At 41.9% G+C, this 288,358-nt stretch overlaps 1 protein-coding gene across 2 annotated transcripts; it reads left to right on the top strand.

Moving 5' to 3' along the window:
• Positions 1-86,864: 86,864 nt before the first annotated feature.
• TRPC6 (transient receptor potential cation channel subfamily C member 6) lies at positions 86,865-258,073 on the top strand. Of its 2 annotated transcripts, none has more exons than XM_037889826.2 (12): positions 86,865-87,462; positions 197,161-197,935; positions 204,685-204,870; positions 208,453-208,617; positions 221,507-221,735; positions 229,254-229,487; positions 230,864-231,128; positions 232,826-233,021; positions 235,480-235,683; positions 250,736-250,819; positions 253,031-253,106; positions 257,117-258,073. In XM_037889826.2, exons 1-12 carry the CDS (start codon positions 87,320-87,322, stop codon positions 257,266-257,268), a joined length of 2,709 nt encoding a protein of 902 aa, XP_037745754.1. In that variant the 5' UTR covers positions 86,865-87,319; the 3' UTR covers positions 257,269-258,073. The 2 variants fall into 2 exon arrangements, with proteins under 2 accessions (XP_037745754.1, XP_043385318.1); XM_043529383.1 differs by lacking the exon at positions 86,865-87,462 and adding an exon at positions 127,024-127,776.
• The last annotated feature ends 30,285 nt before the right edge of the window (positions 258,074-288,358 follow it).

Below are 288,358 nucleotides of genomic sequence, written 5' to 3'. Positions count from 1 at the left end.
CTTACACAGGGAGAAAATATCCGATAACAGAGAAGAAGAAAAATTCAAACTGGAAATAAGATGCAAATGTTTAGTAGTTAAAGGTCAAATTTTTTTTATAGTCAAGGGCTATCCATTGGGATAGATTGCCAAGAAATATGGCAGATTCTTCATCACAAGAAATCCAAATCAGATGTCTTTCTAAAAGAGCTGCTGAAGCTCAGTCAGAAGTAAACTGAGTTTAATGCAAAAATTATTGGATGAAATTTGATGGCCTCCATTTATGCAGGAGGTCAAACAAGATTATTATAATAGTCCTTTCTGCCCTAAAACTAAATGAATGCAAACAATTCCAAGTGACTTGTGACAAATTCCAACTGACCAACACAGCTTGAATTTCCAATTCTGAATGTTCAGTACTAATGTTTCAATGGTTCAGGATCAATCCGTTGAAGCTGGGGAACCCTCACCCCCAATTCTCTAGAATTTTCAGCTTAGGTTGGAAGAGACCTGTGATAGGCTATCCCCCTCCCTCATATTGCAACTCTCCCCAAGCTTTCTTAACTAGCTGTTGTTCAGTGCTAATCTTGACAACCTCCAGAGAAGGTGATTCTTTCGCCATGTGTCCCATTGTTCTTTTAATTAATTTTTCCAGTGCAATGGAAAGCAATACAATAGGTAAGTTGTACTAAATTATTGCTAAACTGGTAAAAGTATTGAAAGTATTTTGTGTCTTCATTCATCGACCCATTAAATACACAAAAACAATGAATATAAAATGAACTCCTTTGTTTCTTTTCTTCGTATTCAGTGTGTAAATCTATGGACTGTTAAAAACAATAAAAATTCATTTAACATTAAATATTTTATGCCAAAACACTCATTTGACTGTATCCATTATTTCATCTTTTGTTTTAGGTAGAGACATTTGAATTTCTCACTCCGTAATTGATACCATTCCACAGCAATTAATCTGAGAATAATTTACATTTTTAATATTTCACAAGCCTTTTCTTATTGAAATAACTGAGGAAACAATGTTTTGGACATGGGAGAAAAAGCAAGAATACTTTCTCAGTGATCTGGGTCTAATTATCTATAGTCAGAAATGTTCCTGTTCAGTTTACTAAAATTGTTTATACTGTGATTTCTTATGGTTCCCAGTTTAGCGAGATGACTGTACTTGTGCCAAGACTACCATTTCCATACTTGAAATAATTTTTTCCTCTAGCTGCCTTTGATTGCTCTCATGTTTTAGAAACATAATACATCATATGAAACATGGAGAAAAAGAACATTGGGAATTAAAAATCATAGTATAAATCATAAAGCATAAAGTATAAATCCAAAAGTTTTCGCTCTTTTTTTGGTTGATATTGGTGGATTCACTTTGAGTTTGTGTCCTTTGAAAAAGAAACAAATATAGATCTAAATTAAAATGTTTTCTGAGCATTTTGTTCTTTTCCTTTTGTAAAGCAAAGAAAGATTCAATTTGAGGGGCACATTTTAAGGGGTTCAGCAGGTGATGCATGTTTACGGGCATGGAAGAAAAGGTGGTGGCAGAACATGAGGCAGAAAGACCTTGGATGGATGATGTGATATCCTGAGGGGATCAAAAGGACTATTCATCAACAAAGGACTACCAGAACATAATAGAGAATGGGCTACCACGGTTGCAAACCGCCAGTAATAGAGATGCCGCATAACAAGAATTTTTATGATGTGGTTGGGTATTGTAAAATCCCCTGTGAATTTTAGTGACTTATCTTCCTACAAAACTGATCACCTTTGAATACCATAAAAGCTCAGGTTTCAGAGTAACAGCCGTGTTAGTCTGTATTCGCAAAAAGAAAAGGAGTACATGTGGCACCTTAGAGACTAACCAATTTATTTGATCATGAGCTTTCGTGAGCTACAGCTCACTTCATCGGATGCATACTGTGGAAACTGCAGAAGACATTATATACACAGAGACCATGAAACAATACCTCCTCCCACCCCACTCTCCTGCTGGTAATAGCTTATCTAAAGTGATCATCAAGTTGGGCCATTTCCAGCACAAAGCCAGGTTTTCTCACCCTCCGCCCCCCCCGCCCCCACAAACTCACTCTCCTGCTGGTAATAGCCCATCCAAAGTGACCACTCTCTTCACAATGTGTATGATAATCAAGGTGGGTCATTTCCTGCACACATCCAGGTTCTCTCACCCCCCTCCAAAAACCACACACACAAACTCTACAGCCTAAAAGACTCTACAGCCTAAAAGACTGTAGAGATATGTTTATGAAATATTGTGATTTGGATGCTCCCTCAGGGACTGTGTTGTGAGTGTGGGAATTTGGAGATGTGCCCTGGAGGCGGGGATTGGGAACACTGCATGGCTGTGTGCAGCAGTTCTCCAGAGATGCTCTACATTTTGTTGTATTCCTTTTTCATTCACTGTTTTTTGTTAAATGAACCCCAAGATCATTACAAAGACTATTGTATAGCCCACTTTGAATTGCTGTAAAATAATGCATAATTCAAACATAAAAAATTAAGCTTGCTAAAAGATTAAAAAACCCCAAACCCACAAAATGTTAATTACAACCCTCCTCCCCAGAAGATAAAGAATAAAGCCATAGATCTATTTTCTTCCCCAGCTTACATGTACATACCATTCTTTCTAAGAGCAAATAAACTGCGTATTCAGCTCTGCTAAATGAGATTCCCTGCTGAAAACTGCACCAAAATTTGCCTAAAAGTAAATAAATGAAAGTCAGAAATAATGAACTCAGCAAAGTTAAGTCTCCTTTATACAGTATGTGATGGCTGATTATTTTAAATACCGGTGAAAGCATGAGTCTGGTGCATAGTAATGAGAGATGTTGCATCCCAGAATCTTGTTCATCTAGATTCTCAGTTGTCCCCCATCACCATACGATCTAAATGTCTCTTGATAATATTCATGCACAATATTTGTCCTTCTTAAGAGGAAGACATCCAAGTAATAGTTTAAAGTAACTGAATTTTATTTTCAGGATATTGTCTTAGCCCTTGCCCTCTCCCATCAGCAAAGCATGTGCTTATTTCCAGAACTGGGGCCTTAAACACATGCTTAACTCTAAATACATTTATAGTTTCAAGTGCTTTGCTGGATCAGAGCTTTGGAGCTTGCTCTTGTTCATATTGAAATCAATAGGAGCAAGATCAGGCCCTTAATCAACTATAATTCAACTATTTTTGGCCAGCTTTAAGTTATCTCTAATTACAATCTTCCACAAACGATTAAAGGTCACACCATTTTACTCAGGCAGCAAACATTTCCATGTGTCAGAAATTCTGCACAACTGATGACTATAGTTCTAAGCACCTAAGGCGTTGCTCTGTTAGTAATGTAGCCGCTTATCCTATATTATGAAGAGTGGTGTAATTGAATGATGGTGTTTTTAAAGAAGTTCACAGCAGTAAAAAACAGAGTAAGGGACAAATTCTGGTTTGGTGCAACCCAAATGACCTCAATGGAGTTGTACTGATGCACCAGAGAGGAGAATTTGGTGCTATGTGACCACACAATCTATTACTGAGAGAAAGGTTGTAAAGGGAAGGGATGTTAGTGGTAAGAACAGACTTTTCTAAATAACAGGCACTTTGAAATCTAGGATCAGATTCTTCTTTTAGGGTAGCAAACCTGTTGGCGGGGGGAAGGAGGGGCAGGAAACTATACATTTCAGCTCACTGAGTTTTCTCCTAATTTTTTTGAAGGGGGTTCATCCCTTAAATGGGTGAATCTCTCAAGATCCAGGCAGTTCTCAAAACTGCAGGAGAGTCTGTGTCTTGGGAGATCTGCCTGTGGGTCCCCGCACTGACATCCTAGCATAGTTGCTTTAGGAGTTGTGCTGTGATGAGATCTCCAGCACCTCAGGATGTAAGGTTGATGCAGCACAGCAGATCACTATATAAGCTAATTCAGACCAGGGCATCATTATTTGACAAGTGGGAATCTCAGAGGGATCAGAGGATGATGTTGCAGGAAGTGGCCTGCCTCAGCCCACCCCATCCCAACCCAGAGCTTTGACACTGCAGCATACCCATGGAAAGTCTTCAGTGGAATTGGGGACATGGGAAGCTGTTCTTCTCCCACAACCTTCTGGCTCCCCTGCAACATGTGAGCAAAAGAAAGAATGAATATGACCTTTGGGGATTGGTACAAATTAGATTGCATTCTCTGTGTGTGGCTGCAAGGGTGAAACCCCAGGACAAAACAGTTGGACTCTGCCAAGGAAAAGCTCCTGTTAAAATTTAAGTGAGTTTCCCTTTCTGCGGTGAATTCTGTTTTGCAGCTAAAAATTTGGGGTCTGACACTGCAGTTCGTGCTCAGATCGAGCTACCATTGACTTCCTAATACCAGGAATTTAATGGCAAGATTATACCCTGAAGCATGAGAGTTCATACAAATCTGTAAATTTTTATCATAGCTGATGTCACTGTGTATATCCTTATTATTAATACATTTACTCCTTTTTCAATCCCACTAAACTCATGGCCCCAATTGCTGTGGCAGTGATTTCCACAGTCTAAATGCTGTGATTTAAAAAGTCCCACTTATATCCATTTTAAATTTGTTGCCTGGTTAGTGGTTGTCCCCTTGCTCTCGTAACAAGATGTCCGTGAATGATATTCTTTATAGTATTCATTGTGGTATTACACTCTTATCAAGTCACTGCTTGTATGTCTACACTCTAAATACTCTTAACTCTTTCCGTCACTCCTCATATGGAAGTCTTTTCATGCCTGTACTCATTTGTATGTTCTCCTCTGGACCTTGCCAAATACACAATTTCTATTACTGTGTTTGTGTGTGTAATTGGTACAGAAATGGGGTCCTATCTTCCAGCAAATATGGTTTGATGTCCTCGCCTCTGATAACAATAATATAAAAAATGGTACCAATCTCCTGTGTTTTCTAATGGGACTTTCCTAACCTCTGCAGTTCAAGATAATGTTCCACAAGGCATATATAGCCCGGTTGAAGATCAACCTGTATGGAAACCACACTGGTTCTCTCTCATTTTTGGATTGAAACAGGTTTTCAGTAGGTTCAGTAGTATGATCGTAAATACCTTCCAGTGTTGTTCACCTATAATTTGAGGGAGTCCTCTGTAAAGGGAGAATTCTCAGAAGGTTCCGTTAAGACCCTTTTATGCTGCCAGATTGTCAGTGTGCATAACTTTCTAGTGTGTTTGGGTTTTGAAAATCAGTCTGTCAGGATCCTTTTATGGAATAAAGTAAATACAGTTCCAGCAAGAGGAACTTAATACAATGGTATTTGCCTCCTCATGTAATTATGATGATGAGAAAAGCCTTCTTTTTTCAATGTGAAGAAAAATAGACACTCCAATTCCTTGCCCTTCCTCTTGAAGGCACATGCACCCATCATATACAGGGTTTATTCCACTGCAAGCGGAAATAGGTATCCCTTGCACTGCCTCCCACCTGCCTGTGAACATGAAAATGGTGCCAGAACCACCTCTGTCCACTGCCACTTTTATAGGTCTGTGAGGCTTGATAGCCTCTAGTGAGCCTCTGTAGCCTCTAGTGACATCCCTACATGGACTGAGAAGCTACAGGGTTGGAGCTGAAATGCAGCTCTCCAGGAGAGGAGTAGAAAAGGTCAGCTAAACAATTTCTTCTCTGCTCTAGGAACCAATAATAGACAAGTAGAAGGTAGAAACTTCCAACATCATCTCAGGTAAGTCATCCAGTATTTTGAAAGAGCCTTGGTCTTTTACAGCTGAAATCACTGAGCCCTGGTCTACACTATGAGGTTAGGTCGAATTTAGCTGTGTTAGGTCGATTTTATAAGCAATGCGGCTACACAACCAACCCCATACCGTCAACCTAAAGGGCTCTTAAAATCGACTGCTGTACTCCTCCCCAATGAGGGGAGTAGCGCTAAAATTGACCTTCTGGGGTCAAATTTGGGGTAGTGCAGATGCAGTGTTGTGCAATTCAACGGTATTAGCTTCTGGGTGCTAACCCAGAGTGCTCCAATGTGACTGCTCTGGACAGCACTTTCAACTCTGATGCATTAGCCCCGGGAACTTTTGAATTTAATTTCCTGTTTGGTCAGCATGGCCAGCTCAGCAGCACAGGTGACCATGCAGTCCCCCCAGAATCGCAAACGAGCTCCCGCATGGAGCGAACGGGAGACACTGCATCTGATTGCTGTATGGGGAGAAGAATCTGTGCAGGTAGAACTCCGATCAAAAAGAACTACTACTAATATATATGCCAAAATCGTACAGGGCATGGTGGAGAGAGGCTACACCAGGGACACACAGCAGTGCCGCGTGAAAGTTAAGGAGCTCAGGCAAGCCTACTACAAGGCAAAGGAGGCAAACGGTCACTCTGGGTCAGAGCCTCATACATGCCGCTTCTATGATCAGCTGCATGCCATTCTGGGGGGGGGAACCCTACCAGTACCCCACTACTGTCCGTGGACACCTGAAAGAGGGGAGTCTCATGCAACACGGAGGAGGATTTTGTGGATGAGGAAGAGGAGGAGGAGAATGCGCTGCAGGCAAGCAGAGAATCCGTTCTTCCCGGCAGCCAGGACCTTTTCGTCACCCTGGAGCCAATACCCGCCCAAAGCGGGTTCCCGGTCCCTGAAGGTGGAGAAGGCACCTCTGGTGAGTGCACATTTGTAACTATACTACATGGGTTAAAAGTAATTGTGTTTAATGTTTGATTTGCCCTGAAGAATTGGGATGCATTCGCGGCCAGTACAGCTACTGGAAAAGTCTGTTAATGTGTCTGGGGATGGAGTGGGAATCCTCAAGGGACATCTCCATGAAGCTCTTCTGGAGATACTCTGAAAGCCTTTGCAGAAGGTTTATGGGGAGGGCTGCCTTATTTCATCCTCCACAGTAGGACACTTTACCATGCCAAGCCAGTAGCAAGTAGTCTGGAACCATTGCAGCACAAAGCATGGCAGCAAATGGTCCTGGGTTTTGGTTGCATTCATGCAACATTCGGTCTTTATCTTTCTGTGTCAGCCTCAGGAGAGTGATATCATTCATGGTCTCCTGGTTGAAACAGGGGAATTTTTGTAAGGGAACAGTAAAAGGACCCTGTTCATGCTGGGCTGTTTGCGCTTGGCTAAAAGGGATCATTCCGGAGAATAGCCACACGGTGTGGGGAGGGGTGTGCTGCACATCCAACCCAAAACCGCAGCCCCTCCTTTTAAATGGAAAACCCAACTGGCATTGCTTGCTATAAGAAAGGAGGGTGCTGCAGTTTGAAACCATGCAACTTTGTACCTAAAGCATATGTGCTGTCTGCTGTGAATTGCTTGATTCACTGTGAAAGAGTCTCCCTTTTGTTCTCAGAAATGTATCTTCTTAAATTTTACTCTCCCTTTTTATCCCCCCTGCAGGTGCAAATGTTTCTATGCTCCCCGTATCAACTCCATCCATGAGGTATCACTGATTAGAAGGCGAAAAAAACGCACTTGTGATTACATGTTTTCTGACCTCATGCAGTCCTCCTGTACTGATAGGGTACAGCTGAATGCATGGAGGCATTTGGTGGCAGAGGCCAGGAAGCATTCAGTGAGCGTGATCAGAACATGCAGGAGGCGATGCTGAGGCTAATGTGGGAGCAAACAGACATGATCAGGCATCTGGTGGAGCTGCAGGAAAGGCAACAAGAGCACAGACGACCACTGCATCCATTGTATAACCACCTGCTCTCCTCGCCAAGTTCTATATCCTCCTCACCCAGATGCCCAAGAATGCAGGGAGAGACTTCAGGCACCCAGACACTCCACTTCAGAGGATGGCCCAAGCAACAGAAGGCGGTCATTCAAACAGCTTTGATTTGTAGTGTGGCTACAATAAGCAATGTGGCCTTGTCTTTCCCTCCTCCCCCACCCCACCAGGCTACCTTGTTAGCGATCTCTCTTTTTATAAATAAATAAAGAATGCATGGATTCAAAACAATAGGGACTTTATTTCTTTGCCAGCTGTGGTTGAAGATGGGAGAGGGGATTGGCTTACAGGGAAGTAAATTCAACAAAGGGGGCGGTTTTGCATCAAGGAGAAACGCACACAACTGTCACACCATAGCCTGGCTAGTCATGAAACTGTTTTTCAAAGCCTCTCTGATGCACAGCATGCCGAGCTGTGCTCTTCTAATCGCCCTGGTGTCTGGCTGTTCAAAATTGGCTGCCAGGCAATTTGCCTCAACCTCCCAGCCTGCCATAAACATCTCCCCCTTACTCTCTCAGATATTATGGAGCACATAGCAAGCAGCAATAACAATGGGAATATTGGTTGTGTGAGATCTAACCGAGTCAGCAAACAGCACCAGCAAGCTTTTAAACTTCCAAAGGCACATTCTACCACCATTCTGCACTTGCTCAGCCTGTAGTTGAACAGCTCCTGACTACTCTCCTGGCTGCCTGTGTATGGCTTCATGAGCCATAGGAGCAAGGGGTAGGCTGGGTCCCCAAAGATAACTATTGGCATTTCAACATCCCCAACGGGAATTTTATGGTCTGGGAAGTAAGTCCCTTCTTGCAGCTGTTCAAACAGCCCAGAGTTTGTAAAGATGTGAGTGTCATGCACCTTTCCCGGCCATCCCACGTTGATGTCGGTGAAACATCCCTTGTGATCCACCAGTGCTTGCAGCACCATTGAGAAGTACCCCTTGCAGTTTAGGTACTGGTTGGCAAGGTGGTCCGGTGCCAAGTTAGGGATATGAGTTCCATCTATCGCCCCACCACAGTTAGGGAACCCCTTTGCAGCAAAGCCATCCACTATGACCTGCACATTTCCCAGAGTCACTACCCTTGCTAGCAGAAGGTCACTGATTGCCTTGGCTACTTGGACCACAGCAGCCCCCACAGTAGATTTGCCCACTTCAAATTGATTCCCTACTGACCGGTAGCTGTCTGGCGTTGCAAGCTTCCACAGGGCTATTGCCACTCGCTTCTCAGCTGTGAGGGCTGCTCTCATCTTGGTATTCATGCGCTTCAGGGCAGGGGAAAGCAATTCACAAAGTTCCATGAAAGTGGCCTTATGCATGTGAAAGTTTCTCAGCCACTGGGAATCATTCCATATCTGCAACACTATGTGGTCCCACCAGTCTGTGCTTGTTTGCCGGGCCCAGAATCAGCATTCCACTGTATTAACCTGCCCCACTGCTGCCATGATGTTCCAATTGCCACATCCTGTGCTTTCAGGAATGTCTGTGTTCGTGTCCTCTTCACAATCGTCCTCGTGTTGGCATCTCCTAGCCAGGTTCTGCGCATACTGCAGGATAATGTGCGAGGTGTTTACAATGCTCACAACAGCAGCCTTCAGCTGAGCGGGCTCCATGCTTGCCGTGCTATGGAATCTGCACGGTAACCCATGAAAAAAGGTGTGAAATGATTGTTTGCCATTGCTTTCAAGGAGGAAGAGAGGGAGGGAGGGGAGACTGATGACATGTACCCAAAACCACCCGCGACAGTGTTTTTGCCCCATCAGGCATTGGGAGCTTAACCCAGAATTCCAGTGGGCAGCGGAGACTGTGGGATAGCTACCTACAGTGCACCACTCCATGAGTCGATGCTAGCCACTGTACTGAGGATGCACTCCGCCGACCTACTGCGCTTAGTGGGGACATACACAATCAACTGTATAAAATCGCTTTCTAAAGATCGACTTTTATAAAATCGACCTAATTTTGTAGTGTAGACGTACCCTGGAGTCCTAGTAGATGACTGAATACTTCAACCAATAAACTGTAGCAGCATTACGTATAAAAAGAGTAAAAACATTTTTTGGGATTGGGTTTGTGTGCCTAAAACTACTGTTGATGTGAAGTACCCCTAGAGCACACTTGCAATTTTTCCTGTAATTTTGATGTAGAATTGGCAGACTCCAACCCTGGTAATATAGAGGCATTTCTCACAGCAGTGGACCAGAATTCAAATGTTGATGATTCTGACAAAGTACAGTATGCCATGCTTCAGGAAAAGTTATTAATTTTTCGTACATCCCTTAAAATTAGTAAATCTTCCTCTCAATCAATAAGCAATCAAAGATGAAAAGACACAGTAAATTCTCCCACTAAAAAATAAGTAACTTAATGAATCAAAAGTTCATGATTGGTGGCCACACCACCCAAAGGCTATAACATTTCATTAGTTTGTAGCAATTATAATAGCTATAAAAGTTTTTTTTTCTATTACAGAATGAGTATAGCAAAGATATAAAATGTGTATTCAAACCACCAGAAAATAACTCAGGTCAGGAATTGGAGGTTGAACTACTCACTCACTGACTGTATCATGCATCAATGTACATCACAGTCAATATTTTTGTTTTTCTTTTCCTAGCACAGAAATTAAAATAGTAATAATAATAAAGGTTTGGTGTACACATTGTGGAGAGATGTGCCACACTATTAGAATGAACTCTTAGCAACATGTCTGAAATTCTGTGAAAGAACATAAGCATGTCCCAAGGAAAAAATGTAACTTTCAGTGATTTTACTATTTTTATATGTAATGCTGCCACTATATATTTTTATAAGTATTTAGCCAACTACTAGGACTAAGTGACCTGTATGTAAAAGAGAGAATATCTTTCAAAATACTGGATGATTCAGATGAGATGATGTTGGATGAGTCTGACTTCAATTCGTGGGCTCAGAATTTATGTAAACTCTTATGCACAGGGCTTTCCTATTCTCCCCTGTGATGATATAGTAATCTATTTCACACAGATGTAAACTCAGAGAGCAAAACTAAGATCCAGATCTGAACCCCACCAAAGTGTGGAGATTTTAGATCAGGGGATTTTGGGAGGAGATGTTTAGGGTTGGGTCTCTCTCTGATTTCATGATGGAATGGAATATTTTCCAATTTCAAAATCAATAAAATTTCAAGATGGTAAAAAAGGACATGAGAATTTTCTATGGAAAGCTATTTTAAAATCAAACGTAAGTAAGAGAGTATTTAACTAAGTTAAATTTCATAATTTGTATTTTAGTCAAATTAGAGGAAGGGTGGCCCTGGGGGTCAGAATACTAGCCTGGGACTCAGATTCTCTGGTTCAATTCACAGTTCTGCCACAGACTTCCTGGTTAACCCTGGCTATGGCACTTAGGCCCAAATCCTCAAAGGTATTTAGGTGTCTAACTCCCATTGATTTTAGACAGCTAAGTATCTTTGGGGATCTGAGCCTCAGTCTCTATATGGCTCATCTATCAAATGAGGCGAATAGCACTTCCCTACTTCACAGGGGTGTTGTGGGGATAAAAATATTAGAGTGTGAGGTGCACAGATACTATGGAAACAGCCACCATATAAGTACTTAAGATTAATATACAGAATTCAACCTGTGGAGGATGAAAGCTTGCAACTCTTGCTGATTTTCTAATGTGCTGGGAGGTGTTGACCCCCCGGCTCTGCCGCAGGCCCTGCCCCCACTCCACCCCTTCCCCCAAGTCTCCATCCTGCCCTGCTTCTTCCTGCCCCATTCCACCGCCCATGAGTGCACCCCCCCCTTACTCCTCCCCCTCTGCCCCCCCCAGTGTCTCCTGCGTGCCATGGAACAGCTGATCCGTGGCGGGTGCGAGGCAGTGGGAGGGAGGGAGAGTGCTGATGGGTGGGGCTGCTGGTGGGCAGGAGGTACAGGGAAGCTGGCTGCTGGTGGGTGCTCAGTACCCACCATTTTTTCCCCATAGGTGCTCCAGCCCTGGAGCACCCACAGAGTTGGTGCCAATGGTAAGTGATCATATAATGCAGTGCTTGTTGACACTGATTAAGGGAGGTATTCCATTTTCCATGGCTGTTAGGCATACGGTGCTCTCCAGTGGGGGAGAGACAGGAGGTATTGCATGCAGGGAGATGGGTGAAGAGTAGGGATCCAGATCAAAATATCAGTAAGAGTCACATACTAGTCTCTTGCAGAAAAGCCCACAGGAGGAGAAAAGAAGTCCCAGGACAGGCCAGGAGATTCAACTTGTAGGTCTCTCTGAATGCTCCGAACAGGAGTTAGAGAATCATAGAGTTTAAGGCTAGAAGGGACCACAAGATCCTCTAGTGGAGAAGACGTGTGTAAGAGTCATGGCAGTACAAGGCCCAGTGAGTCATGGGGAAAGGGAGCTACAAGCCCTGCTTTGCTGATGACTCACCACCTCTCTTTGGCAGCATAGCTCATTTGAGAGGTGCCTTTGTCTCCTCTGCCTGGACAATGCCACCATCTCTGAGGAGGTTACAGGGAAGGAGCAGGAGTAAATGCTGCTTGTATTTACTCTTAGGAGGATAGCTATAGGCTCACAAGGGAACATGCTACAAAAAGCAGCTCCACTCTGGCTCCAACCCCCTCCTAATCTACACAGCCTCTACCCTACAAAGTGGGTGCCGAGGGGCTCCTGCAAGATTGGGGGTGAAAGAGAAGCGTGCTCTAAAGGTTCTGCTTCCTATTATATACTTTCGACCCAGTTCCCCTGGCTTTTCTTCCCTTCCATTCACAACAGTGGAAGGAAAGCACATAGGCATACACTGTTTTTCCCCCCTTGAGCCTGCATGCATCAGTCAGCCTTCAGTTTTATTTAATTTGGCTCGTCACAGTAATTATTGACCACAGTTACATGGAGTGCTTCATAAACAATAGATTACTCTGAAAGGAATGACTGCAGCTTAGTAAATAGCTTTCTCAAAAGCTGCCTGGCTACTGGTTTGCTAGATGGCTGCATAGCTGCTGTCAATGAGATTAAAAGTAGTTAATGGAGAAAATATTACAAAGGCTTTCACTGATGGATACTCTAGGGTGTTGTTATTGTTGACATGCCCTTCATTTGTGCATGGATTATCATCTAGTGTGGTTTGGCTTTAAAAAGTCAACATTTACCACACTGGTATTTGAGGTACTATAGTATTCTCAGCACATAACTGCAGGCTCTGGGATAAGGCTGTTAGACTTTGCATGGTAGAGCCATGGACATAGGTAGTGTTATACTTTCTAGATCACAGATTGACGAAACAGAAAGCGCCTGCAACATGTTTAGCAAAAAAATTGTATGGTATGTGTCTGGAAAACCACAGAGTGCTATAATTGAGTACACATTTAAGCCAGGTCTATACTACAGACCTATATCATGTGAAAAATCCACATCCCTGAGTGACATAGTTATACCAACCTAACCCCCTGTACAGTTAGTGCTAAGTTGATGGGAGAGCTTCTCCTGCTGACGCAGCTACTACCTCTCGGTGGATTAACTATGCCTGATGGGAGAATATTCAGTCAACCAGTGGAACTCTTTGCCAGAAGATGTTGTGAAGGCCAAGATTATAACAGGGTTCAAAAGAGAACTAGATAAATCAATGGAGTATAGGCCCATCAATGGCTATTAGCCAGGATGGGCAGGGAAGGTATCCCTAGCCTCTGTTTGCCAAAAGTTGGGAAATAGTGATGGGATGGATTACTTGATGATTACCTGTTCTGTTCATTCCCTCTGGGGCACCGACACTGGCCATTGTTGGAAGACAGAATACTGGGCTAGATGGACCTTTGGTCTGACCCAGTACGGCTGCTCTTATGTTCTTATGAGACGCTCTCCTGTTGGTGTAGTAATGTCTCCTCTAAAGCACTACAATGGAGTAGTGCTGTACATGAAGACAAGCCCTTACTCTGAGATTGTCAAAAATGACTAGTCATTTTGAGGTTCTTCAGTTTTTGGGTCCTATGAGGGGTGTCTGCCCTGACTCTGAGGCAAAGGTAAAGAGGGTGCTGGGGCTACGTGGAAGTGGCCCAGGATTCGGAGGGGACGCAGCAAGTGGCAGCCATCTACAGGGTCCCTGGGCAGGAACCCGCAGTAGTGGGCAGGCCCAGGTCTCCCCCACCCTCACTCACCACTGAGGAAGTGGCCAAACATTGGGCTGCAGTTGCCACTGTGGGAAGTGGCTGGACAGCAGACTTCAGCCCCCCCGGAAGAAGGAGAGCACAGAATGTGGTGCAGCCAGAGATCCGTGTCTTACAGAGGATGTTGTGGTCCTGGAGCGACATGGGTCCAAGATCAGAAGTGACAGCAGTGAGACATCACCGGAAGAAGGCACGTTGGTTAGCAGAGCTAATCCCTGGGACAGCCAGCAGGAGGCACCACAGTGGAGAGTCGCACCCCGTCACAGGTCCACATTGTGAAACATTTTAAAGGGGCCTGGTAGTCAGAGACTGAGTGCTTTGCATTTTCTGAAAATCAGACCCATTGAAGTTGTGTTAATTGAGTACCCATATCACAAATCACTTTTAGAAGTCTTAACTTTAGTTTTAAAAACAACAAGCTCCACACATAGTTTGTGCAGATAGTAATAGATGGAGCCATCATAGTCCGTCAGTAAAACATTTTGAAGTAATTTAACCCAGACCTTTTAACAGTAAGCGTGCATATGAAATATAGTTATTGTGAGTTAAGGATGGGCAAACTGATTCATGTAAAATACGAATGGATGCAAACCTCCTTTGAGTTTTTAAAGTTGTGTTGTTTTGGCCAAGTCAGATTGTTTTTGTTTTTTGTCTGACTTGAAAAAAAAAGTTCTGGAAATTGTCTGTGGTAATGTACCAAGCCAGGTCTTTCATTACGATATATAACATTCTTATCTCTCATAGCTGGTGATATGCAATGACTCTACAGCAACGCATGCAAAACTTCCAAATACTTTACATCCATTAAATGGAAAGACAGTTATATTGGCGTTGCTGTTGACCATCTAAGCTCAAAGACAACAATCTGGCAACATTCAAATATATAATGCTGTGTTTTCTGTACTGATGATGATGGTGTGTACAAATTGTAACTACCACTACAAGTATATTGCCTAATCTGGGCTGTTTAGTTCAGCAAGAGACATTATGTCTGACTGTAAAATTCTTCTTCTTGGACATCACCATAATGTTCTTCACAATAACAAGTCAAAGATGAGGAAATATCCATTCATTCTTAACATGGAAGATTTTGTATTGCATTTGCTTTGTCACACTGAGCACAAAATCCCCCCAGCAAACAGCAGGAGGGGCGTCTGTGACTCCATAATTCTGAGACCTGGGAAACACTGAAGCATGTTTATTAGGTGAGTTTACATAAGTCCTGTACAAAAGACACCCACTTTGTGCTGATTGATGACCAATGGTGAAGGTTAAATGGCTTTAGCTACCCCAGGTAAGAATAACTTCAAAAAATATATATGTACAGAAAAGACTGAGAAAGAAAGGTTATAGTGACTCACAGCTATATAAAAGCTCCAGTGCTGTGTTAAACTTGTGCTAATTTAATTTGTTTGACAAGAAAAGTATTAACTTAGGAACCAACATTCCTCTGAAGCATTTATTTGCAGACACAGGAAAGAGGAGTGTAAGTGATAGGCATTAGTGGCCAAATTTCGAGCCCAGGAGCGAAATAGTCAAGCCAGACATGGATAGATGTAGAAATTTGTTCTCTCCAGTCCTCCACTATCTTCACTCTCAGAGCCATGGGGTGCTCAGATGCTGCAGTGGTGGGGGCTGTATAAGTATTGTATTGTAAGTATTGCCATAGGTGAGGAGAAGCTGGGTCAGCCATTGTCTGTCCTCTGTTCTTTGGGAAAGAAAGACAAAAATATATACATGGCCAGCTTTTGAAGTTACCTTGTAGCTGTACAAGCTATAACAATGGGACTCTTGTCTATGTAAATTATAGGTATCCATACATGGTGGTTGGGGTCTTCTCTTTAATTACCCTGCAATGCGTTGAGATTTCAGGAGAGGAGTTAGTTGTTGGTGTTTCTTGATACTGTTTGAAGTAATCATAGTGGGCTAGGGTGGGGAGAAACTGACCAGGAGTGAAGCCTACCACAAACTTGTCTGAGGAATAACAAAGTTACAACCATTAAAATTTATCAGGCGTAAAAGCACACTGAGTCAGATTAGAAACTAGATGTTTACAACATAATAAAAATAAGTTTATCACAGTAATATAATTCAAACCTTTAACGTTTTATTCACTATATATAAATTGAGGAGAAAAGAAAACACATAATTCTGTGTTAAAATAGTTAACTTTCCCCCATTGTTTGTTTTATTAATTGTACCTTACATTTCCAATGCAATTTTCAACCAAAGATCTCTATGCAATTTACAAATACAGCATTAGGTGGTCTTCAAACCCCCACACAGCTTGTAACTGAGCAAGTTATGAATTACTATAAATGTTGTGATCTTTGTATCCTCTCTACAGAAGTATGGATTTAAACTATTAGTTCAGAGCCAGATACGGCCATTCTTACTTGCATCTGAGTGGTACCTTACTCTCAGAAGTCCCATTGAAATGAATGGGACTACTCACAGAATAAGGTATTATGCCGTGTGAGTAAGGGTTGCAAAATCTGGCTCCATAGGATTTTAAACTTTTTTTTTTTATGGTTAGATAAAGGCTATAATTGTTCTCATAATTTCTCATGACTGACAACTTTCGTGTGAATTACTGTATTGTGACCCATGAGTCGTATTTTCTTTTTTAAATGTGGCATTGTGGAAATGGGTATACAATGATTATCATTGATATCTCTGACACATTTACTTGGACTTCTGTACAAGCACAGGCCAATAGCCTCCAAGGGGGTGCACATGGAAGTACCCTTATGAGTCAATGGGACTCCTCAAAGGATGGGGATATGTGAAATGTAGTGAAAGGAATTGTCCACATTATTTAAAAATTCCTATTATTTTTCACTTTTTAAATTAGAGGCCCCAGGAATGATCAGGGCTCTATTATGCCAGGCACTGTTCAAGCACAGCCCCTGTACCAAAGAGTGTGGAATCTAATTTGAGTCAGGATACACGAATGAGTGTGATAACAAAGGAAGGCCAGCTTCTGGGAGGAAGAAGTTAAGGAAAATAGGATCACAGGGTTATATAGGTTGGCTGCTGTACAACTTGATATACTAATTGGAGTACTAATTGCTCCAAACCACCTCTTTTCTAAAATTATAATACTTATATTAAATAATCAATTGCATGAAATGAATGTAGCTTTATGAATGGAGGATGAACTCAAACCAAAGCTGATAATGAGTGTTTTCAAGATGAATAGTTCAAACCAGGGCTGTCAAGTGATTAAAAAAAATTAATCACAATCACAATTAAAAAAATTAATTGCACTATTAATCACACTGTTAAACAATAATAGAATACGATTTATTTAAATAGTTTTGGATATTTTCTACATTTTCAAATATATTGATTTCAGTTACAACACAGAATACAAAGTGTACGATGCTCACTTTATATTTATTTTTTACTACAAATATTTGCTCTGTAAAAAACAAAAGAAATATTATTTTTCAATTTACCTGGTACACGTACTGTATCATGAAAGTTGAACTTACAAATGTAGAATTATGTACAAAAAAACCCCTGCATTCAAAAATAAAACAATGCAAAACTTTAGAGCCTACAAGTCTACTCAGTCCTACTTCTTGTTCAGCCAATCGCTCAGACAAACAAGTTTGTTTACATTTACAGGAGATAATGCTGCCCGCTTCTTGTTTACAATACAACCTGAAAGTGAGAACAGGCATTCACATGGCACCGTTGTAGCCAGCGTCACAAGATATTTATGTGCCAGATGCACTAAAGATTTATATGTCCCTTCGTGCTTCAACCACCATTCCAGATAATGGGTTCTGCTCGATAACCATCCAAAGCAGTGCAGACCGACACATGTTCATTTTTATCATCTGAGTCAGGTGCCACCAGCAGAAGGTTGATTTTCCTTTTTGGTGGTTCAGGTTCTGTAGTTTCCGCATCAGAGTGTTGTTCTTTTAAGACTTCGGAAAGCATGCTCCACACCTCGTCCCTCTCAGATTTTGGAAGGCACTTCAGATTCTTAAACCTTGGGTCGAGTACTGTAGCTATCTTTAGAAATCTCATATTGGTACCTTTTGTTTTGTCAGTGTTTTTTCAAATCTACAGAGAAAGTGTTCTTAAAATGAACAATGTGTGCTGTGTCATCATCCGAGACTGCTATAACATGAAATATATGGCAGAACATGAGTAAAACAGAGTAGGAAACATAAAATTTTCCCCCAAGGCGTTCAGTCACAAATTTAACTAATGCATTATTTTTTTAATGAGCATCATCAGCATGGAAGCATGTCCTCTGGAATGGTGGCCTAAGTGTAAAGGGGCATATGAATGTTTAGCATATCTGGCAGGTAAATACCTTGCAATGCTGGCTATAAAAGTTCCATACGAATGCCTGTTCTCATTTCTAAGTAACATTGTAAATAAGAAGAGGGCAGCATTATCGACAGTAAATGTTAACAAACTTTTTTGCCTTAGTGATTGGCTGAACAAGAAGTAGGACTGAGTGGATTTGTAGGCTCTAAAGTTTTACATTGTTTTGTTTTTGAGTGCAGTTATGTAACAAAAAAAGTCTATATTTGTAAGTTGCACTTACACGATAAAGAGATTGTAGTACAGTACTATTTCTTTTGTTTACCATTTTTACAGTGCAAATATTTGTAATAAAAATAATATACACTTTGATTTCAATTACTACACAGAATACAATATATATGAAAATGTAGAAAAATATCCATAATATTTAATAAATTTCAGGTGGTATTCTTTTGTTTAACAGTGCGATTAAAACTGTGATTAATCACAATTAATGTTTTTAATCACAATTAATTTTTTTAGTTAATTGCGTGAGTTAACTGTGATTAATGGACAGACCTAGTTCAAACAGTTTTAGTTCTCAGCTGAAAAGTACTGCATTGTTAGAACTCAAATACTGAAAAGCTATAGAAATTGTATCTGATACTGATCTCTTCTTAGTTTTGATCAAGGGTTTTATTTTCATCCATTCTCTTTAAAAAATGACCCAAAATAAACTCTGGCAAATAAAATTAGCCAAATCATATGTATTTTAGCCTCTGGGTATATAGGGAGAGTGCAACTAGATACTCCACCACTGTAAAAAAAATTACTAATTATAGTACAATTTTCCTCTTAGCTCTGCACAGCAGATATATTCCCTTTCTGAACTCTTTGCATATATAGGGTGAATAGATAAAGAATAATATCAGAACCGAGATCCGCCATGTGGATCTAAAAGAAATTTGTCCACGACCATAATCCAGTAAAAGAATAATTAGCACTTCTAAGGCAACTTCCATCAGAAGATCTCAGTGCACTTTATAGATGTTATTAAATTATAGATGTTAGATGTTACTAAACATCCCTGTGAAGTAGGTTAAATATCTTTATTCCCTGTTTTTCAGAAAGGGAAACTGAGACACAGAAGTTAAAAAATTTGTTCAAAGTAACACAGTAAATTGAAGCAGAGCCTGGATTAGATCTGAGAGCCCCTGACTCAAAGCCCTTTACTTTAAGCATTAGATAATGCTATTCCTTCTAATGTGAAGCTGTGAGAGCAAAAGTTTCTGGAATGTTCTATTTGGCTTTGTTTGGAACAGTCATATGTGACAAAGCAATCAAGAGAATTTAAATGTCCCTCATGCAAGAAGTAAATTAATGAAGGAGAGTGTATCATATGTACTGTAAATGTTGCTTTGGAGCATGAGAGGGAATTCATCTTTGGAAATAATCCTCACAATACTGCTCTGTGGTACTGCAGCAAAATACAATACACAGTGACAAAAAGAGGCGCAAACGTTCCCAGACATTTGCTGGCAGGGACATTATATCTGTGTCTGAGCATTTTCTCTATATTACACTGAAGGGGGTCATGTGTGGTCTCTGCTGAAAGCAGAAGTCTAGCTTATTGTCATGGTTGTTGCGTGATGTTTGTATGGGAAACAATTTGAGTTATATAACATAGTATATTGTGTTCCAGAACTGTTGGGAGTGAAACAGGAGATGTAGTCTGAGAGCTGACCCAATCAAAAGAAGCACAATGGGCACCCATGGAAACAGCCTATGTTTACTGTCTGGAGTAGATGCTGATTTACAAAGATAGTTGAACGCCAAGAGAGTTCTTGGAAGAAGTAGCCCCATGGGCTAAGAGACAATAGCTTATGACTATTGTATAAGGAGAGAAGAACTGGCCCACATGGTTATTCATCACCAGAGGGGACTCTGTCAGCATGAGTGTCTCATGAAAATTGGATTTTTTGACAGTTACCTTCAGGTTGTTCTGCCTCCTTTGCTGTCAGTTTTCATACCATTCAAAAATCATCAACAAGTAAATACTCCAAATCAGTCAAGGACAACAATTCACTTTTGAGTTTACACAAAAGTAAAAGATTTAAAAACATATTACCAGTTAAAACTCACGGGAATTCAAGAGGGCTGTAAATTTATACACACAAATATAAATGCTACTAGAAGCACCTTAGGCTTATTCTAAACTTTAAACTACACGAAAATGCAAGATGGGAGTGGCTATGTCTGTGCCATTTGGTTAGAGGTTTCTCCTATTCCACCCTGATAAAATGAGAGGAACTTGGATGGCAGAATCCAGCACCTTCTATAGGGATGGTATCTTCTGAGTCATCCTGTTCTTAGGTGCCTAAATCCTTCACGAAGGTCCAGTATCATTATTGCTAAGTCATATTAGAAGTTGAGGCAGGACCAAGAATACCTAGACCATTTCTGATGCGATGTGCACCCCACACAAGGCCTGAAGGGGCTAAGGTGACCAGGTGGGCTTATTAACTGCCTAGGCTGCACTTGGAGGAGGAGCCAGGGAGGAAGGACTAATTAAAGATGAAGTTCAACTTAACTGAAACTGGAGGGGCCTGTATAAAGTAGCTGAGTAGCTGAGACTAGAGGTGGGCTGCAGAGACTGCGGTAGAAGTCACTCTCAGGATGAAAGAAAACAAGGTAGGAAGTAGCCCAGGGATATAGCAGTAAAGTTCAGGACTATGCAGACATGACTGCTTGTTGTAGGGTCCCTGGGCTAGAACCCAGTGTAGGGGGCAGGCCTGGGTTCTTCTACCAGCCACTGGGGAAGTGGCACTGTAAAGGGGCAGTGAATGGGAAGACTGCCTGGGACAGTGGGTCCTGAGAGACTTTGATTCCCCGGAAGATGAAAAACACAGTGACCTGGCTGGAGGGCCAAGCCATGAAGAGCGAGCAGTCAAATCCTGGGGGAGAGAGACTGGAAGAGTGATAAAGTGCAACTGCAGGAAGAGTCATCAGCCTGGCAGAGATAATCCCCAAATGTGGCCAGAAGAACATGCTACAGGCAGTAAGCAAATAACGCTGTGACACCATCCCTGATAGATGATTGTCTAACCACTTCTTATAAACCTCCAATGATTGGGATTCCATCACCTGCCTTAGTAAACTATTCCAGGCTTAACTTCCTTACAATTAGAAACTTTTTCCTAATAGCTAACCTCAATCTTCCTTGTTGTGAATTAATCCAATTACTAATCAGCTGGTTTCATTTAGATAATAATGAAACATTTTGTTTAATTTAACTTTGTCTTTTATATTATGTTAACTTATTAATGATATTACATGCATCTATCATTAATATTTTATTTATCTATTAAATTTAATATTTTATATTGTAGTGTTTCAACATTAACAAAATGTTTATTTGTTTCCATAATGACAATTTTTTGCATTTCTATTCCATTCCAGTTTTGACTTTTTGTTCCTATTCTTAATGAAAACAATGTCAAAATATTGAAATTTCCTACAGAATGAAACTCCTGTTTTCCAATAGGCTCTATCACCAGACACATTGGTCCAAATTCATCCCTATTGTGACATCAACTAAATTCATGCAGTTAAGCCTGGGATGAATTCAGCTGAAAACGTACATAGGAAGTTTCAGTAGGGGGGAGGTGGGCAGAGGGGAGAGGTAGGGCCAGATTTTCAAAGGTATTTAGGCACCTAAAGATGCAGATAGGAACCTAGGGGAATCTCCAAAAATGTTTAAGCAGGTTTGGCACCTAACTCCCATTAACATAGGAATCAGGCACTTAATCTGCTTTGAAAATCGTACTAGGTGCCTCTTTGCATATTTAGACACCTAAATACCTTTGAAAATCCGGCCCTTAGTTTTTAGGTTGTGACTGAAAACATCACAGTCCTGATATTTTTTAAATCTTGTGTTAACAAACACAGGTAAATAATATGTGGGCATATAGCTTTGCATTTCCCTGTTAAGTAAATTGTATTATTAAAAACATTGGGTGTCTTTTCTGAGATGAAGAAAAAGAGCTGACAACCTCTGTGACAAATATAGCAAGTTCCTGCAATATCCTTGAAAAAAATTATTGTATTAAGTTTATGTATTACAGTGGGCCATGATTATATGTAACCTCTCTAGTGGATGTGATGTGAGGCTCAGAGTTCAAAGGTCTATATTGACAATGCGCCAGACAAAAAATGGATTTTTGAGACAAGAAGCGTTAAGTGGCTTTCCTAGGAAATACCAACAAGGAGGTTAATGCAAACCCCCACATCATCTTATGCAAAAACCCCAGCCTCTTGAAGTTACCCTCTGAGGAGTGCGTGATTGTCTGCTGATTGCCTGTTCCTGGTGACTGGAGATCAAAGGCCTGAACTGTATAAAGAAACAGCTGAACTGTCCAGCTTGGGCCCTGGTTCTGAATCTGAAACAATTATGAACTTGTAACCACAGAGAAAACCCAGCTGTGGGTTTTGAAGGATTGACACCTACCAGCACCTGAGGTTGTAATTGGGGTGACGTCTGGTAAGTCTTTTAGCATGTGTGTACGTTCTTTTATTGTTTTAAATCTGTTTTCTCTGTAATTCTTTCACCTTAAGAATAAATGTGCTTGCTTAGAAAGGGCTGCTTGGTAACTTATAATTGTGGGCAATACACTGTTCATAGCTTCTGAAGAGGAAGTGAAGCACAGACACTGGCCTACTTAGACAGTCTGGTTTGCTGGGAATATCACAGTGTGAACCAGGAAGATGTGCAGCCTGGAAAACCCTACTCAGGTTGGAGAAAGACTCTGGGCTTGACTGAAGAGAAGTGAAAACTGTGAGCTGTGGGGGTCTTTGGTCAGTGCCTGCCTTAGGGAAAATGGCGCTCTGGGTGAACTTGCATTTTGGTGTCCCTCCATCACCCCTGGCCCCCACGGGCTCTAGAAGGATACTATTATTTGATTAAAGAAAAGGAGTACTTGTGGCACCTTAGAGACTAACAAATTTAGTCTCTAAGGTGTCACAAGTACTCCTTTTCTTTTTGCGAATAGAGACTAACACCACTGCTACTCTGACACCTGTTATTATTTCATTGTACCACTTTAAATCATGAATGGCAAAGCACTGTATAATAAAAGTAATAATGATAATTATTCCCTCCAGGACAGGTTAGGCATTTTAGAACTCACTACTCAAAGAATTATATTAAAGCATAAGAGAAATAAAATTATGAAATGCACAGACAAGTAAAAAAATTAAAATAACAGCACTGTAATCCTTAACGAACTTTGAAAGAATAAATATAGAGAATATATGTGCATTGAGCATTTTGACAGGAAATATCAAGTAATAACAGTAACAACAATACAAGGGGGTGAGTGTGTGTGGTAGAGGAGTGAGAGAGAGAGTGTGTGTATGTGTTGGGGGAGTGTGAGAGACAGCGCGCTGTCACTTTAAGCACAGCACTCACTAGTCTGAAGGCTTGTTCAGTCCAGCAGCAGCAGCCAGAAGCTCCCATGCCTGACTCAGAGGCAGCACAGACTCTTGTCCCTCTACCCCAGCTCAGCAGGGACTGGGTACATGAGCGGGGAGACATCCCATCAGCGCACCTTCCCACACACACAGCAGAGAGGAGGCTCCTGGGAGCAGGTTGGCCAGGGATGGCTCCAAGCAAGGAGATGGGGTAGGAGGAGCACCGGAACGGGGGGCAGATGGCCATGGCCCTCTCACTTCTTACCAGCCATAAGGGTGAAGGGCAGGGGGCAGAAAGGAGTGATCAGGGCAGGGTCTCAGGGGAAGGGGTGGCACGGGAGTGGGGCCTGGGAGAGAAGGGATGGTGCTGGGAGGGCAAGGCCATGTTTTGGGAGCTTCCGTCGCTCCTTTTAGGGAGCTTCTCTTGCTCCTGGGCAGGAGTAGCGGTAGCTACAGAAGGCTGCAGAAGAGCGGAGGGAGGAGAGACAGGACATCTCCTCCAGAGGCATCCCCTCAGCAAGGCTCACTCTCGGCCGTCATCCAGCATGCCCACCCCTAAGCCTGGTCCTGCTCTTGGTGGCCCACAGAGGGGGAATACAGGTGCAGTTGTTCTGACCTGTAACAATCCCAACTAACAGGGAAGGGTGAAGGCAAAGAAGATGATGATTCACATAAAAACAATGAATCCCAGTGAAAGTGGCTGTTCCTTGTCATTTAAACAAGTCTCCTATAGGTAACAAATAGCATTTTTGCATCTGGCTGATGCTATTTTAGGAGCCGTCATTTATTTTGAGTGGATTATTTCTTTCTCTTTTTAAAGTGGCTGGTGAGACAAGAAGTAGTGTCAAGTATCAGGGGGTAGCCGTGTTAGTATGTATCCACAAAAGCAACAAGGAGTCCAGTGGCACCTTTAAGACTATGATTTTGCCATTGAGAGCTACTTCTCTTATTACTGAAACTAAATCATCATACACTGAAAACAAAATTCCAATATTATTTTCTTGTGGTGCCTAAATTACTGGCTTGAGACTGGACAGGCTTCCTGTAAAACAGGCTAATAGTGTGGTCCATGATTAACCATTGTACTGACAACATCAATACATGACAAAGTCAGTTTATTGACAGAATGTACTTTTTCTCCTCAGTCCATAATTTGCTGATGAAACAACATGGTGTAAAGATATAGTTCTTTGGGACTGGGCACTTTTAAATCAAACAAGCAGCTTTCTGAATAGCCTGCTGGAAATCAGTTGGTTATGAAAACTGTCATATAGATAGAAAATAGATGAAGGACTGAAATAAAGGGTAATAAATAGCACTCCAGAGAATGGGTGGGAGGTGCATGTTGCAAGACTCAATATTAGGCATGGTCTTATTTAAAACTTTTCATTAGTGATCTGAAAAAAAAAATCAACAGCATTGAATAAACTTCAGAGAGAATGATAAGCTCCAAAGTGTTGTAAACACCAATCAGGACAGAGAAATAAATGCAGAGACACCTCAGGAGAGTAGAAACTTGAGTGGCAGGGCTGTCTTAGGGGAGTGAGGTGATTAAAAGAGGCAGTTTGCCCTGGGCTCCACATTTGAGGGGGCTCCCAAACTGAGTGCTGTTGAGATCTGGCATGCAGGGTGGAAGCACCACTCACTCAAATTTGGCCCAGCTGCCCCTCTGTCACAATGGAGGGACAACTGAGCCAAACCTGAGGAGCTACATATCCCTGTGGGGAGAGTGCAGTCAGGCTTGCTCTCCAACTTCTCCCCTCCCATAGGCTCCCCTCAGTGGTAACTTTTTCTGGAAGGGCGGGGGACTGCAGTTTCAGATTTTGCTCTGGACCCCCCAAAACCTCTGTGTGACGCTGATGAGCGGAGAACAATAAAATAAGATTCAATTTGGAATAACAATAAATTAACATTAATGGAGAAAATAGAATCACAGATACTTACTGGGAAGGAACCCAGAGTACTAGAAAATGGTGGTGCTGAAAGATCCCTAAGCATGACAGTGGACAGCAAATTAGACATAGCTGTCAACAAAAAATCTAGTGCAATTTTGGGATGCATTCTCTAATGCATTGTGTCAGAGGTTGGCTCTGTAGTGGTTAAGCCTGGAATATCATTTTCTATTCTGGACATCTCACTACCAGAAATATATTAGATAAGAAGAAGCTCTCAGAACAGCAACAAAAGGGAGTACGGAGCTGGAAGACCACAAGGAAAAATGAAAAGAGCTAAGTATATGTTATCACAGCTATGAGATGACAGGCTAGAGGGTGATATAGTTCTCTAAAAGTATTTAAAGAATTTAAAAACCAAGAAAGGTGAGGAATTATTTAGGGTTGTAGAAAGGGGGTTAATTAGGACTAATGAGATTAAATTTGGAAAGGGACTTTTTGTTGTTACTGTCCTTCATGACCAAAGATGACACTGATAATGGTATTATGTCTTGTGAGTATGGTTGTGGCTAAAAGGGCCGATCCACGCGTGGCAGTCCTTTCAATGCAGAGTACATAGGTAGTTGGATGTGGAGGAAGGAATTTAAATCTATGCCTGCTGAGTCTGCTGCTGTTTATGACTCAGCCTCTGTGCCTCAAAATCCATATGGTCGTTAATCTCAAACTGAGTAACTCCATCATTAGCTGCTAGCTTGCAAGCATGATCCATCTGTTGCCACGAGTCTCAGCTGTGAATGTCAATGTTGCACTGTTTCAAGTTGTGCTTCAGCATACAGTGGTTAATCTTGAACTGAGTAACTCCATCATTTCTTCTGGCTGCTTCATATGCAGTTGCCCACTTTCAGTTTGCCATACTGCAGCTGGTATTCTGGGGTCATCCATCCTCAACATATGACCAGCCCAGCATAACTGTGATGTGCTAAACACTTCAATCGCTGTGAAGTGACTGTGTTCCAGGACCTCATTACTGGTAACTGTATCCTGCCCTTTGATGCAGAGTATGGCATGCAGATGTCCTAAATGGAACTTTTGTAGAAGCTTACTGTGATGCCTGTAGCAGGTCTCCCACCCATACAACAAATTGGACAGCACAGTGACTTTATAGACTTTTAAATTGGTTTGAAGCTTAATACCATGTTGCTGCCAGTCTGCCTGACAGTCTGCCAAATGATGAACTGGCTTTGTAGATATGACTTGTCAACTCACTGTGTATAGTAACATCATTCAACAATATACTTCCAAGATAGAAGAAAAAAATCCTGACAGAGATATATTAGACGATAGAACGGATTCCCATCTCCCAGCCAGTGCAGGATGTTCCCTTCAGCATTTGCTAGTACTTTCTCATCTATTTCTAATAGTGCCAAGTAGTGGGGCTTTCACTGCTCCCAGCTGCAGTGTAGATATAGGCATTTTTCACTTCTATCTTCTATGATTTCATGAAAGCTTCACAGTAAGAACTTTTCAGGGAACATGTGTAACCCTGAAAGCAGGGATCTGTTTGTAGGAATTACAACGTTGGTATTAGAATAAATTGTTTTACTCACTTTTGCCTTAAAGGAAGGAAAAAAATCCACATAGAATGAAATTAATTCTTGGTATAAATGGAATGGAACCTCTATTGATTTCAGTAGGGATTGAGCCTGCTTATACCAGGGCTGAGTTTGGTGCACTCTGTGAATGAACATATGATTTTTTTAAAAAAATGTACTGTATAAATGCTTTTTCTGTTTCACCTTTTAAAACAGTGCATTCCCTCTGGAATTAGTAATGCTTCTTGTTAGTTAGAGCCCATCTACTCTTCAAAAATCATTTTGTTTACAGAAGTTGTATGTTAGTATACTAAAAGTGTCAGCAGATGTAGCACCAAAACATTTTCAGGTACATGTTTCATTTATCTGATAGGCTTCCTCCACCACGCTCTTCACAAAATTCCCTTTATCCCTGGAGTGAGAAGGAGCTGCCAGAATACAGAAAAGTGCAATGTATGATGATGTTATTGGTATTAGTCATAGTCTAAGGAATAATTGAAGTCCTCTGTTAATACTCTTGTGAAAAAAACCCTCCAGAATCTCTTTTCTGGAGTTATTTCTGACTTTTAGAAATTGTTCAGAATCTTCATTCCCTAGCAAATTAGTTTTAAACCTATCCACTTTGTTTTCTGACCTCTATATTCAGAAAGTGTCAGACTAAGTTTAGCAGACTTTGAAAGTTAGTTTTGTCATTGCTAACAAGTAATGTAGTTAGATTAGTGAATTTGCCCCAATTAGTTTAATCGTCTTCTCTTTTCAAACTTTGTTATGTTCTCAGCCTCTGTAAATTGGTTTGTCTGATTCCTCATTTAAAGGAAGCTTCTGTTTAACTACCTAGATGACAAAAATCACAGAAACTGACCGCAGGCCTACCTCTACTTTGTGATGAAGACCCAGTCTTTCCTAGACATGTGTAACAACTTTAAATGTTCTGGTCTGAAGAGAGAAACAGATGTTTATAATACTTTCCACAGTAGTTCATACAGCAACGGGGAAAATTTGTACTTATGTGTGATCGACTAACTTCTTAAATCAAAATCATGTGGGTAGAGCTAACATTTCACACCAACACAAAGTCATTGGAATGACATATAAAATAGGCTTTATCACCAATTCTCCACTGATCATTTCACCTGACACCTATTAAAATGACTACATGGAATTCCATCTCTACACACTACAGCCAGCAATGCTGAGTATCCTTCTGACTCTAACTGCTTTTCAGACCTCTGATCTGTGATGGAAGAGGAGCCACCAACTGCAGTTGCATCACATTTGCCCTAGACTCTATCCTTAGATGCCTCTCAGAAGATTGGGTCCAAGGTGGAAGACCTGAAAACTTTATAGCTTGCCCAATGCACTTCAGAGGTATCTGCATACAGGCAGATTACACCATGAAGTGGTGTAATTAGAAGCCATTTGTATATTTTATGAAACACATGCCCCCATCCATGGATGTTGACTATTGTTTGTAGTCCCTTGAGAATGTCCTATCCAGCTGTGAGTATGCTACTCAAACAATTAAAAACCATCTAGGAAAAGGTAAGTAGTAGTATTTTTGTTGTGCAAGTGGAGCTACTGAAGCACAGAGAGGTTATCTGACTTGTCCTAGGACACACACTGAGTCAATGGCCAAACAGAGATTCTAACCCAGAGATTTCTGGCTCCCAGTTCTATGCTCAATGCACTATGGTTCCTTCTCTAGGCAGAGTGCAATTTCAAAAAGATTAGGTGGTAAACCTTTAAACACATTTTACCAATTCCAAACAGCTTTCTCCTTCTTGATCAACATTTCTGAATCCTGTGCAAAGAAAACATCCGAGAGGCGTTTACTTAGTTACAATGACTAGTGACCCCCACAGTTTTGAGAAAATAAATTTAGTTTATGACTATTTGCAGTGTTATAATTTGGATACAAGGCAAATATGATGATTTGTTTGGCTCACAAAATACTTAAAGCGTCCTTTCATCTTACCTTACGAAAACAGCATTTATTCTCTGGTTTACCAAACAAAAATGTTGCTGGATGGTGCATGGAAGGAACCTCTGGAGCTGCTATATTTCTTACGCATAATCTTTCCTCTTATTAGCTTTAATTGTCACTGTACCATTTACATGATCAGCAACTTGGTTTATATCTCACTTGCTCTACCTTTCACCCAAAAAACTGTTAATTTCCAGACCTTGTATTTGTGTTCTAGCATACATAATTCAATCCAAAGGATGCATTTTAAATTGTCACATTTAAAATCGCTTCATACAGAAGGTAGAAAACTAATTCTGATTCAATGAGATCTGTGACAGCCTGTACCACATTTGGGAGAGTGTTTGGTATAAGCATGAAATGGTGTGTTTAAGATATCCAAAAGTTCTACAAATGTAAATAAAACATAAGAGTACTTTGCTTGTCTGTCCAGGCACCACCACAACCATGAAGAGGGAAGGTAGTCTCATGGTAAAGGCATAGAAATGAGTCACAAGACTGGAGTTCTAATCCTAGCTCTGACAGAGACTTTCCTGTATAACCTTGGGCAAGTCACTTAATGTTTCACTTTCCCCCCTTTGTAAAACAGAAATAATCTCTGCCTTACGAGTGAGTAGTGAATCTTAGTTAATGATATGAAAGCACTTTGCTATTCTTGAACAGTGCAATATAGAATAAATCCAAACTAGAGCTGGTTGAAATTTTTCACATTAATTTTTTTTCTTTGGAAAATGGCTTTTTTCCCTCCAAAACCAAGACTTTTCACAAAAATTGTTGCCATTAGTTGAAAATTTTTATTTTTTTCACAAAATTGTCTAATGTTTTTGCAGTAATTTTTACTGTACTAGACACAAGTCAAAGACAGATTTCCATAGATTCCATTTGACACCTGTCAAATGCTACATAAGTCTTTATATTTCAGCTCATTTTACAGAATGTTCATTTTTGTACAGCAACACTGAGTAGAATAAAAATGGTAAGGATGAAACCTCCTGAGGCTTTTTCACCCTCTGTTTTTGTTGTTCATCCTTTGTGTTAGAAGATGATCATGACATCACTTTTTGGTTTGGTGTCTGTGGACACGTGAGTGGCTGATCAGGCCAATTTGAGCTTTGAACTGTCTGTGGCACGCTGAACAAGAGATGCCACTATAGGTTGCTTGATTAATAGTGGATGTGCTGCTTTTGCGAGGTTTATGCTTCTGGCACTTGTGCTCTGCCTCAGCAGTTCTCTTCTGCTCATAGACTGTACTTCCTGTATGGATGAGACTTCGCCAGGTAGAATGATGATGAGCAAGATCTTCCCAAAACTCTGGGTCAGTGTTGAAATGCCCTAAGGATAACTTGAGGGAGTCCTTGAAATGTTTCTTCTGGCCTCCCTGAGAGTTCTTTCCCTCCTTTAGCTCCCTGTAAAAGATCTTCTTTGGCAGTCACTCATCTGACATTCTGGTGACATGGCCTGCCCATCTTATCTGTGATTTCATCAACAGAGTATGGATGCTTGGAATGTCTGCCTGTAGGAGAACCTCAGTATCTGGAAACCTGTCTTGTCATCTTATCCTCATCAGTTTGTTCAGACAACCCATGTGAAAGTGATTCAGCTTCATAGCATGACGTCTGTACACCATCAAAGTTTTGCATGCATACATCAGAGTTGGCAACATGATGGTTTTGTAGACCTTCAGTTTTGTTTGTTGACTGATGCCTCTATTCTCCCACAGATTTTTACATAGTCTGCCAAAGGCCACACTTGCTTTGGCAATTCTGGCATTGATTTAATCCTCGATGCGTACTGCTGAGGTAGGTGAACTTGTCCGCTGCCTGAAGGGTTTAGCCATTCCTTGTGATAGTGGGCTCTACATATGGCTTTCCTAATGCAGGCTGGTACATCACTTCTGACGTCTTCATGTTGATTGTGAGACCAAAATTGTCACAAGCTGAAGTGAAATAATCCATACTCCGCTGCATGTAAGACTCAGATTTGGCATTCAGGGAACAGTCATCAGCAAACAGAAGATTATGAACAGTCACTTCCTGTACCTTCGGCTTCGCCTGTAGTCTCCTCAAATTGAAGATCTCGTCACCCTCTACAAAATGTGCAACAGAACTGATGTTCATCAATTTCAACTACTCCACAGAGGGCTGTAAAAATTTTAGGGGCAGTAGCATATCTGGCAAAAAGTCCAGTGAGTGAAATTGTTTTGAGACAGCTGTTGAAAATTAGCCTAAAGGCCAGAGCACTTCAGCAGCTTGCAAAACAAAAACACAAAATAAAAAGTAGTCAATTGAAACGGACTTTGTAAAATATCACCAGCAGAGAGCTGAATAATGAAACAAAACCTATGAGAACAAAGACAATGGTGTTAGTTTTGCATAGTGCATGTGAGATATCTCAGACATCTCTGAGTAGTTTAGTAACTGTTTAAAAGGAAGACTTTCAGGGCATGGATTGCCTCTTTTCTGGGATTGTGCAGTGCCCAGCACTGTGAGTTCCCAATCTTGACCAGAGCTTTTGAGTACTACCGTGAGGCTGGGGGGGGCCATCCCTCCGCATCTGCATTCCTGCAGCTCTCATTGGCCGGGAACGACAATCCACGGCCACTGGGAGCTGCGAGCAGCCGTACCTGCAGACACTCAGGTAAACAAAGCATCTCGCGGCCCACCAGGGACTTACCCTGAACAAGCCACAAACCAAGTTTGGGAACCCCTGGACTAGATGATCTAATGGTCCCTTCTTCAGTTAAAACCTATTAATCTAAATTCCAATTATAGGGCCAATCAATTACACCTCTTCAGAACCACCAAAGGCAATAAATCACAGATTGCATTTGTGTCCCGAAGGGCATGATTTGAAGACAGCAGGATTGCAAAGGTTTAATGGAGGAAGGAGTTTAGTCTACAGAACTTTATCACTGGTGATGCTAATAAAAGAACTCAGCTTGACTCTCAGATCCGGGATAACTGGGAAACAATAAAGATGAAGCCTCTCTTACTTCATTTTTTACAGTTTGCTTTTTGGAATTAACTTCACTTTAAAGCAGCATTCTCAACTCAAATCATGTCTCCATCTGAAAGTTATGTGCCTATTACTGAAACAAATAGTCCTTAGAATTGCTATAACTGAAAGATATTACAGGAAAAAATCCTTCCCTTTATTCCCAGTTTGTTTATATTGTTCATTCGACAGTACTTTGTGTATAGTTAGTTCTACTATTTTGGTAATAATAAGTAGCTCTTCCTGTCAAGCATGACAACATAATTTTGCTGTGCTGTTCTAGAAGGGTGTGATGGGGTGGACTAGGCCCAGAGGCCTCCTTCTGGAGGCCTCAGGGTCCTGCCACACTTGTCCCAGGTAAGGAGCAGTGGAGAGGTCCTCCAAGCAGGCTAGAATGGCTAGCTGCAGGGGAACAGCCAGTCGGGGAGGGCCGTATAAAAAGGAGCTACAGAGCCAGACACAATGCAGTTCCTTGCTGGAACTAGAAGAGTGCAGAGGGGCTCCTGGCTTGCCAAAGGGAACTGCAGCACAATGGACAGCCTTGTGCTAGTAGGGACCTGGCGAGCAAGGAACAGCTCCTGGCTGGCTACTGGGCCTGATCTTAGAAGAGCCCTGAGCTAAGGGTAAGGCATCGGTGAAGGCTGAGGCCACGGGGAAGTGGCCCCGGGAACTGAAGACAGTTTTACTAAAGGGACATGGCGATGCATAGTTGCTATTCTTATGGTTCCTGGGCTGGGGCCCAGAGTAGTGGGCAGGCCCAGGTCCCCCCAGAGGCCATTGGGGAAGGGCCTACAATTAGACATCAGTAAACCCCCAAAAGGGGACTTATAGACTGGGGCCAAAACAGACGAAGAGGACAAAACCATTACCCCCAGGGAGGAGGCTTGATGGCAGGATTTTGGACTGATTTAAAGACCATGGACACACCCAATCAGAGAGGGTGCTTGCAAGTGGTGGGTGCTGACCCCATTACAAGGAGTCTAATGTGCATGCTCCTTCCCAAATCCTACCTAAGGGTGTTTACCAGTACCACCAGCTGCAGAACTGATACTGAAGAGGCAGCAGGCAGGCATGCACGGATATGAAGAGGTGAAGGAAAGAGGCAGGAAGGATGAAGCCCACACATGTTTGGTCATGTTCTTGGCACCTGTCTAAAGAGAGGACCATAAAAAATGCTTATAAGCACTTATACAATTTCAGGCCATACTATTTAAAGGGGGTCAAGTTGATGGTATCCTTTTAAACTTCAAAGGCCTGGCAGGGGAGGGGAGGGGGAGGAAAAACAGAACAACAAATTCTCCCCTAACCATGATGGTACTAATTGTACCCCCAGTTCTTGTGCTCCAAGATATATGGTTAATGCTGAAGACTGCAAATGCCTCTAGGACCTTTGCCCTGACACTGGGGCAGCTTTCAATCTGTGTTTGCATAAAGTGTGACTGAAAAATGAAACTTTTCCTAAATAGATGAGCAGTAAAAACTACCTGAATTCAGTGGTTGTCATTTAAGAGGTCAACATAGAAACTACAGCTTGGTCAAAGAGGCTGCAGTATCTTCTTACGCTTTGAATAGAAAATTAAGGCCTAGTACTGCAACACTTACTTGTGAGCAATTCCCGTGATGACTGGGAGAATCGTATGGTGACTTGCCTGCCTGGTGTGAAGGTTGCGGATCTCTCGAGGCATCTAGATAGACTTATGTGTAGTGCTGGGGAGGAGCTGGTTGTCGTGGTACATGTAGATACCAATGACATAGGGAAGGGTAGGAGAGACGTCCTGGCGGCCAAAATTAGGCTGCTAGGAAAGAGACTGAAATCCAGGACCCCTGTGGTGGCATTCTCAGAAATGCTTTCAGTTCCACATGCAGGGCCAGGTACGCCGGCAGAGCTTCAGAGTCTCAATGTGTGGATGAGATGATGGTGTAGAGAGGAGGGGTTTAGATTTATTAGGAACTGGGGAAACTTTTGGGATGGGGTAGCCTATACAGGAAGGATGGGCTCCACCTAAACCAAAGTGGATCCAGACTGCTGGCACTTAACATTAAAAAGGTTGCAGAGCAGTTTTTAAACTAAGAGATGGGGGGAAGCCGATTGCTGCAGAGGAGCACGTGGATCGGACAGAAACTTCTCTTAGAGGAGAGTCTATTGATAGAGATTCTCTAGGTTCTAGTCAGGAGGAGAGGATGGAAGAGGATAAAGTATGGGCCAGATCAGATGAGAAACATTCACATAAAGAATCTGACACAACAGAAAAGGGCAGACAAATAAGCAGTGACAAGTTTTTAAAGTGCTTGTACACAAATGCTAGAAGTCTAAATAATAAGATGGGTGAACTAGAGTGCCTCGTGTTAAAGGAGGATATTAATGTAATAGACACCACAGAATCCTGGTGGAGTGAGGACAATCAATGGGACACAATCATTCCGGGGTACAAAATATATCGGAAAGACAGAACAGGTAGTGCGGGGGGGGCAGGGGGGAGTGGCACTATATGTGAAAGAAAATGTAGAATCAAATGAAATAAAAATCTTAAATGAATCCACACGTGCCATAGAATCTCTATGGATAGAAATTCCATGCTCTAATAAGAATATAACAGTAGGGATCTATTATCGACCACCTGACTAGGACAGTGATAGTGACGATGAAATGCTAAGGGAGATTAGAGAGGCTAACAAAATAAAAAACTCAATAATAGTGGGGGATTTCAATTATCCCCATACTGACTGGGTATGTGTCACCTCAGGACGAAGTGCAGAGACAACGTTTCTCGATACTTTAAATGCCTGCTTCTTGGAGCAGCTGGTACAGGAACCCACAAGGGGAGAGGCAACTCTCCATCTAGTCCTGAGTGGAGCGCAGGATCTGGTCCAAGAGGTAAATATAACAGGACCGCTTGGAAATAGTGACCATAATATAACAACATTTAACATTCCTGTGGTGGGAAGAACACCTCAACAGCCCAACACTGTGGCATTTAATTTCAGAAAGGGGAACTATGCAAAAATGAGGAGGTTAGTTAAACAGAAATTAAAAGGTACAGTGACTAGAGTGAAATCCCTGCAAGCTGCAAGGACACTTTTCAAAGACACCATAATAGAGGCTCAACTTAAATGTATGCCCCAAATTAAAAATACACAGTAAAAGAACTCAGAAAGAGCCACTGTGGCTTAACAACCATGTAAAAGAATCAGTGAGAGATAAAAAGGCATCTTTTAAAAAGTGGAAGTCAAATCCTAGTGAGGTAAATAGAAAGGAGCATAAACACTGCCAAATTAAATGTAAAAATGTAATAAGAAAAGCCAAAAAGGAGTTTGAAGAACAGCTAGCCAAAAACTCAAAAGGTAATAACAAAAAGTTTTTAAAGTACATCAGAAGCAGGAAGTCTGCTAAACAACCAGCTGGGGCCCTGGAGGATCGAGATGCAAAAGGAGCACTTAAAGACGATAAAGTCATCGCAGAGAAGCTAAATGAATTCTTTGGTTCAGTCTTCACAGCTTAGGATGTTAGGGAGATTCCCAAACCTCAGCCATTTTTTGTAGGTGACAAATTTGAAGAATGGTCACAGATTGAAGTGTCACTAGAGGAGGTTTTGGAATTAATTGAGAAACTTAACAGTAACAAGTCACCGGCACCAGATGGCATTCACCCAGGAGTTCTGAAAGAACTCAAATGTGAAATTTTGGAACTATTAACTATGGTTTGTAACCTGTCCTTTAAATCAGCTACTGTACCCAATGACTGGAAGATAGCTAATGTAAACGCCAATATTTAAGAAGAGCTCTAGAGGTGATCCTGGCAATTACAGACCGGTAAGTCTAACGTCAGTACCGGGCAAATTAGTTGAAACAATAGTAAAGAATAAAATTGTCAGACACATAGAAGTGCATAAATTGTTGCGCAAAAGTCAACATGGTTTCTGTAAAGGGAGATCATGTCTTACTAATCTATTAGAGTGCTTTGAGAGGGTCAACAAACATGTGGACAAGGGGGATCTAGTGGACACAGTGAACTTAGATTTCCAGAAAGTCTTTGACAAGGTCCCTCACCAAAGGCTCTTTCGTAAATTAAGTATCAGGGGGGTAGCCGTGTTAGTCTGGATCGGTAAAAGTGGCAAAGAGTCCTATGGCACCTTATAGACTAACAGACGTATTGGAGCATAAGCTTTCGTGGGTGAATACCCACTTCGTTGGATGCACGTAATGGAAATTCCCAGAGGCAGGTATAAATATGCAAACAAGAATCAGGCTAGGGAGAACGAGGTTAGTTCAATCAGGGAGGATGAGGCCCTCTTCAAGCAGTTGAGGTCTGAACACCAAGGGAGGAGAAACTGCTTTTGTAGTTGACTAGCCATTCACAGTCTTTGTTTAATCCTGAGCTGATCGTGTCAAATTTGCAAATAAACTGAAGCTCAGCAGTTTCTCTTTGAAGTCTGGTCCTGAAGTTTTTTTGCTGCAGGATGGCTACCTTTAAATCTGCTATTGTGTGTCCAGCGAGGTTGAAGTGTTCTCTACAGGTTTTTGTGTCTGGCCATTCCTAATATCTGATTTGTGTCCATTTATCCTTTTACGTTGGGACTGTCCAGTTTGGCCGATGTACATAGCAGAGGGGCATTGCTGGCACATGATGGCGTATATTACATTGGTGGACATGCAGGTGAAGGATCCAATGATGGTGTGGCTGATCTGGTTAGGTCCTGTGATGGTGTCACTGGTGTAGATATGTGGGCAGAGTTGGCATCAAGGTTTGTTGCATGGATTGGTTCCTGAGTTAGAGTTACTATGGTACGGTGTGTAGTTGCTGGTGAGAATATGCTTCAGGTTGGCAGGTTGTCTGTGGGTGAGGACTGGCCTGCCTCCCAATGCCTGTGAAAGTGAGGGATTGTTGTCCAGGATGGGTTGTAGATCACTGATGATGTGTTGGAGCGGTTTTAGCTGAGGACTGTATATGATGTCCAGTGGAGTTCTGTTGGTTTCTTTCTTGAGCTTGCCTTGCAGCAGGTGTTCACACCTCAACTGCTAGAAGAGGGCCTCATCCTCCCTGATTGAACAAACCTTGTTATCCCTAGCCTGATTCTTGCTTGCATATTTATACCTGCCTCTGGGAATTTCTACTGCATGCAGCCGACATGAAAGCTTATGCTCCAATACGTCTGTTAGTTTATGTAAATTAAGTTGTCATGGGATAAAAGGGAAGATCCTTTCATGGACTGAGAACTGGTTAAAAGACAGGAAACAAAGGGTAGGAATAAATGGTAAATTTTCAGAATGGAGAGGGGTAACTACTGGTGTTCCCCAAGGGTCAGTCCTAGGACAAATCCTATTCAACTTATTCATAAATGATCTGGAGAAAGGGGTAAACAGTGAAGTGGCAAAGTTTGCAGATGATACTGAACTGATCAAGATAGTTAAGACCAAAGCAGTCTGTGAAGAACTTCAAAAAGATCTCACAAAAGTAAGTGATTGGGCAACAAAATGGGAAATGAAATTTAATGTGGATAAATGTAAAGTAATGCACATTGGAAAAAATAACCCCAACTATACATACAATTTGATGGGGGCTAATTTAGCTACAACTAATCAGGAGAAAGATCTTTGAGTCATCGTGGATAGTTCTCTGAAGACATCCACGCAGTGTGCAGCGGCAGTCAAAAAAGCAAACGGGATGTTAGGAATCATTAAAAAAGGGTTAGAGAATAAGACAGAGAATATCTTATTGCCCTTATATAAATCCATGGTGCGCCCACATCTTGAATCCTGCATACTGGTGTGGTCTCCTCCTCTCAAAAAAGATATACTGGCATTAGAAAAGGTTCAGAAAAGGGCAACTAAAATGATTAGGGGTTTGGAATGGGTCCCATATGAGGAGAGATTAAAGAGCCTAGGACTTTTCAGCTTGGAAAAGAGGAGACTAAGGGGGATATGATAGAGGTCTATAAAATCATGAGTGGTGTGGAGAAAGTGAATAAGGAAAAGTTATTTACTTGTTCCCATAATATAAGAACTAGGGGCCACCAAATGAAATTAATGGGTAGCAGGTTTAAAACAAATAAAAGGAAGTTGTTCTTCACTCAGCGCACGGTCAACCTATGGAACTCCTTGCCTGAGGAGATAGTGAAGGCTAGGACTATAACAGGGTTTAAAAGAGAACTGGATAAATTCATGGCGGTTAAGTCCATTAATAGCTATTAGCCAGGATGGGTAAGGAATGGTGTCCCTAGCCTCTGTTTGTTGGAGAGTGGAGATGGATGGCAGGAGAGAGATCACTTGGTGATTACCTGTTAGGTTCACTCCCTCTGGAGCACCTGACATTGGCCACTGTCGGTAGACAGGATACTGGGCTGGATGGACCTTTGGTCTGACCCAGTACAGCCATTCTTATGTTCTTATGAGATTGCTCAAGAGTAAGGATTACTTGTGTCATCAAAGCTAACAGTATCAGGTCTAAACTTGAGGTATCTCAGTCTGATGTTTGAAAGTGGTTTTTAGTGACAACCATTATAGGTTTTTTCAGAGTTCAGGATGGCCTATGCGATCTGTGTAGCTGACCAAGTGGCAGGGCTCAGATAAAGGTAGGTATGGGGGTCAAATTGGCTATAGCTTTTGTTTAGCAAGTTACTGAATGAAAGCACTTCAAGTATTGTTGCTTTATATCTGTCAATCCTCCTGCATGCTGATATCTGTAGAATAGTTGGCGTGCTTAATCCATTCTGGCAAAGGCTAAGACATCCTTCAGGCAAAAGCTGGGTGGGTGAGGAGTGCTTGCAGGTGGCTTAGTAGACTTGAACATTTAGGCCCTGTACATTTTTGGCTTTATCAACTAAAAGGCACCGATGTCATAGATGTTTCTTTTTTTCAGTACGTCAATAAAGTAGTTCCAGCACCATGATATACCAGCTATTGTTTTCTATTATGACTTTATTATTCTAATCTCAAAATATCAGGTCTCTCAGTTTTATTATCTTCACAGTCTGGTTTTATTTAATTTACAATATTTTATATCCAGTAATAATAGTGGCTTCATATTAACATTGGTTATAATAGACAATTCCTGTCTTGTTTATATATACTCAAACATTAGACCTGTGTAGGTAAGAGAGGTTGACATTTCAGTCTGATCTTTGCATTTCAGTTACTAATGTTCGTCTTTCTCTGTCAGCATTGTAGCATTCTGATAATGTAGCAAACCATTAATATTCTCAGGGAATGGTGTGATTTCTGAGTGACAGTTTAATATGGAATTCACTAAGATATCTCCTTGTATTGAGTAACTCTAATAGTCGCAAAAAAATCCACAACACCTTTAAATGACACATTTTTGAAGCTTTAACAGTTGCTGGATATATTTGATCTTTCTTTTTTCTGAGTGGTGTCTTAACTGTATTTCCTTGTGTTTATTCTGAGTAAAAATCTCACATCATTCCACATTAACAATGAGATGTTTCTAGAGTCCCTTTTATTCATATAATATTGTCGTAGGGTGGCTAGGCCCCTTACGGGGAGATGGGTCTCAGACCCATCTATGACAAGCATAGTTCATGGTGAGGGAGGATGAGTAATAATAAAGGAGGTTATATTATTAACTCAGGCCAGGGGATATAGGGGAGGAAGAGAGAGACTCATGTAGGAGCTTGAGTGGGAGGCTGTGCTGGCCTGAGAAAACAACAGCAGGAAGTAGACTCATAGACATTACAGCCAGAAGGGACCATCATGATCATTTAGTCTGACCTCCTGCACATTGCAGGTCACAGAAGCTCAGTCACTCACTCCTGTAATAGGCCCATAACCTCTGGCTGAGTTACTGAAGCCCTCAAATCTTGATTTAAAGACTTCAAGTTACAGAGAATTTACTGTTTACTCTAGTTCAAACCAGCAAGTGACTGATGCCCCATGCTGCAGAAGGAGGCGAAAAACTCCTCTCTGCCAGTCTACCTGGGGGGTTTCCTTTCTGACCCAAAATATGGCATTCAGTTACACCCTGAGCATGTGAGCAAGATCCATCACCTGCACATCTGGGAAAGAATTCTCTGTAGTAACTCAGAGCCCGCCCCAACTAGTGTCCCATCTCCAGCCATTGGAGCTCTTTGCTAATAGCAGTTGCGGGTAGACCACATGCCATTGTAGGCAATCTCCTCATACCATCCCCTCCACTTGTCAAGCTCAGTCTTGAAACAAATTGGGTTTTTTTGACCCCACTCCTTCCCTTGGAAGGCTGTTCCAGAACTTCACTCTTCTGATGGTTAAAAACCTTCATCTAATTTCAAACCTAAATGTGTGGGTGACCAGTTTGTTTCCACTTGTTCTTGTGCCAGCATTGGGCCTTAATTTAAATTAATTCCTCTGCCTTCCTGGTATTTATCCCTCTGATATATTTATAGATAGCAATCATATCTCCCCTCAGCCTTCATTTTGTTAGGCTAAACAAGCCAAGCTCTTGAATTCCGTCTTGTAAGGCAAGTTCTCTATTCCTCTAATCACCTTACTAGCTCTTCTCTGCATCTGTTCTAGTTTGAATTCAATCTTTCTTAAACATGGGAGACCAGAAGTATTCCAGACATGGTTTCACCAGAGCCTTTTATAAAGATAAGAACACTTCCCTATCTCTACTGGAAATACTTTGCCTGATGCATCTTAGGATTGCATTAGCCTTTTTCACTACTGCATCACAGTGGTGGCTCATAATCACCTTGTGATCAACCAATACCACCAGGTCTTTCTCTTACTCTGTTGCTTCCCACTGATATATCTCCATCTTATAGCAAACATCCTTATTAGTCCCCAAGTACATGAATTTGCACTATTAAATTTCATTCAATTTCTATTACTCCAGTTTTCAAGATCATCCAAAACTTCTTGTATGATATTCCCGTCCTCCTCAGTATTTGCAATACCTCCCAATTTTGCATAACCGACAAATTTTATTAGCACACACCTACTTCTTGTGCCAAGGTCAATAATGAAAATGTTGAATAACATTGGTCCCGAGTCCGATCCTTGAGGAACTCCACTAGTAACCTTCCTCTAGCCTGACTGTTCACCTTTCAGCATGACCCATTGTAGTCTACCCTTTAACCAGTTCCTTTCCCACCTTTCCATTCGCATATTAATCCCATCTTCTCCAAATTAATAACTAATTTCTCATGTGGAACTGTATCAAATGCTTTACTGAAATATAGGAAGATTAGATCTACTGCATTTCCTTTATCTAGAAAATCAGTTATCTTCTCAAAGAAGAAGCTTATGTTGGTCAGGCACAATCTACCTTTTGCAAAACCATCTTGTATTTTATCCCAATTACCATTTACCTGTATGCCCTTAACCATTCTCTTTTTCAAAATTTGTTCTAAGACTTTGCATACAATTGAGGTCAAACTAATGGGCCTTTTTTGTCTTTTCTTAAATATAGGTTCTATATTGGCAATTCTCCTTTCATAGGGTATGACTCCCAAGTTTACAGATTCACTAACAATCCTTGCTATTGGGCTTGTAATTTCATGTGCCATACAACCCCTCTCTCGCACCCCCATAAGCATCAAATATACAATGTAACTCTTTTTTACCGCTCTGTATAGTTAATTTCAAGTTCTATTTCTCTGAAGTTAGATTTTAAACTACCAATAACTATTTGCAAGAAAAGTAAGGGTTTGAGCCATAATTTCCACTGAATGTCTTACCTCTGGTCAGTTCACTGATTCCTCTGCAAAAACCCACAGGCACAGTTTTCTCCCTGGTTGGTCCATGGTGGGGTTGTCCCCTTTCCACCCAGAATGGGCACAGCATTCATCCCTCAACTCCTCCAGGATTTATGTTTAGCTAAGCGGATTCCCCCTCTCCCTTGGGCACAGGACCATCTGCATGGACCATCTACCCCATCTTAGAAAAGCTCTGGGTCTCCCTTCCTGGTGACCTTAGTCCAAGTGGTTCCCTGTAGCAGGGAGGTAGGTCCGTATAAAAGTTAACGCAGCCTTGGGATCGATTAGTTTTTCCATGAGATTTCCTGTGGGGTTGGTGGGGACATGGGATGATGAATTCTTCCCAGACTCACCACAGGCCACTGCCTGCACGACATGCAGTTCCCTAGGCTTGCTGAGGGCTTTCGGGGGGGTGGGAAGGGCGAAGTGGTGGGAGATGCTATATAGTCGGCTGACTTCCCTTTCCACACAGAGAGGGTGAGATCTGTCAGAGTGTCCCCTCTCTGCACTGATCTCAGGAGAATGATCTGGACCTTAGTTTACTGAGTACTGGAGTACAGGACTGGCCTGATACTTAACAATTTAACTGGACTTCCTTCACAGATGATTACTCCAGTAGGTCAGATATGTCCCTATGCCAAAAAGCTTCATTTCACTGGAGTTAATGTTCAGTTTTTCCAAGGCTAAATTTGTCCCATTCCTCTGCCAGGATAAGAGTAAGAGGCATTCATTATTATTTGACTACTATTTATTCAGTAAATGTGCCTTAAATCTGAATTTTTAAATAATATACCAATTTTCAGGCTGATGGAAAAGTTTCTCCGATTCCAGTTCTCCCTGGACGAGGTTCCCCACATTTAGTTTAAGGAATTCAAACCATTATATTTACACTGGGGATTCCTAAAGTCCTGGGTGCCAGTCAAGCAAAACCCATAAGCATGTGAGTAGTCCCATAGACCAGGTGTTCTCAACCTTTTTCTTTCTGAGGCCTCCCCCCACAACACGCTATAACAGTTCCATGGCCCACCTGTGCCACAACAACTGTTTTGCAGTAGATTAAAAGCCAGGACTGGTGTTAGCGGGTAGCAAGCAGAGCAACTGCCCAGGACCCCATGCCACAGGGGGCCCCTCAAAGCTAAGTTGCTTCGGCTTCAGCCCTGGGTGATGGGGCTCAGGATTCAGCTTTGTGTCCTAGGCCCCAGTGAGTCTAATGCTAGCCCTGCTCTCTGGTTTAATTTGGTGGATCCCCTGAAACCTGCTTGCAGACCTCCAGCGGGCCTGGGACCCCTGGTTGAGAACCACTGCTATTGACTAAACTGCTCAACATTAAGCGCTTTCTTGGGTCTGGGGCCAAAGTGATCCTGTGTGGGTAACTTTACCTTTTTTCAGGCTTTTATCTTTAACAATCTGAACTCTATTAATAAAGACATACTCTTTTATTTCATTTAAGAAAGACTTTTGCAGAGGTTCCTTGCATTCCTTGCAGATTTGGGGGGGGCTAAGTTTCAAGCTGGGAAAGATTGTGGGAAGTGCTCAGACTCCACCTACATTTCTAAGTTTTGCTCACAGTCCCAGAGTAGCCAGAGGTTTCTGTTAAATTGATTGACAATGAAATAATTGTTAACTTTAAAATGGCACTGTTTCAGAGTTAGCTGCCCACTGAGATGGATGGAGGTACTTTATATCCCTCTTTGGGCCAAATAATAAATAATGCCGAGCTCTTTCATAGCACTCTTCATCAGTAGATCTCAAAGCACTTTACACAGGTGGTCAGTGCCATTAATGTCTATAGGTCAGTGGCAGAGAAACAAGTTTTCCAAGTACTAGTCCAGCGTTCTATCCCTTATGCTGTACTTTCTTTGCAAAGCCCAAGTACATTGGCTTCACATAGAGATTCTCATGACTATCGGGCATATTGCTGCATATGTACATTACTAAGTCAAGGCAATAACTTAGTGGCCAAAGCAATAGGTGAGTTATATCCAGGCACAGGTTCAAATCCTTGTGTAGTCAGCTTTGCCTTTGAAACTGAGCATACCATGGAGTTTGTCTGTTACATACAAAAAAGAGGTCCTATTTGTTCTACACAGACAAAGACCTCCTAGCATTGTCTCTACAAGTGGGGTTTTGAGCCAGTATCCCTTGCCAAAGTTTCTTCTCCCATCCTGCTATTGAGTGCAATGGTGCCACTGTGTACTGGCTGACTGCTGCCAGATATTCCTGAGTTGGCTGTGTTTCAGTACTCTGTCAATGGCTTGTGAAGAACTTCAGGATCATTCAGAATGAAAGGTGCCATCGTATATACAGTACTGCTATGTTTTGCTTCTTCAAAACAATGATTTAAAATTTGTGGGGGAAGGGGATTGGAGTACAAAGTATTTTGGGAATGGTCAAGTTAATCAGTTGTTGCAGGTGTTATTCAGTTTATCTTTCCGCAACAATTTAAGAGTTTCCATAAAAATACAACAAAAGAATTTAAACTCGGTGTACTGATTCACCTCTCCTGACATCACTGCAAATGCAAAAAACCTAATCTTGCAACTTTCTCATGTGAATAGCCCATATATTTGAAGTGATGTTAACCAAAGACCATGCAGCATACGGGGCCTGATTCTCCACTGCCGTACACTCTATGAAGTCTTTTATGCCTATGCAAAGAGGGTGTAAAGTACTACTATTCTGCTTGAGCGGCATTTTAAACCTACTTTGCTTCCTCCTTGCACAAGTGTAATTGACAGGTGCAGGGCAGTGGACAACCAGGCCCAGAATCTTGAGCTCAAGTGAAGCAGGGCTTCAGCATTACTCTTGTGCAAGTGTTAAATTAACCATCAGATGGCTTTCATATTGCGCTCTCCATGCAAAAGAAACCTATTGAAATTTACAAGGGGCAAAACGAGAAGAAATGTTGCAGAGTTCAAACAGGCCAGATTCTCCACTCTGTTATACTGGTTTTACATTGGCGTAATTCCCTTGCTGTCAATGGAGATACACCACCATAATACCTGTGCAATCAAATAAAAAATCAGAATCATGATGTCCATGTTCCTGTAGATCCGACTTCATGTATTCTGTTTTGTTCTTCAATTAATAAAACAGAATGAGATTTTTCCTACAATTAGTCTGTTCTATCCCCGAAAATTTCAGCATTTATCAAAGATTTTACTATATGACTCTTAGAGCACCTTTGGAGATGCAACACGTGGTAGTAATAATTGTCTAGCTCAGCTCACTACTGTCACTGTCCTTTAAAGTGACCTGTTTGTTTCACATAACCAAAATGATTGTAAATCACAAGCATGATAGCTTTTTCATGGAATAAAAATAATTTTGTTCACATTCAGAAAATGATGAAAGGGAGGTGTTATATGTAAACAAATCCTCTTCAAAAAGACTTTGGAACCCTATTGGTAGATATCTGAATACAGCAATAGCAAATCAGAATGATATAATTTTATACTCACTTTTAACAAGTGCAGCTGACTATACCAGATTCAAGGAAATGGAGTGAAGTTTCTTTGTATTTTCCCTCACCTTTTGCTTTGTGCCTCAGTCTTCTTTAGGGGATGTTTATTTTAATCCCAAAGTAGAATGTATTCTGTGCCAGGGTCCAAAAATAAAAAGAAGAATGTGCAGAATCGGTGTTTGTAAAATGACAGAATATTAGTATAAAAATAACTCTCTCAAAACTACAGAAAAGAACAAGTTGCTTCCTGAAGGATGAATATATGTGACCTGGCGTGCACTATTCGACATGGCAAAAATAATATTCTGCATGTGACGCAGGAACATACAGGGTTACAGGGAAAATAGCAGCACATGAGAAATTGTACGGAATTCAAATACAAGCAAAAAAAGAGTCCTGTTTACTTGGCCATATATGGTCAGTGTAGAAACCACTTCAAGAGGGTTTTTAGATGAGGCAGAGAACTAGATTCTGATCTGATTCTAGAATAAATCCATTGAAATAATTTTAGGTACTCTGGATTTACACTGGTGTAATGGAGGTCAGGATCTACCCCTAATTCTCCAAGTTAAGTTTATAGAAACAAGAAAAATCTGAGATAAGAATGCAAGTGTTTCCTTGAGCCAAATGCAATCCTCAATGAGTCATAAAGCCCAATTGTCTTACACTGGGTTTAATGAGAAAAACAGAGCAGTGTGTGGTCCTTTAACTCATTGTACTGTACTGTAGCAAATTTAGGCTAACAAGAGACATCAAAAGAGATGTTCTGTTGCAATCAGGTGGTAAAACTGGGCATCAGTTTGAACTCTAGGTGACTTTGATTAGATAGTTACAACTCTTCTGGTAACTAGCATCTGAAAATTTTATAAGTCTGTTTTTTAAAACTGGAATTATCACTAGCTTGACCAGGATACTTAACCTCCCCCTCTTCTTCTCCCACCCCCTTACCTTACCCTATCTGCATTCAGTTTATTCTCATCTACAGAATATCACCTCTTTAGGCTGCAAAAACAACTCTTCAACAAGGATCAGACCAAACCCTAATATTAAGTCCTTAGTAACTATTTACTTTATGAAATGACTTTTATTCTCCGCCCTTTACCCCTTCCTTTCAGCAAAAATATGGTTTACATTTGTTGCCTTGAAGAGTTTTTATTTCTGGAGTCTTAGTATTCAGTTCCCTTAATAATAATAAATAATAATAAATATTATATTCAGCTATTATATACCCCTCCCCCCAAAAAAGCTTATTTGCAAGTGCCCCTGTTCCATTAAATAAATAGGACTTGTTTACTCCTTTTTGCTTTATAACAGGATTAGTACATTTGGTATGCAAGAATTATCTTAATGTCCTGGAACTTTAGCAGCTCCACTCTCAACTTACAACTGATAAATTATCTCCCTGTCACTGAATCTTATTTAATCGTCTAAGAATGTTTCAGATAAAGTGACTGAAGAAGGCTTTAACTATTAACATTAGATATGAGTGCTCCTCTGAGTCTTGCTGGAGCTGGTGTTGCTAGGGGCAGGGCCTGAAAAAGTCATGGGGTCTGATGGGAAAGGGCAAATGTCGATGGAGCGTGCTGCCCCAGAATGATTGGGTTTGTGCCATCCATAGGGAGGTAGGAATGTGGGCTGGAGTTCCTAGTGCTCACTAGCTCCTGTTGGAGCTTCTGATCCCCATGAGCCCATATGGTGTAGTGTGCCTGGAAGATGTATCTCCCAGGCAGGCTGGCTTCACTGCTTACTAGGCCCCAGAAGAGTTGAGATTGCAACAACTTGCACCATTGTGTGACCTACTGCTGATGGAATTGTAGCCTGGGTTCCACTGATTTGAGCCACTGGAATGCAAGGGGTGAATTTGACTCACAATGTTTCAGTGTTTGCACTCCCTTGTACTTCAATAATATAGGAGTGTTGACTTAAAAGTTATTCCATATTGCAAATTCCTATGGTGGAGAAGTTTTCTAGATGGTAATTATGGACCAGCTGGCAAGGGAAGGCTGGAATTTGTGAGGTGGGTACACAAAATAATCTTTGTTTAAAACCTCAGAACTGTACCATTCTGCTGGTCTTTCTGGCCTTGCAATGCAAACGTTTGTCTTTCATTTTTCTCGAAGGGGGTCACTCACAGGAGGACTCGTAATCACTCTGAAACATCTTTGGGACGACCAAGTTCTGCCGTCAGCTACACATAGTCAGTTGCGGTAATGGAGTTCCATAGATATGTTTTGCTCTTAACTACATCTATTCAGCTCTGACTATGCCAGAGTCCCTCAATAGTCAACTGCAAGGTTTGATGTGAGGCCTCCCTCTCTGGGTCACTTCACCTTCCCCCATCTTGTCTCTCTTCTTTGATTATTGCCCACTGCACTACCTTTTATTTGGCAGAGTGGCTGCTGCTCATTGGTTGTCTGCAGGGCCAATCAGAGGTGGGGCCAGGAGGGCCATTTGGCCTGGGCCTCAAGCTAAAAGGGGGCCTCAAATTTAGACACTTGTTAATTTTTTGGCATTTGATAAGTTTCGCAACTTGTTTTTATGCACATCCCTATCGGACCAAAATGTGACACACCCTCTCAGCTTACAGCTGCAAATTGAAGCAAATAAGAGGTGTGATTTGGTAAAAGACGTAATTTTTTTGTTAACTGATATAGATTTTGTCACATTAAAGAGTTAAAAATGTTCATAAATATTAATAAAAATATATCGGCTCTGGTGGCTCAAGATTAGACCGTGATGAACGTGTCCTCTCAGATCAGCTGATTATATAAACAAACCACTACTAGTGGCTGGTACTGGATCAAGTGCGTGTTGAAAGGTAGAGAATTGTTACATTTTAGTGTCTTTATAGTTTTATGTCTAGTTGACTAAGGAATTATTTACGTGTGAGAATTCCTCATTATTATCTTCATATGGTAGCTAAAAGAGGTGACTGGTTGGCTGAGCCCTAGCTTTATAGCTTGGCCATCATCATAGGCTTTTGTAGTCTATAGGCCCAGATTTATGACGAAAATTTGTGAGGAAAATCTTGTACAGTGAGTTTCGTGAGGACATGTTTGAAATTTGTGGACATTATCTCTCTGTCTGCATCCATGTCTGTGTTTACTATATATATGTCATCCCTTTGTCTTCAGCTTAGCCTGTTATATTATATCTTGTGTGCTTGAGTTTTGATTCAGTGATAAGGATAATAACCTGTCTGACTGTTTCATTTTGTGTTCTTAACTAGTATTCCTTTGTTTTAAGTCTTTTCAGCATTTGTGTACCATTCAGCATTTGTGTACATGTTTACAGTAGAAGATTTCAAGTGTAGATAAGCTACTTATTTACAGCAGAATATTTTAAGTGTGGATAGGCTACATATTGACCAGATAGATCGCTATGAAGAGGAGATTTGAAAGTGGTGCAAGCAAGAGATGGCGAAAACAACTGAGTGAAGCAGCAGCTAAGAACTCAAAGCCAATAACTTAATTTCTCAAACCACTGGGAAACACACCTTACCCAACAAACAATGCTATGGATAATGAAAACTCCGCAACTGCAACAGGTGATATTTCAATGCCAATACCTGAACATGCGGACAATAGTCAAGAAGGAGATGTGCCAGCAGTAACAGATGCAGCAAAAGATCCTCTGTACGATCAAGAAACTCAGCAACAGGCAGCTGTAGATCTTACCCAGCAAGAGCAATTCACGAGTACTACAGGTTTGACTGTGACTGACATGGGAATTATTGACAAGAGCAATGCTGCCCAAATGCAATCTTTTCTTCAAATTCGTTGTTTTGATATTCCTAGTAACATTCCACAAGATGCTAATAATCATGCTTTGCCTTCTCGTCTGCTGATAAAAACTCTTCCAAATGTTGAGACCTGCACAAGAGACTGGTTAAGCTGGAGTATGGAAAAAACAATCCCTGTACTGTGCACCCCTGCTTCATTTTGAACAAAAGTGCTGCAAATGCATCAGTTCTCTCTGATCAAATCAGGATAGAGCATCAACAGAGGTTGAAGGAAGTTGAAAGACCGAATACCATCACATGAGAGTTCAACGTAACACAGAGTAAACTACGTTGCATAGAAATCGGCCAGTAGGGCAGCTGAAAGTTCAGCTGAGAATTTACTCTTGACTGAACTCTCTACAGAAACTAATACCTGGAAAAAACTTCTTGAGCTTTTGATACGGTCTCCCACAGTATTCCTGCCAGCAAGTCAAAGTATGGATTGGATGAATGGACTATAAGGTGGATAGAAAGCTGGCTAGATTGTACGACTCAACGGGTAGTGATCAATGGCTCAATGTCTAGTTGGCAGCTGGTATCAAGCGGAGTGCCCCAGGGGTCGGTTTTGTTCAACATCTTTATTAATGATCTGGATGATGGGATGGATTGCACCCTCAGCCAGTTTTCAGATGACACTAAGCTGGGGGGAAAGCTAGATACGCTGGAGGGTAGGGATAGAGTCCAGAGTGACCTAGACAAATTGGAGGATTGGGCAAAAAGAAATCTGATGAGGTTCAACACAGACAAGTGCAGAGTACTGCATTTAGGACGGATGAATCCCATGCACTGCTACAGGCTGGGGATCAACTGGCTAAGCAGCAGTTCTGCAAAAAAGGACCTGGGGATTACAGTGGATGAAAAGCTGGTAATGAGTGTGCCCTTGTTGCCAAGAAGGCTAACAGCATATTGGGCTGCCATAGTAGGAGCATTGCCAGCAGATCGAGATAAGCGATTATGCCCCTCTATTCGGCACTGGTGAGGCCACGTCTGGAGTATTGCATCCAATTTTGGGCCCGCCACTACAGAAAGGATTTGGACAAATTGGAGAATCCAGCGGAGGGCAACAAAAATGATCACGGGGCTGGGGCACATGACTTACGAGGAGAGGCTGAGGGAATTGGGATTGTTTAGTCTGCAGAAGAGAAGAGTGAGGGGGGATTTGATAGCAGCCTTCAACCACCTGAAGGGGGGTTCCAAAGAGGATGGAGCTCAGCTGTTCTCAGTGATGGCAGATGACAGAACAAGGAGCAATGATGCAAGTTGCAGTGCGGGAGGTATAGGTTGGATATTAAGAAACACTATTTCACTAGGCGGGTGGTGAAGCACTGGAATGGGTTACCTTGGGAGGTGGTGGAATCTCCATCCTTAGAGGTTTTTAAGGCCCAGCTTGATAAAGCCGTGGCTGGGATGATTTAGTTGGTGTTGGTCCTGCTTTGAGCAGGGGGTTTGACTAGATGACCTCCTGAGGTCTCTTCCAAGCCTAATCTTCTATGATTTTATTCTGAATGTCATCCTTTTTCTTTCTGAGAGGGGATTGGCTTTCTTTGGAACCAGTCAACGTATTGGTGATTGTGCAACTAGAAACTTTCTAGGCATAGTTGAGCTCCTCAGCAAATATGGACCACTTTTATCAGAGTATGTTAAACGTGTTCGAGAATTGCAAGAGTCAAAAGCGAATGCAAGTCCATTTTCTCTCCACATGCATACAAAGCAAGTTTATTGAGCTATGTGGGTCATTCGTACACACAACAATTCTTGATGAGATTAGAAATGCCAAGTATTTTTCAATCATTGTTGATGCCACTGCAGATTGTTCTCACAAGAAACAGACTACTATGGTAATTCAATATGTTAAGATTGTAGACAGCTCAAAAATTTCAATTGAAGAAAGGTTTATTTTGTTTGATAATTTCACGAGAAAAACTGGAAAAGAAACTGCTGCTCTAGCAATTCTAGAAGGTTTTAAGTTAGATTTTCAAGTCTGCATTGGTCAAGTCTATGACAATGGATCTCATATGGCTGTGAAGTACAAAGGTGTACAAGCAGTTCTGCTTGAGCATAATTTAACAGATTTGTGAACAATGGGATGCGACCTTGACTGAGTCCAAATTAGTAGCACAGACTATTGGCATTTCATCTGAGTTCTCCACCAATCGCAACCTACCTACTGAATCCGATGCCGAGCAGCATTATAGAGTCAATGTCTTCCTTGTCATCATTGACTCTATTCAGTCAGGTCTTACACGTCGATTTGAGTCACTGCAACTAATTTGTACCTTTTTTGGGTTTCTTTGGCAGTTCAGTTGAGTAATGAAGATCTACTTTCTGCAGCTGAACAATTTCAGCAACAGTTTAACATAGACATCTCAAAAGATCTCAGTGACAAGGTCATCTTCCTCAAACGAATATATTCCATGAACTTTAAATTGGATTGCAAGCCAAAGGAATTGCTTCAAGAAGTACTCAAACTTAGACTCTCGGGTGTTTTCTAATATCACAGTTGCCTTGCATATTTTTGTCAGTTTGCATGCGTCAGTGGCTTCAGGTGAATGCACCTTCAACATGTTGAAGCAGGTAAAGAACTATCACCGTTCAGCTATGGGACAAGAGCGTTTGAATGGGCTCGCCATGCTTAATATCAACTGTGACATTGCGCGAAAACTAGATTTTTTCCTCAATAGTTAGTGCATTTGCACAGAAAAAGGCTAGAAAAGCATTTGTTAAATAAAAAAATATTCAAATTATGTCTCACTCTTTTTTTGGTGCCTTATTTTGTTTTCATGTGTCGTCATTTTTTATTTTTATTATGGCTAGGGGCCTCAAAAACTGGAAGTGGTCCAGGCCTGTCTGGACCTTTGAGAGGGCCTGGTCATCTGATATCAGATCTATTTTTAATTTTGTTTTTAACTTTTTGCTTAGTGTTTGCTTTAGGATTATTTAATTTATTTTGCACCATGTAGCCTGGTGTGAACTTGTTATTGAGAATGAAAAGCTATATCCCAGACTGTGGTAGAGAAAAGCAATTCTCTTGCATATTTCAGTGTTACAGTATAACAACTAAGGGGCTCTGTGAAGCGCTAGCAATGTTAAACATTTGTGACAAGTTGTAGCTCAGTGAGGAAAGAGGAGAAATGTGGTGACAACCATAATACTTTGCATTGTTATAGCATCCCCTTGCAAAAATTAAAGAATCCTGTGCTGCCACCGAAGCAAAAAAAACCCAAAAAAACCGCCGCCGAAGCCGGAGTGCACGTGGTGTTTTGCCGTGTGTGCGGGGTTTAAGATCTGTGTGTGCGTCAACATGCGCACAGCTTAGAGGGAACAGTGCTAGACGGTTCTGTTAATGTCAGCAGGAACTCTCTCAGGGCTTAGATAGAAATTCCTGAAGAGCTCATATATTAAACAAGATTTGTTTGGGTGGTGATGTCCTTGAATCAATCCCAGTGTGTTCGTTGGTTTCTACGTACCATTGGTGTCAATGCAGAGTCAGAAGGAGCCTATGAGATTTATAATGAACAGGAGGCCTTGCAGAGATTATAGTAGTCTCTATGGGAATTCTAAAGAGTGAATATTTTAACTTAGATTTCTCTGGGGCTTGGGGAATGGGTGTGTATGTGCATGCTCTCCTTGGCACAGTTGCCAAGTTGAATCAGAGGCTTGATACAGTTCATGAATCTTCAAAAACTATTTGTGAACAATTCCAAAATGACCCATTCTATCCTTTCCAGACCAGTTCACTGCACTGGGTCTCAGCAATTAGTAGAAGGATTAGTTAGTAGAACAGATTTGCTCTTTCTACATCCAGACATTTTGAGATGAAACAAACAACTATTAGAATTTTCAGTAGTAAATATTATTTTTAAGGTGCAGATCTCATAGTTTGCCTGGCTCACTTCAAAATTTTCATCTAAAAATCTGCTATGGATGCATAATTTCAAAAAAGGAGGTTTTTTTTTTATGAATATAGGAAAGGGGAGCCAAAATTGGCATAAAACTGGAAAGTTAGTTGCAGTCTTAACTGTGGAGAGATAGTATAAATATCTATAAACCTGCACACTTAGAACAAGCCTCTAGGTGTATTTACAGAATCAGAAATTTAATATTTAAATCCTCCCAAGAATATGCAGTCATAATTGAAAATAATGCTAGAGCTGACCAATCAGCAAAATGCTGTGATGGAAGGTAGCCTCAAGAAACACTATTCCCATTCAGAGAAAACTACTTTATATCCTCAAGCAAATATCTAGTGAACAGATGGACTTTGTATTGTGTCATGAGGGCCAAAAACTCCACCTGTGGTGAAATGAATTCTAGAACTGGGGGTCCAGTCCCCCTTGTTTAAATCTAGAGGCTTGTCAACAGAAGCTCCTCAGCTGTTTTCAACACACAAAAGATGCTCTTTGTTGAAGCCAAGGCTCATGCTCTGCAGGGTGTGTTTTGCTAAAATCAAGACTAAATTGGGCTATTAGGAAACCAGTCTTGTATATAGAGCATGGGCACAATGTGCTCAGAAGGACTTGTACTGCTACATAAATGGGGAAGGACTGAGACTGAGCTCACATGGGTTAAGAACCTCTCAGAAGTGTGCTGACTGTAAATAAGTTGGAATGCTACTACTTTTCCCATACAGTAGATCACCTTCATTTCCCCCATAAATAAACATGCTCCTGATCCCTTTGAAATTAGTGTGAATTTGACACTGATTTCAATAAGGAGCATGAACAAGACTCTACTTAAGAGAGAGACATATATGTCTATCTGAAACTGTTCTTTCTTTGCTTTCTGCTTTTGAGTGTTGCATCCAGAACTGGATGCACAACTCTAGCTGAGGCCTCACCTGAGTAGCTGAGTAGAGAGGGTCCTCCCAGGGTCTTACATACAGCACTCCAGTTCATAAACCCAGAATGATATTAGCCTTTTTTGCAATTGCATCAGATTATTGGCTCATATTCAATTTGTGATCCACTATAAACCCCAGATCCTTTTCAGCAGTACTACCATCTAACCTGTTATTCCCCATTTTATAGTTATGCATTTGATTTTTATACACATACTCTCCACTCTATTATCTAAGTCATTAATAAAAATATTGACTAGTACCACACCCAGTTTTAGAACAAAACATTGATAACTACTCTTTGAGTAGGGTCTTTGAACCAGTTTTGCATACACCTCCTAGTAATTTCATCTGGACTACATTTCCTTATTTACTTATGAGACTGTCATGTGGGACTGTGCCAGAAACGTCCTACAATCAAAATGTATTATGTCTACTGCTTTCCCTCTATCCACTAGGCCACGAACCCTGTCAAAGAAGGAAATTAGGTTGGTATGGCATGATTTCATCTTGACAAATCAATGATGGCTGTTCCTTATCACCCTATTATCCTCTAGGTGCTTACAAATTGATTGTTTAATCATTTGTTCTGGTATATTTCAAGATATCAAAGTTAGGCTGCCTAGTCTATAATTCTCCAACTCCTCTTTGTTCCCCTTTTTAAGATAGGTACTATATTTGCCTTTTTCCAGTCCTCTGGGACCTCAGCCATCCTCCATGAATTCTCAAAGATGCTTGTTAACAGTTCTGAGATTGCTTCAGCTAGTTTAAGTATCCTAATAGGTACTTAATATGACTCCAGGAACTGACACTTTTAAGAGTCAATATTGTGAGATTCACAATAATCTCATAAGTTAACACCACAGTTTCTTAATGTCAGAATATTCAGTATGCAACATTTCATTCAAAATACATAGAATTGGTCATTATAATTAAGGCAGCAGTAAATTAATGGAACTAGCAACTTCACCTGGGAAATAATTAAGCTAACAACTTGTGCCAAAACCTCTGCTAGCAGAAGCTAGCATGTCCCCAATAAAAACAAACCTCTGAAGCAAACTGTTGCCTTCATATCCTGTAGATGACATATTTATCCGTCTTGGCATCTACAGTAATTCCCACAAAGTCCACTACTTTTCAAATGCTGAAGTGGATGAAATTTGGGATACACTGTTAGAATTTTTTTCCCCAGCAAAAAGGGGAATGACTTTCATTACCTGGGAATGAAACAAAGATTTCCACAAAAGGGTGTCTAAGCTAAACTGATTTAAAGGGGAAAACCAGAAGAAACAACCGCAGAAGCCTGGTTTATTTATTTAAAGGTAACCTTCAAAAATCTTGAAAATATAGGAGTCTGTGAAGAATCTCACTACTAATGAGCAGTGGGGGAAATTCCTAATAAAGCCCCCATCCCTGCCAACAATTCTGAGCTTAACTTTGTGCATTTGTGTAGTCCTATTGAACTCAATGGGACTACTTACTTTGGTGAAATCAAGCAAAAATGCACAAGTGTTTTCATGACTGGGGCATAAGTAGGTATAAAATTAACCTTATGCAAAAATCCCTTAGTTCTAGGTTGGCTGGATTTGTGTTTTGCTAGTGAGTTCTTCAGAATGCATAATCTTAAATATTCATGATACCACAAAATGCCTAGATAGCACTGAGAAGACACACGTCACATTTATAAAACAATTTAAAAATAATTTTGGAAGGCCACATTAGCGGGGCAAAAGGAATTTAGTCACAACAGAGAAGTTTTCTGGTATGAGTTATCTACATTGTGCTTTCCATACACAAAGACATTGACCCTGCCCTGACGCACATACAGTATACAGACAAGTGTCTAAATGCTCTGGTCTCAATCTTGCAAACATAAAGGGTGAAATGTGGGACCCATTGAAGTAAATGGCAAAACTCCCATAGACTTCAATATGGTGAGGATTTCACCCTCATTACTTAAGTAATCCCACGGTAGTCAGTGGTTTCCATAAAACTACTCAGGATACTAAGCAGCACTATGCTGAGTAGCAAGTGTTTGCAGGATCGGACCTAATACTTATACTTTTTTAATTGTTGAACAGTCCTCTTTCCATCCCACCCAGTCTTGTTTGTGGGCACACCAACAAGCACTAAGAGGATAGCTTAGTAAAAAGAATAGTGCCAAGGTTGGTGGTAGTGACAACATGGACTGCAGAATCAATTAACATAAGAACGGCCATACTGGGTCAGACCAAAAGTCCCATCTAGCCCAGTATCCTGTCTTCTGACAGTAGCCAATGCCAGGTGTTTCAGAGGCAATGAACAGAAAAGGCAATCATCAAGTGATCCATCCTCTGTCACCCATTCCCAGCTTCTGGCAAACAGCTTTCTCTGTCATTAGGTGATTGAAGATTTTACCCATCAACATCTATAGACCTGAATTTATATCCAGGGAACTAACCATGAGTAATTACAGAAGCTGCATGAGAGGAGTTGCCTAGGTGACTCAGAATGGACAATTTTGAGTAGTCTTGTGGATTCGTATTTGGTTTTTGCGTTATTGCAAATGTGTGTTTTTTTCCCAGCCAGAAGTATCTGCCCAAATGAATGTTCAGCAAATGGAAACTCTGCTGACATGCATGGAATATGCTGACAGTGCTATTTTTAAATACATCATATAGAGTCAAAATATGATGGTTGGTTCATATATTTATGCCAAATAAATAGGATTTTTCTAATCTTTTGGAGGAGATTAAGCCACGAGATCATTTAGAGGATTCACATAGGATTAAAATATACTGTGCTATGTTGAGTCCATATAGCTGGTACAGTATCCATGTAGGGCCAGACTCTGAGACCCCTGCGTAGCTTTTACTTCAAGGTGGCACTCCAAGCTTGCTTCGTTTTGACTTTAGCAAGAGTTTACCTGAATCAGGACCACATGAAAACTAAGTTAAAGACCTTTGGAATTGCACAGAACAAATGATGCACCATACAACAGAAGGACATGCTACTGTGTGAAACATGCCTCTACTTTTGCATTTTTCATACAATTTGTGTTCTTCTGCATTGTAGATTCAACAGATTTCCCAGTGAAAGATAAAAAACCTGAAAACTGTGAAGTCTGGAACAAGAGAAAATCTGACTAATCAACCAAAAATCTCTATTTTTTCCCCTGAAATGCTGGCTGAGCAAATTCACTCAGCCTCTAGACTGGTCTAATTGAGACTTAACAAAACAAAAATAGGCTAACAAGGACCTTAGCAGCACTGCTGTGTTATTATTATTATTATTATTATTGTCCTTATTTGTTCTGGAAGAATTTCTCCAAAGTATTGTGCACAAACATATTTTTCTTTTTACATTTTTTATATTTTTCTTTTTACATTTTTCAAGTTGCAGTGGGGGAGGTTTAGATTGGATATTAGGAAAAACTTTTTCACTAAGAGGGTGGTGAAACACTGGAATGCGTTACCTAGGGAGGTGGTGGAATCTCCTTCCTTAGAGGTTTTTAAGGTCAGGCTTGACAAAGCCCTGGCTGGGATGATTTAACTGGGACTTGGTCCTGCTTCGAGCAGGGGGTTGGACTAGATGACCTTCTGGGGTCCCTTCCAACCCTGATATTCTATGATTCTATGATTCTATGATTGGTTATGCCATTATTGTTTTGTTTAATATGCATACTTATCCACTCCACATTAATCCCACTATCCAGTAATAAACTGAATACCCCAGATCCCTTTTGCATTATTCTTGGATGCAGATGCTCTACAGAATCCTGTTACACACCCACATATCTGCTGTAGGGGAATCAAAGGTGGGCCCTAGGCACACATTTGTATTGAAAAGAAAATGAGATTTACTGTATTAATTCACTTTTAGTTCATTTTATTTCTTTGCTCAGCACTGTTTACAAGCACATTAGTATGGCATGTGGACACTCATTAAGCTAAACTGGATTGATATTGCAGTCTTGCTAACTCTTGTTTCCAAATAAGTATATGAATAAGGTCTATGTTTTTAAAAAAACTTCCTTTATTGGCTTTGTAACTGGCATGTGAAAATGGTAAAGAATCACAAACAGACTAGCTTTCTTCTAACACTGCTCACAGATTTTTATTAGAATGAGGAAAACAATAATATACCTAAAGATACTCTCTGCTTTACCATAGACCTTCTGCCCTCAACCTTCCCCAACCTGATATGTAGGGTCTTGATTTGTTTTTCTAATTTGTCAAAAGACTCCAGCAAACCCTGAAGTAAGTTTCCTTTTTGTTACAGAAGTGTGGACTAATGGGGTGTGATAAACAATATGGTTTCTCACCACAGATTGAAAAAGTTGACACTGCCCTTCCGTGGCCATCTGATTGAGCACCCAAGAATACCTTATTGACACCGAATCTAAGTTTCACCAGGTGGTTACTGTGGGGTGGCCTAAAATATCATGGTGATAGCTGTATGATGAATTGTGCTGTGTGATGAAATCTGCTTGAATCCCAAGAAAGGCATGTGGTCTCCCTCAAACACCTTCCAGAACAGGGTCGGTTTTCACTGACACCTTTATTAATGATCTAAATGATGGGATGAATTGCACCCTCAGCAAGTTTGCAGATGACACTAAGCTAGGGTGGGGGAAGAGGTAAATATGCTGGAGGGTAGGGATAGGGTCCAGAGTGACCTAGACAAATTGGAGGATTGGGCAAAAAGAAATCTGATGAGGTTCAACAAGGACAAATGCAGAGTCCTGCACTTGGGAAGGAAGAATCCCATGCATAGCTACAGCCTGGGGACTGACTGGCTAAGCAGCAGTTCTGCAGAAAAGGACCTGGGGATTTCAGTGGATGAGAAGCTGGATATAAATCAGCAGTGTGCCCTTGTTGCCAAGAAGGCCAAAGGCATATTGGGCTGTATTAGTAGGAGCATTGCCAGCAGATCGAGGGAAGTGATTATTCCCCTCTGTTCCGCACTGGTGAGGCCACACCTGCAGTATTGCGTCCAGTTTTGTTCCCCCCATTACAGAAGGGATGTGGACAAATTGGAGAGAGTCCAGCGGAGGGCAATGAAAATAGTTAGGGGGCTGGGACACATGACTTATGAGGAGAGGCTGAAGGAACTGGGGTTATTTAGTCGCAGAAGAGAAGAGTGGGGCGGGGGGGATTTGATAGCAGCCTTCAACTACCTGGAAGTGGGGTTTCAAAGAGGATGGAGCTTGGCTGTTCAGTGGTGGCAGATGACAGAACAAGAAGCAATGGTTCAAGTTGCAGTGGGGGAGGTCTAGGTTGGATATTAGGAAACACTATTTTACTAGGAGGGTGGTGAAGCACTGGAATGGGTTACCTAGGGAGGTGATGGAATCTCCATCCTTAGAGGTTTTTAAGGCCCAGCTTGACAAAGCCGTGGCTGGGATGATTTAGTTGGTGTTGGTCCTGCTTTTAGCAGGGGATTAGACTAGATGACCTTCTGAGGTCCCTTCCAACTCTAATATTCTGTGATTCTATGACACTGTAGGTGGTTTGGACAGGGAATGGGGCAATACTATGGTGTATTTGTATGGAGTCCATAAAAAGAAAAGTTCTAAAAGACATTAAAATGTCATTTAATTACATTTACCACTGACCTGTTTCATATTTTAAATATTTTCTAGATTGAAATTTGTTCTTACGTAGGACTTGTGAACATTGAGTATATTCTTTGTCCCATAGTTTGAAAAGCTGCAGCCTTTCATCTGCCTTAAGTTTGTCACTGGTTACTTTGGCATTTAAACCCCACTAGGGTATCAGAATTGCTCAGAGAATGAATAGCAGCAGGAGCAGACTGTGCTGAGACAAACACTCCAACTCTTAAATGATACTGATGTGCCCACCAGGCACTGAAATAAGTTCTTTTTTATGCTGATAGATAAGTAGAAAGTCCATGGTAAGGCAGAGAACTCCTTTGGCCCATGTTTGTTCAAAACAATATTGTATAAAATCCATGGCCAGTTGGGATTTATCATTCCCACTGTATTCACCACACAGTTATTTGGCGCTCAGAGGCAACAAAGCGAGAGATGTAGAGCTCAGATCCTTCTACCACTTGATCTAAAAGAGGCTCTCTATTATTATTACCAGTATATGGCCTCTGACACACAGTTGAGCCATTTTGATTCTATTCCATAGGGCAGTTGAATACATTACTTAATTTTTAAATAAAACCTTTTGTCCTGGATCCTCGTGTTCTTTGCAAGCTGTACAGCTGCTGTGCACCATTACTAAAATGCAGTTGCTTGAAATAGAAGGTGACTGCCCAAAGGCATACTGCACAACAGCAGGAAAGGAAGGAAAATCTTGTATCCATACCAGTAGGAAAAACTCCGATTCTTATGAAAAGTGCCACCATTCAAAAGACCTGCACTTAGTAAACTGCATGGTAATCAGTTTATCTACCTTGGAAGGCCGAAGAGCAAGTCAGCGTTGATGGCATTATAAATCTGTGGTTCCAGCACATCTACAGCAGGTGTTCCTAACCTAGGGCCAAACAATGCCTGTGCAGCTCCATTGAAATCGATTTGTTATGCTGAGACTGAGATCGCCATTCCAAATGTGCACGCACAGGATCCAGTCAATAAACCTACCCTCGGATCTTACATCGCCACATAGTTTTGATGCAAAGTAACAATAATTGAGCTTGCATTTATACAGTGTCTTTTCATCAACAGATTAAATTGAAGGGTGCAGATGTCACCTCTGCCATATTCTCTGGTTATTTCTCCTAACCCACCAGCACCAGGCTTCTGCAGACTGAGCGTCTGTCAGCTAGCCCTCATCCAATACCCAGTCTCCACCAGACACTGGGAAAGCTGAAAAAGACTTACTGATGGATGGCACTGTAGCCTATACTGTCTCTGAAATCATAGGAGAATGTTATGTAAGCAGAATGTCATAATGCATACTGGAATTTGTCCAGGTTCCTGGATAGAGGTGGTCAAATTATTCATCACAAATAAGTTATCCAACATACTTAGCCCTCTGTCCTGTTTACAAATTTATCCCATTTTCAGTGAGAGATGTCATCACTTGCAAGAATTAACAAATTTCATCCTGTCAGTTTGCTTCAGCTATTCACTGTTCATCATAAGCAGTTGGTCACCCTCTACCTTCCCGCAAGACTCCTGTCATCTTAGCTGCTACAATCCTCAAGCCTAGTGGTATCATACATACAGGTTAATATCTAAGGATGAAGACTGAAAGGCACTCTTCCAGGCCTGTGGGCAAATTTTCAGAGTCCAGAAGGCAAAAGAGGTATGTTGTCTTCTGTAGATTAGGAATTTATCCTCTATGGGTAAGTGTGATTAAAAAGAAAATTGATTCCTGTTGGCTCAATAGTTGTCCATGTTTATTATGGAGGTACTTAAAAGGACAATATCAAACTAAAAGAAATCATATGTTGTACAAATACACACATTTCTCTACCAGTATTGCTAATGTTACTCTGAATTTTTACTATTCTCTCATTTTTAACTCTCTAATTTACTTGTCACTATTTACGTTCTTTGCTTACTTTTGTCATTGATTTGTTTTAATACTGATCTGGCAAGAGAAGTGAAGTAGTGCAAGTAGATTTTAACTCTTACCGATACAGTACCGACCCCCGAACTGCCTCACAAAAAATGTTGCGTGACTAGAGCCCTGCGCGGATACAAATTTATACCTGTGGATGTCGATATCCTTGGATAGAAAATCGGTATCTGCTGAACCGCAGGGCTCTCTCAGGAACCGCAGTGGCAAAAGAAGCGGAATGTGGTGTGAAGTTATTGACATGAACTGTGACCGTATAGATCATTGTTGCAACCAAGGTCCTATAGTTGCACCAAATCTTGTACAAAGGAGGTCAAGTAAGGTGTCTATAGAAAGGTTGCAAGTTTCAGAGGGGTAGCTGTGTTAGTCTGTATCAGCAAAAACAACGAGGAGTCCTTGTGGCACCTTAGAGACTAACAAATCTATTTGGGCATTAGCTTTTGTGGGCTATAACCCACTTCATCAGATGCATGGAGTGGAAAATACAGTAGGCAGGTATAAATACACAGCACTTGAAAAGATGGGAGTTGCCTTACTGAGTGGGGGGTCAGTGCTAATAAGGCCAATTCAATTAGGGTGGATGTGGCCCATTTCCAGCAGTTGACAAGAAGGGGTGAATATCAACAGAGGGAAAATTACTTTTTGTAGTGCTAACGAGGCCAATTCAATCATGGTAGCAGTGGCCCATTCTCAACAGTTGTCAAAAAGGTGTGAGTATCAACAGAGGGAAAATTATTTTTTGTAGTGATCCAGCCACTCCCAGTCTTTATTCAGGCCTAAGTTGATGGTGTCAAGTTGGCAAATTAATTCTAGTTCTGCAGTTTCTCGTTGAAGTCTGTTTCTGAAGTTTTTTTTTGAAGAATTGCCACTTTTAAGTCTGTTATTGAGTGTCCAGGGAGATTGAAGTGCTCTCCTACTGGTTTTTGAATGTGATATATCCCATCATGTGCCGGCAGTGCCCCTCTGCTATGTACATTGGGCAAACCAGGCAGTCTCTACGCAAACAAATAAATGGACGCAAATCAGACATAAAGAATTTTAACATTCAAAAACCAGTAGGAGATTAAAACAGTATTTGTGGTACAAAAAGGTGACTGCAGTGGGAAAATTAGCTGAGTTTGCAGACTTACGAGCAGTCACAAGCTGCAATTGAACATAAACCACTGGCAGAGGGGTACAGGGTTGGTGGAAAGCAGAATCACTGTTTTACCCCTGAGAAAAAGTAGGCGGGACATTCACCTCCCCATTCCCTTGTTACTCGTCCCAAATCTCCAGTACAAGCAGAGGAACTGAAGAGGTGCTCTCATTGTAAGTCCACTGAGCACCTGAGGAATAAATGTCCTTGGCTGAGTGGAAACAGGAGCAGGTAACACATGAAGCTGCTGCTTCTCAGAGCACAGGGGTATCCCAGGCTGTTGGCTCTTTCCGCACGGGATTTGTAAAGGTTGCTTCTACACGACCAAGCAGTGAGCATATGCATGCTGTTAAACTTAATGGCAAAGTGCTCCAAGGATGGAGAGACACTGGTGCCGAAATTTCTGTGGTCAGAAGGGACCTGATCCATGAGAAGAATTCGTTAACAGAGAAAATGGCAGAATTAGAATCGGTGGGAGGTTACAAAGTCCTTGCACCTTTAGCTAAGGTACAAATGGAAACTGGCGATTGGCAAGCTGAATTGACTTTTGCAGCAGTGGCACACAAATTTGCAGAGTTTCTACTGGGAAATGATTTCTTTGATGTGGCAGAATCTGTCCCAGGGTTTGTTGGCCACAAGAAAGAATCTTGTGCTAAAAGCCCCAGCGGGGGAGGCTGAAGTCACGTGCTGCTGGGGAAATAGGAGAGTGTCCCTTTAATTCCTCTATAGCCATGGAGAATGCACCTTTGGGGGCAGGGATGGTCATAACCAGTTCCTGTAGCCCCAGGGCTCAAGGCAGGTCCCTGCGGGAAGGGCTGCATAAAACCAGCTCCTGTCCTGTAATCATCTCCCTGCGGGAGGAAGATGTTCCACCTTGTAACAGGGAGGTCTTCCAAGCTTCCGATTGCCAGGAAGTTGCAGGTCAGTGGGGGACAGGTCCTGCCATGGGGTACACAGAGACATGTATCCCGGAGATGGAAACTGGGGTCCTGGTGAGAAAACCTGGATTTGTGCTGGAAATGGCCCAACTTGATTATCATACACATTGTAAGCAGAGTGATCATTTTAGATAAGCTATTGCCAGCAGGAGAGTGGGGTGGGGGGATGTATTTTTTCATGCTTTGTGTGTATAAAAGATCTTCTACACTTTCCACAGTATGCATCTGATGAAGTGAGCTGTAGCTCACGAAAGCTTATGCTCAAATAAATTGGTTAGTCTCTAAGGTGCCACAAGTACTCCTTTTCTTTTTGCGAATACAGACTAACACGGCTGTTACTCTGAAAGCAGTGGAAACAGACCCCCAAGGACTCTGTAGCTGGAAGCAAGCCCAACCTGAGTGAAGCGGGGGCGGGATTTGCCTGGGTCTGTCATAGCTGGTAGCTGTAAGCCCACAGCTGGACCAGGGTCACCTTCCCTTTTGGGGGACACAGGAGTGTCTGCCTCAGAGGGGAGCCCAGAGAGGGAAGTCCAGACAGAAGGTGAGGAGGGACAGGAGGGTCTGCCATCTTTTGTAGGGAGGCTTTTCCCCAGGAGGAGTGTGAAGAATCTGCATCTAAAATGCCAGACTCCTCACCTATGGATCAGGTTTTGAGGGAAGACTGGGGGTTAGATCTCCTGGAGGGGAGAGTCCACCCAGCTGACCTGTTGGGAACAAAGAGTGGGGTGACCGAGGGAATCTTATGAATCCAAAGCACTCCATTAAAGAATGTTGTTCCTGCTACCCTTGTGAGAGATAACACTGTCTCTTCAAGGCTGGGGGAAGAAAAACTTTGCATTTGGGAAGCTTCACAAGGGGGTGGGGTCCAACCCAAACAAATTCCAGAGGGAGGGGCTGAAGGCAGGCATGGTTGTGGTGCACCCTTTCCTTGGCAAAGCCTCAAACACATGCCTGAATTGAGTGTCTTCTCCAAAGAGGCAGAACAATCTGTATCAAAGCACCTACCATGGTACACAAAGGGACTGGAAAATGGAAGAGACACTAAACAAGCCAAACTGTGTGAACAGACTGTCTGTCATAAATTGGCTGTTAATCTTGTGTCTTTTGCTACTTCATCTGTGGGTCAAGACAAAGGAGTTAATACTAATGGTAAACGTTTTAAAGATGTGTGACATACCTGATTTGTGGAAAAAAACTTTTGTACATGCTAGGGATTGTGACAAAACAGTCCCACAAGCATGTTGCTTTTCAGCTTATACCTGTAAACAGGCTGGAAGCTTGGCACCACAGCAAAAGCATAACAAGCCTAGACTGCTGTGTGGAAGGGGAAACTGAGGCACACCTCCTCATGGCATTGGTGGCTAAATGCCAAGACACCTACACTTTCCCAGACAGTGCTGTCTGCATTCTGTCAGCAATACTGCACCCCAACATGTTTTCAGGCACCCAAAGACCAGGAACCCAGAACTTTGCTAGGACATCTATGAATGACATCATAGGGTTTAAAGGTATTGGAAGGGTGTGTGACTGAAGACAAACAGGGATTTTACATGTACTGCCTCCGCCATGGACAGTGTCCAAGACTCTGGCAGTAAGTTCAGGAGGAGGGTGTGACATTATTGACATGAACTATGACCGTATAGATCATTGTTGCAACCAACGTCCTATCGGTTGCACCAAATCTTGTACAAGGAGGTCAAGTAAAGTGTCTATAGAAAGATTGCAATTTGCTGGTTATGATTATACTGTCTGTATGTGTGTATCATTTGTGCATTTGAAGTTATGAATATTGGCTATGTACTTGTATCTCAATGTGTTTGATTCTAAGTAGCCTCAATGAAGCATTGTCAGCTTCTTGAGAAAGGACTATTCTCAGTACGTGCCCAGTCAAGAAACACTTAACTGACAATGGACTTTGGGAAACGCCAATCCACATCTGAGCTTTCCTGGGAACGTTCAAACTAACATGTAAACAGTGGCATCAGACTGCAAAAAACTGAATCATTCATGGACATGTGACTTGCTCCGGTGGCTACAAACTCCATCTTGTTGCTGTGACTTTGCACAGAAGAACAAAGGGGTTTCTGCTAACAGGAGAGAGAATATAAAAGGCCCTGGAAGCCTCTCCATTTTGTCTTCAGCTTTCTCAAGAGATGGCCTCTCCAACCCAAAGAGCTGCCTGAAAGAAACTGGAAGAAAGGCCTGTAACTACAGGGGAGTGAGTGCTTCCTGGACCCAGGCCATAAGCCACAAGGTTGGTCTGAAAAGGATTGGGCCCAGACTAGGAAGGAGTCTAGTCTGTGAAAGAAGCGTATTGGGACATCTCTGGGGTGAGATTTACCTCTATTCAGTTTCCTACTGTATTAGGCTTAGACTTGGATGTTTTGTTTTATTTTGCTTGGTAACTTACATTGTTCTGTCTGTTATTACTTAGAACCACAGTTCAATCCTTGAGGGGGCCATTTGGGATCTGGGGCAAAAATTTGGGATTGGTCCTGCTTTGAGCAGGGGGTTGGACTAGATGACCTCCTGAGGTCCCTTCCAACCCTGGTATTCTATGATTCTACGAAATCCTACTTTTTATACTTAATAAAATCACTTTTGCTTATTAATTAACCCAGAATAAATCATTAATACCTGGGGGAGCAAACAGCTGTGCATAGCTCTCTATCAATGTTATAGAGTGTGCACAATTTATGAGTTTACCCTGTATAAGCTTTATACAGAGTAAAACAGATTCATTTGGGGTTTGGATCCCATTGGGAGCTGGATGTCTGGGTGCTAGAGAGAAGAGAACTTGCTAAGCCATTTTCAGTTAAGTTTGCAACTTTGGGGGTGTGGGTCAGACCCTGGGTCTGTGTTACAGCAGATTAGTGTATCTGGATCAACAAGACAGGGTTCTGGAGGTCCAAACTGGCAGAGAAAATGGGCTCAGAGGTAGTCTCAGCACATCAGGTGACATTCCCAAGGGGGTCTCTGTGATCCAACCCATCACACGTGGGACCACCGCTCCCAGGAGCCAGTGCCTCACACCGGTAGCTCCTCCGGTGTGGCTGTACCACCACCAGCCCCGCCACCAGGCTTTCCACGCAGCTGTGTTTCCTGTCTGGGGTCTGTACAGCCTGGCTGGAGTACGGGGCTGTGGGTGGGGCTGGGGGTGGTACAGCCGCACAGGAGGAGCTGCTGGCATGGGGCGCTGGCTCCTGGGAGCTATGGTCCCATGTTCTGCTCCTTTTGTCACTGCGGTTCCTGGGAGAGCCCTATGGTTCAGTGGATACTGATTTTCTATCCGCAGATATCCGCATCTGTGGGTATACATTTGTATCTGCACAGGGCTCTACAATTCATTCTTGAAAATGTGTCTTTCCAGTAAGGTGTACTGGCAATAAATGTCTTAATGGTACGGCATACCTTACCATACCGGCTTACTTGCACCACTGGAGAAGTGCCACCTATTTTGTCTGGGTTATAATAATGAAAAAGTTTTAAGATCAGAAGTATCCTGTTCTTCACGTGTGTGATGCAATAAGATTACAAATGGAAGTGCCTTGAACCTCTTGTGCGCGATACAGAAAAGTTAATGCACTAGTTTGAGTGCCAAGAGAAACCATATAGAAAAGTATCAGGGGGTAGCCGTGTTAGTCTGTATCCACAAAAACAACATCTGAAGAAGTGAGGTTTTTACCCACGAAAGCTTATGCTCAGATAAATCTTTAAGGTGCCACCGGACTCCTTGTTGTTCATATAGAAAAGGTATCTTGTACAGCATGTGAATAAGTTGATGATAGGATCCAAAGTTTCCGAGAAGACTTTATTACTTTGTTTCTTTATGTATGTAAAGGACTGAAGGAAGGATACAGTAAAAGTCCATAGACCTGATTTTGATCTCACTTATGCTAATCATACAATGGTATAACTCCATAGACTTCAGTGGAATTACTCTGAATTTCCACTTGTGTTCATGAGAGGAGTCCAATGTCCTTGGAGTCCAATATCCTATTATGTCTGCTCTCTTATTGGAAGAATAATAGGGTCAGATCCTTGGAAACTAGATCGATTTAGGTGAAACATGTCTTTCTAGTTTTGATTTTAAAAACATATTCCTACTCACTTATAGCATAGAGGACACCTCTCATTATCAGTAATGGGAAAAGGGGGTTGATAAATAGAAGTTTATTTCCTAGCAGCAAGCTCCATCCTCTGGGGTTGGGAACACACATTTATTCAAAAACTGCTCAATAATTTATACTGGAATTGCAGTGTATTTAATTATAATATTTCAGTTGCATTGACTTTGATAAGGTAGATACAATGCAGCTGGGTGTTGGTGTGTATTTCAAAAGATATAAAACTAATTGTAGTCAATTAATTACACTGTGTAAAACAAGTCATGACATTCCAAAGGACTGGGATTTGAGAGAATGGGAGGTGAGGGGGAGAATTCATTTCTTGTACAAGCAGCTCTGTAGCTACACCTGAGCAAAACTGGAGTGATTAAATGGTTTTGTTCAGTTCAGTGCCAACACTGCCTTTCTGCTGCAGATATTGGCAACCCAGTCTGCCAGCAGCCATGGTATTCAGTGGCTTGCATTCCCCCAAAGGCATCAGGTATCTTCAGTTGGATCAGAACCATCATTTATGTTGCTAACCTTGCATAGAATGTAACCATGTGTATTCCTCTTGAAATATAAAACCAAGCCAGTGTGACCAGTTAACAACATGAGAATATGACATTCTGCATACACAGTTTACTCCTGGGGGAAATCTGTGCCACTGCACATGCGCAGAATTCATGATTCCCGCAGATTTCTTTGCTTCCCCACAGAAAAATGACTTTCTGACAGGGAAGCAAAGGGAAGCTGCAAGAGCAATAACCCCACTCTGTAGCTGCACAGGTATATTGTTTCAGGCACCCAGAGCAGCTAGCAGAGAGGTAAATCACTGTAGGGCTGGGGACACCCCAGCCAGTGGCTCCTATCCTGTGCTGGGATCAGTGGCTGGGCTGGAGGCAGGAGAGGACAGAACTTCCTCTTCCCCTGGAAGGAGTGGCTGGGACTGTGTCAGACCCACCCCCAGAAACCTCTCCCAGCTGCAGGAAGCTCAGCATGCTCCCCTGCTTCCTGCCCCCATCGCTCCTCCACCATGGGGGGAGGGGTCACTGTATGGGGAGCTGCTCCCCCATCCACCCAACCCCCATGCATCTGGACCTCCCATACCCAGACACCCCTGCCAAGCCTCACCCCATACACCCAGAACCCCCCTAGCCCTCCATATCCAAACCCCACTCCTTTGAACCTCAACCCCTGCATCTGGAGCTCCCTGTACCCAGACCCCCTGCCTCCAGACCCTCACCCCTGCACCCAGACAACCCCCCACTGAGCTCCATGCACTCAAACCCCCAACCTGATGAGCCCCACTCCCCTGCAGCACCCTGAGCCCCCGCATCCAGACCCCCACACCACTGACCCACAACTAGCTGCACCCAGACCTCTGCCCCACTCACCCAGACCCCCCCTGCTGAGCTCCAACCACCTTCACCTGGAACCCCCACAATGAGCCTCTGTGAATCCAGATTCCCCCACACCTAGACCCGCCCATTGGTCTGCTTGCACCCAGATTGTCCCACACAGAATTCTCTCACCCCACACCTGGATCCCCCCCGACTGAGCCCCTCCATACTTGGATTCTGCCTGGTTGAGCCTGCCTTCCCCACACCTGGTGCACCTGGCGCAGAGGGGCAGGACCCCAGAGTGTTTCTGGGGCAGGCCCAGGCCTTGTGCTGTATCAGAGTCAGGTGCAACCTCACCACTGAGTCCGTGTCCCGGGGATGGGAGGGTTGCAGGGTGATCTCCCACTTTTGTGCAGCCACTGGCCTGCACTCACCACTGCCATGTTGGAGCCTCTGCATTTATTTATTGACAAATAAAACTTGCAGAATTTTAAAGTATCATGTACAGAATTTTTTATTTTTTGGCACAGAATGCCCTCAGGAGAAAGTTATTTTTTCCTTATCTTTGTAATTGAAAAATTAGTAGTAGAAAAATAGTTTGTTTAAATTAAAAACAGGATCAAGAGTTTAGGAACTACCAGTGCTGATTATTTGATGCCAAACAGAACTATGTTATGACAGCTTTCTTTGTTTAAATTATTCAATGGCACTGACTTACAGTACTATTCTATTGTACAGCAGTTTTTATACTGTCCTCATCACCATAGTATGTGAGTCACATTCGCAGTGATTAAGTGATGTAACTATCACCATCATGTGTGGTTCATTCTCTCCCCAACAGGTGGGGTGGGAACCCAAACTTTCAGTTTCTTCACTTTTGTGTGTGTAAAATCTCAACCCTGGTATTCCATTAATTGGAAGATGATGGGGGAGTAGACTGGTTGTTGATGAAGCTATTCGGTCTTTTTGTTATGATTTAATGTGATTTGAATTTGTAATTAAATAAATTAAACTGTTTATGAGAAATAAACAAACATTTCTGTTTTGCCCTAAATATATCTCTGATCTGTCAATAGCAGAGAACATAGATGCACTTTCAGAATATGTGCTCAGGAACATACAAATAAGACAATTCCCAAAGTAGTTAAATAGTGTAACCTCTAGGAACATTAGTACAGTCTATAAATATTTTTGCTATTAAAAATGATGAAAATTAGCAGGTATATAAGATATAGGTAAGGCTCTGAATAAATTGTTGTGTCATAATGCTGTCTTTTTTCCCCAAGATTTAAAGATGTATTTGGACTGGAAATACTGCACTGCAGATCTAAAACCTTTCTCTGGAACATACACAAGGATTCCATTTTAATTTGATTTGCATTTTAAATGTCAAAGGAAACATTACATAACTACCAATAATAGGTAATACATTGAGAAATAGCATATGTTTATTATTGTAAACAGAAATAGTCTTTGCCAAGGCCAATGTAATATAAATTTCATTTGATCTCTTGGGAGATATGAAGGATGTGTAACAAGCAGTAAATGTCATACTGTGGCAGACGTTTTTGGCTTATCACCCACTGTCCAGGCAGAAGATTCCCTACTCCATCATCCCAGCTGCTTGCTAGATTCCCTATGCATTCACCCTTCTAGCTTAATTTTCTATAACCACACAAGCACTACAGAGCAAACAGAACCTTCAGGCAATAATGGCCTGGGTTTCAACCCCATGCCTTTGTAAGAGTGTTTTCCCCTTCCACCATCTCTGTGGACCACTCCTACCCAGCAGCATACATCTTTAACCCTCCAAAAGATATCTTCTCATAAGCTGTCCTTTTCACACAGTTACTGTCAGTTATAGCGAGGGATGGCAGAATTTTATTTTTATTTTTTATAATTTCTACAGGTCTCAGTATTTATTTTTTTTCAATTTTTATCTATTTACATTTTCACAGTTGTGGGAAATTATGGGTGGAGGTGCAAAGAATAATTTAATGAAAATCACTAAGATTCAAAAAGTTAAAGATTCATAGCCATTAAAACGCAAACTATCAACATCACATGTCAAAATATACAAAGTAAGTATCCTTAAATCAAACTCTAATAAATTCTCAAGCAGCACTTTTCTTTCTTTGCCTATCTGTACATTTGGATTATTATTGATGGAAATGTTTTTCGTCAGTTTGTGTGCATGCAGTACAGTGAAATGGATGTTTACCGACATTTACTGATAAAAATCTAATTTTTCCAAGCCTCATTATCCTACTTTACTGAGGACACAGGCAGAGCCTCTACCATGCTCAAGTCCAGTTTTTAATTGGATATGTAGGGGCATAAGTGCAAGAGAGCAAACATTGCCCTGGCCCAAGTTTTCAATCACCATGTCAATAAATCTTTTAACCACAGCTGGCCCTGGAAGAAAAGGATGAAGTTTGACACAAATTCAGCTATTCTCAAACAGTAGTGTAACCCACTACTTGTGTGTGCTGTGCTCTCCCTCTATTTCAAACCACAGGGAGATTGGGTCTGTTGAAGCTCACCAGTTGAGAATCTGTCTCTTAAGCTCAAGCGATAAAGACTCTCACGCTTTCAGCTCTGGAAAATTCTCAGCGTTGGTCATGGTAGTGAACATCACACTGTAGAATAATAGAGTCTTATTTTTAGAAATGCTGATCACCTGTGGCTGCTGTTAACTTCAGATGGAGTTGTGATGTGTGTGCTTAGCACTTGAAAATCAGGCCCTATGTTACAACTGGACCACTGAGCCATCCCCACACTTGAGATCGGTTTGAATGCAGTGAAGCAAAACTGTGCACTATCCTGAGGTGGCTTCCTAAGTGAATTTAGTGCTGGCAAAGAGTGCTGGTCTTCATCAGCTCTAGTGAGTGAAGTGTTTATATTCAGAACAAATGCGGAAGAGGGAGAAGAAGTGCAAGCTTCTTCACAGTTCTCCAGTAATATGTAACTACCCTGATAGGTTTGACACCTTTCTAATTGATAGTAACTGGACCCCCGAGGCCCTGCCCCCCCACCCCACCTCTTTCTCCCAAGGCCGCACCTCTCATCGCTCGCTCCTCTCCTTCCTCCCCATGTCTCTCAATGAATCATCTCAAGGAGTCTGCCTGCAGGTAGGAGGTCGCCACACCTGAGCAGGTGCTGGTGCAGGTTAATGACCTGGCACCCTCCCCACCCCACAGTAACCATGATTTTGGTTCAAGTGCCATTTAGTGTTGCCTGGTTCCTGAAAACCAGGCACCTGGCAACCCTAAATGGCACCCAGACACAGAAGCCAAAACCTGGACTGTCTGGGTAAAATCTCGATGGGTGGTAACCCCGTACCCTGACCTCTAGGGGACAGAGGGTCACAATCTTTGACAGAGTAACAAGTCTTGTGGATAGGGAGGAAGTGGTAGATGTGGTATATCTCGACTTTAGTAAGCCTTTTGATAGTGTCTCGCATGACCTTCTCATAAACAAACTAGGGAAATACAACCAAGATGGAGCTACTATAAGGTGGGTGCATAATGGGTTGGAAAACCATTCCCAGAGAATAGTTATCAGTGGTTAACAGTCGAGCTGGAAGGGCATATCCAGTAGGGTCTCGCAGGGATCAGTTCTGGGTCTGGTTCTGTTCAGTATCTTCATCAATGATTTAGACAATGGCATATAAAGTACACATATAAAGTTTGCAGATGATGTGAAGCTGGGAGGGGTTGCAAGTGCTTTGGAGGATAGGATTCAAAATGATCTGGACAAACTGGAGAAATGGTCTGAAATAAATAGAATGAAATTCAATAAGGACAAATGCAAAGTACTCCCCTTAGGAAGGAACAATCAACTGCATACATACAAAATGGGAAATGACTGCCTAGAATGGAGTACTGCAGAAAGGGATCTGGGGGTCATAGTGGAACACAAGCTAAATATGAGTCAACAGTATAACATTATTACAAAAAAAAGTGAACATCATTCTGGGATGTATTAGCCGGAGTGTTGTAAGCAAGACACGAGAAGTAATTCTGCTCTACTCCACACTGATTTGGCCTCAAATGGAGTATTGTATCCCGTTCTGGGTACCACATTACAGGAAAGATGTGGACAAATTGGAGAAAGTCCAGAGAAGAGTATAAAAAAGGATTACAGGTCTGGAAAACATGACCTATGAGGGAAAACTGAAAAAAAACCTGAGTTTGTTTAGTCTGGAGAAGAGAAGACTGAGCGGGGACATAACAGTTTTCAAGTACATAAAAGGTTGTTACAAGGAGGAATGAGAGAAATTGTTCTCCTTAACCTCTGAGAATAGGACAAGAAGCAATGGGCTTGGTTTAGGTTGGTTTAGGTTTGGAAAAACTTCCTAACCATCAGGGTGGTTAAGCATTAGAATAAATTGCCTAGGGAGGTTGAGGAATCTCCATCATTGGAGATTTTTAAGAGCAGGTTAGACAAATACCCGTCAGGGATGGTCTAGATGATACTTAGCCATGACTGCAGGGGACTGAACTAGATGGCCTCTTGAGGTCCCTTCCAGTCCTACAATTCTATGATTGTCTGTCTGTCTATTTAATCTTTCGTCTCTCCACTGTGACTGCCAACAAAGTTGCCATTTCATAGATTCCAAGGCCAGAAGGGATCATTGTGATCATCTAATCCTACCTCCTGAATAACACAGGTCCTAGAACTTCCCCAAAATAATTGCAATCTTGATTTAAAAATTGCCAGTGATGGAAAATTCACAATGCCCCTTGGTAACTTGTTCCAATGGTTAATTACCCTTATTGTTAAAAATTTACACCTTATTTCCAGTCTCAATTTCTCTAGCTTCAACTTCTAGCTGTTGGATCACATTATATCTTTTTCTGCTAAAGTGAAGAGCCCATTATCAATATTTGTTCACTGGGTAGGTACTTACATATTGTTACATACCTTAACCTTCTCATGTGTCCACTGCCCTATAGTTTGGATTAATGGAGTGTGAATAGATGTGCATATCAAAGTGCTGAGCTATAACCCCCCTCCTCTCCCACGTGGACACAGTGGATTGAAACTTAAAGTTCCCAAGTTCACAAAAATGTAGTGAATTTTAAACTCGCACCGGTAGCATCCAGGAGTTACTTCACAGCTCTTTGGTGTGCACTGCTAGTCACACCCCCTTAGTCAAAACTGTGTGGCAGGGTAAATATCTTTTTTGTTAGACTCAAGGAGCTCAATCTATTTAGCTTATCACTATAAGACATGTTTTCAAATCCTTTAATCATTCACATGGCTCTTCTTTGAACATGTTCCAATTTATCAACACCCTTCCTGAATTGTGGACTCTAGAACTGGACACAGTGTTCCAGCAGCAATCACATAAATGCCAAATACAGAGGTAAAATAATCTGTTCCTATTCAAGATTTCCCTGCTTATTCGTCCAAGGATTGCATTAGCCCTTTTGGCCATGGCATTGCACTTGGAGCACATGTTCTGCTGATTACCCTACTCAACCCGAAATCTTTTTCAGATTCACTGCTCCCCAGGATAGATTCCCCCATCTTGTAAATATTGCCTACATTCTTTGTTCTTGGATATATACATTTATCCATATCGAAAAAACATATTGTTTACTTGTGCCCCATTTATCAAGCGATCCAGATCACTTTGTATCAGTGACCTGTTCTCTTCATTATTTACCACTCCCCAAATATTTGTGTTGTCTGCAAACTTTATCAATGATGATTTTTATGTTCTCTTCCAGATCATTGGTAAAAATGTTAAATAGTGTATGGCCAACAACTGATCCCTGTGAGATGCCACCAGCTTGATGATGGTTCACTGTTTACAGTTACATTTTCAGACCTACTAGTTAGCCAGTTTTTAATTCACTGAGTGTATGCCATGTTAATTTTGTATTCTGGTTATTAATCCAAATGTCCTGTGACACTAAGTGAAATGCCTTACAGAAGTCTGTTCCATCAGCACTGTTAATCTTTATCAACCAAACTTGTAATCTCATCAAAAAAGATATCAAGTTAGTTGACAGGTTCTATTTTCCATAATGCCGGCTGATTGACATTAATTATATTACCCTCCTTTAATTCTTTATTAATTGAATCCTGTATCAGCCACTCCATTATCTTACCCAGGAAGGATATTAGACTGACAGGCCTATAATTACCCAAGTCATCCAATTTACCCTTTTTAAAAATTGGCACATTAGATTTCTTCCAGTGTTCTTGGAACACTGGGAAATTCCAGTCTAATTGAAAATCAACATTAGTGGTCCAGTGAGCTCCCCAAACAGCTCTTTTAAAACTCTCGGATGCAAGTTATCCAGACCTGCTGATTTAAAAATGTCTCACCTTAGTAGTTACTGCTTAACATCCTTATTAGTTGGAATGGAAAGAGTGTCATCATATGATATGACTACATCATCTGGCTTTTTCCTAAATACAGAACAGAAATATTTATTGAACACTTTCACCTTTTATGCCTTGGGGCCCCTTTTTGGTGGCAGTGCAGTGAAATAGATGCCTGGTCATTATAAATTGGACAATCAAGTAATTTCACAGATGTTACCAATCATTAGCTGATCTAAAACTAACTTGAACCAGTAACGTAGAAGTGGAAAGCTTCATATGCCATCACTACTCTCTGAGCCATCTAGCACTACCCTTAGGCTGTTTGTGATTAGCTGTCAGTAGGCATTCACAGTGTTGGTGTGCACTTCCCTATTGGAGCAGATTATAGATATTTTCAGTGTATTAGTGTTACAATATGCATTAAAAAAGTTACTGTTTTCTTTCAGAGTTGAGCACAATGAACAGAAGCAGATAGTATGGTGAACTCAGGAGTGAAGACATGAGGATGGAAATCTGTAAAACTGGCTTTACAATTTCTGGAAGCTATGATGGGTTTGGAGTACACAGGGCATCTAGAAGAGAATACAGGAGACTTGGCATGATAGAGGAGGCTTCAAAAACTAAAGAGGGAATAGCTGGGGGAGTGTGGTACAGAGGCCCTGGGCTCCAGGATGAAGCTGAGAAACAGTGGAATGTCAGAGGGAAGCTGAAGCAGATGTCACAGTGCCAAGGGAACTGCTGAGAAACATATCTAGGAGCAATCAAGCAATAGTTGGAGACAGAAGTTTGAAGGGAGTAGCGGAAGACATGGAGAAAATGGTTCTGCAGGGCCTGGTGGAACTCAAAGGGGTAAAAAAATGTTATTCAGAAGGTAGGACAGCTTTAGGCTGGCCCTGGGTAAGTAAGTGGGAAGGTGCAGAAGTTGAGGACTCAGACTTTAAGGTCACAAGGGCCCATCATGATCATCTTGTAGGCCACAGAACCTCACCCATCTAGCTGTATGATTCTTTCCCAGTGAATTGTGGGAGAGCTTGTCTGTCTTTCTGGGCACTGAAAAAGGTGGCCTTAAAACAAAAGAAGAGGAGTGAAAAATAGCAGCCTACTGTGGAACTAAGAAAGTGGTCAAAGGAAAGAGTTAATAGAAGATTCTCAAATTGTCTGGAGAGAGATGACAGAGATTGAGAGATGGAGCACCTGATCACTGTGTGGGGGAAGGGCAGTCAAGCAGAAACAAGAAAAGAACAGCCAAATAATTTTAGAGCCAAGTCTGGAGAAACCAAGGGAATGAAGAGATGGGTTCAGAGTGACCAGGATAGAACAGAAAGCATCAGAGCAGCTTAAAACTCAAATCAATAAATAAATAAATAACACAGACCTATTGTGTTACTGGCCAACGGTTTTATTACAATAATAAAATGTGAGATTTTAATCAACATGTTTCTCATATGCAGAAGATTTGTATAGCGCTGGACTCTTTATTTTGCAATACAAATGCTAATAAGAATGTTTAATATGGGGGCTGTAAAAAACCCAAAAGGTTAGCAAAACTTGTAAAACTGCTGAAAACAACTGAAAACAACCTAAAGGTGAGGAGGTGGCAGGGGACACACATACACACTCTTTTGCAGAGGAAGTGAAGTTTGCAAAAATCAGGTAAAAATGTCTTATTTGAAGAGTGGTGGCAAGGAAAAAATCATACCTAGTCCTGGTAAGCCACAGGCTGATTTTCTTTTTTTAAAAAAATTCCTATGAGAGAGTTGGAATTAGGATGGCTCATGCTACCATAAGTAATCCTTCCCTGAGTGCATGGCCAAGCTCCATCGCTCTGGTAGGCTAGTGAGGTATGCCTTGTGGTATGCCCAGAATAATACTGCCAGTTCTCAGACGTTTTCATAGTGTGGACTGCCTTTCAATAGATTCTCATGGATCATTTCTCTTCTCTCCACTATCAGGTGGGCCACCTCTTCCCGGGTGCAAAAGCATATAATCCCTGTGGTAATGATAGCAATTGATTACATGGAAAACTAATATTAAACATGTTTTTAACAGTCTTTTAAAGCAGTATAGCAGCTGGAAATAAGCTGGAGAAGCCAGCCCTCTATGGAGCAGCTGCAAGTGCTTTTTAGACCACCAGCTTTCTATCTGTCAAAGCAGTATCTTTTATTAAGGCTCCAGTGAACATCTAAGGTGCCACAAGTATTCCTGTTCTTTCTGCGGATACAGACTAACACGGCTGCTGCTCTGAAACCTGTCATTATGCAAGGCACTGAATTTAGCTGTATGGAATGGAAATCCATCAACTTCATGAAAAAACTCGTACAGATACAGACAGACATCGTCTTCCTTTCCAAATGCAAACAGACGGACACCATACCAAAAGGACTAAAGGTAAAAAATCCATTACAATCTGCATATCACACAGACTATGCTGACAGCTTGTGCCACACGCTCTCAAAGAAACTGAGAAACCACAGCAACATCCTATACAGCAAACAGGGAAAGATTAAGAATGAGCTCTCAAAACTGGATACTCTCATAAAAAAACAACCTTCCACACAAACTTCCTCGTGGCTGGACTTTACAAAAACTAGACAAGCCATTTACAACACACACTTTGCTTCTCTACAAAGGAAAAAGGACACTAAACTATCTAAACTACTACATGCCACAAGGGGCCACAACAGTGGTTCCCTTAACCCACCCAGCAATATTGTTAATCTTTCCAGCTATACTCTTAGCCCAGCATAAGAGTCTGTCCTATCTCGGGGCCTCTCCTTTTGTCCCTCCAGGCCCATGAACATGATACAGTTCTGTGGTGACCTAGAATCCTACTTTCGATGTCTCCGACTCAAGGAATATTTCCAACACACCTCTGAACAACATACTAACCCACAGAATCCTTCCTACCACCACTACAAAAAGAAGGATTCTGTGTGGACTCCTCCTGAAGGTCGAAACAACAGACTGGACTTCTACATAGATTGCTTCCGTCAACGTGCACAGGCTGAAATTGTGGAAAAGCAGCATCACTTGCCCCATAACCTCAGCCGTGCTGAACAAAATGCCATCAACAGCCTCAGGAACATCTCTGACATCATAATCAAAAAGGCTGACAAAGGAGGTGCTGTTGTCATCATGAATAAGTTGGAATATGAACAAGAGGCTGCTAGGCAGCTCTCTAACTCCACATTCTATAGGCCATTATCCTCTGATCCCACTGAGGATTACCAAAAGAAACTGCACCATCTGCTCAAGAAACTCCCTGAAAGGGCACAGGAACAGATCTGTGCAGACACATACCTAGAACTCCGACCAGGGGTATTCTATCTGCTTCCCAAAATCCATAAACCTGGGAATCCTGGATCCCCATCATCTCAGGCATTGGCACCCTGACAGCAGGATTGTCTGGCTGTGTGGATTCTCTCCTCAGACCCTACACTACCAGCACTCCCAGCTATCTTCGAGACATCACTGACTTCCTGAGACACCACTACAATCCATCGGTGATCTTCCTGAAAACACCATCCTGTCCACTATGGATGTAGAAGCCCTCTACACCAACATTCCACACAAAGATGGACTACAAGTTATCAGGAATATCACAGCAATAATATAATAATAATTATAATAAATAACCCGATAATGTCACAGCAAACCTGGTGGCTGACCTTTGTGACTTTGTCCTCACCCACAACTATTTCACATTTGGGAACAATGTATACATTCAAATCAGTGGCACTCTACGCATGGCCCCATAGTATGCCAACATTTTTATGGCTGACTTAGCACAGCGTTTCCTTAGCTCTCGTCCCTTAACACCCCTACTCTACTTGCGCTACATTGATGACATCTTCATGGAAAAGAAGCCCTTGAGGAATTCCACCATGATTTCAACAAATTCCATCCCACCATCAACCTCAGCCTAGACCAATCCACACAAGCGGTCCATTTCCTGGACACTACTGTACTAATAAGCGATGGCCACATAAACACCACCCTATGCCGGAAACCTACTGACCGCTATACTTACCTACATGCCTCCAGATTTCATCCAGATCACATCACACGATCCATTGTCTACAGCCAAGCTCTACGATACAACCACATTTGCTCCAATCCCTCAGACAGAGACAAACACCTACAAGATCTCTATCAAGGATTCTGAAAACTACAATACCCACCTGCTGAAGTGAAAAAACAGATTGACAGAGCCAGAAGAGTACACAGAAGTCACTAACTACAGGACAGGCCCAACAAAGAAAATAACAGAACACCACTAGCTGTCACCATCAGCCCCCAACTAAAACCTCTCCAGTGCATCGTCAAAGATTTACAACCTATCCTGAAAAATGATCCCTCACTCTCACAGACCTTGGGAGACAGACCAGTCCTCACTTACAGACAGCCCCCAAGCTAAAGCAAATACTCTCCAGCAACCACACACCACACAACAAAAACACTAACCCAGGAACCTATCCTTGCAACAAAGCCCGATGCCAACTCTGTCCACATATCTTTTCAGGGGACACCATCATAGCACCTAATCACATCAGCCACACTATCAGAGGCTCGTTCAGCTGCACATCTGCCAATGTGATATATGCCATCATGTGCCAGCAATGCCCCTCTGCCATGTACATTGGCCAAACTGGACAGTCTCTACGCAAAAGAATAAATGGACACAAATCTGACAACAGGAATCATAACATTCAAAAACCTGTAGGAGAAAACTTCAACCTCTCTGGCCACTCAGTAAAAGATCTAAGGGTGGCAATTTTGTAATAGAAAAGCTTCAGAAACAGACTCCAAAGAGAAACTGCTGAGCTTGAATTAATATGCAAACTAGATATCATTAACTTGGGTTTGAATAGAGACTGGGAGTGGCTGGGTCATTACACATATTGAATCTATTTCCCTAAACTTATGTATCCTCACACCTTCTTGTCAACTGTCTAAATGGGCCATCCTGATTATCACTACAAAAGTTTTTTTCTCTTGCTGATAATAGCTCATCTTAACTAATTAGCCTCTGACAGTTTGTATGGCAACTTCCAACTTATCTGTGGGTATGTCTACCCTACGAAATTAGGTCGAATTTTTAGAAGTTGGTTTTTTAGAAATCGTTTTTAAATAGTCGATTGTGTGTGTCCCCACACAAAATGCTCTAAGTGCATTAAGTGCATTAACTCGGTGGAGTGCTTCCACAGTACCGAGGCTAGCATCGACTTCCGGAGTGTTGCAATATGGGTAGCTATCCACAGTTCCCGCAGTCTCCGCTGCCCATTGGAATTCTGGGTTGAGATCCCAATGCCTGATGGGGCAAAAAACATTGTCACGAGTGGTTCTGGGTACATGTCATCAGGCCCTCCCTCCCTCTGTGAAAGCAACGGCAAACAATCGTTCTGCGCCTTTTTTCTGTGCAGACGCCATACCACGGCAAGCATGGAGCCCGCTCAGATCACTTTGGCAATTAGGAGCACATTAAACACCACACACATTATCCAGCAGTATATGCAGCACCAGAACCTGGCAGAGCGAAACCAGGTGAGTAGGCGACGTCAGCGCGGTGACGGGAGTGATAAGGACATGGACACAGACTTCTCTCAAAGCATGGGCCCTGGCAATGCAGGCATCATGGTGCTAATGGGGCAGGTTCATGCCGTGGAACTCCGATTCTGGGCCCGGGAAACAAGCACAGACTGGTGGGACCGCATAGTGTTGCAGGTCTGGGACGATTCCCAGTGGCTGCGAAACTTTCGCATGCTTAAGGGCACTTTCATGGAACTTTGTGACTTGCTTTCCCCTGCCCTGAAGCGCATGAATACCAAGATGAGAGCATCCCTCACAGTTGAGAAGCGAGTGGCAATAGCCCTGTGGAAGCTTGCAACGCCAGACAGCTACCGGTCAGTAGGGAATCAATTTGGAGTGGGCAAATCTACTGTGGGGGCTGCTGTGATGCAAGTAGCCAACGCAGTCAAAGATCTGCTGATATCAAGGGTAGTGACCCTGGGAAACGTGTAGGTCATAGTGGATGGCTTTCTTGCAATGGGATTCTCTAACTGTGGTGGGGCCATAGATGGAACCCATATCCCTATCTTGGCACCGGAGCACCAAGCTGGCAAGTACATAAACCGCAAGGGGTACTTTTCAATAGTGCTGCAAGCACTGTGGATCACAAGGGAGGTTTCACCAACATCAACGTGGGATGGCCAGGAAAGGTACATGACGCTCGCATCTTCAGGAACTCTGGTCTGTTTCAAAAGCTGCAGCAAGGGACTTTATTCCCAGACCAGAAAATAACTGTTGGGGATGTTGAAATGCCTATAGTTATCCTTGGGGACCCAGCCTACCCCTTAATGCCATGGCTCATGAAGCTGTAAACAGGCAGCCTGGACAGTAGTCAAGAGCTGTTCAACTACAGGCTGAGCAAGTGCAGAATGGTGGTAGAATGTGCATTTGGATGTTTAAAAGCACGCTGGTGCAGTTTACTCACTCGGTTAGACCGCAGTGAATATTCCCACTGTTATTACTGCTTGCTGTGCACTCCACAATATCTGTGAGAGTAAGGGGGAGACGTTTATGGTGGGGTGGAAGGTTGAGGCAAATTTCCTGGCCGCTGGTTACGTGCAGCCCGACACCAGGGCGGTTAGAAGAGCACAGGAGGGCGCGGTGCACATCAGAGAAGCTTTGAAGACCAGTTTCATTACTGGCCAGGCTACGGTGTGAAAGTTCTGTTTGTTTCTCCTTGATGAAACCCCACGCCCCTTGGTTCACTCTACTTCCCTGTAAGCTAAGCACCCTCTCCTCCTCCCTTCGATCACCACTTGCAGAGGCAATAAAGTCATTGTTGCTTCACATTCATGCATTCTTTATTAATTCATCACACAAATAGGTAGCCAAGGAGGGGTGGTGGAGGAGGGAAGGACAAGGCCACACAGCACTTTAAAAGTTTAAAACTTATTGAATGCCAGCCTTTTGTTGCTTGGGCAATCCTCTGGGGTGGAGTTGCTGGGTGGCCGGAGGCCCCCCCACTGTGTTCTTGGGCGTCTGGGTGAGGAGGCTATGGAACTTGGGGAGGAGGGCGGTTGGTTACACAGGGGACTGTAGCGGCGGTCTGTGCTCCTGCTGCCTTTCCTGCAGCTCAACCATACGCTGGAGCGCATTAGTTTGATCCTCCAGCAACCTCAGCATTGAATCCTGCCTCATCTCATCATGCTGCCGCCACCTTTCAGCTTCAGCCCTCTCTTCAGCCCGCCACTTACTCTCTTCAGCCCGCCACCTCTCCTCCTGGGCATTTTGTGCTTTCCTGCACTCTGACATTGTCTGCTTCCATGCATTCGTCTGTGCTCTGTCAGTGTGGGAGGATAGCATGAGCTCAGAGAACATTTCAACATGAGTGCGTTTTTTTCACCTTCTAATCTTCACCAGCCTCTGGGAAGGAGAAGATCCTGTGATCCTTGAAACACATGCAGCTGGTGGAGAAAAAAAAAGGGACAGTGGTGTTTAAAAAGACACATTTTATAGAACAATGGGTACACTCTTTCACGGTAAACCTTGCTGTTAACATTACATACACAGCAGATGTACTTTCGTTCCAAGGTCTCATTTTGCCTCCCCCCACCACGTGGCTAGCCCCTCCCGCATCCCTCTTCCCCGTGGCTAAGAGCGGGGAACATTTCTGTTCAGCCACAGGCAAACAGCCCAGCAGGAATGCCCATCTCTGAATGTCCCCTGAAGAAAAGCACCCTATTTCAACCAGGTGACCATGAATGATATCACTCTCCTGAGGATAACAGAGAGAGATAAAGAACGGATGTTGTTTGAACTGCAGCAAACATACACTGCAATGCTTTGTTGTACAATGATTCCCGAGTATGTGTTACTGGCCTGGAGTGGTAAAGTGTCCTACCATGGAGGACAGAATAAGGCTGCCCTCCCCAGAAACCTTTTACAAAGGCTTTGGGAGTACAGCCAGGAGAGCCGCAAATGCCAGGGCAAATTAATCATTAAACATGCTTGCTTTTAAACCATGTATAGTATTTTAAAAGGTACACTCACCAGAGGTCCCTTCTCCGCCTGGTGGGTCCGGGAGACAGCCTTGGGTGGGTTTGGGGGGTACTGGCTCCACGTCCAGGGTGAGAAACTGTTCCTGGCTGTCGGGAAAACCGGTTTCTCTGCTTGCTTGCTGTGAACTATCTACAACTTCATCATCATCATCATCTTCCTCATCCCCAAAACCTGCTTCTGTGTTGCCTCCATCTCCATTGAAGGAGTCAAACAACACGGCTGGGGAAGTGGTGGCTGAACCCCCTAAAATGGCATGCAGCTCATCATAGAAGCGGCATGTTTGGGGCTCTGACCCGGAGCGGCCATTTGCCTCTATGGTTTTCTGGTGGGCTTGCCTCAGCTCCTTAAGTTTCACGCGGCATTGCTTCGGGTCCCTGTTATGGCCTCTGTCCTTCATGCCCTGGGAGATTTTGACAAATGTTTTGGCATTTCGAAAACTGGAACAGAGTTCTGATAGCACGGATTCCTCTCCCCATACAGCGATCAGATCCCGTACCTCCTGTTCGGTCCATGCTGGAGCTCTTTTGCGATTCTGGCACTCCATCATGGTCACCTCTGCTGATGAGCTCTGCATGGTCACCTCTGCTGATGAGCTCTGGCCTGCGTGGCAAGCTGCAGGTGACCATGCAAACAGGAAATTGAAATTCAAAAGTTTGCGGGCCTTTTCCTGTCTACCTGGCCAGTGCATCTGAGTTGAGAGTGCTGTCCAGAGCGGTCACAATAGAGCACTCTGGGATAGCTCCTGGAGGCCAATACCGTCTAATTGCGTCCCCAGTACCCCAAATTCGACCCGGCAAGGCCGATTTAAGCGCTAATCCCCTTGTCGGGGGTGGAGTAAGGAAATCAATTTTAAGAGCCCTTTAAGTCAAAAAAAAGGGCTTCATTGTGTGGACGGGTGCAGGGTTAAATCGATTTAATGCTGCTAAATTCGACCTCAACTCCTAGTGTAGACCAGAGCTGTATATATATATTTCTTCTTACTATATGTTCCATTCTATGCATCCGATGAAGTGGGCTGTAGCCCATGAAAGCTTATGCGCTAATAAATTTGTTAGTCTCTAAGGTGCCACAAGTACTCCTGTTCTTTTATCTATTGGTCTGTTCTTCTAATTCCAAAGCTGAAACTTTATTTACCATTTGTAATAATCATTTTTCATCCTTAACTTGGAGAAAATGAGGTATGTTATATCAAGCAATATCCAATTTAGCCTAAAAGTCTGAATCTTAGACCTTGAATTGCTTGAAACTATATTTGCTAATGAAAATGTAGGCATAACAGCTGGTTGTGCAGTTGCAGAAATCCTATCTGCTCATTGAATAATGCCTTAAGACTGTAGAGGGGATTATACAATGGATGATCTGCTTGTACTCTCCATGAAACCTGCAGATGGCATGGAAGTTTTTAAGGATTTGTCTAAAGAACCCCCATTCTTGTCCTTCCCTCTTGACTTTGGAAGCTTTATAAGAATTACAAGAATGGGGAACATGCCTCCTTGAGCTAATAAGAAATTAGATGTTCAAAACAGGAAAAAGTTAACTACAAACCCCAAGAGAAACTTCTAGAGGTCAAAGCAGCTTTGGGCCACCCTTTTCCCATTTTGCCAACAGAAGATAGTAGAGAACTCTTTACTTTCTAAGGCTTCAAGCCACAGGCTTTACACTAGTAACTTGGGAAAATATGTGGATGTCTGTCCGTGCCTTTATCTATGTGTATCTATATGTGGGTTTTATGTTGGTATGTTTAATTACTGTATTTGTGTATGCACAAGTAATATATACATTAAATTAGTTTTCATATGAATTACTTGTCCATATACAAATACAGTAATTAATGCTCAAGCTGGCATCAGTTAAGTCTTTAAGGGAACTCTTATAACACTGAACCTGGCTGTTTTTGCTGCCATCAACACATGGCAGAAGGGTTATGTTGCTGTTAAAATAAGTAGCAAATGTGGGGTGGGGGCCGGGAAAGGAGAGGAGGAGAAGAGGAATAAAAAGAAAAAGCTTTAAAAATCAGCCAAGAGGCTCATTAGCTCCAGAGGCAGTAGCAGTAATAGCGGCAGAGCCAGGAGGCTATGTCCCTATTCTCTCCTCCTTGCAAGTGGGGCCTTCATACAGGTGGGGGGATTTAGAGGCTCAGCATAAGAATGGCCATACTGGGTCAGATGAATGGTTCATCTAGCCCAGTATCCTGTCTTTTGACAATGACCAATAGCAGGTGCTTCAGAGGGAATGAAGGGAATAGGTCATCACTGAGTGATCCATCCCGTCGTCCACTCCCAGCTTCTGGCAAACAGAGGCTAGGGACACCCAGAGCACGGGGTTGCATCCCTGACCATCTTGGCATAGCCATTCTATCCTCCATGAACTTATCTAGTTCTTTTTGAACCCTCTTTTAGTTTTGGCCTTCACAACATCACCGGGCAACGTTCAATGCGCATTGTGTGTGACGAAGTACTTCCTTATGTTTGTTTTAAATCTGGGGCCTATTGATTTAATTGGGTGACCCCTGCTTCTTGTGTTATGTGAATAAGTAAATAACACTTCCTTATTCACTTTCTCGACACCAATCACAATTGTAAAGACCTCTATCATATTCCCTCTTAGTGTCTCCTTTCCAAGCTGAACAGTCCCAGACTTTTTAATTTCTCCTCATACAGAAACTGTTCCATACCCTTAATCATTTTTTTTTTGCTCTTCTTTGTACCTTTTCCAATTCTAATACCTTTTTTGAGGTAGGGTGGCCAGAGTTGCATGCTGTATTCAAAGTGTGGGCATACCATGGATTTATATAGTGGCATTATGATGTGTTCTCTCCGGAGCAGTTGCTGTGCTCTTCCTTCTCCAGCAATCCGCAGCTGGGGAAAGAGGGAGGCAGAGTAGTCTCAGGGCCTTTGCCTAGGCAACCACAACATGTTAAACATACACATATTATGCACGCTAAATCTGAACAAATGTATCCACAAGTTCTTGGCTGGGGCCGGGGGTCACAGAGCTCCTCCAGCCCATGGCCAGGGTGGGGAGAGAGAGTGAACTCCTCTGGCCCTGGGACTCTGGTAGGGAAGGCGAGCAAAAGGTCCCTGCCAGGGCAGGAGGCGCTCCCACACACTACCAAGTACTTGTGGATATATTTATTCAGATGGCTCCATAGGGTTTTTCCTTGAAATGGGGCATATACTGCTGTTTATTTCTGTGCCTGTGATGTATGGGCATGTGTTGATATGGTATAATACGTGGGTTTAACATGCCCCTCCAAAAGTGGTCAAATTTAAATTCCTGCGCACTGCCCATAGCAGAATATTAGTTTGATAGGCAAATCACCTAGGGAACAATATTAAAGGAGAAGGGAGGGCTCCACTCCCAGCCTGGGACTGCAGCGTGTAGACCCAGGGAGCAGGTAGTTTACAGCGGGAGGGTGATGTGCATTTCCAGACTTCCCAGCTCCAGCTCCTCGGGGCACTTGCCCGTTGGCAGCGGATCTCCCGCAGCTCTAGGGAGGACACCGCTCAGGACGCGGCTGTGCAAACTTTTACTCCTGGCTCCAAGCGCCGGGCAGTGACGACTGGGGAGGAGGATGTTGCCGGCTGACATAGTAACTCCGCTCCCTCGCTCCTCTCAGCCAGTGCGGCTGGGAGCTGCTGGCGGCCGCGGTTGTGGCTGCTGGCCCCGTGCCTGGCTGTGGGCGTGGAGGGAGCCGGGGGCGCTGCTGCCCTCCGGCCGCTGACTGGAGACGCCAGGCAGCGAGGGAGCCCGAGTGTTTCTTCTGCGGGCTCCATGGCGGCCCGGGAGCGGCCCTGAAGGAGCCCGGTGCCCCAGCCCGGCCGCCCCAAGGCAGCGGAGCAGCCGAGCGGTGGCACCCGGGCGCGGGACGCGTGGCTGAGGCGGAGCGCCAGGCTGGGAGAGCCGGCGCTGCCTGCGGGGGCTCCCGGGTCTCTGCGGCTCCTCAGCCCCAACCGAGGGTCCGCTCCACGCCCCGGCGCGAAGCTCGGAGACCCCCGGGAACAGCATGAGCCGCGGCCAGCCCTACGCGCCGCGGCCGAGCAGCTCCCCGGCCAGGCCGGGCCGGAGGACCGACAGCCAGGACTACCTGCTCCTGGCCCCCGGGGCGTGCGAGGAGAACCCGCTGCCGCCCTACGCCTACTACCCCGTGTGAGTGAGCGGGTCCCGCGCGGGGACGCGGCTCCGGCGGGCAGCTGGGGTGGCCGCGGGGCAGAGGGGCGGCAGCAGGAGTTTCCAGCCCTGCGCCAGCCCCAGCGCAGCGAGGTGCAGGTGCGCGCTGGGGGCGGGCCGGGGGACCGAGCCTCTGCCGGCTGGCACTCAGGCGGCGGGGAGCGGGGGTCCCTCTCCGGCCTCAGGGCGCGGTAGCCTGGGATGCGCGGGGTCTGGGCGTGGGGCGCGCCGGCGGGGGGTGTGGGGGCCGAGACACAGCCCGCAGCCCCGCAAGCGCACGGCCTGTCTGGGTTCCCCCTCTCGCTGGGGCCGGTCCCCAAACAAATACTCGGGAGTTCGTAGTTGATCTCTGGGTTTGGGTCGCGAAGAGCAGGCACTGAGCTCATGAGGGGATGGTGGATAAAAGGAAATAAGCGGCCTGTTTACAAAAACAAGCAGGCTTGTGAAAAATCCGGGTCCCGCTCTCCAGCGCTACCTGAGATGGTCCTGTCCTTGCCCTCCCGCAAGCAGCAGCGCGGTTCACTAGGATGCGCCCTGAAGTCAACAGGCAACGTCTGATCGTTCTAGGTGGGGACTGGTTGGCTGCTCACAAATGCCTGGGAGAGGAGGCTACAAGAAAGTCTGACTCTCCAGCTACCACCTTACCAGGAAATCCTCGCAATCTTTATTTAAGTTTTGAAATGAAAGTTAGGCACACTTTTTTTTTTTTTTTTAGGAACGGTGGCCTCTCAACCAGGGCTTGCTTCAGTTTGTCCTCTAAAAGCAAATGAACATATGTGCCATTCATTTTCATATTACCGTTTGCCAATGGAGATGATTTTTAGTTTTGATACGGTAGTTTTAGTTTGGTATGTTTGTCTCATGTTATATCTCTAGAAAAGACATCTGGCAGCTGTAGTTTGTGGGGGGTTTTGTTTGTTTGTTTTTTGTTGCTACTAACATTCATTGCAACAGAACATCATTTGACAGGTGAAATGGAGATTAGACTGGGACTGAACAATTTGGTCACCTTTCCCGTAGTAGAATTGTATATTGCAATTGTTTTTTTTTAGAAAAAGAGAGAAAAGTAACTGAGTATGAGTTAATTGGAATAGACAGAATCAAAGACATGGAAGGTAATATATGCCCTGCTATACTGTCACTGAAATAAAGTCCTAACTGAATAGAATAAATTTAACTAAATATGGAGCATGTTATGGACTGCACTGGTTGGTCTGTTTAAAATTAACACCCTGCAATGTGTCTTCCATATTCATAGTAACTTCTATGGTCAGTGGTCCTTATTGGGTGCACATTACATTCTAATTCATAAAGCCAGAATCTTCTCAATTGGTATGTACAGTCCAAATCATATAGGCTTGGCAATTTGATATTCAGAGTGCCACTGAATTACAATTTTTAAATTAGCAGGTGTAAGAAGATTATACTTTAATTTTTCTACTTTTTACAGTACTAAGATTCCAGAAATAATTTTTTTTAAACAATCAGGGCAATACATGCATTGCCTACAACATCTCTAGTTATATATTATCAATGTGACTGGTATAGTTATCACTTGGTAGTGTTTCTGAGGGAAGAGGCAACACAGAGTGGGAAAATGATTATATTATGTGACATGACAAGAATCTATAATTTCAGTTGATTACAAGAGAAACTTTCTTTCAAACTGACATACTCCCTCATGTATTCTACTACTTAACCGATTCCTCTGGTCAACCTCCTCTGACATATGGTACTTTGCCTAGGTAAGATTTATCAACCAGCCTGGTGTAGAAAGGGAATAATAGTCAGAAAAACTCTCAGACAGCAATGGGATTAGATATTATACTGATATCTAGTATATCTAGAGCTGAATATTTAAAATAGTTTTTTCTGCCTCAGTGAATCACATAATAGCCAATGTTTTATGGTGCTATTCTGGTAAATCATATGATGAAAGTCTCAATTTGTGTCTAAGCTAATATGAAGGTCTAGGAGAAAGTATAATACTTTGTGATAGTGAATTAGATAGTTTTAAGAAACTAGCATCAACTATTGTGTTAAAGTAAAATGTTTTAACATAAAGCTACTAATCTCTTACATACTATGTTTCTTGGCAAAGCCAGTTACTGTATTAAGGACATTTTTGGCAAACGGTAAAGGGGGGGGGGGATCTTACTATCACGTGTACATACAAAAAGGACTTACAAACTTTTTGCTCTAGGGTTGTAACGCAGAGCAATACAGCACAATATCTGAAGAAGGATAAGTTAAAGGTGCTGTGTTACAAAGTTTTTGTTACCCACTTTTGTATTTGACCTGTGGGAAGATTCCTCTCCCTTCTTTTGTTACTCCCCTCTCCCTACCAGAAGCTCCAAGTAAGTAAATATGAGATACAATTTAGCACTTGTCATATAGTGCAGAGAGATGGTCAGAGTAAGTTGCATTACCAAACAAACTGTAACCTAGGCTTGGTCTACACTACAGAGTTAGGTCGACAAAAGGCAGCTTACGTTGACCAAATTATGTCCGTGTACACACTACAGTCTTGCTCCTGCCCATGTAAGCCCTACTACACTGACATAATAACTCCATCTGCACCAGAGGTGTAGGGCTTATGTTGGTGTAGTTAGGGCAACACAGTTGGTGTAGGCGCTGCCTTAGTTACATGGGCTGTTGGCTGTCATTCTTGTCAATTTCATGGCTCCATGCTAGAGTACAGTTACTTGTATGCTTTAAATTAGCTAGATTACTAGTTAAGGCTCCAATCCTCCAAAAACATAAGCACATGCTTAGCCTTACACTGAGTTCCCTTTCTGAAGTCAGTGGGACTACTCAAAGTGCATAAAGTAAATCCTCTGTGTAAGCCTTGACAGGATTAAGACCTTTGTGTTCATCGGTTCGTTATTGGCAGTTTCTTTATATTTAACAAGGTACGTAGAGCCTGATGACAAAGGTATGTTCTTGGTAAATATATAGAATACAGAGAGTGCTATATGTTACACTATGCAACAGTAATTCCCGTTAGTAAGTTTGTAAAACAAAATATTTCTTCAGTTTCCTATTTTTCTCAAATTTATTATCAGATGAATTCCAGTTATGCCTTTAATTATACTGTAAACATAAATTACCTGGCACTGTGTGCTTATCTCAAGAGACAGGGTGATGTGTTTTTTTCATCTTCCAGTAGTGATGTATATAAAATGTAAACAGAAAATACTAAGTCAGCAGCTGAAGAGGTAGCTGCAGCATTTATGATATCAACAATTTAGAGAGTCAGTCCTACAAGCTGTGTGCCTCCCAAGTGGTATTTCCCCATTGACTTCTGTGAGAGTGTCAGGCTTCAAGCACCTCACAGGATTGGGCCCTAGGAAAATAAGTTTTCTGAATTGTCTATCTTTCAGGGTCAGATAGGATAAGGGTTGTGATTGTTGTGGAATAGAGTCAGGGTATCTAACTGTATTTATTTATTTATAAGATTCACTTTTGGATTCCTAACATATAAGCTTGTGAAGTTGTCAGCATGGCTGTTGTTGATTAAAAGAAGAAAGGCAATAATTAATTTCATTTCAGGCTCTCTTTAACACCTGAATTAAAGGTAATAATCTAAGTTTCCTTCATCTCAATTGCATTGCACAAGGTGAAATGGCTTGAGCTGTGGAACAACAGTGGACACTTAATGTCTTAAATGAAGACACGGTACTCGTTTTATGGGAATTTCAGACTACAATGCTGACAGTGTGTTTGAAGTAAAACTGCTACTTACTCTAATAATGTCATCATTAATCTTGATCAGTATATTACTGGTAATAATTCACTTATTTCAGAGGTAAAAATGTACACTGAGGGCTTGTTCCTCAGTGATATGGAGCATCTGTAACTTTTACTAAATTCCTTAAACAAATTCTTGTAAGAGGGGCTGGCTGGAAAGCAAGAATTTCATTTTGTGAAAAATTTCAAGGTTTTGACATTTGTGTTCATTCCCCATCAGAACACAATCTCTCCTGTTGGAGCTGTTGCACTTTGTATAAATAACTAAAAATTGGGAAGGAGAGACTGACCAACCAACTATATAGCCCAGTGTTTAGGGCACTCAGCTGGAATGTGGCAGTTCTACCTTAGTCCTGAGTAAATCATTAGTCATTAAGCACTGGTACAAATTGCTTAGGGATGTTGTTGAATCTCTATCACTGAAGGTTTTTAAGAACAGGTTAGACAAACACCTGTCAGAGATGGTTTAGTTGTTACATAGTCCTGCCTTGAATGCAGGGGACTGGACTAGATGATCTCTCGAGCCCCTTCCAGTCCTACACTTCCATGATTTCTCATTCCTTACTGAAGAAAAGCTATCACTGAAGTCCATAGAAGCTGTGCCTGAGTAAGAACTGAGAAAACTCCCTTCTCACCGTAACTGTAGAATAACACAATTAATGGCATAACATGTGTAACATGATTAGCACTTTGAAAGTGTGAAGAAAGTGTGCTAACCTTCGGGAAAAGTTTTCCTCTAGTGATCATTCTGTGCATGTCAAGCCTCTTTACAGAGTTTGTATTGCTTTGAGAATATGCAATATGTAAATTTCAAGGTCCTCTAATGTTTGGACTGTTTTATTTAAACAGTTATTTTAGAAGTCTTTAAACTGTTCATTGTGTTTACAATTTAAGGCCCCAATCCCGCAAACACCACATTAAAACACTTTGAATCAGTGGATCTACACATGGTTGTAAGGTTAAGTATATATGTACATGTTTGCAGGATCAGGGGCCTTAGTATATAACGTCTTTAACAGTGTCTGATTCTTTGCTTAACAGAAAGAGACATTCCTGTTTAAAAGAATTTATTCACTCTCATCATTTACCTTCCCTTATTCCATAACAGGGCTAGATAAATGGTGCAGCTACTGATCCAAACTTGGTTTATACATTACAAAGGAGTTTGTATTTTCTGGGAACAAACTCCTTATATCGATCAGATTTGCTTTGAATCAGATTGCTTGACAACCTTTATTCACAGATAATCCTAGAATATCAGGGTTGGAAGGGACCTCAGGAGATCATCTAGTTCAACCCCCTGCTCAAAGCAGGACCAGTCCCAAACTAAATCATCCCAGTCAGGGCTTTGTCAGGCCTGACCTTACAAACTTCTAAGGAAGGAGATTCCACCACTTCCCTAGGTAATGTATTCCAGTGCTTCACCATCCTCCCAGTTAAAAAGTTTTTCATAATATCCAACCTAAACCTCCCGCACTGCAACTTGAGACTATTACTCCTTGTTCTGTCATCTGCTACCACTGAGAACAGTCTAGATCCATCCATCCATCCCTTTCAGGTAGTTGAAAGCAGCTATCAAATCCCCCCTCATTCTTATCTTCTGCAGACTAAATAATCCCAGTTCCCTCAGCCTCTCCTCATAAGTCATGTGCTCCAGCCCCCTAATCATTTTTGTTGCCCTCCGCTGGACTCTTTCCAGTTTTTCCACATCGTTCTTGTAGTGTGGGGCCCAAAGCTGGACACAGTACTCCAGATGAGGCCCCACCAACACCGAATAGAGGGGAATGATCACGTCCCTCGATCTGCTAGCAGTGCTCCTACTTATACAGCGCAATATGCTGTTAGCCTTCTTGACAACAAGGGCACGCTGTTGACTCATATCTAACTTCTCGTCCACTGTAACCCCAAGGCCCTTTTTTGCAGAACTGGTGCCTAGCCACTTGGTCCCTAGTCTGGAGCAGTGCATGGGATTCTTCCGTCCTAAGTGCAGGACTCTGCACTTGTCCTTGTTGAACCTCATCAGCTTTCTTTTGGCCCAATCCTCTAATTTGTCTAGGTCTCTCTCTATCCTATCCCTACCCTCCAGCTTATCTACCACTCCTCCCAGTTTAGTGTCATCTGCAAACTTGCTGAGGGTGCAATCCACACCATCCTCCAGATCATTAATGAAGATATTGAACAAAACCGGTCCCAGGACCAACCTTTGGGGCTCTCTGCTTGATACCGGCTGCCAACTAGACATGGAGCCACTGATTGCCACCCTTTGAGCGCAATGATCTAGCCAGCTTTCTATCCACCTTATAGTCCATTCATCCAGCCCATACTTCTTTAATTTGCTGGCAAGAATACTATGGGAGACCATATCAAAAGCTTTGCTAAAGTCAAGGAATAACACGTCCACTTTTTTCCTTCATTCACAGAACCAGTTATCTCGTCATAGAAGACAATTACTTTAATATTTTTTAAAGTACAAACAGGTTCCTTTTTGGGGCATAATGAATGTTGTAGACTTTAGTGATGATACCTTGGTCATGACATATTTCTATAAAGTCCTGTAAATCAATTTTTTTGAGTTCTGACACATTGGGCCAAATTGAGTGTCAGCATAAATGGATGCAGCTGCCTTGCCTTCAGGGGATTATGCCTGCTTAAATTTGGGCTGAATTAGGCCTATTGTGCTTTATTAGGAAAGTACATATGAATTGTAAAATAACTGAAAATATTAAACTGGCACAGACTAGTTCAGCATTACAGCTAGTGCTATGGCTAGAAAAAGCATCACATGCCAGACCTACTGGCGGATTTGAGGCTAAACTTGAGCTTCAGTACTAATAGCTAGCAAAGGGAATATAGGTGATGCTTTGTATCTGCCACAATGTATTTTATTATAATACTGAGAATTCTACATACAGCATCTGTCCTGAGAATGGCTTTACCATATCAAAGGCAGCTATTACCTTTCTTATAAGTCAGATCAAATATTTTTATGGAATCTTGGCTTATGCATAGGGCAGAGAAGGAAGGAATTTCGACAGAGGGGAAATAACACTACAGAATGAAAAAAGTGAATGAAAACAGATCAATACTTGGAACTGTAGAGATGATCAGTCACTACCTATAGAAAGTGAGAGCCCTTGTAAAAGGATAAACAGAGTGAGAAAGTGAGGCGAGATTATATGCAAATTTTGTGGTCCCTGCTAGTGCTGAGAGCGAAAAAGGTGAAAAGTTTGACAGTTAAAAGGCTATTTTGTAAAGTTTACTGCTCCCAGAGATAGACATTTAGAGAGAGATTTCTATAAGAGCCTAAAGGAGTTAAGCACCTAAGTCCCTCTGATCTAAGCACTTTTGAAATTCCCACCCTGAGGTTCTAGCACCACTAGATAATAGTTGCAAGAGAGAAGTAGCAAAGTTCCTAACCAGCAAGTCACTCGGGAGAACATTGCTCTCCAAGAGTAAGGGGAAATAGTTGTGCACTTAAACCACACTGTTCCCTCGTAGCAGCACTGTAACCACATTGGAACTGAGACACAATAAAACAGCGGAAGACTGTAGAGGATTATCCCTTTGTTCCTCCTCAGAATACCTTCAGTTCCACTAGCAGCTGCCTGCTGTATCTCACACAGCCTTGGTACTGGAATCAAAAAGGGATAGCATGCTGCAATTTTCAAAAAAAAATTTTTTTAAACTCATAGCAGGAGTAGTCTGTGTGGCATAATACCCCATATTTGAGCTCTGGTTTCAGCCTAAAATATCCACTTCTCTTTAAGTTTAGAACAATCTCCAAACCTTTTGGTAGAAAAAAACATACTTCAGACTGTCTCCAAAAATATGTAGATAAGAAGGCCTTTTGAATTTGGTGTCCTCTTGCATGGTTATATTTTTGGAATGGTAGATGAGTGGACACTCTTCCTCTGGAGTCATTCTGTCCCTTTAAAGAATCAAAAGATATATAGTGACCTATATGTATTTAAAAAGTTTGCTGAAGTACAAATGTTTGGGTTATTGTTCCTCTGGTGCCTGTAGCCCATTGGGATAGCTTGTCTTCATTATATTCATTGCCTTGCCTTCATTATATTCTGCCTTTATTATATTCAGCAGTAATACCAGGAACCTATAGGCCTGTATCCTGTAAGACATTAGTTTTAGCAGTTAGCATAAAGCTTAAGGCCTATGAACTTTGGCACAGATAAACATCCTGAAGGAAACCCCCAAGTTTTGGGGAGCTGAATAGAATGTGTAAGGGTGAATTTTGAAGTTTGTCCATAATGACACCAGTCAATCACAGGAACATGAGTTAATATCCTCAGATGACTGACCACAAGAGTGCCGTGGCAAAGAATTCATCTATATGATAATAAGTTGAGATCACTGATATACTAACCTATAAAAGAAGGACACCCCAACATTAGTAGAATGAAGAAATACAAATAAGGAAGAGGGGAGAAACTCCTAGTGAATATGCATTAGACTTGGTGGCGACAGTGTAACATATTAAAGTTGTATTCTAGTCTGTGGGCGGTAGCTGACAGAGATGTAGCTCTTGGGAGGTGCCAGAATGATGACCATTGGTGATGAGCAGGAAGATGATGGTGATGAGGAAGATAATGGCTAACATTTCAGGTTGTTCTGCAAGGTATGGTGTGAGTACACCTCTACCCCGATATAACGCGACCCAATATAACACGAATTCGGATGTAATATGGTAAAGCAGCGCTCTGGGGGGCGGGGCTGCGTGCTCCGGTGGATCAGCATGTCAGCGTGTCTGACTCCGACACACTGCTCTGAGTGGTGTGTTAAGGGTGCCAGGCCGGGGCCAAAGGGTTGGATAAGGGGCAGAGGGTCTCGGGGGGCGGTCAGGGGACAGGGAGCAGGGGGGATTGGATGGTTCGGAGGTTCTGGGGGTGGGGTGGTCAGGGGAGGGGGAACGGGGGCATTGGATAGGGCGTGGGAGTCCTGGGGGGGGGCTGTCAGGGGGCGGGGGTGTGGATAGGGGTCGGGGCAGTCAGGGTACAGGGAGTGGGGGGAGGGGTTGGATGGGTCGGGGGTTCTGAGGGGTCAGTCGGGGGTGGGAAGTGACTATTAATAACGGAAATGCTCAATGCCAAAGCAAGTTCGATATAACGCGGTTTTACCTATAAAGCGGTAAGATTTTTTGGCTCCTGAGGACAGTGTTATATCGGGGTAGCGGTGTATATGGATTTCAAAGGTACATTTTGCATTCTCTCTTTGTATCTCCCTTACTGAGCTGGAGTGTTCGTGACTTTGCTAAATGTATTAATACATTATTGTAAATATAGGAGAGTTTCTATAGTGTGAGTGTTGCAACCCTGCACATTGGGGTTCACAACTATATAGAAATTTTAATAATACTGGGCCTGATCTTGGGACGAGAACCAGTCAACCCTCAAACTTGGAATTCTAAAGTAATCAATATAATAAGTATATAATCTATAGATCAGGCTGTAGACAGTATTTCATTGGCAGGCAGCCTTGTCTTGCAGATGGAAAACAGGACTGAGAATTAGGTTTGGAGTCTAATCCCAATCTAGATGCAGATGTGCTATCTGATGTGATAATGACTGTACATGTATGTAAATTTTGAGGCTGAATAATAATTCATTGTAATAATTAATTGTAGGGTCAATAATGGGTCAATAACAATAATTCATTGCAGACCCAGCCAAAATGAAGATGTCTGTCCAATCTGTTTATATTGCTTATTCAAGTTTTTAAAAAACAATTTGAATTGCAAAAAACACACTTTCTTGTAAATCTGTGGAGAAACAAGTGTGCACTAAAAGATGAGCTGTAAAGCAAGCAGAATATCACATTAAAAAGAGAAGAGTTTTGAATTTTATCACTGTCTGAAGGCACAGCTTGTTCCTTGGTTTCAGCAGTTTTCAAATCAGGTAATTTGTAGGCAACATTAAGGTCAATGCATATTTCTAACCCCTATATATGTTCAGCAAAACGTGTAATTTCACTGAATGCAATTTAATAGTGTCAGCTACTCCCCTGGCATCAGTTTTATTTCCATTCTCAACTACTCTGCTTGAAATACGCTGTAAAATTATCTTTCAGACTCTTCATTAGACCTAATCACTTTGGGGAGTATGGTGCAATATGGCAGCTGTATCTGACAGTGCCAGTCTTGCTGCTTAGAGGCTTTGAGATGCTATGCCCTCTTACAAATATCTCAAAAAAGCATTAGCAAAACGGTCACATATTTTCAAAAGGCGTGGCAGATTCTCCTTTTACACCAAGAGGTCTAAATGTCTTTGGTTGTCTTGTATTTACTCTGCCATCAAAAAATGAGAAGAGAGATAAACTAGAAAGTTTTCTGTGGCTCGAAGCTGAAATGGAGGCTCATGCTTCAGTCATTCTTTAGGGGCAGTGGAGGAAGGATTTCAGGCCAACACTATCCACTTTGCCTCAGAAAATCAGAGGCCTGTTGCAAGGATCATCACACCTCAGTAGGGCCACAGAGCCATACAGCATAGCCCCAAAAGTGAATTATTATAGCCAGGGTGAGGGGTGTAGCCAGGATTCCTCTAAATGCTCTGTTCCAACAAATCCCTTGAGTGGCCTCCACCAGGGAATATTCTATGGAGTCCTCCTGTAAATGCTCTCTGAAATGGTTGAATCCAGTGAGAGTGCTGTGTAAGCATAGCCCTTCGGTGCAGCTGCTCCTGCTGGTACAGGGGGCTGTAAATTGCACACCAGTGCATCAGCAGGAGGCAAGTTGAGCCCTGTATGTTCTACTTGGTGAGGAAGGTGGTTATTACATGTTAAGCACCGGTGTATTATTGGTAAATATGTATTGTCAAATTGAATTTATGCAGATAAATAGGAGGTCATTCATCAAGTAGTCTGAGTTATGATAAAATTAATAATCCATCTGGTCTGACTTTCAGCAGTTTATTTGTAGAATTTACTTAAATGCACTGTAGAATCTTACGAACAATGTACATTTACATAGATAGATTTTCATATGGTTACTGAAATACAAAACAAGTCTGTTCTCTAAACAGAAAGAATTATGTTTTTAAGATGTCGAGCTTGGTATGTAAGTATATGTGATTTGCTAAGTTTGGATGGAGGAGTGGAATGGTGAGAAATACTGTGCACACACAGTATAGTTCATGTTTGCACTATCAGTGTTAATAACAATGACCAATTTTTTGCTACACACCTTCCCCAAACTGCTTTGTGTGGAAAGCTGTTATAAGCGGCAATCTAGAGAATTCCTGTAGAGCAATGAGAAAAGGAGTACTTGTGGCACCTTAGAGACTAACAAATTTATTTGAGCATAAGTTTTCATGAGCTACAGCTCACTTCATCGGATGCACACAAGTACTCCTTTTCTTTTTGCGAATACAGACTAACACTGCTGCTGCTCTGAAACCTGTAGAGCAATGGAAATCCCTAGGTGAAGGTGAGTTAGCCTGATGGCTTTGTCACCTTTCTCATGGCCTTTGTGCCTCAGCATAGGGGACATGACTGAAGAAAAGTTTGAGTAATTACATTCTGCCTACCTACATTATCGCTGTAATTTTACTGGGCTAGAACATTGTTAATTTCCTGCCCCAAAGTGCTGTGTAACGTTGGACAGGAACCTCAGAGATGGCTTCAGTTCACTGATGTGCATGTGTGGTGCACATGTGTGTGCAGTCTACTCTACAGTAGCTTAAAGGGCTTTGGGATAGTAGGATGTGTTCAAATAGAAGTTATGATGATTAAATATGGACAAAATATTAGTGAGAATTACATTTTATTCAGTTTTCTCTAGCATGGATTAGCATTTTGATCTCAAAGTAGTATAATTATTTTATTATTTGTTAAGCACTGACAATTTAAGTAGTTAAATCAAGAATACTTTTCAGAAATTGTGCAAGAAATTATGAGAAACAATGTGGTGGTGGCTTATTGAATCCCAGTTTATTTTCTGTATTCATTTCAAAATGACTTCAGCATATCATTCCTTTTAGTAGAATGATGGTGAATGCAGTTTGGTGGAGCACTGAGGGAAAGATATTTGAACACATCCAAAAATAAGCTCCTGTTACTTTTCACAAGTAATGTAGAATGGGATCAGATTCTTGAGCCTTACTAGTGGAATAGCTTGGGTGCTGCAGATCAGGATTTAGAAGCATTGTCAAAGCTGTTTGGGAAATTTATACAGCTCCCTGCTTGCATGGTTCTTACAGGAACTGTTAGTCACTTACTTCCATAAAGAAAATTTCACTAAATTAGACAAAAAATCCATTACTGTGGGATGGACCTGCTGGGTGGGGTTTCTACTACATATGGAGTGCTTTTTTTTTTAAATGTGGTTTTGGTGGTTATGAACTAAACTGTCAGATGAAATAAGAATGACAAATAGTGTAGTAATAACCTTGTATCACTCAGAACCAAATGCACAACCCAACATCTGTCTCTTTGCTCAAACATTCCTGCAATAGTACCCTTAATCATGCCCACAGTCCTACTCTCCTATATACAGCAATAATTAAAAGCAAAACAAATCTAAGCCTGCCTTCTGCCAGCAGGGAAGGAAGAAGGAGTGAGATTGTTGGAAAGTGCTCAGATACTAGTGATGTGTGCCAGTGAGAACCTGCATGGTTCAATGGATGGGAGGGTGGGATGGTGGATGGATTAAAGTTGCCAGAGTATTTAATAACTTGAAGGCCCACCACCTCAGGTGTGGGAAGGGTCACAGAAGTCAGAACTCAAGAGATTATAGGGGACAAAAAATTAAACAGGAACGGGAGAGGCGGGGGAACATGTCACAGAGTCAAAACAAGGCATCCAGATGGGGACACCAAGGAGTGAACCCCACACAAAGTCCACTGCTCCAAGAAAGAATCCACTGCCTGTCCTGGAAATGAAAGTCCTCTTTTCACAGAACAGGCAGAGATTAGGCAATGGCAGTGGAAGTTTAATGTTTAAGCAAGGATCTTGTGTCTCCTACAACCAGCGGTACCGTGATCTTCCAGGGTGAAATCCTAAGAATACTGAAGTCAATGGGAATCTTGCCAGACCACCCAGATGGAGGAGCTCACATGTATTTTATCAGGCCCTGGCCAACTCTCTGTTGACAGCAGAACACATTACTTGTTTAGGCCAGTTGAGTCATTATTTAAAAAGAAGGAAAAGAGCTCACATTTATGTCTCCTTTAGCCATGACATCTTGGGAATTCACTGATGCAGGATTTGTGTGTGCTTCACCGCTCACATCAGAACTGGGCACTGGACACACTGAGCTCAGGTGAGCAACACAGTTATCCTCCTGTCTCCCCCTTGTCATCCTCTGGTGTCTGGATCCCTGATCTGCCTCACCAGAATCAGAATGGGTCACATGACAACTGGGCATTTGCCTGGTGGACCAGTTCTCTGCATAGGCTGCAGGCTGGGGCATTATCACCCATCTGTGAAGATAGCAGTTTACTAGAAGAGGTATTAGCATTATCTTTCTCTACCAGTTTGCCAGTTGGCTCTAGTTCTTGCTTCCCTGATTTTTCTATTCATCCCCATCAGGGATTTTAAACTCAGATTAATTTGGTGCAAAAGCTTTCTGATATTTTGCTGGTATTTCAGAATTATAACTAGCTGATTAGGCCCCCTTGAAAATGGAGGGCTTCCTCTTTTTGATGAATGCACTGTGCTTTTTTTAGTGTGAGGGATTGCCTGTGCTATGCATATCAGATATACTGCAGACAAATCCTCATTTCTTTTTAAAGGTCAGCCCATCACCTTACTTTTAGATATAATTAGAATATCCAAATCCAAGTACTAAACTTTGTTAGGACTGTTCTGTGTATTCAGGCCTTAGGCCTCCTAAATAGTAGTAATCTAATATTTGGCATCTTCCCCAAGGATTTTGAAGTGTATCACATACACACACATGTTTGCATACACACATGGTGTGGAGGCTACCATAATATAAATAATAACAAACAGCAACAAAATTAAGTACATCAGAAGCTGGAAGCCTGCCAGTGGGACCACTGGATGATTGAGATACTAAAGGAGCACTCAGTGAAGACAAGGTCGTTTCAGAGAAGCAAAATGAATTCTTTGTCTCAGTCTTCACTGGGAGGGAGATTGCTGTACCTGAGCTATTCTTTTTAGGTGACAAATCTGAGAAACTGTTCCAGATTGAGGTGTCATTAGAGGAGGCTTTGGAACAAATTGATAAATTAAACAGTAATAAGTCACTAGGCCCAGATGGTATTCTCCCAAGAGTTCTGAAGGAACTCAGATATGAAATTGTAGAACTACTAACGGTGGTATGTAACCTATTGCTTAAAACAGCCACTGTCCCAGATGACAGGCGGATAGCTAATGTGATGCCAATTTTTTAATTAAAGGCCCTGGAGGTGATCTTGGCAATTACAGGCCAGGAAGCCTAATTTCAGTGTCAGGCAAATTGGTTGAAAGATAATAAAGAAGAGAATGATCAGACACATAGATGAACATAATTTGTTGGGGAAGAGTCAACTTTTGTAAAGGAAAATCATGCCTCACCAATCTATTAGAATTCTTTGAGTGTGTCAACAAGCACATGGGCAAGAGTGATCCAGTGGATATAGTGTATTTGGATTTTCAGAAAACCTTTGACAAGGCCCTCACTAAAGGCTCTTAAGCAAACTAAGCAGTCATGTGATAAGAGAGGAGGTCCGCTCATGGTTCATTAACTGGTTAAATCAAGAAATAAACGGTAGGAATAAATGCTCAGTTTCCACAGGGAAGGGAGGTAAATCTGGGGTCGCCTAAGGATTTGTACAAGGACCAGTGCTGTTCAACATATGCACAAGTGATCTGGGAAAAGGGTTAAACAGTGAGGTGGTAAAGTTTGCAGACAATACAAAATCACTCAAGATAATTAAGTCCAAATTTGACTGTGAAGAATTGTAAAGGGATCTCACAAAACTGGGTAACTGGGCAACAAAATGGAAGATGAAATTCAGTTTTGATAAATGCAAAGTAATGCACACCGGAAAACATAATTCCAACTATACATACAAAATGATGGGGTCTAAATTAGCAGTTACCACTCAAGAAATAGATCTTGGAATCACTGAGGATAGTTCTCTGAAAACATCCGCTCAATGTGTAGTGGCAGTCAAAAAAGCTAACTGAATGTTAGGCACTATTAGGAAAGGGAATAAAGCAGAAAATATGTCACTATATAAATCCAAATTACACCCACACTTTGAGTACTGTATGCAGGTCTGATTGCCCCGTCTCAAAAAAAGATATATTGGAATTGGAAAAACAGAATGATGAGGGGTATGGAATAGCTTCCATATGAGAAGAAATTAAAAAGACTGGGACTGTTCAGCTTAGAAAAGAGATGACTAAAGAGAGATCTGATTGAGGTCTATAAAATCACAAATGATGTGGAGAAAGTAAATAAGGAGAGTTATTTACTTCTTCACATAACACAAGAACCAGGGGTCACCAAATGAAATTAATAGGCAGCAGGTTTAAAACAAAACAAAGGAAGTATTTCTTTACACAATGCACAACTGTAGAACTCATTGTCAGGGGATGTTGTGAAGGCCAAAAGTATAACTGGGTTAAAAAAAGAATTAGGTAAGTTCGTGGAGGATAGGTCTATCAATGGTTATTAGCCAAGATGGTCAGGCACTCAAACCCATGCTCTGGGTGTCCCTAAACTTCTGACTGCCAGGAGCAGGAACAGATGACAGAAGATAGATCACTCAGTGGATTGCCCTGTTTCGTTCATTCTTTCTGAAGCATCTGGCATTGGCCACTATCAGAAGACAGGATGCTGTGCTAGATGGACCACTGGTCTGACCCAGTATGGCCTTGTATGAATTTAGAAAATATTTTAATTGAGTTGAGGTTTTTGTTTTTATAGGGGTGCACTGGAAACTATGGAATCACAGAACTTAGGTAGCAAACCCTGTTTCAGTGAAAGCCCTGACATAAGTGTGTGATTATCACTTCTGATCACATGAGAGTAAGCTCAGTCAACAAATGGTCCAGAAGACTTAGGGTTGGGACTTTCAACACTGCCTTAGCCCTACTCTTTTCCCCCTGAAAAGCATGGGAATTGATGTCAATGGAAACAGAGTGAGGCCAATGCTGAGTGCTTTTGAAAATCTGGCCCTTATAATTTACCAAGCTTCAGGTGGTCATTTGTTGTGAAATCACATGACAAATCATAATGCTCAGTTGTTGAACTTTTGAATAAAGTAATGATTTCACTTCCAATTTTGACAAAATATTTGTTATTCCAAACTGATTTAGTCTGAAATCCAGGCCGTTGTTAGTTTTGTTTCCCTATCCAAACACTAAACCAAGCAACGGATCTGATATTGCAGTGTCCTGAACATTGATTCTTCCTGCTGGGAAAACAGGAGTTGTGAGTGCTCAGCCCTTGTCTCTAAAATGTGCATGGCTTCAGGCTTTGCAATTAAAGTTCTGCACAGCTCCAGTGGTGGCAATGCTAGAATTTCCGACAGAAATTACATAAAGAAAATGTCATTTGATTAGTCTCCTCCATAACCCATAAATCCAGCAACTGCGATACTGAATCCCTAAAAAGAAGACACTCATCTGATGACCGTATATGTGTTCTTTGTAATAAAGGGATTAAATATCCCCTCATACACATTAAGAACCACTTCTCATTATGGCATCAAAGGACAGACCAACTCCAGAGAGGTTGTGGTTAGCTGAAAAGGATGATTGTAAAGTTTTCTTACTTCATTTATGCCAGAGCTCCATTATTCATATAGTTCAGCATTTAGGGCCCAATTCTGTGAGATTCTGAGCACTCTCAATTCCCACTGGCTTCCATAGGATCAGACCCAGAGCATTTGCTCCTGATATTCCTATTACAGTTTCAAGGTAACTGCACCTGTATTTCCCCTCTGTGGTCCACCATTTAAATGGGCTGAGATGCTCACAGAGTGCAGTGACTGCTTGAGCTCTGAATCTTGGTTGGGAATTAATTGGGGGAAGGGGTGGAGTGGGGGCGGGGCCTGGGGTGGAGCAGGGATTGAGCACCCCCAGGGCAAGGAGGAAGCCAGCACCTGTGCCTTTCATGGTTTTCTTTGCTAGCTTCATTAGATTATGTTCTTTGGCACTAAATTTCATAAATCGCTTTCCTTTGGCTCCACGCTACATGAAGTGGAGGTCAGTGCTTTGGAATGATAATGTAAAGGCTATGATATAGTTTTATTTTGGGAACATATAAAGGAGAACAGGCTTTTAAGAAGTGAATGTAGATGGATACAAACAAGCTGGTGAAATTTTCAGAAGGCTAATCCTATGTCCTGACAGTTTCTACTATGCAAAACAGAAATTGCCATTGGATCTGCATGGTCATTAACTTACCTGCCCACATCCATACATACCCTTTGTATTAGGGCACATAGAATTGTCTTGGAGTTCTGCTGTGCAGTGCATAGGGGGTGCAGACTACTGCTGGAAATCCAGGTATTATGCCCCACCCCGTCAATGAGGTGGAACTGAACTGATTTCAATATAATCAGAGTCGCAGGGAGATAGTGAGAGAGGGCAAGTTTTGCTTGAGCACTTTAATAAAAATACCATAGAACATACCACTTGGAAGTAAATAAAACAAAAATAATAATAAAAAATTAGCCCTGAGACATTTGCTTTCCAGTTCTGACTAAAACATCTGACAATTCTGATTCAAAAAGGCCAAAGTTTGGATTGCAGCAATATCTCTCTTTATCTTCTTTTTCCTATAGCTCTTAGCATGATCTTTTTGTTAATTACCCAAGACATTTTATGAGGAACATTTGTTTCTGTTCTCCACTGAAGTGAGGCAAAAATCTGTAGTCATCTAATTTCTGTCTTTTTTGTATGATGTAGTACTTGATGTTTTTTTTCTGACCTTGATTGTAAAATCTTGATTTAAAAAAGCAACTGATGTTAAGAAAAGTAAAGTTGGAGTGTGGTGACATAATCAGAAGTCAACCAGCTTGACTTTGTTGTTTATTGTTATCGGGACAGGGATACATTTTCCAAAGTGACCAGTGTCTCAAGTTGGGCACCCAAAAACTGACCAAATCTCTCATCACTTTGGAATATGTAGGCCACTTTCTGTGTTGCCATTTAATGTAACACATTTAAAGTCAATGGAGCTGTGACAATTTATATCAGCTGAGGAGCTGCCCATAACATTCCAAGGAATTATGGTAGCATGGCCAATATGGTGGCGGAAAAATAACAAAAGTCCTGGTACAACTAGCAGTTGAGAGACAAAGGACTCCATGACAGAAGAACTTCAGTATCTGAACAAAATCTTTATCAGGAGTTGCTAAGTGTCATCTAGAATGTGTGGGTGGGGGAATAGATTTGCCCCTGCCTGACCTTCCTCTTCCCTCTCAGGTGGCTCCTCCCTTCTCCAAATTTAAGCAAGTGATGATGTGAGCTAGTGCATAGGGTTGCAGCAGCACTCAGGTTTGGTCTGGCCAAAAAGTGGTCCGGCCATTGCCCAAGTGACTCTCTTGGCTCTTTGGCTGATGTTAATAATGTTTCTGAGGGCAAGTCTAATAACAAAAATGAACAATAACACAATCTTCAGAAGTTCTACAGCACCAGAGACGTGTAAGAAACAAATTCAACATTTTTCAGATTTCTACAGCTAAGGATTTCAGAATAGTTTTAGGACAGAAACTGCTTAATCATGTAGTGGCATACAGATGTGAACACATTGGTAGCTAAACTGCAACTGATGTGAGAATGACACTTCAGCACTGCTTTGTGTGATAAAATAATAATGATTTTACCTAACAAATTGATATATAAAATACAAACAGGGATTTCTTAATCCACAGCCACCTCTGGTCTGAAATACTGCAACTACAGAGCACAATTTAAAAACATTACTGGACAAGAAGTGAAGCTTCAAGAGGAATATAGGTAGCCAGATTGTAATTACTTGAGACTGAGTTGTCAGGGATACGAGGGCTAATGACTTGAGTCTTATAAACACTCTCATGGAATTTTTAATGATCTCAAGTGGTTAGACTGAGTGGTTGATTTTACATCCAATTTGAAAGAGAGCACATACAGCAGCACAATATTCCTTAGTAATCAGGTGGAGTATTGTTTCAGTAATGATCCAGAGGGAGGAGTATCAACTACTGATTAACCAACACCAATTCCTGGAGCACTTAAGACTTCCTTGATGGCCTTCCTCGAAATCATGGATGAAATTCTGTCTCCACTGATCTCAATAGTAATGTTATGGTTTCAGGGCTAGCTGTACCTCTGTCCCTTTTCTCGTTTCTCTGAGTGCACCTCCTCAAGGTGTTATGTCTTGTGCTTTTTCCTCTCCTGGAGTGTCATTCTGAAACTCTCCAAGTCTTAGACCAGGCCCTGGGGTACAGTACTCTATGGATCAACTATTTTTCCCCCTGCAGGGCTGACTGAGTCCAGGTACCTGCAGATCTTCCCTGGAAGTCTGTGACCAGGGGTTTACAGTAATCAGACAGCCTTCTTAAAACCAAAGTATTGTTTATTTTAGCAGTAAGAGACCACACCTGTTCTTTTCAAACATCACTTAATTTATATGAGCACAGCACAATGCCGTGTGTGCCCTATTATTGCAACCTTGGAGAAGGAACCATCTGAAACTACTGAGAGAGGGGAATAAGACCATCCTAACTCCTATTGAAAAGCATGAATGTAATGTAAAGTACTGAAATTAAATTACAAGTCCCATCCAGCTATTCAAGTAATAGAGTTTAAATGGAGTACAGTAGTGATAAGAAATTAAAGCAGAGTAATATTAATGCAGGTTAAATAGACTGGAATTTGAGAGTATTGAAGTTTGATTTGTGAAATAAAGGTTGGATCTCTCTTAGTGTCTGCCTTCTGCCATTTACTTAAGTTCATAAATATATTTAATATGTGTGTAGCAGTTTACTGTACAGACATTAATTAATTCTCACCACAGCTCTGAGAGGAAGGCTAATAAATAGCATTATCCCCATTTTACGATGAGGAAACTGAGAGAGAAAGAGAGAGAGGTGAAGTGATTTGTCTAGGCCATGTAGCAGAGCCAGACTTTTCCAGCCCTGTGCTCATTCCCCTGTAAGACTTCATCATCATGTGTTCGTCTGAAATCAGGGTTGTCATATCCTTACTGCACCACTAATGTCTGACAAGATGCTAAATATATTATCTCTTATATAGCTATTATTTCTGTGGTGCTTTTCTTCCAAAAGGATCCAGAATTCTGTTATATACTCTGACACAATCTCTCCCCTTTCTGTGTAAAGAGATGGAAGGAGAGGTCTTACCTAAGAGTGTCTGTGGCTTTGAGGAGTATGGGAATTCTCCTCACTCTTGGAGGTAGGGCTGGTGATAACATGTAGTTAGAAGGACGTGTGGCTCCACAACTGTGGAAAGCTCCTTCGGGCCAGATTTACAAAGATATTTAGGTGTCTAAAGGTGCAGAGAGGATTTTCAAAAGTGCTTCATATGTAGGTTAGGTGCCTAACTCCCAGGAAAATTAGTGGGAGTTAGACGCTTTTGAAAATTCCCCGCAGACACCTAATTTGACCCTTAAGTGTCTAAATACCTTTGACAATCTGGTCTTAAAGTCACTTTTGAAAGCATGATCTTAAGTCACTTAGGCATTTTTGAAAACATTACCCCTGGACGTTAAATTAACTGAAAACATTTTTAAAAAAATAGAATTTATCTTAAAACAGTTTTGTTACTGTCTGATTCAAAAGATTTCCCACTGGACTTGTGTTTTCCTAATCTCCTTTATGAGGCTATTAAGGTAGTTGCTTTCTGTTTGATTGCTGGTTATTCTTTTATTGTAGTCTAGGCACTAATGACCAGATTGTCAAAGGTATTTATATACCTAAAGGTGCAGAAGGCTGCCTAGGGGATTTTCAGAAGTGACTAAGAGCCTAATTCCCATTGATTTCAATGGGAGTTAAGCACCTAGGTGCTTTTGTAAATATTACTAGGTGCCTAGCTGCAGCTTTAGGTGCCTAAATATCTTTTAAAAATCTGGCCCTAAATGCTTGATTCTACCATTGAAGTCAATGGGGTTAAGATTGGGTCAGCATGTGCTCGATTTTGAGAACATGAACAGTCCCATTAATAATTTCCTGGATCTGGGCCTTAATGAGCTTTCTTATTCATTTAACAAAGGGAGCAGGATCAGACTCTTATTCTGTAATTATACTGATTTCTTGGAATATTTTTACGCTACACTGTAATTTACTTTTAACTTATATATACAAGAAAACTTCAGTATCATCTTTGCATCCATGTATCATATGTAAAGTCAAGGAAATGCAGTTCTTGTGCATTTTGATGTAGTTCTTTTTTGCGTTTCAGATTTGATAATATCATATGGATTAGATGTTGCAGAAAATAATGGGTTTACACAGCTTGTTCACTTTTGATAGGCTGATCAGTGTCACTCTTCTGAATCATTCAATATATGTTTACATCTTGGAAGGCATAGTGGAAGAAATTTAAATGTCTGGCTTGGTAGTGAAGATATTGAGAAATACGTTGTAAGCATAAAATATATATAAATAGGTACAGAACTCCTTGTCTTATTCTTGGGAGCAGACAGATCCATCATGTTAAATATGAATGCTTGAATTATTTTATAGATCATGTAACTTAAATTACAATTGTGCAGCAAAAGCGCAGTAGATAGTTTAAATTGTTCTAGCTGATGGATGGCAGAGTATTCTTTACTTCTTAAAAAAACAAAGACATGACATTGGTTGGAAAATTGTAACCTATAATCCATCACAAATTAAGAAATCTGTGAAAGAGAGCACAGTATAAGATTGATATATTTAGTATGTAAGTACCTCCACAGTAAATTAATTCCTAGTGTATACAACTGTATTTTTTTGCTTGAAGTGGGATCTGGGAGAGTATCAAATGAGAAAATTAACCTGATGTTTGGGACTGATCATCAGACATCACCATCTCTGGGTAGAGTTTGTTGCAATGGCTCTGGGTTAAAACTAAGTGACAAAAACCTGGGAAAAATCTGTAGCTGCATTTCTTTCCATGCAGTTTTACAAGCAGTGAATTCATAAAATAAAACAATGAAATATAAGCACACCCCATTAGGTGGCTGATCTGATTCCACAGAAATCCCAGCCCTGGTTTCCAGTTTGTTCTCTCCCATTTGAGAGTAACACCTTTGTTCAAGGTGTTCTTTCTAAATGCGCTGAGATGCTCACAGAGTGCAGTGACTGCTTGAGCTCTGAATCTTGGTTGGGAATTAATTCCAGAAACCCCAAACTGTTGTTTGGCTTGCCAGGACCTCCTCCTCAGAGGGAAGACCACTGGGAGGAGTAGAGGGGTTTCATTAGATCCTCCAGAGGTGCCAAAAGTCTTGTTTCCTGTCACAATGCCAAATTCTTTATCAAAAGGAAACTAGAAGTTTCTTGCTTTTTTTGAAGAGCAGAATAAATAATCTTCTGTGTCTTCTCAGCTGAAATTAAGGGGGAGGGAATGAATTGTAAAGAACTGCTATATCTGCAGATGTATATTCTTAAAATTCATCTGATCTCAGCAGAAACGAATGCACCATTGATTTTCCATAAAGCTACAAATGTAATAAATGAATGAGATGGCCACAAATCTATTTATTTGGAAAGTATGTAGTTAAATGTTCTTACACGACATGCCAGCAGTTAAAGTCTCAGTCCTGCAATCTGATCCAGGCAGTAAGACCCTTATGCTTTTATGGTCCCCTGTCGGAATCAGTGGGGCTCTGTATGGGCACAGGGGTGCATCCATGTGTGTCAGATTGCAGGATCAGAGCCTTGATATAGCAGCATGGAGGGGTAGTTAAGGGCGAATATATATCACCTTTATTTTCTGCCAAATTAGTGTCTAATTTAGGCTATGTCTACACTTGCACTTACTGCAGTGTAACTTTCATTGCTCAGGGGTGTGCAAAAGTCACCCCTCTGAGTGAATAAGTTACACTGATCAAAGTGCTGGTGTAGACAGTGCTATGCCTGTGGGAAAGCTTCTCCTGCCGACATAGCTACTGCTGCTTGTGCGGCTGGAGTAGTTAAACTGACAGGAGAGCTCTCTCCCATCGGCTTAGAGCGGTTACATTAGAGAGCTCTGCTGCTGTAAACTCCCTGGTGTAGCCCTAGCTTTAGGCTTAATTACTCCAGCCCTGTGAGCAACGGTAGTTATGTTGGTGGGAGAAACTCTCCTGCCAACATAGCACTGTCTTCACAGTGCTTAGGTCACTTAACGTTGCTTATGGTGGGTGGCCTTTTCGCACCCCGGAGCAACATGAGTTATACCACAGAAAGTGCTAGTGTAGACATAGCCTTAATTAACTTCCTTTTCTCTGAAGTGTACCAAGGACATCTGTACAGCTGATTGAAAAGAATGTAGTGTGCCCAGTTCGGCTCTGAGTTACACAGATGTGGGGTCGACTAACTTTAATGGGGGTTGCATTCATATAACTGAGAAAAGAATTTGAACTATTAAAATACATACTTGAGTGAAAAGAAAACTTATCCTGTAAGAAATCAAACTCAAAGATATCATGCACTGTTTCAATAATTAAAACAGTGTAAGTATACAAAAATGGGGAAAAAATCACAAGAAGTTACATATGCATAGCAAAAGCTGTGGGAAGATAAGTTGCACGATAAGTTGCTGGTTTTGTTCAAGAACTTCATTAATGATCTGGATAATGGGATGGATTGTAACCTCAGCAAGTTCATGGATGACACTAAGCTGCGGGAGAGGTAAGTACGTTGGAGGGTAGGGATAGGGTCCAGAGTGACCTAGACAAATTGGAGGATTGAGCCAAAAGAAATCTGATGAGGTTCAACAAGGACAAGTGTGGAGTCCTGCACTTAGGACAGAAAAATCCGATGCACTGCTACAGGCTGGGGATCGACTGGCTACGTGGCAGTTCTGCAGAAAACAACTTGGGGATTACAGTGGATGAGAAGCTGGATATGAGTCAACAGTGTGCCCTTGTTGCCAAGAAGGCTAATGGCATATTGGGCTACGTTAGTAGGAGCATTGCCAGCAGATCAAGGGAAGTGATTATTCCCCTCTAGTCGGCACTGGTGAGGCCACACCTGGAGTATTGCATCCAATTTTGGGCCCCACACTACAGAAAGGACGTGGACAAATTGGAGAGAGTCCAGCGGAGGGCAACACAAATGATTAGGGGGCTGGGGCACATGACTTATGAGGAGAGGCTGAGGAAACTGGTCTTATTTAGTCTGTAGAAGAGAAGAGTAAGGGGGGATTTGATAGCGGCCTTCAATAACCTGAGGGTGGTTCCACAGAGGATGGAGCTCAGCTGTTCTCAGTGGTGGCAGATGACAGAACAAGGAGCAATGGTCTCAAGTTGCAGTGGGGGGAGGTCTAGGTTGGATATTAGGAGAAACTTTTTCACTAGGAGGGTGGTGAAGCACTGGAATGGGTTACCTAGGGAGGTGGTGGAATCTCCGTTCTTAGAGGTTTTTAAGGTCAGGCTTGACAAAGCCCTAGCTGGGATGATTTAGTTGGGGATTGGTCCTGCTTTGAGCAGGGGGTTGGACTAGATGACTTCCTGAGGTCTCTTCCAACCCAAATCTTCTATGATTCTATTAACTAAAAAATTGGTGTGATCCCTTGGCTATATTATGATGCACATGTATATTTCTTAATTTTTGAGTACTAAATGATGAAACTTTAATGTTCACTTAATGTCTTTTTTGGGGGGAAAGGGAGGGAGGCATTTTCCAGTTTAGCCATTTGTAGTTTTAAGATACCCTATTGCATTCAACAGGTAAAAGGGCAGGAAAAGCTATACACAACGTAGGAGAAAAGAAAGTCCTCACTATAAAAAACTACTTTTAATTATCAAGTTTGGGTAAGCCCAACTCAAATTGCTTATTTCTATGTATCTTTTGTTTTAATGTAAAGACTACAATTATAGTTTATTAAATTATCAAAATTGATTGCTTTTCTTTTAGAGTGGGTGAGAGATTTGATAGATAGGATATTCAGATGATTTGGCAAACTGCAAAGTTTCCATAGCTTTCTGTACTGACTTTGAGGTGGTCAGAATCAGTAAGATGAGCATTTTAATTGTCTTTCAGATTGGTATTAGTTTCAAAATGGAATATATTACTATTAAGGTCATATTGACTGAAATTCTACGTTGCCAGAACACATTCTTCACTTCGATATGTCCACAGAATTAATTGATTTCAGCCATTCAGAGTCTCTAGGAAAGCTATTTGCATGCAGTTTAGGGCAGAATGTAACCCAGAGTGTGTGCGAGTTATAACCAAGGATTTGCTCTTCATTTTATCTTATAGTTTTGAAACAATAAACATGCATAAAAGTCATACAGAAAGCGTGAAATTGTACATTTTCATTTAGCTGTGTGACAGCCCACACACTTAAAAAAAAATTAGTCCTAAACTACTATTTTGGAGACTCACATTGCATGAAGAGAGATGGCCGTGAAATATCTCTCTTTGAGTGAATTGTCACTTCTGAATACTTCTCAGCTGTTAATTAATATTTCCTTTAGCTATATTAGGAATATTTTATTTGTGAGAGTACTGCCTACATTACCATTGAACAGCCTGGACTGTGCCAACTTTGTCTGTGTAAACTAATCTATTCCTATTTAAACTTGTTTTAGAATAATGCATTTCAGGTACTCACATTTCTAGGAAATAAAGACAGTATAATTTGAAAGAATGTTTTAAAGATGTCAGAGATGCAGAAAATGGGGAGAGAGACAGGTAGAAGTGTTAATGGTAATTTTTCTGTCTGACATCATCACCAACTTGATATAAAACTTGATGGAGATGCTGTGAAAAGGAGCAGAGAAAACTTAAGAAACTAGTTAGTTTACTTTTTATCATGCGATTATACTGCCCCTGAATTTCACATCACAAAAGTGGGAAGAGGGCACAAGGAACCATTTCTCCCACTTCCTGCATGCTTGTAGGGAGCAGCCATGATCCTGAAGCTCATATTCTTAAGGTCAAGGTCCAAGGAGGTGATACTACTGTTGCCAGGCTAGCTGCACATCCCAAAAGTGCATGCCTGGGTGAAATGGTGTCATAGCCAGGGTTCCATCCCTTCCGCCCAGGTTGGTGATTCAAGATATCTTTTCTATTAAAAAACTGAGATATTTGGCCACCATCTCTGTCACAGCTCCATCACCTGTTTATAAGAGCCTGACATTGGTACCATTTACACAAAAATATAAATAAGAAGACCTCTCAAATACATCTTTCCCTTAAATTTTGCTTTCCCCCCTTTTGGGAGAATATCCTGGGAAGGGAGGAAGGGAGAAGCATCTGATTAAACAAAAATTATAATTAAAGCTCTTCACCTTCATTTTCTTCCATTCTGGGTTATTACCCCTTTGGACTTTGCTAAAGCAAAACCATTTCTTGAACAGAGAATATATTATATGCCCACTGTCTTGTTTTTCCCAAATCCTAGAGCTGAACAAAATTCAGAATTTCTGCCCAGAGGAAATTCCAATATTTCAACATTTGTTTTCAACCAAAAATTAGATGAAACGTTTAAATTTTCTAAACAATGGAAATTCTGAAAACTTTTGATTCGGAAATGTGAAAAACTAAATATTTCACCCTTCACAAATTCAAAATGTTTTGTTTTAATTTGTTGAAATGGCATACTGTGCTTTGTTTTGAATCAGTTCAACATTAAAGTTAATTTCTTTGTGGTGGCACACTGTTATATGGGAGCTGTATCATAACCACACTAGCCTGCTGCCCCTTTTCGTTAAGTACATTCAAGTTTGTGTCTAATTGACTTAAAATCCCCTATAAATTTTTTGGTGCATTTTCTCATAAACTCTTTATTTCCCTTCTGCAATACCCCACACATAATTAATTTTTATCCATCTCAGTCAGATATCATTAACCTAGGCACTTTTTTGTGAATAGCCTTTAAGAATCATGGAATCAAGCTTTTATGTTTCCTGGGCTGTAAAGCATTTTTATACATAAGCTTCCTTTAACATGTTACATGTGTCCACTGTCTATGTGTCCTAAACAACCTGTATAATTTTTACATTTTTTCTTTAGTGTTTATAACCCTTTTGTCTGTATTATGAAGATTTTATTACCCTCACTATATTAGATCTTTCATAGAAAGAGTGTTAGATTTTCTAGCTACCTCCTTTTCTCTGATAAGCTTTCATATGCCTGTAAGTCATTTTAGAGCCCCTCTCTGTCACTTTATAACTATTATTATTATTTTATTATTTTTGTTATCATAGAGCCCATAGAATCAGGATCAGGGCCCCATTGTGGCAGGTGCCATACAATCACACAGGAAAAGTTGGTCCCCATCTTAAAGAGTGTACAATTTTATTTTTGACAAGATGCAACAAGTGAGCATGACATAAGAAGGGGGAGAAAGGACCAGGGTAACCAGTAATAATTTCATGTAGTTGCACAGACTAACTTTATTCGCTGCTTGAGGGCTCTAAATCATAAATATCCGCTATTTGATATTTGCTACCCCCCCAATCTAGTCATCATTGCTTGGCTAATTTCTTATAGGCAAGTGGTAGAAGTGGGAATTTTGGAGGGATTAGATATAGTGCTCCTCCCTATTGGTCAGGTATAGCCCTTCCTGTTGCTGCCTCCATTTCATAAATGATTGCTCAGTGTCTTAAAGGTCCCTCTGCTTTTGCAAAAATAAATATTGGGAGACTTTATTACAACACAGCAGTTCCCAAACATGATTAAAGTACAGTGTAGACTTGAAGACTAGATTGGATTGAATTATGGCTTAGGGCTTGCCTACATGTAGATTTAGCATGCAGCAAGCTGGGGTATAAATCTACAGCAAACTAACTTGCTATGCACTATATACAATGCACTAGCCCTCTAAACGAGTGTTTCTCAAACTTCGGTACTGGTGACCCCATTCACATAGCAAGCCTCTGAGTGCAACCTTATAAATTAAAAACACTTGTTAATATATTTAACACAATTATAAATGCTGGATGTGAAGCGGGGTTTGGGGTGGAGGCTGACAGCTCGGGACCCCCCATGTAATAACCTCACGACCCCCTGCGGGGTACCGAGCCCCAGTTTGAAAACCGCTGCTCTAAACGCTAAGTCACTGTGTGGACCCTGCTACCATGTATTTAAAGTTCCATGGTATGTGTTGACTTACTCTCATTTCAAACAGCAGTAGGAAAAAGCATGCCACTGAACTTCAGTGCACAGTACAAGGGTGCACATGACAACTTAGTGTGCACAGGGCTAGTGCATTGTTAATTCACACCCTGGCTTGCTCCACACATAGGCTATGTCTGCACTTGGAGCTGGGGGTGTGATTCCCAGCTGATATAGATATACCCATGCTAGCTCTGATTGGGCTAGCATGCTAAAAATAGCAGTGTAGCCAGAGTAGCATGGGCAATGGCGAGCAGCGACATGGGCTGACTGTACCATGTACCTACCAACAGGGTTGAGGCAGGTTTGTATTCAGCATGGCTAACCTACGCTGCTGCTCTCCAGTGCCTGCACTACCTCAGCTGCATTGCTGTTTTTAGTGTGCACGCTCAATGAGAGTTAGCATATGTTTATGCAAGCTGGGAATAACACCCCCTTCTCCATGTGTAGACACCCTAAGTCTCCATGTAGTTAAGCCCTTGGTCTGTCTCCAAACCATGCTACAGTTCTATTTATGTTGCAAAACTCACCCATGTTTTAACCAAGTCAAGGGATAATTGTATTGTGACTGAGTCTCCTCGCACACAGTTGGTCTTACAATGTGCACTGTACGACTTTGTATTCATCACAAATTGATATCCTTTTGCTGTTTTTACTTTGCCAGCCATGTGTGTGGAAATATTGTGACCTTTCTAGTCCAGAGATTGTTTCCTACTTATAATTCATGCTGTAGACCTCACCTGTGTCTCTTCTTTTCCTCACTGTGTTGTACTGTAATTAATTATTGTGCTGAAGGTTATAACTTTTGTGGCTGTTTCACAACTGTTTCACATTTGGGGGCAATGTATACCTTCAAGTCAGCGGCACTGCTGTGGGTACCCGCATGGCCCCACAGTATGCCAACATTTTTATGGCTGACTTTGAACAACGCTTCCTTAGCTCTCGTTCCCTAACACACCTACTCTACTTGCGCTACATTGATGACATCTTCATCATATGGACCCATGGAAAAGAAGCCCTTGAGGAATTCCACCATGGTTTCAACAATTTCCATCCCACCATCAACCTCAGCCTAGACCAATCCACACAAGCGGTCCATTTCCTGGACACTACTGTGCTAATAAGCGATGGTCACATAAACACCACCCTATACCGGAAACCTACTGACCGCTATACTTACCTACATGCTTCCCTCTTCCATCCAGGAAACACCACACGACCCATTGTCTACAGCCAAGCTCTAAGATACAACCGCATTTGCGCCAACCCCTCAGACAGAGACAAACACCTCCAAGATCTCTATCAAGCATTCTGAAAACTACAATACCCCCCTGCTGAAGTGGAAAAAACAGATTGACAGAGCCAGAAGAATACCCAGAAGTCACCTACTACAGGACAGGCCCAACAAAGAAAATAACAGAATGCCACTAGCTGTCACCTTCAGCCCCCAACTAAAACCTCTCCAGCTCATCATCAAAGATTTACAACCTATCCTGAAAAATAATCCCTCACTCTCACAGATCTTGGGAGACAGACCAGTCCTCGCTTACAGACAGCCCCCCAACCTGAAGCAAATCCAGCAACCACACAACAAAAACACTAACCCGGGAACCTATCCTTGCAACAAAGCCAGATGCCAACTCTGTCCACATATTTATTCAAGTGACACCATCATAGGACCTAATCACATTAGCCACGCCATCAGGAGCTCATTCACCTGCACATCTACCAATGTGATATATACCATCATGTGCCAGAAATGCCCCTCTGCCATGTACATTGGCCACACCAGACAGTCTCTACGCAAAAGAATAAATGGACACAAATCTGACATCAGGAATCATAACATTCAAAAACCAGTAGGAGAACACTTCAGCCTCTCTGAACACTCAGTTAAAGATCTAAGGGTGGCAATTTTGTAACAGAAAAGCTTCAAAATCAGACTCCAACAAGAAACTGCTGAGCTTGAATTAATATGCAAATTAGATCCCATTAACTTGGGTTTGAATAGAGACTGGGAGTGGCTGGGTGGTTACACATATTGAGTCTATTTCCCTAAACTTAAGTATCCTCACACCTTCTTGTCAACTGTCTAAATGGGCCATCTTGATTATCACTACAAAAGTTTTTTCTCCTGCTGATAATAGCTCATCTTAACTAATTAGCCTCTCACAGTTTGTATGGTAACTTCCAATTTATCTGTATGTGTGTGTGTGTGTGTGTGTGATATATATATATATATATATCATCTTACTATAAGTTCCATTCTATGCATGCTCATGAAAGCTTATGCTCTAATAAATTTTGTTAGTGTCTAAGGTGCCACAAGTACTCCTTTTCTTTTTGCGGTTACAGACTAACACGGCTGCTACTCTGAAGCCTCTTAATTTATGTAAGTTAGCTAGAGCTTGGAACAGGCCACAGATAGGTTTTAATCTTTTTATTCCTTTTGATCTATCCCTCTCTCTTGTTTATAGCCTACTTATCTTTTTTGCTGACCAAACAGTGTGCGAAGCAGCATTATATCTAAGACTGTGCTGTCTACGCTCCTAATTAAGGCATTTTGAACAACTGTTATCTTCCTCTTTCTAATCTTGGTCTCTACACCCCTGCCTTTCTGTTGAAGTTGATTTTTTGAATCTCTGACCTTACTGCTGATGCCAAGCTGGGATTGCAATTCTGTGTTGAAAAAAAATACCAAAAACCAACAACTGTTAAATGTTTTAATTAAATCCACAAAAACAAGAAAATCAGAATTAAAGCTGAAAATTGGGGCGGACTAATACAACACTTAATATGCATCATTTTAAAGAAAAGTAGTAGTAAGAAAAGGTACTGAAGTGTGAAGTATGTTTAAAGTGCTGTCTAGATTTTTTTAGTGTCAACTCTGAATCTCTCTTGCTTTTGTTGCTACAGACCTGAATTCTAGGTGCTTGCGATTACAATTTTTTTTTAATATGCAGATTTGAAGACTACATTAAGCTTTTCCATATCCATACAGTACCTGTCAATGCATGGTACCAAACCTGACTGAACTCTTTGGGCTTTACTAACTATTTAATATATACTTAGGTTTTTGGGGTTGGGTGTTTCTTTTTAACATTGATTTCTAAATTATGTTTTTCTTTTTGAAGTATATTGCATTAAAGAGAATATCAATTTAATAACTGAAGTGCTCTTGGGACACTAACTGGCACAGGCTAAATTAGTCTTTCAATACAATGTCATGTTTCTCTCTATCTGAGACTGACTGCTTTGTGAATCAAGGGTGGCTAGACCTTGCATGGCTACACAACAAGGAGGGAATAGGAAGCTTACATGGGCTACAACGGAGCTGCCCAGAATTGGAGCATCTGAAATCAGAGGATTGCAGGTAGTGCTACCAAGCTGCTCTTCCTAAGGACAAGTCACCCAAAAGGGATACAGTCATGGGTCTGTCCCCCTGTCCCACACATGTCAACAATGGCTAACAGAACCGGCCAGCCTCACAGTGATGAAATGTAGTTGTAGTCTGTCCCCCTAACTCGCGCTGCAGAGCTCTCTGAGGCCTTATCTAGGCTAGGATTTAAAGTGTGATGTTAGCTAACATGCTGACACATTTAAAAAGTCTGATGTAGACAAGGCACATTTTGCTGAAGCCTAGGGAGGAGTCAACACGTGCTAACTTCACACCTTTAAAGCCTAGTTTAAACAATGCCTGAGGCAGAAGGCCTTCCAGTGCCCTACTGGAGCGTGTGCAGATGTGCACCCCCTATTGCAGGGCTGTGGCTAGGTGCCATGTTCTAACCTTTAGAAAGCAACTGTAAACATAAGCAACCTTGCTTAGGCAGTGTATGGGGTTTTAACCTGGGGCCTAGAGGTACAAATCCGTACTGCTTGAACTAAAAGGCTAAAGTCCATTAGCCGGAACTGTAGCAGAATCCTAAATTAATGTTGATGGCGGAGGAGAGGAAGACCCACATATTTATAGTGTGAGTTATATACAGATGTTTTTGATTTTAATGCTGAAATCAGCTTTCTTTACACCACCTTTAAGTGCCTACTGCCCATATATTTTTGTACAGCAGAACCTCAGTTACGAACACCCACCTCAGGAATGGAGGTTGTTCATAACTCTGAAATGTTTGTAACTGAACAAAACATTACGGTTGGTCTTTCAAAAGTTTACAACTGAATATTGATTTAATACAGCTTTGAAACTTTGCGGAAGAAAAATGCTGCTTTCCCTTTGTTTTGTTTTTTTTTAGTAGTACTGTACTGTATTTGCTTTTATTTTGGTCTCTGCTGCTGCCTGATTGTGTACTTTCGGTTTCAAATCAGGTGTGTGGTTGACTGGACAGTTCGTAACTCAGGTGTTCATAACTCTGAGGTTCTACTGTACTCTGTGTAGTAAGATGAGGCCCTGAAACATAAACCCTGGTATCAGAGGCCTGGTATGAGGCCTGAAGCCTGAACCAAAGGAATGGTCAAGACTTTGCTAACATAAAGCAAAGTTAAGCTGTGAGCCAGAGGCAGGCCCTGCTCACAAAAGTTGGCAAGAAGAAGATGTATGCACACATCTAAAGGACATCAAGCACTAATAGGATAAACATGGGCCAGGATGGCACCAGAACAGTCCAGTATGAACACATTCCACAGAGATAATGAAGAACAGGCTGACCCATCCTAAAAGACAGGGTCAAAAGGATAATATGATGGATAGACTTGTTTGTTCTAACCAACATGTACCAGGAGAAAGGCAGCACCCTAACATGCAGAGGGGTTGTACCTTGATACGTCAGGAGTGATGTGTAACTTGTTTGTACCGGTGTATAAGAATGCATCCCTGAGTGGATGTCTTTGTCTGGCCTAGGGGGCAGTGGTAATTCCCGCCACTGACTGAGCCGGTCCATTGTCGGGGAGCACATGTACTAGCAGAACTGTAGACATCTGATCCAGAGAGCTAGACTGTGTTTCGTTTGGCAATAAACCTGGCCGGGTGCCTTCGTACCTTATCAGAGTCTGTGGTCATTGGGGTTTCTCTCGGGAACTACTGTGTCAGCTGTCTGAGCAGAGCTGGGGCAGCACACAGAGGGAACACACACACGCAGAGGGAACTGACGACACCGGTGTGGTGTTCTGCTCTGTTCAATGTTGATGACAGTCGGCTGATAACAGTTGGTGTTGTCAGACCGGTGTGGTGCTCTGCTCTGTTCAGTATTGATAACAGTCAGCTGTGTGTGTGTGTTCCCTCTGTGTGCTGCCCCGGCTCTGCACAGATAGCTGACACAGCAGGTCGCGAGAGAACCAGCCTTCTTGCCAACTTTTGTGGGCAGGACCTGACTCTGGCTCACAGCTTAACTTTGCTTTATGTTAGCAAAGTCTTGACTATTCCTTTGGTTCAGGCCTCATACCAGGCCTCTGATACCAGGGTTTATGTTTCAGGGCCTCATCTTACTACACACTATATTGTGCTTGCCCAGTGTGAGAAGTTATCTATATTTGTGGCTCCCTAGGTTGTTACAGCTTCAAAAAGATAAACATTTTGTGGGGGGTAATCTAGGGTCAGTGGCTCATAATGTTAACAAGGTAAACAAGGGTATACACCACTAACAATTTCTGTTATATTGCACTGGAAAATGAACATGCTGTGAATAGAGTGAATACCTGAAATAGGGGACATGGACAGTGCATTTATTGAAACAAAATGTCCTGAATACCCAGCTGTACTAGCTATATTATTGCAGTTATGTTCAGATTGGATGCCATAAAATCCAGTTCACAGGAAACTACAGCAGCTGCTAAATGCAGCCAAGCTAATGAATGACATGCAGTGTCAAAAGAAGTTTTCAGGATCATATTCTAATTACTACCACAGGAGCCTGGAACTTACTGAATTGCGTGGTAAAGGACAATAATACATTGACGATACACCTGTTGAAATACTTGTGTAATGTAATGGTTAAAAAAAGCAGATAATGCCGTAGTCTTATTCAGGAATTTTAATAGTACAATAAACTAACGTATAAATTAGCAGAGACTGAACTTATTTATTTTAATTCAGCTAAATCTGCATGTTTGTTTTCATTTAATTCTGTACCATGAAAATACCACACATATATAGGGTTGGCAACTTTCTACTTGCATAAAACCAAACATGGAGGAGGGGCCTCCTCCATGGCCCCTCCCATGCCCTGCCCCTTCTCCGAGGCCCCACCCTCACTCACTCCATTCCCCCCTCCCTCTGTCGCTTGCTCTTCCTCACCCTCACTCACTCGCTCATTTTCACTGGGCTGGCTCAGGGGGTTGGGGTGCGGGTGGGGGTGCGGGCTCTGGGGTGGGACCAGGGATGAGTTGTTTGGGGTGTAGGAGGGGGCTCCAGGCTGGGGTGTGGAACCGAGGGGTTCAGAGTATGGAAGGGCCTCCGAGCTGAGGCAGGGGCTTGGGGTGTGGGACTGGGTACAGGCTCTGGGCTGGGGTTGTGGGTCAATGTTCCCTCTAATTTTTGACAGGCCGTGTGCACAAAAAATTGCTTCTGTGCAAATATTTGTGTGTGCAATGTTTCACTGTGTGCGCGGGGTTTAGGATCTGTGTGTGTGCGCACATGCGCATAGCTTAGAGGGAACAGTGGTGTGGGTTATGGGGTGGGGCCAGAAATGAAGGGGTTCAGTGTGCAGGAGGGGGCTCTGGGCTGGGGCAGGGGTTTGGGGTGCGAGGGCTCCAGCTGAGGGTGTGGGCTCTGGTGTGGGGCTGGGGATGAGGGATTTGGGGTGCAGGAGGGTGCTCTGGGCTGGGGCCAAGGGGTTTGTGGGGCAGGAGGGTGATCAGAGCTGGGGTGGAGGGTTGGGGCGTGGGAGGGAATAAGGGCTTCAGGCTCTGGGTGGCACTTACCTCAGGCGGCTCCCGGAAGTAGCAGCATGTCCTTTCCTCTGGCTCCTACCACATGGAGATATGGCCAGGCTCTGCCCAATGGGAGCTGCAGGGGCAGTGCGTGGAGCCTCCTGGGTGCCTAGAAGCCACAGGGGGGCCATGCTGCTGTTTCCAGGGCCGCGCAGAGCCATAACTTAGCCCTGCTGTGCCGCCAACTGGACTTTTAACGGCCCGGTCAGTGGTGCTGACGAGAGCTGCCTGGGTCCCTTTTCGACTGGGCATTCCTGTCAAAAACCAGATGCCTGGCAATCCTACACATATAATATGAAAACTGGCACAGAAATGTTCCAACAGAAAAATAACAAAGTCATTAGAAATAGTTTGCTTCCTCGTATGTGGTATATTGTGGCAAAGGCCTCAATTCAGCCAAGCACTTAGGCACATGCATAACTTAAAGCATATGCTTACATCCCATTGAAATCAATAAGATTTAATTGCACGTCTAAGTACTTTTCTAAATAGGCATGTGTTTAACTTTAAGCATATACTTACATGTTTTGCATTTGTTATGGTCTTTTCACCCTCTTTTCTTTGTATGAAGTTGACTGGAGGGAGGGTCTATAAAACCATGTGACTTAGGCATGGGTAACATACTTCATCAAAACAAAATGTACTAGTCAGTGGTTTATAATATTTTAATATATATTTTCTGTATGTGCGTGTTGGTGTCTTGCTGTCTTTATGCACTTTAAACAATATATGAGAACTCTTAAACACTGTCCTATGAGAGAACTATTATTAGCCCAGATTGTGCCTCTTAGATCCACACTAAAAGGAGGCCTCTGTATGCAGATCCCCTCTGCACATACAGGAGCTCAGTTGCCTCCATGGTATTGTCTCCTGCCCCTGTTCATGCACATGCTTCCTTTCCAGACACCAGGGAGGCCGATTGTGCCAGAGTCCGTATCTAAGAGGATGTGGAAACTGGACAGGCCAGATGGATAGAGGGATGGGTCTGAGGCTATATGATCCTTTTCATGGAGTGCTCTCCATGAATCCTTGGGCATGTGTGGCCAGGGGTCTACCTGTTGCTAGGAAGATGGGGGGAAGTTTGCTGAGGCCTAGAGCCAATGTAGAGATGAAGGGCTTACATATAGATGTCAACCAGGGGATGCTGTAGGGTGATCCCCACAAAGGATGCATGTATGGAGGACAGGTTATTTAGGAGTGGAAGATCTGGGATATCCTGTATTTTCATTTAATGCCAGTATTCCAGCCTCCCCTAGGTCTTACATGTGACAATAGCAGATAAAATCCTTTTTAGACAGCTCTGTGATTTTTAAATTGACAGTGTCCCTTTAACCCTTATTTCTCATAGAAATATGTTCTGCCTTTAGTTTACCTAAACTGTTTTCTTGTGCAAAATTTAGTTATAGTTTTAAGTGAAACTTTACTACTGTCTTAGAAGTTTGTTATTTTGCCAGTTAGCATTCAGTCAATCCTTGAGTTTATTTTTTAAATAATTTCTGTAGGTAATGCAGGTGGCAACATCCAATCTGCTCCATCTATTAATGATACTAGTACATAATAAGACAGTGTGATGCTATATGGAATTTGGGGTACACTTTAGGATATTATGAATTATGCAATATTGTAAAATTGCAATGAGTTATGCCAGATATGCCGTGTAAGATATCTTAAAAAATGTTATAATTTGCCAGGTATGATAATCTCAATTATCTGTTTGTATCACATTTGTATCGTAAGTTATATGTATGGTATGTCTGTAGTTCCAAACTTCTGTTGTGCATCTGGGTGACACCCCCAGACAGATTGGCATTAGCACCGCCTAGCCTGTTTGATAGTCCATCAAATGACATCAGCTATACAATTGACCCATTGAGAGAAGGCAAGAGATACCCCTTATGACTCAGCAAGGCATGCAGGACAGAACTCTGTACCTATGGACATAACTCTAAGGCTTCCAGGCCTTGTTCTGGGCAGCTTGAGTTTGGAACAAAGGAAATCAAGCTGCATGGCAAAAGACTGTGAAAGACAGCTGCATCTTCTCCATTTTGTCTTCAGTCCTGCTTCTTGTTTTTACTCCTGCTTCTTACCTTTGGAGTAACCTTTCTACAAATACAATGAGGAGTCTGGTGGCACCTTAAAGACTAACAGATTTATTTTGGCATAAGCTTTCGTGGGTAAAAAACCCACTTCTTCAGATGCAGAGTCCTGATGCATCTGAAGAAGTCTTTTTTTTTCCACGAAAGCTTATGCCCAAATAATCTGTTAGTCTTTAAGGTGCACCGGACTCCTCATTGTTTTTGTGGATACAGACTAACATGGCTACCCTTCTGATACTTTCTACAAATGAAGCTCTGACCAAAGGACTGAATGACCCATCCAACCTGTGGTTGTGTTCCAGAGAGACTTTCAAGCCAGCAAACCCACCAATATTGGTGGATTTTGATGGATTTTGAAGTCTTTGTATGTATGTGACTGTTTTACCATTTAACACCTATCTTCTTGTTTTTTCTTTTTTCTTTGTAATAAACCTTTAGTTTTAGATACTAAAGGATTGGCTGGCAGTGTGGTATTTTGGGTAAGATCCAAATCTATACTGCCAGATATATATTGCCAGATATAATAATTCCACAGTTGCTGCATTTGATACTACTGAATAATAAATGTATGAATTCTTCATTTTGGGGGTATTATGGGCTTATTCAGCTAACCTTGATTCTAGACTGAGATTTTATCAACTGCATTAAAGTTCTATAAAGCATTTTGTTTTCAGTTTTGCAACCTAAAAAATGGCTGCAGTCTATCTGCATTATATAGACATCCTAATATTTCACCATACTTCAGCAGTAACCACAGAACTCACAGTTTGCTGTTGGCACTGAGTATCTCATGTTGCTGGATTGAAGAGTTTAGAATCATAGAATCCTAGGAGATCATCTAATCCAGTCCCCATCTAATCCTGCACTCCTGGCAGGACTAAGTATTATCTAGAAAATGCCATAATTCAAGAAAAAATAAGTTCATGCAGGAGTTCGTATTAAATTTATGACTTGGTCATCAGACAAGTAGCATATAAAATCCATGGTTGTCTTCGGAGCAAACCAGTAGTATTTTAAACTACTGATCAATTCATTATAGGAGTGAAATGCCCAAGAGAAAGAACCTTGCTTTGTAAATTCTTTTAAGAATTTTAAAGATATCTTTTAGAATGGTAATAGGCATTTTATGCTGCTGTTTTATAGACAAAAAGGCATATCCAATAATAGATTTATCATCAGAGTACAATATGAAGAATCAGTCTTAACCTGCACATTCCAGAAACAGCATCCCATACTTTCACTGGGATTACAGTCTTCAAAGGATCAGAAATAAAAGTAACACATATCATGAAAAGCAAAAATCAGAAATTAATCATATTTATACGTTAGTTGTAAGAAATATAAGTTGCACTTACATTGTCACACCCCTTTGCCGCATAAAGTCAATGATGCTTTAAATAACAAAGAAATGAGCACAAGAACACAGTTTAATTTATGTGGTGGGGAACGACCCTCATTGCATTGTTGAGAGTGGAAATTAGCCCTCCAAACTTTGTGAGGGAATGTGACCTTTGGTTAAAGTGCTGAACAGGGATTTGGGAAACCTGGCTTTGTCATGAGTTTCCTATATTAGTCTGGGCACCATATCTTACTATATGCATGAACAGCACATAGCCCAGGGGGGACTCTAGGCATATGGTAATACAAACAATAATGACAAAGATCATACTGTAATGCCCAAAACCTGAATCTGCCATCTAATACAAATAGTTTGGGCAATTATTAATAGGAATTTCCCCCCCACTTAGCTCTTTTTGCTGTTAGACCCTGTGTTTCATGAGTGTTCTATTTACAATGAATACTAAAATAAATGATGCATGTATGGTTCAGCTTTATGATGTTTGTAAAAGATTTACCTCCATTTTCCTCCAGATCAGAGAGCTGGAAGTAAAGTAGTGTGGGGGGGGCGGGGGGGGGGGGTCTAGCATGACTTTCTAACATAGCAATGTATTATTAACTCTGTTGGATTTGTCTTCAGTTTTCATACATTTGCTAATCTTCACTGACCATATATTAACCTATTGTCAGAAAATGGTTTCCCCTCTTATAACAGTAAAAATAAGTACAAATGATCATTATTGATTGTATGGACAGAAGAGACCAGTTGGGTCTCCCATTGTGGGGCCCCTGCATTTTCAAAAGTACTGCCGACATTATTCCCATTAGCTTTTCTTTAATCAGCTCTTGAATATTTGTGCCGTTTGTGCCTGAGTCACTTCTCCTCTTAATCTATTCTTTCACTGCCCAGTTGCAAGAACTTTTGCATGATGTTTTGCCTAAACTTTTCTTCCCCCAGTTTCTGGCTATTGCTGCGTCCTTTTCTACCCTCTTCAAAGGTTGTGAATTATTGCTGCCTTTCATTTATGCTTTTACATTTAATGTATTTAAGGACCGTGATCACGTGTCTCCCCTGAATCTTCTGTTTTCTAGATTAACATAAATGTACTTCTCCTGGTCGCTATGCCTCTCTTATCCTCTGATCCATGCATCACTTTTGTAGCCCTCTTTTGTATTTTTTCTAGGTTTTCAATAAACATCTTAAATATATGGGCATGAACTTCATGCAATATTGCACCTGCTGTTCCATCCGAGTAATGTACAGAAGCACTTTTACCTTTACAATTTTACATCTGATCCCCCATATATGCATCTAAACAGCATTGTCCTTGCACAGAACTACATCACACTTTGAGCCCATATTTAATTTGTAATCTATCATCCCTAGTATCTTTCTCAGATTCTTTCCTTCGAGATAGCTGTCACTCACTTTGTGCCTGCACACCCTAGTGAGAAACTTTATGAGACAAATTTGCAGCTCTCGCCTCCACTTTTGTACTCAGAGAAATATCTGAACGAGTACCTGTGCTGCCTAGATGTCATTGTGATGGGGGATTTAGGAATACCTAGTCAGCTGAATAGAAAATTGCTTGAATAATTATGTGGGTGCTGATACTAATGTGTACACTTGTGCAACACAGAACTGTAAGAAGATAGTTGGACCTTACCTTAATGATAAGGGTTCACAATACCTAATGTTTTAAAGACAGAGGTTTCTATGAAATAGAATGTGCTAGAATAATAATTCTTTCAAGATGCTGGTGGCTTTCTTTTGTTTAACTAGGAAGCTACAGACATATCACCTCGGAAAGGGCTGGTTCTGACTCACACCAGGGCTGGTTTTGCCTGGGTGTGTGCGGAGAGGTTCTGAATGGCAGCTCAGATGCTCTTCATAACCATGGATCAAGGATCAGAAGCAATAACTGAGAAGCCCTTTGAAAATCTGGCCATTTAATTTAGGTGCCTAAATGGGAGCTGTTGATGCTGAAAATCTGTCCTGAAACATACCTGAGGTGGGTAAAATCCTATAGCAGTTGGTAAGGAAGTTTGGCTGATGATTTCAACACCAGACCTGTTTTCTTGCATCCTGAAATTTGTGTTTTACTTCCGTGAGGACTAAACTGAAGTTTGCGTTTGCTATCTAACATCTCTGCTCTTGATCTACTTACTGCAAATCAATGAGGCAAAGGTGCAATACCCTGTGCTTATCTCACACCATTTCTGTTCCAGCTATAAACCCATTGTGTGTTTCTATAATTGAAGACACTTTTTCCAGAGATTTAAATCTCACCTTCTTTATTATATCCTTGGATAATTTAAGTAGATATCAGATTAATTGGACAATCATTTCCTGATTCTTACTTAAGGGGAAGTACCACAGTAAATCAGAAACCTTTTGTGACTTCTATGTTTTCTTGTAGAAATGACTAATTTTGTGTGTTGAGTGTTTAATACGTATCTGGGTTGCATGTGAAATCACAAATCAGTACTTTACTTTCACCCAATTATCTTTAATACCTTTCACCTTTAATACAGATTGTATAGTTGTCCCTAAAGCCACTATAAATTTTCAGGAACAGTTCCCCCAGGACAAAGAAATAGCAAATATACTCAATATAACTGAGACAGAGGACAGTGTTGATAGGTGTAATATGAAGGGGATTCTGTGGTAATAGATTAGGGCAGACCCTCAGCTTGTGTATATTGTCATAGCAGCATTGAAGTCAATGGACTTGTTATGGCATTAAGTGGGAAGAATAAAAATCTGTGGTTGGATTAGCCATAGACAGCATTTAAAATGAAGTTTCATTTTCTTATTTTTCATAGTTTCTGGGATAGAAACATAACACACTTTCCATGGAAGTAAATGTATATACACACACACACACATTTTTTGGTTAAAATATTTGAGAGACTGTTTCTTCATTTACTTGCAGGCATCCATTTTGCAACATCACACTAACTGTGGGAAAATATTCTTAGTGGCCATGATAAGGCGCTCATGTTTATTTATTTTTGTCTGGTGCAAATTGATTTATGAGGAACTTTTCAAATTTGAATTAACCATCCTTTTTAGTAAAAAAAAAAATATACATCTCAGTAACTGAGAACAAAATTAAACAAAAACTCTCTGATCCTTCAGATGGAGTAAGACAATGGGAGATTCTAGATTTTGAGCTCCCATCATGTCAACACACAGATGCCATTTTCTTTGCCCTAGATATTTGGTACAATTGCAAGCTGTGAGCTCCCCATGAGGATTTTTATACCAGGAAGTTTTAGGAGGTGGTCCTAGCCACACTTTTAGGGTAGCTGGGGCAGGCTTTGAGTTTGCTCTCCCCCCACACCCGAGTTCTGACTCTGGCTGAAATTTTCATCTCAGTTAGACCTGAGTGACTGTGGTTGCTTTGGCCATCTAGATTGCGATCTCTCTGGGGCAACAACTGTCTCTGTATGTGTTTGTTTGTTTATTTTTGAACACTGCCTGTTATAATAAGGCTCTGATCCATGTTTGGGGTCCTTAAGCATTACCTCAGTAGAAACAATAAATAAAATAATAGACTAAAGAACTATATCCTGTGCAAAACCATCTTCCCATATTTGAACTTGTTCAAAATGTAGACTCTACCGGGCAGCACAGGTTAGAAGCTTGGGTAGTTTCTAAGGAAGATGGCCCCTGATCCTCAACAGCCCACAAAAGAATTTTAGGCTATTTCACTATTATCCACTTGGAGACTAATTCTGATCCTTTTATTCATGTTGTGTAGCATCCATTGAATCTAGCCCTTGGGGAAGAGCTCAGTTGTACCTCAGTCAAGATAGTAGGACTGATCAGATACCAGTCAGGATATCTCTGTTTAAGTCCCCTGATATCATCAGAAACCAGATGCCATTCAGGCTTGATGAGGTTGGCAATGTGACTTTGGAAGGGCAGGAGATGGTCATATTGGACTGAATGAACCTGACCTTAGAAGCTAAATAGTCCCAAGCCTGACTAGTACTTGGATGAGATATTTCCTGGGATACTGGATGCTGTAGGCAGCATTTCTTTCTTTTTTTTCTTAAGCTTGGGAGCAGAACAGAATTCCCAATGTTCTCTACTAGCCAGGTCACTGGGAGAATCAGGATTGATATTTGTATGTGCTGTATGGATATTTGTTAGCCCTTTACCATTCCCAAAATGAAGGAACAGCCACGAGTAGGATGAAAGAGAAAATCAACTACACTTGGCAGATGTTGGCAACATCACTTAATGAACTACTGGAAGGCACTCCGATATTACAGTAATGAGGGCCATCCAAGAATCTATATGGAATAGAATAGATTAGACCAATAACTACCACAAGGATACAGTGGTCAGAACACCAGATATCTGTGGATGACTGTGTGGGAATGGTTGGTAAACCGTAGTTATTTTATGACTTCTCTACATCTTACTTTGAAGATCACTTCCATGTTTGTTCTTCTCTAATTTTGCCTATGTCATAAATGAATCAAATTCTCAAAAATAGAGCCTACAATAAACTGTGCCTGCCAAATATGCTACAGCTCACACAGACAGGTCACTGTAACTGCAAATACACATTTGTATGTGCTATTGACAGTTCACATGTGTTACACACTGTGACCCTCTGTACGTCTGGGGTACACCCTACACTCCCATATTCATCTTCATAAAATGATTGTGTGGTATCCAGTGCAAAGTTTGTCATATTGGGTGTCTTTTGGAAGGCTCATGATGCACTGAGCATGGTTGTTATAGTGACGTTATAGTAATTGTTACAGTAATGTTATAGGTTATAATTTAATGTACATAGTTATGAGGCTGAAAATGTATCCTCATGGCTTAAAGTAAGCCCAGGCAAAAACTCTCCAAGAACAGAGAGGCAGTTCACACCTCATCAGGGCAGGTATGGGACAAACTCAGCCCAACCTCACAGGAACAAAAGACGCTGGCCTAGGCAGCAACAAGAGAATGTGTTAGACTCTCGAGGGAGTCACCCTCCCCTCGCCCCCCCGCTTCATTTGGTAAGTTTGGAACTGCGATGAGGTTCACCTGGCTGTGAAGGGGGGGTGGGGCAAAGCCAAGACGGAAGAAAGGACATGATAAAAGGGAGAGAAATTTGCCATGCTCTTCCTCTCTTTTCCACCTACATCTACAGACACTACACCAAGCGACTGAAGTGCTGATCAAAGGGGAGAGCCTGGCTGAAGAGCAACCAGCCAACCTTTGGTGAGAAGCATCTACGTTTGTAAGGGCATTGAAAGTGTTAAGATCAGCTTAGAATGTGTTTTGCTTTTATTTCATTTCACCAGATCTGACTTGTTATGCTTTGATTTACTTAAAATTTATCTTTGTAGTTAATAAATCTGTTTGTTTATTCTACCTGAAGCAGTGCATTTGGTTTGAAGCGTGTCAGAGATTCCCCTGGGATAACAAGTCTGGTACATATTAATTTCTTTGTTAAACTGACAAACTCATATAAGCCTGCAGCGTTCAGTGGGCATAACTGGACACTGCAAGATGGAGGTTCCTAGGGTTGTGTCTGGGACTGGAGATATTGGCTAGTGTCATTTGGTTGCAAGTAGCTGGGAGCAGCTTACATGCTAGAGGCTGTGCGTGAACAGCCCAGGAGTGCGGGTTCTCACAGCAGAGCAGGGTAAGGCTGGCTCCCAGAGTCAAGGATTGGAGTGACGTAGCAGATCACCGGTCCAGATAACACCAGAGGGGAACGTCACACACATATTCTGTGGGTGTTATTTAGGTGGCCATTTAAAAAAAACAATCTCTGTAGTAGGTGTAATGCTCAAGGGAGATATTTCAATCATACATATATATATTCGTCTTTCAGGTATAGGGAGTGGGATGTCTGAATCTCCATAAAATTACTCCCTGTTCACATAAGAAAGCATCTGTCACACCTTTCCAGTCAGAGTTGGGTATGTCAGAAAGGATAATGTAGCATATAGAACTAACGAGTATTAAGTTGGGGAGGCAGTGTGATATAGTGGACAGGGCACTAGGCTGGGAAACAAGAGATTTACATTCTGTTCCTTAACTCTGCCATTCATGGTGGGTAAATCATGTCACTCTACCTCACTGTGCCTCTGTTTTCCCTAACTCCCTTTTGTCTGCATTCTCTATGTACACTGTAAGCTCTTCAGGACAGGGATTCTCTCACTATGCGTTTGTAAGATGTAGCACAATGGGACCCCAATCTTAGTTGGAGCCTGTAGCACTACATCAATCAAATAATAATGTACAATATTGCATGCCTTGTTAGCGCATCCAGAACCTAGAGTACCGAGTTTCAAAAATTCATGTGGCTCACCAGGTGCAGAGTGCCCCATCACATCTACTCTTCCCATAATGCCACAAGTTATAGGAATCAATGAGGCTGCGATTCCATAACTGGATTTGGGACCAGTTAAGTCTGTGAGTGTTTTTGGGTTGTTGTTTTTTTAGCTGAATAAGTTTGAGGTTAGTTTCCCTAGACATGTAGAGCCTGGAAGATGCTCTGTCACTTGTCATCAGCTTCCTGGAATATGTTTCTCCCATTTTCCTTCTTGTATATTGCCATACTACTTCTTTCCTCTTATGCAGGTTAATTGCCAACAGGATGGTATTTTGAAAACAGATCATACTCCAGAAAAATATAGATTGAACATTTCATCTGAAAGTATTTTAAACTGCTTTCCTGTTCGTTTGTTTTCAATTACTTGGAAGCAGAAAAGCAGAATCCTGAATAAGCTGCATTATGAAATGCCAGCTGCAAAGATGAGCTATATTTCAATTAAATAAGCACAACACAGAAATGATTAAAATGGCTCTTTTAATTAAATTTGACATAGTTATAGTTAATTCAAAAATATATCATTATAAAAGCAATGGGGACAGATATCGCAAGTCATTTTATTCAAGGTTATTGGAAGCCTTAAATTCCAAGTAGCAATTTTTGTTTTTCCACTTCAATTTAGGTTTCATTTTTCCCCCTGGGTAGATGGATATGTAGTGTGCTCTTGCAGGTACTGTAATGTGTACACCAGATAGTGAAATAAAACTGTGAAATGTACTGTGCCATGTAGGGCTTTTACAAATAATGGAACCTGACAGATTTATCTTTTTAAAAGGGAATAATTTGAAGGCAAAAAACATAGGTATTGCAAATGCACTGTTGCTGCTTTTTGCTTAAGAAATTTATCTAGCTTTCCTAATGTGAAGTCAACTGGTTTTATTTCCTTCATCTGAGTTTAATATTAAAGATATAGAATTGCAAATATAGTTTGTGTGTTGTTGAATGAAGTGTTAAGAGCCTTTAAATGTTTTTTTAAAGATGGTTGTACCATTTAGCTTTAACAATTTATTCCAATTGCTACTATGGTTGAATGAGAGAGAGGGAGGGAGAGAGAAGATAATAGTGAATTTAAGTTAAAACCTAAAGGCCAAATCTACTCTAACAAAAATTTTCAGAGCAGAGCACAACCAATGTGACTGTTGAACCTTGCCTTTGGGGCCTCATCAAATGCCCACTAAAATCACTGGAAAGATTCCCAGTGATGTCTTTTAATGGAAGCTTGATCCGGCTCATTCAGTTAAATGCAACTCTACATGATTTGAAAATGTAAATACTGGATTGCAGAAGATGAAATTCATTTCTGTGCAGACTCACAGTCTCAAAATAAGACCACTTTGGGACTTAGTGGTGGTTAGGTCTTGTACTGCTACTCTGAATTGGGGTGAATTTCACCCACAGTAGAAAAAACTAGGAGTACTTGTGGCACCTTAGAGACTAACAAATTTATTTGGGCACACATTTGTTAGTCTCTAAGGTGCCACAAGTACTCCTCGTTATTTTTTGCTGATACAGACTAACATGGCTACCACTCTGAAACCCACAGTAGAGAGTTTCTGAGAGTACATGTGATGTATCTGATGTCTGTGCTTTGAAAACTGTTCCTTAAGAGAATTTTTGCATGTTGGAACTCCACACACAAACTACCAGTTGACTGTTGTCAGTGGTGTTAGGATTTTTTCCCCTTGATAAAACCCCAAATAAAATTGAAAAGGATTCTGAAAGGAGATGCAAAGGCAGGTCATAGCCAGAGACTGCAAATGATGACAGAAACAAGGCATGCCTGTCTAAAATTTAATTGACCCCTGGGATATAAAAGCTTGGTAGAGTTGCTGAAGAGTAAGGATGTCAGAATACCTGCTTCAGCCTTCCTGGAACCCCAAATTAAACCAATTAAAACACAATGTTTATCAAAATTATTTCACATGGCATGCAGAGTGCCCATATCTATTGTTCTAATCAGAAACTAACTGCAGAAACCAAAGCAATCAGCTGCTTGCGTCACTGTCACAGATAAGATTCACACAGCCAACAGAGCCCATTAAAAGAGAAGGAAGAAATATGTAGGTTGATTTCAAGCTCTTGTGGAAGAAATGTGGAATGGCAACTTGAAGATAAGAAAAGAAATACAGAAAAGGAGTACTTGTGGCACCTTAGAGACTAACAAATTTATTTGAGCATAAAGTTTCGTGAGCTACAGCTCACTTCATCAGATGCATTCAGTGGAAAATACAGTGGGGAGATTTTATATACACAGAGAACATGAAACAATGGGTGTTACCATACACACTGTAACGAGAGTGATCAGGTAAGGTGAGCTATTACCCGCAGGAGAGCAGGGGTGGGGGGAAACCTTTTGTAGTGATAATCAAGGTGGGACATTTCCAGCAGTTGACAAGAACGTGTGAGGAACAGGGGGTGGTGGTGGGGGAGAATAAACATGGGGAAATAGTTTTACTTTGTGTAATGACACATCCACTCCCAGTCTTTATTCAAGCCTAAGTTAATTGTATCCAGTTTGCAAATTAATTCCAATTCAGCCGTCTCTCGTTGGGGTCTGTTTTTGAAGTTTTTTTGTTAGATCCTGGAAACTACAGGCCAGTCAGCCTCACCTCAGTCCCTGGAAAAATCATGGAGCAGGTCCTCAAGGAATCAATTCTGAAGCACTTAGAGGAGATGAAAGTGATCAGGAACAGTCAGCATGGATTCACCAAGGGCAAGTCATGCCTGACTAATCTAATTGCCTTCTGTGACGAGATAACTGGCTCTGTGGATGACAGGAAAGCAGTGGATGTGTTGTTTCTTGACTTCAGCAAAGCTTTTGTCATGGTCTCCCACAGTATTCTTGCCAGCAAGTTAAAGAAGTATGGGCTGGATGAATGGACTATAAGGTGCATAGAAAGCTGGCTAGATTGTCGGGCTCAATGGGTAGTGATCAATGGCTCCATGTCTAGTTGGCAGCCAGTATCAAGTGGAGTACCCCAAGGGTCGGTCCTCGGGCTGGTTTTGTTCAATATGTTCATTAATGATCTGGAAGATGGCATGGATTGCACCCTCAGCAAGTTTGCAGGTGACACTAAACTGGGAGGAGAGGTAGATACGCTGGAGGGTAGGGATAAGATACAGAGGGACTCGACAAATTAGAGGATTGGGCCAAAAGAAATCTGATGAGGTTCAACAAGGAAAAGTGCAGAGTCCTGCACTTAAGACGGAAGAATCCCATGGACCACTACAGACTAGGGACCGAATGGCTAGCAGCAGTTCTGCAGAGAAGGACCTAGGGACAAGTGGACAAGAAGCTGGATATGAGTCAACAGTGTGCCCTTGTTGCCGAGAAGTCCAATGGCATTTTGGGATGTATAAGTAGGGGCATTGCCAGCAGATCGAGGGACGTGATCGTTCCCCTCTATTCTAGATTGGTGAGACCTCATCTGGAGTACTGTGTCCAGTTTTGGGCCCCACACTACAAAAAGGATGTAGAAAAATTGGAAAGCGTCCAGCGGAGGGCAACAAAAATGATTAGGGTACTGGAACACATGACTTAAGAGGAGAGGCTGAGGGAACTGGGATTGTTTAGTCTGCGGAAGAGAAGAATAAGGGGCGATTTGATAGCTGCTTTCAACTACCTGAAAGGGGGTTCCAAAGAGGATGGCTCTAGACTGTTCTCGGTGGTAGCAGATGACAGAACAAGGAGTAATGGTCTCAAGTTGCAGTGGGGGAGATTTAGGTTGGATATTAGGAAAAACATTTTCACTAGGAGGGTGGTGAAACACTGGAATGCGTTACCTAGGGAGGTGGTGGAATCTCCTTCCTTAGAAGTTTTTAAGGTCAGGCTTGACAAAGCCCTCGCTGGGATGATTTAATTGGGGATCGGTTCTACTTTGAGCAGGGAGTTGGACTAGATGACCTCCTGAGGTCCCTTCCAACCCTGATATTCTATGATTCTATGACCAGAGTATTCTGGGAGACTGTGTCAAAAGCTTTGCTAAAGTCAAGGAACAACACGTCCACTGCTTTCCCTTCATCCACAGAGCCAGTTATCTCATCATAGAAGGCAATTAGATTAGTCAGGCATGACTTGCCCTTGATGAATCCATGCTAACTGTTCCTGATCACTTTCCTCTCCTCTAAGTGCTTCCGAATGGATTCCTTGAGGACCTGCTCCATGATTTTTCCAAGGACTGAGGTGAGGCTGACTGGCCTGTAGTTCCCAGGATCCTCCTTCTTCCCCTTTTTAAAGATGGGCACTACATTAGCCTTTTTCCAGTCATCTGGGACCTCCCCCAATCGGCATGAGTTTTCAAAGATAATGGCCAATGGCTCTGCAATCATATCCGCCAGCTCCTTTAGCACTCTCGGATGCAATGCATCCGGCCCCATGGACTTGTGCATGTCCAGCTTTTCTAAATAGTCCCGAACCACTTCTTTCTCCACAGAGGGCTGGTCACCTCCTCCCCATGCTGTGCTGCCCAGTGCAGTAGTCTGGGAGCTGACCTTGTTCGTGAAGACAGAGGCAAAAAAAGCATTGTGTACATTAGCTTTTTCCACATCCTCTGTCACTAGGTTGCCTCCCTCATTCAGTAAGGGGCCCACACTTTCCTTGACTTTCTTCTTGTTGCTAACATACCTGAAGAAACCCTTCTTGTTACTCTTAACATCTCTTGCTAGCTGCAACTCCAGGTGTGATTTGGCCTTCCTGATTTCACTCCTGCATGCCCGAGCAATATTTTTATATTCATCCCTCGTCATTTGTCCAATCTTCCACTTCTTGTAAGCTACTTTTTTGTATTTAAGATCAGAAAGGATTTCACTGTTAAGCCAAGCTGGTCGCCTGCCATATTTACTATTCTTTCTACCCATCGGGATGGTTTGTCCCTGTAACCTCAATAAGGATTCTTTAAAATACAGCCAGCTCTCCTGGACTCCTTTCCCCATCATGTTATTCTCCCAGTGGATTTTGCCCATCAGTTCCCTGAGGGAGTCAAAGTCTGCTTTTCTGAAGTCCAGGGTCCATATTCTGCTGCTTTCCTTTCTTCCTTGTGTCAGGATCCTGAACTCGCACATCTCATGGTCACTGCCTCCCAGGTTCCCATCCACTTTTGCTTCCCCTACTAATTCTTCCCGGTTTGTGAGCAGCAGGTCAAGAAGAGCTTTGCCCCTAGTTGGTTCCTCCAACACTTGCACCAGAAAATTGTCCCCTACATTTTTCAAAAACTTCCTGGATTGTCTGTGCACCGCTGTATTGCTCTCCCAGCAGATATCAGGGTGATTGCAGTCTCCCATGAGAACCAGGGCCTGCGATCTAGTAACTTCTGCGAGTTGCTGGAAGAAAGCCTCGTCCCCTGGTCCGGTGGTCTATAGTAGACTCCCACCACGACATCACCCTTGTTGCTCACACTTCTAAACTTAATCCAGAGACTCTCAGGTTTTTCTGCAGTTTCATACTTGAGCTCTGAGCAGTCATACTGCTCTCTTACATACAGTGCAACTCCCCCACCTTTTCTGCCCTGCCTGTCCTTCCTGAACAGCTTATATCCATCCATGACAGTACTCCAGTCATGTGAGTTATCCCATCAAGTCTCTGTTGTTCCAATCACATCATAATTCCTTGACTGTGCCAGGACTTCCAGTTCTCCCTGCTTGTTTCCCAGGCTTCGTGCATTTGTGTATAGGCACTTGAGATAACCCGCTGATCGCCCCTCTTTCTCAGTATGAGGCAGGAGCCCTCCCCTCTCACACGCTCCTGCTTCCTCCTGGTGTCCCACTTCCCCACTTACCTCAGGGCTTTGGTCTCCTTCCCCCGGTGAACTAGTTTAAAGCCCACCTCACCAGGTTAGCCAGCCTGCTTGCGAAGATGCTCTTCCCTCTCTTTGTTAGGTGGAGCCCGTCTCTGCCTACCACTCCTCCTTCTTGGAACACCATCCCATGGTCCACCGCTTGTCCCCCCTTCTCTGCAGCCCAGACTTAGGCCTGGTCTACACTAAACAGGTCGACGTAAGCCAGCTTCTGCTGATCTAATTATGTCAGTGTACCCACTACAGCCTTGTCCCGCTGATGTATGTGCTGTGAAATTGACAAGAAAGCCCAGCTCCCCATCTGAGCTGCTGCTTGGTCTCCGCTCCAAGCTGGGCTGCCACTCAGGCTCCTGACTTGGGCTGCTGCCCAGGCTCCCCACCCCCGGGAGCACAGCAGCCAACCAGACTCCAGGCACGGATCTCCCTGCCAGAGGCAAGGATCCCTGGGTGGCTTCTACCCCGTTCCCGGCTGGGGAACCGAGAGCAACTATCTCACTCTGTTCATTTTATAGGAAATTGAGATCTTAATTCAGGCTTTGTGAATGCCAATGATTTTCTAGGCACCTAAAAGTTGGGCATGGTGACTCTTAGCTTTGTCATGCCTAAGTTCCTTTGTGAATCTAGCCTGTAGCACCTACCAGCCTTAGTATTTGACCAAGAGCCTGTCGTGTTAGACTCTGTATGAATACAGAACAAAAATACCGTAGTCTTTGATCAACCTGCTCATAGTAATGATTTTCAAAAGTACAAATAGCAATTTAGGTGCCTAACTCCCCTTGACTCCTAATAGGGCACCTAACTGCTGTTTGTCCCTTTTAAATCTCCCTGGATATTCTTAAGTACCCGCCAGAAGTTGCACTGGATACAGGGCCTGCAAGTAAAATGCTGAGAGGGAGAGTGCCTGAGTGTAACCCTACAAAGGCTTCTGTGTTTCCAAAACAAATAGTAAACCCTTCAATTTGCCAGGAAACATGGCAAGCTGAATGATAAGAATTTTTTTTCCATACATTCCCAGACACAAGCTTTGTAACCAAACAAGGAAGAGGAAAGACTTTTGTGATGTTATTAATGCAGAGAGAGCATTAATTCTTCCAAGCATTAATTATTCCAGCTAAACTGAGTGTCTAATGTTACCAAAACTGTGAAATAGCCACTGCCCACTATGCAGAAGAAGCAGAAGTCTACCTTGCTCCATTAAGCAAAGCCTATTACTATTATTACTTATCAGGTCAGGGCTCCATTGTGGTAAACACAGTACAAATATATACAGTAAATGACAGTCCCTGACACAAAGGATTAAACTCTACAATGTACTTTGTGTAGTAAAATGTAAATAAGTATTATAGGAGGGTGAAATAGATCAGGATAAAGCTTTTTAAAAACTAAATCTGTTGTGTAATATCAATCATTTTGAAACATTAATGGCTTGGTACGGAAAAGGGAAAAGAAAAATATAACCAGAAGAGGCCCTGATCCAGTAAAGCATTCAAGCATGTGATTATCCAGAGAATATGAGTAATCCCATTGACTTCAATAGGACCACTCACATGCTTAAAGTCAAGCACTTGCTTAAATGATTTGCTGGATCAGGCCATCCTGTGTTAACATTTTTAAAGTTTCTGGAATAAAGCAACATTTTTTGATGATTTAAACTGTTTGGTCCAAATTCTGCTCTGAATTAGACCTATGTAAATCTGGAGGGACTCCTTTTAAATTAACTGAGTGGCTCCAGATTTACATTGAACTGGTCCTTCATTTTTCTGTATATGCTGTTTGCAACATAAAACATTAAAGATGTATATATGTTACATTTAAAATTTAAAAGATGGTTGTCAAGTGAAAGCTGGGAGGAGGGCTTCACTAAAGGACAAGTGAAACATTATCTCTACGTATTGCAAGGGAGATCAGGATGAGAGAAGAATAGAAAATAAACCAGACAATAGTGACCACCAAACCCAGTATTGTTAAATGCTTGATTAAAAATATACTGTAGAATAGGAAGCAGAAAGGAAGCATGTATGATCCAGAAAGAAAACTGCAGAGTTATATCTAATCCTCAAGGTCCAGTCCTGTGAGGTGCTGAGCACCCTCAACTCCCATTGAAGACCACCTTTCCATTCTGCTCAAACTTCTTGTGTTAGCAGTTAGATTTATTTTACAGCTGTCATAGTTATTTTCTACAGGAATTGAGGAAGTTTAGCACATCAAAGGATTGGGCCCTAGTGGAAAATGTAAGGAGTGACTGAAACAAACAAAGAGCTTCAAAATGAATCAGGATACCAAAAAAAAAAAAAAAAAAAGAGCAAAGGAATATTTGTTAAAAATGGTAATCACTATATAGAATAAGAGAAATTCCTCACATCTTTGTTAAAGTGAATTTCTAGCACTTGTAAAATGTATTTTATTGGAAAATCTCTATGGAGAAGGAGACTAGATACATTGGACACCTTCATCAGACAGCCACACCAAGGTGCCTCAAACCTGATGTAGAGAGATTCTCTGTTGAGATAAAAAGCCACCCAAACTCTGCCTATTAAATCTTCTTTCCTCTGTGGATTTTGTCAACAAGGGTACCATTTAATGCTTATTGCGATGGTAACACCTATCCATGAGGAACTGAACTGAGATTGCCAACTCTTTTCTCATAGGACACCTAACAAGGGTCCATTCATAACTCATTTCAGGGGCAGATCCACTGAGTTCCATGGAGCTATGACATTTTATACCAGATGAGGATCTGCCCCTCACTTGCTACAGGCTTGAGGTGGATTTGAACTGAATTGCATTAGTACCAGTCACCTGAGCCATCCCATCCTCGATGACTAGATTTGGGCAAATTATGACACCCATTTTTTTTATTTGAACCATATTTTTAAAAAGGTGAGTTCATTTGTAATATTGTGTTAAGGGGTGTGGAGACAATGGTACCTTAAAGGTTTCACTGGAGCTGATTCTAGTTTTTCATTGCAGGTAAAATTCACCCCAGTGCAGAGGGACTGGCAAATATCAATCCAATTAAAATCCAGCTGAAGTGCTACTGGGTCACTTTAAACGATATGGTGAGCCTTGCACGTGGTCTCAGAATTTCATCATCAATATATACAGGCTGAGTCCAGAATCTAAGCTCTGGTCCACCACAAATGCTAGTGAAAATAGGTAACTAAATAATGAGAAACTGCCATTTAGAAAACTGAAGCAAGAAATGAAAGTGAATAAATCACATTTGATTGGCCAAATAAAAAGGCTATGGTATTGTAATAGGTGGTGATGGTTTTAAGTATCCCAAAAAGATGGTTTTCCCTGATGCATGATTATCATATTTTCAAAAATTATATGTACTCTTGCTAAAGCTATCACAATACTTTAATTTTAATCCTTATTTCAGGAGTTCAGAATCTACCTATAGTCTGTTTTATGTATGGCTCCAGTACAAGTCTGATAAAACACATGCAAGTAAAACTAAGCAAATTGTATCAAACTATTAAAATCACAACCCAGTTTAGTTGTGACCATTTATTTCAGAATTATAAATTTAATCCTTCTGCTTAGTGATGTTGGCAGCATCACAGGGTATCTAGAGGTTCCTCTTAACATTACAATTTAGGTCTAGTGATCATTGAGTATAAATGAGGAATCTCAATGCAGTCAGATCAGCTCTGTTTTTAAACTCTGGAGCAGGAGATCAAATGGCATCTAGGACTCTTCAAATAAATTCACACCAGCAGGTAAAAACACCTGCCCCCATCCCTCTCTGACCTTCACTTGGATTTGGAATCACTACTCCCAACTCAGCATCTGAGATTAAAATCCAGGTGACCTCCTCAATTAAGCATATTAAGCACAGTTCTGTTTACATCTGAGTCATACAATAAGGATAATATTTTATTACCCAGGTGTCTCAAATTAAAGTGAATATTAACCCAAAACTGTCAAAACCTTGGCAAAGAAGGTTCGTCTGCTGATCACCTACCAAAGTAGATGTCTATGTAGATATGGTCTGCTTCTGAGGAATTTCACCCCAGTTTATCAGTAAAAGGCAGGGGGAAGCTCATTCAGACCCTGCTTACAGAGGTTTAGCTCAAGCATGTATCCATACCAAAACATAACATGCAAAGTTTCTCTAAGTCTACACTTAATATGAGAAATGTGCTAGGTATGATTTTATATGGTGGATGTCAAGGTTCCTTCCCCACTCTGAACTCTAGGGTACAGATGTGGGGACCTGCATGAAAACCTCCTTATTTTTACCAGATTAGGTTAAAACTTACCCAATGTACAAACTATTTTCCTTTTTCCCTTGGACTTTATTGCTGCCACCACCAAGCATCTAACAAATATATAACCAGGGAAGAGCCCGCTTGGAAACGTCTTTCCCCCCAAAATCCTCCCCAAACCCTACACTCCCTTTCCTGGGGAAGGCTTGATAAAAATCCTCACCAATTTACATAGGTGAACACAGACCCAAACCCTTGGATCTTAAGAACAATGAAAAAAGCAATCAGGTTCTTAAAAGAAGAATTTTAATAGAAGTAAAAGTAAAAGAATCACCTCTGTAAAATCAGGATGGTAAATACCTTACAGGGTAATTAGATTCAAAACATAGAGAATCCCTCTAGGCAAAACCTTAAGTTACAAAAAGACACAAAAACAGGAATATCCATTCCATTCAGCACAGCTTATTTTATCAGCCATTTAAACAAACAGAATCTAACGCATATCTACCTAGATTACTTACTAAGTTCTAAGCCTCCATTCCTTTCTGTTCCCGGCAAATGCATCACACACACAGACAGAGAGAGACTTTGTTTCTCCTTCCCTCCAGCTTTTGAAAGTGTCTTGTCTCCTCATTGGTCATTTTAGTCAGGTGCCAGCGAGGTTATCCTAGTTTCTTAACCCTTTACAGGTGAAAGGGTTTTTCCTCTGGCCAGGAGGGATTTTAAAGGTGTATACCCTTCCCTTTATATTTATGACAGTGGAGCTAAGTAAATCACATCTGACTCGCTGAAATTTGTCATTTTGATCTCTCTCAAAGTCTAATCATGAAATCCTACCTCCAGTGAAGTCAATGGCAAATCTCCCATTGACTTCAATGGAGGAAGGATTTTACTCCAAGAGTCTTTTTACATTAAAGTTCTAATACAGTATGCTAACCAAGGTAAGATAAATGTTTATTTTAATATTGACGCATCCCTTCAACCCAAATAAAATTATTTCATGTTACTATACTGGCCAATTCAATTCCCAGTGAAGTCAATGGAAAACTAGCATTTATTCCAATAGGATCTGTATCAGGGCCTAACAGAGGTAGTGGCTTTATTTAGTTCATTCTTATGTGATACAAAATCTACCATTATGAGCAGCATGGATCCCAATTTTGTCTGACAGAATTTGTTTCATTCATACTCTAATAATGTTTTAGCCATAAGAAAATTATTACAATGAGGCCCTGGATTCATAATTTATTCAGACCATGATGTGGTTATTATTGGCTCTTTGCTTTGTAGCCTGCCATGAACTGAAGCAGAGAGAAAGGAAGAAACAAAAGGAGCAAGCATGTACGCTTGCATGTAAAGTTCCTGCTACCAACTTTTGACCTTTGTAGCTATGGAATCTAGAACATTCTAGTGAGGCCTTACACAGACCAAGAACCAAGTAAATGTTTGTTTTCTTTATGGTTTGGTTTTATCTGCTTCTTCTCTTTCTCTGTTAAATAAACACCATCCTGAGAAGAGATGGGCAGCACCAACTGCCATTGATTCAGCACTTCTTAGAGATTGGCCCATGATTTAGATTTTACCGTAACAGGAAAATAAGTGCCAGCTGATTGCAGCATGCGTGAGAAATGGGCTACAGTTGGAGTAGAAGGAAACATATGGGGCTCACTGTATCCTATCCCAGCAATCCAGGTCAGAAAAAAGGGATTTGCCTGTGGATGGTGGATGGGGATCTTAGCTGGCATATGAGACCCCCTCAGATCACCCTCAGGATGTTAGCTTATTCATTGAACGAGCCACTGGAGCTCCAGTGAATGCATATTCACAAGCCACTGGAGCTCTGTTTCAATCACTGAACTCTAGGATTGTTCACAACATGAGAGGGAATACTTGACAAAAGATCTCCTTCCAGATCTCCTGAGGGGTGATAGCAGAGATATCTCTTCATTCTGGGCAACTTCAGGGAGAACTGGGAGATGCTTGTGGAAATCTGGGGTTTCTGCTCTAGTTTTTTCAGGTATATTGTAGTGTGAGAACTAAGCATAATTAGGTTTTTAGGATGACCAGCTGGTATCCACCCAGATCTTCAAATGTTCTGGGCCCATGTTGCTTATTGAAATAAATGTGACTCAGTATCACTTTCATTAATTTTATTAAAACTATTAAACAAATAAAATCAAGAAAACATATCCCCAGAGCTAAGCTACTAGTACTGATGTTAAATTAAACCAAAAATAAAGCAGTAAAACTATCAAGGTCAAATCAACAAGTTAGTCTCAATACTGGATTGTAATTAAATAATCAAGTTAGTTGAATCATCAGATTAATACAACAAATAATCAGCCCTTATAAATCCTAAGAAGGGATCTAAGGAAATAGGTCTCTGATTCTAAACCCCAATAAAAGAAGCTTACCAACATTAATCAAACCTATAACTTGGAGCTGGTTAATTATTATGAGACTGAAACCATGGTATTTTTAATGCCTGAACCACAACCTCAGAACCTATTGCAAAGCTTCCTCCTTAGTTTTCAGTTCTTGGGTGGTGAGTAATCCCTTTCCCCTCCGCTTCCCATACAACAGAGTGTTATAAGACAGCCTTCAACAGAATACCTTGATAAGCAGAAGTTTGAGAACTCTCACGTACCAAAACGAAACTAGGACACCTTCCCCATGTGGACTTTATGGGTGCTCATACATAGGTTCTGGGTCTGTTATGGAGGTCGTGGAAGTCATGGATTCCGTGACTTACCATGACCTCTGTGACTTCTGCAGTGGCTAGTGTGGCTGACCCCAGGGCTGCCTAAACAGCTGGTTCTGGGGCCAGCTGCTCAGGTGGCCCCGGGGATAGCCACACCAGCTGCTGCTGGAGCGGCTCTGCAGCCAGCCGCTTGGGTGGCTCCAAAGCCAGCCGCTGCCCCCCACCGGGGTGGTTCCCTGCCCCCTCTCCCAGCAGCACCTCCACCCCCCAATTTAGTCAGGGGTATTTATAAGTCATGGACAGGTCACGGCTTCCATGAATTTTTGTTTATTGCCCACGACCTATCCATGACTTTTGCTAAAAATACCCATTACTAAATCATAGGCTTACTTATACACAAGTGCATGCACACAACCATGTTCTCATACAGTAATAGTAGAGAATAAGAAGTCTGGAACATATTCCAGCTATTAAAAGACAAATGGGAAAATAAGGTATGCAAGATAACAGTGGGTTCACGAACTCTTCAGCTCTTGTAGTTGTGATGGGTTGGGTCACAGAAACTCCCTCAAGACTGTCACTAGATGTTCTGGGATACCACTGAGAACAAACCCCCCTGCCAGAAAAGGCTTCCCTCCACTCCCATCTTGCTGAGCTAGACACACCAGTTGGCTCCAGCACAGACCAAGAGGTTGGGCTATGCACCCCTGCAGTTCACAGAAACTAAGATTCACTTAGCCCAGGGGCTTCTCAGTTAACAGGGACTTTCCCAGTACCCAGTATTCAGTCTTTCTGGGAGCCCAAATTCCAAATAAATCCATTTTACTCTGTATAAAGCTTATACAGGGTAAACTCATAAATTGTCTGCCCTCTATAACACTGATAGAGAGATATGCACAGCTCTTTGCTCCCCCAGGTATTAATTACTTATTCTGGGTTAATTAATAAACAAAAGTGATTTTATTAAGTATAAAAAGTAGGAATTAAGTGGTTTCAAGTAATAACAGACAGAACAAAGTAAGTTACCAAGCAAAATAAAACAAAAATTTGTAGTTGTTGCTACCTATCCAAGCCATATGAAAGAAGAAGAAGAAGATTGAAAAGACCCTAACAACAGCCAGCCACTCACCATTCATCCATCAGCAAAATCAGAAATAAATGTGAACATGTTGAGCCAGATCATTCTTCTCAAATAAGACTGTTATAGTAATCTTTATACTTAGGATCTGGGGTATAAATCAAGCAGCTTGTTTTTAAAAGTTTTCATTTATATAGAGAAATATTACCTTCAGACTCTCAAAAATGAAACCTATGTAAGAAATAAAAGTAATTAAAGTTTATATAAGGTTTGCATTCCCATATATGCTAATTCTCTCAGAGTAGGGCTAATGCACTTAGCCTTGGCATTAGGATGAAGTAGGGTGAAGGCATCTATATGTAGAGAGCCCTCTGATGGTTCATTGGTGGCAGTCCTAGAAGTGACTGTACCTCTTTCCTCCTAGTTGAAGGAAGTGTTACCATGAAAGATAATTATTTATGGAGAAAGAGATCAAGATGCTACCTGACAGGGACAGTTTCTTCCTATGTGTTTGTATTGCACTGTGTGAAATAGAACTTAATCATGACTGGGGCTGTTTAGGTAAATAATAACAGGTGAGGCAAAAGTCTTCCCCATGGGAGAGATAAACAGCAGGCCTTATCCACCTATATTATTTTTAGGCACCTATCACCCTCGTACCAATGTGCCTGACACAAAGCCCATTGAAGTTAACAGGAGTCTCTCTACTGACATCACTGGACTTTGGATATTGCTCTAAATGACAGACAAGAATTTCAGTTAGCATAATCTTGCCCAAATGAGGTTCATCTCCCTTCCCTCCCACTACATTCCATGGTTGTCCATCACAAATGTAATGATCATCAGAATTTATATAATATTACAGTGAAGGAAATGGAGTGTTTAAAGTGACGGTTGCTAAGCAGAGGAGTCTCATTAGTTGTTTGCCAAGCAGCAGAACAAAGTATTTAATTGTGGGCTTTGAAACAGATGATTTATGAAAATTAGCTGATCTCTGATAGTGTTCAAGAAAAGCTCACAGAGTAACTCCACCTAGAAACAGCTGAACATACATCTGAACAGACTTTGAAATGGTTATAATTTCCCCCCAGGTAATTTTATCATTCATTCATTGGCAATCCCTCAATTCAAGGATGATTTCTATCATGGATTTACATATGGGTCCTGAGATGACTCAGGAGTCCGATCCTGGAACTGCAAATCTGCCCGCAGTAGGTACAGACATTTTGTGACAGGCCAGCTGCCTGCTGAGAGAAAGTTCTTTCTTTTTCCTTCCTTCTTTCTCTCTTTTCAGCATAGAGGGCAAGGCACTTCTCCTCGAAGTGGGCCACTGCCTGATGGAGGATATGGCACCATTGGGGTCGGTTGGTGGCTTGCTCCTCCCAGCTTGTGATGTCCACATGAGTTTTCTTAAGATAGGCTTTCAGTGTGTCTTTGTAGCATATTAATTATGCCACCTACAATAGTTTTGCATTTGCAAATGAGGAACAATTCGATAATGGGCTCTTCAATCTAGCAGAGATAGGTATAACATGATTCAATGTATGGAAGTTGAAGCTAGATAAATTCAGACTGGAAATAAGGTGTAAATTATTAACATTTAACTAAGCTTTTTTTTTTTGCCACTCCCCTATTTGGGGTAGGCAATTTTTATAGCCTTCTTCCAAAACGTATGATTGTATGCCTGGCTGTTGTGCAAATTGACCTCTGTAAGGTCCGCTGACATCTGATCCATTTACCAAGTCTTTGGTCTCCCCCTCAGTTGTCTTCTGCCCATGATCATTGCAAGGCCAATCCTACCAATATAACTCCCAGGTCTCTGCTCGACATATCCATTATCAGTGTAGCTTAATCTCCTTCAACTCATCTTCAACTGGGGCAATCCGCAAGAAGCTCTTCACAACTTCATTTCATTTTCTACCAGAGAGTGTCCAACCACTTGCCCAGCTCAATATCCTCATTTCTATGGTGGAGCGCATGCTGATTTCTTTTCTTGTGGCTGGCCAAGTCTCTATTCTCTGCATCAGGATGGGTCACTTGACCGTTTTATACACTCTACCTTTTAACTTTATTGGCATCCTTTTGTAACAGAAAAGTGGGGTCAACTCCCATCATTTATACCAGGCATCACTCAGGAGGGCACCATCATCAGCAACTATTGTTCCTAGGCATTTCAATTCTTTCACTCTTCTAAGCTCTCAGCCTGTACCGTCCTTTATGGTGAGTCCTCCTCCTTTAGTTATAATAGCCTCAGTCTTAAAGTGAAAAGAAAAGGAGTGCTTGTGGCACCTTAGAGACTAACCAATTAGAGACTAAGGTGCCACAAATACTCCTTTTCTTTTTGCGACTACAGACTAACATAGCTGCTACTCTGAAACCAGTCTTAAAGTGAATGTTGGTAAGTCCCACCTATGCAAAACTGTGTTGCTGCTGTTCAGAGTTGGTTTGCAGAGTCTCACAATCTTCTGCACATATCACTAAGTTATCAGTGAACAGCATATTCAAGGTGGCTCCCTCTGTATATTCTCATTTATCACACCCATGACAACTGCAAATAAAAAAGGGCTCAACACTAACCTCTGGAGCAGGCCAATGTTTACTGGAAATTCTCTGCTATAGCCCCATGGGTTTTGACTACAGTAGTCACTCCCTCATACATATCCTGGGTAAGATGGATATGTCCGTCCAGCACACCTCTTTGTCACAAATGCCACCAAACTAATTATCTTGGTACACGATTGTATGCCTTCACAGAATCACAGAATATCAGAGTTGGAAGGGACCTCAGGAGGTCATCTAGTCCAACCTCCTGCTCAAAGCAGGACCAATCCCCAATTTTTGCCCCAGATCCCTAAATGGCTCCCTCAAGGATTGAACTCACAACCTTGGGTTTAGCAGGCCAATGCTCAAACCATTGAGCTATCCCTCCCCTCTGTGTCCAAGTGAGGACAATTCATGATTGAAACAATTTATCAATGGTGGATTCTTCATCCATAGAAATTTTTAAATCAAGATTGAATGTTTTTCAGAAATATATGCTCTAGGAATTATTTTGGGGAAGTTCTATGTCCTATGTTGTACAGGAGGTCAGATTAGATGATCACAATGGTTCCTTCTGGCCTTGGAATCTAAAATCTATGAATGGCACATATCTGATTGTTTGGAGATGAAGTTATGCACAGGTGATGCGTTCAGGCATGAAGGAAGCACAATACAGATTCTTGTAATTCAATTCCTGTAATAGCCATCTTGGTAAAAAGTTAACACGAGGCTTAATTTTTCCTTTTAGAATAATCTGGAAACAGGGAGGGTTCATACAGTAGTCATGGTGTTAGCCTAAGACTTAGAAGATCTGGGTTCAATTCCCTGCTCTGCTACAAACTTCCTGAGTGATGCTGGACAAATCATTTAGTCTCTCTGTACCTCAGTTCCCCATCTGGAAAATAAGGATAACATTTCTCTATCTAACCGTACTCCTGGGGGAATTCTGCACCAAAAAATTAAAAATTCTGCAACAAAAACTAAAAATTCTTCAAAATTTATTTGTCAAAATAACACAGTATAATCACACCAGTTTCAATTATTTTGGACATTTATTTCCAAACACCTGTCAGGAAGTATGTCTGTAACAATACAGACAACAAAAATTCAGGAAATGTTTTGTGACAAATAGATTCCTTACTAGGCATATTAATACAGAACTCTTGAGTAATTCATTTAAACTACAATATAGCACCGTATTTCCCACACCCTCAGAAGCAGTGCAAAGGCTTGGGGGAGTCTGGAGTAATGGAGGAGCTGAAGGAAAGGGAAGTAAATTGCTGGGAAGGAGCCTGGATGTGAACTTTGAGGTCTGTTGGGTATGGGAGGGAAAAATATGGAACAGGCTTTTGGGGGGTAGAGGATTGTTAGGGAGCTTCCCCCATGCAGATTGTGGCTGACCCCTAGCGTCTCCCATTCAGTCAGGCACATCTGCCTCTTCCCCATGTGTTCCTGAACCCCCATGTGTCCTTGTATCCCCTGTCCACATGTGTCCCTCCACCCCAACTGAGACACCCACTCCCCCTGTCCCTATGTGTCCCTGTACCCCCTCCCCCATCACTATGTGGCCCTGTGCCTCCACTCTCATTAAGCTCCTTCCACAGTCTGTCCTCCCCCACCAGCCCTTATGAGCCCCTGTCTTATGCCCTGAGCAGCCCCATGATAACTGTCTTCCCATAGCCCCTGTCTCCTGACCTGGCTTGAAGAAGGCAGGCTCTTTCTCTTCCCTAGCTGGCTGGGAGCTGCTGCTATATTCTATCACCACAGTACCCTCTGGTGGGCAAAAGGTGGAACTGCAGCAACATTTCAGCAGAAGGTTTTTTCTGCACAAAAATTTAAAAATATGCATGGCTCATTAATTATGCACCTGAGTAGTAGTGCAGAATTCCCTCAGGAGTACCTAACCAGGGTGTTGTGAAGATAAATACATTGAAGATTTTGAGATGCTCAGAAACTTTGGTAATGAGGGCCATATACAAATCTAAAATAGTTAGATGGGACTGTTTTAATGTTCTAGGAAAATATGTCAAATAAGAAAATTTTTTAGAGCTTTTTACCAGAACTGGTGCTAAAGTAAGTAATGTGCCATGATGACACTACAGAGCCTTTGGGTCTGATCCTGCACAGTGTTGATTACCTTCTGCTCTCATTGATTTCAGTGAGCTTTGAGACCACTCAGCACTTCACAGTCATCTCCATAAAGAATTCTGAACTTCTAATAGGTTCTCTCTACAAACTCCCCAAGGTTGATAGATATTTGTATCTAGTGTTTTCTATCTGGGCCTAGATTTCTACCTCTTTCCTATGTCCTATTCCATTTCTACATGACACCGTTAATGAGAAGAGGATGTTAAAAAAAGATAATGTGATTCTTTATGTTTTAGCTATTCAATCAGTGATATGGTTCCTCTGTAGTATCGACTATCTGCTATAACACAATGTACAGTTTATTGAGCAACCAAAACTCCTGGTTAGCAGAAGTTCGTTAATGTTCCCTGGGGTTGTACTCTTCATTGTGCTCTGGGTTATCCACACCTAAGATACAATGAAAAGGTGCCTGCTACGTTTCCCAAAGCCAAAGGTATCAATGAAGTTACACTCTGGATTCCTGTTGCAGAGTGAGGAGAATTCTGCAGCCCAACTTATCCAAGGCCATTTGGTTTCTAATAGTCTACACTCTGAGTTCTTTAAAGTTAGAGAACAGTGTAAAAAAAAAAAAAAAGACAAGCCACTATTGTGAACTATCTGGAAAGGAATAACAATAGTTGGAGCAGAGCTTGTTTAATGTCACCTGATCTGAAAAGCAGGTCTGCCTTGTTTTTGCTGTCCTCTGGGATTGGGGGACTGAAGGTCCAGCTGATTCAGAGTCATGATTCTCTAAAATCAGGGGGAACAACAGGCTTCAAGAGGGCCCAGAGTGTAGACTTCTGAGCTGATGTATTAGCTTCCTCAGTTGTATGAAGATTTTGATCATATCTCAGGACCTAATCAGGTTTGTACTGTGCTCTAAAACTGATAATTGTGACTAGCTGTAAATTCCCTCTCAATATCACTTTTAGAAGACCCTTCTTAAAATTCTGAGATACTTAGATTTAGACCTTTTAAAATGGTGGTTATTTAACATTGTTCAGGATCAATATGATTTTCATAGCGAGGTGTTAACAGGATGCATTCTACTCTGGCCTTCAGGCACCTGTTGCCTATAAGATGAGTTGTTCATTCTGGAAGATCACAAAATGTTATGGTTTATTTGTGTTTTTTCTTGAGATTTTAGATCGGAAGTTGGTAACCTTGGATGCTTGGTCTTTTTTGTTTGAATACATTTATTATGGAGGAGGGACTTGTTCACTTCTTGGAGTTACTTCCAATGAATTTATCATACCTAGAAGAATTCTGAAAAGATTTTTCCCTTATGCTTATAAGATTTTGTTGCGTATTCTTTTGGTGATATCAATTACTTTGGTTAACAGGAATAATTGTATCAATTCTTTAATTTAATCCCCTAACATTCTGATATGTTAAAATATTGTGAGGCATATCCTGCCTTTTTGACCAATAAAAGGTTTTCTTTTCCTCTCATTTTTCATGATTACATAAAGTTAATCTTCCTTGCGTTAAGGAGTTGCTGGATCCCTAAGCACCTCTTCATATAACTCTTCACCTAGCTGAAGATCAGGTGATATCATGAACAGGCTGATCTGTCTCACTAACAACCACAAGGGTACATATACACTGAAATAAAAGACCCAAGGCACAATCAAGGCTGGCCTAGGTCAGCTGACTTGGACTTATGGGGCTTGGGCTGTGGGACTGTAAAATTGCAGTGCAGATGTGCAGGCTGGAACTCAAGCTCTGGGACTCTATGAGAGAGGACGGTCCCAGAATCTGACTCCAGCCTGAGCCTGAACATCTGTGCCACAATTTTACAGCCCCACAGCCCAAGTCCATAGAGCCCAAGTCAGCTGACACAGGCCAGCCACAGCTGTTTAGTTGCAGTGTAGACATAACCTGTGTGTTTTTCAGGGGTTATCAAAGTCTCTCCATCCAAAATGGCAGTGTTCTCCCATACTGCCTAGACTGTGCCACTTCCCCAGTGGCTGGTAGGGGAACTCCAGCTCAGGGACTCTCTGGTCAACAGCCAAAGCCTGCAATGTGACACCTTGATGCCATTTCCCTGAGCCTTTTCCTACTCCACCTCTCACAGGTTTTCACTCCACTACTCTTCCAGATAAACCCTTCCTTCAGGGCCTGAATCCCCAGTTGGGTTACTCAGATTTGCACAGGAATATCTGAGGTCACATTCTGACTAGAGCTGGTCAGAAAATGTTCATCACTTATAAAGTTTGCGGATGATACCAAGCTGGTAGGGGTTGCAAGTGCTTTGGAGGTTAGGATTAAAATTCAAAATGATCTGGACAAACTGCAGAAATGGTCTGAAGTAAATAGGATGATAGGATAAATGGTCTGAAGAAAATAGGATGATAGGATAAATAGGACAAATGCAAAGTACTCTATTTAGGAAGAAACAATCAGTTTCACAAATACAAAATGGGAAATGACTGCTGAGGAAGAAGTACTGCAGAAAGGGATCTGGGGGTCTTAGTGGACCACAAGCTAAATATGAGTCAACAGTGTAATGCTGTTGCAAAAAAAGCAAAAATCATTCTGTGATGTATTAGCAGGAGTATTGTAAGCAAGACATGAGAAGTAATTCTTCTGCTCTACTCTTCACTCATTAGGCCTCAACTGGAGTATTGTGTCCAGTACTCAACTGGAGTATTGTGTCTGAACGCCACATTTCAGGAAATATGTGGAGAAATTGGCAAAAGTCCAGAGAAGAGCAACAAAAATTATTAAACATCTAGAAAACATGACCTCTGATGCAAGATTGAAAAAAATGGGTTTGTTTAGTCTGGAAAAGAGAAGACTGAGGGGGACATGATAACAGTTTTCAAGTACATAAAAGGTTGTTACAAGGAGGAGGGAGAAAAAATGTTTTTCTTAACCTCTGAGGATAGGACAAGAAGCAGTGGGGCTTAAATTGCAGCAACGGAGGTTTAGGTTGGACATTAGGAAAAACTTCGTAACTGTCAGGGTGGTTAAGTACTGGAATAAATTGCCTAGGGAGGTTGTGAAATCTCCATCATTGGAGATTTTTAAGAGCAGGTTAGACAAACACCTAATAGGGATGGTCTAGATAATACTTAGTCCTGCCATGAATGCAGGGGACTGGACTAGATGACCTCTGAAGGTCCCTTCCAGTGCTATGAGTCGATGATTACCTTTTTTTGGTGAAAAGTGCTGCTTTTGTCAAAATCAGAACATTTAGCGAAATGTATCGATTTGACAAAAATTCCTGGATGACAAAATATTTCAAAATGAACAAAAATTTGTTTCAGAAAATTTTGAAATTTCATTTCAGAATTTCACATTTCCAATCGAAGAAATTTCCAAATCAAAGAATCTTTTTTGGAATTCCATTTTTGGGGAATTTTCAAAAATATTTGGTTTTGTTCTGATTCAGACTGAAAATAAATAAGGAAATGTCAAATTAATTAAAAATAGTCTGCTCTAAATAATTACATTATTTTGAAATGGTGCCATTTTATTCTGATTTTTGCTACTGTCCCACTGCCATTATTATTGTAGCTCTACCAGCAACACTTTCAACAGAGATATATTATACAGGGAAGGTTATGCCCAGGAACATTGAAACATTAGACCAGTGAGCATTATGATTGAGAGTGTTGGGAAAAGAATGCAACATACTAAACATAGTTCCTCTCAGTTACACTAGTGTAACCCCATTAACTTTCTTGGGAGAAAATAGTTTGATCCACTATATAAAGAGACTTGGTTTATTGCTTACATTGGATAAGAGAGAAAACTATTAAAAAAAAAATAAAAATCCAGTATGTGCTTTGAACCTGATTTTCAGAGGTGCTTAGGACCCACAGTTCTACTTGAAGTCAATGGGAGATGCAGATGCTGAGCAGCTTTGAAAACCAGGCCTTTTACATGTCATGTTTGTAAGTAATTAACATTACTGCAGCGTTTCCAGTACTAATCACAGAGATATGTGTTTATCAGGCAAAGGTAAAATCGTATGAATTTTCATCGTGACCACTATTCACACATTTTCTTGTGTCTTCTATTGCCTTTATTTCTTTATTTAGTCCTTTCTTTGTATTCACTCTCAGAGTGATTTTTATTTTGCTTTTTATTTGCTCGTTTAATTTTCCTCTAAAAGGGCACTCACTCTGTTTCTGCAGCCAGACTTTTACCAGCACATCTTTCATTTAAAAATGTGTTTATCTGGTTTTCTCCCACACAGTATCTCTTTCCTCCCACGCCAGGAATCTTTGTATGTTTTCTTTTTTAAACAAATCACAGTCTGAAAAAGCTAATAGAGCCAAGAAAAGAGATCAAAGTTCATCTGTAGCATCATAACTTAAGGTTCGTTAATGCCAAGAAACTCACATCTTAAAGGGGAACACGAAAAACCTTTCAATATGCATATATAATTAGACCTTTTACAAGTCATCCACCATGAAGTTAAAGCAAGTGCAAAGTCAACCTTCTTAGTGGGTTGAGCCACCTTGAGCATAACACAGTTGATCCATATTATTACTTATATATAGTCATGTCCACAGTTATGCAAGGTGCTTTCCAAAAAAAAAAAGAAGGTACAGTCCTTGCCATGAGGAGCTCACAGTCTTGACAGATGAATAGATGGCAAAGGAAAAAGGGTACAACATATGTGAAATGTTATAAAGCAGATGATTGCCTGTGGTAGCATGTGGTTACCTCTCAAACTTTCCAGTATAAGCCATCTACTGGTATTTTTTTCCAAAGCATGACAGCAGATAGGAAGTCTACAGGAGGGATTTGACTGTGGAGAGGGTAGAGCCATAACTAATGCTGGCTTCTGATTAACTTTCAGTTGAAATTTAATAAAGACCTGAGTGGCGTGAGGCCTGGTTCTCCCCCACATTCCACTGCCATAGTAGCTGTGTTTGTAAATTTTTTGGTAGAGCCCCAGAGGTCAGGAGGTGAACTCCCTTCCCCCCAGTAGGCACGGGGTGACAGAGGGGCATCTGGGCCAAATTTGAATGGCATTGTGACCCCGCATGCTAGGTCACACAGCAGTCAAATTTGGCCCAGCTGTCCTTCCATCATGTGCACCAGTTCGTAATGCCAATCAAATTTGCAGCAGCTGGGCAGGTAACCTAGGCGCCCTCCTTGGCAAAATTTGTGTTGTGCCCCTGGCTCAAACATAGGTAGGTCTGGGCCTGCTTTCCAGAACATTAATGGGGCTAAGGCCACACGTATCCATATAACCCAGTGCTTATGTATCCTGCCACAGCTGAGATCATTTGGGGCATTTGTGTTGTCCTTAGTATTAAACTCTTGGCTATTTGCAGCCTGGAATTCTCAGTTCCTTCCCAACTGCTCCACTTAGTCTCTCAGAGCCCAGGCTTGGTGGTCTTCAGGCCAACTTGGTGTATCTTTATAGCAAGGTATACCCTGATTACTGACTGTATCATGGTGGCTGATGAAGAGGGCTAATGTTTAAAGGCTGTTTATACACTTTGCTTGGAGTGAACAGAACAAATACAGGCCCAGATTGGGCTGCTGGAGAATTGTGCTAATGCCAGATGAGCTAGTCAGTTTAATGGGTTGCTAGGCCAGCCTGTTGTTATCTGTCTAATCTCTTTATCTATGGTCTTTATCACTGTTGTATTTAGTACTGCTCACAACACCAGAACAAAAAGGCAATTTTCTCTCTGTTCATCTATATTATTTTGAATTTAAGCACATGCAGTTTACTCTCATCTATGGCCTGGAATGTTGCCCTGGTACAAGTTAAGGTGTGAATTTAAACCAGTATAGTTAAGCCAGTGCAAAAAGCTATGTAGACACTTATTTTGGTACAAGGGTAGTTTATTTCAGCATAAGTCTTTTAGGAACAGGTGTAACTAGGACAAAATAAGCAACTGCTTATTTTCTTATTAATAAGAAATAACAGTGTCAACAAAGCATTTTGCACTGATTTACCTATATTGGTTTAAATTCATGCTTTAACTTTTACATGTGCAACTTTCTTGTGTAGACAAGGCCTGTGTTTCTTATCCATAAGAGAGTGTCTTCACTTTGAACTTTGTTCTTAGGAGGCTTGTTCCATGTATGTATGCAACATAAGTGAACATGCAGAACTTCAGACCAGTGCTAGGAGCCACACCCCTCGTGGAGGTGTTTTTTTTAGAGTGCTGGGAGAGCTCTATTCCAGCACTCTGCTGTGACTACGCAAGCCACGTTGCCAGTGTAGACTAGCCCTAAACTTGTGCTCAAGAGGCAATGAAAGCCATTTTGACTTGCTTTCTCAGGCGTAAGTGCACTCTGTGTGCTCTCCTTCAAGCCAGCCAGAAGAAAACTATTGATTCTGGGCTTGTGTAGGTGAACAAGTAGTGTGCAGCAAGCTGGGGTGTAAATCAACACAGCTCCAGCTTGCCAGGTGCTATGTCTATGGGCACGCTAAAAGTTCCCTAGCACACTTTGACTACTGCTGTTAGCTCAGAGCAAAGAAGCAGCAGGGGAGAAATTGTGTCTCAGGGGATGTTTCTGAGTCTCCATGCCTCCTGGGACTGTGCAGTTTATCTTATGTACATATATGGCCTCCATTACTGTAGTGTCTGAGCACCTCAGAATCTTTAATGTATTTAACCTCACAACATTCCTGTCAGGTAGGGCAGTGTTGTTATTCCCATTTCACAGATGAGTAGCTGAAACATAGAGAGAAACTACAGAACTTGCCCAAAGTCACACAGGAAGTCTATGGCAGAGCAGGGAATTGAACCCAGGTCTCTTGAGTTCCAGGCATGCTAAATATTTGGATCATGCTTCTTTTCTTACTTTGGGCTGTGCCTAAAGTCACATCTAGCCCCAAATAAGTATTACATTATTATGAGAGCTGGTTGGAAAAAATCTGGTGATTTTTCTGTTGGAATCGAATTGTTTCCAGGAGACCATTTGATTTCAGTGAAGTTCCAATGGAACCCAGGCCAGGTTCTATCAAAAAGCTGCCTGGTTTCCTGCCAGCTCACCCGTCCAGCTCTTTGGCAGGCCAGCTGGTGTGCTACCAAGGAGTCAGGAGCCTGAAAGCCCTGGGAGTCACGACTCCCACGTTCATGGTGCCTCAACAACCTAGGCTCACACAACTTCCAGGCTCTCCTGCTTTTGGGCAGCCCACCAGGTGGATTGCCCCAGAGCTAGAGCACCATTCCCTTTCATGGGGAATTTTGAAAATGTAGGGTTTTGTTCTGATTTGGAACTAAGCCAGATTTTGACATTGGAAAAGCCTCCATGAAACATTATTGCCTTTCTTTGTCCAGCTCTCATTATTATATTTTTTCTCCAGATAAGGATCTTTTCACCAAAATAGACCAAAAATGCCATTTGAATTATTCTGGAAGATAAAGTGAACACATTCTTAATCCCTGGAGACAGATTTTTGAATGTGTTGCACTAATAAACTAATGTGTTGCTAAAATAGGACAAAGCTTGAGAGACATAGTAGCGGTCGTCTCTGTTCCCCCTACTGTTCTGTTATCTTAGAGATCGAGTTTTGTCCTGATGTAGGGGTGCTTAGATTCAAGGATTACGTTCTGAAAGGAGGAGACTGAAATATTTCAGTATGATAGGTTATCTGTTACCCCAAAATCCTGGAATTTCCCAATGGATAGTGTAGGAGAATCCCTGAAAAAGAACAGTTTGTTTATTGATAGCCAACTTAAATTCAAGGGCAGGAACTCATGCTTAGTTAATTTCCTGAAATTCTTTTAAGATACTGTATAACTGTCATGTCAGATATGGAAAATTCATTGGATGTAGTACACTTCAATTTTATGACATGATTCCACATCAGAGATTAACTGCTGTAGTATAGTATCACTGAACAAAAGAAGATATAGGATACTGGACCGAAAACTGGCTGAAGCCCAGGAAACAAAGTATAGCCATAGATGGAACTTTTCATAATGAAAAAGAACTAAGAATGGAGTAACCCAGCAGCCTGTTAATGTCAGAATGGGGATTTCATTAGGCCCAGTGTATTACTTGTCTTCTCTCAGCCTCAGAAGTAAAGGGTAATTACTGCAGCAGTCAGAGGACTGGGAGGAGATTCAGACAATCTGTTATCCCCCAAAGCCTCTTGGGTTTATCTGCAGTGCACTGTAAGCTACAGGTCAGTGGGACTCAAGTCAACTGACGCATGTTAGAGAACCCCGGGCTTGAGCATCTACACTGTTTTTTTAACCCTACGTTAAGACTTTTCTAACCCGTGCTCGAACCTGGGGTTCTCGTGTCTACACTGCAGCGCACACATGCAAGTCAAAGTAACCAAAACCCAGAGTCCCTAGCATGCCCCTGAAATGTGGCCACTGTAGCCCTAGGACAGTGGTGCAATGGTGGGAAAATTTGAACAGCCGCTAATACTCCCTGCCAAGCAGTCATTTTGGTCTGTGTGGTCCCAGCTACCGGAACCAGCAACAGGAAGGTGGCACCTTTTGATGAACTTCTCTTGCTTGCACTTTCACTCCTGTGTCAGGAAACTGGGAGAGCATCTGTGAGATGCTGGTGGACATTTTGGCAACATTTTCTTGGCAGTGGGCAGTGGGCTGTTCTTTGTGGGGAGGGGGAATCAAACAGCCCTTCCAAGCAGAGACCAAGAATTTGCTGTTGATCCAAATCCACAATCTGCTCTGGGACTGGCTTCATTAAAATAGTCACTTCATGATCCTCATTGGGAACCTGCTGCTGGCTCCCATCAATCCCCATGCTGGATTCAGGGCACCATTCCGGCTGACCAGGTCACCATGAAGCATGGTTGGCTCTGTGCTGGGAGCAGTGACCAGAACCCGATCAAAGTAATCACACAATGCACATGTTGTTGGCGAATTGCCCAAGATGTGATTCTTGTCCCTAGTCTTCCAGTACTTGCTCTTCAGCCTCTTAATATGCTCCCTGTACCAATCACCTGTCTGGAAAATCTGCAGAGCTGCCAGCTTGTTAGCTATCTGCTGGTATGTGTGGTCATTTCTGGTGCTTTTGCTGAAGTCCACAGTTTTACTGGCCTTGCACTAGAGATTCACCAAAATTTGGCTGTGCTCCTGTGACCATGATGCAGCTCACTTTGCAAAAGGCTTGATTGATTCACTCTCCATTGCAAATCCAAGAGGCTTTCTGATAGTGTGCTTTCACCTCAGTGATCAGAAGAGAGTGGGTTAAAGCTGACCTGAGCTGCTGCCATTCACCAAAGGGTGGGGAGTGGCTCCCATTTTCAGCAGAGTGGATTGGAGATTGTTGGTATACAGAAGACTAAGGAAATTGTCCTATGGAATTGTGGGATACTTCTGGCGGACTACTGGGACACGAGTCAATCAGGGCTGCATCTACAATGCAAAGCAGTAGGGCTTGAACTCTGGGTCCTGACTTGTGCTCAGACCCTTCCACACTGTGGGGCTGAGCTCTGGGTTAGTGCAATTGTAGTGTAGATGCAAGGGGAGTTAGGCTTGAGCCCGTGATCCAGCATGGGCTTATGTTGCAGTGTAGATATACCCATGCAGACATACCCTCAAAAGAGCAGAGGTTGGAACGGTCAGCAAGCTTCCTGCTGAACATCCAGGCAGCAGGGGACAACTGGCCACTTATAAAGTGGTCAGACCACAAGATCTTGATCCCTAGAAGATAACTAAAAGGTCAGGTAGGGTAAATCAGGACATTTGAGTAGACAGTGCATGTAGGGGAAGGAAGGGGCAATCATCTGGCCTACCCCAGTCCAAAGTTTGTGCAAATTTCCCACAATTTTATTCTTATAATAAAACTCCAAAGCATGTGGATTTTACATACTGCAGTATATTGGTACATTATTTTACTATTGGGCTTGGCAGGATTCTGTTTTAATCAGTAAATGACAGCAAACGTCAATTTCAGCGGACTCACAGAAATCAATGGGAAAAAAAGTATAAATTAGTAACATTCGGCATGCCTGCAGGGATCAGTGATCACTGGCCCTGCACCTGTGCTCCCTGCACTGCCTCAAGAGACTTGACAGGAGCTGCAGAAGGTTTCTGCATGGCCAGTAAGCTGGTGATGCTCAGGTGTGGCGGAAGGCTGCTGTCCTGGCCTGGTGGAGCAGAGACTCCCGTCCAGGACTGCAAGGAGGAGGAGGCATGCCTGGCTTTGGAGAATGCCACCTCATTTCTGAATTGCTCCATCTCCAGGCAGGAGCCATTCAGCAGCAGGGTGACCTCTGAGGGACTCATCCTCATTGCAGCCCTGGCTGGGGGGGTCTCTGCTCTGCCCTGCCAGGACCCCAGCCTTCCCCGCGCCTTTTGCCTGCAGGGATCTAGTGTCACCAGACCAATGGCTGTGCAGGGAGTCCTCTGCAGCTCTGCTGTCAAGTCTCTGCTCACTCACTCACCAGCCAGGAGGGTGGCAGCTGTCCCCTGGCGGGAACTGTTCAGCAGCTGCATGACCTCCCCACTGCTGTGACTCATCTTCCCCCTTACAGTCCTGGTCAGGGGATCTCTGCTCCGTCTGGCCAGGATGACTGCAACCTCCTCAACATGTTGTGCCCTGGGGTCTTGGGCCTCTCTGCCGCACAGGGAGCCCCCTGCTGCCCCACTCTCAGCACTGCCCTAACCTTAACCCCAACCCTGCTCTCCCCACCCCCAACTGTAAAAATACAAATAGAAAAAAGTCTTAAAATAAAAATCATTGAGATTAGAAAAAATAAAAATCAAATTCTGACCAGCCTAGTTATTATTTATTAATAGCTTTAAAACTCTGACAGTGTAAAGTGTGTGGTGAATTGGAACTGGTCTGTAACACTTTCAATAGTTTGCAAGCCTTCTAGTAGGCCGCACTGTCTTCCAACAGTGGGGGAATTAATAGGGAACTATGGGGGTTATTGCCTCCTCAGTGGTCTCTAGGTATATGTGTGGCACCTTTTCAAGCACATTATGCAATTGACAAAAGGAGGTGAGCATTGTGAATTTTCACGAGGCTGAAGAGTGAGCCCACCCTGCACTCACCCAGCAGGAGTGGCTCCTGTCCTGCAGGGTTGGACCCACTCTCCACTCCAAGTGTTGCGTCTTGGAGCACGGGGTCGTGTGGTGCTGTGACCCTGTGCACCATGTCGCAACGCCACTCTCAAATTTGGCCTTACTGCCTTTCCGCCATGACAGAGGGGCAGACCTGATGGTGCTGTGACCCCTGTGTACCAGGTTGCAATGACTGGAGTGGGAAGCCAGGTCTAACTCCATGGGACAGGAGCTGCTGCTGCCAGATGAGTATGGAGTGGCTTGCTCTCCAGTCTCTGCTTCCTTCTCGGGGGGCCTCCCCTCCTCACTAGGATTGCAGAGTTGGAGGGAAGGGTGCTGCTGCAGAGAGGAGGAGGAGCGGCAGTGGAGGAGAATGAATGGACCTGTTGAATAGGGAGGCACCGCCGTCTGGTTGCTTTCTGTTGCGTCTGTTGTCTAAAGAGCAAAAGAGACGACACAATGCGTGCTCCCCATATTATTCCACAGAGCTAGGCAGCAGAGAGCCTACTTCAGAGTCTAGCTTGCAGCCATGGAGAGTGTAGAGTGAGAAGTGAAGGCTAGTGTGTTAGGCAGCCTGGTGAACAGCGCAGCAGCTGAGGTCTGGGTAGCCAGAAAGAATGAACCTCAGAAGCTGCTACTAGCGATTGCCTTCCCAATTACGTGTGAGGGGAAGGAGGGCCACTTGGACAATACCAGAAGAGGTGAGGCTCAGGGTGTAGAATCACCTGGAGAGCACAGTAAAAAGCATTCCTCAGAAATAATACTCTGAAAATAATCATCAGTTCATCTTTCGTCAGTGAGTATTTTCCAGCTGTGGCTCATAGTTCTGTGTGTGTTTGTGAGGAGGCCCTGGGGCTGATGGAAATAGGGTAACCAGACAGCAAGTGTGAAAAATTGGGACAGGGGTGAGGGGTAATACGAGTCTATATAAGACAAAGCCCCAAATATCGGGACTGTCCCTATAAAATCGGGACACCTGGTCACCCTAGATGGAAATGAAGGGTGCTGGCAGCGAGAGAGTAAATTAATGTTGCCACAGAATTTAGCAGTAGTTGCTGCAGAATTCAGGAAAATGCTGCCCTTTAGTGGATGTGGAATTTGGTTCCATTGTCCCCCAGAGAACATTGGACTCTGCCTGTGCTTCTAGGTAGCTAATAAATAATGGCCTATCTCCCTAGCCTCTGATTTACTGAACCAGGTTGTTTATATCTTTAAAATAGTAGTGTTTAATTTCATATGTCAATTTTTATTAGACATAGGCCTGAATCAAAACCCTGTATCTGAACCAGGGATCTGCAGGGATCAAAATCTAGAACAACATTTTGTAACTCAGACCAGTGTCTAATCTCGACACTTAGCTGCATTAGCCTTTTTGGTGTGTTTTCTTTCTTACAGATAAAGTGATTTCATAACCATAGGTCCGTTAACTATACATATACGTTATTGTGGTATTATTAGATTCCATGCTTCTATGGGAAGAAACCAGAAACTGAATGACTATGACTTTATTTGGAAAAGTGAACCAAATGTATTTCCTTCTCCAGTATATAGTCTGTCTGCATTGCTGTCCTGTCACCTGAGTAATGTGATCTTCATTATCAAAAGCCAGGTTTATGTTACAAATAAAGACAAAAACTTACACAGAAATAAATTTTTATTAGTTTACACTATTATGGCTTGTGCACTTCATGCCTCTTATTCAAAAATACAATAGGAGAACTATCTTTGACGTTCATTCCGGGCGCAGATGCCCAACTGTACCAGAATCCTGTTCTTCACAGATGAAGAGAGAAGGGGCAAAGGTTATTTTAAGTCCACTGATGCACTCTCCTCTTGCTGGTTTGGCCTGCCAGTGTAAATTAGGTAATCTCAGGCCCCTCAGACCCATGCTGTCCCAGTATGTCCCCTACATTGGGGGTAGGTTGGGGAAGGGTCTGGAGAGGTGTCTTAGAGCCTGCTATGCTGACCCTAGAGCAATGGGTGAGTCTATCAGTGTGGGGGAATCCTCTGCCACCCATTTAGGGCTCAGTTACTGAACCTTTGTGCCACCAGAGTACAGATGGACCAGAAAGTGGGCTGGTATCTGTCCTCTGTTACATCTAGGGTTCTTGACGGCCCTTGGATTCAGACACCTAATTATCCAGTTCATTGCATGCCATACAAGGGAATTAAAAAGTGTAAGTTACACCACTTCATATAAAAGTTGGCCATCATACTCCAAACCATAGGCCCTCTTGTGTTTGCTGCCCTGAAGAATGAACAGCAAGCAGCGTAACTTATCATCAGCTCTCACTCCATACACTGTTTAAAATTGTGTGGGTGTGGTCAGAATGAAAGAAGGCATGACTAAAGGAAGCAGCACATTATGAGAGTGTAACTTCAGGGTGCAAGACAGTTTTAAATACACTGCTGTCCCTCTGCCTCGACCTGTTCTCTGTAGAAGTGAGACACAGGGAAGGGGGAGGGATGTGGGGATGGCATGAAGAGGAACATGGTGGTAGGAGTGATGGCCTACTGAGAGGTGTATGGACCCTCACTCCACAGCCAGCCAATGACCATGACAGGACACAGTGGTGGCAATGCCAGCAATCAGCATGCTGAACATGACGCAGCAAGAGGGTTAGCCAGAGCAACTGTATCATCCTACTGAGGAAACAGTGACAAGAAGCAGAAAGAGGGTAAATGCTTGTAATAAGGGCACAATTTGACTAGGCTCCTTGGTAGACAAGAGATATGAGAGGGAATTGGTTTGCTAGGGTCAGACATTTGTAACGTCTGCCATACCTGAGATATACAGATGTTCTCAGTTTTGACCACATTGTCAAATGTATAGTTTTTCAGCCCTTAAAGGGCAACCAGGCCCCTCAAATTGCTGTCTTCTCTGAGTCACTGCTCCATTGTATTTGATGATCTTATTAATGATTTGTATTACAGGAACATCTAGAGGCTGCAACCAAGATCAGGGCACAGTACAAACATACAGTGAGAGACAGCCCCTGTTTATGCTGTACCTCATAAACTAAATAGACGAGTGAGAGGGGAAAGAGGCACAGAGTGGTGACGTGACTTGCTCAAGGTCACAGAGAAAGTCAGTGGCACAATCAAGGTCCTAGGCTCATGCCCTGTCACCCCACCTGTGATGTGTCTGTTGCAAGGCTGAGCCCTTTAAGAGACTCCTGTTTTGTTTTTTTTCATTTTTGTTATGAAAACATGTGTCTCTTGCTTTTATTGTTTGTTTTTAAATTGCTCTATAGTTTACTGTGCTGGGAAGGGTAAGAGGTGTGTGTGTGCACATGCGTGCTCAGCCTGCACTGAAGATGAGTTTGGGGTCAATGGAAGTAATCTGTGATTCTCATTTGCAAGGCGGGAGGGTTGCTTATTTCTACCCCTGCACTAAGGGAGTGGCCTGTTGGTTGGGATTGGTGCTGTCTAGGAGCAGGCTTTGGGAGGCATGGGTAACGTGTGGGAATGAGAGGCCTGCAGGGGCAGTAGGCAATTTCTAGGGGGCAGGATTGTTTTATGGGAGGAAATGGAAAGGCGTGTGTGTGTGTGTGTGTGTGTGTGAGAGAGAGAGAGAGAGAGAGAGAGAGAGAGAGCTCACAGTTTCATAGATGCATAGATTCTAAGGCCAGAAGGGACCATTCTGGTCATCTAGTCTAGACCTTCTGTGTGACACAGGCCATAGAATTTCCCAAAATAATTCCTAGAGAATAGTTTTTAGAAAATTATCCAATCTTGATTTAAAAATGGTCAGTAATGAAGAGTCCACCATGACCCTTGGTAAATTGTTCCAATGGTTTAATTAATCTCACTGTTAATAATTTATGCCTTATTTCCAGTCTGAATTTTTCTAGCTTCAAGTTCCAGCCATTGTATCACATTATATTTTTCTCTGCTAGACTGAAGAGTCCATTATTAAATATTTGTTCCCCATTATAGACTGTAATTAAGTCAACCCTTAACCTTCTCTTTGTTAAGCTAAATAAATTGAGCTCCTTGAGTCCATCACTATAAAGCATGTTTTCTAATCCTTTAATCATTCAATCTTCTCTGAACCCTCTCCAATTTATCAACATCCTTTTTTAATTGTGGGCACCAGAACTGGACACAATATTCCAGCAGCAATTGCAGCAGTGCCAAATACAGAGGTAAAATAACCTCCCTACTCCTACTCAAGATTCCCCTATTTATGCATCCCAGGATCATATTAGCCCTTTTGGCCACAGCATCACATTGGGAGATCATGTTCAGCTGATTATCAACCACAACCCCCAAATCTTTTTCAGAGTCACTGCTTCCCAGGATACAGTGCCACATTCTGTAACTATGGCCTACATTCTTTGTTTCTAGATGTCTATATATACCTTTAGCCATGTTAAAACACACATTATTTGCTTGTACCCAGTTTATCAAGCAATCCAGGTCACTGTGAATTAGTTACCTATCCTCTTCATTATTTACCACTCCCCCAATTTTTGTGTTATCTACACACTTTATCAGTGATGATTTTATTTTTTCTTCCATGTCATTCATAAAAATGTTAAATATCGTAGAGCCAAGAATCAGTCTCGGCAGGAAACAGACCTACTTAATGATGACTCCCTGTTTAGAGTTACATTTTGAGGCCTGTCATCTAGCCAATTTTTAATCCACTTCATCTGTGCCATGTTAATTTTATATTGTTACAGTTTTTTAATCAAAATGTTGTGAAAGTCAAATGCCATACTGAAGTCTATTACGTCAACACTATTACCTTTATCAACCAAATTTGTAATCTCATTTAAAAAATGTCCTTAGTTTGACAGGGTCTATTTTTCATAAACCCTTGTTGATTTGCATTAATTCCATTACCTTCTTTTAGTTATTTATTGATAGAGTCCTGTATCAGCCACTCTATTTTCTTGCCCAGAATTGATGTCAGATTGTGGTGGGTGGAAGGAGACCAAGCAGGAAAAGACTATGTGTTAGAGAAATGCCTGGCTCAAGACATTTAATATTGGTCCTATTGGACCAATATTGGACCTATTTCACCTTATGGATTTTTTTGCTTTGTTTTGCTACTAATAAAGTTACCACCATCCATTGTTTAAATGGGGATGATGCCCCTAGTTTTTCATGTATAACCAAGATCTGGTTGGATGAAATTGCAGGGCCTGTTTGACCAAATCCAATTACTTTATCTATTTTATCTATCTTACTTTATCTAATCTACCTAGTATGGTAGGTGTTTAGACACCATTATGATCAGCATGATATAAATATCCAGGTTGATAGCATTTTTAAATCGTTGCCTTTATTAGAGTAAAGATAAGTTTACAATGAACATTTTAAATTACTTTTCAGGCAAATACAGAGTTCTAGTGTGTTCTTAATGAGTCTCTCTATATATATTAAACTTCTATTGACAACAGTTGTTGTTATTGTTTATTATTTGTGTCACGGTTATGCTTAGGGTCCCCACTTATGAACAGGAGTCCCATTGTGCTAGGCATTTTACAAACACGTGACACAGAGATTGTCCCTACTCCAAGGAGTTTACAATCTAAGTACAAGATAAGAGGCAACAGGTAGATACAACAAACAGATGGGAGAGCACAAGGAAACAGTGAGACAGTGTTGTTTGGTATGATATCCAGTGGTTTTAGTGCACTATCCATTGTCAGCTTCTTTGTAGGCATTTTATTACGGACATCCCACTAAACCTTCTTACTACGGAGAGAAGCTGGCAAAGATTGCTGCTTCATATAGATTACAGGGCTATATTGAAATCCTTTTTGTTACTTGTGAATTGTAGAGATATCAATTTTATCCCTTTTGAAGCTGAAAAAGCCACATTTGCCCCTCCATCCCCCTGGGCTCAGCTATCTATGTTGAGAGATGCAGCACAGAATTTGACTCATGATTCTGTTTTGACAACGTACCTTTAATAAACCAGTAGTCTCCAGAGATAGAGTATCAAGTCCAAGTTGTTTATATATAATAGAAGTTTATTTTGTTTTATCAGGAATTAATTTTAGTACAAGAACCCAGATTTTATTTTAAGTGCTTATTTTTCTAACCAGTGGCAGGACATACTAGGGGAAATAGCATGCTACTTTGAAGATAGAAGGAAGATTTTTTTGAGCTATTTTTAAGCTTCTCGATCATTTTATTTGAAATGTGTGATAAGATAATAAGGGCCATCTTGTTTGTGTTTGCAGATTTATGAGTAATTTAATAATGCTCTATTTATACCAACATGTTTGTAATATACAACCGGGCCTGTATGTGCTATGCTCATAACATGTCTTGTAATTAGTATGATTGGACAAGACTTTAGATTCATTGTAATGAAATAGGTGCCTTTAAAATTAACCTAACATGATTTTAATGCAAACCTCACCATACACAAATAAAAATGACTTAGAAAGTGGCATTAAGAAAAGTCTTGGGGATTTCAGTGTTGGGTTTGACATGAGCAAGATGGGCACTGCTGCGTCAGTCCATGCCTAATGAGTAGATGAATCACAATTTATCACCTCAGATTAAACTGTCAGAGCTGTGCATCAGACCTTACATTTTCTGTTCTCTGGCTGTAGTAGTCTAGTGATCAGTCAGGTACTGAAGCTGGGCAATTGCCTTTGTGTTAAAAATGAGTTTTAAATATTAATAACTTGTGCATGGATGTAGCAGTGTGGACCCTATTTGCATGTTTTTACAGTACAGGAAAAGACAATTCTGCAGAGATGTGAAGAAATAATGGAGTCTAGCTCTTCAGATGTTGAATAGACAACTGTGGGTAAGATTCTTCTGGCATACATAACAACATCCATACAACAGCCCAGATTTTCAATAATGAGAACCTAAACTTAGTCTCCTAAATCTGCATCTAAGCACCTAAATGAGTAGCCTGACTTTCAAAAGTATTAAGCAGTCAGCAGCTCCTACTGTGGTCACTGGGATTGAATGATGTGCTTAAGAGCTTTGCTGAATTAGGGCTCAAGTTGCAAAAAAGATGCAGTCTTAATATATCCCTAAATCACTCTGGCTCAAAGAATAAGTAAATATACAAAGAAAAACTCTTCCCTTCTGCCTGCCTGTCTATCCTAACTTACAGCAGATTAAACAGGATGGATAAGTATCTACTTTTTTTGTGTGCAGGTGTTGAGTGCCCTAGGCTATGGCCTGGAACAGCCATTCTTGTCTCCTTTTGCTCATTGGCAAGAATCACGATCCTTTTTTTCCACTTAAAAACTTCAATCAAGCAGATTTTCCTAAACTTTATGGTTCTTTTCTTTTGATCAATTTCTTCTTTGCAGGGTCCTGTAACGACTCACTTGCATGTTTTGGCTATTATCACTTTTCATACAGTCATGGAGTGATGTTGACTTGTCTGAAAGATTTCTGTAAATATCTACGGCTAGTTTGGGTCTGAGAGTCACAGGAGCAGTGCTAGACCCACTTATGTTTTAGTGTCAATTTCTCCTTTACATATAATGGGCCAAATCCCTGAAGTATCACTTTACAACAAGTTAAAAATTACTTAGAAAAGTTAGATGTCTTCAAGTCACCAGAGGCTGATGAAATACACCCTAGAATACTTAAGGAACTGACTGAGTAGATATGTGAGCCGTTACCAATTATCTTTGAAAAGTCTTGGAAGACGGGTGAGATTCCAGAGGACTGGCAAAGGGCAAATATAGTTCCAATCCTTAAAAAGGGGAATAAGGACAACACAGGGAATTACAGACCAGTCAGCTTAACTTCAGTACCCAGAAAGATAGTGGATCAAATAATTAAGCAATCAATTTGCCGATACCTAGAAGATAATAAGTGATAAGTAATAGTCAGCATGGATTTGTCAAGAACAAATTGCATCAGAACAACCTGATAGCTTTCTTTGACAGGTTAACAAGCCTTGTGGATGGGGGGAAGAGCAGATTGTCTTGTATGACCTTATCATAAACAAAGTAGGGAAATACAACCTAAATGGAGCTGCTATAAGGTGGGTGCATAACTGGTTGGAAAACTGTTCCCAGAGAGTAGTTATCAGTGGTTCACAGACAAGCTGGAAGGGCATATCAAGTGAGGTCCTGCAGGGATCAGTTCTGGGTCCGGTTGTGTTCAGTATCTTCATCAATGATTTAGATAATGGCACAGGGAGTACACGTATAATGTTTGCTGACAATATAAAGCTGGGAGGGGTTGCAAGTGCTTTGGAGGATAGGATTAACATTCAAAACGATCTGGACAAACTGGAGAAATGGTCTGAAGTAAATAGGATGAAATTCAATAAGGACAAATGCAAAGTACTTCACTTAGGAAGGAACAATCAGTAGCACACATACAAAATGGGAAATGACTGCCTAAGAAGGAGTACAGAAGAAAGCGATATGTGGATTACAGTGGATCACAAGCTAAATATGAGTCAACACTGTTGCAAAAAAAGAAAATATCATTCTGGGATGTATTAGCAGGAGTGTCGTAACCAAGGCATGAGAAGTAATTCTTCCGCTCTACTCCACACTGATTAGGCCTCAACTGGAGTATTGTGTCCAGTTCTGGGCTCCACATTACAGGAAAGATGTGGACAAATTGAAGAAAGTTCAGAGAAGAGCAACAAAAATCATTAAACATCTAGAAAACATGACCTATGATGCAAGATTGAAAAAAATGGGTTTGTTTAGTCTGCAGAAGAGAAGACTGAGAGGGGACATGATAACAGTTTTCAAGTACATAAAAGGTTGTTACAAGGAGGAGGGAGAAAAATTGTTTTTCTTAACCTCTGAGGATAGGACAAGAAGCAATGGGTTTAAATTGCAGCAAGGGTGGTTTAGGCTGGACATTAGGAAAAACTTCCTACCTATCAGGGTGGATAGCACTGGAATAAATTGCCTAGGGAGGTTGTGGAATCTCCATCATCATGGGAGATTTTTAAGAGCAGGTTAGAGAAACACCTGTCGGGGATGGTCTAGATAATACTTAGTCCTACCATGAGTGCAAGGGACTGGACTAGATGACCTCCTGGGTCCCTTCCAGTTCTATGATTATATGGTTAACAAGAAGTAAAAGACAATAAGACAGTGAAGAAGCTGCTTTTCTATTAAAATTAAACTAGACAACAAGAAAAGAGAGGAATATGGACCCTGTGCCATATTCCGTTCTTAGCTACATAAGTCTACATCAAAATTAAACCCGTTGGTTTCAAGGGACCTACTCTGGATTTGTACCATTGTGACTGAGATCACAATCTGGCCCAATATTTATTAACCTATCTAATTGTCTGTATAATTTAAAAATTATTTTTCAAATATTTTAAAGTGCAGTTAGTGCTCTTGAAAGAGTCCAGATTGAGAGCACTGGCCAAAGAAGCCTTCTCTCTACTTACAGTATATGTACAGCACAGGAGTAGCAGGACAAGCTTCCTCTGACCTGCATGCAGTTACTGTACCCTCCTAGTTGGAAGCCAGTTTATGCCAAATAAAATCTGAATACCTGTCCCCAGAAAGCCAGTTTGAAAGCACTACTTCACATACATCATTGTGCAGTACTTTCTGGCACTACTAACCTTGGCCAGATTAGAGTCTGTAAATAAAGGGAAAGGTTCTATAGCCCATTATTAATCTCCCAAAATACACATTCATTCTAAGAGCTAGATGATCATTCTTAGAGTCAGTGGTGTACTATGAGGCAAGTCAGGAGCTGTAGCATCTGATGGGTGGTGATGGGAGATATTGTGCCTAGGTAGGGCAGGAGCTCTGCAGTTGTGCACTTACTACATCTGGGTAAAAGGTATGCTGCAAGCCTCCCGTCAGTCCTGACCACTTGGTACTAGCTCAGGTGCACTGAGTGCTATGGTTTCACCTGGAGCCCAAACATGCCACCTTTGTGGTTTGCAGTATTGTTTTCAGCACGCACACACACATACTCTATCTTTGCATTCAGGAAACACAGGCTTTATGGTTCTTTACTGTGCGAGTGTACTTAGCCCTGGTCTACACTAGGACTTTAGGTCGAATTTAGCAGCGTTAAATCGATGTAAACCTGCACCCGTCCACACGATGAAGCCTTTTATTTCGACTTAAAGGGCTCTTAAAATCGATTTCCTTACTCCACCCCGACAAGTGGATTAGCGCTTAAATCGGCCTTGCCGGGTCGAATTTGGGGTACTGTGGACACAATTCGACGGTATTGGCCTCAGGGAGCTATCCCAGAGTGCTCCATTGTGACCACTCTGGACAGCACTCTCAACTCAGATGCACTGGCCAGGTAGACAGGAAAAGAACCGCGAACTTTTGAATCTCATTTCCTGTTTGGCCAGCGTGGCAAGCTGCAGGTGACCATGCAGAGCTCATCAGCAGAGGTGACCATGATGGAGTCCCAGAATTGCAAAAGAGCTCCAGCATGGACTGAACGGGAGGTACGGGATCTGATCGCTGTATGGGGAGAGGAATCCGTGCTATCAGAACTCCGTTCCAGTTTTTGAAATGCCAAAACCTTTGTCAAAATCTCCCAGGGCATGAAGGACAGAGGACATAACAGGGACCCGAAGCAGTGCCGCGTGAAACTTAAGGAGCTGAGGCAAGCCTACCAGAAAACCAGAGAGGCGAACGGCCACTCCAGGTCAGAGCCCCAAATATGCTGCTTCTATGATGAGCTGCATGCCATTTTAGGGGGTTCAGCCACCACTACCCCAGCCGTGTTGTTTGACTCCTTCAATGGAGATGGAGGCAACACGGAAGCAGGTTTTGGGGACGAAGAAGATGATGATGATGAGGTTGTAGATAGCTCACAGCAAGCAAACGGAGAAACCAGTTTTCCCGACAGCCAGGAACTGTTTCTCACCCTGGACCTGGAGCCAGTACCCCCCGAACCCACCCAAGGCTGCCTCCCGGACCCGGCAGGCGGAGAAGAGACCTCCAGTGAGTGTACCTTTTAAAATACTATACATGATTTAAAAGCAAGCATGTGAAAGGATTAATTTGCCCTGGCATTCGCGGCTCTCCTGGATGTACTCCCAAAGCCTTTGCAAAAGGTTTCTGGGGAGGGCAGCCTTATTGCGTCCTCCATGGTAGGACACTTTACCACTCCAGGCCAGTAACACGTACTCGGGAATCATTGTACAACAAAGCATTGCAGTGTATGTTTGCTGGCGTTCAAACAACATCCGTTCTTTATCTCTCTGTGTTATCCTCAGGAGAGTGAGATATCATTCATGGTCACCTGGTTGAAATAGGGTGCTTTTCTTCAGGGGACACTCAGAGGAGCCCATTCCTGCTGGGCTGTTTGCCTATGGCTGAACAGAAATGGTCCCCGCTCTTAGCCACAGTGAGGAGGGAGGGTTGAGGGGGGAGCCACGCGGTGGGGGGAGGCAAAATGCGACCTTGTAACGAAAGCACATGTGCTATGTATGTAATGTTAACAGCAAGGTTTACCCTGAAAGAGTGTAGCCACTGTTTTATAAAATGTGTCTTTTTAAATACCGCTTTCCCTTTTTTTTTCTCCACCAGCTGCATGTGTTTCAATGATCACAGGATCTTCTCCTTCCCAGAGGCTAGTGAAGATTAGAAAGAAAAAAAAACGCACTCGTGATGAAATGTTCTCTGAGCTCATGCTGTCCTCCCACACTGACAGAGCACAGACGAATGCGTGGAGGCAAATAATGTCAGAGTGCAGGAAAGCACAAAATGACCAGGAGGAGAGGTGGGGGGCTGAAGAGAGTAAGTGGTGGGCTGAAGAGAGTAAGTGGCGGGCTGAAGACAGGGCTGAAGCTCAAATGTGGCGGCAGCGTGATGAGAGGAGGCAGGATTCAATGCTGAAGCTGCTGGAGGATCAAACCAGTATGCTCCAGTGTATGGTTGAGCTGCAGCAAAGGTAGCTGGAGCACAGACTGCCACTACAGCCCCTGTGTAACCAAGCGCCCTCCTCCCCAAGTTCCATAGCCTCCACACCCAGACGCCCAAGAATGCGGAGGGGGGGCCTCCGGCCAACCAGCCACTCCACCACAGAGGATTGCCCAAAAAACAGAAGGCTGGCATTCAATAAATTTTAAAGTTGTAGACTTTTAAAGTGCTGTGTGGCATTTTCCTTCCCTCCTCCACTACCCCTCCTGGGCTACATTGGTAGTCATCCCCCTATTTGTGTGATGAATGAATAAAGAATGCATGAATGTGAAGCAACAATGACTTTATTGCCTCTGCAAGCGGTGATCGAAGGGAGGAGGGGAGGGTGGTTAGCTTACAGGGAAGTAGAGTGAACCAAGGGGCGGTGGTTTCATCAAGGAGAAACAAACAGAACTTTCACACCGTAGCCTGGCCAGTCATGAAACTGGTTTTCAAAGCTTCTCTGATGCGTACCGCGCCCTCCTGTGCTCTTCTAACCGCCCTGGTGTCGGGCTGCGCGTAACCAGCAGCCAGGCGATTTGCCTCAACCTCCCACCCCGCCATAAACGTCTCCCCCCTTACTCTCACAGATATTGTGGAGTGCACAGCAAGCAGTAATAACAGTGGGAATATTGTTTTTGCTGAGGTCTAAGCGAGTCAGTAAACTGTGCCAGCGCGCCTTTAAACGTCCAAATGCACATTCTACCACCATTCTGCACTTGCTCAGCCTGTAGTTGAACAGCTCCTGACTACTGTCCAGGCTGCCTGTGTACGGCTTCATGAGCCATGGCATTAAGGGGTAGGCTGGGTCCCCAAGGATAACTATAGGCATTTCAACATCCCCAACAGTTATTTTCTGGTCTGGGAATAAAGTCCGTTCCTGCAGCTTTTGAAACAGACCAGAGTTCCTGAAGATGCGAGCGTCATGTACCTTTCCCGGCCATCCCACGATGATGTTGGTGAAACGTCCCTTGTGATCCACCAGAGCTTGCAGCACTATTGCAAAGTACCCCTTGCGGTTTATGTACTAGCCGGCTTGGTGCTCCGGTGCCAAGATAGGGATATGGGTTCCGTCTATGGCCCCACCACAGTTAGGGAATCCCATTGCAGCAAAGCCATCCACTATGACCTGCACATTTCCAAGGGTCACTACCCTTGATATCAGCAGATCTTTGATTGCGTGGGCTACTTGCATCACAGCAGCCCCCACAGTAGATTTGCCCACTCCAAATTGATTCCCAACTGACTGGTAGCTGTCTGGCATTGCAAGCTTCCACAGGGCTATCGCCACTCGCTCTCAACTGTGAGGGCTGCTCTCATCTTGGTATTCATGTGCTTCAGGGCAGGGGAAAGCAAGTCACAAAGTTCCATGAAAGTGCCGTTACGCATGCGAAAGTTTCGCAGCCACTGGGAATCGTCCCAGACCTGCAACACTATGCAGTCCCACCAGTCTGTGCTTGTTTCCCGAGCCCAGAGTCGGCGTTCCACAGCATGAACCTGCCCCATTAGCACCATGATGCATGCATTGCCAGGGCCCATGCTTTCAGAGAAATCTGTGTCCATGTCCTGATCACTCACATGACCGTGCTGACGTCGCCTCCTCGCCTGGTATCGCTCTGCCAGGTTCTGGTGCTGCATATACTGCTGGATAATGCATGTGGTGTTTAATGTGCTCCTAATTGCCAAAGTGAGCTGAGCGGCCTCCATGCTTGCCTTGGTATGGCGTCCGCACAGAAAAAAGGCGCGGAACAATTGTCTGCCATTGCTCTGACGGAGGGAGGGGCAACTGACGACATGGCTTACAGGGTTGGCTTCAGGGAGCTAAAATCCACAAAGGGGGTGGCTTTACATCAAGGAGTATTTCAGGCAAGACTTCACGGAGGGTTCTAATAAGAAATGGTGCACCTAAGTTATTGTTCTTATTGGAACAAGGAGGTTAGTCTGGCCTCTGATTGATACATGGCTAGATTTACCTCGCTGCACCTTCTCTGTGAGTGACTGCAGTGTGACCTAGAGGAATGAGTCCCCTAGACGGGGAAGGGGGGGAAGCAAATGAGTACAAAACAAATCTGGTCTATTTCTTGTTTTGATCCACTCCATCTATCTTTTACATCTTTGGCTGGCAGCAGACGGTGCAGAAGGACTGCATGCCATCCACATCTCATGGCTGCTCAGCAGAAGATGGTACAATAGGACTGCTAGCCATCCTCATCTCTTGCCTGCCCGGCAGAAGATGATGCAATAGGACTGCTAGCAATCCGTATCGCCTGCCTGCTCACCATAAGATGGTTCAATAGGACTGACTGCAGGACGAAAGAGAATGACTTGATCAGGTCACTCCAAATTTAGTCCCTGCGCCCATGTCTGCCCAGGCGCTCCCAGCCGACGTGGCCAGGAGCACCTCGGACATGACGATGACGGCTACCAGTTGTATTGTACCGTCTGCTGCCACAAGGCAATGGGTTGCTGCTACTGTGTAGCAATGCAGTACCACGTCTGCCAGCACCCAGGAGACATACGGTGACAGTGAGCTGAGTGGGCTCCATGCTTGCCGTGGTATGGCGTCTGCACAGGTAACTCAGGAAAAAAGGCGCAAAACGATTGTCTGCCCTTGCTTTCACGGAGGGAGGGAGGGAACGGGGGCCTGACGATATGTACCCAGAACCACCCGCGACAATGTTTTAGCCCCATCAGGCATTGGGATCTCAACCCAGAATTCCAATGGGCAGCGGAGACTGCGGGAACTGTGGGATACCTACCCACAGTGCAACGCTCCGGAAGTCGACTCTAGCCTCAGTACTGTGGAAGCACTCCGCCGAGTTAATGCACTTAATGCACTTAGAGCATTTTCTGTGGGGACACACACACTCAATATATAAAACCGATTTCTAAAAAACCGACTTCTATAAATTCGACCTAATTTCGTAGTGTAGACATACCCTAAGTGAATGGGCTCTCCCTACCTCAAGCATACTCATAAAGATGGCATCATAATTTGGCCCTCTGTGTTTATATATTTTTCACATACTTAAAAGCTGGCTGATATTTCCTTCTCAGATTATAAATATTTGAAGGCAGGTCAAACATCAGGCCTAACTGACTTTACCAGAGCTCCTTTAGTACAATATAGAATTTAGATAAAAGTTTAGACCATAACAAATCATATCAGATGAAGTTATACAGGGGAATTTTGGATCCAACTCTGAGATTGTTATTAGCTGAGAGACTTTGCTAAAAAGCTCCTGAGGCTGACACATGTAAAGGGGGATGCACAGGATCATTTCACACTCCAAATAGTGTTTGGTGCCAGATGTACATTGCCTCTGCATTGGGAATAACAGATTCCCTAAAGAAGGAGGATGACTTGGCCCAAATGGGGTGCTTTTAGCACAGCACATTACTAAATTCGATTCTTCCATCCTGACAACAGCTGAAATGAAGGTTGACTCAGGCAAAAAAGTTATCCCAGACTTTCAGTGGAAACATTAATCCCCAGAAGATTCCTCGGACGTGGAGCCACCAGGGAAATAGCTAGAGATGGGCATTTTAACATAAATCTGGTTGCTAATGGTCCAAATGCAAACATTATCACTCAGGAATATTATATGGATTTGGCACGCCCAGACACGGGAGGATTTTAGTTCCATAACAAGTTTAGCTGCATAACCAGGCTACTGCATACTAAACTGAAATGGTAATATCGTAACGTTAAATAAGTACATTGCCATACATTAGTTCTGCTTTCACCGAAAGCATAATGAGTTCACTCGAATGGATATCATATATTAATCACTCTTTTTTAAAGTAAAATTATTGTATGGCATGCATGGTGGCAACACAACTTTTCTAGCTAACCATATCTGGCTAGTATTTGTATCTTCTAATATCTTCTTTCACATAATCCTTGGCTCATGAGTCTTTGGCAATGTCTACACTTGTGCCAGTGTGTAGAGTACAGACGTTGCACACCAGCTAGCGTGGGTATCAATAGTGTCGATGTGAGACATGGTTTAGGTGAGTAGAGTAGAGTGTCTTACATACCTGACAACCCCCCCCCCCCGAACTCTTTATACACCCAAGCAGTATCTCCATCATTTACACTGCTATTTTTAGCAGTATATCTTACTGCCTTCTCATTTCCAAAGCCTTTCTTTGCTGCAGTGAAAGGCTCCAGCTGCAGGGAGTTGCCAGAGCCTTTCCACACTGCCTTCCTGCTCCCATAGCCTTTCACTGTGATGTGTAGCTACATACCACAGTGGCAAGTGTAGAGGCAGCCTGCCTTTCACTATGATGCTTAGCTACACGTGTAATGCCTGTACTCTACATGCCAGAGTAAGTGTAGAGATAGCCTTTGAATCTGTTCAAGGTTGCAGCTGCTCTTGCTGCCTCATGCACTTTTCTCAAACTTATTTTTGCTCTGTCTGGGCTCAGTCCTTCAAGGTCCTCTGAAGTGTTGAGCACCCATCACTCATCCTAACTTTGGTGGGAATTGAGGGTGCTCAGGACTTCAGTGGAATGTTTGGAACCTTGCCCAACCCTATCCTATAAAAGTACCTTTCTTCTAAACTTTGTGTGTGTGTATGCACGCGCGCACATGCCAGCATGTGTGTGTGCATGTGTATGTGCGCTCATGTCTGGACCTTTTTTTACTTTACATTCTCCCTGCTTTTTGTTGAATCTTTCCCCCTCTTAAATAGCTTTATGACCTCCACCTTCACCATATTCCTCAGAATTCTATATGCTTCAGTCAGGTAATCCCTTAAACCTTGATTCAGCCAGGTAGTTAAGCATGTGCCATCTTTAAACATGTGAGTAGCCCCATTGAAGACAATAGTACTACGCATGTACTCAAATAGTCTGCTGATTCTGGACACTAATCTCCTCTTTTCTAAAGGACTCCAATGGAAAACCCCAAATCTACTTTCCTAATCTCTCCCTCCAAGTCATAACATTGGAGACTGTGTAATTCAAGCTGTGCTCTCCTGTACCATTTCTGATTCTTTAAACTCTCTCCTGTAATAAAGGCATCCAAAATCATGCATAATATTCCAGTTATGATCTTGCCAACTCTTTGTAATAAGCCATTATGATTGTTCTAGTTTGTGTTCACAAAAAATGAATCAATAATAAATTTCAAGGCTCATCTGGTCACTTGCATAAGGAGGTGGTTGAGGGTAGGAGGGTTCTTTTGAACTGACGTTACATCAGTTAGTTATGTGTAATTTTGTGGGTTTTATATATCTTTTTACATTTACATTTAGAAGCTGTGATGGGCACATTTTGCAATATGGAATGAAAAAGCTTGTTCCAGCATTTACTATAGTGCAAAAATAATACTGTGCATACAGCTTGACTTCTTCAGAGCCCTGTACCAACATGAACAAATCTGTGGACACATTCTATTTAGTCTAATGTACTCACTAAACTAGTTTATATGTGCTGTTTTCAGAAGCACTTTTTTTAAAGACAATTCTAACAAGTGTTTCATGAGTGGGAAATAACTTGCCCATAGATTTTTGGTGGCCTGGTTATTCTTACTTTCCATAACCAGCAGCCTTTGGGCTCTCCAAACACTCTAGCAATGTGAAAGAACTCTGATCCGCAGCCTGGGAGAATTAGAACTTAGTTCCTGTTTGGCAGTGAATTTGCACACCATCACACCACCGAGTCAGCCTGAGGTCTAATATTGTTAGGTATCAATTAATGAGATTCAGTGGGTCATGAATTTTTTGATAAGAAAGAACATTGTAATTATTGGTACTGTAAATTTAATAGTGCTTCTATTTTCGTTCCCCAGTCTTCACTGTAAGTAAAACAAATGCAAGTTAATCTAAGACCAAAGGCTTGCCACAGTCATAGTCTTTCTGGCAGAGGCTATGACATGGGTGGATCTGTTTTGTTTGCTGATCAAGGATAATGTATAGATGCTTTGTTTTCAGTGTGTTGCATTATGGCCAGATCCTGTGACTCGGACTCTCACGTGGACTTCTGGCTGCTTAAAAACTGTAAAATAAGGCCCTAGATAATGTTGAGGTAAACATTTCCTACCAAGTGAATATTTATTACAGGTACATAATTAAGTAGAAATAATCACTGTTTATTTTGTTCTGCTTCAAGTACCAGATTTAATTACAAAACCAGTTCACATTATAATGTCTGTAAATTATGGCAAATTGGTAAAATAGGGAATTTATTTCATACAGAGTAAGTGTATGGGGGAGGGGAAAATCCACTGGAAATAGATGACACTGAAGTCCCAGAACCTCACCACAGCAGTATGTGCTGCCAATATTTTAATGAGGGATTCTCTCAAAACTGTTTAATCTCAGTCTGTGATAAACTCTGTCATCCAGAGGAAAAGCTAGCACAGCGAGAATCTATATTTTTGATTTCCCATTTAAGGAAATCCCTTTAGGCTAATCACAACCGAGGAAGGAGGAAGCACCACTGAGCAAACAAACTTATTTTAAGTGCCCATTGTTGGAAATGTTTATTCTTTGTTCTCGTAAATCATACTGAGTACATTGGTGGCATAGCAGTGAATTGATGTAACTTCAAGTAGGAAAGTGAAATGAAGAGCTTTTTGATCAACTGCAGGGTTTTTTTTTTACTGGTGAACTTAAACTTAACCTTATCTCTGGGGCAGGGACCATGGCACTGATCCGAAATCCACTGAAGTCAATAGGATCCTTTCCCTTGTCTTCACTGGGCTTTGGCTCAGGCCCCATATTTGTTCAGCCCCTAGCACAATGGTGTCCAATCCTGATTCAGTGTACTAATAAATAATAATAATTTCTATTCAGCCACCAAGTAGAGAGCCATCAATCCTGCAAAAGGAAGTGGTGCATGTCAATATGAAAATATAGCCTGCGAAAGCACCAGGAATAGATAATGTACCAGCACAATTGTTAAAAGCGATTGGTGATTGCGGTATTGATCTCATATGGAAAATTTGCAGTGATGTATGGATGACTAGAAATTGGCCAGATGGTTGGACAAAGGGAATAGTTCTGCCCTCACCAAAGAAGGGAGACATAAGAGAGAATAGTAGAATTCGTATTATCTTCCTGATATAGCACATGAGCAAAGTTCTGCTCCACGTAATATAGGATCACATGAAGCGAATGATAGAAGCAGAAGTACCAGTACAACAAGCTGGTTTCAGAGAAAGATGAGGCACACGTGATCAAATCGCAATCATCTGTCACATCATTGAGAAATGCAGGGAATATAATCACCAACTGATTATGTGTTTCACTGACTCTTCAAAAGCCTTCCATATTGTCTGTCGTGACCATCCTTGGAGTATATTGGCTGACATAAGGACTCCAAAGCATCTCACTGAACTCATTGCAAGTCTGTATCATCAACAATAGACCATCGTGTGAACAGCAACAGGTGACAGTGAGTGGTTTTGCACTGGGCAGGGTGTGAGACATGGAAGCATTCTGTCCCCAAACCTTTTAACATGTATGTATAATTTATTATGAGACAAGCCCTAGAAGGTTCTAAGTGGATGGAGTTGAGATTTCTGTTGGATTGGATTTCCTCTTTACCAGCCTGAGATACTCTGATGACATGACACTCTGCTACAACCACTGATGCAATGCAACAGATGTTGGAGTCTGTTAAAACAGTTAATGACTGTCCCTCAATGAGGTGAAAACAAAATGGATGCACATTGACATGATTAACAAAATCAAGATGCAAAGGGATATCACAATTAACAGTCAAGTTGTAGGTTAGGCAGTAGATTAATTCAGTTATCCGGTATCATATATATCCAACCAAGGAGGCTGTTCAGTAAATTTGACAGAAGAGTAGGAATGGCTCACTCAGCCATGGCCTTCCTTACAAAGGTTTGGAAAAAATGTGGCATCTCGATATGTATGGAGGTTCAACTGGTGAAATTGTAGGAAATTAATACTCCTGACAAGAAGAAAATTAAAGACTTTGAAACGTGGTGTTGGTGAAGACTCTTGGGTATCAGCTGTACTGCAAAGAAGATGAATGCTTATATTAGAAATATTGTTGGAAAGAAACAGACCCTGCTGTCGGAACTCAACAGGTGCAAACTTATGTCTCTTAGTCACATCAAGCATAGAGATGAAAATAACATTGAGAAAGATATTATGGAAGGAATGGTGGCAGGCCATCATAGCAGGGGCTGACCAGTGATCAGATGGATAAATGGCACGCGACAGGTCAATTAAAGGTCAGCTGCTGAGTGCTCAAAGCTAGCAGGGGATCTAGAAAGCTTCCAAAAATTCTGCTACAATGTCACCAATATTCAGATATGAAAAAATGGATTTTACTTACTTAATTACCAAGTACAAATTGTAAGAATAAGTAAATATAATGGTTGTGGGAATGATATAATTTAAAAACATTTAAATTTATATGTAGTTTAGTTACAATCTCTGGTCCCAACAAGTTTCCAGTGCCCCTGTTGATTTCATTAAGAATGGTTGCCCTTACAACAATGCATAGAATACAACTTCGTTATGTGTATCGTCTTCCATAAAACTGTGTCAAAACATTTAATTCAGGGTCACATTCTCTGATGGCGTAAATGGGCACAGATCTGAGAGGTTTGATGGGAGTTTCATTTACACCAAAAGAGAACAATAACATAAAAGAAGGATAGGCAAGGGATGTAATTAAGGTGAGATTTGGGAAGGGCCATCATGAACCTCACCAGTTTCCGCTCCAAGTGTAAGGCACATTTCTTTGACCTTGCCTTGGCTAATATAAACAGTTATATTTATGTAAAAACAAAAACCTACCCAAACACTGCACTGCATACACTTCTCTCTCTGGGAAGAGAATGAGACAATAAACAACACATGAACAGATGTTAGTCATGTTGCTTAATGTTCTACCAGAAGGCCCTCAGATACTATGGTGATGAGCATGGTATAAAAACCTATATTGAATAGAGGAGGCAGAGATACAGACAGCCATTCCAGATGGCAGACAGAGCAGAGTGGAGAGTACTCACACTATCAGTAGCAACTGGGTGTTGAAGGACAGAGAGTATGCCAGTGAGAGAGAAGTGGAGGGAGTGAGGAGAGGGAGTAGACAGAAGCTAGTTCCTGACATTGGTTGGGACAAAACAATGAAGAGTTTCAAAAACAAGGACAATTTTGAACTGGAGTGTGAAGTGATTGTTGAGCCAATGCATTTTCTGAAGAGTTTGTATTAGCTAGAAGGCAGTGAACACAACCCGGAGTTTAAGGAGCTCAGAATAGTCAAAGTGAGAGGAGAGGAAGGGGTAGGCAAGGATTTCAGCAGAGGGTAGACTCATGGCAGTGGGAGATGCAGGCATGTGCTTGTTTTAATGATTATCTTGCCAAACCTTTCCTTTGCTAAAAGTAAGAAATGGATTAAGATCCATACATAACAGATGCTGGTCACATCGCTCAGGGCTTCACTCTGCTGTCATTGAAGTCAATTCTAAAACTCTGATTGTGTAAATGGTCACAGCTCTGTTGGCTTCACTGGAGCAGGGTCAGTCCCATAATGTGCTCTTGGAAGGGGTTCATATACCACAGTATGTTTAAGAACCTGACCAAAATATAATAGAACTTTTACTTTAATTTCATTAAATCATATTACAGAGGTTAAATTTGTGTTACTCTGGGTTAGTCCATGTTATAGCTTACTATAGCTAACACAGTTTAATTGAAAGTAGTATGATTTTTTTATGAACGCTAAAAAGAAATACATTTAATCTGGATATTAAACCTTTTGTTAACTTTTGTCACAATGCTTATATTTGATTCAAAACCATTTATTAAAGGGAAGCAGAGCAACATATATTCTTTGGCCGTGTAAAATAGAGCACACAATTTGTTCCTCCTAGCAACTAAATTGCATTGTTGACATTTCAAATGGGGATGGATGATTTCATTTCTTTTTACTCCAGCATGTTTCACTGTGTGGAATCAGAGCTGCACTATTTCTCCAACAGTGAAAAAAGTAGGAAACTAAGGTCGGTGAAATAAATTGTTGGTTATTTCATCTGAAAGAAATCAAAGGATGCAGGGCACAGCTGGGGCTGCTTGTAACTATAATATACACTGAGAAGTGTATTTATTTGGCATTTTGTAGTGGAATCATTTTTCAAGTGGCTTGTATAGAAACATTTATTCTGCTGTAAAGCATAATGCAAAACGATTAAATGCAGCCAGAGCAATATTATGTTTAGAAGTAAATTCATTGAAAGCATGTCAGATTAGTTAGCACAAAAATGTTTAGGATAACTGAATTATTTTCTACAAAAAACAGATATTTAAAACAATTTATTGTATTCAAAATTGCCGTGGAAAATGCCCTCTTTCCTCTATGACCCTTGTGAAAATATTTTAATTTTCACAAAAAGCATTTCCTAATCTTACTACTTTTTTAAACAGTCATCCCATTTAATGCTTTTAACTTGTGCTTGCATATCTGAACTATACTCAAGGATGGAGAAACAGGAAGGAGAGAAAATAGGTTGGAAGAAAGAATATAATTTCATAAACAAAATCTGTTTTTTTCTCATCAAAATTTTCATCACAGCCCCAGTCTCGTCAACTTTTACCTGTTTTTTTAATTATACATTTTTTTCATGGTTTTGAAATGCTGTAGCAAAAAGAAAGGGGACAGGGAAGATTCTCTTTACATCAATCCAGCAATCCAGTGCAGACAAATTTATTCCTCTAAATGTCTCTTAAAATGTGGTGGTAATTAATCATTTAATGAATTTGCATATCATTACACTTGTAAATAGACTTACAAATAGTACAGTATAGTCATTTTTCATATTTTCATATGTATGTTTATACATTTATTTTCTCTCCCTGGATTGACATGAAGATTTATTACTACACTTTAGAGGCAGCTGAAGTTGCATCAATCTCAAACTCTAAAACCACAGATCACATCCAAGTAAGTTCATGAGACACACGTGTACAAAATGTATAATACACCATTAGGATTACATTACAACTCTAACTCCATTAATTATAAAAAGTTTGATTTTCTCTGAGCATTAAAAAGTATTTAGATTCAATGTGCAAAGTGGCAATATTTAGAAATAAAGGAAGAGATGACATTTTTCACTTGCTCCCCGAACAAAGCATCACTAAATTAATTTTGGACAAGAATATTCACAGGGACATGGGTACAGTTGGTTGAAAATATTCTTTCAAAATGAGTCTGTTCCATCTATGACCTTCCTTTGGCAGTAGAACTGTAGGGCTTAAGCCACGGAGGACTGACCAAAGCCTTTCATAACAGGACTAATTTCACCCTTGGCTCTTTATTTAATTCTTCGTATGAACCATGAAAAAAATTAATCTGTCTCACTAGCAATGATAAATATAATTTTTTTCAATGGTCAGCAAAGATTTAGTTTAGGAGAAAAAAACCTTAGTAAGGAACTTGATGAAGAGGTGAAGATGCAATTGTTTATTGTGGAGCCATAAAAGGCGATTGGTTTGGATATTATGTAGAAAAATAAGTAGGCAAAGGATGACAGAAACATCTTCACTTTCACAGCAGGCACATCTTTTAAAGGATGTCTTTAACTGCACAAAGTAAATATCACTGTTGATCATGTGTTTGGGAACCTGAAAAGACACACAGTATCAGGTACATCTTTTCATCCAGACAACATTTTCAAATCTTCTCTATTTAATTCTTTTAAATTTGTACAATCACACACTTCAGTAAAATAGTGCATGCAGGCCTACATAATAAAATGTTTCACAGTGCAGGGCTACTGCACATATATTTCCTGTCTGTGGTAAAGCAAGGGCACCTATTCTAGGCTCCAGAGTCCTCAGCCATTGCCTCTCTTGGCCAGAGACCTGCATTTCTCTCCCTTCTAACCAGGATATTTCCAAGCTGAAAACTTTCCTGACTATACTGTGACCTCCCCAGCAAAAGACAGACCGCTAGGAAGGCCGGCTTTGCTTCTTTCCTCAGAGACGTACACAATGTAATTGCCACAGTTAAGTTGCCACACAGCACTTTCTAAGCAAGCACATTTATTCTTAAGGTGAAAGCATTACAGAGAAAACATTAAAAACAATAAAAGAACCTATGCATATGCTAATAAACTTAACAGAGATAATCCCACAACTCCAGCAAGAGTTCTGGTTGGTGCTTATTCCTTCAAACCCCCAATATAGGGGTTTTTCCTGTGGTCACCAGTTCATAACAGCTTTTATTCAGAACTAGCTCTCAAATTTATGGAACATCTGTGGGCCAAAGACCTTCCAACCCCTTCCAAAGATTCAAGTCCCCTTGGACCAGAGGTCCTGTCCATTTGCTGGATCAGAAAGAAGACCCTGATTCAGTTTTAACTCAATCTATTTAACTACAGTTAATTTAAACTGTAGCTCCTTGGAGAATCCAGTTTGAACTAGTAAATACAAACCTCCCTCCAGCTGGTAATAGCTCTCTGGAGGTGTTACAACCTGAGTGAATTTACCTAACCACCTGCCACTATTCTTAATTCCTGGAGGGCTGTGGTCCCCGTCCCACATAGAAATAAATACAATCCCTCAATAGTACATAGACATTTGCATTTTTAATACAATAAACTCTTAAAATATTTAAACTTAATTCAATAAGTTTTAACTTAATTCAATAAGTATCAGGGGGTAGCCGTGTTAGTCTGTAACCACAAAAACAACAAGGAGTCTGGTGGCACCTTAAAGACTAACAGTTTTATTTGGGAATAAGCTTTTGTGGGTAAAACACCACTTCTTCATATGCAACACCACTGAAGAAGTGGTGTTTTACCCATGAAAGTTTATGCCCCAATAAATCTGTTAGTCTTTAAGGTGCCACCAGACTTCTTGTTGTTTTAATTCAATAAGCGTTGTCTAGGATATTACAGGGTATTTTCATATCTATCACAGTTCTGTCGATAATAATGACTAAGGGATAACTGGCTTAAGAACATAAGATTGGCCATACTGAGTCAGACCAAAGGTCCATCCAGCACAGTATCCTGTCTACCGACAGTGGCCAATGCCAGGTGCACCAGAGGGAGTGAACCTAACAGGTAATGATCAAGTGATCTCTCTCCTGCCATCCATCTCCATCCTCTGACAAGCAGAGGCTAGGGACACCATTACTTGCCCATCCTGGCTAATAGCCATTAATGGACTTAACCTCCATGAATTTATCCAGTTCTCTTTTAAACCCTGTTATAGCCTGGCCTTCACAATCTCCTCACGCAAGGAGTTCCACAGGTTGATTGTGCACTGAGTGAAGAACAACTTCATTTTGTTTGTTTTAAACCTGGTACCCATTAATTTCATTTGGTGGCCCCTAGTTCTTATATTATGGGAACAAGTAAATAATTTTTCCTTATTCACTTTCTCCACACCACTCATGATTTTATACACCTCTATCATATCCCCCCTCAGTCTCCTCTTTTCTAAGGTGAAAAGTCCTAGCCTCTTTAATCTTTCCTCATATGGGACCCGTTCCAAACCCCTAATCATTTTAGTTGCCCTTTTCTGAACCTTTTCTAATGTCAATATATCTTTTTTGAGATGAGGGGACCACATCTGTACACAGTATTTGGGCGTACCATGGATTTATATAAGGGCAATAAGATATTCTCCGTCTTATTCTCTATCCCTTTTTTAATGATTCCTAACATCCCATTTGCTTTTTTGACTGCCGCTGCACACTGCGTGGACATCTTCAGAGAACTATCCATGATGACTCCAGGATCTTTCTCCTGATTAGCTGTAGCTAAATTAGCCCCCATCATATCGTATGTGTAGTTGGGGTTATTTTTTCCAATGTGCATTACTTTACATTTATCCACATAAAATTTCATTTGCCATTTTGTTGCCCAATCACTTAGTTTTGTGAATTCTTCACAGTCTGCTTTGGTCTTAAATATCTTGAGCAGTTTAGTATCTTCTGAAAACTTTGCCACCTCACTGTTTACCCCTTTCTCCAGATCATTTATGAATAAGTTGAATAGGATTGGTCCTAGGACTGACCCTTTGGGAATGCCATTAGTTACCCCTCTCCATTCTGAAAATTTACCATTTATTCCTACCCATTGTTCCCTGTGTTTTAACCAGTTCTCAATCCATGAAAGGATCTTCCCTTTTATCCCATGACAACTTAATTTACGTAAAAGGGACTTATTTGGTGAGGGACTTTGTCAAAGGCTTTCTGGAAATCTAAGTACACTCTGTCCATTGGATTCCCCTTGTCCACATCTTTGTTGACCCCCTCAAAGAACTCTAATAGATTAGTAAGACATGATCTCCCTATTGAGAAACCATGTTGACTTTTGCGCAACAATTTATGTTCTTCTATGTGTCTGACAATTTTATTCTTTACTATTGTTTCAACTAATTTGCCCGGTACTGATGTCAGACTTACCAGTCTGTAATTGCCAGGATCACCTCTAGAGCTCTTCTTAAATATTGGCGTTTACATTAGCTATCTTCCAGTCATTGGGTACCGTAGCTTGTAACCTTAAAGGACAGGTTACAAACCATAGTTAATAGTTCCAAAATTTCACGTTTGAGTACTTTCAGAACTCTTGGGTGAATGCCATCTGGTCCCAGTGACTTGTTATTGTTAAGTTTCTGAATTAATTCCAAAACCTCCTCTAGTGACACTTCAATCTGTGACAACTCCTCAGATTTGTCACCTACAAAAGATGGCTCAGGTTTGGGAATCTCCCTAACATCCTCAGCCAGGAAGACTGAAGCAAAGAATTCATTTAGTTTCTCTGCAATGACTTTATCATCTTTAAGTGCTCCTTTTGTATCTCAATTCTCCAGGGGCCCCACTGGTTGTTTAGCAGGCTTCCTGCTTCTGATGTACTTAAAAAACATTTTGAGTTTTTGGCTAGCTGTTCTTCAAACTCCTTTTTGGCTTTTCTTGTTACATTTTTACATTTTTACATTTTGGACTAGATGACCTCCTGAGGTCCCTTCCAACCCTGATATTCTATGATTCTATTTAATTTGGCAGTGTTTATGCTCATTTCTATTTACCTCACTAGGATTTGACTTCCACTTTTTAAAAGATGCCTTTTTATCTCTCACTGATTCTTTTACATGGTGGCTCTTTTTTAGTTCTTTTACTGTGTTTTTTAATTTGGGGCATACATTTAAGTTGATCCTCTATTATGGTGTCTTTGAAAAGTGTCCATGCAGCTTGCAGGGATTTCACTCTTGTCACTGTACCTTTTAATTTCTATTTAACTAACCTCCTCATTTTTGCATAGTTCCCCTTTCTGAAATTAAATGCCACAGTGTTGGGCTGTTGAGGTGTTCTTCCCACCACAAGAATGTTAAATGTTGTTATATTATGGTCACTATTTCCAAGCGGTCCTGTTATAGTTACCTGTTGGACCAAATCCTGTGCTCCACTCAGGACTAGATCGAGAGTTGCCTCTTCCCTTGTGGGTTCCTGTACCAGCTGCTCCAAGAAGCAGGCATTTAAAGTATTGAGAAATGTTGTCTCTGCATTTTATCCTGAGGTGACAAGTACCCAGTCAATATGGGGAGAATTGAAATCCCCCAATATTATTGAGTTTTTGAGTTTTTGATTTTGATAGCCTCTCTAATCGCCCTTAGCATTTCATCGTCACTATCATTGTCCTGGTCAGGTGGTCGATAATAGATCCCTACTGTTATATTCTTATTAGAGCATGGAATTACTATCCATAGAGATTCTGGAACTTGTGGATTCATTTAAGATTTTTATTTCATTTGAATCTACATTTTCTTTCACATATCATGCCACTCCCCCCTTTCCTCCCCCCGCACAACCTGTTCTGTCCTTCCGATATATTTTGTACCCCAGAATGATTGTGTCCCATTGATTGTCCTCACAATCAATTACCTTGGTGGTAATACTGCTAAAAAGGATCGGTGGGATGTAGGGGATCACAAATTGAATATGAGTCAACAATGTGATGCCATTGCGAAAAAGGCTACAGTGGAGTCGCATCTTATGCGGGGGTTAGATTCTAAAGTCAGCGCGTAAGGCGAAAATCGCATATAGTCAAAATTACCCTTGAAAATCCATTAAATTGCCCATAAAGTACAGTATACTGTACCTGGTTTTATGTATACAACCTGTACAGTAATATGTATAAATGTATAATGTATGCAGAATGTAAAGTATATAATAAAGAATACATATGCAAAATATAATTTTACTGTACTGTATTTGTAATTACATAAAAGAGAGAGAGAGTGAGAGAGAGAGAGAGAGAGATTGGCGCTGTACACACTCCGATGATTAGTCTTCCTCTTCCCCTGACAACACTATTGGGGGGTCATCAGGGCTTGATGTCAATCCAGGAGACGGAGGTGACGGAGAGCTTGGGTGACGGAGAGCAAGTTAGACGAAGTGGTTGGCTCTGGTTCAGCTTGAGAAGTTGATTGCGCAGGCTCATCTGCTGCTGGTTGTTTTACCTTGAGAAACATTGTGATCGGCAACTATCGCTGTTGTCTCTTGAGCTGCTCAAACATTTCTTGGTATGGTCTCAAATCATCCATAATACTACGTGTGATTTTGAGGCTTCGTTCCATAGAGGGATCGTGTTCAGAAATTAAATCATTCCAGTGTTTCGCTGCTTGGAACACTTCAGCAAATTTATGAAGATTCCAACTTGCTGGTTCTTCCTGTTCATCATCGTCATCTTCATCTTCTGTAGACGATTTTATCAGTTCCTCTAATTCTTCGTTAGTCAGTGTTTCTCTATGGCTCTCAATTAATTCTTCAATTTCTTCCTCAAGGATGTCGACAAAGCCATCGCTACCCACTTGCCTGGCCACCTGAACAATGTGTTTCACTTCTTTGTCAATGGTCGGGAAACCCTTAAAATCATTCACACATTCTTTCCATAGGTTTCACCAACATGCATTGACTGTTTCGGGCTTGATTGCATCCATTGCCTGTTTAATATAAGTGATACAATCAGCAATGTTGAAGGACTTCCAACACTCCATCACATAAAGATTGGGGTCAGCATCCATAGTGCTATGTATCCGTGAGAATGAAAGCCTCATGTACGTGGCCTTGAAACAGCAAATCACACCTTGGTCGAGAGGTTGGCAGATGGAGGTGGTATTGGGGGGGGAGAAAGATGACTTCAACATCGTTATGCGCAAACCGGAGTGCCGCAGGGTGGCTACGAGCATTGTCTACTATCAGCAACACCTTAAAGTCAAGTCCTTTCTCTTCGAGGTACCGCTTGACCTCCGGAATGAAACACTTGTGGAACCAATCCAGAAATAATGCTGCCATCACCCAAGCTTTTTTATCTGATTGCCAGAACACAGGCAGGAGATTTTTTTCTTGCCTTTAAGGGCACAAGGATTTGCAGTCCTGTAGAGCAAGCTCGGCTTTATTAAATGCCCAGCCCCATTGCTACAAAACAACACAATTACACGGTCTTTAGATGTTTTGTCTTTCTGATTTCGAAATGTAAGTGCGGTTGGGCATTTTTTTCCAGAAGAGCCCAGTCTCATCAGCATTAAAAACTTGTTCCGGAAGATAGCCCTTTTCTTCTATGATTTTCTTTAATTGTTCGGGGTAGGCTTTTGCTGCCTCTTCATTGGCAGATGCAGCTTCACCAGTAGTCTGCACGTTTTTGAGGTTGAAGCGGTTCCTAAAATTGTTAAGCCAACCTTGGCTGGCTTTGAATTCCTTCTCGTCAGAAGGCTGTCCCTCTTCAGCGGGAGGTTTGAATAGCATGTAGAGGCTAAGAGCCTTTTCTCGCAACGTGTTGCCATCGATAGGCACACGTTTACGGTTCATGTCTTCCAGCCATAAGTTTAATGCCTTTTTAGTCTTCACTAAAGTCTTATCACACACCTGGCTCGTCACCTTAGCAGTTATTGGAGTACTTGATGCCACAGCTTGATGAATTTCTCTTTCTCGAATCTTGATAGCACGGATACAATATTCGTTGCGGTTGCGGCCATATTTACTCTCCAAGTTGGAGGCCAACATGCTGTCTCTCAATAAGTCCAACACAGCCAGTTTTTCCTACAGCGTTGGAACAGATCACTGTTTCTTCGGTTGAGCACCAGATGAAGTAGCTGGCTTGTGTTTAGGGGCCATGTTGTATGAAAAATACGTATCTTTAAACACTAGAATCACACTCAGCGCGGCGTGATGCTCACGCTATGGGAGGCACGCGGGAACTGAGACCGACTGAGGGAACAGCAGATTCACGTCTCCCATCTCACGCTCACTCCAGGGTATACATTCATTGAGCGGAATGGTGGGTGGAATCACCCACACTATTTATCTTGTTGTTTTTCTTTTTTTTTGCCGAGTGCATATTGTTGAATTCGCATAAGTTAACTGCACGCATGATGCGACTCCACTGTATTATGATTCTGGGGTGTTTAAACATAAGTTTTGTATGTAAGTGTAATGGGGTGGCTGCCCCACTCCTGCAGAAAAGGGGTAAAAGCAGCCCTGGAGAGGGCTGTGGCTGGGAACAGCTAGGCTGATTGGGGAAAGCAGCTGGGGCCACGCCGCAATCAGGCCACAGCTGGCCCTTATAAGAGGGCTATGGGCCAGAAGCTGGAGAAGTCTCACTCTAGCCCTGGAGTGGGAAGGTCTAGCTGCCTGAGAGCGAGGTACCTTAAGCGGAGCAGTGCTGGGGAAGGGTAAAGGGAGCTGGGGAGCTCCAGCCTGGTAAAACCCCAGGATGCAGGCCTTGGTAAAGGCCCAGAAGGGTACTGGCGCTGCAGCAGGGCAGCCTGGGAATAGGCAAAGGCAGCAGGTCCTATCCACTTGCCAATGATGAGTGGCCATTACAGTGCAGTCTGCCCCAGTGAGCGGGGGGTAGGTGATGACTGGCAGTAGCCACTGAGGCACGGGGGGTTTAGAGGGTTGGGGGGTCCCCTGGGAGGGGAGACCCAGAGCGTGGGGGTACAGCTGGGGCAGAACCCTGAGGTAAAGGGGATAGGGGTCCAGGAGGGACATGGGGGCCAGTGGCAGGCAAGACACCGGCCTGCAGAAGGCGCTCTGGGCTGGAAAGAGCTAATTCTCGAGACAACCGGCGGGAGGCACCGCACCAGTGAAGTGTTGCCTCGCTACAGTAAGCCACAGAATGTGATTGTCCCTCTCCACTTGGCACTGTTGAGGCCTCAGCAGGAGTGTTGTGCCCAGTTCTGGGTGCCAGACTTTAAGAAATATATTGAAAAATTGGAGAGTCCAGAGGAAAGCAACAAAAGTGATAAAAGCTTTAGAAAACCTGACTCATGATGAAAGGGTAACAAAACTGGACATGTTTAGCCTTGAGAAAAGAAGACAGGGAAGGAACCTGATAAGTCTTCAAATATGTTACGGTCTGTTATAAAGAAGATGGTGATCATTTTTTCTCCAGGTCCACTGAAGGTAGGACAAGAAGTAATCTGCAGTAAGGGATATTTAAGTTAGAAACTAGAAGAATGTTCTAACTGTAAGGATAGTTAAGTACTGGAATAAGCTTCTAAGGGAGGCTGTGGAATCCTCATCATTGGAGGTTTTTAACAGCAGGTTGGACAAACACCTGTCAGGGATGGTGTAGGTTTACTTGGTCCAGTCTCTGCATTGGGGGATAAACTTGATGATCTCTTGAGGTCCTTTCCCGCCTTACATGTCTATAATTCTATGACTTTACAAGAATAAAATATTACTTAATCAATTATGTGTTCATAAACTCACAATTTCAGAGAATACATTTGCAAATGAAATTGAAACTCGATGACTGGAATTTTCCTCCTCCTTAGTCTTACTATCTCCTTCATCTAAATCTGAGTAATCCCAACTACTGTCTTGCCCTACCCCTGTCATTGCCCATTTAACCAAATTATTAACAATGATTTTATTATTGGCAGAGCTGGTAGTGCCATCTGTAGTTAAAGTTTGCCCAAACTTTCCATGATAAGAACCTGTTTTCATTTACTTTTACATTTGCCAAAGTTTAACTGTTTGAGCTGAAATCTTCTATGCTAGGTGTCTGCCTCAGGCTGAATTGTTTTTTTTTTCTTTTTTTGAAAATTTAAGCTAAATGGGATCAGCCATTTTTGAGAATTAGTTTAAGGAAAAATAGGTTAGTTTTTAGATGTTTAAAAATATTCTTACAACCAAATCGCTAATGTTTCCATCCTTTGGAGTAGGGACTTGACATTTTGCAGTGGAATGCCCTGGAGTCAAGGATGTGCCTTTTGCTGTTACCTTGAAAATTTGCTCAAATTTGGCCAAGGTATAAATCTCTTGAAAAATCTCAGTTTGCATATGCTCAGTAGAGTTATGTTAGAGTGTGGCAGCTAAATTCTTCAAATATTCCACCTGAGTTTCCACACACACTCCTTCCCTGGAGTTGCAGGGGCTGAGCCGTTACCAATGGTGGCTGTATTGCTGGGGACAGGAACTGCAAGCAGGGAGACTGTCTCTTGTGCTCTCAGTGCTCTTGCTGCTAGGGGATGGGCAGAGTGGAGGTGGATGAATGCAGCAAGGTGAGGAATGGGGCTGCAGGGAAAGGGAGAATAGGAGCCAAGGGGCAGATAGAGCCGAAGCCCTCCTCAGCTGTCCTCTTTTACATCTCTTTGCTCTTCCTTATCTTTAGCCTATCTTTCTCTCACTCCGGCTCTTTCTTTCCAGCCTTACGAGTATGCTTTTGTGTTCCTTATCCTGAAAAAAAAAATCTTTTCAACTACCAAAATATCTGCCTTCTCCCCTTTTGTCTCTTAAAATTCTGAAATTTGCCGTCAATTCCCTCTGTCTAGATTTTCTCCTTTCCAACCATCTCTTTGGCATTCTCTGCTCCTGTTGCTTCCAAGGTCACTAAAATACACCAAGCAAATCTAAGGCATACCTTCGAGTTTCATCTTACACCTTGCTCTCCTGGCTTCTTTTACCTTTTTCATCATTTTAAGTGGTTCCTCTCTCTGTTGTCCCTTGATATCTGAATCCTCTCAACCGTTGCCCCTTGTCTCTCTGTTCTCTCTCAAGGCAATCTCATCCATTCTTATGGTTTCAGTTACACTCATAGCTGCATCATTCACAGTTCTACCTCTCTACTCTTGACCCCTCACCCCTTTTGCTCAGGCTTGCACACCTGACCTACAGTTGTTTCTCAGAGGTCTCCTTCGATGTACTGCTTTACATAGCATTTCTAAAATTAAACCTTTCATCTCTCTCCTTGCTCCATTTCAACATTCTCTACTTCAGTTGCCAACCCCACACAGTCCTTCGTTCCCTTAGGCTCACAGTCTCAGGTGCTACAGAAGTCAAATGTTATTTTTGTTTTTCTTATTATTATTCTCATTTCCATTGCTTCCTCTCTTTCTTCTCCACCAATATGTATGTTCTTGCCACATACTGTAACTTCTTCCTGATGCTATGATTTCTCAAACTTCTGTCTTTTCCTGGGTGAGAATTTTTTTCCCTTGAAAAAAACCAACAAAAACAATAAATTGTTTTCACTGATTTTTTTCTTTGATTCTGTGTGTGTGTGTTGGGGGTGGGGGGGATTGTTGAAGAAATGAAAAAAATGGCATCAAACCCACAACATTTTCATTGTCAAGTTGGGTGGGGGGGAGAATTTGAAAACCTGAAAAAATTTAGTTAAAAATGGATGATTCTCACAAAAGTTTCCATTTAGATAAAAAAGCCATTTTCCTGTCAAAGAAATTTTCAACTCGCAATTGAGGTTAACCTTTTATTTAACACTAAGATGAGTAACTCTGTTTTCTCCATTGTGCCTGAATCTATTGTCCATGTTGCCCACGTAGAGCCATGGGGAATTCTAACTCTCTTTTTCCCTTGTTTGAGCACATATTCATAGCCCTAAATGTCATCAATAATCTTATAATCGGACCCCTTTCTTTGTATTTGTTGGGTAATGGCCAGTGTCATGGTCTCTAGTCATAACATATTATTAGCTACAAGTACATTACACCACTCTGCAGCTATGTTTTGGAAAACTGTTCTATCTATAGACTGAGGACATGGGCATGTTGGAAGAAAAACAATGCTGGAAAAAAGTTCTTCTTCTGGACAAGATTGGTCGATAGAGAAGCTTTATAGGAACCATAGCTATATAAATGGTCTGAGTCTTTTCCCTCCCCTTTTGTGATGATGTTTTCATTTCTAGTTTAAGAGGTGAGATTTATATTTGCCATGTCTTGTTTAACATCTGAGTTTATGTTCATGAGTAAGCAATATCTCAGGAATACTGTATATATTGCTTTGTTGCAACCTGCAGTATTTTATGAAAATGTGTAAGAAAGGAATAAAATATTTTTTTAAAAGCCAGTAGAGTGCCATCGAGCTACAACTGGGGAAAAAAAGAAAAGAAAAAAGCAAAAAATTGTAGTGGATGTTGGATACTAGCGATGTAATTCTAGAAGGCCAAATCAATTTGAAAATGATTTTCTGCAGGGGGTTAAAAGCTTAGTTTTCCCAGATTACCTATTATTCTCTTTTCTTGTTAATGAAAATTGGATATATTTTTTACCGAGAAATCACTGCAAAAATAGAGTTGTTCTCAACAAATGCAGTATAGCCAACCCCAAGTGTTCAAAATGTTTCACTTCACGTTTCAGTAGTCAAGACAAGAGAGAGTGCCAAGCAGTGGACTAAGGTTTTAACAGTGGGAATAGAAGAAAAGGTACAGATTTTAGAGCTGTTAAAAAGGAAAAGGTGACAAGATTTCATGGCAGACATCAAGACTGTGAGCCAGAATAACTGAGAGGATGGTGAAGGAAGGAATTGGCAAGGTTTAATGGAGCAGGAGATTACATGTTCAGTTTCTACCAGGTTCAGGTTGAATTGGCAACTGGACATTCCAGACTAGATGTCAGAGAAACAGCTGCAGATAATAAAAATAATAATAAATACTGAGCTCTTATTTAGTGTTTTGAATCAGTAGAACTCAAAGCAAGAGTGAATGGAGGGGAAGAAATCAGAGCAAAGAGATTAGGGAATTATTCATGTAGTAGTAACTGAAGGAATGAGAGCAGATGAAGTCAATCAGCACTGAATTGAAGCAATATACTATACACATATTAACATGGGGCCTTTGTGCCCTAGCCACAAGTTGTCAGTTGTGCTGACAAGGGTCCACCATCACTCCTCATGTGCCTCCTCTGGCTTCTGAATCACCACTCCTAGTCTACAGGTGGGCTGCAATCCATTTAACCAGGGATGTGAGGTCTCAGGGTGTGCAAATTATTTTGATGTTACCTACTTTGCTGATTTTCTGGACCAGCCATTCATACATGAGACAAATGTGGGACAAGGAACGATGAGTCTCAGTCCTGTAAAATGATTAGATGTTTGCCTGTTATCTGTAGAATTAAAACAAATAATGGAAAGTACTGGAAAGAAAGACCATGGTTCCCAAGTTGGAGTAACTACACTGTCTTTATAGTAGTTACTCCAGATTTACACTGGTGTAACTGAGAGCAAAATTTGCTTCAGTTTCTCTTTCTAAATTCAGATGTGATAACTGTGGGTGAGGTAGGGAAGCAGAGAGTAATAACGGTATCCATTCCAGACTTGTATGGCTATAATGATTATACAGTACAACAAAGTAAGCTTTATGGTCTCACTTCTGCATTAAAAAGTGCACAGCAGATAACTGATGGGGAATTTTTTTTTAGTATTAAGATTTGTGTCCTCCCAAAGTGTAGGTTAAAAATGCACATCTTTTTGCGTATGAAAGCATTAATAATATCTCTCTTTCCATTCAGTCGAGGTACTGAGAATAGGTTAGCACTTCGACGACAGACAATACTCCGGGAGAAGGGCAGAAGGCTGGCCAGTCGAGGACCAGCGTACATGTTTAATGATCATTCCACAAGCCTTTCTCTTGATGAGGAGCGTTTTTTGGATGCAGCAGAATATGGGAATGTTCCCGTGATTCGTAAAATGCTGGAAGAATGTACCTCACTAAATGTGAACTGTGTGGACTACATGGGGCAGAATGCTTTGCAGCTCGCAGTTGCCAATGAGCATCTGGAGATTACAGAACTTTTACTGAAGAAGGAGAACCTCTCCCGGGTTGGGGATGCCTTGCTCTTGGCTATTAGTAAAGGTTATATTCGGATAGTGGAAGCCATCCTAAATCATCCTGCATTTGCTGAAGGCAAGAGACTTGCATTAAGTCCCAGCCAATCAGAATTCCAGCATGATGACTTTTATGCATATGATGAGGATGGAACCCGGTTCTCCCATGATGTTACCCCAATCATTCTGGCTGCTCACTGCCATGAATACGAAATTGTCCACACCCTTCTGAGAAAAGGTGCTCGCATTGAAAGGCCACATGACTATTTCTGCAAATGCAGTGAGTGCAATCAGAAGCAAAAACATGACTCTTTCAGCCATTCTAGGTCCAGAATCAATGCTTACAAAGGTCTGGCGAGTCCTGCTTACCTCTCCTTGTCCAGTGAAGACCCGGTAATGACTGCCTTAGAACTTAGCAATGAGCTGGCTGTGCTTGCAAACATTGAAAAAGAATTCAAGGTAAGTGTATGGTCAACAGATTCTGATTTGTACAAAATTAGAGAAGTCAGTTAAATGTGCTCCCCGCTGTCCCACTCCTTCTGGGGTAATATCTAGGAGAAACAATGTGGAATGCTAATGGTAAGGACGGATGATGCAGAGCATCAGAAATTGATGTGTCACTCACACTCTCTTTGGCAGTTGCCAGGTATTGAAGGAACATGGAGATTCTGTTACCTTCTCACCCGTAGAAGTGGTCATTCTGGGACAGGGCCATAATCACACACTCGCAGGGCAAAGTGAGGTAACTTGTACCTGTTTTGTGGACTGAGGTCTTCAATCCCCAGGTGTCTGCTTATTGCCCTATGTGGGCTACCAATATTGTAATTCATAGCATGGGGAATGGGGTGATAGCACTGAGCTGCTACTCCCCTTCTTGCACGGGTGGGCGGGGACTGGGCAAACAAAGGAGGGGAATGGGCACAGCCTTGGCTTTACCCCCACTAGGCCCTGGCCCACTGAGCCTGTGCAGATGGGAAAACAAGCTGTTCCAGGGTTAGGAAGATGGTCGGCTGAGGCTGAGCATCCAGACAGTGTAGTGCAGCACTGTGGTATTGGCTGGCTTAAACAAAAAGTTACCTTACTTTATCCTCAACCCTAGGGGTGAGGTGGGTAGGGTCCTCTCCTGACTCCCACCAGGGTCTCTGTTCCCTGGTCTGGAACCCTCCTGCGGTCACTCCTGGTTCTCTGTAGCTGGTACTGGGTTGATCTCTCTCTGCTGGAGGCTGGTCTCCATGGTGCTGGATTGGCCTGGCCCAGGCAGCTAGATTTCACAGCTGTGCAAGAACTCCCTTTGGGGGCAGTGGGAGTTTGGCAGGGACTCCCTGAGCTGAGCTGCCTGGCTTCCTGCTTCCAAACCAAAAATGACACTAAACTATCTGTGTGTTTGAGTCAGGCTGTCCCTTCATTGGGCCTCAGCAGCAATTTCTACTTCCTTTTGTCCATTCCCTGACTCCAAGCATGCTGGGAAATGAGGTCAGAGGGCTCTGATAGCCATCATATTTGTAGTTGTTCTGGTAGGGCCCCCTTAGAGACTCAGTCTGGAGCTCCAGGAGCCGGCAAACTCCAAATGTTGGGGTGGGGGGAGAGAGGGGAGAGGGATTACATCTACATTATGTTAATTACTCCTGATTTATGCTGATGAATGAATCTCCTGAGCGCCAGTTGGGATATAAGAGAGTTCGGTCTCTCTGGGCAAAAGGAAACTAGAGGCTGGGACAGGAGAGGTTCTGCAGGGAAACCTTAGGAATAGCGTGGCTGTTTGAGTTTGTATGTTTTGTTGTTGTTTGAGTTAACAGTAAGGTCAAAGCCTGGGAAGTGGGTTTATGTCGACAACACATGCTAGAACTAATTCTGGTCCCATTGAAGTCAGTGAATCTCACTGTCTTCAGTGGGGCCAGGATTTCACTCAGGCCATGTTTACACTACACAATTAAGTCAACCTAAGTGAGGTCGACTTAGCGCCATCACAGTAATTACTGTGGTTTTTCATGTCCACACTATCCTCCTTCTGTTGGTGGTGTGTGTCCTCTCCAGGAGCACTTGCACCATCTTAAGAGGGGCAGTGTGGGGGGCTGAGATCCCACACTTTAGAAACCTTTAGTGCATTTATCCTCTCACCACTCCTCAGAGGTAGGGAAATACTGTTATCTCTCTCTTGCAGATGGGGAACTGTAGCACAGAGAGGTTAAGTCAAACCAATTACTCAACAAGGTCAAGTTCTTTTTTGTCCACATTTTTAGAGAGGTTTGTTACTTGGCTGAGTCCTTGAATGCCAGATATAACCCTAGATCAATTTACAAGGCCTAGTTATAAAAGGGCATGCAGGTATAATCTTAGATATTGCAACATAAGCAGTTGTATTCCAATATTGAAAAGTTCATCTTAGAGCTGAAGGGTGAACACAGATTTTAGCCATCCTTCCTGACACTTCCAGGCAAGGGGAAAAAACATCAATTTCAACCATATTCCTCATAGAACAAACAAATTTAAAAAGAGATATTAGTCTAAAAACAAGTTCTATCTGGAGTGCTACAGATTTAGGTTTTTAATTAATATGTATATATTTCCTTCTTGAGAGACATAAAATGGGTGAATCTGCTTTCCACATCCATATTAATATACAACTCATCATGAAATTGTAAATTTTAGTGCTTGGCTTCTGGTATCTTCTTTGTAGAGAAACCACATTAATTTTCATTGCCACTTTATGACATATTCGAGATGCCTAGACTTAGATGACATTATTTAAAAATGCGTGTGGCTCTTTTATTTTTGAACAAATATCTGATTGAAATTAAGTGTGAAACATGAATGCAGTCATTTGGCTAATCTATCCAAGTAACAAACTGATGCTATGGTGTTGCAAAGGAATACAAAGCACTGGGCCCATGGGCTAATGAAGAACAAGCACGTTGGTGTGTGTTCTCAGAGATTATCATGGGAATACAGAGAGCCCTGAATTTACCACAGAGAAAGTTAATCACCTGCCTTCCAGGGTGCTCCCAGATGGCAGCTACTAGAGTAGGAAGGATTCTAAGGGGAAGAAGTGAATAGAGGAAAAGTTGAAAGTGGGAACAACAGGAACACTTATAATGGGGAAACGGGAACAAGTCATGGTAATACATTTTACTTTCTTTGAGTATTTTTAACACAGTAAAAAGTCATGGAGACAGTCCCAAGTTTATTTAATCCTTTTATGACTTAAATGTGATTAGAAAAATCATTAAAGACATCAAAGTTTATGGATGGAGGTTCTGAGTAAACATCTCAAAAGCACAAGGCCTCTACCAGGGTAGGCTGGTCTGGGAAGTGCCTGAGTGCACAGTTTAAACTTTAACTTCATCAGAGCACATCGGGATAGTGTGACAGGGGAGAAGGAAGAAAACACAGAATTAGCCTTCTGGGATGAGGACAGTTCAAACTCATTGACAGGGATTGGACAGTTATTGGAACTCTACCACCGGAATGATGAGAGTGGAGACCCCAGGAACAGTTCAGAGGCCTGGGAGAACCTGAGACCTTGGGTGATCAGTGGGCGGGGGTTGCCAGTGGGCCCTGTCACAAAGGAAAGGGGGTGAGAGTGGGGCAAATATCCCACCATATTGCTCTTGGTGTGAATACCTGTGGGGTGAGACAGGATTAGGGGGGTTATCCTGGCCCACCAATGTAATTTTTGTGGGTGGAGAATGGTTGGACCTCATAAAGGGCTCCCGGAGAACCACCCTGGGGGTGAAGAGGACTCAAGAGAGCAGCACCTCTAATAAAATAATGAGAACCTGTGGAAGAAGAAACTTCTCCACCAGATAAAGGGGGGAGGTGTGTGACAGAATGCTGAGAACCAGGAGCTGAACCAGCACTGTAAATCCAGTTAGTTCCCCTGGAGAGGGCCTGAGGAGGGCAAAGGAACTAATTCACCCATTAACAGCAAGAGTAGAAAAGGAGCACAGGAAGAAAGTGCAGGATAATGAGAGAGAGAGAGGTGGGTCAGCAGCATCAGGGTAAATGGAGATCTCTGCATGGAGAGATTTCTTCTCTCTGGCAAAAGGGGATGATGAGTGTATGACACTGTACATAGAATTGTTGCACGGGATTGTAAGAGAGTAGTGGTGGATTGAACACAACATACACAGTGGTGGTTACAAATCGGAGGTGTCAGAGCCATTTGTGCAGGAAGACAGGAGCCGAGAGCAACTCCCTGTCACAGATAGATTATAACTTTAGGCACAACCCTGAGCCAGGTGTGGAAGATAAGCTGTGGAGTAGCCCCAGAAAGCACTGCATCCCACAGGCACCCCTGTGAGTCATGTTTGTCTCCCTACTTCCCTTTCTTTGGTGGGAGGTGGTAATGCTGTTAACCTTTGTAGCGTTATCTATAGTTATGGGTTACTTTAACTAGTTACCCACCCGAAGGTGAGGGTTGACACCTACTTTAATCTATAAGAGTTTAGCCCCCAAGATTGACAACAGTAGTGAGGTTATCAATGGAAGTGGGGTGGGGGTCTGTGATGCACAACAGAGACTACATAGTTCTCTTTCTATAATAATTACTTTTATTAGCCAACCAAACAATACACACACTGCAATCTGGTAAAGGAGAGACCAATACAAAGAATGCATAATATTTCCATTACTCAGGACAGGCCTTGCAGAAAAACCCAAAGTGTTAGTCCTCATCCTCATCACCAGTGGTTGGATCCTGGTATCTCCCCTCTGCACCTGGGCACCCCGGCCAGGAAACAGCTTTTTGAATGTGTTGTGCTGACAGTCATCAGGCTTCATACATATTTGTGAAGGTTTTTCCTTTTCCTTATTTGACCTTCCAGACTCCACTACTTTTGGGGAGCCCCATTTTTCATAGGCTAATTTGATAATTCCCCTTACACTCAATACCAATTTTGCCACCGTATCACCATAGTAACAGGCAATTGGTTACCTTAAGGAAGTCTCTAACGTTTCACCCCAGTGGTCATCTTGTGGTGTCTGTCTATGCATAGGCATTATTATCCAAACTCAGCAGTTATTTTCAAAACATCAGCATATCACAAACAGACAAGCTCAGCAGGTTTATTAATAATTTATTTTTGCTAATTTATTCTAAATCCTACAGCTTAATTTGGCTAAGCTAAATATCTACAGGCCTGAGGCCTGTAGGCCCTGTGTTACAACACTAATTAATACTTATATTTCACCTCTGTATCCTGATACCTGTTATCCTTGGCTTCACCTTCAAGTTATATAAATTGGAAATTGCAAAAACAGGAACAGTATTCCAAAATTCTACCCTGACCCTACCACTGGCTCACTGTGAGAGCAACTTAACTTCCATTCTTCAAGAGGGTCACACTTAAGGGATGGATGGCTATATTTCGGAAAGCATTGACTGAGGAAAGGACTAAGTAGCCTAGGTGGATAACCAACTGAACATTAGCTCACAGTTTGATGTGGTGGCTAAGAAAGCAAATGATATCCTTGGGTGTGTACGCAGGGGGATATTGAGTAGCAATAGGGAGCTGTTGGCACAACCTCAGGGGTTCCCCTGGGGAAGGCAGATCAGCACTGCATGTTGCTAACGCTGTTGCAAGCATCACAAAGCATTTTGGGGAGGGTCAAAGGTGTGAGTGAAGAGTAAAAGATTCCTTTGCAGGCTGCAAGAGGCCAAACGGGGAAGGAGAAAGAGAGCAGAGAATGGGTTAACTCAACACTGCAGCTAGCAAGCTCAGTCCAATGATAAGACTCTGGCACTAGCCGAGACTTGGCTAACAGCCAAGAGAGACGGGGGCGTGAATGTGCTCAAGCAGCCATGAGACAGAAAAACCCAACTGCATAGACCTGCTAGGCAGCGAGGTCAGCAAAGAAGAAAACAAGGTCTAAGATTGCAGAGATTGAAAACACCGGTGAGACGGCAAGAGAGGGAGCCAAGCCTTGCATCCCTGGAGCTGGGGTGTTTTGAGAAAACTGAAGACACAATGGAAAGCTGGTTTGGATTGGCACAGAGGGCACCAGGAGCAGAGGTCCCTGAACGAAGCACCCCCCACAAGAAGCCCTGGACTTAAAACCCTCCTGAGAGCTGGAGCAACTTGAAGATCACAGCGGACCCAGACAACCTGTGTGCACAGGACAGAACTCCCGTCCACGCTTCCCCCTCTTCTTCTTATGTTACACCCAGGCCTGGCCAGCCTCGGGTAATGCGTGTGTGAGTATGAAAGTGCATTAGGGCTTGGGGCACTAATGCTTTCTTCCTTCCTCTGAGTGACATGGGAAGCACCCATCACTCTCCGCTGTTATTTTATTATTTTATTAATAAAGCTTTAAAATTTACACATTGGTGTGTTACGTGATCTCCTCCCTTAATGAGTCTGTGGCCTCAAACTGATCACCTGATGCTTCAGGCAGATTGGTAACAGCTTTCTGTCACACTGTTACCACCACTGCATATAGCATTAATGAAACCATTACTGTACTGTTCAAGTTCGGGTGCTGTACTTTTAAAAGGATGTTGAAAATTGAAAAAGGTTCAGAGAAGATCTACAACAATGATTCAAGGTGTAGAAAACTGCCTTACAGTGAGAGACAAAGGAAACACAATCTATTTAGATTTTCTCAGAGAAGGTTGAGAGGTTACTTGCTCATAGTTTGTAATTACCTCCATGGGAAGAAGATTTTTGATAGAAGAGAGCTTGTTAATCTAGCATAACAAGGCATAACAAGATGCAATGGCTTGAAACTGAGGCAAGACCACTTCAGACTAGAAATTAGGAGGCGCTGTTTTACAGTGAGAGTAGTTAACCACTTCGTGAAATTCTATGGCTTGTGTTCTGCAGGAAGTCTGCCTAGGTAGTCATAATGGCCCTTGCCTGCTGGCCTTATAATCCATGAATTGATGGGCTGAATTCTCCATGGTTAAACTAGTGCAAACTGACTGATTTAAATGGGAGAATTTGGCTCTATATATTTTTGGTTTCAAATCACAAAAATGGGGAAAATAATATCTATTTCAGAGGGTCTTAATTTATAATGTTCATAAAGAACTTTGAAAACTACAAATAAAAGGAGTATATACATGCCCAGTGCTCTTCTTCTCATTCCTCTCCTGTGGCTAGTTGGTGAATAGTCTCTCAGAAAGTCAACTCGTAGCATTGAAGGAGTAAAATGGTTTCTCATGAGTTATGTGTGAACAGCTATTAATTTTCTTTTTTCCCCCTCTCCAGAACGATTACAAAAAATTGTCTGTGCAATGCAAAGATTTTGTAGTTGGACTCCTCGATTTGTGCAGAAATACTGAAGAAGTGGAAGCTATTTTGAATGGAGATGTGGAGATGAGCCATAATAGTGGAGAACATGGTCGTCCCAGCCTTAGCCGCTTAAAACTTGCCATTAAGTATGAAGTCAAAAAAGTAAGCCCTTGTATTAATAAAATAGTTGTTTAAATGAGGGGCAGTCTTATTAACATATGGTTACTTGAACTAGCTGTGTACATTATTTGCAGGTTTTGCATTTATTTATTTAACCAATGAGAGATAATTAATCCATCTTCTAAAACAAAATCATTGGATATAGTTAATTAAAATTTACAATGTAGTATATTGGCCCTATAATAATACATACATATTTATGTCAAACTTTAATGCCGTATTCACAGAGAATTTGCCTCCTGAGAAAGGCCAATTTTTATTTGCTCTAGAAAATTTGAAAGATGTATGCAAATCTAGGTAGCTTACAAAATACCAGAATTAATCAGCATAGATGATCTGGGGATCAGTCTGGAAGCCATGCATAGGCTCCAGGTTGGTTAGAACCATGGCCACCAGTCTCCTCAATGACCCAAGCTGGAATGAATATATCATCTCCGTGCTATGGCCCCTTCATCAGCTCCTGGTTCACTTCTGTTGCCAGTTTAAGGCCTTGGTCTGGATCCTGAATGCACTCAGTAAGTCAGGACCCAACTACATTAGTAGATGCTTCTCCACCTTTACTCTTTTGGATAACTATGCTTCTCCTGGACAGTGAAGCTCATAATGTCCAGGACGAAGTGTGTGTGAACCAGAGATAAAGTTTTTTTTATTCAAGGGGATTCACCTGTTAAATTAACTTCCAAAGGAGATTAGACTAATGCAGAATCTGACCATTTTTAGAGCAAGCTGCAAGACCTATGATAAAGCTTTCCCACCATGACAAAAAGAATTACAGCTACACAGTGAAAAACAAATAAAACTCACCAATATCCAATAACCAGGAAAGGTAGAAGAGATGGAATTCTATGAAATCCAGTAGGGACCCACAGTACCCATCCAGTTTACCTGGGCAGAAATAGAGCCCTTTTATGCAGATCTAATTGATCTGTTTCTTTTGGAAAATCCTAAAATAGTTAGGTGTGTACATGGTGTGCCTGGATGGAGTTTGAACTGTTATTGAACAATGTCTCCTACATATTAAACGTGGAAGGGTTTTATTTCATCATTAGTCATTTACTCTCTCTACTTATCCCTACTATTTTTCTTTAGCAGACATTAGTTCTGATTTAGCCACTTTAATTTGGAAAATGTCTATTGTAAAACTCTGAGTTCTTGAGTAAATATTACAGGTTTGGGTTTATAGTTTATTACAGACCAGGTAAAGAAAATCCCCATCCATTTATACCTCAGTTTCCAGTATACCTTTTACAATGTCACAGAGCTTGGATGGAAAAGAGGGCTGTGTTTTACACTTCCTCATTTTACAGAATTTGTCTACCTGACCTAGAATGATTTGTCATAGAATGATGAAGAACAGTTAGTGACTGCCTGCACCAGTAACTGCTGTTCCTCATTTTCAATAAAAGAACTGATGTTTTTCATGTGAACATTTTGTGTATTCCTTGTTTCATGACTGAAAATTGTATATTGTCATCTACAGTACAGGACACAAAGGCAACAACTTTTAGGGCATTAGAAATGAGGGCATCAGGAATATAAATGTCAGCAGACTGTGTACCTAGTCCCAGTACAATGAACTGGGAACAGGTATATTTATATTTTTTAAAAGAGAAAGACACACACACCCCACTCCACTCCACATGCTTCTCCATCTGGGGAGAGCACAAGCAACACATGACAGATGTGTAGTCACCTTGCTTAATGTACTACAAGGAAGTGCTCAGATATCTCGGTGATGAGCATTGTATAAAAACCTGAATAGAATAGATCCAGTTAGTTCCTGTGTATTATGCTCAGATTGAGGCTGATTCTTTGCTACTGAATACTATCTAAATGCCATAGTAATATTTTTAAAATAATGGTAAATGATAGCCATTAATAATTAGTATTTATCATGCGTACTGCTCGATTTATGATGACTTTAATGCCTTTCATGGTCCGGATTTTCTAGAGCTAGATGGAGAATCTGTACCCATTTGAAATGCAAATGTTGAAATATCACATATGCAATTTGTAAAATTAAAGTTAGATAAGTGTTTGGAAATTCATGTTGTGCTATACTATGTAATCCGTATGCTCATACTCCAGTTTAGAACATCCAGGGGAAAAAGGTGTGTCCATGTAAGTATATTATTTAAGAACTGAGGGTGACTTCTGCTTGCCTAGGAGAAGTACACTGACTTTACATCTATTTTATACTCTCCTCCAGGAGTGTTGTATGTGAGCCAGGAGGTAATTGTCCTATTCTGTACTCAACACTGGTGAGGTGTCAGCTGGAGCTGTCCAGTTTGGGGCACCACACTAAGAAAGATATGGACAAATTATAGTGAGTGTAGAGGAGAGCAACAAAAATGCTAAAATGTTTAGAAACCATGACCTATGAGGAATGGTTAAAAAGACTGGGTATAAAGAGGTTGGTGATCAGTTGTTATCCATGTCCATTGAAGGTAGGACAAGAAATAATGGGCTCCATCTACAGTGAGGGAGATTTAGGTTAGATATTAGGAAAAACTTCCTGACTACAAGGGCAGCTAAGTACTGGAATAGGCTCTAATAGAAGTTGTGGAATCCCTGTCATTGGAGATTTGTAAAAACAGCTTTTTAAGAACAGACAAACGTCATTTAGGGATGGTCTTGGTATATTTGGTCCAGCCTTAGTCCATGGGGATGGACTAGATGACCTCTCAAGTTCCCTTCCAGCCCTAGGTTGCTCTGATTCTGCATGATTCTCTTTTAATTGTATTTTGATGACAAATTTTCCTAGCATAAAGTCTTTTGTGAAAAATTGGAGTATCATAATCATTGGCACAAAGGAATTAACCATAGAAATCGTGTTTTTTTTTTTCTTAACCAGAATTATTTTGAGGGATGCAGGGATCTCACACTCCTAAAATTATTCACATTGGAACCTCTTGGTGTAGAAAGACTCCATAGTGCCCCCAGTGCCAGGCCAGATACTGATGCTACTGAAGTCAATGGCAGCATTCCCATAGGCTGTAATGGGACCAGGATTTAGATTGCTGTTTTAAAATTCATTAAACTCATCAATACTCTCGCTTTGCAATAAAATAGCATTTAAACTGTGAATAGAGCAACTTGATTCAGTGTCTCATTTCTTATTTTTTTCCCATTTCACATCACTATATTGCAATGAAATAATATAACATACATAACAATAAAACATACATTTGAGATGAAGTTAAAGGCATAAGCAAAGGCATTCTGTTGAAACTTGAACAGATGAAATGAAATTTCCCCTAGTTTGAAGAATGAGTTGGTTTTTTAAAAAAGTTTTAACTAGCCACACAGATTCCAGTGTGATTTTAGGACCAGTTTAGCCAAAATTCGTGCCATGAATAGCAGTGTGCCTGCATTCTAGGGAGATTATGCTTATCAAAGAGAGCAGATTGCCATTTTATACTACTGTACACTCTGATAGTGCTCTGAATGTTAACTGAGTTGTTGTTATTCCTACATTCTACATCAATTTCAGATGGCTAATATTTTATTTAGTGGTATTCTGACAATAATGTTCCTTTTTTGTGTTCCTTTTCTTTGTCATAGTTTGTAGCACATCCAAACTGCCAGCAACAACTTCTGTCAATCTGGTATGAAAATCTCTCAGGTTTACGTCAGCAGACCATGGCAGTGAAGTTTCTAGTTGTTCTTGCAGTTGCAGTAGGGCTGCCATTCCTGTCAGTGGTTTACTGGATTGCTCCATGCAGCAAGGTTAGTCTGTACAGTCTTGTAAGTGCATCTGCATGCAAGTTTCTAATTTGGCAAAGATAAAACATATATATAAATTACTGATGCACTAAGCAAAGCTTCAGTGGCGTGTTATTTAATGCCAGATTGTAATGGAATAGCTGCAGGATTACACACTCAGACATTCACAATAAAAACAAGTAAATTCATCATGTGGAATGTAATGAATACTAAATGAAAAAAATGATCAGGGAGGGAAGGAAGTATTGCCTTGTAGAAACATTAATATAGAAACAATGAATCAAAGTACTCTTCATTTTGTTGCCGTGCTGTTAAATAAATATATTGTAGCTAGATTATTTAACAAAAACTAATTAATACTTTTATGGGGCTTGAGGGAAGAACATTACAAAAAATTAAATACTTGTTTAGTGAGAAATTGCCCATCAGAGTATTCAGACAGTGATAGTAAGCACTGCAATTAGCAGATTTTCTTCCTTCTCCCTTGTGTTATCCAGGTTACCAGCTATCTACAAACGGGAATATGTTTATTATTCATAGAAGAATATGTGGCCCTGATTCTGAGAAATACTGAGTGCCCTCAGATAGAAGGGTGGACTAAGCTGATGCTGTGGATAGATGCCATTCAAATAAAATAAAGATAGGAAGCAAATCATAACTGCATGTCAGAAGAACATAACCCTCTTAAATTCACATCAAGCTAATACTACCATCATTAGAACCCACCTTTAACTAAAATTTAGAATTAAAACCACTTAGTTAGCTACCCATTTTATGATTTCACACAGGATAAAATGTCACCTTTGTTTATATTTACTGCCCACAAATCATCAATACAAATTGTCCAAATATCTGCCCAACACAGATAGTGCATATGTCTGAAATTAATGATCTTCGTGTGTTCCATTAATGTAGTGTGGTGTAAATCCATTGAAGTGAATGAAACTATTCTGGGTACACTGGTGTAACTGAACTGAATTTAGTGTGATAATTTTTGAATGGAATTGAGGGTTGTATAAGAAAGCTATGTACAATGGATGAAATCCTGGCCCCATTGGCATCAATGGGGTCAGGATTTCACCCTACAGTGTAGGCCTTCTCCACGGCCTTGACATGAAAAGATCCCTGGGATGAGCTAACAAAAGGCCTTAGAAAATTCAAACCACTTTTTAACACCAACACAATAAATTCTGTTGTTACCAAGAAAGCTGTGCTTAAATGACCATCTGATTGCATCTCTCACTGCTACAACCTGCGGGCTTGTCAAGATAATGTTAAGGCTCATTTCATTTCATGAATTTTTTCAAAGCAGCCACATGCTACAGGTCTTTTCTGCGTGCATTTACAAAACACTGTTACTTTGATTTGGCCTTTAGAGCTGAATGTCAGTTTGGATGATCCATGTTGCAGAATCTATTTCCAAAATAGATATGCCCAAACTCTCCCATCCCCTAGAATTTTGCTTTTGTTTAGAATATCTATTTTAGCTGGTCACTGATTCAAAGTTTCCACCCTGGGGTATTTTAGTTCTCCTGCTGTCATAAGAGGTAAAGGGGACACCTTAAAGTTAAAATTATACATTGTAAATAAACAAATTTATTATGATTAACAACTTAGATTTTTAAAAGTATATCCAGTTTCCTTAACTTGTTGTTTATTTATTTATTTATTTGCATTTCTCTCAGGACAATAAACATCAATTTAGACAGTTCCATTTTTGTTTATGTTCCCAACGTTTTTTATAACTCTTTTTTCTTTAAACATGCCATCAGATTCATACTGCTTCAGCGTTTGTGTTTCAAACATTGAAGGGAAGCGTGTATTTGTTGTTTTGGTTTTTGTTGTTGTTAAAAAGCCTTCTTTTTATTGGATTGTAAAATCGTTTTGATTGGTCTTTGGTTTTAGAAAATCTGTTTCTGCATAGGTTTTTTTCTCCAGTTTCAGTTGACAGAATCCATTTAAAATTTAAACTCCTGTTCTGTTTTACAACTGTCTTCCCTCCTCTTGATAGATCTGTTTAATGATTTTGTTACATTTTATACTGTGAATGGGCAAGTTGGCCCACACTTTTCTAACTGTTACAGTTGTTGCTCTGCTTCATTTTTATTTTAGAGACATGCCTCCTAGTTTTTAATAGTTAAAATAAAAATTACCTCCTTCAAGACCAAATTGGAGTTTTCCTCTCCTAGCACGGGGTTTACCCTTGAAAAGTAAAGGTACCAGAGCAGTTCCAGGGGACTGAGAGACAGAATAATGTTCTTCTGACAAACCAATCTATGGATGGGTGGGTAGAATTTTGTAACACTTTTGTCCTCAACTATCTATGAAGTGGCCTCTAAGGCATCATCTTTTCTGGCTTTTCCTCATGGGTCACTTTGGTTTATAAATGTCCCACAACAGCTGAAGTGAGAGGGAAAATGACCACAGCACATAGGTATTTTTGAAATTCCTATGCTGTGGCTGTGAGAGAGGCAAAGGAATCGTTATTCAATCCATTGATCTATTTCGTGGGGCAGACATCTTAGTTAATCTGAGTCACCTCCACTCAGTTGCTGAATTGAGTATCTCCTAATGTGAGGAAATTTTTTGATGTTGCTAATAAAATTGAGTGAATTTGGTCAGAATTGCCCAACTCCCTGGAAGTAAAGCAGATATTTGATGGGGAAACGTCACATTTTATTTGCTTGACTTTCAGCCAGTGTCCCTTTCTGAAGTGTAGAAAGTGCTGGGAATACTTCAGCCATCAATTTGTGCTTGAGACTGATGTTGTTGGCTAGTGAAGGCCAGTGGAGAAGTACTGTTGCCTTGTATCATTTTTAGTTGAGAATATAAAAAATGTTCAAGTGAGACAGCCCTCAGTATCTGCTCATATCTGAGGCTGCGTCATAAATATAAAGGGAAGGGTAATCACCTTTTTGTATACAGTGCTATAAAATCCCTCCTGGCCAGAGGCAAAACCCTTTCACCTGTAAAGGGTTAAGAAGCTAAGATAACCTCGCTGCCACCATGTCAAGGTTCCTTCCCCACTTTGAACTCTAGGGTACAGAGTGGGGACCTGCATGAAAGACCCCCTAAGCTTATTCTTACCAGCTTAGGTTAAAAACTTCCCCAAGGTACAAACTTCATCTTGTCCTTGAACCGTATGCTGCCACCACCAAGCGTGTTAAACAAAGAACAGGGAAAGAGCCCACTTGGAGATGTCTTCCCCCAAAATATCCCCCCAAGCCCTATAGCCCCTTTCCTGGGGAAGGCTTGATAAGAATCCTCACCAATTTGTACAGGTGAACACAGACCCAAACCCTTGGATCTTAAGAACAATGAAAAATCAACCAGGTTCTTAAAAGAAGAATTTTAATTAAAGAAAAGGTAAAAGAATCACGTCTGTAAAATCAGGATGGTAAATACCTTACAGGGTAATCAGATTCAAAACAGAGAGAATCCCTCTAGGCAAAACCTTAAGTTACAAAAAGACACAAAAACAGAAATATACATTCCATCCAGTACAGCTTATTTTACCAGCCATTAAACAGGGATTTTATAGCATTGAATACAGAAAGGTGGTTACCCTTTCCTTTATATTTATGACAGGACCGATCCCTGCGGGACCCCACTTGTTATGCTCTTCCAGCATGACTGTGAACCACTGATAACTACTCTCTGGGAATGATTTTCCAACCAGTAATGCACCCACCTTATAGTAGCTCCATTTAGGTTGTATTTCCCTAGTTTGTTTATGAGAAGATCATGTGAGACAGTATCAAAAGTCTTACTAAAGTTAAGATATTCCACATCTACCTCTTCCCCACCTATCCACAAGGTTTGTTACCCTGTCAAAGAAAGCTATCAGGTTGGTTTGACATGATTTGTTCTTGACACATCTATGATAACTATTACTTATCACCTCATTATCTTCTAGGTGTTTGCAAATTGATTTCTTAATTATTTGCTCCATTATCTTTCCGGGTACAGAAGTTAAGATGACTGGTCTGTAATTCCCCGGGTTGTCCTTATTTCCCTTTTTATAGATGGACACTGTATTTGCCCTTTTCCAGTCTTCTGGAATGTCTCCTGTCTTCCATGACTTTTATGGATCTGGGTATCCCATCATTTTCACATGCACTTCCTTTGCAACATGGAAAGCTCATGTTGCAGAGGAGGACTCTATATATCTCTCATATCACTGCTTTGGAAAGTATACTCTTCCCCCAGGTACTGAGAATATTTCCTCTGTAGAACTCTCAGCCCATGGTGACCTGGCAGTGAGGATTTTGGCTTCATATTCAGATCCCCCATTATGTTGCCACTAACTCACTGGGCTGGCTCAATTACTTAGTCTTAAAAAGCCAGATTCTGCCCTTAGGTACATCTGTGCAACTCTAATGAAGACACTAGAGTTGCTCGGATGTAATCGAGGACAGAATTTGACCCATACAAAATGTCATGAAATAAAATACTGTCCTATAGGATCAAATTCTGCTCTCAGTTATGCTGATGTCAATGGAGTGAATGAATTTACGTAATGAGAAAAAATATTTTAGTAAGTATGGTCTAAGGATTGAACTATGTGACTGTGTATAGAAATGGCAAGAAGATTGATGCTGTAAGAATTGGCATTGTCGATTCTGTAGAAAATGTATTTGCCCTCTTGGTCATTACTGAATCAATGTCTCCAGATATTGTTAAGGGGCACAGTAAATTGGAAGGTGCTGCCCTCTGGATAACACTTAAAACAATTCCTGATCATTTATGGCCATTACTGTCCCATGGCTCTTGTTTTGTTTGGGTTGAAATGTAAATGTCAGTATATTTGCTAAACTCCAGTATAGGTAATTACATGTTTCCTACCTAAAATTCTTTCTGTAGTTTCAATTGGATATACCTGATTCTTGTTATAAACTCTATTTCAGTTTGCTGTGATTTAAACTACCTTTGCTGGTAACTTGACTATAGTTTTAAGCAGTGACTGTTTCAGCACAGAGGTGGGCTGCATTCAGTGGCACATAGGTGAGGTGATTCCTATAACTACATATGCACTTTGTAAAGTGGGCTAAAATGGATTCTTCTGGGTGAACAGTGCTATATAAAAGTAGTGCTGTATCATCATCATTACCTCGTGGCAAACCTCGTTTCCTACTCTGTCCCCAAATCTACTCTAGCGACACCATCAGAGGACCCAACCACATCAGCCACACTATCAGAGGCTCATTCACCTGCACGTCTACTAATGTTATATATGCCATCATGTGCCAGCAATGCCCCTCTGCCATGTACATTGGCCAAACTGGACAGTCCCTACGTAAAAGAATAAATGGACACAAATTGGACATAAGAAATGGTAACATACAAAAGCCAGTAGGAGAACACTTCAATCTTCCTGGACATTCTATAACAGATTTAAAAGTAGCTATACTTGAACAAAAAAGCTTCAGAAACAGACTTCAAATAGAAACAGCAGAACTAAAATTCATTTTCAAATTTAATACCATTAATTTGAGCCTGAATAGGACCTGGGAGTGGCTGGCTCATTACAAAAGCAGCTTTGCCTCTCCTGGAATTGACACCTCCTCATCTATTATTGGGAGTGGACTACATACACCCTGATCGAATTGGCCCTGTCAACACTGGTTCTCCACTTGTGAGGAAACTCCCTTCTCTTCATATAGTATAATATAATAATGTATACACTATACTAATGCCTGCATCTGTAATTTTTACTCCATGCATCTGAAGAAGTGGTTTTTTACCCACAAAAACTTATGCCCAAATAAATCTGTTAGTCTTTAAGGTGCCACCGGACTCCTTGTTGTTTTTGTGGATACAGACTAACACAGCTACCCCCTGATACTTCATTATCATTACCTGTGACTGAGAGACATTGGAAATGAAAGGGAAGTAAGAACTGGAGTTATATACAGATCAATAATTTGGGCCATATTTGTCCAATATAAACATCTATAGAAAATTGTAGTAAAGAAATTATATTTGCTTATGATATAGAACTGGCAGATGCACTTAAATGTAGTGAAATGTAAGAATACATATTTTAACATTCAGAGAAAACTAGGCATATAACTTGTATTATAGAAAGGAACAATCAGTTGCACACATACAAAATGGGAAATGACTGCCTAGGGAGGAGTATTGTGGAAAGGGATCTGGGGATCATAGTGGATCACAAACTAAATATGGGTTAACAGTGTCAGGGGATAGCCACTCCTTGTTGTTTTTATGAGTTAGCAGTGTAACGCTATTGCAAAAAAGGAATCATCATTCTGGGATGTATCAGCAGGAGTGTTGTAAGCAAGACAGGAGAAGTAATTCTGCCACTCTACTGTGCGTTGGTAAGGCCTCAGCTGGAGTATTGTGTCCAGTTCTGAGTGTCATATTTCAGGAAAGATGAGGACAAATTGAAAAAAGTCCAGAGGAAACCAACAAAAATGATTAAAGGTCTAGAAAACATGACCTGTGAGGAAAGAATGAAAAAAAAAATGGGTTTGTTTGGTTTGGTGAAGAGAAGACTGGGAGGGGGACATAACAGTTTTCAAGTACATAAAAGTTTGGGTCTTGCCCATATGCTTAGAGTTTGACTGATCTCCATGTTTGGGGTCAGGAAGGAATTTTCCTCTGGGTCAGATTGGAAGAGCCCCTGGGGAGCTTTTCACCTTCCTCTGCAGCAGTGTAAATGGTGAATTCTCCGTAACTTGAAGTCTTTCAACCATGGTTTGAAGACTTCAGTAACTCATCCAGAGGTTAGGGGTCTATTACAGGAGTGGGTGGGTGAGGGTCTGTGGCCTGCAATGTGCAGGAGCTCAGACTAGATGATCACGATGGTCCATTCTGACCATAAAGTCTATGAATCTATGCTGTTACAAGGAGGAGGGTTCTCCTTAACCACTGAGGATAGGACAAGAAGCAATGGACTTAAATTGCAGCAAGGGAGGTTTAGATTGGCCATTAGGAAAAAACTTCCTGTCAGGGTAGTTAGGCACTGAAACAAATTGCCTAGGGAGGTTGTGGAATCTCCATCACTGGAGGTTTTTAAGAACAGGTTAGTCAGACTCCTGTCAGGAATGGTCTAGTTATTACATAGTGCTGCCTTGGGTGCAGGGAACTGTACTAGATGGCCTCTTGAGGTCCCTTCCAATTCTACATTTATATTATTCTATTATTATCAGAGCCAGCAACCGATACCTATTTCACTAGTCTCTGGGATGTATATTCATTGCAACGATGATAAGGATAAAACAAAGCAAAAAGATCCTGTCCTCATAATGGCTCATGCTACCAAACACGACAGGAGAAAGATCCATATTTATGGGGGAAGAAACTTTAAAACTTTTAGCACAAATTCTAGAAGGTATACATATAAACATCCCAAACCAAAGGAAATCACTGTCATCATCATGCATTTTTATTACAATAGCACCCTCAAGTCCTAAACAAATCAAAAGGCGTTGCCCCTACCCCATAGAGCTTACAGTCTAGCTCTAATTGCTGTTCTGTCCTGACATCATTTATAAGGATCAATATTCCCAAACTTCCAGCATAAGGCCGGTGGGAACATCCATAGCTCTCAGGGGTTTTGGTAATCCAGTAAAATCAGATCATCTGAGGACAAGAGATACAGGCAGAGTAGGCACATTGAGCAAAAATATCTCCAGAACCAAAGTGAATTTTGCATGTTCTCCATTTTGAATAGAGAAAATAACACTGGAACCAGTAATATATTTAAAAGCAGAATGAACTTTTGAAGTGCCCATCATTAAGTAACTTTCTTTTTACTAAAGACGCCATAAAGTCAATAGATCACAGCTTATTTATTGACTTACATTTGTAGTAAGTACATAAAAGAGCACCTAACCAAAGCCCTTGACAAACTCTTGAAAATAAATTAATCCATTAACAGACTGGCATTTACTCACGGATGGCTCTACCCCAGAAACAGCGTGAACATAAACATATAATAAACTCAGCATTGGAATCTCCAACCTTATCCTGCCTTATCCCTCAGTTCCCTACAGCCAAGTGTGCTCTGAAGGTAGGGACTTGAACCCATATCTCCTTACTCCCAGGTTAATGCCCTAACCAATGGACCATCCTTCCCCTCCTATACCAAAAAGCTCCTTCTTAGCTGCCTCCACTGACTGCAGCTGTGGGACTATGTCACACGGAGAGATATCGCCTCTGAGATAGGTAGGTGCCAGAGAGTTTTATGGGAAAAAATAAGTACCTTAAAAATCAACCTGGAAACCAATAAACAGCCAATGGAGATCGGAGAGCACTAGTTTAATATGCTCACAAAATGACACACCACTTAAAAGCAAGTGCCAAAACCTGCACCGGCTGCATTCTGTGGATGGATTTCAATTGTAGCCTCATGCAGAGTATGTCACTCTAATTTCAAGGTGAGAAAGGGATGAATGACAGTTACAAGGACCACAGCTGAAATAAATGGGCATAGCCTCCAGGTCATCTGGAACTGAAGGAAAGCTGACCTAGTCATAACAGCAACTGGCTCCTCTGTGAGCAGCTGGGTGTCTAACCGGACCCTCCTATTGGGAATCCAATCCACAAATGCAGGACACATGCCCTCCTGTCACATCTTCCAATTGCTTCCCTCAGCCAGCCTCCAACTTGAGGTGATTGAGTCTCAGCCAGTTTACCCTCATCCATGGCCCAATCTCACCTAGACACCGAGAAATGTAAATTACCACTCCAGCTGGATCAGTGGAGATGAAGGTATAAAGTTGTCTGTCATCTCTATACTGAAGACACCAGAGCCTATATCTCCTCACTAACCCTCCTACCAGCTTCCAGTATACATAAATCACCTTCAGACTGGAATAGCGGCCTGTCATAAATATAAAGGGAAGGGTAACCACCTTTCTGTGTACAGTGCTATAAAATCCCTCCTGGCCAGAGGCAAAACTCTTTCACCTGTAAAGGGTTAAGAAGCTAAGATAACCTTGCTGGCACCTGACCCAAAATGACCAATGAGGGGACAAGATACTTTCAAATCTGGAGCCCGGGGGGGGGGGGGGGGACAAAGGGTTTGTCGGTCTGTGTGATGATTTTGCCGGGAACAGTTCAGGAATGCAGCCTTACAACTCCTGTTAAGTTACTAAGTAATCTAGCTAGAATATGCATTAGATTTCCTTTTGTTTAATGGCTGGTAAAATAAGCTGTGCTGAATGGAATGTATATTTCTGTTTTTGTGTCTTTTTGTAACTTAAGGTTTTGCCTAGAGGGATTCTCTCTGTTTTGAATCTGATTACCCTGTAAGGTATTTACCATCCTGATTTTACAGACGTGATTCTTTTACCTTTTCTTTAATTAAAATTCTTCTTTTAAGAACCTGGTTGATTTTTCATTGTTCTTAAGATCCAAGGGTTTGGGTCTGTGTTCACCTGTATAAATTGGTGAGGATTCTTATCAAGCCTTCCCCAGGAAAGGGACTATAGGGCTTGGGGGGATATTTTGGGGGAAGACATCTCCAAGTGTGCTCTTTCCCTGTTCTTTGTTTAACACGCTTGGTGGTGGCAGCATACGGTTCAAGGACAAGACAAAGTCTGTACCTTGGGGAAGTTTTTAACCTAAGCTGGTAAGAATAAGCTTAGGGGGTCTTTCATGCAGGTCCCCACATCTGTACCCTAGAGTTCACAGTGGGGAAGGAACCTTGACAGGTCCTGAGTCCGGTTCTGTTCAATATCTTCATCACTGATTTAGATAATGTCATAGAGAGTACACTTATAAAGTTTGTGGATGATACCAACCTGGAAGGGGTTGCAAGTGCTTTTGGAAGATAGGATTAATATTCAAAATGATCTGGACAAACTGGAGAAATGGTCTGAAGTAAATAGGATGAAATTCAGTAAGGACAAATGCAAAGTACTCCACTTAGGAATGAAAAATCAGTTGCACACATACAAAATGGGAAATGACTGCCTGGGAAGGAGCACTGCGGAAAGGGATCTGGGGATCATAGCGGATCACAAGCTAAATATGAGCGAACAGTGTAACACTGTTGCAAAAAAAGAAAACATCATTCTGGGGCGTATTAGCAGGAGTATTGTAAGCAAGACACAAGAAGTAATTCTTCCGCTCTACTCCGCGCTGATTAGGCCTCAACTGGAGTATTTTGTCTAATTCTGGGTGCCACATTTCAGGAAAGATGTCCACAAATTAGAGAAAGTCCAGAGAATAGCAACAAAAATGATTAAAGGTCTAGAAAACATGACCGATGAGGGAAGATTGAAAAAAATTGGGTTTTTTTAGTCTGGAGAAGAGAAGACTGAGAGGGGACATGATAATAGTTTTCAAGTACATAAAAGGTTGTTACAAGAGAGGAGGGAGAAAAATTGTTGTTCTTAACCTCAGCGGATAGGAGAAGAAGCAATGGGCTTAAATTGCAGCAAGGGCAGTTTAGGTTGGACATTAGAAAAAACTTCCTAACTGTCAGAGTGGTTAAGCACTGGAATAAATTGCCTAGGGAGGTTGTGGAATCTCCCTCACTGGGGGGTTTTAAGAGCAGGCTGGGCAAACACCTGTCAGGAATGGTCTGGATAATACTTAGTCCTGCCTTGAATGCAGGGGATTGGACTAGATGACCTCTTGAGATCCCTTCCAGTTCTATGATTCTATAAGAGAAGCTTGGAGGGATCACACTAAAAAGCATGTCCACTACCTTTTTGCCAGCAACTTTTTTGTTCCTTCCTCACCACTGGAAAGTGTAATTTCCCTTTTCTATATCTGTGTCATCTACCAAGATTTATGGTCCAATCTTATGTGATGCTGCATGCCCTCAACTCCTATTAAATTCAGTGCATATTCCGTGCAGTAAGCTCTAATTTCAAGCCCTGTCTTTCTGTTTCCCCATTCTGTCCCTAATTAATGTTTTCTGCCCTGCATCTTCTCCACAGGTAGAGTCAAAGTCACAGAACTTCTATTCCTAGACCAGCTCTAGTCACTTCCCAAATGTAGGTGTCAAAAATAACTCCCAGACTGTCTGTAGCCTATTTTATTTCCAGTGAGTTTTTAATTACATCTAGTAAAGATTTTTTCTGTTTTTTGGTGAGTGGGGGGCTTTGTCAATCTTTTAGATTTTTTATTCATTTCTTGATCAGCTATTCTGGCATTAACCTGATTTCCTTCAATATTTCTGCTTCTTCCCTGGGAATGTCTCTTTCTGGCATCTGTCTCCCAGTCCCATCCTCATTTGTGAACACAGGCAGATAATGCATGTAAAAGGACACTGTCAAGGTATTTTGTTTATCATTCTCAAAATCTGTTTTACTCACTGTTGTTCATAACCCCCCGAGGGGAAGTTTGAAAATAAAACCTGTAGGAAGTATCCTTTTACTTCACACTGCACGCAGAATAAACTGATGCTCTAGGGCAGGGGTTCTCAAACTGGGGGTCAGGACCCCTCAGGGGGTCACAAGGTTCTTTCATGGAGGGTCACGAGCTGTCAGTCTCCACCCCAAACCCCACTTTGCCTCCAGCATTTATAATGGTGTTAAATATACATAAAGTGTTTTTAATTCATAAGGAGGGGTCACATTCAGAGGCTTTCTATGTGAAAGGGGTCACCAGTACAAAAGTTTGAGAAGTACTGTTCTAGGGCACCTCATGAGGCTGAGGAAATTGATTATTTTTAGGAAAAAGACAAAGTAATTTTATGGGGGTTTGGAAATACATAATGAATTGCATGGATTTGCAAAAGGATATATAGAAGAGTAGAGAGGTCAAATTTGGGGCCTACTAACCTTGACAGTGTTCCTTTAATAATATTATTTTTATACATGACTATCTTTTTCAGTAAGTTATCTGTGTTTTATCGACCCTACTACTGTATCCTTCACTGACCTCTTATTCCTTGTTTATTTAAACTTCACTTTGATGTTGGCTGAAGTATGACCTTTAAATAATAATTTGAAATAACTACTTATAGTAAGTAATGCTTGCGGCCTCTCCTTACCTTTTTTGGTGGCCACCAATACTAACTATTTCAGCCAATGACCCCTTGAGGCTTGCTTTGAATTCTTCACCTATTTTGGCAAATACAGTGGCTGTCATGACCCTAAATAACAGATAGGCATTTTGTGCCCAGCATGCAACTGGATTAATTCCTTAGGACTGATGAGAGGAATGCAAGAAGTTACCAATCCCTTTAAAATAGATATTTTAATAGCCTAGATGGGTGTGGGCTTACATGAATTTTCAGTTTTGTTTAGTGTCATGCTAAATCAATCTAAATGTCTGTTCAAGGTTTAGTCATGTCTGTTGGTGGGTGTTTAAGGAAATTTCCATTAAGAGAATCAAGAAAGAATGTAAGAAGCTACAGAAGTGTAAACACAACCTTTTGGGGCCTATTTAAATGTTAAAAACCAAAAGGCAAGGCATGTCAGAAAAACTGCTTTTGCTACCTTGAACCTGGCCCCTAAGTTGGATACTACATCAGACCTAAACCTGGTGTCCCCATCTGTATTGTGATGATATTTCAGTGTCTCTACTTAGCAAACTATACAATATTTCTTCCATTTCCTTTGCTGTTTCTTAAGGATCTCAAGGATGAAAATTAAAAGAAACTTTCCAGTAACAATCAATATTTCTCTTGATGAGCAATGATAATAGGTGCAAAGACGCGCAAGGAAGAATTATAGTAATATTTTTAAACATTGCTATATAGATAAAGAAGAATACTGACATTTAATAGCAAAATTGTTCCTCTTGTTTCTAAAGATAGCCAATAAATAGACATTTTTACAAGGTAAATTTCATTATGACATCACAGTGTGTATATATTTTCATTGTCTTTATTTACTGCGCTTTTGACATAAATGTACTTTTAAAAAGTTGATAGAATTTGTTTGTGTTTTGTTTTTTGTTGCAGCTGGGGAGGATAATGCGTGGACCGTTTATGAAGTTTGTAGCACATGCAGCCTCTTTCACCATTTTTCTTGGTCTGCTAGTCATGAACGCATCTGACAGATTTGAAGGCACCAAACTCCTACCTAATGAAACTAAAACAAATAGTGAAAAGCAGAATGGAAACATCCTGTTCAGAATGAAAACATCCTGCTTCTCATGGATGGAGATGCTCATTATCTCTTGGGTAATAGGTAAAGATTAATTTTCAATTCGAATTCTGTCTTGCAGTGATGGCAACGGGGCTGAATTCCAGTTACACACACTGCTACCAGTCTTACATGGAAAAAGTACAAAACACAAGGGGAACACATCTGCATCTTTCATTTTCTTTGCAGTCAGTCTCTATAGGGTACACATTATTAATTCAATATTCCATTCCCATGGAATGAGTTTACCATATTAAGGACTTCTGCCTCTGTATTGAGTAGTATCTTCTTCTGCAAATAATCCCATTGAAATGAATAGGACTTCTTGTGAAATAAGGTACTGCTCAACCTAAGAGGAGTAGAAATCTATCCTCCTAAGTATTATGGGGCAAATTCTGCCACTGTCACATATGTTGAAAAGTACCTTGAGTTGACCCATTGAGTACAATGGAGTAAAGTACTACTCAGTCTGAGTAAGGATGCCAGGACTTATTCTTAGCAAAGTCAGTCATAACAGAAAACCCAAATAAAGCTATATAGACCCATGATCCTGCAGTTTTTACTTAAGCAAACTCCTACTGAAATCAATGGAAGTTGGAGTTTTGCCTAAGAAAGACTATATTGAAGTCATATACTGCCCTGTGTTTGCAAGGGGAATTCCCTACTGACCAGGCCCTCTCAGAGGTCCAGAGAGGTCCGAGCCACTTCCAGCTTTTGAGGCCCCTAGCCATAATAAAAATAAAAAATAACAACACATAAAAACAAAATAAGGCACCAAAAAAAGAGTGGGGCATAATTTGAATATTTTTTTATTTAACAAATGCTTTTCTAGCCTTTTTCTATGCAAACACACTAATTATTGAGGAAAAATCTAGCTTTTGTGCAGTGTCACAGTTGATATTAAGCATGGCCAGCCCATTCAAATGCTCTTGTCCCAGAGCTGAACGGTGATAGTTCTTCACCAGCTTCAACATGTTGAAGGTGCATTCACCTGAAGCCACTGATGCAGGCAAACTGACAAAAATATGCAATGCAATTGTGATATTAGGAAACACCCCAGAGAGTCCAAATTCAAGTATTTCTTGAAGCAATTCCTTTGGCTTGCAATCCAATTTAAAGTTCATGGAATATAGTTGTCTGAGGAAGATGACCTCGTCACTGAGTTCTTTTGAGATTTCTTTGTTGTACTGTTGCTGAAATTGTTCAGGTGCAGAAAGTAGATCTTCATTAGTCAGTCTGTTAAACTGCCAAAGAAACCCCCAAAGGGTATAAATTAGTCACAGTGACTCAAATCGACATGTAAGACCTGACTGAATAGAGTCAATGATGACAGGGAAGACATTGACCCTATAATGCTGCTTGGCATCAGATTCAGTAGGTAAGTTGCGATTGGTGGAGAACTCAGATGAAATGCCAATAGTCTGTGCTACTAATTTGGACTCAGTCAGGATCGCATCCCATTGTTCACAAATCGGTTGAATGTCATTGATAAGACTTTCAATGTTATCCCTCTCAACATCAAGTGTGGCATTGTGTCCTTCAATTACCAGATTAGTTTGGTGGATCATTGTATGTAGTTTCATCCACAAAGATGACATCGGAATGCATTCAAATGTGGACATGTGCTTCTGAATAGACTGAAGTTCAGTTCGAGCCTGTGCAGTGAGATTGAGAGATTCAAGCTCATTTAAAGCCTTTCTCACTGAATTCAAATACTACGCAACTGATTGAACACCATCAATCCACATAGACCATCTAGTTTTGGACATCCCATGCAGTGAAACAGGAAGATATTGCTTCAGAATTTCCCATCTTTGTGGACTGCTACTGAAGAGATTGTACATTTGCTGAACAAACCCAAAGTAAGTAATTGCCTCCTGGCATGATTCAGCACAGTCAACACCTACAAGGTTAAGTGTGTGGTTTCCACAGCTGGAGAAAATACAGTTTGAATTATGCTCAAGCAGAACTGCTTGTACACTCTGTACTTCCCAAACATATTAGATCCATTGTCATAGGCTTGACCAATGCAGACTTGAAAATCTAACTTTAAACCTTCTAGAATTGCTAGTACTCGAGCAGCAATTTCTTTTCCAGTTTTTCTCGTGAAATTATCAAACAAAATAAACCTTTCTTCAACTGAAAATTTTGAGCTGTCTACAATCATAACATATCGAATAACCATAGTAGTCTGTTCCTTGTGAGAACAATCTGGAGTGGCATCAACAATGATTGAAAAATACTTGCATTTCTAATCTCATCAAGAATTGTTGTTTGTACGAATGACCCACATAGCTCAATAAACTCATTTTGTATGCATGTGGAGAGATAATGGACTTGCATGCGCTTTTGACTCCCTTTTGATTCTCAAACATGCTCTGATAAAAGTAGATCATATTTGCTGAGGAGCTCAACTATGCCTAGAAAGTTTCCATTTGCATGATCACCAATATGTTGACTGGAACCAAAGAAAGCCAATCCTCGCTTAGAAAGAAAAAGGATGACATTCAGGATGCGCTCAAGCAGTTTTTTTCCAGTTATTAGTTTCTGTAGAGAAAATTCAGTCAAGAGTAAATTCTCAACTGAACTTTCAGCTGATGCTGCCCTGCTGGCTGATTTCCATGCAACATAGTTTTCTTTGTGTGAAGTTGAACTCTCATGTGATGGTATTCTGTTTTTCAACTTCCTCCAACCGCTGTTGATGCTCCATCCTGATTGATCAGAGAGAACTGATGCATTTGCAGCACTTTTATTCAAAATGAAGCAGGGTGCATAGTACAAAGATTGTTTTTCTGTACTCCAGCATAACCAGTCTCTTGCGCAGGTCTCACCATTTGAAAGAGTTTTTGTCAGTAGACAAGTAGGGAAAGCATGATTATCAGCATCTTGTGGAATGTTACTTGGAATTTCAAAACAACGAATTTGAAGAAAAGATTGCATTTGGGCAGCATTGCTCTTGTCAATAATTCCAGTGTCAGTCACAGTCAAATCTGTAGTACTCATGAATTACTCTTGCTGCGTAAGATCTACATCTTCCTGTTGCTGTTGAGTTTCTTGATCTTACACAGGATCTTCTGCTGCATCTGTTACTGTTGGCACATCTCCTTCTTGACTACTGTCCTCATGTTCAGGTATTGGCATTGAAATATCATCTGTTGCAGTTGCAGAGTTTTCATTATCCATAGCATTGTTTGTTGGGTAAGGTGTGTTTCCCAGTGGTTTGAGAAATTAAGTTATTGGCTTTGAGCTCTTAGCTGCTGCTTCATTCAGTTCACTTAGCCTAGACCAATCCACACAAGCACTCCATTTCCTGGACACTACTGTGCTAATAAGCGATGGTCACATAAACACCACCCTATACCGGAAACCTACTGACCGCTATACTTACCTACATGCCTCCCTCTTCCATCCAGGACACACCACATGATCCATTGTCTACAGCCAAGCTCTAAGAAACAACCACATTTGCTCCAATCCCTCAGACAGAGGCAAACACCTACAAGATCTTTATCAAGCATTCTCAAAAGTACAATACCCACCTGCTGAAGTGGAAAAAACAGATTGGCAGAGCCAGAAGAGTACCCAGAAGTCACCTACTACAGACAGGCCCAACAAAGAAAATAACAGAACGCCACTAGCTGTCACCTTCAGCCCCCAACTAAAACCTCTCCAGTGCATCATCAGAGATTTACAACCTATCCTGAAGGATGACCCAACACTCTCACAAATCTTGGGAGACAGGCCAGTCCTTGCCTACAGACAGCCCCCCAACCTGAAGCAAATACTCACCAGCAACCACACACCACACAACAAAAACACTAACCCAGGAACCTATCCTTCCAACAAAGCCAGATGCCAACTCTGTCCACATATTTATTCAAGTGACACCATCATAGGACCTAATCACATTAGCCATGCCAGCAGGGTCTCGTTCACCTGCACATCTACCAATGTGATATATGTCATCATGTGCCAGCAATGCCCCTCTGCCATTTACATTGGCCAAACCGGACAGTCTCTATGCAAAAGAATAAATAGACACAAATCTGACATCAGGAATCTTAACATTCAAAAACTGATAGGTGAACACTTCAACCTCTTTGGCCACTCAGTAAAAGATTTAAGGGTGGCAATTTTGCAACAGAAAAGCTTCAAAAACAGACTCCAAGGAGAAACTGCTGAGCTTGAATTAATATGCAAACTAGATCCCAGTAACTTGGGTTTGAATAGAGACTGGGAGTGGCTGGGTCATTACACATATTGAATCTATTTCCTTAAGTTAAGTATCCTCACACCTTCTTGTCAACTGCCTAAATGGGCCATCTTGATTATCACTACAAAAGTTTTTACTCCTGCTGATAATAGCTCATCTTAACTAATTAGCCTCTCACAGTTTGTATAGTAACTTCCAACTTATCTGTATGTGTGTATATATCTTCTTAATATATGTTCCATTCTATGCATCCGATGAAGTGGGCTGTAGCCACGAAAGCTTATGCTCTAATAAATTGTTAGTCTCTAAGGTGCAACAAGTACTCCTGTTCTTTTTTCAGTTGTTTTCACTGTCTCCTGCTTGCACCTCTTTCAAATCTCCTCTTCATAGTGGTCTATCTGGTCAACATGTAGTCTATCCACACTTGAAATATTCTGTTGTAAATAAGTAGCTTATCTACACTTGAAATCTCATACTGTAAACATGTACACAAATGCTGAATAGTATACAAATGCTGAAAAGATTTAAAATGAAGGAATACTAATTAAGACCACAAAATGAAACAGTCAGGTTATTATTCTTGATGTCTGATTTGTGTCCATTTATTCTTTTACGTAGAGACTGTCCTGTTTGGCCAATGTACATGGAAGAGGGGCATTGCTGGCACATGATGGCATATATCACATATATCAGATGTCAAGAATTATAACATTCAAAAACCAGTCAGAGAACACTTCAATCTCTCTGGTCACTTGATTACAGACCTAAAAGTTGCAATATTACAACAACAACAAAAAACTTCAAAAACAGACTCCAACGAGAAACTGCTGAATTGGAATTAATTTGCAAACTGGACACCATTAAATTAGGCTTGAATAAAGACTGGGAGTGGATGTGTCATTACACAAAGTAAAACTATTTCCCCATGTTTATTTTTCCCCCCTACTGTTCCTCACACATTCTTGTCAACTGCTGGAAATGGCCCACCTTGATTATCACCACAAAAGGGTTTTTGATGTTGGAGGTTTTTTTTCTTTTTTTTTCCTGCTGGTAATAGCTCACCTTACCTGATCGCTCTCATTACAGTCTGTATGGTAACACCCATTGTTTCATGTTCTCTGTGTATATAAAATCCCCCTATTGTATTTTCCACTGCATGCATCTGATGAAGTGAGCTGTAGCTCACAAAAGCTTATGCTCAAATAAATTTGTTAGTCTCTAAGGTGCCACAAGTAATCCTTTTCTTTTTGCGGATACAGACCAACACGGCTGCTACTCTGAAACATACCATATATTGTCATTTCTGTAGTCCTAAAAAGCACTAATAATCTCCTTACTTTATAATATTTAACCAAATAAATGAATATAGTAGTATAGCCTGTAAATTATTTAGCACTTATATTTCATGTAGTAATAAATGAATAAATAAATTATTCAGTCTAAGAACTTTAATTGTATTAATTAAACCTATATATTGTAATCTGATTTAGGAGCAAAACTGTGTGAAATGATTGTATAATACTTAATTGTGGTACCTAAAATATAATACAAGTAACTGTTTATCAAAAATGAGTTACTGCCATGATCTTATATGGATGTCACATATATTGTATTTTAAACAGTTACTCTGGGTGAGGTTTTAATTAACACTAATTGAAAAATAAGGAAAACGTCCTACACAAAATTTCTTATAATTTGATAGATATAATATATCATTGGTAAAATGATTGTAGCTTGTGTTATCAACTCTCTCCAGAAACCTACAAGGCTATTTCATAGCTATAACAAAGCGTATTTTCTTCTTACCTTTAAAATGGTACAGTAATGAAAAAGGATGCAGTATACTGATAGATTGCATGCTATGGTACCTGAATATTATTTGATGGCTTTTGGGTAAATGAACAAATACAAACTTTCCCTTATTTTATTTTGGAAATATTAAGCCTGTTCCTTACTCATATGACTAGTCATTACTTATGCAGGCAGTCTCATGGAAGACAAGAGGTGTCCAATGGACAGTTAATGAGAACACAGCTTCTATTCCTGGTTCTGCAACTGGCCTGCTGTTGAACCTTGGACAAAGCACTTCATTGCTCTGTGCCTCTGTTTTCTCCCTCTGTAAAATGGGGATAATGATACTATCCTTTGTACACTACTTTGGGATATACAGACAAAAATCAGTATGTAAGAATAATATTATTACATGCATGAGAAGGGGCTACTCACATGAATAAGAATTTGTTGAATTGAGCCCATATAACAACACAAATCACTTTAAGGAACACTGGATCAGGCCCATTCTGCCATTAGATCCTCACACACTAATGTGTAAAGTGGATTTGAGTGTCACATCTGAAACACACAGTGGTTTTCCCATGACATGTTTTTATTAATAAATTTTTAATTTACCTTTCAAACAGCTAGAAAAAAGAGATTTTGCTGACATATCCGCACAGCCCTTGATAAAGATATAAAAGGCAGCGTATCTTTCATTTTACTTTATCCAAGGAAAAACAGCTTCCTTCAATTACTTTTCAGATGGTCGAGCAGAGGGAATTGATAAAATGTCACATTAGCTTCGTGTGCTACTGTGCTGATCTACTGTAGGTCATCTGGTATTTATAATGACCAGCAAATGTCTGTAATGCTGATGTTGCTTCTCACAGGAAGTTTATTGTTCGTACTGAGAAGAATAATGAGAAGCCAACACTAATTAGAATTTAGCATAATTGTGATCATATTGTCTGATCTCCTGCATAACACATAACACAGTCCGTAGAACTTACCGAAATTATACTTAGTGTCAACTATTTTTGTATGGGTTAGTGTTTTAAAGCAGCTTTGATTTACTCACATGAGAGAAAATCCATAAAGCAAGCACAAGGCCCATGCATTGCTTAAGTCCCACGTAAGCCCTCAAACTAGGTGGGGCTTATGTGTGATTTAAATGAAGCACAGGCTTTGTGCTTGTTCTCTGTACAGAGGTGAATTTCACCTGTGAAGAGTCCCATTATCAACTGAAGTCAGTGAAATACTGTGAGTAATGTAAACAGTCTTTTGTCCCTTACACTGAGGTAAATTCATAGGAAGTCAGTGGAGATACACCAATATAAAACTATCATGAGAAAAGAATTAGCCCTCCTGTTGGAATGGGAGAGACAATTAATTTTCCTTCATTCTCTGTTGAAGAGTATGATTTGCACATCAAAAAGGAATTCAGAATCTATAAGCAGAAATGCTTTCCAGTTTGACTGCTTCCAAGATCACATCCTATTCATAATATAATATTAAAGAGGATTAATATGAAGTTAAAAATTAATGAAGTATATTTTCTCTTCTCTCTTATGCAGGCATGATATGGGCTGAATGTAAAGAAATTTGGTCTCAAGGGCCCAAGGAATATCTGTTTGAGTTATGGAATATGCTTGATTTTGGTATGTTAGCCATTTTTGCAGCATCATTCATTGCAAGATTTATGGCATTTTGGCATGCTTCCAGAGCCCAGGTCATTTTTGATGCAATTCCTAATGTGAAGAATGTTACAACTGCAACATTGAATTCCAACATAAGTTACTACACATTGGGTGAGTTGAATTCACAGAATTCAGACTTAAATATAGGATGAAGAAGAATTGTTTCTATGTTAATACATTTCTAATTCTTTATGTAGTCTCTCAATCAGATTGGATTAATTTTTCACCCAACTTTATTTTTTACTCTCTTCATTACATTCGGTGTTATGTTTGTTTATACCAGTATCTCGAACACACTTCTGCTGGTACATAGCAGGTTGCCTGGCTTCATTACCCAGGATGTATAAAAGCAGTATGATGAATATATGTGCTATAGAGCACTACAAATACATTTTTGAAGTATGAACATGGATTAAAAATTCCATCTGTGGGTAATTATTAATAACAGCTAGTTAAACATGAATTCAATTATAAATTACAGCAAACTATTACCTTTACAAACAGGGACCAGTGTCTAAGTTGCACTGGATTTCTGAAGTTGCCAAGCAAAATTCTTCTCTCTAGTCCATGCTATAGAACTGTATTAGTGGAGCTTCAATTGACATTAGTATTATAGAGGTACCGGTTGTGATTTCATAGTTAAGGTTGCATTCCATTTTGCACTTAAAGTAGGGGTCCAACCTCTTGGTTTTAGAATGCAGAATGCAATGAAATCCCTAGGGGGAGCTCAGAAATTTGCTGAACGGATATGTAATTACAAGAAATGAACTACATGTAAAAAAGGTCCTGTTCATAAGCAAATGCACATAATCTAAATGAGTCCATGCCATGTCTAAGCTCACACAGTGAGTCATTCATTTATTTGTTGTGGTGCGTAAATGTTAGCTCTCCACTGAGTTTCTGGGACAGGAACGTCATTTTCTGTGTTATATATAATGATGTTTTGAAATGTTGTTGTTCAGGGGCATTAGATGTTGGGGCAACTAGCCCATTTCTGTGTTAGACTTGAGAAAGCATGTTTCTTTCTCTAGCCTTGGTTGATGGAAGGATCTTCATGCAAGGAGTTTGCTGAGCACATTAAAAATTCATTGCTGTGGACTCAGTTTGGGCACTCACATTGGCAGGTAGGGGCCCATGCTACCAAGGAGCTGAGTCCTGAGAGCGATCAGTGATTTCACTCAAAGGAGGCACTATATGTGTATATTTTAGGTGCATAATCAGGTGCCCTCATTTCGGCACCCAAGTCTGAAAATTGGCCTCTCTCTTTGTAAGTGGCTGCATTGCATTTCATTTTCAAAATACGGTAAAAGAAAAACTAAAGAGCGAGCCAGCACCCGAGCTGCATACCTCTATTGATTTCAGTGCCAGGTTACACTAGCAAAGGATCTGGGCCACTCTTTCTTTTCTAAGCAAAAGAGCATAATCCCATGAATAGCCTAAAGTATACTTCAGCCCAGTTACAAGAAACTCTCATCTTTTATTTCTAGCGAGAATAAACTGGGATCCATCTGATCCACAAATCATATCTGAAGGCCTGTACGCAATTGCTGTTGTTTTAAGTTTCTCCAGAATAGCCTACATTCTCCCAGCCAATGAAAGCTTTGGACCTCTACAGATATCACTTGGCAGAACTGTGAAAGACATCTTCAAGTTCATGGTAATATTTATCATGGTGTTTGTGGCCTTCATGATAGGAATGTTTAATCTCTATTCCTACTACCGTGGGGCCAAACAAAATGAAGCATTCACAACGTAAGTATTACTCCTGTTTAAATGTTAACAATTGCACATCATTTTGTAGAAGGAGAGCTACTTGAACTGAATGCATTAATGTACTAAGTGTCATAATGTGTGGTATAAGATTCCCATCTTTTACTAAATCTCTTGCTCTTGTAGTGAGTGGTAACTTTCTCTGTAGTCCTGGTGCCTCTAAGATATAATTGAAATCAAGGATAAGATTTTTATCCCAGTTACACTGGGGCATATCTGGAGTGACTCCATTGAACATAAATTGGACTTAGATTGTATGCTTTCTGGGGCAAGGGCCATCTCTTTGTTACAAAGGGCACCTAGAACAATGATCCAAGCCTGATCCGTGATAGGGGATGGTAGATGCTACCACAATATAAATAATGATCAATACTCGGCTGAATAAAATAGACAGGGTTCAGCACAAGATGTGGCATGTTTACATCAGGTTTAAACCTGATCCCAAGAGAGCTGTGCTGGGAATGGTGCTGGTGTAAGTTAAGGTAGAGGCTATCTTTGCCATGCTAATGTTAGTTGCTATTTTTTCTACAGTTACCCTCCTACCCTTCTGCCTATAAGTCACTCTCATTTTGCAGACCCAATGAATGCCAAATCAGTGCAAGTTGTGCTGCTTTGTCATTGATACCAATTTACATACATGTTACTTATGTCACCACTGGTTTGGCCCAGAGGCTTCTCCATGAGGTGCAGCTGCTTAAACTAACATTAGAAATTTGGGCCAACACATCACATGTGTCCCAGTAGGCTGCATATGCCAGCTGTGCACCAGTTTCACTTTTTTCAAAGGAAATTTCAGCACAGAAGAGAACCATTACCCACAGCTGAGGAGGATGTAGGAACATAGCAATTGCCAGATTGGATCAGATTCAAGTTCCATTCAATGCAGTATTCTGTCCCCAGTAGTGGTCAAAACCAGCTGCTTCAGAGGGAGGTGTAAGAACTGCTCTGTAGGTAGATGTGGGATAATCTGATCCTGCCCTCCCCTCCCCAAGAGGTCTGATCCTGATGTTTAATAATTAGAGATTTGCTTAAACCCTGAAATGTGAGGTTTAATATCCCTTCCAAAATGTTTGTTATTTAATTATAACTCTGGATATTTTTGATCTCCATATAAAATATCAATTCCATTTTTAATCTTAAATTCTTGGCCACAAAAACTTCCTGTGTCAGTGAGTTTCACAGTTTAATCAAATGTGTGTGAAAACTTATTTCTTTTTATCAGTTTTTAATTTCATTGACAGTCCCCATGTTCTTATATTAGGAGATGGGAAAATGGAAGTTCCCAGTCTACCTTCTCTGTACCATTCATTATTTTATATACTTTTATCATGTCCCTTTGTATTAAACTCCCTTCTAAGGTAGATCCAGTGAATGAATGTCTCTCCTCCTGTGCACTGCAACACCTGGTTCTTTGCTCTCCTCCTCTCTCCTGCCTGCTGCTAAATTAGTAGGCTTTATCGTTTATGCCTTAAAATTTAAACTTTGTTATTATGAAGCAGTTTCTAATGGGAGTGCTTATTACATTAAGTGTATGATGGATAATATCAATAAGATCAGACTTCTACAGTTTCATTCAGGAGACGTGTATATGGTCGGTAAAGAGCTGTGACTTGTTTATGAAAACAGTTTTTATAAATCTTTTTCAGTAGCATATGACCATGTTCTGTTTTTCCTTTCAGAGTTGAAGAAAGCTTTAAGACACTGTTCTGGGCTATATTCGGACTTTCAGAAGTGAAATCAGTTGTCATTAATTATAAACACAAATTTATTGAGAATATTGGTTATGTCCTTTATGGAGTCTATAATGTTACTATGGTCATTGTTTTATTGAACATGCTAATTGCAATGATCAACAGCTCTTTCCAGGAGATTGAGGTAAAACTTTATTTTATAATTATATGTGACTGGTTATAGCTCCTTGAGGTTTAGTGTATAAGAAAATGCACATTATGACAAACTCTTATTTTCTACATATAAATATCTTTTTGTTCCAGAGAAACAACCTGGAGTTATTTTTGGCTTAGATAAACACCGTACATTCCTTCCAAATTGTTGGTGGTGAAACTGAAAGTAGCTGAAAGCTATGTAACTCCAATGCTTGGAGCAGTAAGAACTAGACTGGACAATGTACTAAAAAAATACTATAGAACAGTGCTAGAGAGCGATGCATTAGCTGATCTTGCAAGTCTTTTCCATCTCTAATTTGAAATTATTATTTGAGTGGTGCCCCTATTTTTTCTGTTAGAATAGAATCCTTGTTCATATGCATCCAACCTATAGGCAAATCCAATACATAATTTTAATTTGTCAGCAACTCTGCTTTTTTCCCTACTGAACAGAATCTTCAATGTAATAAGCTGGTAAAAATCCACACAAACTTTTGGGTGTTGTGGGAAATAAATGGCCAGATCATCTTATAAATTTTTAAGAATAACTTCTCACAATAAAGTGACTCGCACTCTTTCTTTGTCCCAATTAATATTTAATTAAAGTGGAACAACTTCATTTGGAGAGATTGAGAGAGTCCAACATCAGAGCATCCCATAGTCCAGTAGCTAGGACACTCAGCTGAGAACTGGGGACCCCTTTTCCAATCTTTTGCCCCATCAGCCACAGAGGGGAATTGAACCAGGGTCTTCACACCCTGAGTGAGTACCCTAATGTGGGACTAAAGGTTACAAAGGAGGTAAACCTTCTCCATCCTGGCCATTTAGTGTTAGGTGTGCTCTGATCAGGCCCCACAGGCCAGATAGACTTTCTCTGCCTATCTTCTCCTGGTTTGTGAATCACACTGAGGCTTCGGCATTAGAGGGGCACCCAGGTGCCTAGAGTGTAGCTGCAGTATGCATGCCCAGAGGCAGAAACTTAGCCACATAGGGAACATTTACAATGAAAATTTAGTAAGTAATTACTGGCTCTTGCCTGTACGCCGTACCAGACCATACCAGCTTACTTTCCCATCTGGAAATATCTCTCTTTCCTTACGGGTCATATTGAAAGCACTTGGGAGGGCCTTATGACATTCTACAGTCTCCAGCCATGCCACAAACCAAACATCAAGAATAAAACAAAAGGAAAGGATAAAGAAAATGGAGCAATTTAATTTTATCCAAAAAGTGCAGGTAGTGAGATCTTTAAACCATATCTAGTCTTAAAAATTGACCTGTGTATAAAATGATGAAGGAAGGGGCAGAGATGTATGCCTTAAAATAACTTAGCCCAGTGCCAGAGTCTTTGTGTATGATACTGGCAATGCTCATCTGCTGCACTCAAGAGGAGAATAATGTCAAATCCTTGAGTCCTTGCACAAGCAAAACACTTTGAATTCAGCGGTGTTTCTGCTGGTGTGAGTACTAAGTGGAACTGTAAGGTTTGACTTACATTATTATTGTCTAATTATGTTTTGTTTTTTACTGTTACTCTTTTACGCTAACAGTGTATGCTACTCAGAAGTGAACAAAAAAGTCTATTTCACAACTGACTTTCCTATAGTGTTTCTTATATTTAGAATATGTCACCAGTAAGTATTGTCACTATACTGTGCTAAATGTTTAATTTTTAATGGCACCCAGTGTGTAACACACTTTATTCAGAGATCCCATCGCATTTTACAGATATTCACTTAGTCTTAAACCACACGCCTGCAAAATATAGTTAAGGGATACAGAGCAGCCACTTCACTGACCACTGAAATGTGCTTATCTCTGGGACAGAACTCAGCAGCAGTTTATAGGGAAAAAAGTAAGAAAGGATGCTGCATCCAACTGAAACTGCAAACAAAATTTAGACAGAATGTACCGTAATGGAAGCAAATTGGAAATTAAGCAGGAAAATGTAGTTAATCTTAGAAAAAGTGCCATAGAATACTCCTACAAATGGTCAGTTTAATGTCTCATGCTCTATTTTAAGCATGTGCTTAAATCCATCCCTATTCAATGAAGCACTTATGCATGTGTTTAAAAATCAACATCAAGCTTAAAGTTAAGCATATGCTTATGTGCTTTGCTGGCTTGAGGCCTTTCCTTTTCTCCAGTCTAATTTCGAAAAGTGTCTATGGATAGACACTTTTTACAGACTAATAGCACTCACTATGAAGGAGCTGATAGTCAAACTACATTTACCTTTTCCTCGGTCCATCCCTTTGCTTTTCTCAGATTAACAAACAATTTGCATAATTAATGTTTCATTTCTTCATAGGTAAAAATAGTAATTGGATCTGCTTGGTATTCATGTCATCCATTCTTGTTCAAAACACAAATGCCATTGGCTAGGGTAATTTTAATAATGAAGACATTGTTAGCATTGTTTTGATAGTCATATTTCTGTCTTACAGGATGATGCTGATGTGGAATGGAAGTTTGCTAGGGCTAAACTCTGGTTTTCCTACTTTGAAGAGGGGAGAACTCTTCCTGTACCCTTCAACCTAGTGCCAACTCCAAAATCTTTGCTTTATCTCTTACTCAGAATAAAAAAATGGATCTCTAAAGTATACCTATGTCATAAGAATGGTTTTCAGGAAGATGCAGAGATGAATAAGGTAACTTTCCAACGCACTATACCATGTACAAATTTTAAGTGTTAATAATATTTTTACCCTTTCTCTGCTGTCGACTTGAGTAGGAGCAGTGGGTGCCTAGCATCTTTAAAAACAGACCACCTTGGGTCCAATCTTACAGCACTGAAATCAATGAGAGTTTTGCTACTGGCTTCAGGAGGACCAGTATCAAGCTCTTCTTTAGATGCCTTAATATGGATCTGTTCTACTTCTAGGCACTAAGGGCTAGATCCACAAAGGAATTTAAGTGCCTTACTATTGCTTTAGACATCTAAGTCCAACATTTAGGTCCTCAGCTGCAGCTTAACCCTGTAGGTGTCTAAAATCCCTAAGCACCTACACATCCACTGATAAAGTCTCTTAAATTCATACATTTCTAGTAGTGGGCATGCACAAAGCCAACTAAATCTTGCTTGTTACAGTGTGCACACCTAAGCCCTAGTATTTAAAATACTTAAATCGTCATTGGGCCAGAGTGAGTGTGAGAATTCCTCTATAGCTTGGTGGTTAGGGGATTCACCTAGGAAGTGGGAGACTGAGGGTCCAGTCTCTGCTCCAGTGACTGTTTAACTACTTCATACAAAGCTGAACAGCTCGATTGAGGGATCCTTATCATAGACTACCCCGTAGCCTAGAGATCAGGGTATTCACCCGTGAGGTAGAAGACATGGGTTCAAGTCCCTTCTTCCCATGAGGCAGAGGAGAGATTTTAACCTGGTTCTCCCACATCCTGGATGAGTGTTCTGACCACTAAGGGATAAGAATAGGCTCCTTCTCCTCTGTTTTTTGTGAGAAAGGGCTGTGAATCCTGAGCAGACATAGGCACTTCTCCCTGACTCAGACTTAGGCACCCAAGTCCCTTTTGAGTGGCAGAGTTTAGACCACACCCATCTCCTCAACATTTCTTACTGGCTAGCTTAGTCAGCTCCCGACTCACAATGCTGGCTTCTGTGTGTCCCTTTTTCAGGCACCTTACTCTCCCCACGCATTGTATAGGGAGCCTGGCTGCCTGACTCTGGGCTGTAGATTCCGCTGGGTGGCAGGGCCTCTCAAATTATGCCTTGCTACACTGTGGTTCTCATTCTAAGATTATACCTCTTCCCCTATTGTTTTATGTGGCGTGTTTTTATCTGAAAAGTCTTCTGTTCTCTGATGCATTTAGACAATAGTTTTCAGATGATAGGACACTATAGTGCAGCAGAGCTGGCCTGCTGCTTTATCTAATAGGATTACTCAGTGTTTATACTCAGTATGTTAATTCTTTACCTTGCCAGTATCTCAGTGTAAGCTAAACGCTCATTGCTTTATGGAAACAAATGATATAACACACTATATTAGGCTGTATTGGAAGTGTGAAAATTGGTGTTATGACATTATTGCAACTCAAGGGGAATGTGGGGAGGGTGGCTAGAACAGCTTCCCAAACCAAATGACCAGAAAGCAGATTATCAGTACTGCCTAATGAGTAGGAAAGTGGGTTAACTGTGACATTTTAAAGGAAAAATCACAAGGTAGTCATCGTGGCAGAAGCAAATGTCATAGAAGTTTGTTTTTTTAAAGTTTAGCATTGTTACACCCACCAATGGAATTGGCAGTCTTGTGACAGGGTTAATAACTTTTGTAGGCTTGACCAAGTTCACGGTGACTGGGACTAGGAAATAAGGTTTGTGTGTCAGCATGTTATTAGATAAATGACAAGCAATTTTCCTGGAACAAATTTCAACCAGTTTGCCCTGCTGTGAGCAGACAGTAGAGGACAGCACTTCAATAGCAAAAAGAAGAGCCCATCAGAGGTGTGGGGGCAGAGAGAGCTGTTCCACCTGGGGAAAAGCTTTGCTTTTGTCTCTGCTCTGTGATTTCGCTTGACCCCCTTTCATATATCATTATGCATTGTATCTCTTCTCCTACCTGTGTAATCTCTCCTCCTCCCTCCATGTGCATTCTACTCCCCTGCTTTTTTGTCTCCTTTCTCCTCTACCGTCCTATTAAAAGATAAGATTTTCCATTAAACAGTAATGAGGAACAACTGGTCATAATCCTAGGACAAAAGGAAAGGAACTGCAGGAGCGGCATTGGGCTATGTTGTGACCTGCTTCTCAACAAATACACAATAGGTTCAAAAATGATCATGGATCGTGTCATAAATATAAAAGGAAGGGTAAACACCTTTAAAATCCCTCCTGGCCAGAGGAAAAACGCTTTCCCCTGTAAAGGGTTAAGAAGCTAGGATAACCTCGCTGGCACCTGACCAAAATGACCAATGAGGAGACAAGATACTTTCAAAGCTGGCGGGGGGTGGGGTTCTCTTTCTCTGTGTGATGCTTTTGCCGGGAACAGAAAAGGAATGGAGTCTTAGAACTTAGTAAGTAATCTAGCTAGATATGCACTAGATTCTGTTTTGTTTAAATGGCTGATAAAATAAGCTGTGCTGAATGGAATGTATAGTCCTGTTTTTGTGTCTTTTTGTAACTTAAGGTTTTGCCTAGAGGGATTCTCTATGTTTTGAATCTGATTGCCCTGTAAGGTATTTACCATCCTGATTTTACAGAGGTGATTCTTTTACTGTTTCTTCAATTAAAATTCTTTTAAGAACCTAATTGCTTTTTCATTGTTCTTAAGATCCAAGGGTTTGGCTCTGTGTTCACCTACGGAAATTGGTGAGGATTTTTATCAAGCCTTCCCCAGGAAAGGGGGTGTAGGGTTTGGGGAGTATTTTGGGGGGAAAGACGTTTCCAAGCAGGCTCTTTCCCTGTTATATATTTGTTGGACGCTTGGTGGTGGCAGCAATAAAGTCCAAGGGCAAAAGGTAAAATAGTTTGTACCTTGGGGAAGTTTTAACCTAAGCTGGTAAAAATAAGCTTAGGGGGTTTTCATGCAAGTTCCCACATCTGTACCCTAGAGTTCAGAGTGGGAAGGAACCTTGACAGATCCCATAAGCAATATTGCCACTGAAATCAACTTGTCACAGTTTGCCTCTTAACTGATTTTAGAGGCATTCTGTGCATCTCTGGTAACTATCATTACTCAGATTTCATGTCATGTTACTTGTTGAAATTAAACTAAATGCATATATAATTCCCACGATAAGATGCTGAATTTTGCTTATGCATGGTTTCTAATGACCTCGGCATTTGCAAACCTCTTGTCAAGTTGCTAGGTGCAAACTGATTTTGCAGCTTCCTTCAGTGAGAAGGGTGTCACTGAAATGCACTGACTTGCAGGAGGTATATGTGCTACTCAAAATGGGCTGATGGCAAGAAACAAAAAAACAAAAGATTTTTGTTTTCAACTTCAGGTACAATTTTCAAGAGCATGTAAGGGACCTGGAAGCACCAATCCCAATTACTTTCAATGACTTTTAAGTCTCTCCTTCCATATCTCATCCTTGCTCCCTATCTGTATTGGCCAAGGAAACTGAGTTTGGACCTTAAACTAGAACCATGATCAAACAGGTGTTTCTGGAAAGATACTATCATCATATCCTTGGACATTGTGGACAGGGCCCTAGAACCCCAGTCCTGTTTGCGTAGCTTAAAATAGCATCTTTGACAGACAGCCATGTGGAATGTAACCCGTGTTTGGAAGGTTTTTTCCAGCTTTGACCTAGCTGTTAAATTTAAAATATTAATAATGTTTTCCACTAGCTGAAGAGTGATTCTAGAATATCAAATGCTAAATAAGTGTACTTTCTCTCCTGTTAAGAGAGCTATAAACATTTGATTCTCAATAAAAAAATAAATAAAACCTCTTCCACTGAAAAGCCATAAACCCTCTGAGCTCATATCCCCTGGCTATTTAGGGTTTCCACCACAGAGTCTGAAACTGCTAGCCAATCACAGTTTTGCTTTGGAGATACCTGTGGTCTGGAGTTGGCCCTGTCTGCATCCATCACATGGCACCCCTCCGTACTTCTTAAAAAAACAACCTTTGTTTCCAAAGGCATTGTTTAGAATGACCACTACTGGTATATTATTTATCACCTTCCCTTTGTAGCCTTTATAATACATCATCTCCTCCCCCATCTAGACCAGGTGTGGATCACAGAATCATAGAATATCAGGGTTGGAAGGGACCTCAGGAGGTCATCTAGTCCAACCCCCTGCTCAAAGCAGGACCTAATCCCCAACTAAATAATCCCAGCCAGGGATTTGTCAAGCCTGACCTTAAATATGGTATGATAATGATTCATTATCATTGTTTTCATTTCATCCTCAGAATGGCATCCACAATCTTCCTGTCAATAAGCTTTGTAATTTGGAATAAGACCATGGGAAGGGTCCTGACCTTGCAAACTGTTAACCAGTTGAGCTGTCCATACTCACAGGAGTAGTTTCAGTGGGCTGACTGAACTGTGTAAGGGTGTGCAGGATCAGACACAAAACTCCATATGTTTTCTGCAAATAGATCCTTTCTGCTCTTGCTACAGCAGGAGTAGCAGCACTATGGCAGTAAAAAGGAAGGCCACATAGAGAGAATGTGGAAATTCTGTAGTGCCAACCCTCCTTATCTTGCATAAGACGGAGACAAAGCCAGACCTTTGGTGTTTATAGGGGAAGTCACAAAGTAGCACACCACAAACAAGTTTTTTGAGACCCACCTAACATTTCAAAATAAAGGCATGATACATGTTCTCTTCCAGCTTCCTTTCCGCTGAGTCAGTGACTCAGGAAATGGTGCCCCTAAAGGCTGTAATCCAGGGCCACAGTTCAATGCAATACATTCCCCACATTTCCCTTAATTTTTGGTGGCACTTGACTGGAGCAGCGTGACCCTTGCATTTCCTGGAGAGAGAAGAAGATCAACTTCTCCTCCGAATACTGCCAAAGGGTCTCCCTGTGTGCAGCCTGCCTCAACCTTTTGGTCCAGGGCTCCTGTGGCTTTCTTCCCTTTATGGCGACCTTTCAGGCTGGATCTGGGGTGATATTTTACAAGTGAGCTGTAGCTCACGAAAGCTTATGCTCAAATAAATCGGTTAGTCTCTAAGGTGCCACAAGTGCTCCTTTTCTTTTTGCAAATACAGACTAACACGGCTGTTACTCTGAAACCTGTCATTTTACACGTGAAGAACCAAAAAATAGAGAGAAGTAGATTTTTTTAAAAATTGCATCCATCCCTTTTAATTTTAGAATCAAATTTCTTTATGAAGCATAAAGTGTAGCTCCTCCACAAACTGGGTTTGAAGGCCATGAAATCTATTCATTTTTCCTGACCAAGAGAATGATGACAGCATGTGTCCTGAGTGAGCTGTCATCTTTGAATATGGCCTTTCAGAAAAGAAATAAGGAATAACTAATAAATGTATACTTAATAGAAAATAAATTAAAATGTTGTATCATATTAACATGTTTTTGCTGACTCTAACAATGCAAAATATAATTTTGTAATTTTTTTATTCTACTATTGTAGATTCTACTATTATATACAATGCTGTATAATGAAAAGTGCCCTCTGATTCTGATGTCCAAACTGAGCAACTGGTCATGCTTTTGAGATGTGCTGCAATTCCAAACTCCAGTTGAAGTGCATAGGAATTGCTGATGCTCAGCACCTCTGAAAATCAGGTTCAAGTTGTCCCAAGTTGGACGGCAAGACACTGGCACTCAAAGTCAGCAGGCTCTTTGGAAAATGTGACTATATGACACTAATGAAGTGCAATACAACACTACTACCACAATAGGCAAGGTTTACTTAAAAAAAAGTCTTAACTGATTTTTAAATGATACAAAACAATGATATATAACAATATGGACACGCAGCACTAAGGGTATGTCTATACAGCAAAGAAAAACCAACGGCTGGCCCATGCCAGCTGACTTGGACTTGCCGTGCTCTTTCATTGCTATGTAGACTTCCGGGCTCAGGCTGGAGCCTGGGTTCTAGGACCCTGCAAGGTAGGAGGGTCCCAGAGCTCAGGCTCCAGCCTGTCCCTGAAGTCCACACAGCAATGAAACAGCCCCTGAGTCGGCTAACATGGGACTGCAGCAGGTTTTTCTTTCTTATGTAGGCTAAACTATGATACTAAACTGCTCAAGATAGTTAAGACCAAAGCAGACTGTGAAGAACTTCAAAAAGATCTCACAAAACTAAGTGATTGGGCAACAAAATGGCAAATGAAATTTTATGTGGATAAATGTAAAGTAATGCACATTGGAAAAAATAACCCCAACTATACATACAATATGATAGGGGCTAATTTAGCTACAACTAATCAGGAGAAAGATCTTTGAGTCATCATGGATAGTTCTCTGAAGATGTCCATGCAGTGTGCAGCGGCAGTCAAAAAAGCAAACGGGATGTTAGGAATCATTAAAAAAGGGATAGAGAATAAGACAGAGAATATCTTATTGCCCTTTTATAAATCCATGGTATGCCCACATCTTGAATATTGTATACAGATGTGGTCCCCTCATCTCAAAAAAGATATACTGGCATTAGAAAAGGTTCAGAAAAGGGCAACTAAAATGATTAGGGGTTTGGAACGGGTCCCATATGAGGAGAGATTAAAGATGCTAGGACTTTTCAACTTGGAAAAGAGGAGACTAAGGGGGGATATGATAGAGGTCTATAAAATCATGAGTGGTATGGAGAAAGTGAATAAGGAAAAGTTATTTACTTGTTCCCATAATATAAGAACTAGGGGCCACCAAATGAAATTAATGGGTACCAGGTTTAAAACAAACAAAATGAAGTTGTTCTTCACTCAGTGCACAGTCAACCTGTGGAACTCCTTGCCTGAGGAGGTTGTGAAGGCTAGGACTACAACAGGGTTTAAAAGAGAACTGGATAAATTCATGGAGGTTAAGTCCATTAATGGTTATTAGCCAGGATGGGTAAGGAATGGTGTCCCTAGCCTCTGTTTGTCAGAGGGTGGAGATGGATGGCAGAAGAGAGATCACTTGATTGTTACCTGTTAGTTTCACTCCCTCTGGGGCACCTGGCATTGGCCACTGTCGGTAGACAGGATCCTGGGCTGGATGGACCTTTAGTCTGACCCAGTATGGCCATTCTTATGTTCTTATGTTATACCCTAAGTAACCAAAGTTCTGGACCACTCCACCTCTTCTTTTACGCAACACTTCCATAGCGATCACCTGTCACTTATGCAGCTGTTTATCTTTAGATAAGAGAGACACTGTATGGCTTATAGTTGTAGGCCCTGATTCAGCAAAACACTTAAGCATGTTTTTAAAGTTAAGGACATCTCTAAATTCTTTTGCTGAACTGAGGTGTAGTCATTTTGTCAGTCATGATAGGAATCCTTTGTACTTTCTCTAAATACTTATGTGCTGGTTGTGATTATACAGTCGATAAATCTTAGTGATTAGGTTTGTCATTTCTCTAGCAAACTTAATTTACTCTCTGAGTAATTTTCAGGAGAGAAAATTCTGCAGCCACGAAGCTCAAAGAGAGAGCTTCCAAATCTGTTATGAGAGTGAAATGCAGTTTGTGACAGGGTCAGGCTGGATGGCTACAGGAGAGTAATAGAAGACAGATATATTAGCCCCAGGTTAAGTAGGTCCCTTTTCCCTGGGTAAGGTAACAGGGAAGGTTCCAGAACAATCAGGAACCTTCTGGAGACAATTAAGACAGACAGGCTATTAGAACACCTGCAGCCAATCATGAAGCTGCTAGAATCAATTAAGGCAGGCTAATCAGGACACCTGGGTTTAAAAAGGAGCTCACTTCAGTTTGTGGTGCGGATGTAAGGAGCTGGGAGCAAGATGCGCTAGGAGCTGACAGTGAGAACACATATTGTTGGAGGACTGAGGAGTACAAGCATTATCAAACACCAGGAGGAAGGTCCTATGGTGAGGATAAAGAAGGTGTTGGGAGGAGGCCATGGGGAAGTAGCCCAGGGAGTTGTAGCTGTCACACAGCTGTTCCAGGAGGCACTCTAGACAGCTGCATTCCACAGGGCCCTGGGCTGGAACCCAGAGTAGAGGGCGGGCCCGGTTTCCCCCCAAACCTCCCAACTCCTGATCAGACACAGGAGGAGTTGACCTGGACTGTGGGTTCACAAAAACGGCCAAACTGAGGGCTGCCATGAAGCTCCAAGGCAAGCGAATCTGCCAATAAGTGCAAAACCCACCAAGGTAGAGGAAGAACTTTGTCACAAGTTGTAATCCTGGCGTTCTCTGCCACCAAGTGGTCTTACACAGTTATGCAATAAATTATATATCCCATCTCTATTGCTGTTACAAGTTGATTTAACAAAATTACACACTTTTATATATCACTTGATTTACCTGCCTAAATTAAATACATTTCACGTTTTCTGTGTTCTTTGGGCTCAGTTAAAAATTCTGTCACATATTGTATCAATTTTTACATCTGTTGACAAAGAGGAAGATGTAGTAAAGTGTTAATAATAAGATAAAGGTAGTGAAGTATACCATTCATTTCTAGTCTTCTTAATCAGGTGTTATGAACATTGTACAGGACATAGGCACCAACTCTGTGGGTGATCTGGGGCTGAAGCACCTACTTAAAAAAACTAGGGGGTGCTCATCACCTGCAGAGCCAGATTAATCTTTTGTGGGTCCTGGCATGCGGACCATTGCCCTGCCCCCTGCTCCACCCATACAGCACCCCGTGGCCCCACCCCTGCTCTGCCCCCAAGGCCCTGCCCCCACTCATCCTCTTCCCCCCGAGGCCATGCCCGCTGCTTGCCTGGGGTGGGGGGGGGCAGAGAGAAGCACGCGCCAGCAAAAACAAAACTCAGTACCTGTGGCACAGGAGTCTACAATGAAGTCCTTATGGCAAAAAATGGCAACCCATGCACAATGGAGCCATTAAAATGCAATGATTGTCAAACAAAATGATTTTGTTCCAACAAGTACCTAAGCTTGCTGATGCTGAAGTCAGTCTCCAATCCCTTTTTTACTTCAGTGGGAACAGAATTGTACTTCTATCTTGTTCATGTTTCAAAATTGCGTACAGGAAGGAATTTTCGGAAACAGGTTCTAATACAGCTTCCGAGATACTGCGTAGTTGAATATGACTTTATTTGCTAATTTAGAATTGTCTTTAAAAGCCCTTCAAGTATTACCATAATAATACATTATGACAGTTTAAAATTATAAGCAATGGCAAAAGATACCAACAAAAAGCAATCAATATCTTGTTGTAGCTCAAAAAAATTTTATTTAATTTCCCAACTAAATAGACCTTCAAGGGCTATTACAAAGAGATGCAGATACATAATATGAATCATATAAAACCTGTGAGTAGAAAGAAGTAGACCCAATTGCCCTGCTCTGGTCTACTTATTTGCTTCTTTCTTCATTATCATGAGTAGAACTGGGTAGGAAAGTTTTCTTTCCCCTCCTGTGACTTTTCAAGATTTTGAAAAAATTTTCCATTACATATTGGGATGAACCTGAGGCCTTTCAAATTATTTGCAAAACATGAGGGAAGGGAGTGCACTCAATTTAGAATTGAGTTATGCCGTTGGTTTGCCACTCAGCAGGGACCTAGATACCAGTCCCTGCTCCAATGAATATTTAATTATTTATACAAAGTGGAACAACTCCACCACCATAGGTTGAGAAAGAGAGAACCCTACCTGAGAATAGCCAATGGCCTGATAGTTAGGGCAGTCATGTACAACATAGGAAGGCCCAAGTTCAAGTTACTACACTATCTGATTTTTCTCAGTGATTTTGAATAGAAATTCCATCCTGAACCGAAGTAACCTTCCCAATGAAAGTTTGATCAAAACCAATACGTACCCAGGAGCAGTTTTGGTTCTGCTGAAAAGTCATTTAATGAATAACTTCCCAATCAGACAAAATTATGAGTTGTTGAGAATAGAATTTCACTTGTCACCAACATTAGTACAACAAGGAAGAGTGGTTTTGAACTATGACATTCACCATGATGGGTACTTCACAGTCATAAAAACTAAGAACAAAAAACAGTTTTTTCATCATCCTATTCAGCCAGCCAGCTCATTTTCAAGGGCTTTGTCTAGGCCAGGATCTTACCACTTCACTGGAAAAATTATTGCATAAACTAAATGAGATTACCGTTTGAACTTTTCCCTCATGTTCACCCTAAACTTCTAGCGCAGTGTTATCCAATTATGTCTACTATTTCTTCTTTAAACTATAATAACTTTGAATTTATAACAATGCTTCCTTCTTTTAGGCCTCCAACAGATATTTGTGTTATATCACCCAATAGTCATATTTTAACAAGATCATGAAATGGCTTACACAAAAAATGTTGCTGGTATAATGCACCTGTTTAAAAGAAACTATCTACACACAAGCAAAGTTAGACTAAGAAATATTTTGATGCATAAAGACATACAGGAAAATCTGCTTTATTTACTCCAGGGTAAATCCAGAGTAACTCCATTATTTTAGTGGCGTTATTTTGGATTTACAGTGGATGTGAAAGTAAAGTTTGCTTTTGATTTTTAGAAAACAAGCCACATTAGAAAATCTCAGACAAAAGGCTAACTTCCAGTTAGGAAGTTCTGAAGGGAGTGGGGAAAATTGAGCATTTTAAGTGTTGTCCTCATTACAGATTAAGGGCTTGGTTCTGTTCTCCCTTGCATAAATTTTATGCCTGTATAACGCTGACTTCTCAGCTTTTACTCCTGATTTACAGTCTTATAAGTGAAATCAGAATCTAGCCCTAATAAAGCCCTCTGCTCAGACTTCATAGTCTAAGGGACCAATCTTATTTAATCTTTTTATTACTGACCTCGGCATAAAAAGTGGGAGTGTGCTAATAAAGTTTGCGGATGATACAAAGCTGGGAGGTATTGCCAATTTAGAGAAGGACAGGGATATCCTACAGGAGGATCTGGATGACCTTGTAAACTGGAGTAATAGTAATAGGATGAAATATAATAGTGAGAAGTGTAAGGTCATGCATTTAGGGATTAATAAAAAGAATTTTAGTTATAAGCTGGGGACGCATCAATTAGAAGTAACGGAGGAGGAGAAGGACCTTGGAGTATTGGTTGATCATAGGATGACTATGAGCCGCCAATGTGATATGGCCGGGAAAAAAGCTAATGCGGTCTTGGGATGCATCAGGAGAGGTATTTCCAGTAGAGATAAGGAGGTTTTAGTACCGTTATACAAGGCACTGGTGAGACCTCACCAGGAATACTGTGTGCAGTTCTGGTCTCCCATGTTTAAGAAGGATGAATTCAAACTGGAACAGGTACAGAGAAGGGCTACTAGGATGATCCGAGGAATGGAAAACTTGTCTTATGAAAGGAGACTCAAGGAGCTTGGCTTGTTTAGCCTAACTAAAAGAAGGTTGAGGGGAGATATGATTGCTCTCTATAAATATATCAGAGGGATAAATACCGGAGAGGGAGAGGAATTATTTAAGCTCAGTACCAATGTGGACACAAGAACAAATGGATATAAACTGGCCACCAGGAAATTTAGACTAGAAATTAGACGAAGGTTTCTAACCATCAGAGGAGTGAAGTTTTGGAACAGCCTTCCAAGGGAAGCAGTGGGGGCAAAAGATCTATCTAGCTTTAAGATTAAACTCGATAAGTTTATGGAGGAGATGGTATGATGGGATAACATGGTTTTGGTAATTAAATATTCATGGTAAATAGGCCCAATGGCCAGTGATGGGATATTAGATGGGGTGGGATCTGAGTTACCCAGGAAATAATTTTCTGTAGTATCTGGCTGATGAATCTTGCCCACATGCTCAGAGTTTAGCTGATCGCCATATTTGGGGTCAGGAAGGAATTTTCCTCCAGGGAAATTGGAAGAGGCCCTGGAGGTTTTTCGCCTTCCTCTGTAGCATGGGGCATGGGTCACTTGCTGGAGGATTCTCTGCTCCTTGAAGTCTTTAAACCACGATTTGAGGACTTCAGTAGCTCAGACATAGGTGAGAGGTTTTTTGCAGGAGTGGTGGGTGAAATTCTGTGGCCTGCGCTGTGCAGGAGGTCAGACTAGATGATCATAATGATCCCTTCTGACCTAAATATCTATGAATCTAATATCAGACACAAGCTGAAAACTTACTACACACTAGTCCTTAGTTCCTCTTGCAATTCAGGCATAGCTTATTTCCTGTTATATCCCAATGTACTTTCTATCAGGTTTCAAGACTTTCCAATTCATTTATAGCTAAGCATTCAACTGATTAAAGCACAAGAATGCCTGGTACCAAAATCCCCACTAAAAATACAACATGTACCCACAGTTTAATACACAATAGCATCTGAGATACTGTGGCTGTGTCCCTATATTTTGAAGAGGAAATATTTTTTGTATGTCAGATACAACTGTAAAAGATTTTGACTTTGTAATGCCGACCTCTTTAGGTCCTCATCCAGGTCAATCATCGTTTATATTTCAGATTCCTTATTTCTTGCATTACTGTTCAGAGAGCTGGTTGATTTGTCTTAATCAATAGTAATACATGAATTGTTTTCTTCTGATAGTTCCCAAATCATCCTTATTACAATCTAATCATTCAGCTACACTATTGAATTCATCATTTCATAACAATATTGTGTTTTGGTCTTTCTCAAAGACATTAACCAATAATGCATCCTAAATAACTGCAGCTCTGGATTATCTGCCAGTAATTTGTTCTCCAGTTTTGAATAATGTCCATTCACTCCAGTGTTTAACAAAAATGCTGTTCAGAAATATACTGTGAAATCAGAACCTCCATGGGCTTCTGACTTGCATTGCTTAATCATCTTATACTACGACATTGGTGAAAGTGAGGGGAGCAACAAGCCAAGGGAACCAAATTCTTCAGTGTCTTACACCTTTACACTTTACATCCTCACCTGTACAAAGTGGCTGCAAAACACAAACTAATGGTATATGAGGCCTGACATCACTGGAGTTACACAAATATAAAACTGCAGTATTTAAGAGGAGAATCAGGCTCTTGAACTCTATTACATACCTAAGCTGCATGAGGGTGTAAAGTTTCCCAGAACTTAAGAGAATCTATTCCATTCTGCAATTCTCTTTGGTGTTCCTTTTTGTTGAGGTTGGGTGTCTTTTTGGGGCTTTGCTAGTTTGGTTTGTTACCTACTCTTTGGTACCTTGGTTCAGGAAAGCACTTTGACCACATCCACTAAGGGGCTTCGGTGCCTAAATTCCAGGGTTAGGTGCTACTACGGACCACCAAACCCCTGCTTATCTGCTGTCTAGCCCTGTAGGCAGCTAAACTCACCTGGTGCCTAAATTTCTGATGTAAAAGTCTATCTCACACCTAAGCCCAAATGTGATCCTCAAACCAGGTAGACATAGGTGTTGCCCTGCCTATCTTGCCTGCGGGTCCCAATCTGGCAGATGTGCACTGAGAATGCTTAACTCCATACAAAACAGCCAGGCTCCTTTATAACCTTTAGCCCAGTGGTTAGTGTACTGTCCTGGGATGAGGAAGACCCTAGTTCAATTTCCCTCCTCCCGCATCTGATGAGGAGACAGGATTTGAACAGGGTTTCCTTACCTCCCAGTTGAGTGCCCTCATCACTGGACTACAGAGTCATTCTTACTCTTTTATGGACTGAATTAATTTGAATTATTTTAATACAAAGTGCCTGAAAATGGGATCCACAAAAGCCAGCACACCTGGCAGCTCCCTGTCTAAACCAGCCAATAGCAGATGCTGATGCAACGGGTGTGTCCTTCAAGAAGAGAGATTGAGAGAGCCCCTCATCAAAATATCCCAGAGTCCAGTGGTTAAGACATAGCGGGGACTTAAACCGGGATCTCCCACATACTGGGTGAGTACCCTAACCACTGGATTAAAGGTTATAAGGGAGGTCCTCCTCCTCCTCTCCCACCCTCCCAGGAATTTTGTGTACAGTTAGCCAGGTGTGTAAGGAGAGAGACTCCAAGTTGTGGTTCCCAAGCAGAGATAGGCATCTAACTCCGTGAGAAGGGTGGGGCTTAGGACACACACATTGCATCAGCATCTGCTACTGGCTAGCTTAGACAGGGAGCTGTCAGGTGCGCTGGCTTTTGTGGATCCCATTCTCAGGCACATCTCTCCCCCCCATGCATTGTATAGGGAGCCTGGGCTCTGAACTCAGCCTTTGTAGATTCCAGTTTTCAAGGTGCCTAAAAGTTTAGCATTATGATGCTGAGGGTCACAAGGTTTGGCCAATGTACATGGCAGAGGGGCATTGCTGGCACATCATGGCATATATCACATTATTGCTGGCCATCAAGTGCCAGCAATGCCCCTCTGCCACGTACATTGGCCAAACCAGACAGTCTCTATGTAAAAGAATAAATGGACACAAATCAGACATCAGGAATGGTAACATACAAAGGCCAGTAGGAGGACACTTCAATCTCCCTGGACATTTAATAACAGATTTAAAAGTAGCCATTCTGCAATAAAAAAACTTCAAAAACAGACTTCAAAGAGAAACTGCAGAGCTACAATTCATTCGCAAATTTAACACCATTAATTTGGGCTTGAATAGGGACTGGGAGTGGATGGCTCACTACAAAAGCAATTATCCCTCTCTTGGTATTGACACCTCCTCCTCAATTATTAGGAGTGGACCACATCCACCTGGCTGAATTGGCCAGCTTGTCAACACTGGTTCTCCACTTGTGAGGTAACTCCCTTCTCTTCATGTGCCAGTATATTTATGCCTGTATCTGTAATTTTCACTCCATACATCTGAAGAAGAGGGGTTTTATACCCACAAAAGCTTATACCAAAATACATCTGTCAGTCTTTAAGGTGCTACCAGATTCCTCGTTGTTTTTACATTCAGTTGAAGCATATACTTAAGTGCTTTTCTAAATAGAGTAATTTTCCTGAAGTGGGGACTGGAAGAGTTAAAGTGAACTGGTGTGGTGAAATGCTGTCTCCATTGAACATAATGGGAGTGTTGTCACTGATATCAATAGAGCCAGGATTTCACTCCTGAAATTTAACCCTTACCCCTACCATTACATCTAAAAGTTAATGTTCTGCTGCAGAATTCTTGTACAAAAGAAAGTATAACTAAATAACCCTTACATTTATTTCTGATACTGATCAAATGTTTTTCTTTCAGCTTGGGCAAAGTAAGCAATCAAGTATAAGAAGCACAGATGATCTCCATTTAAATAGCTTAAGTAATCCTCCACGACAATACCAGGTAAAAGGCAGTTTAATACAACTTGCATTGAAAAAGGGTTAAGACTCGTCAGATTAAAGATTTAAAGACAAATTCTGATATTAGTAATAGTGTGAATCCGAAGTAAATCTACTGGATGTAAATCTAGAATAATTGCATTGGCTGTATGATTGTGGTAGAATGCTTCCTAAATGCTGCATTTCTGAGTGGAATACTGTAAAAGGCCAACATGAAGAACAATTTTAGTCAAAGGGAAAGACTCAGTTACACAGTGCACATCAGGAGCAACTCTTCTTTTTGGAAAAAAATCCAGGTCAAAAGCTAATGCAAATTACCTCTCTGTATCATATTTCCTCTTTCTTATCCCTCCAGAATTACAAATCACTGTAAGCTTGGTTCCTGCAGTTCCATATTATTATGGTACATTCTGTGTATTCTTTGCTATGCATGGGGCCCCAGTCTGCCTTTGAGAGTGCACAATGGGGAGGAAGCATGTAAGGAGTGTTAGCCAGAAGCTCCAGAAATCACTGCAGCTCCTGCACTTGGAGAAGCATAGAGACAGCTCCCTTCAGATAGTGCCACAAAGGGGTGAGAAAGGGACAAGTAGAACGGGCTGGCCATGTGAGCAGAGGTCTGTCTACACTGCACACTTCTTGTGGCAACATTTAGAGTACATACCTGCCCCCCCCCCAACACAGGTATAAATAGCAGTGTACTTGGTGAGGCCTGCCTTAGGTGAGTAAAGACATTTCTGAAAGATGTGGGTATATATGCAAGTATGCTCTCTACTCACGCAAGCTGTGCCTCCCTGTCTACACTGCTATTTTAGAAGTGTAGTGTCCCGCTGCTTCCTGCTGAGGGAGTCTTTTCCTGTACAGAAGGAAGGCTCCAGCAATGGGGAAAGGGTATGGCAGTGGGGAGGCAGCGGGGAAAGGATTGGGCACGTGCCTGCTATGGTACCTTTCCATGAGGTGTGGAAAGGCTCCAGTAGTGGGGAAAGGCTCCTGCAGGGAGGAAAGGCTCAGCCTTTCTCAGCTGCCTTCCCCCTGCCAGAGCCTTTCACTGACATGTGTAGCTCTACATAGCTACACACCAGTCCACTCAGAGCGGACGCAGCTTGCTTTTCACTGTAGCATGTAGCTACACATTCCACTACATGATGACGCCAGTGGTGTGTGGCGTAGACATAGCCGAGGCATAGCTGCATCCCACAAAAGGGTATAGTAGTAAGTATGGAGATCGACTACTCAGGATCTCTTTCATCTCTGAGACAGGAAGCCTGCTGCTGCTGAGACAGGAAGCCTTGGAGCAGTGTGGCATCACCCCTGACTGTAGGTTGTATCTAATGATACAATCAAGCCCAGAATGCCTTGGCTTTTGGCATGGCCAATCAAGTTATGATGGGCTGATAGCTATTATGATTAAGATGTTACTTCAAAAGCATTAGGCTGGGTGGCTTTGTATTTGGAATTTTTTTGGATTATTAAAATATACCATAGTGTCATCCACATTGCAAATGTGATTATGTAATGATGCCGCTGAGCCAATCATCTGTGGGGATTGAATCTGGGCTTCTGGATTTAAAACATGAGCCCCTACTTCCTGAGCTAAAACACCAGGTGTGTTTAGAATTGAAGCAACAGCAGACTCATAAACCAGTATACACGGTCTAGCTACTAGAGGAAGACAAAAGTCGTATTGGATTAGCATGGGACACAGTTACAGCACATTAAATGTTAGAACCAAGTGCTTCAGGGAATTTTCTCAATCTTGAGTTTGGAAGCATATATAATGTAGTGTAATGTAAAATTATATGGAAACAATATATTTATTGCAAAGTTATTTAGTAATTAGCACTGATTAAAGGTCAGATCCTCAGCTGGTGTAAATCAGCCCCATAGAGTCTGGTTTTTCTGCATCAGTTTTTAATTGCAAATAAAATTTAATAATTAGTAAGATGTGTCCACTTTTGTCATCTTGCATATATACATATACTGGAAAGTTAATTTTCATATCAATAGTCTAGATGAAAGCAGAGACTGTCATGTTTCTTTTATACATGAGAGGCCTTTAATCCTGGTAAATGCCATGGACTGGAGGAGTTAAATGCAACACTAGATATACAACAGCAAAATGTTGACTGAGCACATGCCTTGGAATTTCAGAATCAATGCAAGCAAATTCAGCTTTGAAAATTCTAACTCTTTTCTCTTTCCTCTTTCCTTGCCCTAGAAGATAATGAAGCGTCTCATTAAAAGATATGTACTGAGAGCTCAGATAGACAAGGAGAATGATGAAGTCAATGAAGGTGAGTGTAGCATATTGATCACAGTTTCAAAGTTAATCATGGAATCAAAAGAAGCAACTCAAAAAAGACTATGTTAACTTGTTGGAAGAGCATTTCCCAAACTTTTTGGGACAATCACATTTCAGAGTCCTTGGATACATGGCAAAACAAAAATATATCAGAACCAATAGTAAATTATTACCTAATAAAAAGTATAATGTTAATGTGAGAGACTGATGTTAAGAAAAAGACATGTTTCTTGGATCTCTGCTTCCCACACCAGAGATTGGCTTCCTGGCTATAACATAAACAAGGTAATAGGTGGGGTAATATCTTTTATTGGACCAACTTCTGTTCATAAAAGGGACAAGCTTGTGACCTTCTCAGAGCTCTTCCTCATGTCTAGAGAAGGTAACCAGAATCTGTAAGCTTACTACAAGGTGGGACAGATTAAGTATAAGGGGTTCACATATGTTGTAGGAGACTACTTAAAATGAAGTGGGCAATTAAAGGTTAGAAGGCAGGAAGATGAGTTACAAATTGTTGTAATGAGCCATAAAACTAGTGTCTCTGTTACATCCATGGATTTTGGTGTCCAGCAGAGATATGAATTTAAGTTTCTAGGCTTTGTCTTTTGAAGGTGTTGTTTAAGTTTCCTTTGAGATGAGGACTGAGAAGTCAGCTATTGAGTAATTGTTTTGTGAACAGTGTTCAACCATGGGTGACAGGGTATTTTTGTCTTTTATCATTTTTTTCTGTGTTAGTTCATTTGAGAGCATAGTGATTGCCTTGTTTTACTCACATAGTTGTTTTGGGGGCATTTGGTGTACTGAATGAGCTAAATTATGTGTTGGGATGGGCATGTGTAAGGCCCATGGATCTTGAAAGTTGTGTTGTGGGCATTATTGATCATCATAGCCGTGGTTATATGTCCACAGGTTTGGTATCTGTTGTTCTAGCAGGATCTGGTGCCATTTTGAGTTGTATGTCCCGGTGTGTGGGGATTTGCTTCTGATGATGACCTTGGCAAAGTTGGGGGATTGTTTGAAGGCCAGAAGAGAGAGTTCATGAAAGATTTCTTTCAAGGCTGGGTCCCAATAAAGTATGGGTTGTAATTATTTTATGATACCCCATTTGTGTGGGGTTACAAGTCGGGGTGACAACTTGGGGTGTCTGGTCAGTGTTTTGGGGGAGAGTTGTATTAAAGCAGGTTGTTCCGGGTTATTTGGGTGGCCAGTTCCACGATGCAATCTGCTTCTCTGGTGGAGTGTCCTTATTTAGTGAAGGTAGTTTTAAATGTGTTTAGGTGTTAACCAAACTTTCTCTTCTGAGCAAATTCTGTGGTATCTGAATGCCTGACTGTAGATAACAGATTTTTTGGTGTGTCTGTAGTGGTTGCTGGATCTTGGGGTAAGTGTGTTGCGCCATGGGTTTTTGTACATAGTCATTTGTAGGGTTCCATTGTGGAAGCTGATTGTGATGTCTAGGATGTTAATTGTGGCATGGGAATGTTCAAGAGTGTTCGATGGATGGGTGGTGAAGTTGTGGTGGAAATCTATAAGGTAGTTTAGGTCACCTGTCCAGAAGATGAAAATATTATCAATATATCTCAGGTATATCATTGGTTTTGTGGTGCATTTTTCCAGAAGTTCTTCCTCAGGGTGGTCCACAAAGAGGCTGGCATATTGGGGTGTCATCCTAGTGCCTAGCACAGTTTTAAAAAGTATTTGTTGTTAAATGTAAAGCTGTCATGGGTGATGATGACATGGATGGTTTGGTGATGGGTTTGGGGTGGATTTCTGAGCATTGTTCATTATCTTGTAGATAGTGAGGCAGGCAGCAATGGCATCGTGGTGAGGGATATTGCTGTATAGGGAGGTGACATCCATGGTAGCAAGGATGGTGTTCTGGGGGAGGTAGTTAATGCTGTGGCGTTTCAGGAGGGAGCCGGTAGTATCTTGGAGGAAATTGGCCCACTGTGTGATAAGTGGTTTGAGGATGGTTTCTATGAGCCCTGATATTGCTTCAGTAAGAGTGCTGTTGCCTACACTGGGAACGACGACGGCTATAACATGTCAAGCGTGTTGCCACTTCTACTAGTAGCTACACATTCCCCATATCTAGGAATTGTTAAACATTCTCATGGAGCACCATCATTTTAATTCAGAGATTGTCCTGTGACCACTTCCCCTTGCATTCTTCATGGTGTGGGTCAAGTGTACACTTGTGGCAATGACAGCAAAAAGTGGAAAAAGTAATACTGGGAAAGGGTTTAACAGAGTTTAGCTTCTTTTAATGTGATTTAATGTATCCGACCAGTTCTCTACATACACTAGCAAGTGTGTTCTGCAGACCCCCACACAGAAGTGCTGCCCTCCCTCTCTCACCCTTCACCATAGATATGCACTGGCTCTGCCTTTCTGTGTGGAATATTGCCCCTGCCAATTGCATATCTGGATTATTTGCTCACTAAACCCTGCTCTGTTTCCTTTTCTTTCTGACTCTATCTTCTTCCTTTCAGACAGGCAGCTGGGGAGGTAAAGCAGAGCTGTGCCTCTGTACTAAAGTGCTTTCCCTGTGGTTCAGCAGGCGATGCAGATTAAGGCTATGGCTACACTACATTTTAAATCGGCATAAATTATGTCACTCAAGGGTGTGAATAACCCCCTTCACCCCCCCCCCACCCCCCGAGCAACATAGCTTATGTCGATTTACTTGTCGATGTGGACAGCACTCTGTTGGCAGGTGAGCTTCTCCCGCTGACACAGCTACTGCCATTTGCGGGGGCTGGAGCAAGTAAGCTGAGGGGAGAGCTCTCTCCCGTCAGCTTAGAGCGGCAACACAAGAGAGTTTACAGGAGCGCAACTGCACTGGTTCAGCTGTGCCGCTGTAAGCTCTCTCATGTATCCATAGCCATAGCCAAGTGCCAGAAGCTCAGCAGTATTCTAGCTCTTCGCATGCCTGTGCCTGTTTGCCAGTATTAGTTTGTCACCAGTTCAGGTGAATCCCAGAGAGGAGGTGGAAAAGGCTGGTAATCACTGTGTCTTTTGGAGACTGACATTGAGACCCCTGTAGGCTTGTTACCCAGTGTTTCTAAACTACTGACATATGAATAGAATTCCAGTGTATTATTTTAGTTCTGAACCAGGCTTCTCATTCTTCAGGCAGAAAACATCTATCTTCTAATAAATGGTGTTAATTTTCTTATTCACTGGCCTGGTTCGAAACTGCTCTTAAACAAGCCTGTTTTCTGAGAAGATGACGCTGGTAGATTATTGACGAACATGCCTTTGTGGGATTTGTTTCAGTAGCATTAAATCAGGCATATTACATCAACAGTTGTGTGCATTACTTGATGTGTCTCCTTTAAGAAAAAATATTTATTCCAAATTGAGTTAAAATCTGAAGACTGGGCCACCCTTTCTGGCAATAGTACAACTCTTCCCAAGGAATTGCCTCTGGAGAGAGAAAAACTCCATAGGCTTTCCTCGTGGAGGTGCCCCCAATCATTCTGTGGGTTTGCTGCTGTTCTGCCCAGAAATTGAGCAGAATCGAGGGACCCTGTGGGAGGAAATGGGCTTCAGATGCCTCTGTGATCCCTGAGACCTCTCCCTGGCAGCTGGCTCTGGCATTCCTAGCACCAATCCACCATGCTCCTTGGTCACTGCTACCTTCAGAGCCCTCATTTAAGAGTGATTCCTCTACATGGAGGGCAGGATTCATATACATGGAGCAGATTGATTCTTTGGGGTTATGATGTGCCCCCTACAACTCCCTTACTCCTCATCCCAGACACCCTTACTCCCAGTCACATCTCCTCATGTGGATCCTGACCCCAGAGAGAGCCCCCTCTAAAGACTCAGGAAGAGGCACAGGGCCATGGAGGCAGCTATACTATACACCTACCTTTCTGGTTGGGCAGAGGAAATCCATGCGCGGGATGGTCTGGCACTAAGTTACAGTTATCATAACGACCTTGGTTACACTCTCTTTTTCTTTTGCTTCATAACTTTTAATCTTCTCTCTCCTAGGGGAACTGAAGGAAATTAAACAGGACATCTCAAGTCTCCGTTATGAACTTCTTGAGGAAAAATCTCAGAACACAGAAGACCTGGCAGAACTCATTAGAAAACTTGGGGAGAAACTTTTGATTGAGCCCAGAGAGGAAGAAAGAAGGAGTTAACTTAAACATTTAAACAATGAACCAAAAATTCAACAATCCACTTCAAGCCATATTTATCCTCTCTTAATTTTTCAAGCTAAAAGTTCACAGTTTTAAAACAGATCAAGAAATAAAATTATTCCAGTTCTTGCAGATGGTTAACCCCTTACATCTGTGATTGACAAAAACAGTCATTTGAGAAAAGATATTTATTTATTTTACCCCCCTCCAGAGAAAAATTAATCTTAGATTACTCAATGTGTAATTTCGTTCTTCCAAATATATCAGCTAAGGCTTGACTAGACCATCCATTAATGATTAAAACTGTTGGCTCTGTAAATCTAAACTCCTCATATCTTAACCTCTTATATTTTCAGTAGCTTCCTTTCCTAAATATGCATAAGTATAATTGAACAAAATGGAAGAGAGGAAGGCATATAAGGCCTGGTCTAAAAACATCCCAAATCAAAATCCATTTATTTTTCAAAATAAAATGTTCCCAGGTGGGGGAGAGGGGGAAGGCTCAATTTGCAAATAAAATGCAAAACGATGGAAGTAATTTATTCTGAATATGTTTCCTTGTGGAGATTTGTCGTGACATCATGTGAGCTGCCTCCTTACCACTCATTCCACTATGTTTTTCAACAAACCAATACTGAGCTATCCTTCCAGGAAGCTGCATTCCAATGGGAGTTACTGCATTGAGAAAAGTTTCAGAGTAGCAGCCATGTTAGTCTGTATTCGCAAAAAGAAAAGGAGTACTAGTGGCACCTTAGAGACTAACCAATTTATTTGAGCATAAGCTTTCGTGAGCTACAGCTCACTTCATCGGATGCATTCAGTGGAAAATACAGTGAGGAGATTTATATACACACAGAACATGAAAAAATGGGTGTTATCATACACACTGTAAGAAAAGTGATCACTTAAGATGAGCTATTACCAGCAGGAGAGTGGGGAGCCGGGGGGGAGGGGGGGAGGTGAGAAGAAAAACTTTTGTAGTGATAATCAAGGTGGGCCATTTCCAGCAGTTTACAGGAACATCTGAGGAACAGTGGGGGTTGGGGGTGGGGAAATAAACATGGGGAAATAGTTTTACTTTGTGTAATGACACATCCACTCCCTGTCTCTATTCAAGCCTAAATTAATTGTATCCAGTTTGCAAATTAATTCCAATTCAGCAGTCTCTCATTGGAGTCTGTTTTTGAAGTCTTTTTGTTGTAATATTGCGACCTTTAGGTCTGTAATCGAGAGACCAGAGAGACTGAAGTGTTCTCCGACTGGTTTATGAATATTATAATTCTTGACATCTGATTTGTGTCCATTTATTCTTTTACGTAGAGACTGTCCAGTTTGACCAATGTACATGGCAGAGGGGCATTGCTGGCACATGATGGCATATATCACATTGGTAGATGTGCAGGTGAATGAGCCTTTGATAGTGTGGCTGATGTGATTAGGCCCTATGATGGTGTCCCCTGAATAGATATATGGACACAGTTGGCAACGGGCTTTGTTGCAAGGATAGGTTCCTGGGTTAGTGGTTCTGTTGTGTGGTGTGTGGTTGCTGGTGAGTATTTGCTTCAGGTTGGGGGGCTGTCTGTAAGCAAGGACTGGCCTGTCTCCCAAGATCTGTGAGAGTGTTGGGTTATCCTTCAGGATAGGCTGTAGATCCTTGATGATGCATTGGAGAGGTTTTAGTTGGGGGCTGAAGGTGATGGTTAGTGGCATTATGTTATTATCTTTTTGGGGCCTGTCCTGTAGTAGGTGACTTCTGCGTACTCTTCTGGCTCTCTCAATTTGTTTCTTCACTTCAGCAGGTGGGTATTGTAGTTGTAAGAATGCTTGATAGAGATCTTGTAGGTGTTTGTCTCTGTCTGAGGGGTTGGAGCAAATGCGGTTGTATCGTAGAGCTTGGCTGTAGACGATGGATCGTATGGTGTGGTCTGGGTGAAAGCTGGAGGTATATAGGTAGGAATAGCAGTCAGTAGGTTTCCAGTATAGGGTGGTGTTTATGTGACCATCGCTTATTAGCACCATAGTGTCCAGGAAGTGGATCTCTTGTGTGGACTGGTCCAGGCTGAGGTTGATGGTGGGATGGAAATTGTTGAAATCATGGTGGAGTTCCGCAAGGGCTTCTTTTCCATGGGTCCAGATGATGAAGATATCATCAATATAGCGCAAATAGAGTAGGGGCATTAGGGGACAAGAGCTGAGGAAACGTTGTTCTAAATCAGCCATAAAAATGTTGGCATACTGTGGGGCCATGCGGGTACCCATAGCAGTGCTGCTGATTTGAAGGTATACATTGTCCCCAAATGTGAAATAGTTAAGGGTGAGGACAAAGTCACAAAGTTCAGCCACCAGGTTTGCCATGACATTATCGGGGATACTGTTCTTGACGGCTTGTAGTCCACCTTTGTGTGGAATGTTGGCGTAGAGGGCTTCTACATCCATAGTGGCCAGGATGGTGTTTTCAGGAAGATCACCGATGGATTGTAGTTTCCTCAGGAAGTCAGTGGTGTCTCGAAGATAGCTGGGAGTGCTGGTAGTGTTGGGCCTGAGGAGGGAGTTTACATAGCCAGACAATCCTGCTGTCAGGGTGCCAATGCCTGAGATGATGGGGCATCCAGGATTTCCAGGTTTATGGATCTTGGGTAGCAGATGGAATACCCCAGGTTGGGGCTCTAGGGGTGTGTCTGTGCGGATTTGTCCTTGTGCTTTTTCAGGGAGTTTCTTGAGCAAATGCTGTAGTTTCTTTTGGTAACCCGCAGTGGGATCAGAGGGTAATGGCTTGTAGAAAGTGGTGTTGGAGAGCTGCCGAGCAGCCTCTTGTTCATATTCCGACCTATTCATGATGACGACAGCACCTCCTTTGTCAGCCTTTTTGATTATGATGTCAGAGTTGTTTCTGAGGCTGTGGATGGCATTGTGTTCTGCACAGCTGAGGTTATGGGGCAAGTGACGCTGCTTTTCCACAATTTCAGCCCATGCACATCGGCGGAAGCACTCTATGTAGAAGTCCAGTCTGTTGTTTCGACCTTCAGGAGGAGTCCACCTAGAATCCTTCTTTTTGTAGTGTTGGTAGGAAGGTCTCTGTGGATTAGTATGTTGTTCAGAGGTGTGTTGGAAATATTCCTTGAGTCGGAGATGTCGAAAATAGGATTCTAGGTCACCACAGAACTGTATCATGTTCGTGTGGGTGGAGGGGCAGAAGGAGAGGCCCCGAGATAGGACAGATTCTTCTGCTGGGCTAAGAGTATAGTTGAATAGATTGACAATATTGCTGGGTGGGTTAAGGGAACCATTGCTGTGGCCTCTTGTGGCATGTAGTAGTTTAGATAGTTTAGTGTCCTTTTTCTTTTGTAGAGAAGCAAAGTGTGTGTTGTAAATGGCTTGTCTAGTTTTTGTAAAGTCCAGCCACGAGTAAGTTTGTGTGGAAGGTTGGCTTTTTATGAGAGTATCCAGTTTTGAGAGCTCATTCTTAATCTTTCCCCGTTTGCTGTAGAGGATGTTGATCAGGTGGTTCCGCAGTTTCTTTGAGAGCATGTGGCAATATTACAACAATATTACAACAAAAAGACTTCAAAAATAGACTCCAATGAGAGACTGCTGAATTGGAATTAATTTGCAAACTGGATACAATTAACTTAGGCTTGAATAAAGACTGGGAGTGGATGTGTTATTACACAAAGTAAAACTATTTCCTCATGTTTATTTCCCCCTCCCTCACTGTTCCTCAGACGTTAACTGCTGGAAATGGCCCACCTTGATTATCACTACAAAAGGTTTTCTTCCCCCCACCCCCCGGCTCTCCTGCTAGTAATAGCTCACCTTAAGTGATCACTTTCCTTACAGTGTGTATGATAACACCCATTTTTTCATGTTCTGTGTGTATATAAATCTCCTCACTGTATTTTCCACTGAATGCATCCGATGAAGTGAGCTGTAGCTCACAAAAGCTTATGCTCAAATAAATTGGTTAGTCTCTAAGGTGCCCCTAGTACTCCTTTTCTTTTTGCATTGAGAAAAGAACACCTTTCACAAAGTTTTATTGAAAAGCTATTGTTGAGGTCCAAAGCAAAGCCCCCAGTCCAAATCCTCCTGAACCTTGGAGAAGTTCTGATCGGTTTCCATCTTCTGAGCTGCCCCAATTTCTATAATGTCTTGAACCACACCAGCAGCTCTGAACACTCCCAAATTTTAGAGGAGTTTGCATCTGGATTGTTTTCTTTGCTGACACTTCCATCTAGGAAGGACCAAACCAAACTCTAGATGCTAACCTCTCTGAGTTCTTGGAAGCTTTTGCATCTGGATATGAACATCTTCAAAGTGTAATAATTTGTTTTATCCGGTCCCATTTTTAGCAAAAAGAAAATCATAGTCTGAAAGTAATAGCTTTTTAAACTTTGTGGAGCATGTTTTTTTGTAGAAAGTATTAGAATCTAAACATCTCCACCTCTCCCTTTTATACTGGAAGTTTAAAAAATAGTCATTGCCCAGGAAATTTGTTCCAGATTATGGTTTTTAGTGTCTAAGTGAGTGAGCTGAAAGATACTTTTCTTGGTCAAATCATAATTATTTTGGAAGGGGGATAAACTATAAATACATGGTGGGGGTGGGCTTCTGTCTTTTCTGGAGTGTAATCCAAGTTGTTATTAAGGTCAGCGCTCCTAGAGTAGATCCACTTTGATCCATAAAAGTTCTGTGATTCTGTGAAACTTCTTAGCCTTACCAGCTCAGCTAGTAATGGAGAGTGTGGGACAAACTATGTATTTCAGGCCTCAGACTCAATGAACTCAGGGTTTAGAAACTTTAAAAGGCCTCTCTCAGGGAGGAGAAGGAAAAAGAGTTTTTCAGAGGTGCCAGAACAATGTCATTATAATTATGCATGAAACCACAGTGGCTAAGGGTGGGGAAAACTATGGCACCCACAATGGCTACCCTTAACCTTAATCACTTGCCTTAGGTAATTCAAAAGCATGATCTCTTTATCTGCTGTATTCCCTATTGTGAGGATAGGGAGTACTGCAAACACTGAGATGCCCTTGTCTATGTGTCTCAGGCTTTACGGCCTACTTTTTACATTGACCAGTGAACCTAAAGCAGTTAAGGTTTTGACTCCCATTGGAAGTCAATGGGAGTTAGACTCGTAGCTCCTTTATGCCCTTTGAAAGTTCCAGCCTATATAGTTAGAGCAAAATTAGACTTTGACTTTACATGTCCAACTCAAAACACTTTGGGCCTGATTTTTAGAGATGTTTAGTGCTTCCCACACCAGTGGGAGCTCAAAGTGCTCAGATCCTCTGAAATCAGGTCTAATTTGTCCAGAGTAGGTCCCCCAAAATTAGCAAACTCTTTTGAAAATTTGGCTGCTAAAATCTTTAGATAACAATTGCAACAGAATTATCCTTTTAATATTAGAAACTTCTTGACGATGTTCATTCTAATTTACAATTTGGATCCATAACATATAATATTAAATCATGGTTAAAACTTGAAACTGCATAAACATAATATAAGGAAAATGTTTACTAAATAGATAACAAGGAAAAAAAGCAGGTACTATTGAAGTGAATATTTTTATTGCAGAGGTTAAATGAATGCTGTAAATATGTTTAAGCCCAAATTTTTACTTTCCTTAAAACTGAAGGACCGTAATGTACATACTGTATTCATGAAGATATGCATATGGATTTTTTTTAGTCAATGAAGATATTTTATATGTGGTTATTACAAATGGAAGAATTTGTTTAAAATATTGAAGCAGTCCAATGCCAAATGTAGTATGACAGACAATGTAGTAATTCAAATGAACACCATACCAAATACATTATGAGATAAATTAAAATGTACCAGACTCAAAATACCTGTGTGACATGTTGTCTGAACATGTTGATCACTTTGGCTACTTTTGCTTTACAGACAATGATTATACAAATATGGCTGAAGGCTATAATTCACTAGCAAACTATCACCCATTGTTACCCCAAAAACAGAATGTAAATATCCCCCAAGTTTTTCCTCAAAATAGCCTATCTGTTATAACCCATCTGTTCTCCTCAGGTATCGGTCTCCAGGGTAGCTAAGGAATATCTTAGAGTACACTGATGCAGCCTTCTGATAAATGATTGACACAAGCAGTGTCCTTTCCAAAACAAAGCATCGTTCATTGGTGTAAACACAAAACCCTAATACAACACCACCCCTCATTGGTGCTAAAAAACAAATCCCTCATAACAAGCTAAAGAGCACCCCAAAACACACTGCCTTACAGTTTGGAGTAATACTAAGTGGCTGTGCCCCACTTCAGTATGAAGTTGAGTGCATTGGAAACAGTGTTGTGTCGTGGTATACCCTCTGCAGAGTTCTGACAGGAAAATATTAGCAAAAGTAAGCAAAGCAACTGTCAATCAAGCCTATGAGCAGAATATGTAAGGAAAGAATGTGGCCGTCTCATCCGTTTGTTTGCTTTGCCCATGTGGTCTGTCTGTTTAGTCCAGTAAGAGGGAGAAGACCAAGTGCAGGAGAAACCAGAGGGAGAACATCTAAGAACTGTTAAACTCAGCTTTCATCGACAAAACAGTGGAGGTGTACACACTACAATGCTCTTCCCACTGACAAAACTCGACTGCTTTGCTGACAAAATAAAATCGCCTTGACGAGAGGCATAGAGGTTTTTGCGGCAAAGTTAGATTGACAAAGTGTCAGTGTAGAACTGCACTTGGTTATGTCACCATAAATGGCCTCTAAGAGGTGTCCCACAATATCGATCCCGACCTCTCTGGTCAGCAGTTCGAACTCCGCTGCCCTGCAGCCAGGTACACAAGCATCTGCCCCTCAAAGGACCGGGAATTTTTGAATTCCACTTCCTCTTTACTCGGCGTGGAGAGCTCACATCACTTCTTCACAGTTGACCACAGCAGCCCCACACAGAAAATGTTCTCCTGCTTGGAGCACACCATAGTTATTGGATTTGCTGGGTCTGTGGGGAGAGAGGCTGTGTAGTTCCAGCACCACTCCAGCCATAGACACTTTGATACCTACGGTGAGATTTCTCATGGCATGTTGGATAAGGGCTATGAGCAGGACATGAATCAGTGCCATGTGAAGATAAAGGAGCTGAGCAGGCATACCAGAAGGCAAGGGAGTCAAACCATTGCTCTGGTGCTGCACTGAAGACCTCTTTAAAGAGCTGGACGCCATCCTTGGTGGCAACCCTACCTCCACCACCAAGAGCCCCATGAATACTTTGGGAGGGTTGGAGACAGCGGCCAGCAGACCTGACCCCGAGGATGAAGTGGTGGATGAGGAAGTGGAGTTGGAGGATAAGATGGGACAGGCAACAAGGTCATCCGAAACTGTGGCAAGCCAGGACCTCTTCTTGACCCCAGAGGGGTCAAGCTAATCTGAACACTCTGTCTCTGGTGCACGTGATGCAAGAGAGGGGAGCTCTAGTAAGTGCTCATTTTCATAGAATCATAGAATATGAGGGTTGGAATGGACCTCAGGAGGTCATCTAGTCCAACCCCCTGCTCAAAGCAGGACCATCCCCAACTAAATGATCCCAGTCAGGGCTTTTTCAAGCCTGACCTTAAAAACCTCAAAGGAGGGAGATCCCACCACCTCCCTAGGTAATGCATTCCAGGGCTTCACCACCCTCCTAGTGAAAAAGTTTTTCCTAATATCCAACCTAAAGCTCCCCCCTGCAACTTGAGACCATTACTCCTTGTTCTGTCATCTGCTACCACTGAGAACAGTCTAGATCCATCCTCTTTGGAACCCCCTTTCAGGTAGCTGAAAGCAGCTATCAAATCCCCCCTCATTCTTCTCTTCTGCAGACTAAACAATCCCAGTTCCCTCAGCCTCTCCTCATAAGTCATTTTGATTTGATATTGCTCGTTTACATGAGATAGAGCTGTCCTTTGCTTTGCTATATGCTAGAAGTGGGTTGAGGGATAGAAATGTACAAGACTAGCTGTGTTTGCATCTGCTTCATATTCCCTCTGATGCAGCTACACAGTGGGGGCTCTGTGGAACAGTGTGTTAATGTACACCGAGATTTAACGGGAATCCTCCAGAGAGATCTCTAGGAAACTTTCCTGGAGGTACTCACCAACCCTCTGCTGAAGGTTCTTTGGCAAAGCTGCTTTGTTCCTTCCCCCATTGTAGGAAACTTTCTCTATGCTAATTGGCAATCAGTTGTGCAGGGACCAAACCGGCACATAGGCAAGCAGCATAGAGACCAGGTCTGAAGATGCACGCATGCAGGAGATGCACCCTTACATCCTTGCTTACCCTCAGGAGTGAGATATAAGCTTCAATGACCCTGTGGAAAATGGTGGCAGAATTTACAATATTGTCCCAAGTCACTTGCAGTGATCCCCTTAAAAAAATACCAAGACCGTTTGCCTGATTTTGAGCACACACACACACACACCAGCCAAACTCATCATATTTAGGGAATACTCCGAGCTGTGGGGTTGCCAAGGAACAGTGAGAAAGAGGTGTATTTTACTATCATGATTTGATTCTGTGAGTGCACTAACAATCATGCTTCTGCTTCTACACCAGCAGATCACCTCAACCAGACACGGAAGCTAAACAGGAGGAGCAAGGAGGACACATTTCAGGATGTGCTCCAATCCTCTGATGCCGCAGAACAAGAACACAGGGCATGCAGAAAGAGATAGTTAATGAAAATTTAAAACTAGATAGGCATGAGAGGAAGCAGGGCCAGGAACAAATTTCAGTAGGCCAGGAGTGGATGACAAAAGTGATGGAGGAGCAAACAGAGATGCTGAAGTCCCTAATTGTGCTGCATGCAAAATATGTGTGCTCATCCCCCCTGTAGCCCATACAGAACTGCTTTACATGCCCTTCCCAAACTCCTTCCGCACATTCTTTGCATCTTCCCAGCCAGTCATAGTATTCCATTCATTCCACTCCTTTGGACCTCTTTGCAAATGATAGCTGGAGTTCCACACAGCTATGAGAGCCTCCATCGGGAGAGTGGCCTTCTAAGTGTTATGTCCCTTTCAACAATGCATTTTCTTTGTGTTGTTTATTGCTATTTAATAAACAAATATGCTCTTGAAGATAATGAATCTTTATTTGTCTCCTACACATGGTGGTTGCTGCTGGAATTAATACACAATGGCAATTGGCACATTTGCAGACTACAAATCACAGTCAGGAAGAAATCATCAAAATTTTCATGCAATGTGGCAAGTTAACAAAGCATGGCTGAATGCTTTCCAAAAAGACACATTACTGGTGCTCATTGTCAATATGGTACCTCAAAGCCACCCTGATTTGAATAGCCCCCCGTTGTGGCCCTCTAATAGCTCTGGTATCTGACTGCTCAAAATCAGCCAACTGGCGATTCACATCCACGCTCCACCCTGGGGAAGCTTTTCACCCGTAGTCTCACAAATATTATGCGGCGCACAGAAAGCTGCTATGACCAGAGGAATATTTTCCTCATTTAGGTCTAATCTGACAGAAAGGCAGCGCCAGCGTGCTCTTAATCTGCCAAACACATATTCAACAATCATTCTGCAGCTGCTCAGCCTATTGTTGAAGCGCTCCTTGCTGCGTCCAGGTTTCCCAAGTAAGGCTTCGTGATCCATGGGAGTAAGGGGTACAGTGGATCTCAAAGGATCACTATGGACAGTTCAACATCCCCCACTGGAATATTCAGGTCTGGAAGGAAAGTCCCTGCTTGCAGTTTTCTGTATAGGCCAGTGTTCCTGAAGATGCATGCATCATGCACCATCCCTGACTATCCCTCACTGATGTCAGTGAAATGACCCCAGTAATCCACAAGCACCTGCAATAACAGAGAGAAGTGCCCCTTTCTATTGATGTATTGTGTCGCAAGATAGTCTGGGGCCAAAATTGGGTTATACATGCCATCTATTGCCCTGCCACAGTTAGGGAATCTCATTGCTGCAAAGGCATCCACTATTTCACACACATTGCCAAGAGTCACATTTGTTTGTAGCAGGATGCAATTAATGGCCCTACACGCTTGTGTCACCGCAGCCCCAACGGTCAACTTCCCAACTCCAATCTGATTTGCGACCGACTGGTATCAGTTTGGAGTCACCAGCTTCCACACAGTGATCACCACGTGCTTCTCCACCAAGAAGGCAGCCCTCGTTTTGGTGTCCCTGCCCTGCAATGCTGGGGCGAGCTCTGCACACAGTTCCAGGAAGGTGGCTTTACACTTCCGAAAGTTCTGCAGTCACTGCTCCTCATCCCAGACCTGCATAACGAAGCGATACCACCACTCAGTGCTTGTTTCCCAAGCCCAATAGCGATGGTCCACTGTGTGCAGCTGCTCTGTGAATGCCTAAAATAATCTGGAGTTTTTCTTTCCATGGCACACAGCAGGGCAAACACCACGAATTCCTGTTCAAATTCAAAGCTCATGATATACTAAATGATCAGCCACCCTGTGTTCAGGACACTGACCACAACAGTAGAGAGCTGTGCAGGATTCATCCTTTCAGACAGAGATGGCGGGTGCACAGTACACAGGGGCTCTTGAAAAATGGCACAAAACATAGTCGAAAGACCATGGAATGAAGGGACAGAAAAAACTGCATCATGGGATGTTGAGCACGTACCCATGATGCACTGCGCTCCATTCCACCTTCCCACAACTCCTAGCTGCAGAAGTGTCAGGTTGCACAGTGGGATAGCTACCAACAGTGGACTGCTCTCGCTGTCAATCCTAGAGCACCAACTGTGGATGCTCCCCGCTGAAAAAAAGAGTGTTGTGTGAACACACACAAGCAATGTAATTATAGCGGCTCATGATCATAGGCGTAACTTGAGTCAACTTAACTCTGTAGCATAGACATAGCCTCAGAGCAGCAAACAAATCTTCAATATAAGGCAGTGGCTACTGGTTTTCACAAAAGTTGGTTCAGCCTGCCACCTTGTGTTTCTAAGTGAACTTCTTTTCTTTTTTTTTTTGCTTACTTTTTCTTATTGTTCAGGCAGTGAGTGCATTGTACACTCGTGGGATAGAAGCTCCTCAACACCACTGTTATGTTTTGACCCAGCAGAGACAGAGAGACACACAAGGGGAGTTGATTTCAACACAGTTATCTGCTGTGGTGACTTTATTGTTCTGGAAACAAATATGAACAAATGGAATTGAAGCTCTGCTCTGAGCACAAAGTGACCAACCATATAAAGGGGCAAGGACATCTCAGTTAGGTCACTAACCTGGGATGTGGGAGAACTGTTCTGACTGGCCTTATTTGAAACAGGGACTTGAACTTGGGTCCCCTCTCTCCCATGAGTACCCTAACCACCAGGATATTGGGTATTTGGGGATGGAGCTCTCAATCTCTCCTGTTGAAGCTGTTCCACTTTGTACTAATAATTACATATAAATTGGGCCAGAAAGAGATGGATTCTACAGCCCAGTGGTTAGAGCACTCACCTGGGATATGAGACTCAAGTTCCTTCTGCAAATCAGGCAGAGCAGCAATTTGAAAACAGACGAGTGCCCTAAACACTGGGCTATTGGCTGCTAAGAGAAGTCTCTCTCTTGTTTTTCATGAGAAAGGGCTGACCTGGCTTAGGCACCTAACTCCAGGAGAGGGTTCACGTCCATGATCCCTGAACCAACCCTAACCACCTTTGAGGGATGGGGTTTAGGCCCTGTCCCATTTCTCGGGAGTTCTGACTTAGCTAACTTGGATGGCTCCCAGCTCAGAGTGCTGGCTTCTGTGAATCCCATTTTTAGATGCATACCTCTCCCCCATGCATTGTATAAGGAGCCTGGATGCCTGACTCAGGGCAGTGAATTCTACTGGGCAGCAGGGCATCTATTAGTTAAGAGTTGCAATGCTCAGTGTTGCAACTCCTAAATCCCTTTGTGGCTCTAGCCCAGGGGTGGGCAAACTTTTCGGCCTGAGGACCAGATAGGGGTTCCAAAACTGTATGGAGGGCCGGGTAGGGAAGGCTGTGCCTCCCCAAAGAGCCTGGCCCCCGCCCCCTCCCAATTCCCGCTCCCTGACTGCCCCCCTCAGAATCCCCGACCCATCCAACACCCTGCTCCTTGTCCCCTGACTGTCCTGACCCCTATCCACACACCCGCCTCCTGACAGGGCCCCCGGGACTCCCACGCCCTAACTCTCTCTGTTCCCCATCCCCTGACCAGCCTCCCTCCCAGAACCTTCACCCCATCCAACCCCCCCACTCCCCACCCCCTTACCATGTCACTCAGAGCAGCATGCCTGGCTGGAGCAGAGCACTGGCGACACAGGGAGCTGAGGCTGTGGGGGAGGGAGGACAGCAGGGGAGGGGCCAGGGGCTAGCCTACCCTGCCGGGAGCTCAAAGGCCGGGCAGGACAGTCCCATGGGCTGGATGTGGCCCACGAGCCGTAGTTTGCCCACCTCTACTCTAGCCCCACACGATAAAACACTTGCCCAGAACACAGTGCAGCAGGGTAAGCCAGGCCAAACCCTGCTTTTGTTGGGGGTTCTGTGTAGGGCCATCCCTGGAGGGGACAGCATTAGGATTCAGTACATCTCCCATGGAGGCACCACAAGAACGTTTGTTCTGAAGCCCCAGCCAGCATTAAAAACTACTCTCCTCTGGCAGAACTGCTGTGTGTAGGGAACAGTGAAAATCCACTTCAGCTGCAGCACTCCCAAGTAAGAAAGAGGGAGCAAATTACACTCCTTGAGCCCACGGAGAGTTCATGTAGCCAGTAGTTTATGGTTGGTGAGCCAGGATCTTTAATGTAAAAAAATATTCATTGGTGCTAGCAATTGGCATACTGAGTTTTAGCTCACCGCAGCTTAAAATATCTTCAATATTAAGCCCTCCCAACCCGCATTTACAGTATATAGGGACATCCCAGCAGAACTTTAAATAGAGCAGCTGTATCATGTAATTTCACTAAGTGACATTCTTGCACCTTTATGTATTGGCTCAGCGGACAGTTTAGCTCAATTAAATTTTGCATTTACATCTCACAGATTTCCCTGAAGCTTAACATTTGTAGCTGGATGTTGTAATTAAGACATCATAGACCACATGATGTGCCACATGCTGATACACAACACAAGAGAAATCTTCTGTATGTGTAAAATGGCTCATTTTCCATTTAAATATTTAATGGATTTTTAATTCAGTAGAAAATACCCAATTGAATAATATGTCTTGCTCATAAATGGTCCTGCTTAATTTTTAATTGGGCCTGTGGAAAACATAACTGACAAATTAGAAAGTTTGTCATTTGTAAAAACACTCCCACTTAAGGAGATCAGACCCAAAAGGCAGCTAGTGTGAGGCTAAGGCATGAATTACACTTAAAAAGTTACGTCAACATAGCTACGTTGATCAGGGGTATGAAAAAAAATAGACACCAGGTTTAAAACAAACAAAAGGAAGTATTTCTTCACACAGCACACAGTCAACCTGTGGAACTCTTTGCCAGAGGATTTTGTGAAGGCCAAGACTATAACAGGATTCAAAAAAGAACTAGATAAGTTCATGGAGGATAGGTCCATCAATGGCTATTCGCTAGGATGGGCAGCGACGGTGTCCCTAGCCTCTGTTTGCCAGAAGCTGGGAATGGGCAATGGGGATGGATCACTTGATGATTACCTGTTCTGGTCATTCCCTCTGGGGCACCTGGCATTGGCCACTGTCAGAAGACAGAATACTAGGCTAGATGGACTTTTGGTCGACCCAGTATGGCCATTCTTATGTTCTTATGACACAGCTATGCCAATTTAACCCCAGTGTAAATGCAGCTACATCAACAGAAGCATGCTTCCGTAAATATAGCTAACTTTGTTCAGGGAGGTGGTGTTCCTAGACCAATAGAAAAATCCCTTTCCATTGCTGTAGGCTGAGTCTACACAATGTGGTTGTGCCGTGCAGTCTCTGAAGTACAGGCACAGCCTGAAAGACAATCTTGATTTCCCATAAAAATGGAAGGTATATGTTCATTAAAGGATCAGTACCTTATAGTGACTACAGCCTAACAAATGGTACCTTGGAGCAGCCATAGCCTACTCCTGATTAGCTATATAGACTCACAGAACTGGAAGGGACCTCGTGAGGCCATCTAGTCCTTTAGTAATGAACAGAGACTATTTTGTGTTCTTGTTCCCATCATTGTAAACCACAACTGATTCTTGGTCCTTTTCCTAGTCTTGTTAGCCTATTTTGTTTTGTTTTTTGTTTTTTTCATGATCCGCAAGACAATTATTGCAGTGCCTTATATGTCCAGTCAATTGTATTTTAGTAGCAGCATGGTTTTTGCTTTAACCTTTTCAATATTTGGTGATTCAGTTGCTTGACATTTACTCTTCACTCCCTCTTTAATCAATGGGGAGCAAATCAAAATAACTTTAAAAGGTCATATTGTACATTGGGCTACTATATTTCCTGGGATAAATAATTACTGTTAATAGTAATATTTTAGCACTTGTATAGTTCTTTGAATTTTTAAAGTGATTTTATAAAAAGCAATGATCAAGTTCTGTTAGCTTTGCTCACAGTGAATAGCACCTTAGTCTGCCCATGGAGTGAGATACTATTCAGTGTGTGAAAGGCTACCAGAATCTGGTGCTAACTAACTAATCCTCACACAACATCCTTGTGAGCTATTCTTAGCCTTCATTTTATAGCTTTTTAAACAAGCTCAAATGACAAAAATTGATCCATTCTGATGACAAGGCTTTAAAGAGACTAGGGAAAGATATCAACTCATCCTCATCAGCAATTTCATGTCTAGTTGGAGCTGTGCCCCAAATCAAAACTCCAGGCTCAAAAATCCTCTAACTTTGGGGAAGTTCATATCTGCATGAAGACTTTGTGGCTCATGCCCATCTCTGATCTCTAGCTCTTAGCCTGTCATTTATAAGTATTCTCAAAAGAGGTTACATGGTGCAGTCTAGTCATACTCTAGCTTTTCACTGCTACAGAGCTTCATTCAAAACTTTCTTTAGGTCCATATATAGCACAAACGTCACTGTGCTCAAAAGCAGCCAAGGACTTGGATAGCAGGGAATTAAACATCAGGCTTGAGGGGTGCTGGGGAAGCCATGTGGATTGATCTGCATAGTAGGTGCTTCTAGCCAGTGATGTCTTTGCCTGTCACTTTCATCAACCAAATGAACAAAAATGTGACAGTTTCAAAAAAGTAATGTTAAAAAGATAAACTAGATATGCAAATGAATGTTAGAAGGGACAGTCTAACTCCAGGTGAATCCTTTCTAGTGACAGCCTGGACAGAGGAAAGCATTTTTTTCACTCCTGGTAAATTGTAGTGCTTAGGAAAGTGAGTCTATCAGCAATTGCTAAAGCTAAGGGTACATCTACACTGCAAATGAAGGTGTGATTGTAGCACAAGTAGTGAAGTCATAACAGCATAGACTTTAGTCCTGGCCAGTTACCCAAGTGTGTACCCAAGTTCCCCAGCAAATTTGTACTGGGTTGCTAGTCCACACTGAAGTCTATACCAAAACTTTTTCAAAACTTTTGTTATTCGCACTACTATCATACCTTCATTTGCGGTGTAGGCATACCCTTGTGTAATAGGTGCTACAAAGCGTTTGAAACCCACAAGTGGCCTTGGGTGTCTTGATTGCCTCTAGTAATGGATAGCAATATCTGTCATGGGAAGTCAGAAGCTAGGACCTAGAGGAGATTTCCCTCAAGAGCTCAAGGGAAAGAGCAGACCAGCTGTATGCAATTATTCAGAAAGCACATGTAAAGAGACAGTTGACTAAAAAGGTTGCTGAAAGGAGAAAACTACTCTCTGCTCCTTGATGATTTTGGTACAAACAGGTATTTTTGTTTGCTTGTTTTGCATTGTGAAACTTGTTTGAACAAGCAGCCTAAGGAACTAAAAAAAGAGAGATTTAATTCTATACCAAAGAGGGTCTCATGTTGCTTGTAGGAAGGACTTCGGAAGTGGGAACAGCCATATCTACTATCCAAAATGGAATAATCCCTTGAAACAGTGGAGGAACATGGAAGCATTAATGAGTACATGGCTACATTTACACTTGTGTCCATCCCTGGGTACTTGTCCGTTTAGTGCTCGTGTACTGCCGACAGACCCCAGTCATTGGCAGGTGGGATCGAACGTGGGTCCTCTGAAGCTTAGTGTCTGAGCCTCTAATGCATGAGCTAAAAGCACTGTGGCTCTTAGCTAAGGTTGTAGCAGACTCATCAATCTCTAGCTCGGCTAGGTGCTACTAGAGGGGGACAGAGCACCACACCAAGTAGGCCTGGCTTACACTAGCACATGTACCTCATACCCACGCAGTGTCCACATATGCTGGGTTGGGCATGGGTACACGCTCTGCACATACATATACCAACATCCACATTGCCCCTTTCCGGTATGTGACGTTAGTGCTACCATTTCAGGGGTGGTATCCCAGAATTCTGTGAGTCATGGGAGACACGCTAGGAAGTGCCTTGCTGTGTGTTGCTGGTACTATATGCAACTTTCTCCCATTTGGCAATGGCAGCTCCCACTCATTTCTTCCTTCTGCCAAACTGCATGGAAGACATAGAGCAAGTCCATCATGATGTGGTTCTGCTTCTGCTACTGCTCATAGACAAATATTCATGTGGTGCAGTACCAGATACTGGAGAGAATGGGTCCAGAAATATTTGAGCTGCCAAAAAAGACTGACTGAGAGGGTGAATGAAAGTCCACTGGGGTCCCATGGAACAGATGTGTTGAATCTATGAACTATGCCTGTGAGTGGACTACCTTTTCTGGTCCTGAAGAATCAGCATAGGATAGTAGGACCACATCATCTTGCAGCCTGGGATGATGAACTGTGGCCGCATAACTTCTGAATGAGGAAGCAGATCTTCATAGAGTTGTGCAAGGTGCTTAGTTCAACACTCCAGTGCCAGACCACTTGAAAGCCCTACTAGTCCAGAAGTGGGTGGCTATTGCCCTTTGGAAGCTGGCAACTCGGGACAGCTACTGGTCAGTTTTTGGGGTTGGGAAGTCAACCATCGGGGTGGTGGTAGTACAGGTCTGCCACTGTTATCTATCCATGGTTGATTACCATAACTCAAGTCCCTGAAAGTATAGACCAGTGGTTCCCAAACTTGTTCCGCCGCTTGTGCAGGGAAAGCCCTGGCGGGCCGGGCCAGTTTGTTTACCTGCTGATCGCAGCTCCCAGTGGCTGCGGTTCACTGCTCCAGGCCAATGGGAGCTGCTGGAAGCGGCGGCCAGTACGTCCCTCGGCCTGCGCCGCTTCCAGCAGCTCGCATTGGCCTGGAGCAGTGAACCACGCCCACTGGGAGCCGCGATCGGCCGAACCTGCGGATGCGGCAGGTAAACAAACCGGCCCGGCCCGCCAGGAGCTTTCCCTGCACAAGCGGCGGAACAAGTTTGGGAACCACTGGCCTAGATAGATTTCAGAAGATGGGATTTCCAAACTGTGCAGGGGCCACTGATGGAACACACATTCCCACACTTTTCCCACCAAAAGGGGCCAGTGAATACATGAACTTAAAAGGTTTCTATTTACTCATTCCCCAAGGCTTAGTGGACCACAGGGGTCAATCATGAACATGACCCATGTTGGACACACAAGAAAGGATCATAATACCATGGTGCTGAGATCAGGATTTACCTGAGAAGGGAAGAAGGGCCTTTATTCCTCTGAAACTAAGTTGTTCTGTATGGTGTTTCTGTGCTGATAGTTATTTTGGAGGACCCAGCATACCCACTCCAAACATGGCTCATGGAGCTGTACCCCAACATCGCCAACCCAGGAACACAGGAATTCATCGACAGACTGAGTAGCTGCAGAATGGTGTTGGAGTGAGCCTTTGGACTGCTGAAAGCTTGTTGGTGATTCATACAGACCTATCTGGATGCCAGTGTGACCAGTGCCATTTGCATAATCATGGCATGCTGTGCATAGCACAACATATCTGAGGCTAAAGAGCAGTACTTCAGGAGCAAGTGGGCTCAGGACAGATCTAGTTTGCAAACCATGTACAGGCAGCCAGATCACCCAAGTGTCCACTGCTCCTGGTTTCTGTCAGGCAAGAGAAATTCATGTTGCTATTTGCTTCATGGAACAGCAGGGAGCCAGAAGGTGACTTTGGGCTTTGCCGAGGGACACCATGCGACTCTATGGTGCTGCTGGAAAAGCTCAATAGACCATTGTGACATTTCTCAGTGGATTTCAATCTCTGGCAGCCAACGTTTAAGCAGACAGTTATGTGCGGTCCCTCCATAAGATTAACACCTTTGGCTGTGATTTTGTGCTGGAGAGGGTGTACCTGCAATTTAATGCTAGCATTGAGCAATGTTTTTGTTATGTGTTAACAGCTCTGTTTAAGCATCTGTTTATGGGGAGCACTTAATCATTCAGACTTCAGGGATGTATCATGGGAGCAAGAGGGAATATTTCCAAGATGTGGGGGTGGGTGCAGTCATGGAAGACAGTGTACTCTGACCACACATTGATGAGCACCCAGGTGTGCTCCAGAGACCAAGTAGAACGTGATCCATGATTGCTTGCGCTGATCAACAAAGTTCATGAATGAACTGTTCAGAAGTGCTCAGCACGTTTGCAGGTAACAGGGGGTCAGGGACCTGTATACATTTGGGTAAGGGACAGGCAGCAAAGGGTTCAATGCATTGTGGGAGTGGCCCTAGAGGACTATTGCTACCCATTAACTGGTACAGGCCACTTGCCCCAGTCCACATGGCACTGTAGAACAGGTTTGGGACCCTGCTACAGCAGACGTGTGCACATACCCACAACCCTCATGAATTCTAGCTTACTTGCTGAGCACTCGTGTTCAGGAATGTGCTTCAGGGTTTCAGACATGGACAGTGGAGTCTGAGGTTATGGATAACAATTCACATTTAACCGAGTACAGTAGCAAGTGTAGACGTAACCCATGACTTAGCAAAGATAAATGCTGCTGCAGCAACTGTTCATGAGAAGACAGCAGGAAGTCCAACAGGAAGCTGAAAAAACAGCAGATCCAAGAAATTCTATTTTAGAGGCAGAAGTTTATTAATCCTGCCCAATTTGTAGCACCAGTTATTGATCCCAGACTCCTGCTTTCAGATTTAGGCCCTGAAGCTGACCAATCTACCTATCTATCTACCTCCATTTGAGCAAAGAAGATCACTACTGCAGCATGGCTTAAAGAGATGAGGGTCACACAAAGAACAGTCATCTTGATGGGCAGAGTACAAGCCACCTATCAAACCCTAGCAGACAAATTAGCTTGGGACTAATTAAGACTATCTGTCAAGGCTGCTACACTAGAGCATTAGGGACCTCTCCTGAGAATTACTGATGCAAATTTTGGAAGGAATGGTTTTACTAGGACTTTTATCCTGTGCTCTGGCTCAGCACCTACTGTAGCCACTCAGTAGCACCAACCCAAGACCCAGTCATTTAAGAATGTAGTGAACTCCATTGCTTTGGAGCAGATATTATTCTTTCCTTAACACAGCCAGTGATAGGTCCACTGACACATGAGCAGACAGTGTCTGGCTACTGTCTGGCTCAACAAGCCCCTAGACCGCAACACCAGTACAGAGGGGCAAAGCCAAGTCTTGGATGGGTCAAAAGGCACCACTGCCTTCAGTAAAAGACTCTGGGGGGTTACAAAGTATAAGAAACTAAAGGGAAAAATACTCCTGCAGACTTGCAGGTCCCAATGGGAGCTGCTCAGTACGAGGTTTGCATAGAGTCACTGGATGAGGGTTCTCAGGATGTCTGGATGTGGGGAGGCTAAGGGAGCTCTCCAAACTAGCCCAAAATCCGCTTTAAATGTGAGAAGCCCATACTGCCGTATTGCAATTCAAGTGTGCTTTCAGGCATCATTTCCGGCCTCTTTCAACTATGACAGGGCTCTAAATGGAGCAGTACAACTGACCAGCACGTTTCCCAACCTGCCACCTTTTCCCCCAGACACTCTTTCATCACGTTAAAAGTAAGTCTCTAGCTGTTAGGGTTGCAATGAAACCCTGGAACTCATGAACAGAGTGTAACTGTTGTAGTGCAGATCTCACCTGTTAAATCAAGGAAGAGGTTGTAGTTAGGCCATGGTTAGCTAACCACCATGTATAGCCTTGCCCGTACACCAATGACACATGTCAATATTGTTAACTATTTCATTGCTTAGCAAAGCTTGGAAGAGAAGAGAGGAAGATTCATATTGTGAAGATCTACACCAGTGGTTCTCAAACTTCATTCACTGTGACCCCCCCCTTCGGACAACAAAAATTATTACACGACCCCAGGAGTGGGGCCCAAAGCCCAAGCCCACCATAGCCCTGCTGCCCTGGGTGTGGGGGGTAGAGTGGGAGGGAAAAGCCGAAGCCCAAAGGCTTCAGTCCTGGGTGGTGGGAGTCGGGCTTCGGCTTCAGCCCCGGTGCTAGGGGGCTCGGACTTTGGCTTGGTCCTTGGCCTCAGCAAGTCTAGCACCAGCCTTGGCAATGCCATTAAAATGAGGTTGCAACTCACTTTGCGGTCCCGACCCACAGTTTGAGAACCCCTGATCTACATAATGTACTGTGAGTGACAGCTTGTTTTGTCACCATTTGTCAGTGTGCTTGTGGTAGTGCTACCACTTATATTTTTTACTCCTGTCTAGGAGCCAAACCCAAAAAGACCAGCAGTACATCTGAGCCCCACCAATGGGAAGCCATGCTGGAGTCCAGCCAAACCTAGTCTAGAAAGAAGCAAGATTCACAGCTAATTTGAACAATAAGTTTGCTATGTAGGCAACCAAATACTTGGGGTTCTTGGTAGGACAGGGGGGAAATGCCATGCCTCCTAGACAAAGATGAGGTACTAAAGAAAACCCTAGTTCCCTGAACAAAAACAATGTGTAATCCTTTCAAGGACTAGGGAGCTATTACAGGTGCTTCCTACTATGTCATCCTGGCCATTCACTTAACAGAAGTCACTAGGTAGAGAACTCCACAACAGGTCCACTAGATGACATACTGTGACAGAACCCCTTTCATGAATGTCTATGTGATGTCAGACCCATGGAGCAGCACCTTGTGCTTCAGAACATTGGCTTCACACAGGCCTTCACACTTCAAGTAGTGCTTCAGACATGGGCCTAGGCCTACATCTTTCATAATTACTTAAACCCAATATTATGCTGAATGCTTTTTCCTAGAGAAGCTCAATATGCCACCACTTTGAAGGAGTGGGCTGTAACAAACCTCAAATACAGGTACTACTTTTAGGGAAACCATTTGTCTCTCTTATAAATTATGCCCCACTGCACTAGCTTCATACTGATCTGGTGTCATTGTCTTCAGTAGCTGTACTGGCTGAAGACCAAACACCTAAATGATGATTCCTTTTCTCTGTGTTTGGGTAAGATACCTGACCATCAGCAGAACCCAGACCCTGGTCCAAGGGAGGAGGTACATGATAGGCAGGGGACCTTGTGGTCATGGTACTACCCATTACCCATTCCCTAACTCTTTCTTAATGAAAGGAGGCAATATCTGCCAGGATAGTGGGAAGCTATGACCCAGAGGAGACAAACTAGAGAAATGGTCTGAAGTAAATAGGAAGAAATTCCATAAGGACAAATGCAAAGTACTCCACTTAGGGAGGAACAATCAGATGCACACATACAAAATGGGAAATGACTGCCTAGGAAGGAGTACTGTGGATAGGGATCTAGGGGTCATAGTGGTTCACAAGCTAAATATGAGTCAACAGTTAACACTGCTTTTTTAAAAAAAAAACAAACATCATTCTGAATGTTGTAAGCAAGACACGAGAAGTAATTCTTTTGCTCAACTCCACACTGATTAGTCCTCAACTGGAGTATTGTATCCAGTTCTGGATGCCACATTTCAGGAAAGATGTCCACAAATTGGAGAGAGTCCAGAGAAGAGCAACAAAAATGATTAAAGGTCTACCTATGAGGGAAGATTGAAAAAATTGGGTTTGTATAGTCTGGAGAAGAGAAAACTGAGAGGGAATGTAACACTTGTCAAATACATTAAAGGTTGTTACAAGGAGGAGGGAGGTAAATTTTTCTCATTAACCTCTGTGAATAGGACAAGAAGCAATGAGCTTAAATTGCAGCAAAGGTGGTTTAGGTTGGACATTAGGAAGAACTTCGTAACTGTCAGAGTGGTTAAGCATTGGAATAAATTGCCTAGGGAAGTTGTGGAATCTCCATCACTGGAGATTTTTAGGAGCAGGTTAGACAAACACTTGTCAGGGATGGTCTCAATAATACTTAGTCCAGCTATGACAACAGGGGACTGGACTAGATGACCTCGCAAGGTCCCTTCCAGTTCTACGATTCTATGACATTGGAACATACAAGGTTAGCATATTGCCACCAATTATTCTCCAATTAATTCAGAATGGCTATACAATTATTCTCTACTACTTTGCTCTTCTGCAATAACTTACACTCTTCAGTTGAATATATCTGTATGCTTTCTGCTCAGTCCTCTCTCCAAAAAGTCTACATTTAATGGAAATTAGTTATGTAAATACATGAAATATAGTTTTCTTCACAATAAAGCAAATATTTTAACAATTTTATTTTCTTAGTTGTTTCTATCCCTCTGCCTCTACCATCTCCATAAGTAACTTGGTTGCAATAACACTTTCCTGCACCAATGCCCTGTCACTGTCAACATAACCTCTTAATGCCATGTCCAGAGGCCTGAATTAACTTCTCTGGTTGGTAGATGGATATATTGATTGAGCAATGGTTACTTTATAACCTGATTATCTTTGTACAGTACATTTATCAAGGACATTATAAAACAGATTAGGTACAGCTGATACCCACAAACTTTGCTATGGAAAAAAAATCAAGAGCTCTTTCGCTGTGCAAACTAAATGCTGGGCATTCAGAGTGAGATCCTCATCCTCGAGCCATCTCCCTTACAATGTCAAAGGGCTGAAGTGTTGTGAAGTGACCCTGAAAGCCCAGGTTCTTGCTGTGTGAGGATTTACCCAGCACAGACACTGCAGAAAGAGCCATAAGGATGCCTCCCAAAGACCCCCTTTCAAACCCTGGTGTAAGGGACATAATGGAGGTGGGGCTAGGGATGGGAAGGGCATGCTGGGGACAGGACCATAACATAGAGTGTTGTAGAGATTCCAGGCAGCACGGCAGCCCACAGGGCAGCCTGGGGAGGCAGCCATAACTTAAGAAGCTTTGACCGTACTGATATGAAAAGCTTTCGAAAATGTAAAGAATACAGGAAAGGGAGGTGAATTCAACTCCCTTTTAAAGAAACATGCAAGAACTGAGTGCACCACACTGGGGCAGTAATTTCCCACTCTTGTTTAAATAATCAGCATACTTCCATACACGATGTCTATGTATTCTCTGAATCTGATCTCACTGATACTTGGAATACATATATATATATAATTTAAAAGCAAAACTGCTGGGAATGGAAAAGCGAAACACAGAACTACAACAATAAGATATAATCTCCTTCAAAAAAAACCCCTAACAGTGCCTAATGCTCACTACGCAATGATAAAGAAATACATCAATCTTAAATCCTTTCAATTCTGATTTAGAAACCTACCATCCAGAAAGCTGAATCCGTTTGACTGGAAGCTAGTTCCCAAATGAGGAAGCTTAATTACTACAAATTATTGCTCCAGATGTTTCCAAGTTATATTTTGGACACACCAACAAATCTCCGGAGTCAGATATCGGTGAGAGTTGGGGAGTAAGTCAGATGGATATTCTGGGCTAATGTTGTTAAGCACTTGTAAACAAGCATGAGTAGTCTTGAAATCCATCCAGGATTTCAGTGGGAGCCAAAGGAGAAACTTCAAAATGGTGGGTAATCTGATCGAATTAAGCTCATTCCAGTCAGAAGTTATAAGTAAATTCTTGGTATGTAGTTGTTGCTTTTTTACACTGAATAGCTTTGCTGTAAATGGGTTTTTCACTGAAACTAGAATTGCAATTTGCATATTGCACTTCACTGAGGAAAGAATTAGGACTGTCAATATCATTGTAGATATAGGACTTGACTACATGGGAGGTTTAATACACAGTTTTTTCCTGTGCGTTGGGTAATGCATTGTAGGCAAGTCTCAGTAATAGCATGCACACAGGACAGTATGCATCATTATGTACACATGATAGCGGGTTTGCTGCAAACTGAGAGCGTGGCATTCTTGGAGGGTATCCCAAGCTCTTTTGCTTCGCTGCTGAGCAAAGTGCATTGTAGAATGCATAAGAGAAGCCAAGCTAGTTCAAGTTTTTTAAAAATCCCAGGGTTCATTTGTCTCCACCCCATCTTTCCGTTAGGGGTAGGCTAGCACCGTTTTCGAACTGCTGTTGGCTAACGTGGACCCAACAATGTTCCATGCTGCTATGCTCAAATACACAGAGACTGCTTGGGCTGTACTTCAGCACTCAAGGCTTCAGACATCACCTCCCACATCACTGAGCAGGTGATGTGGCAGCAGGCCCTCCCGCAGGAGGAGGATCTTCAGTGGTGGTGGAACCAGAATACAGACAAGGAAGAAGAGGAAGACACCGAGCAACTGATGATAGAGGACAGGTTCCAGGAGCATCTTCACAGCATTCAGAGCTGTGTCTGGGCTTGGGAAATCATATTGCAACCCCATGCAGTATCTTTGTGGTCCATTATCTACATGAATGGTTTATGTATGATTGTATTCTACTTCATGGGGACAGTTACCACAGCTCTGCCAGGAACTAAAAGCAGTGGGTGATTAAGGCAAATCAGCCAAATTGTAACACCCTTTGATGGGATGCCCACCCCACACAAGGCTTGAAAAGATTTTGTTGGCCAGGTAAGTCAATTAACTGCACAGACTGCTCCTGGAGGCAGAGCCATGGAGCAGGTGTTGGTTAAATGAGGCTCACCTGGGAAGGAACAGGAGAGGCCTCTACAAAGTCCTGGATCTGAGAGCAGAAGGGAGCTTCAGGGAGGTAGTCCACAGTTATTCTGCGGTTGAAGGGAATTGGGAGGCTGCCAAACCAGGGAAGGGGAGAGCCAGAGAGAAGGCTCAGGAAAAGAGCAGCAAGGAATAGGAGTGTCAACCTTGACTGCTGCATAGAGGTCCCCTGTGCTGGAACCTTGAGTAAAGGGTGAACTGGGGTTCTCTTATCATCCCCTTAGGAAGTGGCATAGACCAGGCAAAGGATAGCGGACTGCCTGTGACAGTTTGTCCTAGAAAGACTTAGTTACACCTCCTCCCCCAGCCCTGGAAGGGGGAACCACGTAGTGACTTGGTTGCAGTTCCTGGAGTGAGAGGGGTGAGACCGGATGGATGAAGACACCACCAGAGTAGGGTACAATGCCTGGCAGAGCTAATCCCTAGGATGGCCAAGAGGGGGCGCCTGCACCTGTCACACACCCCCAGAGAGGTACCACCTCCTTGGCAGAATCACATAGACTAGTTCAAACGGGATTCTCCAAAGACAAATGGACAAAGAAAATACTTTTTTTGATAAATAACCTGAGTTTAAACTGACTCAGGCCCTTCTTTCTGGTCCAGCAAACCAACAGGACCAAGGGATGGGAGACACCCAGAAGGGTTGGAAAGACTTTGGCTTTCTGGGGTTCATAAAATTGATAGGTGACCTCTGGTAAGCTGTCGGCATGCATATAGGAATGTTTATTGTTTATTAATATGTTTTCTCTATAATTCTTTTACCTGAAGAATAAATGTGCTTTCTTGGAACGAGCTGTGTGGTAATTTGTTACTGAGGGCAATACTCAGAGCCCCCAGAGAGAGAGCAAAGCACAGGTGATGGCCTTTTTAGGCAGACTGGCTTGCTCAGGATATCACAGTATGGATCGGGAGCTGTGCAGCCTTTAAACCCCCAATCGGCAGGGAGTGAGATGTGGGTCTCTGCCCAAGAGAGTCTCAGAGGGATAGCCGTGTTAGTCTGTATCCACAAAAACAACAAGGAGTCCGGTGGCACCTTCAAGACTAACAGATTTATTTGGGCACAAGCTTTCATGGGTAAAAAACCCATTTCTTCAAATGCATGGAGTGAAAATTACACATACAGGCATAAATATATATTGGCACATGAAGAGAGGGGAGTTATCTTACAAGTGAAGAACCAATGCTGAAAGCCAATTAGGTCAGGGTGATGAGGGGGTGTCAATACCAAGAGAGGGAAAATTGCTTTTGTAGTGAGCCAACCACTCCCAGTCCCTATTCAAGCCCAAATGGATGGTGTTAAGTTTGCCCAAGAGAGGTGACCACTGTGAACAAGAAACCTTTAAGTGGCTTCCCTTGAGGGACCACAGAGGGGAGAACACAGGTGCAGTTGCACTAAACTGTGACAAGAGCTATTTCTGAATTGCTGCCAGCCCAGCATGGACCCAACCATGTTCTAAAAAAAACAACAAGGAGTCCAGTGGCACCTTAAAGATTAACAGATTTATTTGGGCATAAGCTTCCATGGGTAAAAAAATCCACTTCTTCAGATGCATGGAGTGAAAATTACAGATACAGCTGCTTATGTTCAAATAAATCTGTTAGTCTTTAAGGTGCCACCAGACTCCTCGTTGTTTTTGTGGATACAGACTAACATGACTACCGCTCTGATACTTGGAACCATGTTCTGTGCCACTGTGCTGCAACCTCCTATATGCAAGGGCTGCTTGGGTTGCATTTCAGCATTCGCAGATGGATGGATTTGGCTTGGGATTTCATCAGCTGCACCACCAAGCTGACAATGTGGCAGCAGCTCCTCCAGCAGCAGCAGGAGGGTCTTCAGTGGCAGTAGAACTGGGGCATAGATGAGGAAGACACCAAGAAACAGAAAGTAGAGGACCAGTTCCTGGAGAAGCTTCACAGCCATTTCTGGGCTTGGGAAACTAGTGTGGATTGGTGGGAGAGAATGGTTCTGCAGACCTGGGATGACCAACAGCAGTGAGAGCATTTCAGGATGGGTAAGGCACCCATTTTGGAGTTGTAGGTTGAATTAACCCCAGAGCTACAATGAGAGAACCAATGAGCAGTATCCCATGCCCATGGACAAGAAGGTTGCAATTCCCATCTGGAAGATGGCTACCACCGAATGCTACCAGTCTGTAACAAATCAATTCACCACTCAGGCCATTATCATACAGGTGTGATGCCAGGGAGAAGGCACTGTTGGTAATGCTCAGGAAATTATATGCTTTGCATGTATGGGGTTCCTAAACTGTATTGGGGCAATTAATGAGACCCAGCCAATAAAGGCTCAAAATTCATAAACAGAAAGGGGTATTTCTCCATGGTGTTCCAAGAGCTGGATGACCATTGTGGCAAGTTTATGGATATTAATGCTGTCCCTGGCCTGGAAGAGTCCACGATGCCAGGATCTTTTGGAACTCACCTGTGTTTAAATTAATGGTGAAAAGATTGTTTGCACCCACAATCACTAGGGACACTAATGGTGGGGACACTGCTCTAGTTATCCTGGGAGACCAGGTTTGTTCTCTGGTTAATGAAGCTATTCACAGGTGCTTGGGCAGAAGGAAGGAATTGTTTAACTACCGCCTAAGTAGTTGCTGAATGGTCGTGGAGTGTGCATTTGGCCATTTGAAAGGGAGATGGTGCTGTTTGTGGAATGGATTGGAAGCAGCAGAAAAATAATCCTAAAGATTATAGCAGCGTGTTTTGCACAATACTTGTGAGTGTAAGGGAGAGTGGGAGGCTAAGCTGCAGAGACTTGCTCAGCCATCTGAGCAGCCAGTAAGGCATCCAATACAAAAGTCAAACAGCTGGAGCAATATGGTCAAAGAAGACTATTGCTCTTATTTTGAGACTGGGGCCTGAAACTGGAGGTTTTTGTGTAGTTCAATGTTGTTTGTGGACGGTGGATGTTGTGGCAATCCCTGCTGTATCTTATGTGCCTACATGTGTTTCTAAAGCCTTATGAATTAGTGCAAACTTAACTATTTTCTATGTAAAGTTAACTCTCAAGTCCTTATGAATGTTTAATATACTAACCTTTAAAATTTCAGTTTATTAAGCAGCAAACAGAAACGATCCTTCAACTGAAATGAAAATGAAGCAGGTTTGAATTATGAAAAAAATATTATAAAAAATTCATTAAACCAGCAGTGAAACAAGATGTGCAGTTTGCAATGCAAGGGCCAGGTGGATGTAAGGTCATGGGCAGATAGACATCTTGGCTCTGCCTCTTCTGGTTTGTGGGACTTCGGGTGCTGAGTATCATAGAATGTCAGGGTTGGAGGGACCTCAGGAGGTCATCTAGTCCAACCCCCCGCTCAAAGCAGGACTAATCCCCAATTTTTGGCCCTGATCCCTAAATGACCCCCTCAAGGATTGAGCTCATAACCCTGGGTTTAGCAGGCCAATGCTCAAACCACTGAGCTATCTCTCCCCCCGTGAGGCTTGAAGTTACTTGGGGCTGCAGAGGGCTCAAAAGAGCTTATGTCTGAGGGACCCCTGTTCTCAGTATCCTGAGCTGGGGTCTGTGAGGAAATAGCCTCAGGGAGCAGTGCTGTGTGGGTAGAACCGTTGTTGTTCCCAGTAGACTGTATTGTCCAGGGTCTGCATAACATGGGTGGTGCTGGTTTGCAGAACTGCACTGCCTACTGCCTTCATGGTAACATGCGCTGCAACCAGGCATGCTGACTTTGTGTGGCTGCGAGGAGTTGCCTCTGCATCTCCCTGTCTCTTTCCACACTGACTTTGGCCATGGCAGTGCTTTCTCTGGCAACTTGCCACACTGTCCTTTGGCACTGCACCAATCTCTTTGGAAAGCTCCTTGTCAGATTCTCTCTCTGTCCTTAGGTATTGCCTCCCCCTTTGCTCTTTTCTTGGGGGGGACTCTCTAATGATGTCAACATTTCATCATAAGTTTTCCAGTTTCTCCTTGTCAGGTTTGGCAGACACTTGACCATTGATAAGGGCCCTTTGCTTGAGGGTCTGGCCGTGCTGCAGCTGTGGGTGTATTTAAAAAAAATGTAAGTAGTGATTGTTCATAATCTAGGGGAGGCTGGGATAGCATTTTGTTTATATCTCTTTCAGGCTTTGCTTCCCTGAGAGTCTTAGTCCTGCCATGAGTGCAGGGGACTGGACTAGATGACCTCTCAAGGTCCCTTCCAGTCCTATGACTCTTCCCATTCTTGGGGGAACCTCAGACATGGTATGTGGTGCATGAAGTGGGATATTTTGTCTGTGCAGCTCATGCGGTTTGTCTTTGCCGTGCTGTCTTGAGGGTGGGAATTATGTTCCCAGTATGGTTTCTCAGCTTTGGTGTGCCTTGGAGGTGCTTATATTGCATCAGATGGGTTAACAGGATGAATTTGGGGATGAGCTGGATAGTAATCCCCTCCATGTCCCCTTTAGGCTGTCCTGACTCTGGATGATATTACACTGAGGCAGGTAACTAGGGGTTTGTCTATACCACAATTAGACATCTGCGGCTGGCCCGTGCCAGCTGATTCAAGCTTGCAGAGCTCAGGCTAATGGGCTGTGTAATTGCAGTGTAGATGTCCAGGCTTAGGCTGCAGCCCAAGTTCTGGGACCCTCCCATCACACAGGGTCCTAGAGCCCAGCCTGAGCCTGGCCATCTACACTGCAATTAAACAGTCTCTTAGCCCTAGCCCCATGAGCCCGGATCAGCTGGCACGGGCCAGCCGTGGGTGTCTAATTACAGTGTAGACATAGCCTAGGAGACAGAGAATGGCTTGATTCAAACAGGCAAAAGGCAAACCAGCAAGATGTGCTGTGAAGTTATTCCCCAAGATGGGTCCCTCCCAGAAGTGCTGCAGAAGTGCCAGGAAATCATATATACCGGGCAGTATGGCTATGCAGCTATTCCTCATAATCGCTGAACAAAACTTGAACAATTTCTCATCCTGAGCTTTTGCTTTATCTCCCCTGTAGACACGTTGAAAGTGCAGAAATAGAAAGGACTCTTCAATGATTGCCTGAAGCATTCACTTTACCAGTTTATAAGAGTGTGTGTCACAGGGGAGAAGTACTCTCTTTGTAGCTTTGCCGGCATGTAATGTCCATGTCTACCTCATGTACAGTGAGAACACTAATCAAACTTCTTTTCCTGTAACCACCGTCTCAAGTTGGCACAAAATCATGTTTTACTTATTTGACTCTGCCATAGGAGGGGGTGGGGTAGAGGCTGCAGCTGTGCCATGCTGCCAGATGCCATAATGAGATGGTGAATGGGGCTTGGAGGGCGGCTGGGATTCTCCAAGCAGGACAGCTGAGGGATGGGGAAAGGAAAAGAGATATGCGGGCATAATCCTTCCAGAGTCTGGGCCTGAAAATGGTCAGTAATTGGGGTTTCAGAAAGAGACAGAAGCCAATTGGCCAGCTGGAGTAGCTGTCATGTTGGAAAGGTGTATGGAGAGGGTTGGCAATGGATATAACATAAGAATAACACATTAAAACATAACTATTACATTACACGAAATTATACAAAGCCTTATATGCCAAGGTTCCCGCCATAGGATCAGTCTCCTCAATCCTCGTCTAGGTTGCTGCCTGAGAATTGGGGTTGGTTGCTGCATGGCAGGAACTGGGCTCATCTTCTACCTGGCTAGCGTCAGGCTCCTGAATCTGAAGAGATCCTGGCTTTCTGGGGAGATCTCTTCACTGGTCTCCTCAAGCCAAGGTCCGATGGATCTTGCTGGTCATCCTCAGGGGGCAAAGAGAAGAGTGCTCAGCAGGCTCCACAAGCTTCCTGTGGTGACTGGTCATGTAGGTACGTAAAATCTTTTCTAGGTCCTTGAAAAAGTGACAAGTTACATTTCCCCTCTTGGAGTTTTCCTGATCAGTTTGCTCTTTATTCAGCACTGTTTGGCATTCTGGTCTTGACCCCTTGCAGGCATCTGACTAGCAATGTCCACAAAAAGGTCTTTATTTCAGTGGCTGGCCTCAAGAGTTTCCTGCCCCAGTGCTTCTCCCCAGATGGTCATGAGATCCAGGGTCTCAGCCTAGCTCCATGTGACTGCTCGAGGCATGTTGCGGGGCTTCGGGAGTATAATTACAGCTATTGTGATAAACTTGAATCCAGGAGAGGATGGACAAAATCTGGCTCTGCGCCAGTTTATGAAAGGAG

The sequence above is a fragment of the Chelonia mydas genome, chromosome 1 (genome assembly GCF_015237465.2).
Source record: "Chelonia mydas isolate rCheMyd1 chromosome 1, rCheMyd1.pri.v2, whole genome shotgun sequence".
In the NCBI taxonomy this organism is placed as follows: domain Eukaryota; kingdom Metazoa; phylum Chordata; order Testudines; family Cheloniidae; genus Chelonia; species Chelonia mydas.
Note: the sequence above shows the minus strand (reverse complement) of the source record. Positions and strands in the feature narration are given on the sequence as shown.

Bases quoted from the DNA above. Each gene is read 5' to 3' on its own strand.
- TRPC6 (XM_037889826.2), top strand. From the start codon at position 87,320: ATGAGCCGCGGCCAGCCCTACGCGCCGCGGCCGAGCAGCTCCCCGGCC. The intron at 250,820-253,030 runs GTAAAAGGCAGT...TCCTTGCCCTAG, and splicing joins ATCCTCCACGACAATACCAG to AAGATAATGAAGCGTCTCAT. The intron at 253,107-257,116 runs GTGAGTGTAGCA...TCTCTCTCCTAG, and splicing joins GAATGATGAAGTCAATGAAG to GGGAACTGAAGGAAATTAAA.